Here is a 221,479-nt window from a genome sequence, read left to right on the forward strand (position 1 = left end):
GGCCCCATATCCCTGTGCTGCACCCCACGTCCCCACTGTCCCCGCACCCCCACCCTGCCCCCTGGGACCCCTCCCAATGTCCCTGTAACCCCACCCTGCAGCCCGAAGACCCCCCGTACCCCTAACCAGGTGTGCACCCATCCTTGTGGGACCCCCAGTCCCTGCCTGCAAGCCATGGGACTAAGGGTGCTGGTGGGTCACAGGGAAACTGCTCTGTGTGCTGTGACAGAGAAATGTGGTCCAAGACCTTGACACACAAAAACGGTTTTGAAGCCCAAAATTGCCTCATGTTCTGAGGGGCACGTGGGCTGTAATCCCTGCTCTTGCACCCTGGCTCTCCTGGCTGCCCCTGCTGTGACGTGGGCATCCCTGCGCTGTGGCAACCCTCAGACTGGAGCAGCCAGCGCTGACCCTTCCCTGCAGGCCAGAAAAACATTCCTGAGCTTGTTCTTCCTCATAATCAGTTTCCTAGGGCAGCCCTGAATGGCAGGATATTGGGGACAGACTGGTCTCACCTCCTTTTGTGCTCCTGTGCTCAGACACACCTAACACTGATTTCCTTGTATATTAAACACCTGGACTTTCCTGGTTTGGGAGAACTGTACAAATTGCCCCTGTGTCCCATATTTGGCAGCACAGGAAATCCCCCCAGTCCAAGGTCCACCTCGGCTTGGAGGCAACTCATCCCCAGGCAGGTAGTGAAGCTCCTCTCCTGACAAACCTGTTTCCCAGGCACTGCCCATCCTGCTGAGCACCTGCCAGTGGCGCTTGTGGTGAGAAACCATTAGACAAGATCCAAAAGAGAGGAAAAAACAGAGGGAAGAAAAAGGGGGAACGAACAGGTGGGGACTAACTGCGGTGATGCCAGCTGGCGGGCGCTGTGGTGAGAGAGGATGAGGTGAACCACAAAAGTTCTCCTTTTTCCGGATCACACTTGGAGAGACACACGGGGCTACGCTTGAGGCACATTTTCCTGCAAGAAGGGAGGGCTCCTAGCCCTTCCCAGGAAAGCAGCACAGCCACAAACAGCCACTCCTCTGGGTTTTCACCTGCTCCTTTGAGGCAGACAAGTGCAGCCAAGGCTACGACGGGGAAACCCAGGGAAATCCTTTCCACTGACTCAGACAGGAGGAAAAGGCTTTCCTGCTATTAAAAAAGGAAAGTGTTGGTGAACATCCACCCACCCCAGCTCCAGCTCAGGATCAAGAAGTCAGAAGCCAGCACTGCAATGCTGGCGCGGGACTGTGGGTGAAGCAGTGGGACCAGCACAGCTGAATCCCACCAGCCTCTGGTGCCCTGTGGGCAAGGAGCAAATCCATTCCCACAGAGCACCAAGGCCTGAGGTCAGGGAGCAGCCTCAGTGAGCTCAAAACCTTTCCAATCCCACAAAGTGTGCCTAGCCGCATGTTAAACCCTAAAAAACATTTATTATTTTGAAATTAAACATGTCTGTGGGTTGCTTTTGGTGCCTCCATCCCTGCTGCAGTTTGAGAGTACGGCCCTCTCTCCACCCCCCCGCCCCACTTCCCTGCTCCCACCAGCACTGCAAATCTCTTCTCTCTTCCCAAAGCTGGATGGTTTGGGTGAGTTCTCAGTTTGCAGGAGGCCGTGGCAGGGGTCCTCAGCAGCATCGGCCACATGGGTACAACTGTCCTCCCCTCAAACCCCCAATTTCTGATTCCAAAATGAACAGCTTCATTTGCCTTCAGCCATCCAGGTCAACTTCACTTCAGTCTGTGGCAAAGCAAATCCAAGGGCCTCCTGGCACCACGGGAGCTCAGCTGTCGGGCGCCCCTGTCCTCGCCAAATCACTTCACTGGTGATTCCCTCAGGGCTGCAGCTGAAAAATAGCATTAAATCCCAGCCAGCTCAGACGTCACCGCCTCTGCACGGCATGGTGGGGGCTGGCTGGCAGGGAAAGGCCGGGAGTTGGAGCCTCTTGCTCAGCCAGAGCGTGGAGCTTTGTAATGGACTGCTTTTTCCCATTGTTTCTAGTTAGGTGGCTGCTCCACAAATGCAGATGCACCCAGCTGGCAAGGGAACAGGGAAGAAGGAAGGAAGGTTGCAAAAGCCCAGGGAAATCCCTGGGGCAACACCATCGTCCACCTTGGGTCTCCATTCCTGCTTTCACCCTGGAGTGCAAGTGCAGCACCGAGCTCAGCTCTCTGCCAGCAGCTGATGTGGGAGTATCGGGTTGCAGCCTTGGCCGGCTCCCTGGATCTGAAGGTCACCTCCTACCCGGCCTGTGCTGCCGGAGAAAAGAGGTCTGTTCCCACCTGGTCGGATGGTGAAGTTCAAGGACACACTCCAGATGTCCCTGCCCACCCCTGGAAAGGTGAGGAGGGTGTGAGCACCCGGCCACTGCTGAGCTGGAGGGTGCAAGGGGAGAGGAGCAAAGTGGCTTCAAGCACCCAGCAGCAGGCAAGAAAAATTCTTGTCAGAAAAGGGACTTGCTTTGATTAATTCTGAAAAAAATAATGGCCATAAATTGTTATTCCCAAGTGCAGGGAAGCATAAAGATTGAAGTAATCCAGTCTGAGCTGCAAAGCTGAGGGCAGGCAGCAAGTGGTGATGAAGAAGGTGCACGCTCTTCCTCTCAGGCATTGCCCATGAAAAAAGAGACCCCATGAAATCACCCTTGCCCCAACCCTGCAGCCCAGTGTGGTAGGTGGGGTGGGCAGGATGGCACTGGGGGCTCAGCCTCGGGCTGCTCTTTGTGCCCCCGGAGCCCCCGTGCCTGTGCAGAGGCTGCTGGTGCTGGGGCAGGCGCTGTGCCCGCTGCTGTCCCAACCTGCCACCACAAAGCCGCTTTGTGCAGAGCCAGCCGGGCACGTCCCCACCCTCCTCCCTGCTCGGTGGCCCCGGTCCCCACATTCTGCCTGTCCTCTCACAGGGAAGAAGGCAGGGCCTCACCAGGACACGGCACAACCCCTGTGACCCCCCACCTCCTCCTCATCCTCCCACCATCCCCAGCTCCTTCGTCTTCCCCGTGACCTCCCAAACCTCTCACTCACCCCACTGGGATGGACCCTTCCCTGGAGTGGGAACTGGGCAGCCCAGACTCTCTGGTGAGGTTGACTGTCCCAGCTCCCCCAAGAAGTACATCACCCGGGTAGGTCTCCCAGCCCTTTTATTCACTCGACAGCCAGCAGCCAGCACATCCAGTCGGCAGGAGAGCCGTGGCCCAGGAAGCCGTGAAACATCCCAGCACTCCACAGGGTGAACGATGTGGTTGGGGCTGTTAGATTCTCCCATGCCATTCCCAGTCCTAAAATAAGCCCTGCAGGCACTAACCCCCTTGCAGAGGGGCTTCTGAATCACAGCTAAAAGATCCACTTTCAGTTAAAAAATCCTCTCCATTATCATGTCCAAGCAGTTAAGAATTCCCCTCCTGATTGCTCCCCCCCTCCCGCCCCGCCTAAAAAGCCCCCAAGCAATTAGAGCAGAAGTTCAATGAGCAGTCAACCAAGCTGAGCAGAAAGAAAGAGTCCACGTGCAGGAAGCCAAGCCTTGTTCCTTGCAGCTTGGGGGCAGATCCCAAGAGTCCTTTCACCAGGTGATGCTTTTCTGTCCTTTCACTCCTGCCCTGCATCAGCAAGAGCCCCAAGGCAGCATCTGCCTGCCATAGGCAGCGTCCAAATTCCGAAGACAAGGGCAGTGCCGCTGGTCACGCCTCTAGGGCCTGGGGCGAGCAGCAAAGCTGCTTCCTGGGGGATAATTCACCTGCCCAGGAGGAAGAGCCCAAGGACCCCTGAGGATGGACAGACTGCAGCCCTTGCCTCAGTTTCCCCACGAGGAGCAGCACTAAAAGCATGGGCACTAATGACACGGTCCCTCCCCTCCACATCCCCTCCTTCGCTGTCGGCTGCCCTCGGAGAGGGTAGGCAAGGAGCCCCAGCGGCAGCCAAGACCCCCCTCCCCGTGCTCGCCTTCAGGGACTCTCGGCCAGGCCGGGGGCCGCGCCGGAGGCCGGGCTGGGCTTGGCGAGCTGCCGCTCGGACCTCACGGCCCAGTGGGCCAGCTCCCGCAGCACGCCCAGGCCCCGCAGCTTCTGCTCGAAGCGGCTGAGGCGCGGCGGGGGCGGCGGCCCGTCCTCCTCCTCGCCGGGGATCCCGCGGCTCTCCAGCCGCAGCAGCTCCTCGAGGTGGTAGGCAAAGGCCGAGACCTGGAGCAGGACGGCCGCCAGCGCCCGGCCCAGGCCCGCATCCGCCTCGCCCAGCTGCTCCCGCTGCTCCTCCAGCATCTGGGCCAGCAGGGCGCGGAAGGCCCGGTAGGCCGCCAGGTTCTCCAGCAGCCGCTGCGTGCCCGTCTGCTCGTCCCAGCGCTCCACCGCCGCCAGCGGCACCCCCTCCACTGCCGCCACGCTGGCCGAGGCGTCCAGGCCCTGCTGCTCCACCTGCAGGGTGAGACCCGCCGGGGATCAGCGGGGGCAGGACAAGCGTGGGGGCATCCCCAGCGCTGAGCCCTGCAGGTGTCGGGGCAGTGCGAGCCACCCGAGTCTCGCCCGGCTGTCAGATCCAGCAGGACTCCGTGCCCCATCCCTGCCACGGATCGGAGTCCTCGCACCCCAGATCCCACCAGCGCTCCGAGAAGGAGCAGGGCAAACTCACGTAGGCGTCCAGGAGGTCAACGACATCCGCGCGCATCTTGCCGGCCAGGCGGATGCCGCGGCTGCAGAGGTCGCGGCGCCGGAGGGCGGCGGAGGGGCTGTCTGCGGCCGCCATGGTCCGGGCAGCTGTCACGGCCACCAGGCTCCGGGCGCAGCACCCGCCCGGCCCGGCGAGGACAATCCCTTGCTGAGCTGGTGCATTCCAGCCGGGAGCTCCGCTCACACGTCCGCTGGCCTGGCTCTCCCCCTCTTCCGTGCCTGGGGCCTGGCACCACGCTGCAAATTCCCGCCTCTGGGATCAACAGCGACAGATTATTTCCCTAATTCCCCCACGCATCGCTACTCCAAGTGCCTTGCCCAGAACTGTCTGGCCCGGCAGCAACAGGCTCCCAGCCCCGGCTGACCCACTCCTCCCTCCCAGCCACACAGCGAGATTAGCAGCACGCTAAGCCCTCGGCTCATTCCAGAGCGCGGGAAACCTCTGCCGGGAAGAGGTGAGCAAAGCCCGGACATTGCTCAACACCTCAGCCGGCTGGAGCCTGAGCACGGCCGGGGAATGTTCGAGGGCAGCCCTCAGGCTGGAGATCCTGTACCAGCCCCAAGCCAAGCTGCAACCCAAACCCTGGCAGAAGGATCTGTGCCAGCTCCTTCTAACCCCCCCTTCCCCAGAGGGGTCCTGCCTTACAGAGGGGCTGCAGAGAGGGAAAGTTATCCCAACCAGCCCAGGACAACACCGGCCACCCCACCGGTGAGCTGCACACACCAAGACAAAAACAGCCCTTTGGGTTGGGTTGGTTTTTCCTCAGAATGTTTATTTTGGTTATGCATTACCCAGATCAAGAGTGAGAAAAACCCCAGGAGTTGAAAAGCAGCTTCCCATGAATACCACAGTGTGCCTGGCTGGGGGATCCCCATATGCCCAGCAGCCTCCTTCCCACCCTAGGGCTCAGAATCTGCTCAGCTTGGGGAGCCCCCAGCCATAGCAGCCCCCAGCCCCAGCCCAGTGGCCAAGAGCCCCCAAAGTGCTGCCCGTGCCAAAGGGCCTTGTGCCCCCTCCGATCCCTCCCCGGGAGGACAAAAAAAAATAAATACAGGGGAAAAAAATACAAAAAAGTTTATTGCAAACTACTACAATAATTTATTGAAGCAAACTGCATGCGAGTGAAGGAGAGACATCGAGGGGAGGAGGAGCTGCAGAAGGGCTGTGTCAGTTTTAGGGCTTCAGAGGGGCGTGGGAAGGGAGCTACACGTCTCCTGCATCAGGGGCGAGCAGGCTGTTGTTAGAGGACAGACAGGCACCTGGCCACGGCCAGAAAATGAAAAGGGAGAGCTACAAGAGGTGTCATGGAAGGACAAGGCAGGGAGCGGCAGGGATCAGAGGTGTCCAGACCAGGAAGCAAAGGAAATGTTTGATTTTGCATCCCACAAGTGCAGCCAGGGGCAAACCCTGCTCCACGGGGGCAGACGTGGGACAAAGAAGCCTCTCCCAGCCCGGTGCCAAGTGCTGAGTCACCCGAGGTGAGCAAGCCCTTGGCCCAAAGGTCTTTTAGTGCCATCCCTCGACCAACAAACCCCCAAGCTCTCCTTTAGTGTTCTGTGCAAGGCTCTGCCCACCCCACACCTCCCACAGGCACAGGGGCTGGCAGAGACACAGCTCCAGCAGCACAGAAGGACACAGCTAACCTGCCCTGAGGGCCACCAAGTGTCCCCAGAGAGAAGCCCCACACTGCCGAGAGTGAAACCACCAGAGCTGGGCTAACTGCTGGCCTCAGTGTGCTGCCCCTCACCAGCCTGCAAGGGGGACCAGCTGCCACGCAGAAAGTTTCCTGCTGGAAACCACAGTAAAGCAATCCAAGAAGACCGAAGGAACTGGTTTAGTTGAACACCATTCCACCACAGAGCTGCCACCAGGTGTGCTGGGCCCCCACGTGAGCCACAGCATGAGGACGTGGGATGCCCACACCCAGGGCAGAGGACACCCAACTGCTCAGCCTCGATCCGCCCCAACACCAGGAAGTGCTTCAACTTGCTCTGACAAAGGTATCAGTGTAAGGGGGGAGGGAGAAGGGAGGGGGCAAACCAGGACAAACAGCCTGAGAAAAGCCAGCATGTTTGGGCCACAGCTGGATTTCCAGGCATCACAGGGGACAGAGTGGGTGTTCAGAGTCAGTTTCCTGTTAATCCAATTAAATTCCATGTTTTATTGCGGTTTTCCAGACCCCAGGTACCCGATTTCGTCAAGTTGCTGTGTGCTACAGACCAACTCAGCTGATCTTGTGCTCAGACAAGACACTTCAGCTCTGCTCCCAACCCCAGAAACCCAACCAAAAAACAAGCAAACAAACAAAAAAAACAGGTTATTCTTCACCTCTTCCAAAACCGCTACGAATTCAAGGCCACTGAATCTCCACACAAAGTTTCAGAGAAGAGCAAAAAAAAAAATCCAAGTCTCCATAGCAGACACATCTTATCCTATGTAAACTTTTCCAAGGGCTCAAAGCTGCTCTAACTACACCAGCAGGCAACACCTGACCCACCATGTTTCAGGGAAAGCTGGAGTGTCTGTGCAGAAAAGAGAAGCTTTCAGAACACGGCTACACAATCCCCCCCAAAATGAGGGCAGGGAGAAATGCTGACAGCCCCTTAGTCCCACATCAATCTATTGCCTTGGATAAACAAGCCTGAGAAAACCATATCCAGTCCCTGCTGCGTCTTTATCTAGACCTGGAAAGGAGAGGCAGTTGGATGAGGAGCACCACATCCCCCAGCAGCAAGTAGCTCACAGCTGTCCCCAGTCACAAGAACAAGTTCCTGGCTAATAACGTCCTTCCCCGAAAGGCTGGAGGCAAAACAGGCATTTAATGCACGGAGCTCACCCGGAGCTGGGAGGGAGGGAGAGAGAGACAGCCCATCACTCACCTCATCCTCCTGCTAACACGCTGCTGCAGAGACTCCCACTGCACACAGGCTCTTCTCCAGGGGCTCTCCCTCTACTCTGGAAAAGCTGCGAGATACATCTGACTCCAGAGCGCTGCCTTCACCTCGGCTCTCCCAGCTGCTGGCACGATGGCACTGGAGCTCCCTGCCCTGGAGCCTACTGGGAAACAGCCTGAACCCCTTCCACCCCCGCCCCCTAAGAACAGAACTAAAAAATACCGACCCTTTTTTAAACAATAAATAAGGAATCTTGTTACCACAACACAAAAACGAAGCATGTTCAAAGTGCAAATTACTGTCGTCAAACTGGGATGCTCCTCCTTGCCTCTCCCACGCAGGGCTCCTGTAGCCCCCGGGCCTCTCCAAGCAAACATGATCTACGAGCCAGGGCGTTCCCTCTCTCCACTTCCTGCCAGGGCTGGAGCAGGGGAGCGCGGTGGGAGCGGGACGTGCACTGCTGCTTCACAGCTCACCCTGCCGAGGGGCTAAAGTGCCAAACTCCCAGCCCCGGCAAGGAAGAGGAGACTGCAAGGACCAGAGTGCAGTGGTGCATAGAAGTCGGGACCAGGGGCAGAGGGAGTCCTAAGGAACTTCTCCAGAGCATGTCCAATGCTTTTTAGTTTGCCAGTGGGGCCACGCCAAGGAGCCAGAAAGGCAACTGCTTTGGGGTAGAGCGAAGGGTTTCGGCAGCGCCCCCTCTCTTGGAGAAATCCGCCGCTCAATCCAACTTGCTCTGGCAATGGCAGCACGTGCCCCTTTCCACAAAGGGGCCGTGGGAGAGAGAGAGAAGTGGTTGGGAGAAAGAGGATGTGCTGTGATCCGCGCTGGAGGGGAGCAGACCCTTCAGTTATTTACTAGTATTGTAAGTTTTGTTTAACTTTCCTCTCTTTCAGTAAGTGCCTCCTCCTTTTTTTTTTTTCCTTTTCCTTTTAAATACAGAGTCCCAACTGTCCCAGCACCCAGGTGCTCCCCTGCCACTAGGGTCCAGTGGAGTCTGAATCTTCAATGAGCACCTCTGTGCTGGCTTCCAGCATCTCTGTGTTCATGACCAGCCCCTCTGGGTTTGCGCTGCTGCCGCTGCCCACGAAGAGCTTGCCATCAGCCACCAGGCTCACACGCTCTGCCCCGCCACAGTAGGGCTTTGGCATCCCCTCTGGGCTCAGCAGCAGGCAATCTGCTGGGGGAGCACTGCCCAGGGGGTCGGGGAGCAGCGGGAGGCCCTGGCCATCTGTGGGTGGCACGATGGCCTCGGGATTAGTGCCCAGGATATCTGTGCTGGTGATCAGGGCACCCGCGTTGGCAGCCAGTGCTTCAGCAATGAGCACTTCGGGGTGACTCTTGGCTTTGTGGGCCACAACGCTGTCCTTCTTCTCAAATTTCTTGCCACAAATATTGCAGGAGAACTGGTAGAAGGAGTCTGCATCATGCTTCTTCATGTGCCAGTTGAGGGAAGCCTTCTGCCGGCAGGTAAACCCGCAGATCTCACACCTGGGAGGGGACAACGAGGAGGTCTCACAAAGGGACGTTCACATATGCTCACAGGGAACACTAGTGGAGAGGTGGCAGCCCAGGAAAACAGCAGGGGCTCGCTAATGTCACTGCATCTTCAGCTCTGATTTTATTTACTGAGGGCATGCATTCCCCGATCTGCACCAAGACACTGCCGCGAGGAACAGGTGACACAAGCACGTGTTCAAAGAGAGCCAGGACACCAGGAACAGGCTCCAGCCCTGACTTCAGAGCTGCTCTGAAATGGGTGTTCAGGGGAGCAGGAGGGCAAGGCACAGGCAGAGTTACTCACTGCAAGGGCTTCTCGCCCGTGTGGATCATCCGGTGCACTGCCAAGTTGTGGGAGCTCTTGAAGGCCCGGGCGCAGTACTCGCAGATGTAATCCCTTTGATCTGAAAGACAACAGCAGTTGCAGCACTGCTCTCCCACAGACCTGCTCCCTTTACCTGCACCATCTGAGAGTTGGGAAAGCTGCTCAAGAAGGAGCAGAACTACAAGTTCTGGGAGGAGGAGGTGTCCCACAACACACCACAGCCGCTGATCTGGAGAGGTCAGGCATGATTAAGACTCTCCTAAAAGCTCCACTCTGACCAACAATGAAAGACTGGTAAATTGGGAGAAATCAGACTTTATCTGTAGAGGTTTATTCCTCTACAGATCCCCCGAGTGATGCTTGCCACAAGGAGAATAAAACTTCTATAGTCTCTTTCTTTCATTTACTTAAAAGATGGTAATCCAGAAGACAGTAATACCCTGCTGCTGCTGCTGCAAATCTATGCCACCTGACTTGGCTTCCCTCTCCCCAGAAGTCCCAGAGACTTCTCCCTTTTCCCCCATCTGTTCACTGACCTGAAGAGGAGTTTGTATCTATTTCCCATCCCCCTGTACCTGTGTGATGTTTGGCATGCCGCAGGAGCTGCTTCTGGAGCCGGAAGAGCCGACCGCAGGAGGGATGAGGACACACATACTTTTTCTTCAGTAAGTGCTGATATTTTATGTGATGCTAGGAAGAAAGAGTGGAAGTTTGCAGACTGTTCATGACTGAGTAAACAGCTGAGGTTCACTCAAGTTTAGATCTCTACTGTAAAATAAAACACACATGGACATCCAGCAACCTGACAGACACACACACACGGCTACAACTGGCCACAATGAAGTCTTGCAAAATGACAGTGTTGGGAAGGGGTGTGAGTGCTAGTGGAGGCTTAGTTGTCTGTTCCAAGCACCCCTTCCCTGCCTCCCACGTGTGAGAGAGGAAGTGAACACCTCCACCAACCTGCAGGTACCGCGGGTGAGCCAGGACCGTGCCGCAGCCTTCCATCTCACAGCGGACATACTGGATCGGAGGCTTCTTCCTGGGAAATCAGCAAGGAGAGGGGCAGAGTGCTTGGCTGCTTCTATGATCAGGTGATTCTATAGATAAAGATCCTACATATCCTATTTAGAATGACAATTCTCTGTGTTTGTGAGGGGCTGATGCATCTCACGCCACAAATAGCAAGTGCAGGCACAGCAAAGCGCTATTGCTCCAAAACTCCTGCCTGGGCTGTGACAGAGTTGCTGTCCAAGAGCCACCTCCTCTCCTACCACTACTTGAGGGCTCTCCCTAGAGCTGGGAAAAACCTCAGAAGACCCAGAATTCCCAGAGCCTTATTTCTGGGGAATGCCAGAGGGATCAATGCAGGAGGGATCAACTGAGAAGTAAGGAGGGGGCTGATTCACTTGGAAGAAATCAAGCCAACACCTACAGGGGAAGGAGAAGAAGGAAGACAAGGTATGCTGCTATTTTTGTTTTTTATTCCCTTTAAGGAATAGAAATGGCTTTGGGACAATCCATGTCTACATGTAGGACACAAAGGAAGCAAGTCTGCAGAAAAGAACTGGTTTGAGAAGATTACTTACCTTCTCTTGGGCAGCCTTGGGCTCTTGTCATCCTTTCTCCTCCTTCCCCTCCTGTAACAGGGATACAGAAAGGGAACTGAGAGAAGCTTCTTTGCATTAGTAGTGGGCAGAGACTTTGAAGTGTACACTGTGTTGCCTCATTAACTGCATGAAATAAATGGTCTAGAAAAAAAACTGAGTGCAAGTTGGAGACAGATTCAAAAGATGGAAAGTTCCAGAGAAATAAGTGCTTCACATGGTTTGCTCTCTCAGTACTTCCCATTTCCTAATTCATTTTTCATAAACATGTAATTTTGCCAACGTGGTCTAGAACCGACAGTGCACCCTATTTCCTCTGCTCTGCCGGGGAACATCCCACACCATGGGAAAACATCCACCTGACTGATCAGGAAGAACGGGATTAATAATCCAGCAGCTATTTTACAGGCCACTGAATTAGCTACATCAGCTTCTGTACCTGTCAAGACAGAAATCTAGGCTCTGTCTGAGCAGACCTGTGCTCACATGTAAACTGCAGCCTCCCAAGCCACAGCTCTGCCTGCCTGATCCACTGCTGCAGAGACACTTGGAGCAGATTGATGGAAGTATTTTCTAGAGTCTACTGAGACATCTGTATTGATGGCAAGCCAGGAACATGCTGAACACACACTCAGCATTCAAGCCAAGCCCTCAGAAGAGCCACAGGTTTTATTACGCACAAAAAGTAGTGTCTGATTCAAACAACAAAACCTCAAGCCTCAGAAAGCAGTCTCCAACAGACAAAAATGTTCTCAAAACATCAGCCTCCTCACTCCTCTCCACTGTGAATCAGCAGCAGCTCAGGAACAGCAAGGGAAATTACACCAGCAGTGTGCAGCAGGTCAGCAGAGGGAGCCCAGGCTGTTCCAACCACTCAGGAGGAGCTGAAGTACAAAACCAACTCCTTTTTCTTTTTTTGCCCTCACATTATCCCAAAGAATGGCTTTGACACAGTCACATAAACCAATGTCCCTCTGTTGCCAGGAGGAATGCTTCAGCCATGAGTTCCAGTCACAGCACAGCACACCCAACTGACTGGGTGGCAAAAGTTTGTTATTTTACTTCAGGGAAAACAGCTGATTTTCCTGAGTTCTCATGAAGTCCCACTTGTACAAAAAGGACACTTACTACACACACAAGGTACTCCAGTGACAAGACATCCCAGAGTCTGCCCCCAGCACACAGCAGGAATGCTGCCCTCTCCCACTGGCTTTCAGCACCTACTGGAGGCATCACAAGGAACCCATTGTAAGGACACCCTGAAGTATTTCCCACTGTGTGGTCACACCCAGGGAGGCTGACTAACCACAGGATGATGAAAAAACCCCTCCACTTCAGCTGAAGTCTGATTTTTTTGTGGCTGAACACAGACAAGATGTGAGGGCATAGGATAAACAGTGCTGCCCTGTCAGCTCTCAGACCCAGAGGAGGAGGAGGACCGGGGGGGGATGGGGGAACCAACAACAATTGAACACTGTTGTACACCAGCAAGAATGCAAAACACACAACACACACTGGCATGTGTAACTGCAGAGTGTACTCACTTCCTTGGTGGCTCTTCATCCTCCTGAAACTCATTCTCTTCTTTCACTTCCACTTTTATCTCTTTCTGCCTTTCTTTTTCTTCCTTCCCCTTGCTAGCTTTTCTCCTTTGCTTTGGTGCTTCCCTAAAAAAACACACATACAACACATTAATCCAATACTTGTCCCACTGCCTGCTTTTTACAAAGATTTAAACAAAAACTGGACCCAAATTCAGGTCTATTCTTCAAGTCCCACTTTCAAGCAGAAGTAAGAACCAGGCTAAGGGAAACACCCAGTAGACAGCAAGGCTCTAAAGAATTCAGTTCCTAAGAGAAGAACAGTTCTGGCCAGTGCAGGCAACATTTAGAACCATTCCACCAGATCAACTAGCACAGCTGCTTTGGGGCATATTAAGCTAATTCAGGTAACATGCCCATATTTTTTTGGTCTAAACCCCCAGTAAGTACATAATCCAATATACTTCTCTAAGTGGGGCTTGTAGGTCTCATCTCTGGGATCATCTTTGAAGGGAACTTCTTCCTCACTGATGAGCATCTCCTCATCATCATCACTGCTGGGAGAAAAGGAGAGATTTTGGCAGCAACTGCTTGGCCACTACTGCAAGATATGTGTGCACCATCCCCCAGCATGAGAAGGACACTATTACACAGCACTTCCTCATCCAGCATGACTGGGGAAAGGTAACATCTTGCACTGACCAAGGAGCACAGTGACAACCAAAACCAGCCAGGCAGAGCTGTGTCATGAACCCACCCACCCACAGCAACAAAGCTACCAGGTGGAATCCCCAGATTAAATCTTATTATCCACTTCGCCACAGTATCTCTGCACATCTGTGCACACTGGAACTGCGAAGGCGAGGGGCCAAAGGAAACAGAGCTACTGTCAGTCCCACAGAACACTTCGCACAAGTGTTTATTTTCGAGTGACTCAGGACCACCTCGAGACACCAGGAAGAACCACCACAAAATAACATGTCTTACCTGACTCCATCTGGAGGCTGATGCTCTTCTGTGACCACTGAAAGGAAAAGTCACCATTAGGTTTCAAAGTGTGTTCGCTGCAGTGAGCTCATCTGTCTCACGGAACCTCCGTCGACATTCAGAGCCGGGAGTGCTGGTGGCAGAAGGTACCCGTGACAAGCAGCACCACGCCAGCACCAGCCACACGCCCAGAGTGACACCCACAGCCGGCTCCCTGAGCGTCCCCAGGCCTTCCATGCCCCACGTACCGTACTCCAGCTGGTCGGCGTTGGGCTCTGACTTGCAGATGAGCTGCAGCGAGCCAGCCTTGGATCTGGAGGCACGGGAATTCTCCGAGTCGCGCTGGCGAGCGGTGGCTGCCGTCCGGCTGCTGCGCCAGCTCCGGCTGGGCCGGGCTGTGCCCACGGGAGAGCCATGGCTGAGCACGCTGGACACTTCCTCCTCTTCCTTCTCTTCTTTGGGAGCTGAAACAGGCGTTGTAGGCTCTTTCATCATAGTACAAAATGCCTAAATCCTGTCATTAAATCACACCTTAAATCACAGCAGCCCCTGCCTGCTGTGGGAACCTGCTCAGCCCTCTCTGCTGAGCCAGGACACTTCCCAGGCCCTCACCTCAGCAAACCTTCCCTTAAAACTCTCCTCACATTGCCCCCAAGGAAAGACACTAATATTTAAAAGCAGCTTGTATTTCCCTTGGATAAAGGCTTCTAAGACAGTGATTTGCTGGCTCTAAGCACAACAGAAGATACTCATAAAGCTCAGCAAGTGCTTCATGAAAGGCCAGCTTCAAAGTTGGGCCATGTGAAAAGTCATGTTTAGAGGATCTCCCAAACATATACTTCATTGGAATTGTACACCTGGCAACACCCCTGAGGGATCTGAGCCGGATGTTTCTGGTGCTGTGCTAGAGCAAAAAGCATTACAAATGCTGTTAGCCTGAGGTCTCCACACTTATTTACAGCTTGTACAGGTGGTTTCCTTTTGGCTCATGGCTGGTCTCCAAACATGCTTTGGCAAGATAACAGAACTGGCTGAAATGTCTTGTGAGCAAGTTAATCCCTTAAAAACTAAAATTCCCAAGTACAGTTCATTTGATCTCGTTTTTTGGTGCTTGCTGTGACACTAGGCCTTTGGGAACTCAATGTCCTTTCAGCTGTTACAGATGATCACAGAATGGTTTGGGTTGGAAGGGACCTTAAATCTCATTTCATTCCAACCTCTGCCATGGGCAGCAACACATTCCACTAATTCAGGTTGCTCCAACCCGGCCTTGGAAACTTCCAGGGATGAGGCATCCACCACCTCTCTGATTCCTCCCAGCCTGCAATCTCCATTTCTGCAACAAGCCTTCTGAACCAAATGATCCTTTTTCTCCTAGCACGTAGTTTGCTTTGCATTACTCACTGTCTGCTCCTTGATTAGCAGGGTGGGAATAAGCAACATTTGGCTGGAAAAGCCTGACTGGAATCCCGGATGTGAGGCATCACACTGTGTTGTAAACCATCAAGCTGCTGTCTTGCACGTATAAACGTCACCATCAGAGCATGAACTGCACCTCCTTGGCTTTCTTTAGCAGATCTCAAGGTGACTGCTGCATGTTCGCAGTCCTCATGGTGAACATCTCAGGTTTTTGAATGCTAAATCAAACCCAAAGACACTTGAAACCATCCTCTAGGAATTTCCCCCTCAGCCACTACTGTGCTGCCAGGGTTAGCACACACTGCTGCTCTGGAAGAGCCGTGTTTCCTTGGAAGATTGGGCATTCAGCTGATTACTTATCATTTTAAAAATCAGGCTCACAGAGCTGAAGCAGGCCTGCCTCAGAACACACCTGGACAGAGCACACCCCTCACCCAGCAGCTCTGCTTCCTTCCTCTACAGTGAAGGTCTTTGATAAGCCTTTTCCCAGGATTTCTCCTTCACACTTCCTCTGTTCAGCACTGCTGTCTAACAGATTCAGGGCATTTTTACATGCTGAGAACACCCAGGTACCTCCCAAACCCCATCCTTAGGAGATCTATCAAGTATTCACCTTGCCACAGAATTCACAGTGATACAGAGCTGAGCTGAAAAACCTAATTCTAGACCCTCCCAACATGGTCCCTATCCAAGAGTCAGGGCTGCACCAGGAAACTTCTGTCAAATGTTCAGCTGCAGGAACAGCTGGAATCAGCAGTCACCAAGGCCTTGCCCAAAATATGGGAAGTTCTAGATTTGGAATAAATTTTTGTCTCTTTTTCCTTCACAAAAAATAGATTTAAAATTGTGAGCGAACGCCAGTCCCTGGGAGAAGGGACACAAGAAAATGACACCTGGAAGGATGCTCACAGTGAAGTTGTGGCTTTGTTTAGACAACCAAAATCCAGGACTCTGGGCACTGCTCTGCTTTTCAACAGAGCTGAACTTTGATTTATAAAGAAATTGAAAGCGTCTTACTGACCCTGCAGATAATTTCAGAAAATACATGTGTAATTTGTGCCATAATGTGCAATTAAGTGAAAGGAAAACAAACTATTAATGGCTAAGTTAAAAAGCTGTTATAAAAATAAATGCATCACAACATATGCACACCTCTGAGATTTAAGGCAGCAACCACACAACAGCTAAGGCACCAAACACCTGGGTTTATAATGGCATGGACAAAAATGAAACTCAGGAAAAAATCCAAGCACAAAGCTCCATCCAAAGGGCTCTCCCCCACCAGAGCACAGTGGAACTGCACAGATGGGACACAGGAAAATCCTTGAAGGATTTGGCAGTCAGAGATATTTAAATTCAGTGCATTTTTATAAGGTTTGGTTTTAAGTAACGACATTTCTCTCTCCAAACACTGACAAAGCCTTAAGGGAAAGCAGTCAGTCCCAAAAGGAGCATGAAGCATTAAGACTAAAATTCTTAGGTACAATGCGAGTCTTCTCTGTACAAACCCATTTAGTACTACCTGAGTCTCAAAGTTTTCCATCTTTTTTTAAATCTGCCAAACCTGACTGTTTTCTTAGCAAAAACCCTGGATTTGAGAACAGGCTTCCAGGCAGGTGACTCTCCTGACTAAAATGAAAATTATTCCCACAAGGATACAGAGCGCTGCAGGAAGCCAGATGTGAATTCTGCTACACAGTCACTGTAGCTACATGAATTCATTTGAAAACTGAGATTAAAACGTTCTACTTATGCATCCAATATTCCTGCAGGCACACGTTGGGAAATCCTGCGACTGCATGACTAAGCAGGCGACAGGGAATAGCCAGGGAACACAGGCTGACACTGCAGCTGCCCCCGTGCACACTGCTGCGGTGACAGTCACAGTCAGGCTGTGACACACACACAGAGCTCATCTCTCATCTCGGCTCTCATCTCCCTCTAAACCCTGTCAGACCTGCACAGCCAGAATTCCCAAGGGGATGGATGCTAAAGAAGCCTGGCTGTGTACCATGGCTGACCCAGGGAATATTCCAAACTGGATTTAGCAGTTGACAGTAAAGGTTAATACTGCAATTCAAAAAAAAAAAAAAAAATCAATTCCATATCAGGGAACACAGCACAGAATTCCAAGCCTGCACCAGAACCACTCAGCACCTTATCCCAGCTCCATCCAGGGTGAAAGGACAAATGGGATTGTGCCTTCCAGGTCCACAGGGGAACCCTGGCTACCAAAAACCCTCCTGTGCAAGGAAAGCTGCTGCTTGCTTACACTCCTTCAAAAACTTCTGCTAAAGCCCAACAGGAGGAGGAGGGAGAAGCCCCTCTCCTGCTCCTGCACAACCTATCCAAGGAAGACACTCCTCAGCCTGTCTCCAGGTTCTCTGCAACCAGCACAAGGTGCACAAGGGCTCCATCCAGCGTGCAGCCAAGACACAGGAGTGCAGCTTCCTCACTTCTGTGGACTAAAAAACAAACCAGAAATAAACAACCCCCGCCCCCCACGGCACAGATTTCCTCTGGCCCAGAAGTCAGCACTTCCCAGTGCCAATTTCCACGCAACTATTCCTACCATCATTTTGGCTGCAAATCTAACAGGGGAAAAAAACAGCCCCAGAAGTTTAACAAGCACTTTTTCCACTCGCACCTTCAAGCACAGCTGAAACTCTCAGAGCCCAAGTTAAAGGCTAAAATGGCTCAAGTGCCGAGGGCCCCCAAACCCGTGAATTTCAATCTGACAACTTTCACTTCCTGAGGTAAAAATGGGAACATTCTGCCCATTTTCTCCCACTACCAATAAATATTTCTCCTTAAACCAAAATACCAAGCATGACCATTAAAGTCCTATCTCTATACACATATGAAGCTAAACTTTCTTAGATATTTCAGCAACTGTGCTTTGATATAAAAGGTTGAAGCTCTGACATTACTCTGCTACCCATCCTTTACACAGTGAGGGATAAATGCACACAAGTAAGATCTGGGCTCAACACACAGTGGTTAATTCTGCTTCAGTCAGTAAAAACACACCTTGCCAGCTGGAACTGTGATGGATTTCCACACCCAAATGGAATAAAGACTTGTAGGAGGAAAGCTAAAGAGTTACCAAAACACGAGAATAACAGCAGCCTCCGAGACACAACTGCTGGCAAACAAATCCGGACAGCTCCAGGAGAAAGGGGAATTCATCTGCACAGGTGTGTGACCTCCTTTCCTCAGTGCTTCATTCTGCCACAATTCTCTGGTGCCAGATCAAAAACAACACTGCACAAAGCCCTTTACTTGGACCTGTTTCAGAAGTCATCACCAGGTGAGGAGAAAAGCCCTTTTTTTGTTGGTTTTTTGGCTTTTTAGGTTGGGGTTTGTTCCTTTTTTTTAGACAAGAAATTTTTAAATAGGTGCTCAGAATTCATAGTGTGCACTGGAAAACAAAAGTTCTGCTCCAGCTCACAAATACCCACAGTTGGGCCTTTTGTGTTCTGACCCTACTGACGCCCCCAGTTCTGAATAATTTTCTCTTCCACCCTTGAAGACATCTGCCTAAAAAAAAAAATTCCATAATCCACTAAAGCTAGAAAAGAACAAGTGTGAATGTCTGAATACTCTGATTTCCACACAACTATCTCCAGTTTCTCGAGGATCTACTCCTATATTTCTGACCACAGAAGAAAAGTGAGCCCAGGATTTGCCAACTACTTGGGATTGCTGTGCAACACGAGCTGTCAAACCATAGAGCAGCCCAGCCTCACACTCCAACAGCCATGGAAAACCCTAGTGCTTTTTGGGACAGGAAGATTTTGCAGGTTGGGCATGTGCCAACAGCAGCAGCTTATCACAGTTCCAGAGCCTTGGGACAGAAAGAAACCTGCACATCACCCAGCACTAAAAGGAGGATTGGGCTAACCTATGGGATAGCCCAGACTTTCCAGATGGAACACAATACCAGAAGTGAATAATTCAGCTCTTACCTTTACCAGCGACTTTATCTGCGCACCTGAAAAAAACACAAAAGCAAGCGTAAGAGCCAGACTCTATGGGATGGGGGCAGCAACAAGGAACTGAATGACGTGGAGATGAGCCCAGATTTCTCAAAGTCCAGTGCCTCTCTACTGGATAATTATTTTCAGCCTCTCATGCCAAGGTGGACTGTTTCAGCTGCAGGAAGCCGAGGGGAACCATAGGAATATCCAGCAGCAAAGGCCCAACCATGCCCAGGAGAGTTATAACCGATCCAGGGAATTCTGTGCTTAGAACAGGGCAGAGCAGCTGCGCTTCCAAAGGCTCCGAGAGGATCCAAAGGATCCTGCCCAAGATCGAAGGTGCAGCGAATGCAGCATCTCCTCCTGGGAAGGTAAATCCCACCGCCTCCCTCACCCAGACCTTTGGCAAACGGGGCCAGACCGCGCTGGCGCCGCGGGGCACCGGGACAGGGCCGCTGCCCGAGGGCGCTGCGCAGCCGGCGATTCCCGGGACACTGCCCTTCCTGGGAAGGGACCGGCGGGGCCGGCCCAGCCCGGCCGGAACAAAGGGGAGGCGGCGCGGGGCAACCCGCGGCCGGAGGCGGCCCGAGGGCCTGGGCCCGTTCGCGCGGGTCGGGCAAAGGCCGCCCGCAGCCCCCGGCCGCGATCCCCGGAAGGCGCGGGCGGAGCCGGCGCTGCAGGGACTCACCCGGCCCGGGGGGCCTTCCTGGCCGCGGGCGGCGTCTCGGCGGCGGGCTGCTCGGCGGCGGGCCGCGCCCCGGGGCTGCTCCGCCGGCGTCGGGGATACTCGGCCTTACGGCGGCGGGATGCGGCGGCGGCGGCGGCGGCGGCTCCCCCCGCGGCCGAAGCAGCGCGGCCGCGCTCCCGGCCGCCCCTCAGCACCCGGCTCCCGCCGGACTCCTCCCCCTCCTCGGCGGCGGGCGGCGGTGGCGGACGGCGGCGGCCCGAAGCCGGTGGCCGGTCTGCGGCGGGCGGCGGTCCCGGGGCGGGAGGCGGCTCGGCGGCGGCGCCCCCCGGCTGCTCGGTGCCCGCCGGCATCGGGGCGGCGGCGGCGGCGGAGGGGCCGGGACGGCCGCGCTCCACCCTCGGCCGGGCACGCCCGCCCCCGCCGCCCGCGGCCAATCAGCGCCCGCCGCCCACCTTCACGCGCGGCCCCTGCGCCCCGCCCCCTGTCCGCGACCACCAATCCGCGGGCGGGACGCGAGGGACGGCCCTGCCCCCCAGGCCCGAGTCCCCCCGCCCGCCGCGCTCACGCCTTTCCCCGCCGCTCGCGCGCCCCCTGGCCAATGGGAGGCCCGGCCGGGGCGGGGCCCGCCCCCCGAACGCCGAGCGGCCAATCAGCGCGCTGCTCCCGCGCGCGCCCCGGACTCGCACCGCCTCTCGCGCAGGCGCTGGCGCGGCCGCTGCTCTCGCGCTCCCGCTCCCCCCCCGGTCGGCCCCGCACGGCGCCCACTCGAGCGCGGCCCCCGCGGCCGCCGCCCCGTAGGCCCCGCCGCCCGGATCGCCCGTCCGCCGCGCGGCCGCCGCCCGGCCCCTAGCACCGCCGGGCTCCCTACCGCCGCCGCTGCCTGCGCCCCTCCGCCTGCCCCCGGGCCCCTTTGCCCCTCGGGCGAGGCCTGGCAGGGGAAGCCGTTGGTCGCCCCGCCCCACGCGGCCGCTCCGTGCCGCGGGGCTGCGGCGCCGCCCGTGGTACCGGCGGGGCCTGGCGGCCGGGCTGCTTTTGGCTACCGCTTCTCCTTTAAGAAAAAAAAAAACGCCCCGTCGGGCGGCGGGTGAAAGTCGGTGACAAAATGGTGGCCGGCTCAAGGGGGGCGGGGCACACAGCCTTAGCCCTACCCGCTTCCGTCCCGCGGCCGCGCATGCGCGGTGCCTGCCGGGAGTTGTAGTTCGCCGGAATTGAGGTAGCGGCCGTTCCCCGTTCCCGGCTGTGTCCCGGCAGGAACCCCGGGAGCGGCTGTGCGGGGGACTCGTCCCCGTGGTCTCCTGAGTCTCTCAAAACACCAGCAACGCCTGATTCTCCCACAGGAGCTGTACTGATACATTAAACCCACGCAAAACCCCAAAACTTCACCCTCACAGACACTGAAGGTGCCACCCTGGAGCAGGTTTTGTCACTCTGTCCCCTTCCCTGCTGTCCCAGCCGTTTCAGTGTCCAGGCTCTTGGACCTGGCACAGTATTCCCTTGCCTTGTCTGCAGCGGGATGTGACACCAGGCCAGGATCAAGGGCATGGATAGGGGAAGAGGAGCGGGGTGTGCTTGCTCTGGAGCAGAGTTTGGCTGATCTTACCCACCGAGAACAAAGGGTAAAACTAACCCAGAACAAGGTGCTCCTCATCCTGCCTCGGGAGACGGCAAAAATCACAGGAGTTAGTTCAAAGAGCCCGCAGCGTTCGGCTGGAAAATCCTGTTTGGTGAACTGGTTCCCAGCAGTGAGAGGGCTCTGAGGGCCTGGTGCTTCCTTCTGCTTCTGCATTTCAAATCCTTTCTGCGTTTCAAGTCCTGAGCTCTGGTACGTTCCTAGAAAACAAAAGTGTGTCCAGCAGTTCCTGAGAGTGCACTAATTAGCCTCCTCACTGTGGAGAGCCACTGACCCAGACACTGGGAAGGAGGAGAATGTCCAAGTTAAAGAACACCTTGGGATCCTTGCACAGGGATTCCTCCTGTCCCTATCATTGTCATGACTGATTTCCCCTTTCCAGGCAAGGCTGGGGAATTAATTCTTGTTAGAACAGGGGAGCAGAGCTCAGGAAGGCATGGCTCAGCCTTTGGCCTCTGGGTTCTGTGAGGACAAATTTTAAGAATTTCCAGCTTCAGATGCTCGTGTTCACTCAGGCTCACACATCGCTAAATCAATGAGAAAGCTAAAAATAGCATGAAACCTTCCGCAGGCAGGAAGGCTCTGTTGTGTGCAGAAAGGGAAACGCCTGATGCAAAGATCCCATGGCCAAGCAGTCCTGAGGAGTGACACCAGCAGTGCCTCCTCAGTTTTGGATGGCTCTCAGCATTCCTGGCGTGAAACACAGCCCAGACACAGGGGCTGGTGTCCCGGGGGCCTTTTCCTGCAGCAGGGCTGGGCTGGATGTCCCCGCTGTGAGCAGGCGACAAAATGGTGTCAGGAATGGAGTGACCTCTGAGGTGGCAGCTTGAGGGGCTCAGCTCCAGCCTGTCCCACCCGTGGGGGCTCAGCAGTGCCCGGGAGCAGGGCCAAGGCAGTGCCAGCCTGACCCATGTGGGTGCTGCTGCCTCCTCGCAGAGAGGATGGAGTCTGTGGCTCTTCACCACTGCTCCCAAGGTTTTTCTGGCTGGGTAAAAAAGGAGCCAAGCCAGGACATGGTGAAGCTTTGGTGGCCAACATGACAGAGATGTTGGTCACCTACCAGGTGCTGCCTGCTTCAAACACCCAAACAAGAGCCCGAAGGACATGCCAAGCCATGTGCACCCACCTCTGGCATTAACATTCCCCCAGCCCCTTGGAGCTGTTTCCACATCTCATGCCTGCTCCCAGCAGCGCCAGGAGATTTCTCTGACAAAAAGGGCTTTGCTGCTCCAACAAACCATGCTGCCACAAAGCCATTTCCACCCAGCACAGGGATGCCATCACTTGTCACCTGTGGCCAGTGGCTTCCGGACAGGGCCTGGGTCAGCAGGACAGCCACATGTTGGCTTCTGGAGCTTCCTGGGCAGCCCATTGGCCACTTTATCCCCTCTGCTGCCCCAACCTGAGCTGTTTGTGGTTCCCTGTGCCCCAGCTGTGCCTGTCACACGTGGTATGAGGCACACAGCCCACAAAGGAAACCCTGGGTGACAAACCCCGGCGCGGGGGGCGGAGGCGAGACCGGAACAGAGCCGGCACAGCCTCGACTGCCATCTCAGCACCTCGGGGTGCTGCCCCTGCCCTGGGACCCCACGCCAAGGCAGGATGGAGGATTTGGGTAAGTTGGGCCCATCCAGGGATGATCCTGCAGCCAGGCCAGGCTTGGGGTCGCATTTCCGGGGAGCCTTTTCCTTCCTGTACATCAGGACTGGGAAGGGATGCGGCTGAGGGGCGGGCATGGAGCCCTGCTCCCTCCTGTGCCTCCCCCATCCCGAGGGCCCAATGGGGCTGGTGGTCAGGCGAGCATTTGGCCAAAAATGGAGCAAGCTTGAGAGCAGGAAATGGGCTGTGGCAGCGCCACAAGCCTGGCTGCACTCAGTGGGAGCTGGGAGCCATCCTTGGTCTGGGGTGGGGGAGCCGGGGTCAGGGAAGCAGCCACACTGCTGGGGGCCTTCCCTGTTTCCCAGTGAGAGGAACAGCCAAGGCGGAGAGGTGAAAGTGGAAAGTAAAAGTGCTCGGCCCACCTTGGAGGAAGTGGTGTTCTGGATATGCAGGCTGGGTCCTGGGTGAGCTTTTTCCTGCCAAGGCTTATGCTGGGTCAAGTTGAGGACGGGCAGAGGTTTCTTTGCTGGCCAGGGATGGTGTGCAGGGGCAGGACCCTTTGCCCCACCCTTTGGGAAGGTGGGCACATCCTGCACCGGGATGTGGACCTCAGGGAAGGTGCTCAGGGCCCCTTGGAGCACTGAGCAAGACCACTGTGACACACCTTTTGCTCCTGAGGGTTTAGGAGTGGTAAAAGATCTCAGGGTGGGCAGGTATTGAGGCCTGACCCAGGTGTCTCCATGCAGATGCTTTGCTGGAAGAACTGGAGCAGAGCTCCTGCCTGGCCTCCAAGGACTGTGCACTGCAGGGACCAAGCTCCTGCCAGGAGCACGGTACCCTGAAGGTAATGCCTGGGCACCGAGACCCCTCAGCTCACGATGGGCTGGTGGAGCTGGGCAGAGGAAGCTGCCAGGGGAGCACCCAGCACCCTGAGGGCTCTGCCACAAGGGCTTGTCCTTCTAGGTGCCACTGCCACCTCGAGCTCAACCTCCAGGAGAAGGTTTGGACTCAGTGTACAGGTAAAAATGGCTGTGAGAGGGCAAAACTATCTGGGGCTGTCTGTTCCTTGCTGTTCCCAGGGTCACTTGGGACAGATCCTGCATCCCTGCAGTGTTCCCTGCAGTGGTCTGTGGGAAAGGTTGTGTTGGCGGGGTGGAGGTGTCTTGGTGCCAGCCTTGGGGTGAGCACCACAGCATCTCCCCTCTCTGCCGTGTCCAGCACTCCTGCACAAGTGCCAAAGCCGCTGCTCCCCTCACCCCCACGCACGGAGGCTGCATCACAGCTGGATGAGCTCCTGGCCGACCTGGGCCACACGCAGAGCAAGGTGAGCCTTGGCCTGGGGCAGCAGGCTGGGGGGCTTGGCCCTCACCCAGACCTCACCATCCTCCTTCCCGGCAGCTGGCAGTCGCAGGGCAGGGAGCCAGGGTGCCCACAGAGTCCGTGCTGGACAACATGCTGGACAGCCTCACCCGGGACCTGCAGGAGCTGGGCATCACGGCAGCACCTGCCGGCGTCTGTGCCTCCTGCCGCAAGCCCATCGCCGGCAAGGTGAGCCCCTGCCGGCACCTGGCACTCCGGGCATGCCCCTGGAGCTCTCCTTACAGCCCCTGTGCCTCCTCCTCGCAGGTGCTCACAGCCCTGGGCAAAACCTGGCACCCCGAGCACTTCACCTGTGCCCACTGCGGGCGGGAGCTGGACAAGGGGCCCTTCTTCGAGCAGGGCGGGCGGGCGTTCTGCGAGGAGGATTATCGCCAAGCCTTCTCCCCACGCTGTGCCTACTGCGCCGGCCCCATCCGTGAGGTGAGTGAGTGATTCCCCAGCCTCCCCTGCCACCCACCAGTCAGGCCCCTCACCTTGGCTTTTCCTGCAGAAAGTCCTCACGGCCCTGGAGCAGACCTGGCACCCCGAGCACTTCTTCTGTGCCCACTGCGGGAAGGTGTTCGGAGATGAGGGTATGTCCCAAGGAGCAGGTGCGGGGGTCCTGTCCCCATTCCAGGGATCCTTGCACTTATTGCCCCATCCAACACCTCCTCATGGTCTCTCCCTTACCTCCAATCCTGGTACCACCACGTCCCACTGTCCCCAGCATGAGCCATCTCTAGGTGGGTGCCCACCCCAATTCCCTCCCCACAGGGTTCCTGGAGCGCAATGGGAAGCCGTATTGCCACCAAGACTTCCTGGCCCTGTTTGCCCCCAAATGCCAGGGCTGTGAGCGCCCTGTCATGGACAACTACCTGTCGGCCCTGCAGGGTGTCTGGCACAGCGAGTGCTTCGTGTGCACGGTGAGCGGGATGGTGGGCATGGCATGCACGTAATGGGGGTGGTCCCAGGACCATGCCAGCCTTCCCCTCTCCTTCCCCCAGGATTGCCTGACTGGCTTCAGTGGCGGCTCCTTCTTCGAGCTGGAGGGGCGGCCCTACTGCGAGCTGCACTTCCACCAGCGGCAGGGCACCATCTGCCACGGCTGCAGCCGCCCCATCACCGGGCGCTGCATCACGGCCGCGGGGCGCAGGTACCACCCCGAGCACTTCATCTGCAGCTACTGCATGCGCCGGCTGCACAAGGGCACCTTCAGCGAGTGCGGTGAGAAGATGTACTGCCAGCCCTGCCACGACAAGCTCTTTCTCTGAGCCTCAGCATCAACATGCCTGGCATTGTCCCTGCTGACCCAAACATGCCTCAAATCCCACCCATCAACATCCCTGGCTCTGGTCCCACTCAGCCAACTGTCCTCAGCCTTGTTGCTGCCCAGCCAGGCATCATTCCTTGTCCTCCCCCCTCCCTGCAGGGATCGGCATTGCCCCCTGGACCTGAAGCAATAAAATATCTGGTCCTGCCTTTTCTTTGCTTACTGGTGGCTTTGGGGACAGGGGTGCAAGGCAAGGTGGGAGGGCTGGGAAATACCATGGTTTTTTGTCACAAAGTGCCACCTCTGGGAGCCATGGAGACCAGCACCACTCCAGGAAAAGGGACCTGAGCCCAGCAGCAAAGCAAGAAACACCAAAGGGGCAGGCACACATCACACTTTAAAAACTTTATTTATATAAAAAAATCATTTTGTTTTAAAAGCGTTACAAGAGTGTGCACAGGAATCAGACAAGGAACGGCTTGGCGCTTCCCCCTCCCCACCTCCTTGGCCCCCCTCCCCACCAGGGCCAAGGAGGAGAGAAGGGGGACGCTGTCTTTTTGGTTCATTTGGAATTAAAAATTAAAAAAGGAATTAGTGTTTTACATATTTAAAGGAAAAGAGAAGAGTTAGACCCCAGAACAAAACCCAACCGAGCTGAGGTGGGGCTGGAAGCAGGGCAGGCCCAGCCAGAGCTTGGGGGGAACTGAGGCAGGAGCAAGGCACCAGCTCTGCCCCTGCCATCTCCCCCTGCCCTGAGGGGAGCCCCAGGCTGGGAGGGCTCCTGCTCCAGTTTGCAGCCTCCTAAAGAGGCTTCCAGTTGCACAGGGAACCCCAGGGCCCCCCGAAAGATCACAGCACATGGATGTGCCCCAGCACCACAGCCAAGAGGAGGAGGAGGAGCAGCACATCCCAACTCCTGTGGCAGCCCAGGCCAGGATGCAGATGAGCACCCTGCACCCTCTCGGTGAGGGCAAGGGGGTTGGGCTCCCCCCAAAACAGGCTTCCAGCCCCACTGCAGACAGGTAAGGCTCCCAGCGGGGAAGGGAAGAGCTCAGCCCTGCCGGAAGCCCAGGAAGCTCCCCTTTCCCAGGGAAGCAGCTGGACAGTACGATTCAAAGAGCTATTTCACAGTGGCAAAAGAAAGGCACGTGTCAAGAGAAAGTCAGCGGGGCAGCGCCACGGGATCCCGGCTCCAGGTGCCCGGCACAGTGCGCCCTGAGCCGCCCGCTCTCCCCAGAACCCTGCCGCATCTCCTTCCTCCACAGGGACCCTGCCCCACGCCCCAGCACTGACCCCCTTCCTCACAGAAGGATCCTCCTCACACAGGCACTGGGTGGTGGCAAGGGCCCCATCCAGACGTCTCTGCAGGATCCAGAGCTGGATCCCCCTTCCCATGCCCCCAAAGCCTCATCTAGAGCAAAGCAAGAGACATTATTGCTGATTTTCTTTCCCCCCCACCCTGTGCCTCCAGCCCCTGGACTCTGGTCCTGCAGCCCTCAGGGAGGAGGGATGCTCCTGTTGTCCCCACGGCCCTGGTTGAAGAGTGATCCCGCAGGAAAAAATATATCCTATAGGCAACAAAACCAAACCAAAAACAAGGCGGCGGCGAGTGAGGTCCCAGTCCCTGTGAGACACCTCGGAGCAGGGGGAAGGCGTGGGAGAGAAGGCAGCTCCTGGTCAAGGCAGAGATCCGAGTCCTTGTGCAGCATCCATGCCGGCTGATCCAGCAGAGTCAGGCAGGAAGGTTTTACTCTCAGGAGGAAGGAGGACGGGAGGAGGAGTTCTCAGTGGTGGTGTCCCAGAACAAGGAGGTGCAGCGGCCCAGAGGAGACTGAGTGGCCCGGGCTGCCCTGGGGACCTGGCCCAGGCGTTTGGCTGGATGGTTGGCACAGAGAGTCCAGCAAAATTCCAACAATAAGACAAGGTAAAAGTCGGTCCATTCCACCATGAAGAGTTATATATTTATATATATAATATATTATCAACCCAAACGGAGCAGAGGCAGGGAGGCCAGCTAGATCTTCTGCTGTGGAGAGAGAGAGGGACAAGTGTTAAGGCTGGAGCAGGAGTGAGGGTGGAGGCAGGATCACGGCACCAGTGATTGCAGCAGCAGTGATTGCAGCAGGATTTGGCTGGCCAAGCACCCTTAAGAGCACAGCAGGATCTGTCACCACTGTCAGATTGGGCAGGACACCTTGGGACATACCGACTCGGGGGAGGGCACAGCAACATCTTCCTCCACCTCCTCCTCCTCTACCTCAGGCTGCGACTCCTGCCCCTCCTCCTGCTGCAGACACATGGGGTTAGTAAGGGCCACGGCATGGGGGGTGTTAGTTGTGGGAGCCCAGCTCTCCTCTCCTCCGCCAGACAGGACAGTGATGTGGCATTTCCTGCACCCATCCCGCTCCTCCCAAGTTAAAGAGAACTGCTCACCATCAACGGTGCTGCCTTCACCGGCTCCATCTCTCCAAGGTCACCGGATCGGTCCAGCGTCCTGCTGTGGTCCCTCTCGTTGAGTGTGGAATAGTTGTCTGGAGCAGGAAAGGGGACAGTCAGTGAGTTGTGTCACCTCCATGGGAGGCTGCACCACTCCTGCAGGAGATGTGAACTATCCCCTGCTTCCCACACACTGAGGGGGAGTCCCTCTCCTACCTGGTCCCATGTTGCTCATCTGGATCTCCTCCCGGGAGGATTTCTTGTCTGCAAGCATAGGAGAGCACATCAGGGACAGTTCCTGCAGCCAGGAGCCACAGAGGAACTACTCTCTGCCCCAGCTGGGGGAGCCTAGGCCCAGCTGCAGCTGCAGCTCTGTGACCCAAGGACACCATAGGACTTACAGTGCCTGCCCCAAGAAGCCCTAAGGCCCAAACTGAGGGCTCTGATGGCCAAGGAAAGCCACCCAGGGCCCATACTAATGGCCCTGTGTGGCTGCCAGAGAAGCCAAAGCTCAAGAGCAGAGAGGGGACAAACATCAGCTGCCCTGAGTATCCACAAGGCAGAGGGATGATAGTGGGCTGAAGGCAAACACATACCTGTTTTTTGGTTCCTGTCGATGAGAGGCAAGGTGCTGTCATCAAAGGAGTTGCCTCCCTGGGTCCGAGAGGCATTGCTCAGGTTCACCTACAGCAACAGACAGTGACCACTCAAACTCTGGGCCCAGAGGTTCCTTCCTCACCAGTGCAATCCACACCTCCAGCACCAGCACAAACCCAGGAACCCTCCCACAGCCCTTGAGAAAGGGGCCCAAGGCAACCAGAAGGTGCTGAAGCCCCCACTGCACCCCCATCAGAATGGGGGGCCTGCCTGGACCAGGGTAGTGCCTGGCCCTCTGGAAACATGAGCAGTCCCTGCTTTTGGGAAGGAAACTCAGCCTGGGAGAATCCTGTTCTTCAATACTGCCACAGAAGCACTTAAGAGTGACAAAATTCCTGCCTCATGCTTATGTGGGACACAGGGCATGACACTTTACAGAGTGCTCCTAGCAGAGACTTCCTGCTGGCCATTGGCACCCACCTCTGTGGGAGCCCAGTGCCACCAGCAAGGTGAAGGGCTGCAGGCCAGTACTGCCAAGCTCCAGGATCACCCTTCTCCCTGCTGCAGGACCCCACCTATCACCCTGGCCACCACAGGGCATCCCCACACCTGGAAATCTGACTTCTTCCAGCCTTCCTTCTCAAGGGGCTTCCGCAGCTCCTTATAGCCCCAAACTGTCTGTAAGACGAGGGCAGCTGCCCGGACTTCTCTCTCTGAGCGGTTCCTAGAAAGAGGCAAAGGGAAGAGATGTTTGGAAACCCGGAGAAAGTGAAGCCCCTCTCCACTCTGAGCATCATCCTTTGAGCAGAGCCTACCCAGATTTGTTGATCAGCACAAGCTTCTCGATCCCCTGTGTTTCCCGGAGTTTTTTCGCCGCCTCGAGGTTGTCCACGATCACTTCATTGATGGTGTTGAGGATTGACACCACTGTGTCCTCAGAGAGGTTTTTGGCAGGGGTCTGCTGGCCTCCAGGCAGGTTCTTCACAAGGTTGGGGATGGCATGCTTGCCTGGGAAGGATAAAGAGCTGGGTGTGAGCAAGCAGGGAACAGGACTGAAGGGAAAACCACTGGCAGGTGACCCGTTTCGCTGTCCCTCTCTGCGGAGTTCAGCACTCTCTGCTCTAGGTGAGAGCAGCAGGCAGAGCCTGAGCTGACACTGTGCCCACACACTTCCCCAGTAGCCAAGAGGTGGAGGAGGAAGCCCCTGCCTAGCCTGCATGGATACAGGGAGCGTGCCATGCTCACCGATCAGCTCCTTGTTGCGCAGGTCTACGGCCAGGTTGCGCAGGGCCCCGGATGCCGCTTTGACCACGCGCTCGCTGTCGTGGGTCAGGAGGTCGGCGATGGCGGAGAGCCCCTTCTCCTGGCGCAGGGCTGAGCGGATGTACCGGCCGTACTGCGGGGAGGGACAGGGCCACCGTGTCACCCAGGGCTGGGGACACTGCTGCCAGCCCCCCAGCTCCCCTCACCCCTTCCCTGTCACACTGCCAGCTCTGTGGGCACTCACCGTCCAGCTGCCAGCGCACAGGTTCTGGATGGCTCCTGCTGAAGCCTCCAGGATAGCTGGAGTCTTGCTTTCCTTCAGGAGGGAGATGTATATCCGCACCACCTCTGGCTGGAAGAGGAGCTCATAGCCTGCCAGGAGGACATGGGTAGGAAGGATTTATCCAAGGGCTCTGCTAGCCTCTGCCTAATCTGAAGGGGCACTGGTGGGCTGATGAAGCTGGAAGCCTCTAGCCAGGCTCCCAGGGAGCAGGATCATTGGCACGGAGAGGGCCAAGCTGCCCCAGGGTACCAGAAATCCCAGCCACTGCTTGTTCAGAGACTGTGATTCACATGCAGTAAGACACTTGTCCCCAGAGGCTTCTGGGAATGACCCTTGCTCATTCTCATGGCTGGTGAACACTTTAAAATCGAGATTTTAGCTTTAAACCATGCCTGCTCTCCATGCCCAGGAGTGAAGAGCAGGCAAGAGGGCAACTGTGCTGGCAAGTCTGAGACCACCACAGAGGGCTGTGTCACTGTGCTGTTCCTCAGTCCCTGGGGCAGTATTTCCCTCTGAAGCCTGTCCTGAGGCAGTGCTGACCTCATGCATGCACAAGATCCTCTCAACTACTGGCAGAGCTCATGTTTTAACAGGTCCTTGGGCATTCCTGCTCCAAACCCAACTTCTGCCCACTGGAGAGGTTCACTTCAATGGGAAAGATCTCCTCTTGCTCACTCGCTCCTCTCCCAGGCCGCTTTGGCAAAAGCTACCCTGACACCCAAGCTCTGCATAATCACTCAAACAACATACCTTTGGCTGGAGTTGTTCTTTTGGGAAAATCCACAGTGTCAGCACCAGGGTCTTCTGGGAGCTTTTTACCTTCAAAGGGCAAGTGGAGAGGCATGAGACTCCTCCTCTCCCCACCCATCTCGGCCCAACAGCTCTTTGCCACTTGCAGGAACAAGCCCAGAGGCGAGCTGAAGCCAAGCGACCAGCGTGTCACAGGAGGGGACATTGGGGGTATTAGCCACACTGCAGGCAGAATGTGCCCAGCTGGGGAGGGGGACAAAGAGAGCTGGAGAAAGCACCTAATTAAACCATGGAAAAAGTAAAACCAAGAGCGCACTCACCTCTGGAGAACCACTCGTCTATTGGTGAGGCGGACAGAAGGACAGGAGAGAGGGGAGGCAGGAGGAGAGAAGTGCCGACAGCATCATGGGGCAGATCATTTGGCAAGAAAGCAAAGGGAAGGGGAAGGGGCAACATAGGAGAAAAGGGAGGGTGTGGAATTAGTGGACATGTATCCATCACCATCCCGCCACCACAGACACCCACCACAGCTTGTGTCAAATGTTTTGGGTAAGCCAAGCAACAGCTCCCAGAGCCAGGGAAGCAGGGACCACTGCGCCTCTAGAGAAAGCTGCCCTTCAGCCTTCACATGAGATGCCCAAGTAGGAACACAAAGATCCCAGCCCACCCTCAAGACCTGACTCTGTTCCCCTCCCTCCCTTCCCTGCTGCTACACAAACCTTTGCCTTTCTTGGCCCCAAAGCAGCTGGCATTGTGGGGTGCAGCGTTGTTGGCAGGGACAAGGGGCGTCTCCTGGTAGCGCTCGGCGTGGGGGATCTCGCGGTGGACTTGGTAGGAGAGGTTCCTCAGCAGGCACACACAGTTCTCCACCAGCTGAGGAGAGAACCAGAGTGTCTGACTGAGAGAGTGGGAGCACTCAGGAGCAGCACTCCAGATCTACAAGCAACGGTCTGGCCCAGCCTTCAGCTTAAAGCTCAAGGAAAATTCAAGCCAAGACTTTATCCAGGCTGATCAGGAAGCCCTGAGCCAAGGGGCAGTGGTGTGGGGATGAGTGACACAGCCAGGACCCTGTTGGGAGGCCAACATTCCTACCCCAAACTGCAGGCTGAGTGTCAGACACCTCCTGGTCCAACAGTGCCAGGTGCACCCCATGCAGGCTCTCCCTTTCCCAACACCAGTCATGCTGTGGTACCTTGCTGTCCAAGTCCTTCTGGCCGATCTCGGACTGCACGATGTAGATCAGGGCATCCACCAGCCCGTCACATTCCCGCAGCTTCCGACGGGCCTCGCTCCGCTCGGAGCTCACATTCCTGGCAGGCAGGAGAGAACCATCATGGGAGAGACAGCTGAGGGCAGCTGAGGGGCAGCCCACACCCCACAGAGCTCAAGACAGAAAACAGCTCCTGCAGCTCCCATCACTGAGGGCAAATGCCTCCAAACTCAAGGTCTGCACCACCAGCAGCTGTCTTATGAGAGCAGCTGCTCCACAGTCCTCTGGAAGTGCCAGGAACAGCCCAGGAGTGTTGCAGCCCAAACCCAGGCAAGTGCTCTGCCAGATCCATACCTAAGGCAGCCAGCGGTGTTGGTGAGCACCGACTCCCACTCTATATGGCGGGGTTTGGAATCCTCATTGGGCTCCCGCTCCCAGCCGGAGCGGGGAATGACCACCTCATCGGTCAGGGCATGTAGTGCATGATCCACGATGGCCATCTTGATGGAGTCGTGCGAGGACAGGTTCCACAGCGTCCCTGCAACGCCACAAGTGGAAGATGAGCGCTTGGACCGTGACCACAGACCCCACCCCAGGGAACCAGCCCATCCTGCCTAAGGGAGCAACTACCTGTGATGACCTCGGTGAGGTCCATGTCGTGAGCCTTGCGCAGCAGGCGCACCAGCGCGGGCACCCCGTCGCAGTTCTTGATGGCGATCTTGTTATCCTGGTCCTTGCCGAAGGAGATGTTCTTGAGAGCTCCACAGGCGCCGTAGTGCACCTCCTTCTTGGGGTGGTCCAGCAGCCCCACGAGCACGGGGATGCCCTTCAGCCGGCGCACCTCTGTCTTCACCTTGTCGTTGCGGTAGCACAGGTGCTGCAGGTAGGCGGCTGCATTGGACTTGACGGCATCCAGCCGGAAGCTCAGCATGGCTATGACCTCCGGCAGCTCCGGCTGGCGCCAGTTCCCTGGGGCCGGGCCGCCTTTCCGCAGGCTGTCCAGGCTGGCCAGGCTGCCCCGCTCGTGCTGGGCCAGCGGGGCCCAGTAGTACCGGTCGGGGGCCACTTCATCCACCAGCATGTCTTCATAACTCCTAGGAGAGAGGGCAGAGAGTGTCTGAGCACAGTCCTGGACGTGGGGGAGGCAGTGCCCCTTCCAGCCCACCAGAAGGGATGAAGCTGGATCTTGGTCTCTGACCCTTGCAGAGGCAGGAGCCAGCCCCACAGGCAAGGTGTGCTGCTGCCCTAGGGACAGGCCAAGCTGGACAAGAGACACAGAGGGTCCAGGGTTCTACTTTGTGGCTCAGGGAAGAAGCCATGGTCCCAGACCTCTGCCCTGTCCAGGAACAGCTCATCCACAGACTGGCAGCACTGGGAATCAGCCCAAACAAGCACATAGGAGTTTAAAGTGTAACCACTGCCCTACATGCCAAAGTGACATTTTACACTCCCAGAACATACACCTCTCAAATTCCAGATTCTCCCATTTTTGCAGCCACTGCCATTACAATCCCTCCCCCACAGCTCAGTCACCTCTGCTGGGCCCGGGCACTGAGGACATTCAGACAAGACCCAAGGAAAGACTTCTACCTCCACTCCAGGTCACACTTGCCCCTTGGGCTGCTCAGCCACCTCCGGAGCTCCTGGATCAGGCACAGGCAGCTCCGGCCCCTGAGTATCCTGACAAGGATGGTGCCAGGACCTGCTGTTGGCACCACCTCCCTTCCTACAGCCTCTGGTACAGAACTTGCCCAAGCCATCAGCTTTAGAGCCAGTTCCACAGCCACACAAGCCCTGGGCGCTGTGGCACTGCCGTGGTGGGGCAAGAGGGTTGCCGAGCTGGCTTCCAGCAGAACCCACTGGGGACACGCCCCATGCCTGGCAGCTCAGAGGTGCCGAGGAGCAGCAGCTCGAGGCTGGAGCCAGACCCAGCCACTGACACAGCCAACATGGCTGGTAGCTGATCCCACTCCTGTGCCAAGACTCAAGACTCCCCAAAAAGGAGCTACTGTCCCACCATGGTGCTGGATGCCACCCTGCAATTGTGGAGGACTCCACCTCCCGTGGTGCCAGATCCCCTCCAGGCAAGACGGGGCTGGCAGGGAACAGGAAGGAGCCCCTTCTCTCCTTCCCAGCAGAGAGGGAGCTCCCTCCAGAGCAGGGACCAGAGCTCCACAGCTGATGGCAACCAGCACACGGCATCCTGTGGCTCGAGGTGCTCCTTCGGCCCCGTGTGCCTGGCGAGCTGCCTCCCCGAAGGAAGTCATTAACAGCCAGGCTCCTGCTCAAGACAAACATCTGAGGCAGGGAACGCTACTCTCCCTGTTCCCATTCCTGTGAGCTGGGCAGCCAGTGTGGACAGTAACTGAGAAGGTGGGGGACAAGCCAAGTTCAACAGTGCTTGGATTCCACAGATTGCTGTGATCTTTATCGCTCTGCCCAGGGAGAGGAGAGCTGGCTCAGGGGCCCACCAACCCATCTTTCATACCATGAGCCATTCCTGCAACTCCAACAGAGCTGACTTTCTGCCTTGATGTGACCCACATCCCCCAGTCTCCCACCTGGCTGCAGCTCATGCACTTGATTCCTGTAACCCTCTTCCTCCAGGATGTGGAGGAGCAGGAGCACAGACACCTTCCCATGCAGCAGAAAGGGCTTATGGTCTCAAAGGCCACCCAGGACAAGTACACAAGCCAGAGTCTCTGCCTGGACAAGCAGCCAGAGGTTGGACACACCTGTGTAACCCCTTTTGGCCAAGATGCTCCCTGAGGAATGAGACCTGATGGCCATGTGCTCAGAACTGGCTTGTCCTGGGCTGCCTGAGGAGGGAGAAGCCCTGCTTGCCCTCCTCCAGCCGGCACAAGCTGCACAAAGTGATGAGGCTGAGCAAATCCATCTGGATGAGCAACTGCCCTGACTGGTTCACCACAGCCCAGAAGCACTTGTGCTGGCACCAGTCACAAGGACAGACAAAGCTGCTCCTTCAGTCCCTCCGGCAGCCAGGAGCTACCATGGATTTACAGCATGCACCTGGATCGGGTAGATCTCCACAGGGGCTGGTAAGAGCTTCCTTTGCCCCAAGTCTCTCCGTGTTGCCTGTGTTTTATGTCCCAGAAGCTTAGGCTGCCTGTGTTGAGCCTTACCTGTCTGCTGGGCCCACTCTGGGGCACTCAGGACATGATGACACCCCTCTTCCCCACCTCCAGGACTCTGGCTCTGCCTCACCACCCCCAGAGCCATCCCCCAGCACCTACCCAAGCCCTGCTGACAGCCCAGCCGGGAGCAGAGCAGGAAGCAGTGTTTGTGCAGGGATGGCTGGCACAAGAGACTGATGGAGTCACGGCCTCAGGCAGGTGACAACTTGAATGCCTGGCAGGGCAGGAAGGACCACCAGGACCCTGCTCTGGCCACCCAGGGCAGCACAGCCCAGCAAGCTGGAGGAGCCGCCATCAGCCACAGACACACAAGGGGGAGAAGCTAGTGCTGCCAAACAGGTTGAGCAGCTTCTCCCGCCTTGCCCTGCAGCAGGGTCGGGCTGTGCAGGAACGCTCCCAGGGCACTGTGGGGCCAAGTCCTGCTCACCCTAGCCTGGGCTAAGCTCCCCTTCCCGGGGCTGCTCTTGGCTCAGGGACAGCACAATCACACAATCATGGGACTGCAGCTGCTCCCAACACACAACCACACCGGCAGGGCTCCCAGAGGGATGAGCCACATTGTGGCACACACAGCCCTGATGGCACAGAGAGAAGGGCCTGGAGCTACATCCAGCTGCCCACTGGAACTCCTGGCTGCAGGACGACCGGCTCAATTAGCACCCAGGTTTAACCACCAATTAAGCAGACAATTAAAAGCGGATGAAAGTTTTCTCCTGTGTGAGCGGTATGTGACTCAGCTCACAGCATTGTGTCCATGGTCCTCTTTCCTCCAAGGAGGGTAAAGTCCAAGGGACCCCAGAGTACCCCAGACCCTCCTACCACGTACCTGAGCCGCCGGCGAGCATCAGATGGGGTCCCCGCCCTCCTGGCTGTGCCATAGTCAGACATGAGCCCGTAGTCCACGTCTTCAAAGCCCACACTACGCTGGTCGTCCTCCAGGCCGTAGGGCTCGGGGTGGAAATGGTTGAGGTCCATGTTGCTGCCCCCAACACGCACTTGGGGCTGGGGGCCGTAGATGTCCTGGCGGCTGGGGGCCCGGTAGGTGTCCATGGAGGGGCGGTAGCGCTCGTCAATGCGGGTGACGCGGGACAGGCTGCCGTAGCTGTGGTCGCTGCCCGGGTACCCATCCTCGTAGGGGCGGCCGTAGCCGTCGGGGTAGTGGTAGTTGCGAGGGAGGGTGGCCGTGCCCGCCTGGCCCAGGTAGCTGCCGGGTCCCCCGTTGCCATTCTTGCGGAAGTTCCTGTCCATAGTCTGGACGTAGTTGCTGGTGACAGGGGACGTTTCCAAAGGCAGCCCGTCAGGCCCCACTGGCACCTGCTGCACTGTCCGGGTGGTCACAGTCTTCACCACTTTCTTCACCTGGAACACATGTGCAGGGCATGCTCACATCACGAAACCTACCATGTCTCTGCACCCCCAGATTCCCCTCTTCCAGCATTGTACTTCAGGTACATTTCACACCCTGTTTCAGCTCGTGGCAGAGCACCCAGCCACCAGGGTCCCCCACCATGCCCTGTCCCTCCCTAGTGTCCCCAGGCCCACACCGTGGTCTCTGTACGCCGAGTCGTCCCATCATCTGATGTCTCTACAGACACGACTGACATGGCACCTTCTGGGTCCTCCTCCATGGTGTATGTCTCCTCCACGATTTGGCCCGGGTCCTGCATCCTAGGGATTGTGCTGTACAAGAGGTGGCTGTGGTCCTGAGGGGAGAAAGCGACAGTGAGTCAGGCCCTGTCACCAATCTGGGCCTTGCTGGTGTCAGCTGGACAAGAGATCTTTCTTCACAGGGAGCTCTGATACCTTTAGGAAGAAGGTACCTTTAAGCCAGGGTGGCCACATGAGGAGCCCAAATCACCCTTTCCCAGCTGGAATGGGGACACTGGGGCACTGTCCTGCACCCTCCCACAGCAAGCAGACTGGCCACAGCCAGAGGGCTGAGCTCCCCCTACCTGTGGCCCGTTGAGCTTCAGATCTGAGTATTTCTGCCTTTCCAGGTCAGCATCACCCAGGAAACGTCCATTCTGAAACACAGCAGGGCAGCAGGCCTGTAACTACACTCATCTCCCACATACCCATCCTCACTCCCCTGCAGGGCCCTGAGCAGCCCAACTCATGCATCTGACAGAGACACACATCATGCACCCCATGCAGAGGAGCACACTCCTCGGGGGTCTGTGCCACATGCAGCAAATCTCCTCTAGGCCAGGCTGGGCAAGAGTCGGAGGAGACACCCCGACTTCCCAGCTCTCCCGCATGCTCTTGATGGAATGGCCACGACCCTTCCCTGCTTCCCTGCCTTCTGGGCAGGGCCCTGGAAACCTTCCACATCTGACACAGGAGTCACCCGTGACCCCAGAGGCCCTCCCGGGCCTGAGAGAACCGCACGGTGGCTGATCGCAGGGTGCTGCTGTTTGACACTTGAACTCTGCCTCTGTCCATCCTGCCCTGTCCCACAGGTCCCTCCTGGCACCACCACCTTCTACAGCCGGAAAGGAACCTGGCTCCTGCACGCCACCACACACCAGCCCTCCAAGCACCCTTCTCCAAGACTGAGCCTGAGAAAGTGAAGAGACGCCTCAAACCAAGGCAGATGAAACCACGTTTACAGCCCTGTAGAGATCTCTCCCAGGCCTGGTTTGGCCGTGTGGGGACAGACAGACTCCATGGATTTGCCCTTGGTCACACACAGAGGGAGACACACATATCCCAGCCTCAGCATTTCAGCTGCCCTCCAAGCAGCCGTGCAGGATGGGGAGCAGAGATGCCCTGGAACTGAGCACAGCCAATCTCTGACCTTCCCAAAACCAGAGCAGAGCCAACCTGGCAGCAAGACCCTCCAGGCTGGCACCTCCTCTCCTGAAGGCTCTGTCTGCCAAGGGAGGTTTGCACATCCCCAGACCAACTCCAGTACACCAGTGCCACGAGAACAGCCGGGCCCTCCTCCACCTCCCATATCCGAGGAGGGCTGAGGGGAGGCAGCTCCGGGGGCTCCAGGAGCCTGTGCACACCCCTCTGCCAAGGGGGTGTTTTACCTGGTGCCGCCGGGTGAGCGTGCCGTTGGCCAAGCCCGGGCCGGCGTCCTGTGGGGAGACCCGGACTCGCTCCAGCTGGGCTGAGACATGGCGCCGTTCCTCCTCCAGGGCCCGGGTCAGCTTCTCGAACTGTGCCTCCTGCTCCTTGACAGAGGCAAGGATGCTGGCGGTCGACTCCACTTCCGAGTCGTCCATGGGTGACGGGTGCCCAGGGTGGGCAGGGCGGGGGGCACGGGGAGGCACAAGCAGAGGCGGCTTGGTGTCAAGGTGAGGGTGGGAAAAATTACCCCAGAAGGGCAGGAGCCCCTCTCTTCACTGCACATGATTTTGGGGGAGGAAAGGAGGAGAGAAAAGCGGTCAAAAGAGACTGATTTCATTAAGACAGATTTTCAGAACAGGAAAAAAAAAAAATCTTATGGCATTAACACCCGCTCCCACCCATCACCAGAGAGCTGGCAAGAGGGTGCTGGAGTAGGACTCAGATGCAAACTGCCCAAACACTAAAGCTTGGAAAAGTGGCACCGTGGGGACAGAAGGTCCCCCCCAGCACAGCAAATAGCTGGGGCTGAGCCTGGTTCAGAAGAACTGCTGTGGGCTGAGGGAAAAACTCATGGGCAAGGAAAAGCTGTGGGCAGGCAGTGCAGGAGGGGAGGGCATGTCCCTGGGGTGGGGCAGGGGACACTCCTGAAGAATGAGACACACATCCTACTGCTTCCTCCAGGGAAGGGCGGAAGGAGAGGGCCATATCATTTATCTGCTCCCTCCTTCCTTGTTCCGTAAGAGATGGGGAGACAGCCCTGGCTCCACAGCTCCTTCCTAGCCAGGAAGAGGATGGAATGTGATGGGATCTCCCTAAAGGGGATCTCATGAGCTCCTTTGACTGCTGCCAAAACTCACCACCCTCCAGGTATCCACCAGAGCTCTCCCTCCAGGGATCCTTAGCCCACAGACCTGGGGATGGGCTTTGGCCTGCACCCCTCCAACACTCCCACCCAAAGGAGAACAGTAAGCGAGCCACAATCAACATTTTGGCACAGAAAAGCAATATTCTTCCATACAGACCTGTCAGAGGAGGAAGCTCAGGTTTGATTGGCAAAGGCACGGGACAGCCAGGTCTAGACGCAGAGAGTCATGGGAGAAACAGCCCAGCCACCACAGTGAGGAAGCAGGAGGGAAGAGAGCTGCAGGGACAGCGGGAGCAGGTCAAAATCACACACAAGAACCCCTAAACAGGAGATAGGGCAGGCACAGAACTGGGAATGGGCACGTCTCTCCCTCCCCTCTGAGGGATGGGTCTGGAAGGGCCGGTGGGGTGGCAAAGCGGTGCTGCCCCCACAGCAGCCCCCCAGCTCCTCGGAGCCTGCAGCATCCCTCACTGTTCCCACCGACGGGAGAAACGGCAGAGGCGGAAAGGAGCGGCCAGGGCTCAGCCCTCCACCCCTCCCGCACAGCCCAGCCGAGTCGCTGCAAGCCTGAGAGGTTTTCCCAAAGCTCTGCAGTCATGGCAGGCATGTGGGGACTCGCTCAAGCCGGGCAAGGAGCACAGAAGCTGCTTTCCCACGGTCTCCAACACCGGCTCTGCCCACTCCACTCCCCGGTGCCACCGCCCGAGGGCTGATAAGGACGACCCGGGGAAGAGAGCTCACACAGGCAGCACCCCTGTTCACACCACCTCCTGCAGCCCCTCAGACCCAGCCTGCAGCACATGTTGGTGCACAGCAGCTCAGTAAAGTCCTCTGATCTGTCAAACCCCTCCCCACTCCTGTGGCTCTGCTCCCCAAAGCCTCCCTCGGGTACAGGCGTGTGTCAGCCACGGTGGCACTGCCTCAACGGAGCCCAGCCACGCAGGGTGGATGTTTTCCAAGTGCTTTGGAAGGTGCCCACAGCACGTTCCACCATCTGGTCACTGCCACTCTATAATCCGTCTTCATCAATAAAAAATCCAGTTGCACTACTCGTGCCTACGTGGTGTCCGGCAGGAGAAGGAACTGCAGCATACCTAACCCAGCCCTGCACCTCGGGAAGAACACAGCCCACCACACTCCAGAGCCCAAGCAGGCTTTTGGAGGCTCCCAGACATGCCTCCTGGTTCATGCACACAGGCTTTCCACCCCTCCCACCTTGCAACAGGTACTCCCTGAGGCTTTTCCAACAGATTGGCTCCCTGAGCCTTGTATGGAAATGCAGGGATGGCTCTGACCCTTGCTGCTCACCTGCCCTGCAGATTTGCAGGATTCTCCAAAGGAGAAGCTTGGTGCCTCCCAGAACTGTGCTGACACATCCTAGTTCTTATCCCAGAGTAACACTCCTTATCTCTGGTGGGCTACCACCCACTTTAAGCAGGGACACAGATCTTCAGTCTTTCCAGGGTTTCCTGATGGAAGCAGAGCAGCTCCTTATTACGTCCCAGTGTTGTTCAGCGGGACACAGAGCAGTCCTACCACCCCAGACACCCCATGCAACTGCAGCATCCAAAAATCCCAGCCAAGACCCCTGGCTCGTTGGGATTTGTTTCCAGAGTGGTATTTCAGCAAACCCTTAAAAGAGAGGAACAGCCCCCTGTGGAGAACGATCCTCCACAACATGGCCTTTCCAAGCAGTTGTGCTCCCTGGCTATCCCTCAACAATCCCGATGCAGAAGAGGCAGATTTTTAGGGTCCAGGAGGGCAGAGGCAGCTCCCTGAGTCCAAGAAGAGAGAATTGGCTGGTCTGGTCTCATGAAGAGGATCATGCCTGCAGCAAGTACAGACTAGAAGGGTCAGGCTCTGTGGGAAGCATGGACGGGAGAGAAGGAGCCCCAGAAGATCACCTTGGTCCCCGATGGCTGGCAGGCAGCGCCCATACAGCCCACAGGGACACCCCAGCCCTGAATCCCCACCTTTGTTCCCTGGGAATGGGGTTGGGAAACATTGACACTAACAATGAAACTTGCAGGGCTGTTATGGCCCCAGATAAGGGGCCAGAGCAGCTGCAAGGCTGTTTCCTTCCCGTCCCTTCCACAGGGAGTAAACACAACAGCAGGGGAAGGAACAGGACAGGTCCCGCACCCTCCAGATCCAATGGATGCTCAAGGAGAGGCCACGTGAGGGTCTCCCAGCACAATAAGACCATGTTAAGCAGAGAGACTCAGTGTCAGGGGGCTGCACTGCCTACACAGTTGGTATTCCTGCCCTGAACACTGGACACGGCTCCATGATGTGCAGGAAGTGTCAGCAGAACGGGGTCTCTCCCAGTTTTCCTTTACGAGCAGGACAGACCAGCTCCCTCCACCCACGTTCCAGCCATTGTCTTCATCGATCTGGGATTAAAGACATAATTACAGAGAGGCAGTGCCAGGTCCAGAGAGGTCAGCAAGAGCTGTCCCCACAGACACAGCCAGCACCATCCCAGCTGGAGCAAAGCCATTCCCTGGGTTTGGCACACAAACCCCAAACTCGGCCCTACATCCCCCAGATGTGAGGAACCTGCCCCACATTCAGGGATAGGGCCCCCTGCATGTCCCAATGCCATCTGGGGCACTCAGTGACCATCTCTAGAATGAGACAGGGAGGGCAGGAAGGGAAGGGCCTCAGTTATGCATCCTGCTCCCCCCAGCCAGTGAGCTACTCTGTGACAGTGCAAAGCCAAATACACAGGAACCCGCAAGGGTGAAATTCCAGGGATCGCTTTGCGCCCATTCCCTCCCTCCTCCCCCCAGCCTCTGAAGATCCAACTACAGAGCATTCTTCCAAAGCCAGACCCTGACCGGCTCTGAGGATGGCTCATGAAAGCCTTTTCATCATGAGAGAGGCACTTGCTGACACACCTGTTACTTAAAAACCCCAGCAAGCCAAAAATATTTCAGCTGGCTCAGTTCAGGGCAAACCAAAAAGCTTCACCCCAGGGGCAGAATCCTCTCTGTCCCTGCAACAATCAGGACCCCAGGGAACAATGCAGCTACCCAGGAAGTTTCACACCTAAGTCCCCCTGGCCTTATCTCCCAACTTCCTGGCACCAACCCCACCCTGTGCTGTGCTCAGAATCAGAGGGGATGCACTGGAAAGATGTCACAGAGCCTGGGGAGCAGAGCCCACTCGCTACCCAGGAGGCAGCTGCCAGCCTACCTGTGTGCATGGAGCTTCCCCACCACAAGCTTCCCATCTGGATAAAGGTTTTGGACACAGCCAGAAAGGCATCCCAAACCCTGAGCCCTCCACAGCCATTCTGCTGCAGCCAGTTGTGACACAGCAGATTCTTCCAAAACCTCTCACCCCAGCTCCTCCAGCAGAACTGCCTTCCCATAGAGCAAATCCTTTGCCTGAAAAAATAAATTTCCAGGGCCAAACCACAGACATACCCACCTACAGTTCACCTGCACCCTCCTCTGCCAGAGGATGGAGTCCAGTCCTTGAAGGTTCCCAACCAGGAGTGTTTTCCTGGAGTCTACCACAGAAAGATTAACCCCAGGGCCCAGACCGAGCCAGTAGATGGGGAATTGTACTCCACAGGCCAGAGAACATGGACAAGATCTGGCAGATAATACTCAGGCTGGCGGCTTGATAGGCAGCACCGCCACAGCACAGGGAATCTCCAACAAAGTCCTCTATGTGGATTCTTCCAACAATCTGCTCCAGCCCTGCTCCATGCCCCAAGTCCGTGGAGAGCTGTCACCCAAAGGTCTTGGGATCCCTGAGGCTAAGGCTGCTGCATCAGCACAGAACACTTTGGGCAAAGTTCAACCCAAGCACCTACAAAGTCAGAATCTCCTCTGCCACATCATCCCTGACCCAGCACCCTGCTAAGGGACACACCAGGTCCTCACTGCCACAGTCCTGCTGCCACCAGGGAGGGCGAACAGAACTGCATTAGCTCAGTCTGCCACGTCCCAGCCCTTCACATAACTTCACTGCTTGTTCATGAGCCCCAGACACCTGTCCAGCACATGGCAAGGTTTGTCACCATGGCCAGACACTCTTGGCAGCCCCCCACACCATGAAGCACAAGGAAAGCCCTTCTCCAGCTCCATCAGAGCCAGGATGGACACAACCCCTCATCCAGGCTGGCTGAGCCCCTGTGGGGCTCCTCAGCCAGACCCACCTGCCAGGCTGACAAAGGGGGATGGATTCCTGAGAATTTTGTAACACAGTCCTAAACTCCACTCCAATAACTGCCCTTTCCCTCTCTGCCCCAGGGCCTGAGGAGAGCCAGCTGGCTGCCCATTCTCTGAAAGCTCTCCGCACCAGACCCTGTCCCCGAGAGGGAGGAAGCAACAAATTCCCTGGTCCCAGCTGCCTATCATGGTGCACTTAGGAAAAACAGAAACTCCATCAATAATTCAAGCCTGCAATTGTCCGAACGCTTCCAGTGCACTTGCTCTGCACAGGCTCACAGCCCTGCTAATTCACCACAGGCTTCTGGTCAGTCTCAATTACCTAAAAAATAAATGAGCTAGCATCCTTGGCATCTTTCCCCATGCCAAGCACAGGGTCCAGGCTCACACATCAACCCTTAGACCTCAGCACGGCTGAAGCAGCAGGGCATAGGAGAAGAGACCACGGGCCCAGACTCACTTGCTCTGGTGTCCAGCTCAGAGCACCTACGGCCCTCAGGCCATGGAGGGAAGCTGATGGTGGGCAGCAGATCCCATAACCACGTGAAGGAGAGCTTTGGCTGTTTCTCTCCTAACCCCAGAGGCAGGAAGGCACCCACAGCCCTCACCTCAGAGCAGCCCGGCTGAGGCTGACACATCTTTGCTGCCAGGTTGTGTGAGGCCCCTTGCTCCCACTCCCCAGCCTACCCTGGCCCTGCTAGACCTTACATCAGGGGAAGGCTTCCCCACTTCCTGCCCTGGGCTCCAGCTGCCCCCCTGGCCCCCAGGAGGGCTCTTCCTGCTGGCAGGTCACAAGAGCACAGTGGACTTCGAGCAGGCGGGCAGGTGGCCAGGAAAGGGCTGCTCCGGCAGCAGGTTGGACACCGCCTTGGGCGCCTACCTGCTCCAGGCCCAGCCCCACCTTCCCCGGGGGAGCCGTGCCCCGGGTGCCGGTCACGGCAGGAGCCCGGCGGGTGAACACCCAGGAGCGGCGCCGCAGGCAGGGACAGGCAGGGAGCCGTTCCTCCTCCACCCTTCACATCTAACTGGTTGGACTGGCAGCGGGATCGCCACCTGGCCTACCTCACCTGCCGCCCCCAGTGCCAGGGATGATGGCCACGTAGCCAGGATGGGTTGGGAAAGCCTCCCTTCGGAGAGGGGAGTCACCTGGAGATGCAAGCCGGGCGCAGATCGCACCTTATAAGGCAGCGGGACGGCAGCCAGGGAGCAGGATGAGGAGGGAGCGATAAGGGCAGGGTGGGGCTGGAGGCGAGGAAGCAGCAGCGTGGGTCTTCCCCTCAGCCAGGGCAGGGGGCCGAGAACGGAGATACCGATCGGGTCTGCAGGACGGGTCTGGACACAGCCGATGGTTGTGAAACACGGGCAATCCCCTGGGGAAGGGATCTGTCCCTGGCTGCGCTGAGGTCACCGGGCCGGTGCCACCTCAGCCGGGCCGAGAGTGAGGCAGCCGAGAACGGAGCAGTGCATGGTGGAGCAGTGCATGGTCGGCTGTGGAGAGCTGGGATTGTTCTGCTGGAATGCCAGCAATCCTTCGGCGGGGCAGCTGTCCCTCCCAGGCACGCCGAGGGCCACTCGCCCCTCTCCGAGCACAGCCAGGACACAGCATGCCAGGAGCTCCTTCCCCCCAGGAGAGCCGGGAAGACCCTCTGCACCGCCTGGATGGAGGCGAGAATTGGCGAGAGGAAGGGACATGAGCTTCCCTCGGCATTTGCAGGGAGGAGAGGGCCACAGGAGGGCAGCCAAGGCGCTGGGCTCCAGGCAGAGGCTCTGTCCACCCGCAGCCCCCAAGAGAGACGGCCCCAGGGCTGGAGCCTTCCTGCCAGCAACACCCTGCTGCATCCCACTGCCCACGGACACCTCAGCAGCCCTGCTGCCACGGGGCACTGCTGCGAAGGTCCCTGGCACCCCTCTGCACCAGCTCCACGGCTCACACCCCCAGGCCCAGGAGATTCACATGTCGAGAGCCCTGCAGCAGCACAAAGGCAGCTCTCTCCTCGCTGTGGGAATTCGCAGCTGAGCGCTCGGCAGGGACAAAGGGATTTCACAGGCACATCCCCAGCCGGCGGCCGGCCTCCCTCCCCCCGGCGTCCCCGCTTCCTGTCACAGTAGCACCAGACCTCGGGGGCGCAGCAGCAAACAAACACCCAGCGCCGGATTCTGGGAATGAGGCCAGAGCATTCCCGGGACAGGCCACGCTCCGGCAAGCCAGAGGGCTCCTGCTTCACCCCAGCGGCTCCCGGGCAGGGGGAGGCAGCAGCCCCCCGGCTCTGCCAAGGCGGCCCGAGGCGAGCAGGTAAGCAGGAGGGATTGCAGGGCAGCTTCCTGCCCCACCCAAGCGACAGTGGCCACCTCGAAGGGGGACATGAGCTGTCCCCACGGCCACAAGGCTCAGTGGACGCTGGCGCTGGGCTGAAGGTCAACGCGGCCCCCCAGGCTCCAGCCACGCCAATGTCCCTGCCCTTCACCCGTCCCCCCACCCTCCGCCAGGCTCAACTTTCCCATTCAGCTGCCTCTCTCCGGCTGGGAAAACAAACACACCAGAGATAAGGGCCATATTGGCAGAGTCCAGGGAGCAAAGTCCCCCTCAGTGAGGCCTGAGCCTGCCTCCCAAGCCGAGGCACGGCACACAGGGGAAACTGCTCTTCTGGGTCCCCATCCCAGGGGAACATGAGCTGCTCCAGGGTAGTACACTACAAGTGCTGCTGGGCTGCTGGCTGTGCCCAAGCAGAGAGGCTGCAGTCTGGCGGGCAGCATTCCCAGCAGGATTAGAGGCAGCCTCCCTTCATCAGGCCACAAACACCTGCAGCTACCTGTGCCAGCCCAGCACCTGGACACACGGATTTGGGACCCTTCCCGGGCACAGAGCCCTTCCCACAGCCCTCTTCCCAAGGAAGCCACTTGAGATCACTTCCTGTCCCACACCTGCAGCCCCAGGAACTGGTCCTGGCTTCCAGGCTCTGCTACAATTAGTGGACAAAGGAGCAGGGCCTGGAAGCACAGGGGAATCTCACTGGCACCAGCACAGGACATGTGCAACTAGGGGCAGCCAGCACTATCTGCCTTTCCAGCAAGAGCAAGTCACCAAGGAACTGTGATGAGGAGTGGGGACAAGGGCAGGACACAGGACCCCCCAGCCTTCCCACATGGAGCCTTCCCCAACCAAAAAGTACCAGGGCACCCCTGAGGCAGACAGGGCACCCTTCCCTCTTCCAGAGGAGACACCCTCCCCGCCCCACGCTGAGCAAACAGGTGAAATAGCATTTGGTGAGGGAGTGGCCAGGAGGGAATTGCCGAGATTAAGCTAAACCGGCCCGAGGGAGCGGCCCAGGAGGAGTGGGACCCCCTGCCCCTCCTCGGCCCAGCCAGCCCGGACTCCCCGAGCAGGTAAGGCGGCCACGGGCTGAGTCAGAGCACAAACCACGCGGGGCTGGGCTGAACGCCCCGGCTCCAGCTCCGCTGGCTCGGCATGACCTCATCAGGTGCCTGGCTCTCTAATTGCACGCATGCATCTGGTGGAGATGGCTCCGAGGGCCCTGCCAAGAGCAGTAATGAATGGGTGAAGGAAAGCCACTGGAGAAGCATCAGGCAGGAGCCAGGGAGTGAATCACAGCTGGAGACGGGGAAACGGGGTGCTTGAAGCAGGGTGACAGCAAGTCCCCCAGAGCTCTCCAAAGCCCCTCAAGGTAAACACACAGGCTGGCAGGAGCCAGCGCTCACCCAGAGCAGCAAGGGACAGACAGGACAGAGGGCCAGCAGGACTCCATCCTACCCCAGCCCCCTGACCAAACTGTTTGCACCCCCATCTCTCTCACTGAGAAGCACCTTCCCAGGCTCCTGTGCGAGCCAAAGGGAAGGAAACCTGCGCTTCCTGGTCAGACGGGAGATGACATCGTGGCTTCCCTTTCCTGCAAGTTTCTAAACACGACGTCCTGCCAAGGGCCACTCCCCACTGCCCCTGGCCTGCATGCAGATTATCTGGAACCAGGCTGGGAATGACAGGCATGGGCACCACCACCAGCCCAGCCTCGGCCAGCTGTGCCACCCAGGAGACCAGATGCCTGGCCTTCCAGCTTGCTGGAAACAGTCTGCCTCCAGGGAACAAAGCCGAGGGTTCCTCACCCATAGTGCTATTACATTCCTGTCCAGGGCTGGGAGCATCCTATGAGGAGAGGGTGGAAGATGTTTTTTTCCAACCCCATGAGGCTCTGGCTGTGCCTGCCATGCCCCAGAGATGGGTTGGTTACCTGCAGAACTACAGCAGCACCAACACCATGACCCAGCACAACACCTGCCCCCTAAGCCAGCTGTCCAGCCTCCCTCACACACCCCATCTTCTTGTGTGCACAACTCCCTCAGAGCTCCCTGACGCTGTGGGGCTGCCAAGACTCCTGAAGGCAGGACAGGCCACTCCTGGGAAGCCAAGCAAGAGTCCCCCTCAGAGCTCTCACTGCTGCCAGAGCTTTGCTCTGCAAGCCTATCCACCTGCCCTTGCTGCTGAAAGGAGAATGGAGAAGCAAAGTGAGTGGTTTTCCACCACAGCCAGCTGCTGGGGACAGACCCTGGGCAGAGATCAGGGGAGAACAGGTGGCTCTGCCACACCAGTGTGTCCTGGAAGTAAAAGCAGGCAAAAAAGAGAAGAGATACTAAGGATGACACAAAGCCAACCTGGAGAAGGCAGGCTCCCCACACAAGAGGATTTCTCCCAGAAACACCCTGGGCTCTCCACCTCCTCCCCCTCAGACCCCAGTGAGCAGGAGGGGGACAACATCTCTTCCCCCTGGAGCAAGCCGGCCTGCCCGCAGCCAAGCCAAGCATGGCAAGCAGCAGCCCTGCATGCAGCAACACGCTCGCAGGAATGTGTTACTCCACTGGGCAAGGGGCCTGCCAGCAGCATGCAAACACCCCCAGTGACCCACCCTTCCAGGTCGGAAAAACTCGTCTTTGCAGTTCCACACACTCACTCCCTCCCACCCACAGCAGATACCCACATGTGGCCCAGCACCACCGCCTCCCCTTTCCGACTGGGCCGGGACTGGGAGCACGGGGAAGCAGCTGAGAGAGCCAGGGGCTCTTCTCGGAACAGAACAGCCCCAGCGCCACACGAGGTGGGGGTGAGAGGAAAACACATCATCTGGGGACAGTGAGACGCCTTCCTCCTTCTGGACTGGGCGGGAACCAGTTCCCCATATTCATCCAGTCCAAGGCCATCCAACTCTCACACATGGGGCCACCTTGCTCCCTCCCCCAGGTAACCACTCTCCTAAGCAGGAGGCACTTTCACAGTCACAAAAGCTGTGCAAGTTGAGGAGAGCTGCCCTCCCATTGCCCACTCCTTCATGCTCTAGCTGCTTTCTCCCCGTGCCTGGTGCCCAGAGCCCAGCCCTCAGGGACTCAGCAGTGGCAGGTACAGCTCAGGTGTGCCTAGGAGGGCCAGTGAACTTTGAGCAGCATTTGCTGTGACCAGGGCCAACGCCCAAAGGAACAGGAGCAGTCAGGGCCAGGATGGAGGTACAGGAACAGCTCCTGCCACCAACCTCAGCCCACCCAGGGACATCTCATGCAAGCCCTGGAGCTGCAGATGTTTCCAGAGCACCACCACCAGGCTATAGGAGAGTTCTTCCCAGGGCTTGGACCCTACCCTAATTTGCCTGGACCCTTCCCTGTTTGTGCTGGAAAGCCAGGCACACCTGGACAAGCACCCCGCCAAGACTAGTACCACAGCAGAAATTCCCTGTCCCATCAGCACAAACATCTGGGCACAGATCTGCTAGAATTAAACATGGGGTAAACCTGGCTCAGGATCTCAGGCCTGCACTGGCACAAGCATTCTTGCAGTGGGTAAGAGCTCTGCAGTGCAGAGTCACCATGGACCTGCAGCATGAGGTTAGGAACACTGGCACAAGCTGCTGGGCACCCACCACTCCTGTCAGCACCCCGGGCAGGAAAGCACATCTCACTCGAGGCAGCAGGAGCTGGCGTGGAAGGCTGGGCAGCAGGGACCAGTTGTTCCCACCTCAGTCCAAGGTCCACACATGGCAGACGTCCCACTGCCAACCTCTGATCAGCAGCTGCTCTGGGCTGGGAAGAGCAGACGAAAGCAGAGGTGACTGGCACCCTGGTTAAGGGTTGGCCCATCCTGACACCACGCCTGGCAGCTTGTGCTCTTTAGTCACTGGTTTGCCCCCCACACCCAGCAGAGCCAGCTCATCTCATCCCTCCTTGCATAGGCCACCATAAGGAAGCAGTATTCCTCACAGGGAAAAGTTGCTTCCTCCACACACAAAGGGAAACAGGAGGATCCCACTGCCACTCCGAAGCACCCCAACAGGCTGAGGGCACACGAGAACACAACAGAGCACATTAATCCAGAGGTCAGGCCCTGCATGCAGCAGTCACTGGACAGGGCAGAGGGACAGGCACTCCTGTGCCAAACTAACACCAGCAGCTTTCCTGGAGGGAAGGAAGGCGGATTAGCAACAAGCACAAGACAGGCAGGAGCTGGATGGACTCATCAGCCTGCTGCTGGGGGTTTCCAGCACAAGAACTGGCTCTAAGAAACCCTTTCCTCCCCCAATCAGCCTCCTCAGATGATATAAAGCAAAGAGGAGGTTGTGGCCACCTCGGAGAACTCGAGGACTTTGGTCGAGAGCCCGTAAATCCAACCCCTTTCCGACAGCCTAGTGCTGAGGCACATTCCTGAACTCCGTTCCAGAGGACAACCTCCTCCGCTGGCCAAGCCCTGTGTCACACACGAAGGAGTGCCTGAATTGCCCAGGTTCGGGTTTTGTCATCAAATCCAGGCAACACCTGCTGTCTTCTATTGCCCCACACCAGCTCCGGGTTCCGCTTCTCTGTCAGCGAGGCAGGGACGGGACACAGCCACAGCGCTGCAGAGACGGGTATTCAGAGCCAGGAGAGCTCGGCACTTCCCTGGAGACAGCATCACCACAGTCTTGGGAAAGGGCTCTGTCCTTGCCAGCAGTAAATGAGAGACAGTTATGAGGGGTTGTTGGGAAGGGAAACCAAGAGCTTTACCCAGCACTCTCCCCCTAAGGCCACAGACACTGGTGAGCTATTTCGAGAAGCCAATAGCCTTCCAGGCACAATCCAAGCCACACTATTATTTTCTGGATGTCCTAAAGCCACCTCCACAGCAGATACAATGGGCCAAGGTCTTATCTCCGTGCCAGAGGCTGGAGGAGGGAAGAGATGAGAGGCAATCCAGGGACAGAGCCGGCTCCGCGGTCTGGGCTGGACCATTCATCTGACTCCCAGCCCATCTTTAGGGAAGGGATGGCCTCAAGGGCTCCTCAACCACAACCATCAGGCCCTGACCTCTGCGTCGGAAGGGAGGAGGCTCACCCCTCCGTGGCAGCCCAGGCAAGCCCAGCACGCTCCACTGAGTGAGCACTTTTATCCTCCCACCGCTTCCAGGAAGGTTCTGCGCGAGATTCCAGCAATGCTGCATACGGCAAAGGACGCTCTAGAGTCCAGTCAAACTCAGCCAAGAGGAACAGCAGATCCTTAAAAACTGCTTTTTTGCTCTTTACAGAGCACAAGCAAACACCAGCAGGTGAAGAACCAAGAGAGCCCTGGGAACAGGATGGAGCAGACAAGGTAACCCCGGGAAAGGTGACTAGCAATTTTCCTGGTGGACACTGCCCTGCTTCACTGGCAGGAGCCACAGCAGAGGCAGGAGCCTGGGAGTCACCAGTCAGCTGCTGACCCCACCTTGCCACATCCAAGAGAAAGGGCACAGAAGTGGCAACTTCAAGCACAAGCTGGGAGCACGGCTTACAGGATCTCAGCACACCTCCAAAGCTGAAGACAAGCTCAGTTCTCTACACCAAAGACATGGACAGTCAAGTCCAAAAGCGTCTGTGCAGCGCAGGGAGGGCATCAGTGAAACCACAGGTAGCTGCAGTTCAATACCATCACAAGGCTCCATGCATCCAAATGCTCCTCTCTGGCTCACTGGGAGCTGGGCAGAAGCCTGGGTGCCACAACACTGGGAGAAGAGCTTTCAGCTCCTCTGGTCACAGAACAGACCAGGCCCCCCAGATAATGCCCTGTGAGACACATCGTCATCGGCTCCCTGGAAGGGCAAGGGCACCGAGCCCTTAGAGAGAGAGGGAGGCACTCCATGAGGTCCACCCCACTCTCCAACAATGAGAGGAAGCTTTGTTGTCCAAGCTCCCTCGCCCAAAGCCCAGGGCCATAACGGAGGTGCCCCACCTCCCTTCTGCCAGCCCGCGGGTGCTTCGCAGATGCCAACAGCCCTCATGACTGCGAGGCACCCAAACTTTCTCACCCAAGCTAAGTCTCCTCTCTGCAACGCTCTGAGGAGGCAAAGGAACGCTCACGGTGCAGGGGAAGCGATGCCGGGGAAGGTCATCGGAGAAGGCACGACGAGCGCTGGGGTAGGGAGGAGGCAACCGGGCTGTCGCTAAATGACAGTGTGGCCAAGGGAGACTCAGAATAAACCGGCGGCTGAGCAGACCCCCGGAGACCGGCTCCGGGACCATCCTGCCTCCTCGGGAAGCGTTTCGGTGTCGCCTGTGAGCTCGGGCGGACGGGCCTGTCGGGCTGTTTTGAAGCTCAGAGCGATTCCATTAGGAGGAGCCGCAGCCCCACCCGCACACTTGACCCCCCCCGGGCACACCGGCCCCTTCCCCGCCAGAACAAAGGCGCAGGCAAACGACACACCGGGCGACGAGCCCCAGCGCAGACCGGCAGAGCCGAACTGGGTGGCTGGACGCAGAGCCGGAGAGCCGGGCCATGCCTCGGCCGAGACCCCAAGGGGGGGATCCAGCCCCGATCCCCGCCCGAGGGCGGGGGGGCCTGCCGGTGCCGGCCGCGGGAAGCTGGCACACGGACGGCCTTTGTTCCGGGCAGGGCGAGCGGCGGCGGCCCCGGGCGGGGAACGGGGCAGCCGCCCGGCCCAGCCGCCTTTGTGTCGCTCCCCGCGGGCTCCCGGGCGCCGCCAGCGCCCCCGCCAGGGCCGGGCCCCGCCGCCCCACCGGTCCCGCGGGGCGCGGCAGCGCCTGGCACAGGCTCTCGGGCAGGACGGAGCTCCCGGGGCCCGGTACCGATCGGCCCCGGCAGGAGAGTGCGGCCAAGCCCCGATCCGGCCCCGCCGGGCGAGGACCGGCCCGGCCCGCCCCGCCGCCGCCGCGGGGGCGTGCGGCGCCCGGCAGGCGCCGGCCCGCACCGGCTCCGCTCCCTCCCCTGTGCCCCCTGAGCGGCGGCACGGACGCCGCGATCGGGACTCACCGTGGCCGGGCTCCTCGGCGGACGGGCGAGGGGGGGCGGTCCCGCCCCGCGGCGGCGGCACGGCCGCCCGGCCCGCTCCGCGGGTCCCGCCGCGGCGGCGAGGCGAGAGACGAGGCGGGCGCCCGGTGCGGCGGCGGCGCAGGTCAGGCCGGGTCCCGCCGGGCGGCGCGGGGCGGTGTGTGCAGAACGCGGGGTCGATCGGCTCCCGCCGTGCGCCCGCGCCGCTCCCGCACCTAAAATGGAAGTTGGTCCGGCGGGCGGGGTGGGGCGGGCGCGGGGCCGCCCCCGGCGTCAGCAGCCGCGACAAGGACGGGCGGGACCGGGGCGGGGCCGGGGCGGCCGTCCCGGTGGGGTCTGCCCCGAGAACTGTCTGTCCCCCGCGTGCACCGTCCCCGTGGGATCTGCCCCAGCGGCGCAAATTCTCCCAACTGGGATCTGCCCTCAGATGGACTCCACGTCGGGGACAGGTGCTACCGCCCGGGAGCAGACCAACTCCTCCTCAAGGTCCGGGTCTCCCCCGCCATGGTGCGGCAAGGGGCTCTCTGGGACAAAGAGGGCTCTCAAGGGACTCTCTGGGACACCACCGGAGTAGAACCTCCTCCGTCCTGTCCCTCTGGAGCGGTGGGAAAACAGGTTACCCTTGTCCCGGGTGGAATTTGCCCAGAAGTAAGATTCCATGGCAGGATGGGCTGCAGCATGTCCCCGGGAGGTCACCCGGTTCCTTCTGTGTCCCGTCTATGGCGGGACCCCAGCCACAGCTCATCCTCAGTGGTGGAGGGGTTCCCCTTCTCTCGGAGGCAAGGAAGTAACGCTGGGCCAACCTCACCGCGTGTTCCGCGCTACTCACCTGGGAGAAGTCCAGGTCCCCCGAAGGTGACAATTTTCTGCCTGGTTTGCACAGGGAAGAACCCTGGCTGCGCCTGACTGCCAAACTCTTAGTGAGATAATGATAGAGGAAAAGAGCTGAGGACGGTTTTGGGTGGGACAGGTGATTCCTGGGGTAAATATGCACTGGGAGGCAGGGAGGATGCGATAACTACCTGCGGATGGAGATGTGAGGGAGGTCATCCCGAGCCGGGTGGGGGTTGCTAAAGGTGGTGAAGAAAGGTGTAATGATGCAAAATCGGATTTGATGCATACAAAGAGCACATCTAGGGAGATGATCAGGGCGTGGGACCCCCAAACCCTCCCTGATGTTTGGTTTGTAAAATAGACTATCCAACCAACTGGCAGCAAAAGGAGAGCCGGTCCACTCCTCCCAGGGAAGAGAGGGTCTCTCCGTTCCACAGCAGGGAGTGAGATCTCTCTGCATCCCTTCATCCTCATCACCCAAAACGAGCAAGTTGGGTCCCCTCTCAGCCTTGTGCCTCGAGTGAGAACTGCTCCCAGATTACAAATAATCCCCATCTGCCCTCCCTTCCTCTTGGCTCACACAAGGAGGAAAATGAGTGCATTCCCTGAGTCTCAGGGACAAGGAGAGAGAAGAGGAGCTCTCAAAATTCCTTCTGGCAAGAAGAGTCCTCGCCCACCTGACACTGCCCAAGGGACAGCTCTCCCTCAGGGAAAAGACATCAGAAACATCTTGCTCTTCCATCCCAGCACCCATCGAGGCCTCTGCCTGGGCAGCTGGGGCAGTGGGGTCTTGGAGGGTCATGTGTGGTCCCAGCATACTCACACCCTCTCTCTGCCCTCTTCACAGACTACAGGTTCTCTTACAAACACAGCTCTGATGCCAGGCAAGTGCCCCCCGTCCTTAGGATGGAGCTGCACAGGGTTTATCCAGGCACTGGCCCTGCTCCAGCCCTGCCCTAGCCCTGCCTCAGCAGCATGTGCTTACTTTGGAAGGCAGGCTGGACCCTGATCCTCCACCTTCAGCTCACTCTGCAGCAGATCACGCTCTTGTTTCACTATAACTCCTGCGGCAGAGGAGTCTGTCCCACTGTGTCCTGGGAAGAGGAGGGATGTATTACAAGCATGGAAAAGTTTCCCCTCTTTTACAGTAATTGCTTGTAATAACATCTTGCACATCCCCTTTCATCCTACAGCTGATGCCTTTCCCAGATGAGGCATCCAGAAGTGCAGCTGCCACCGGAACAGAATAAGACAATTTGTTTACAAGGCAGGCCCGTGCTCTCGGCGGCCGAGGGCAGGAGGAAGGGGAGGCTGCCGTCTCCAGGTTGGCGCAGGCAGCTCAGGGGGATGGCCTGCATTGTTCCAGGTCAGGATAACAAGGCCCTTCCGCAGCCCCTTTCCTATGGGAATCCCGACAGGTTGTCCCTCCCCGCCCGAGGGGAAGTGCGGCACCACAGGGATGAAGGGACTCATCCGTCCGACGCCAGCGCTGAAGGGGGGGAAGGAGGGAAGCGAAGCCTGATGGAGCTTTCCAGCTCCAACTGGGAGATGCCACACCACAAAGCAAGCCCAGAGCCCACCTGACAGCTTCCCAGTGCAGCTCCACGTGCTTGGTGTTGTCCCTCCTTCCCACAAGCCTCCCACCGTGCTTGGGCTCTTCCACTGCCACAGACCATCCTGCTTTCCCTCGCACTGTCAAATTCCTGGCACATTTTTGCCAAAATGTGCACATGACTGAAGTGTGTACAGAAATCTCTTTCTCTCCCAGCCCCACAAGGATCTATTGCCACTTACAGTCTCTCCTTCTTCTCTTCTTTCCCAGCCTCAGACCTTGTCTTCATCCATCCCTTTTGCCACTGCGCAGGGTCCCAGGTCCCTCTGGAGAGCAAGGACTCAGAGACAGGTCCTGCCCTGCAACACAGGCAGAGGGGAGATAGCTGAAAATCATCCTGGCTGTGGGACTTGAGGTGGGAATTTCCTATTACAGAAAATGGTGCAGAAGCTGCTGATTTGAGGGCTTGGGAGATACTGAAAGATGGGATTTGTCCTGTGAGGAGGCCTCTCTTCCTATCAATAGCAGAGGGAGCCGGAACAGCCAGCATAGTTTAGGCCTTGCCTTCCCCTCTGCAGTGAATCCCACCTGGAGATAAGCCCTGCTGGACATTCCCAACCCTCTGAGTCACCCAGGGCTGTGCCCAGCCACACACCAAGGGCCAAGGACATCGGCTGTGCTGCAGGTCTGCAGCCTCTGAACACCTGAAAGTGGACAGAAAGATTCCGAGTCTGACATGTTTCGCAGTGAAAACTGCAATCCCACACTTTTTTTCCCAGGAAAATGTGGCAGCAGAAACAGAGTTTAGAGAGAGGGGTCGATGGGACAAAAGGCTGCTGGTGATTTTTCCACTCTACATTACTTGGCTTTGAATACTAGTAAAAATTACACTCATAAAAGGCCTTTTTTGTGTACCTACAGTGGGAGTGGCTGCTGGGGTGCCAGTTCGAGTATCAGTGAATTTTAAGGGCAGACAAGGCCACTGGTGCTGGGTGTTGGGGTACAGTGGAGTGGGGGCTTTGCCTGACAGGGATTACTGCTGAAACATTAAAACCTGCTCGCCGGAATGTGGCTGCCCCCGTCCCACTGTGGTCCCACTCCCTGTCACAGGGCACTCCATGGCATCTGCATCCATGCAGTCCCAATGAGGTCAGGCTTTCCAGGCGACAACTCCGATCATTGTAATTCCAAAGGATTGCAAGGGATGGGGGAGGAAACATCTCTATTTTTCCTTCTATTTTTATGAGCATATGATAGCACTTTGATATGAAATTACTTGTTTTGCTGCATCCCTTGGTATTCCGGGCTGGGCTCCAAGCCACCCGGGGGCAGTGACAGACTGCCAGTGACCTCAAAGACTGCTGGCCCAGGCCCGGCACCAGCCGCTTTCCTCCTTGGTTTGTGTCCATTTTGCACACAGCAAAAACAGAGAAGAAAAACCACCCTCACATGTCCAACCAGATGCAAATCTCTCCGCAAGACCACATTTGAAGACTTTGTAGATTTAAACTCTATGGCGACATTCAGGCTCCTGTCCTTCTGCAGCTCCTGAAACTTCCACCCACTTGGGTTGTTTGTAGGAACAGCCACTGTCTCCAGGCGATGGGGAATGGATTATAATCTTTGTTCGTGTATGTGGAGTGACTGACGCACATGTCTGTACAATGGGTGCTTTATAAAGTGACAGAATACTTTCAAACTAAGTGGGCAGCATAGCTTGATTGAAGGATGGCTTCCAAAGTACCATCAATCCTCCCCTTCAGAAGCCTGGGGCACGAAAACACCGTTTCTCACACGCGAGGGCACAGTGGAGACTGAAAATCCAAACCAAGGTGCATCGCTGGGCTCTGAGCTCTTGAACCCAGAGCTGCTCCAGACAGCACCTCCCCCATGACCCACCTCGTGTTCCTCAGTGCCAGTACCGCAGCGACCATGAGCAGCCCTGGCCTGGCTGTCGTGCCCGTGCCCGATGAGGACAAGGCAGGGACGAGGGGCACCCAGGTGGCCACACCCAGGGGTGCCCTCAGCGCGGGCGCCATCATAGGGCAAAACACGAGCCGTGACTCCAGCGCTTGGGCAGAGCAGGGGCTGCTGCGGGAGGGCTGCGGGAAGGGGTCGGCCACAGCAGGCGGGTTTGCGCCGAGCACCGCTCCCGGTGCCCTTCGGTGCCGCCATCCCGGCCATTGGCTGCCGCGCCGCGGTTGGTGCCGGGCCGAGACAATGGGCGGGGCGAGGTCGCCGCGCCACGTGAGGCCGCGGGCGCGAGGCGAGGGCGCGCAAGGCCCCGATCCCGCTCACCGTCCCTCGCGTCCGCGCCGCGGGCTCGGGGCGCACCCCCGGGGTGCTTCGGCGGCGGCCCGATCCCCCCTCGGCAGGTACGCGGCGGGCCCGGGCCGGGCGGCGGGGGCCGGGCCGGGGGCGCCTCAGGCCGCGGCCGCCTCACAGCGCCCGCTGTGGCGCCCCCTGGCGGACGCGCGGAGGCCGGTGCGGCGGGGCGGGGTGGGCTCAGGCGGACACCGGGACAGCGCGGGGACAGTGCGGGGACAGTGTGGGGACAGCGCAGGTCGGGCCAGGCATGAGCACACCGGGCTCTGCGACATCGGCCCCACCACATCCCCAGTCCAAACGGTTTGGGACAGCCCGAAGAGGGCAGGCAGGTGGTGGTCCCCGAGTCCCCAGCACGACGCTGTCTGTCCCTGCAGGACAGCCATGGCTTCTCCCCCAGCTACCCCGCAGCTGCTGTACCGCAGCACCCGCCTGCTGCGCACGGCCTTCCAGCACCTCCATCAGCAGCAACAGCGAGCTGATGTCTTCTGCGATGTGGTCCTGTGGGCTGAAGGTGAGCGGGCGGCATTGCCGAGGGAGGGGCCAGCGCCTGGGGAGCTGCGGGTAGGGTCTCTGAAACCCGCTAGGAAGGACTGGGGTGAGCAGGAGGGGCTGCAGGGCAGTGACAGCCGCTGTTGTTTTGCAGGCGAGGCAGTGGTGGCCCACTGCAGTGTTCTCTCCGTCTGCAGCCCCTTCTTCATGGAGCAGCTGGGCCGGGAGCTGCCCCCCCAGGGTTGCAGGGTGGTGCTGGAGCTGGCAGGGCTGAAGATCGGGGTGCTGCGCAAGCTCGTGCACTTCTTCTACACTGCCGAGCTGGAGGTCACGCAGGAGGAGGTGCACGAGGTGCTGGCAGCTGCCCGCCGCCTCCGGGTCACCGAGCTGGAGTCGCTGCAGCTCTGGGGAGGACGCCTGGTGAGACTGGGACCCCGGCGGCAGCTCGACCGCTCCTGCCTGCATTCCACTCAGGAAGTCTCCACCATGGTGGCACATGACACAGCTGAGCCTGGCAGTGCCAGCTCTAGGGTGTCCCCCCAGAGGCAGCCACAGTCTCTGGACCGCAAACACCCCAGCCCCATCGGGCGGATGAGGCTGCGGAAGGTGCAGAGCTGGGGGTGCTGGGAGGTGGTGCGGGAGGTGCAGCCAGCCCCTGTGCCTCCAGCTGTGCCGGTGGGTGATGTGGGGGGGACAGAAGCACAGCCCCCCCAGGATGAGGATGCACAGGAGCAGGTGAGCACGTGCTCCCCACCTCAGCAGCCCCCCAGTGCGAATGGGATGCAGCAGCATGGGGAGTCCCCTGTGTCCCAGCAGGGCTGCCAGGAGGCAGTACCCCCAGCGAGCCCTGGAAGTGACACTGAGGAAGAGGAGGTGGATGTGGGGACAGGGGAGCTCTTCCTGTCCCCTGGCACAGTCTGCCTCTGGCCCTGTCCCTCATCTGAGTCAGAAGAAGAGGTGGATGTCCTCACCTAGGTGGGGGCTCTGCCTCTCTCCCCATCACTGCCTGCATCCCTTGGGTTGTGTATCCTTGAAATAAAGGGCTGGAGCTGTGCTGTGGAGTACTAAACTTTATTGGAGACTGGGGGGACAATGAAGGGAGCCAGAAGTCTGGCAGTGGCAGAGCTGCAGCATCAGGGACGGGACTGGGGCTGGCAGGTGCCCCCCACTTGGTCTCGCCTCTTCATGGATGCTCATGCCACCTGCACCGGTTCTGGCTCGGCTGTGGAGAGAGGGAAGTTGGTCCCTGTCGGTCCCATCCCTGTCCCATCCCATCGCAGCCCCCTCCCCACACACCTGGCCAACGCCTCTATGCCAAGCTGCTCTTCAGAGCTTCCACTACGGTCTCCGGCTGCGGGAACTTCAGCTTGCGGGGGGGCCCCTTCCCGATACCGCTCCACAGCTCCACGGCTGCAGAGATACGGGATTATGGGATCAGGGGTTCCGGGGAGCCCCATCACCCCCCAGCCCAGCACTTACTGCTGCCGTCCTCCTTCACCAGGGACACCTCGAAGCTGTTCCTGCGCGGCGGCCGGGGGTTGATGTCCACGGGGAGGTGGGCCATGGCCCCGCGCAGGGCCTCGCTCACCGCCGCCGCGTTGCGCCCGAACACGCGTCAGCTCTTGCTGTGGGCACACGGCGGTCAGCGACCCGGGGGGCACCCAAGGCCCTCACACCACCCCTGGCACCTCGGCTGCTCACCAGTGCTCGATGACGACACGGGGGCCGGTGTCCCCGGCGCTGCCCTCGTCTTGGGCCTGGGCCCGCGCCCGTTTCTGAGGGGCTCCCGCCGTCTCCGGAGCCTCGGCCGCCGTCCGCTGCTGGGCTCCGCGCTTCCTCCCGCGGGGAGCCATCCTGGGAGAGCCGAGGAGGTGGGGCCTACGCCTGAGCAGGAAGGGGGCACCAGGAATGCCGCTCTGGGGTGAGAAGGGATCTCAGGTACCCCGCTGTCGGAGGAGTGAAAGGTGGGTCCCTATGGGGGCACTGCTGTGGGAGGCGGCCAGCAAGGGCCCATCCCCGGCGATGCGCCATTGGGGGAAATGAGGGTCCCTGATGGGATGCTGCTGTGGAGGGCAAGAAGCGGCTCCCCAGGGATCCCTTCACGGTGTGTGGGTGGGAAGAGTAGGGAAGCGGAGCCCTGGGGAAGGGAGGGGACAGGCGCGGGGCCTGAAGCGGCCGCGCCGCCTCCTACCTGCCGCTGGCCACGTGCTGGGAGCGCGCGCCGCCGGGGACGGAGCCGGAAGGGACGGGGCCGAGAGGGGCACGGGAGCCCCCCGGTGGGCTCTAGTTCCGCCCGCGCCGCCCCAGCCAATCAGAGCGCGGAGACTCCGCACAGGCCCCGCCCCGCCGGCAAGCCCCGCCCCCATGCGCGGTCCAGGATGGGGGACACGGACACGGGACACGGGCACGGCACGGACCGTTTATTGTCAGCGATGGATGAGAGCGAGCATTAACCGAGGCGGAGCCCCTCCTACCGCCCTGCCCGCACGGGGCCGGGGGGCACCGCTGCTTTCCCGGGGCTCAGCCGGGACAAGTCCCCACGGAGAACGGCTCCGGGCAGGGCCAGGCGGACCCGCGGGGCCGGTGCCACCAGGGCGATGGTGACATAGTGATGGGCGACAGTACAGGGCAGCTTCTACTTCTCCTTCTTGGTCTCCTCCTGAGGTGCAGCCGCTGGCACGGTGGAGGGCTCCTCAGGCCCCTCTTCCCGCGGCTTGGACTGCTTCTTGGCCTTCTGGTAGAGCTCATTGAGGTTGAACTCCCGGATCACATTCTCCTGTGGTCAAGAGGCAGCATCACCACCACTGGGACCTCATGCTCCCCCTTCTTCCCAGGCATAGGCTGGGCAGGGGAACAGAGGGCTCGAGGGTCCCACCCACCTCAGAGAAGGTCCAGGACACAGCCCGGCCCTTCTTGTCAATCTGTGGTCGCCTCATGATCTCTGTCCCACCCTGGAAGAGGATGAGGGTGGGCAGCTGCTTGGTGAGAGGTGAGGTGCTGACCTTGTACCTGTGTCAGGATGAGCCAACAGTGACCCTGGGGCAGCCTGAGGGGGCTGGAGGGTCACAGGGACTGCCCCAGAGTGGGCCCTGCTTGCCCAGGCTGTGTTCCCCACACCTGGTGCTGACGTCCGTGTACCGGCCAACATCCACCTTCCCAAACTGGAGTCCTGAACAGTTGTACCTGCGCAGGATGGGGACACATGGCTGTGAGGGACGCAGGGGACCACAAGACCCATTACCCACCAAGATCCCAGTGGGTGTCACTCACTTGAGAGAGAGGTCGGCGAAGATGGGGGCAAAGGACTGGCACTCACTGGACCAGTTGGCAAAGAACTCAACAATCCACGTCACCCGCTTGTCCCTCTCCAGCTCCTCCTGCCACAGGGGCATGGGGTTAGGGAGTGGTGGGCAGAGCCCCCCAAAACCCCCAGAGCTAGGGAGATACTCACATCGATGGTCTTGTCACTGAAGTACTTGATGTATTCAGGGCCCATGTAAAGAGGTGGCTTGCAGGTCATCAGGAACACTGCAATGACAACACCCTGAGTCCCCCAGTGCCAGGAGGGCCAGGCTGGGCCTGGGACAGAGCTCCTCAACCCCAGAGCAGCAAGGGGGAGCCAGAACAAGATGAATCCAGGGCAGGAAGACATCCAGGCTCACCTATGCAGAGTGTGAGGTAGAGCAGCCCCATGCGGATGTCAAGGCGGAAGAACAGGATGGCATTGGCCACTTTGCTGAACATGAAGATATTCCCTATGTGCTGCTCCACAGTGACTGCAATGCAGAGACAGGAATAAGGAATGGTGCCAGATTCCCCCAGAAGGCTGGGGGTAACTTCAGGAAGGGCTGGATCTGGTTCTCCAGACACCACCCCACTCAGCTCCTTGAAGGAAGCCCCATAAGCAGCCCCAGCCCCCCATGTCCCGCTGACTCACTGGAGCGCCGGTTCTTCATCATGACAATGGCACTGAGGAACATGAGGATCTCCACCTCCCTCTGGCACAGAGAAGGGACAGCATGAGCTGCAAGCGTCCGAGACACCTTGGAGCCACACCTAGCTTGGCCTGGCACAGGGACCTGTGGCCATGCCAGGCCCTGCTGGCCCCAAGGCTGCCAGAGATGAGACCCTCCCTCCCTCCCGAAGGAGAACAGCGAGAAGGGCTGTCCCACGGCGATGGGCTCGACCAGTGCCTGGGGGGGCCCTCTCGTGTGTAGGGGAACACTGCAGAGCAACCCCAGGGGCTACCGGGCATCTCCTCCCTCAGCCGGGCCAGGGTGCTGTGTCAGCAGGACGGGAGCCAGGGACAGGGCCGGGATGCGGGAACAGGCCAGGGATATAGGGACAGGTCGGGGGTGCGGGGACAGCGCCGGGGACAGGCCGGGGGTGCGGGAACAGGCCGCGCCGCCTCACCCAGTCAAAGTCACACGGGTTGCCATCCTCCCGCTGCGAGGGCAGCCCACGGCAGAGCGGCGGGACCTTGCGCACGATCAGGAAGGCGGCGGCGAGCAACGCGGAGAGCGGGTAGTAGGGCTGGGCGAGCCATCGGCAGAGCCCGGGCAGTCCCCACAGCAGCGCCAGCAGCGGCGCCACCACCGCCATCTTCCCTCCGCCCCGCTCACTGCCGTGGGGGTGGAGCCTCCCCTCGCTGGCCAATGGCGAGCGGCGAGGCGGGCGCTCCCCTGCGCCTGGGGGCCAATGAGAGGAGAGAGAGAAGCAGCCAATCAGAGGGCTGGGGCGAGTCTCCCGTAGTAACGGAGGGCAGGGGCGGTGCAGGGGCGGTGCTCGGCCAATGGCGGGGCGGGGCGGCCCCGCGCGGGGCACGCCGGGAATATGGAGAACTTCTCGGCGCTGTTCGGCGCGGCCGAGCCGCCGCCCGCCGCCGCCGCCGCGCTCGGATTCGGGCCCGCTAAGGCGCCGGGTTCCGGGGCCGCACCGCCGCCCGCTGCTTCGGCCGCCGCGCCGCCGCCGGGCGAGGACGCGGCCCGCAAGGCCGCCGCTGGCCCCTTCTACCTGCTGCGGGAGCTGCCAGGTGCGGGCCGGCCGCGGGGTGGGGCGGGTGCCGCGATCGGCCAATCAAGGCGGCGAACGGTGGCCGCGGGGGGAATTGACAGCGCCAGGAGCCAATGAGCCCGCGGGGGCGGGGTCACACAACGCGCGGTCCGGTGGGGAAGTGGGCGGCGGGGGCTCCCCGGGCCCCGGGATCCCGGTGCTGGGGCGTGCAGGGGGTCCCGGGGCCTGGGCACGGCTGGGGAGAGGGCCGGGGATCCCGGTGCTGGGGGAGTGCAGGGGCCTGGGCATGGGTGGGGAGAAGGCCGGGGATCCCGGTGCTGCGTCCCAGAGCCTGGGCACGGCAGGGGAGAGGGTCCTGGGGTGTCGTCGGGGCGTTTCCTCCTCCCCATCTTCTCCCGCGGCTGCACAGGCACTACGGAGCTGACGGGCAGCACCAACCTGATCACACACTATAACCTGGAGCACGCCTACAACAAGTTCTGCGGGAAGAAGGTGAAGGAGAAGCTCAGCAACTTCCTTCCCGACCTGCCCGGCATGATCGACCTGCCCGGCTCACACGACAGCAGCAGCCTGCGCTCGCTCATCGAGAAGCCGCCCATCTGCGGCAGCTCCTTCACCCCGCTCACCGGTGCCATGCTGACTGGCTTCCGCCTGCACGCCGGCCCGGTGAGCCCCGGGGCGTGGAGCCAGGGTGTGGGATTGGCCCGCCATGGCCTGACCAGCCCCTTTTCTCCATAGCTGCCCGAGCAGTGCCGGCTGATGCACATCCAGCCACCTAAGAAGAAGAACAAGCACAAGCACAAACAGAGCCGCACGCAGGACCCCGTCCCCCCAGGTAAGGGCTGTCACAGCCGCCCCCCTCCTCCCCTTCAGCACCAGCAGAGCATCAGCTCATCCGGTGCTTCCGCTTCTGCAGAAACCCCCTCAGACTCCGACCACAAGAAGAAAAAGAAGAAAAAAGAGGAAGATCCGGAGCGGAAGAGAAAGAAGAAAGAGAAGAAGAAAAAGAAGGTGAGTGGCAAGGCTGGGGTCCAGTGCCCAGCCCGTGGACCTATGAGGGGTTCTGTGAGTAGCCATCCCCGAGGGGCTGCTGCTGCTGCTGCCTAGCAGCTCTCACAGGCTCTGTCTGTCCTTACTCTGCAGAACCGGCACAGCCCAGAGCACCCGGGAGTGGGCAGCTCCCAGGCCAGCAGCAGCTTACGGTGAGGCCACGCCGGTGACACCCCAGGGATCCCATGGGAACAGCCCCAGCTGACCTCAGGGACACTAGGGCTGGCCTGCCCCCCTGGCTAAGAGGACACCCCTGCAGCCCCCCAGGACCTGAGGCACGAACTCTGTGGGTGCTGACCTCAGGCTTTTGTACCTGAAGAACCTGGAGCATCAAAGCCTCTTTTATATTGACCTTTTAAAGTCTGCTCTGAGGAGGGGCTGGTGGCCGTGGCTGCTGTGACCTTCACCTGTCATGGAGGAGCCCAAACCAAGGTGTCCCTGGAGCCTGCAGGGTGCCCTCCTTTGAATCTCAAACCTCGCCAGCACCCACAACACCTTCCCTGGAGATGCTTTTCCCATGCCTGGAAAATCCTTACCTTCTGTGGGAGCAGAGTTTGCCCAAATGCAGCTCAAGGTGGTGCCTCCCCAAAACTGGGCCAGGCTCAGCTCTTACCAGACCCCCTTCTCTCTCTCCCTTGGGATCAGGGGGAAGGCTGAGACCTGAGGATCAGGAGCCCTGGAGGGGCTGCTCCATCCCTGGACGCCAAACAAAGCACACGCACGGCCCCGGGGTGGCTCATTAAATATCCTTTTATTCCTTGTTTTTAAAATGGCTGATAATAATAAAAAACCCTGGCGTGGCTGTGCGGGGCCACGGGAGCTATTGCCGTAGAGAAAGAGTCCAGTAGTGCCGGCAGGGCTTTGGGGACGGGGAGCACAGGGCTCCTTGGCTGCGCTTTTTTGGCATGTGATGAGAAAATATTGCTTTCCGGGGATGCACCTGCCTCTTCCCCGAGCGAGCGGAAATAAAAACACCCCTGCGACAGCGAGAAACCTCCTCGAAATCATTAACAGAAATAAAAAAAAGGCAACAAAACCAACAACCCCCCAACCACAGCCCCTGGGGAAAGAGAACAGAGAGCAAAACTGCGGGTGGGGGACACTGGGGCCTTTGTGCCAGCTTGGGCTGGGGGTGTGGGGGTGCTGCCCCCACCCTGGGCCCCCTCCAAGGAGGCTGGAGGCTGCCGACCACAGATCAGGGAGGGGAGTGTGTGAGGATGGCACCTGGCACCCCATGGCCCCCTTCAGGAAGGGAACAGTGACACCTAGCACCTACCACAGCTCCTTCCATGGGTGCAGGAGGCAGCCCCACGTCCCTCCTTTGGGGACAGGGACAAGGTGGGGATGCCCAGGCCCTGAGCAGGGTAGTTTCTTCCTCTCTCTGGGTAAGATATATAATTTCTGCTTCTTTTTTTTTTAATATTTATATTTATATATATAGATATTTATATATACACACACCTGGTAACTCGGAAAGAGAAAAAAAATAGAATCCGTAACAATAATAATAAAAAAAAGTATTCTGGTTTAAAAACAATCCGTTCCTACCACGCCAGGCGAGCGGGTGATTGCACAAGGCCCACAAGTGGCTGGCGCAGCCGAGGCGGTGCCGGGGCTGCAGGCTCCCCCTCCCAGCCCTCCCCGAGCCCCCCACGGGTGCGTGCCAGCCCCCCGATGCCTGGGGGGCACAGGGAGGGCGGGGGGGCCCGCCTGGCTCTCCCGGGAGTCCACAAGCGTCTGGCAGAGGCGGTCCCTGGGGGCCGCCGGGGAGGAGGGGAGGGGGCGGCAGCTCTGCCCCTCATACCGAGATCTCATAGGTGGTGCCCCCCACACCCGAGACCTTCTTGACACCTCCGCGGGTGGGGCTGCTGAGGGGCACCGACCCCGGGCCCGGTGGGGCTGAGCCCAGGCTCTTGGGCTGCCCGTTGGACTTGCTGTAGGCTGTTCTCATCTGCACCTCGTCCCTGTGGGAAGGAAGCACGGACATGGGATCAGGAGAGGGGACAGGTCACCAGCACCCAGCACTGCCACAGCCCCACCCTCCCCAAGCACCACCAGTACCCACTCCTGATTTCGAGGGGCCCACGGGGTGACCGAGGAGGTGTGGGGAGCACCAGCTCTGTTCTGGGAGGAGCAGGAAGATTTCTCTTGCTCTTCCCAGCATCTCTCCCCACGGAGGGGTATTCTGCTGCCCCAGGGGCTTGGAGAGATACTGGGTGAGGGTCCCCCCACAGGCCAGAGATACCCTTGTGCCATCACTGTACTCACTTTGGTGCCAGTAAGGGCTGCAAGGCCACCTCCTCGACCTCGGGGCCGCCGGCCTGAGAGGCTGTTTTTTGGCTGCTGTAAGACACGGATTTGCCCAGGTGGGGGGCGGCGGGCTGGTCAGGGGAGCCCAGCGAGCGCACCCGCAGCGCTGGGGGGGGCTCGGGCTTGCCGAAGCGGGGCAGGGCCGGGCGGGTGAGCGGGTTCTTGCCCAGGGGTGAGCGCTTTGAATCGTCCGAGGAGGAGCTGGTGCGGGGGGCATTGCTGGAGCCCGGCGTTGACTGGATGCCCGAGTCCGCCAGCCCCGCGTCCTCCTCCCGGCCCGGGGCCGTCGGCTGCTGCAGCAGCTTCTCCCGCTCCTGGATGGAGGCCACGATGTGGCGGGAGAGATTGTCATAGCGCACGGGCGAGGGCTCGCGCGGTGCCGCGTGCTTGGGGGACGCAGCGCTGGCGAAGCGGCCGTGCAGGTCGGTCTCTCGCTGCTGGGCGATGCGGGCCGACAGGAAGGGCGAGGTGTAGCCCACCGGCGGCTCGGGCTCCGGGCCCGCCTGCACCGACTCGAAGTCGGGGCTGTCGGAGGGCGTGAGCAGGCTGTCATACGAGAGGCTGCCGTTGCGCGTCTGGTTCACCAGGCTCTTGTAGGAGGTGGAGGTGGTGCCCTCCGAGCGGATGGACTGCAGGTGGCCTGTCTCAAAGCCCGTGCCCTGGGCTGACTTGAGGCTGGAGGAGCGGGAGCCACTGGAGAGAGGGTCAAAGTGGAAGCTCTTGCCGAAGGTGGGTGAGCGGAAGCTCTCGGGTTCCAGGCTCGGCTCTGAGCGGTAGCTGGGCTTGTGGCCGCTGTCACAGATGGAGTTGGGCTCCTTCAGGCTGTTCACTCGGCTCAGCTGAGGGGCAGAGGGGCAGCAGTTACCCACAGAACAGCCATGGGATGCTCCCTGCGGAGCTCCTAATGCACCCTAAACCCTAAATGCAACCCTAAACCCTTCCCAGGAAGGGAGTGGCATCCCCTCGAGGCTAGTCCCCGGTGCTGGGCTCAGCCTTACCTTGGCGCTGGTGGAGTGGGGCAGGGCCGCCGAGCTGCTGCTGCTGCTGTAACCGGGCCGGTACTTGTACATGGTGGGAGTTGGGGGGCTGTCCTTGCCTAGCAAGCTGCTGTCTGCACCGGGAGAGAGGGGCACGCTCAGGGTGGCTGCGGGCAAGGAACGCACTGAGCCCCACCCTCCCTGCCCGAGAACCGACTCAGAGCCTGGGGCGGACAGACCGGGAGGAGGGACGGGCTGGAGGAGAGGTGCACCAGGGTGGGAGAGACAGACCGGGAGGAAGGGTTGTCCCCACAGCCACACGTGTGGGGTTGGCACTTCTGTGCCCCTGCGGCAGCCCCGGCTGGGTGACACCCTGGGGGTGCACGGCACGGGGGTGCCAGGGTGCTCAATGGGACACACACACAGCACAGCCCTCAGCGGGCGGCAGAACCCAGCCAGGGCTGGGAGAGCTGCGGGGTCTCCAGCTGCTGCAGGAAGCAGCTGCCACAGGCTCTGCCCATCTCATCCCACCTCTGGCCAGGCCCACACGGAGCCAGCCACAGACGCTCTGTGCCGCTGAGCCAGGCCCGCCACCACTTCGCCTTCTCCGTCCTGGCAGCACGGCGGCTGCAAGGCACAGCTCCCGGCAGCTCCGGACAGCGCCATGCTGGCTTGGCCTCCAGCAGAGCAGAGCTTGCTGGGAGCATTCCGCAGGCTTCTCCAAGGGCAAAGGGCCACATACAATGGCCCAGGAATGCCGATGTGCTCCGGGTCTGCCCTATGGCCCTGGCTCCTGGCCTGCCTGGTGCAGCCCTGGGTTCCCCTCCCAGAGGCTGCCAGGGCCCTGGTGCCCTCCTTACCCTCAGTGGTAGCCAGGGTTAAGTGTGTCCTCAGGCCCGTGTAGCGGCTGAGGTCGGGCTTAGGTGGGGGTGGCGGCTCGGCGTCAGCAGACTGGCTCTCCGTCACCTCCAGGCTCCCCTTGGACTGCAGAGACAAAGCGCAGGCGGGATCAGGAGGGGCCTCAGCCTCGGCGCCCCTGGGCTGGCAGGGCATGGACAGCAGCGCTGGGGGCTCCCACTGCCTCCCAGGCCATCTGACAGAACAGGGGGTGGCACCACCCCCGGGCAGGTGCTGGAAGTGCCAAGGATGGGAAACCTCCAGAGGGTGCTGCATGGGGAAGGATGGGACCAGTAAGAGCAATGGAGGGGGCAAAACCTCATGTGGTCACTGCCACATGGGAGGGGGACGGTTCCCATCCCGCAGGGACATAGAACAAGACGACACGGAGGGGGACAGGGAATGTGACCAGGCTCACTCGGTTCTCTACTTACGGATGCAGGCTTGCACCCCTGGGCTCCATGGAGGGCCCCAGCGCAGGCAGCGCTGCTCCCCACCTTCCTCACCTTTGTCCTTTTCAGCTCTGTCTGGATACCATTGTCCATAATCTTGACAGTGATCTGACCGTCCGACACCTCGGGCCGCAGGAACGGGGGTCTCACCAGCACCGTCTGCTCGGCCTTCGGGCGCCCGAGGTACCTGGGGAGGGCATGGGAGGAAGGTCACGGCCTGGAGCCCAGGATGGAGCAGTTTTTCCAGGGATGCAGAGGCCAGGCTCACCTGGGGGCTGGGGAGCTGCAGAGGACCCGGCTGACATTCCTACAGCAACCGTTGGTGAAGGGGTTAACGCCCCCGCGGAACTTGCCCGTCACCTGCGGGACAAAGGAGTGTCACAGCCAGCCACGCCACCTCCCTCAGGACAACCCCCCAGGATGGAGACACTAAGAGACCCTATTCCCTTTCCTAGTCCCTGTTTCAGTGTTCAGCTAGCCTTGAGGGGGTAGGGTCTCCTCAATTTCACCTCCTGGGGTCCAGAAGTGCCTAGCTCCATCCTCTGCACCCCCATGGATGCAGCTGCCCCTCAGTCACCCTCCCCAGCTCAGGGGCCTCCTCCAGCTTTAACCCAGCCTTTCCACACCGATCCTCTGCTGGGAAATCCCAAAATCCATAGATAACATGGTCAGGCCGGCAGTCCCCTGGACGTACCTGTTCATTGGTAGTGCGGCCCCTGGCCACGAGCACCACATGGAAGCCCGTCAGGCCCGCGACGGGAATGAAGAAGAGCCCAGCCACGCACATCACAACCATCCTGCCACAGGCAGCTAAGGAGCAGCCACAGCCCTGCTCGGCACCGCACCACCCCCAGACCCCACCACCCCCTGCCCATTCCCACCGCCCAGGAGGATACGTGACGGCCATGCGGACACCGGAGAGCTCCTCCACCTGGTACAGGACGTAGAGCAGCCCGAAGCCGAAGACGCCCATGATGTGCGTGGTGAGCGACAGCAGGAAGAGGAAGAAGTAGCGGTAGTTGCGCCGCCCGATGCAGTTGTTGACCCAGGGGCAGTGGTGGTCGAACTCCTGCCGGGGATGGGGCAGGGTGAGGGGGTGCTCGTGGGGCTCCCTGCCCCATGGGGGGCTGGAGGAGGCCCCGGCAGCTCCTCACCTCCACGCAGTTGTCGCAGACGCTGCAGTGGGAACAGCGCGGCGGGCGGTAGAAGCGGCAGGTCGCGCACCACTTCATGCGCACCTGGATGCCCTTGATCTCCACCGTCTTGTACAGAGGAGCCCGGAAATCGTCCTCCTTGTCCTCGTCCTCCTCAGCTGATGGGGACACCACGGCATGGCGTCAGGGCCCAGCCAGCCCTGGCCTGCCTGAAGGCTCCTGGCATAACCTTCCTGTCACCCAGCACGCGGACAGCCAGGGACCCCCAAATGCAGGCTGGGGGCGGCTCTCCCAGGCCCTGCCCTGGAATCCTGACACTGCCTGTGCCCCAGGACCCAACATGGGGTGCTGAACCCAGGAGGAAGGTTCCTCACCAGCCTTTAGGGACCCAGAAATCCCCTTTACCTCGGAGGAAGGGGGCAAGGAGGCAGCTCTTCCCGGCCGGAGCAAGACTCACCTCGCGGGAATATGCCCGGGTCCATGAAGGTGGCCATGCTGAAGTTGGCCAGCACAAAGAGGAAGACGATGGCATTGTAGGCAGGGATGACTGGGGACACGTAGAGACTGAGCCCTGGGCACCTGCAGGCACAGCAGCCGTGAGACCCTCCGACCCCTCGCTTGTGTCACTCCCGCCATCTCCCACTGTCCCAGGGTTCCCTGCAGTGCATCCCACACCCAAACTGGAGCCACTTTTACAGCACAGCCTGACCCCGGCCTGGGGAGCACCTGGGAGACACAGTTGGACATGCTCCAGGCATCCATTAGAGAGCAAAATTCCCCTTTGGGACTCCGCTGGAGGGTCACACAGAGCAGTGGTGCTGGGAACAGGGAAAACCATGGCATGGGGGCACCAAGGGGACCTGCCAGAAAGTACCTGGACATTGTCTTCCCTCTATCCCAGCAGCTCCTTGGGGACAGAGGGGACCCATGAGGGGACATGAGACCAGCACCAGCTCCAGCGCCTCCAGAGCCACCCGTGCTCCTCACATCCCAGAGACAGCTCCAGCAGGACATGGGGACCCCAGTCAGCACCCAGCTCCTCCAAGAGGCCCGTGGGAGAGCAGTGAGGGAATCACCCTTCTACCTCCTGCCCCAGCAGGCGGGCTCGGGACAGTGGGCTTCCCCCTTGCAGGCGCCAGCGTAATTCCCTAATCTGCTTTGCTGCTGGGATTTAATCCCACAGATCTAGGGCAGCATCTGTCCCTCTCTTCCCCCACCGGGCTAAGTGCCGATGGATTTAGGTGGCCGGAGCAGCGCGGGGCTGGAAGGGCAGGGCGACATATGGTGCCAGAGCTGTAATCCTCCACAGGTTGGGGTGAAGGGGCAGGTGCTGGCCCTGTCCCCTCCTCCACCACCACCCACGGGGACTGATCCCATTGCAGGGTGAGGCAGCCCCGTCCTTGTCACAGCAGCTCCGGGAGCCATGGCAAGGCTCTAGCCGGGAATGAGCCCTTGGTGCAGGGCCCTGTCCCAGCTCAGGGCCCTGAGGAGGGCAGGGAGGCACCCCCGGGTGAGGAGCAGCAGCTGTGCCAGGGGAAATGCTCCGGGTAGGGCAGGAGAAGTGGGCACACCCTTCCGGCACACAGAGGGTGAGGTGGGCAGGATGCTCCCAGCTCCAGGCACTGCTCGGTGCTCAGGGAGGGTGGGAATCATCAGTGGGAGCTGCTCTCACAGGCCAAGGCTGAGGCTGTGCCCATCCTGGCACAGGGATGAGAGCAGGCGGGCAGACTTTTGGTTGCAGGATATCCCTGGCAAGAAGCACAGCATGGCCAAGCCACCCGGTATACTCCTTCTTCCCCTCCCTCCTCATCCTCCTCTCTGTCCCCGGCAGGCCCACACACCACACCAAGCTTCTCCTGCAAACCACCTTCCCCAAAGCCTCTTCGTTCCTCAGGAGCCACCCTGCTGGGCAACCTGGCATCTCCTGGGATGGCACTAGAATCTCCTGGGATGGCACTGGCATCTCCTGGCCCAGCCCTCCCAGCTCTGCCCCGGGCTGGGGAGCGGCTCCTCAAGCGGCACCCGCCATGCCGGCCCTGCTGCCTCCGCTGGAAGCCAGCCAGACGGATTCTCCACAGCTGAGACGGGTTGGAGAGAAGCTCTCGTCTCCAATCTGTGCCCCAAAACCCTTGGAGAGCAGTGCTGGAGGCACAGGACCTACCTGACAGTGCCAGGCCACAACCCGAGCAAGGGAAGAATCACAGAGTCATGGAATTACAGAATTGTTCAGGTTGGAAAAGCCCTCCAAGATTCCAACTGTTTCCCCAGCATTGCCAGGGCCACCACTGAAACATGTCCCCAGGTGCCACAGCCACATGTTTGTTTTCTGGTGACTCCACCACTGCCCTGGGCTGAACAACCCTTTCCATGAGGAAATTTTCCTTAATATCCAAACTAAACCTCTCCTGCCACCACCTGAGGCCGCTTCCTGTTGTCCCATCACTTGTTCCTTGGGAGAAGAGCCTAACCTCACCTGGCCACAGCCTCTGTCAGGAGGATGTAGAGGACACACCACAGCCAAGGACCCCATGTCCCTGAGCTGAACTCCTTCTCCACTTGAGAGATTAACCCCCCTGGCTCTGCTCTCTGCTGGACAGAGGGCCAGGGGGTTCAGAGGAGCCCTAAAAGTAGGAAATGCCCTTCCAGAAACCCTGTGGAGGGAGCTTCTCTTTCCAGGAAGGGAAATCCCAGCCCAAACCTTTGCTTGAAATAGATGGAGGGGAGCCAGGAAGACCCATGCCCGGGCAGCCATTCCACACAGGAACAGCCAACAGCCAGGCTGAGCCAAGCACACAGCCTGGATCCAGAGAGACAGAGCCCAGGGAGGTAGGGAAGGATCCACCTGCCTCGGAAAACTCTGGGGCAGGCAGAGAGGGAAGGACCGAGGGAAGGGAATACCTCTGTGCTGTCAGCAGTCAGCCCTTCCTGGAGCTCCCAGGACAAGACAGTGCCCAGCAGGTCCCTGGGCTCAGACACACTGATAAGACCCCCCTGCATGGGATTCATGGGCCAGGGCAAGCACAACATCCCAGGGAACACCAGGGAGGGAGGTGGGAATCCCCACAGAGCCAGACCACCCAATGGCACCATGCTGGGGACTCCAAAGTCAGGGAGTCACCTCCTGGGACCATCCCCACACGTTGGAGGGATCAGGGTCCTCTGCAGGGAGCAAAGGTGCTGCCCATCCCTGAGAGAACCTCCTTATCAGGAGAGTGATTGATGTGTTCCTGCCTTTTGCTCTCTGTTCACAGGTCTGCCTGGACCCTGGGGCACACATGGCAGCAGGAGCAGGAGGGAGGCTCCTCACCATCGTGGCCAGCCACGCAGGTCCCACAGCACCCATCGGGCTCCCCCTCGGGATCGGGATGCAACACGCTCATGGCTACAGGAGCTGCTGGGACTTGTCCCTGGCAGCACATGAGAGGACTTGGGGGACCTCAGGCACCATGAGTCACACCGGGATGCAGACGGGCTTTTTGCTACCAGTCATGCCCAGAGAAGCCTGTCCCTCCCTGCTGGTGTCCCCTCCCTCCCCAGCCCCTCACCCCCTGCACTCTCCCAGGCACAGCTTTCCCTCCCTGCCTGTTTCCCGGGACTCCGACCCACGGGCTCTCCAGCTCTCCAAAAGCTTTGGCACAAACACGATCCCTGCTTGCCCTGACCCTCATACAAGTTTAGATCTCACTGAGAACAGGAATGACACTGTGTCCCAGTGGCACTGGCACCTCCAGAGAGGGGACAGGGAACCTGAGAGCCAACTGCACCAGGAGCTGGGACCAGCCAGTGGGGAGATGCAGGAATGGACAAATGGACCCCAAGGGGGAATTTCCATCCTAAATCAGCAGCTGTCTGAGAGCCCAGTGAGCTGGGACCCCCACTCATCCCAGGGGGAGGTGGGAACATCCCCTCTCCTGCTGCCCCTCCCTGCAGTGCAACCAGCCTCATTTCCACAGCCATGTGCTCAGCAGCAGCTCCTAATTAATCAATTAAAGAGAGTTCTTGGCCCAGAGATACGAATCCTGGATGGACCAAAACACATCCAGTGGATAGGCTGGAAGCAACACAACTGGAGCCTGAAGAGCTGTGCCGACCCCTGGCTGCTCCCTGCTTGGGGAAGGCCTCCCAGAGCCTGCTCTCACAGCTTCCATTGCACTTCCCAGAGGAGCCTTAGGTTGGATGCTGACAGCAGGAAGGGGGTCAATAGCCACTCTGCTGCTGACCAGGCCGGGAAGGGGCACAGTGGCCCCCAGGACCATGCAGGAGGCAAACCTCAAGCCCCACATCCCTGCCAACCTGCCCCAGCACCAGGTGGACACTGTCCCAAAGGAGCCATCCTGCCGGGAGCAGTGCAGTTCCCTCGGCCAAGCCCCGTGTGAACGCTGTGCCCGGGGTTTAATGGGATGCTCTGAAGTAGGATAAACAACATTGCTGACCTGCAATTACAGCGATCTGCCCAGGTGTTCCTGCCCCGGCCAAACCTGCTCCGAGGCGCCGGCTCCGGCACTGCCTCTCACCGCCCGCTGATAAGCGGCTGCTCCCGGCACTGCTCGCACCCGTGGCTGGGATGGGCTGGAGGCCCAGCTGTCCGGCAGCCACTGTGCCGAAACAGAGTCAGCCTGTCCCCTATGGTCACACACGGGGTGGTACACACAGCTCGGAGGGCACCGCCTGTTCCCTCTGCTTCTCCTTCATCCCCCTGGCACAGGAGCAACAGTCAGCGGCTTCCACAGACATCTGACAGCCTGGAGCAGCCAAAGCCCGAGCCTGGGAGCCTGGTGACCGCTCGGTGTCCCAGCGGGGGACGGCCACACGCTGCTGAGTGACACTGCCAGCTGCACCAGGCGCTGGACGGGGCGAACCCACCCTGCTTTTCTCTTCGCTCCTCAAGCTCCCCTGTCCCTGCCCAGTGGCTGCCAAAGCCACGGTGACCTTCCCACCAACGATGGCTCCTTTCCAGGGAGTGGTAGCAGCCATGGCACCTGACCCACAGTTCCAGCTGATTCCTGTGGCCCCAGCAGGAAAACCCCAGAGAGTGGGGGAGGCACATGAAGCAGAGGGTGCACGTGCTTCCTGCACACTGCCAGGACCCCAAACACATCCCTGCTGAGCCCGTAGGGATGCCCTGCAGGATTTGGTAGCCACACTGTGCCATGGTGCCAGCCCGGCTAAGCCACTCTCTGCCAGGCTCCCTGAGCACCTCGAGGTTCTGCTCCCCCGCCTGTCACCCCCCTGGGCACGTCACCGAGGCACGTGTCACCAGGTAGGGAAGAGCAGCAGATCTTCCCAGCGATGTCACCACACCTCTCTAGCACCCAGCACCATCTCCCAGCCCAGTGGGCCCCCCAAGGCCCCAGCGACCTGCTGGCCATTTCCCTGGGGCCCCCTCCAGGGACATGGAACCCTCACTGCCCCAGGGCAGGGGACAGAACACAGTGAGTGATCTGCACAGGGGTCAGAGTTCTCCTCCTTGAACTTTCCTTTGTGCCTCACGAATCGATTACAAAACTAAAAATAACACGTGTCCCGCCCCAGCCCACCAATCCACCTCCAAAGGAGAAAGTGATCCATGCCATTTTCCACCCACAGGTCACAAACCAGTTCCCAACCCAGCTGACCTGGAGCCGAGTGCTGCCTCGCCAGCAACGCCAGCACACAGCTTCCCCTGGGAAAACTCATGGAACGAAATGGCTCCTGCTGTGGCTGCAGCACCCAGAGCACAATATCCCCCTCTCCTCTGTGAGGAAATCCCAGCTCCTCTCCCCTGCCCTCACTGGCCCTCCCCGCTCTGGCCGAGCAGCTGGCACTCACGTGAAGGCGAAGAAGAGGGTGGTGGCTCCCACTAGGAAGATGGCAGCAGCGGAGACCGGGACGTACTTGCTGGGTTTGAATCTCTTTCCAGAGGCTGATGGCATGTTGGAGCTGTGGTGGGGGGTCTGCCCCGCAGCATAGCCCAGGCCCCAGGGGACTCAGAGCAGGACGAGAAGGGGAGGGGGACAGGGGTTGACCCCTACCCTGCCCCCACGCCTGCTCCTGGGACGAGCTCCGACTGGGGTGGACAGTCCGGAGAAGGGTCTGGAGCAGGAGGCCCAGGAGAAGAGCCTGCTCTAAGCTCTGCCCCGTGAGAGCTCACGGGAGCAGGGAAGGAGGGTTAAAAACATTAAAAATTCACAACAGAGAAGGGGATTTGGGTTTAGAACAACTGTTGGAGTGGGAATGCTGAGAGCCCTTCAAAGCTTCAGTCCAGACAGCAGCCCACAGGGAGCAGGACTCCAACAGGCAGGCTCTGAAGGCAGGGAATTCCCCAGGCTCGGGTAGGGTGCTTCCCACCCAGCCAGCACCCCAAGAAGAGCAAAGGATCAGCAAACTCCTTGCAAAAAAGCCACTCCGGGAGCCTCAGGGAAGCCACTTCTCCTTTTTAATCCGCCTCTGCTGTGCCGCAGCCCCTGGTGCCGCACGGGAGGAGGGGGTGGTCTCTAAGCAATCCCAGCTTCCTCACAGAGCTGCTGTGCCTCCTCCTCCTCCCCTTGCTGGAGGGGTCACTGAAACACTCTCCCTGATTTCACCGGGATCTGGGACTGGCTGGCGGTGGCCGTTTAATTTTATTTATTTCTCTCTTGGTCTGTTAAAGCCGAGGAACAGCTGGTGCAAGGTTGAGCTGTAAATCCTTTCTTTCGAGGGGGGCAGAGGGGAAGGTCTGGCAGATTGTGGGTTTTCCTACTTGCTCCTTTCTCCTGACCCCCCAGGCCCTTCCATGGGCTCAATATCCACTTGGCGGTTGGGGAGCGACAGGAATTTCATTAAATCTCTGCAGCAACCATTTCCCAGCAGGTGAACGGGAAGGGGGTGTTCAGGGAGCGGCTTTACAACCCCAGCAGACACCAAAGGGTGGAAGTGGTGCTGAGCAGCTCTGTCTCACCCATGGCCCGGGCGGTGTTGAGGGAAACTTCAGTTTGTTCCAAACAGCTCCATTTTTCCCTCCCCCTTCCTTCGTTAAAATCCTTCTTCATTCATCCATCCATTCATCTTTTAAGAAAAACTACATAAAACCATTAAAACTCGAGGTCTGGTGCGCCACAGCTCACCTGGAAAAAACAACAACAGAAATTAGCATGGCGAGAGAAGGGATGGAGCCGGCTGTCATTAGCCACAGCAGCCTGGCCACGGCGTCTCCTGTCCCAGCCCAGGGGCACTGGCTGCTGCAGGAACTCCAAGCCACCCCCCTACCACCAAGAAACCCACCCTGAGCCCTGGAAGGACTGGAGGGACACCATGAATTCCTTCCTGCAGCTCCTGCTCAAATCCCAGCACCAATGCGTGCTGGCTCCCTGAGGGGCACGGGCTGAGAGGCTCCAGGACTTAACACAAGGGTGGAGACCACACGAGGAAAAAAACATCCAGGAATCCCACCCCCTTCCCTGGAAGGCAGGACACAGGAGAGACCCATGGAAAACACCAATCCCATGACAGGAGGTGGCCTTTGCAGCTCTGGATTCATTCTGTAGTGCCAGGAACAGTGGATTTGAAATGACAGAGCTCAGGGTCAGATGGGATATTGGGAAGAAATTCTCTCCTGTGAGGGTGGTAAGGTCCTGGTATAGGTTGCCGAGAGGAGCTGTGGATGCCACATTCCTGGAAGTGTCCAAGGCCAGGCTGGATGGGACTTGGAGCAACCTGGGATAGTAGAAGGTGTCCCTGCCCACAGCCCTGCCCCAAGCAGCCATAAGCCCATCATCCATCATATCCCACCAGTTCCTGCTGCTACAGCCACCACTCCTCACCTTGTCACCGTCTGTCACCATCCTCCCCACGCTGCCTCCACAGCATTGCAGGTCCAAGCACAGCCTACAGCTCACTCCTTTCTCCCTTCCAGCTTTCTCTGCCTCCCCAATTTCTCCTTCGGGGTGGGCAGGGAACTCTCTAGCGCTGACTAAACGTGGGTGAAGGTTGGGAGAGCTGCAGCACCCAATTAAAGGTAGGTTTAATGACAAGGATGTGTTACCATCGAGTGGGCTCAGCCCCGGCTCACGGCGTCAGCCACCCCGGCTGACTCACCCAGGAACCGCTCCCGCCGCTCGGCCTCTGCAGGACCGAAGCTCAGCTTCCCACCCCAAGGCTTCCCTGCCCTTGGGAGTGAGAGCAAACGTGGGGCCAATGCTCTGCAGGTTTCACCTGGCAGCAGCTCCTGAGGGGTGCAACTTGAACAGGAACGCCAGGGAAAGCTGTTTTCCGTAGCAGGGACAGAGTTCCCTGGAGAGCAGCAGTTTCCCAGCCCTGCTCTGCCTATTCGGGGAAGAGCCCAACACCCCACAGAGCCGAGCCCAACAGCAATTCCAGGGATGGGCTATCGGAAGTCCTGGCCTGACATCACGGCTGATTGCTTTAGCAGGAGCAATCTGCTCCCAGAGCACCCGGCCCTTTGAACGCTCCGCCATAGAGGCACGGCCACACCTCGGGTTCAAACAGACGCTGCCAGGCAGAAGGAGTTGTTCCCTGATAATTCCTCCTCCGGAGATCCCCACCCTGCCCTCGCAGGGCGCCATGGGCATGCGTCTTGTGGCCCTGCTCTGCCCCAGCCCTTCCAGCCAGAGATCCAGGCACGCCAGCCCTTCCACAGGGTGATCCCTGCCGAGCTGTGCGTGCCAGAGACAGCTCCCCACGGAATCAGGTACCCATGGGACAGGCTCATGAGCATGGGGAGAGCCCCAGTGCTGTCATTAGTGACATCCCAGCGAGAAGTGATGCAAATGCATCCCTGCTCCAGCCGCCTGTGCACAGAATAACTCCACACCTCCTCAAACAGGAGGCTGCCGAGCCCATCCCGGCTCCCTGAGCCACCACACTGCTCCCAGGAATGCCTGCCTGATCCCCCTGGCGTGTTGAGACCCCATAGGACCCCCCAGCCCTGCTGCAGAGACTGGGGCAGAAGCTGTCAAAGTGCAGCACAGAGCACTGGGCTCTCTGCTCTGCAATCCTTAAGGGGTCCAGGAGACAAACAAGGAAAATCCACCCCAGATTCCCACAGATTACACTAATTCAGGCCCCAATTCTCCCAAACACACATATTCTTTCCCAGCCATCCCCTTTCTCAGCCCTACAATGTGCCCACCTCTGGTTAACCAATCCTTCCTTTCCCTCCACCTTTGCTCCAAATCCTCTCTCTGGCCACTTCGTCCCTATCCACAAAGGCCACTCACAGATTTCCCTGCCCCAAAGAATCCCCAACTTCTCTTGCTTACCTGTGGCATACATGGGCTCTGCTCTTGCCTCCCATTCCTTTCCCTCTGCCAATTCCAGCCCGGCAACTCCTCCTCTCCCACTGCTCCTCCAGACCTGCCCTGCTCCTTCCTCCCCCAGCACTTGTGTCACTGCTCACTCCCCCTTCCCTCTCCCTCAGAAATTCCACCTGGTTTTCCCATCCCAGCACCTCCTTTCCAGAGCACTTTCCCAGTTCCACTCTGCTCAGCCACCACCAGAGCAGTCATCTCCACTCTCCAGGGTTTTCCTTCTCTCATACAGGGGAGCTGCTCCCGTTTCCTTCATCTCCATTTCTGGGGACTTCTTTTAATTCCAAACTCCCTCTCTCGGGATATGTGCAAGTATGACTGCTGCCACCTTCCATTTCTTTGATCCTGCCTCTCCTTTTCTTGGGTCAAGGCCCTGCAAAACCTCACTGATTTCCTCCTTTTACTCCCCTCCCAGCTTCCCTGCTTCCCACCCCACTCTGCTCATCTGCTCCAGCCCCTCTCCAGCCTTTCCACACATAGCCAGGCGCTCCATGGCTTGTCCCCTCCAGAGCATGAGGCCCTCCCCACTTCCACTGGGACGGGGACACATGTGCCTCCAGCTCCCAACATTTCCGCCTCCCTCACTCCAGCTCCTCACCCTGCTCCCGCCCAGGAAGGAGGAAATGCACCTTGGCATCAACCATGCGGCTCCTGCCACCCCTGGGATCCACGGCACAAGCAGGACAGACTTCCCTCCCGGTTACCAGCTCCCAAACCTGCATCACTCGTCAGGATCCACAGCTCCCGACCTGCCCCGATCCAGCCAAGTTCCCATGGCGCAGGGCAAGCACACAAACAATTCCTTCCACGTGAGGCAACTCCCAGACAGGGCAGATCCCAGGCTGCAAGGAGACGGGATGTGCTTTACCTGTTCCCACTTTGTTTTGATCCCAGGGTTCCATAGAGCCATTCCAGAGCACGCTGCCTGGCACTGTGAGTGAGTGAGGGGCATCCCAGGAACTCTCTCCTCCCTCTGCAGCTCCCTCTGTCCTTGCACAACCAGCTAACACTTCACACTCCAAAATCCATCAGAGAAAGTGCAAATTTTTCCAAACCCGGCACTGTGGTTAGAGCAACGCCAGCGTGAGATCTCCACTGGCCACTGCCTTGCCTCCAAACAGGAGCACCTGCCCCAACAGGGCAGTCTGGGGACACTTCCCTGCTCTTCATTCCAAAGGAGAATGCAGAGCAACGTATGGCATCCTGCACACCTGCTTTTCTCCCAGGTGGATCAACACAGAACATGGAGAAATATTCCACTGCAGACAGCCAGAAGGCTGGAATCACTCCGTGCTTATCTCCTGCCCAGGGCTTACACCGATCCCATCCTCCTTCCCCAGCCCATCCCGCTGGTTTACACGGGATTAGCCCCATTTTATAGGCAAAGCAGAAGGAACAATGCCTCATCCATTGAGGCCACTTCCCAACGGGCCCCACAGCGAGCAAGGACAGCATCAGCCTCTTGTCACTGTGTTAGGAGACACCAGGCACAGCGACAGGTGGGAATGTCCCCAGACAGGCCCCTCACAGGGGAGCTCGAGGTCTCCCTCTGGACCCACCCGATCACCACCCTCTCCATTCCTGCATGGGGCTCCTGGCCTCGGGAACCAACAGGAATAAACGCCTGCTAAAGCAGCACCTGGGCCCAACGGAGGGACGGGGGTAACGGGATTAAGCTCAGAAAGAGGCTCCAAGATAACTCTGGCTTCGATCGAGACATGGCTCTGGTTGTATATTACAAACCCCAAAAAAAACGAGCAGCCTCTAGAGCAGAGAATCCCGCTTCCCTAATGCCCAAATCCAGCTCTGTGCCGGGGCGGGAGCCGGCAGATCCGGGGAAACCACTTCCTAGAGCCAGGGAGAGCACAGGGGCAGCCGATCCCCTCCCGAATCGGCGCGGTGACGGGGGTGGAACCCTGGGGCTGGGGACCTGCACAGCTCGGGTGTTCGGGAATCTGGGAATTCTGAGGAGGGGCCAGGCTGGACCCCTGCCAGTGCCCCAAAGCCGGGAGCAGGGATTGTGCCGTGAGGAGAGGCCGTGTTGTAAGCAGGGTTCCCCCTTCGGCCTCGGCACAGAGGCCGAGCTCCGGTGCCCCAAAACAGGCAGTGGCGGCGCTCCCGGGGGCAGGCCGGGTGCGGGACACGGCCCGGCCGCTCCCCGCAGCAGCCCCCGGCCGCTCCCCAGTCCCGGGCGGGTTCCAGGTGCAGGGACGATCCCGCTCCGGAGCGCTCACCCCGCACCCGTGCGCAGGGGCGGCCCCAGCCCGCGGGGCACTGCTCCCCGCCAGCCCCCGGCCCGGCTCCCTGCGGCACAGGACAAGGTCCCGGTGCCGGCGGGGCCGCGGGCACGGCAGCGGGGGCAGGAGGAAGCGGCGCTCCGGTGCAGTGGCACCGCGACCGCGGGGCAGGCGGCCGTGCGGAACGGCGGAGCGGGGCCGCGGCCCGAGGAGCGGGCCGGGCAGGGGTCGGTGCCCGCCGGGGCGCCGGGCAGGAGGGTCCGCGGCGCGGCGGAGGGACGCTGGGGCACAGCCCGAGCCGCGCGCGGGGGGAGCCGCGGGGGCAGCGGCGGGGCGGGGGCGGCCGGGCCCCGGCGAGGGGCGCGAGGAACCGGCGGGCCGGGGAGGCGGCGGCGGTGCCAGAGGGGTGGGGTCCCGGTGGGGTCGCGCGGCCCACGTGACTCACCGGCAGGAGGCCGCGCGCGGCGGCGGCTCCGGGCACGGACGGCGGCGGCTGCGGCGGGCGGGACGTCACGCGCGCCTGCGCACCGCGCCCCCCCCGCGCGCCTCCATTGGCCGCCTCCCGTGGGCCCGCCCCGGCAGCAGCGACGCGCATGCGCACGGGGCGCGGAGCGGGCGTGCGCGCTCACGCCGTCGGGGGCGGGGCCACAGCTGGAGCCTCGGCGCGTGCGCGGCACGTACCACACCGGGGGCTGGAGGGGGCGAACGGAGGACGGCCGGGAGCGGGAGCTGCGCACTCCGGGCGCGGGGGGAGCCCGGGGCCGGCAATTCCCGCTCCCCTCGGGGATCCCCCCCACCCTTAGCAGACGCTCACCAGCGGCACAGGATTCCAGATTTAATAGCAAACCATACAAAAAGTATAAAACCAAAGAGCGGGTGCTGCACCAGGGTAGCACCGCTTTGGGGGATGAGGGGGCACAGGGAAAAGGAGGAGGCGGGAGGCACATCCTGCCCTTCCTCTACTTGAGGTCCATGAAGCGAATGTCCATGATGAGCAGGAAGTTCTTGGGCAGGGGGCGTGGAGCCGGGGACAACACAGTGAAGACCTGGCGCTCCAGGTCCACACCGGTAACCACGATGAAGCCGGCCACGCTGGTCTCGGAGATGTTGTCATCAGGGCTGTCGGCAGTGCTGACACTCAGCAGGTGGTGCACCATGTCCCGCCCCGGTGTCACCGGCACCAGCTTCAGCTGGTTGTCCTCCTGTGACATTCCCAGCGGTAGGCACGAGTCCGGGATTGTGGGCGCGCCCACCTTGTAGATCTTGACGTCGGAGAACTTGACGTCAAAGGCGTGTGGGTAGAAGCAGCCACGGAAGCCATAGAAGTACTCACGGATGCGCTCGTCCCGGCATTCCCGGCGGAAGTCCTTGGAGCGCTCCACCACACCGCCGGACTTGGGCAACAGCACGGTACGCACAAAGTGGGGCAGGTCCCGCTTGAGCTCGTTGTAGAGGCGCTCCTGGTCCAGCACCACCACCACGTCCACCTCGAAGGCGGAGGCAGCGTGCACCAGCGCCTGGTAGCCCGAGCTCTTGACCCAGCCGCAGGTGTTGATGACGCAGCCGCTCACCGACGCCCGCCGGTTCACCTCGCACCGCTGGTTGAAGACATCAGCGAGGCACGACGTGATCTGCGGGAGGAGGGGTCACACAGAGGCACCCGTTCCCCACACTCGCCAGCGCTGTCCCCCAGCTCCTTCAGAACCCTCAAGGCCTTATTCTGGGCGGCCACCCAGGGCAAAATCGTGGAATTGTAGAATGGTCTGGGTTGGAATGGGCCTTAAACCCCATCCAGTTCCCGATGGCAGGGACACCTTCCACCAGCCCAGGATCCTCCAAGCATCTCAAGGCACCCATGAAGGGTGTCACCATCCTCACAGTAAGAGAATTTCTTTCCAATATCCAGCCTAAATTTGTCCTATCACTCCAAACCTGTTCCAGCCCATCCTATCACTCCAGATCCTGATAAGAACCCCTCTCCAGTTTCCCTTAGCCCCTCAGGATGGAAAAGGCAGCTCCGAGGTCACCACACAAATTTTCCTCCTCCAGGCTGAACTGCCCCACCTCTCCCAGCCTGTCTCCATAGGGGAGGTGCCCTTACTCCTCCGTGTCCTCCTCTGGACTCCCTTCCCACCCTGATCCTTCCCAGCTGGGAAGGGGTGACTGCCTGTGCACGAGGCTGAAGCCGTTTTTAAAACAGCAACAGCGGGAGCACCCTGCGGATTCAGCCTGGGGAACTCTGGGGCCAGATCCAACCCAGGGCGAGCCCCCCGTGCTCACCTTGTTGTAGAGCTTGATGTTGGTGCCGGGCGTGGTGGAGCCGAAGTGGTAGACGAGGGGGGCCTGCAGGGAGAAGCCCTCCTCCACGTCGGCCGGGCGCTCGATGTACAGCGCGCCCATGGTGCCGGGGATGGACACCGAGCCCTGCCCCACGTCCAGCTCCACGAAGGTGGGCCGGCGGCCCAGGCGCACGGCGTAGTTGAGCAGCAGGCGGCACACGGTGGTCTTGCCCACGTCGGTGGGCCCCACCACCATGACGCGGGGCCCGCGCTCGTCCTCCCGCTCGGCCTGGCGCCGCATCTGCTCCAGCGCCGTGTGCGTGTTCAGGTACAGCAGCATCGGCGTGTCCCGCGACACGTAGGCCACCTCGGTGCGGCCGCTGAGCTGGACGGTACAGCCGTGCCACGTGAACACGGCCACCTTGGCGCCCGCGTCGAACGTGAACTTCTTGTTGCGGGTGAGCTCGGTGCCGAACACCTCGGCCATGCCGGTCAGCAGCTCCAGCTGCACCGTCTGCGCCGCCTCCACCTCGAACCGCAGCTCCGTCTCCCGCTCCAGCTCGAACTTGGCCACCTGCTTCTTCTCTTCGCCGCCATCGTCCGCCATGACGGCGACGGGGGGGGGGGGTCCGGGGCCCGGTGCCCCCCACCGGCAGCGGCCGCGACGGAAGTGACGTCAGAGAAGTGCGCCAGGAGAGCGGGTGGCCCGGATCACGTGGGGCGCCTGGATCACGTGAGGAGGGGGCGTGTCCGGACCAGTCCCGCTGCTCGTTTGCATTTCATTTGCATATCGTCCGCGGCCCCGCCCCTAGATTGCATCTCGTTACGGTGGAGCTCCCCTTCTCCCCCCGCGCGATCCCTCGGGATGAGTCCCAGGCTCGTCTGCATGACGTTCGCATGACATCTACACAGGGACACACAGAGGGACACTGGGGACAAGGCAGAACAGGGGCACATGGTGGGGACACGGGGGACAAGGCGGGACACAACGGATACGGGTGACACGGAGGGCACGGAGGGCCGGGGTAGCCGCGGGGTCGCAGGGGGACCAGAGGGACCGAGAGGTGCCCCCGCGGCCGCAGCGCATCCCCGGCGGCCAGGCTGACGTCGGAGGGCCGTGCGGTGACGTCACGGCGGCAGTGGCGGGTGGTGACGTCACGGCCGCGGGATGAGTCACGGTACCGTGATGCGGCTCCCGGGCACGCAGGGCCCCCCCGCGCCCGCCCCGGGGACAGCGGCGACAGCGGCAGCGGCGGCAGCGGGGACAGCGGCGGGCGGTGAGCGGCCCCGGCCCCCGGGAACCCACGGAACCCGGTACCCCCCCCCATCGTGTCCCCCAGAGACCCCCAAAGCCCCACCGAGCCCCCCCGTCGTGTCCCCCAGCGCTCCTGTCATTGCCCCCCCAGGCGATACCCCTGTCCTCCTTCGCCGCGACCGCAAATATCCCCCCCCAGCACGCCTCCCGGGAACCCCCGTCATCCCTGCCGGGACCCACAGTCCACCCCTTGGGACCCCGTCATGGCACCTCGGAATCCTCATCACCCCCCGACCAGGACCCCCATCATTTTTCCGTCCGGGGGACTCCCCTCACCCTTCCTCCGGTTCCCTATTCACCCCTGCTGGGTACCCGCAGTTTTCCCCCTCAGGACCCCTATAATCTCCCCGGGGACCCCTACTCCCAGGGACTCCCAGACACTTCGAGAAGAGACCCCAGACCCAGCTTGGGTTGCCCCCTCCTCCCCCAGTCCCTCAGGCCCCCCTTGCCCCCCCTCTCTCCCGGTGTCCCCGCTGCCCGTCACTCCTGCGATGAACCGCCCGGTCTCAGCCGGCTGAGGACGTGGAGCGCCCACACCTGAGAGACTGAGGAGGGGGTCTCCCCTCACCGCTCCCCTTCCCTCTTCGCAGGCCGCCCCCCTTTTCCGCCTCCTTCTGCCGGGGGGCCCCGGCGGAGCCTCCCGAGCCCGTCCGGGTGGGACGGCGGCTCTGGGCGCGCTGCTTCGCTGCTTCCCCTGCGAGCGGCTGTGCGGGGGCTGCGCGGTGCCCCCCGGGGCGCTGCCCCCGGCCATGCCGCCCCCGGCCCGCCGCCGCCTGCCTCCGGCCGCCCGCCTGCCCCCGCGCACCTTCCGCAGTTACCTGCCGCGCTCCCACCGCACCTACAGCTGCGTCCACTGCCGGGCGCACCTGGCCCGCCACGAGGAGCTCATCTCCAAGGTGCCACCCCTGGGCTGGGTGGGGACTGGCCCTCGCGTACTGGGACAGTGGGAGTCCCCCTTGCCGTGTCCCCGGCGGGGTCTTAGGACAGCGAGTGTCACTTCGCCGTGTCCCCAGAGTGTTGAGTTTCTCCCCATGGCGTCCCTGGCGTGCCCAATGTCCCCCTGTGGTGTCCCCAGAATGATGAGTGCTCCCCTGGTGTCCCGAGGCAGGAAGCATCCTCCCCACACCCCCCCACAGCCTGATGTCCTGGGGCTGGCAGGTGACCTGCATGGTGCTCCCATGGAGGTGACCGTGTCCCCCTCAGTGTCCCCGAGTTGGCAGGTGTCCCCCTGTGGTGTCCCCAAGCTGGTGGCGGTGCAGCGGGATGGGAGAAGGACGTGGAGGGAGGGGTGCTGGGGGATGTGGAGGACCCGGCAATGACACTCGCCGTGTCCCCACAGTCCTTCCAGGGCAGCCACGGCCGTGCCTACCTGTTCAACTCCGTGTGAGTACTGGGGGCACCGAGGAGGGCAGTGGGGAGGGGGAGCCCCGGGGGTCCCCGGGCTGGCTGTGCCAAGCCTGTGGGACCCCCCACTCTCGGTGCAGGGTGAACGTGGGGTGCGGCCCGGCTGAGCAGCGGCTGCTGCTGACGGGACTGCACTCGGTGGCTGACATCTTCTGCCAGAGCTGCAATACCACCCTGGGCTGGAAATATGTGAGTGCCCCCCCAGCTGCGACCCCCACCTGCTGCAGGCACTGCCCGGGGACCCCAACCCCGGTCTGGGCACCCCAACCCCTTCCATGAGCATCCCCGGGTACCCCAAGCCCCGCCTGGTCACCCCAACCCCTGCCCTGGCCATGTCTTGGCACCCCAACCCCTGCCACGGGCACCCCAGTCCCTGCCGTGGGCACTCCCAGGCACACCAAACCTTTGCTGTGGACACCCCCAAGCCCTGGGGAAGGCAGCGCCCATCGGGGTATGGGGGGGCTGACACTGTGTCCTCCCAGGAACAGGCATTCGAGAGCAGCCAGAAATACAAGGAGGGGAAGTTCATCATCGAGATGTCGCACATGGTGAAGGAGAACGGCTGGGACTGACTCGGGGGCGCAGCTGGGACTTGGAGGGCGCGCTGGGTGACCCCCTCCTTGGCACCTTCTCGGTGCCCCCTGTGTGGCACCAGCCGCGGGGATTGCAGGGCTTTTATAGGGCAATAAAGGCTTTTTTTTTTTAGAAAGGTGCTGGTTGTCACCTGCCCCCGAGGCTGCCACCACCCCCGGCTCACCCTGGCACACAGCCCTGCACAGAGTGGAGGTCCCTGGTGGCCCCAGCCTGTCCCTTCCCCTCCCCACACGCAGGAGGCAGGAGGTGGTTGGTGCATTTATTGGGACCCCGAGCTGGCGGGGAAACTGAGGCACCGGAGGAGCAGGGATCCCCTGGTGCCCTGGGGAGCTGGGGCGAGTGAAGGGCGAGCAGATGGGAAGGGAGAGGGGAGAGGTGGGAGGGAAGGGAGGAAGCAGGGAGGGAGGGAGGAGAGGAGAGAAAGGAGGGACAAGAGATGCAGAGAGGAGAAGGACGGAGGAAGGGAGGGATGAAGGGAGGGAGGGACAAGGGAAGGAAGAATGGGAGGAGAGAGAAAGGAAAGGGGTAAAGGAGAGAGGGAAGGAGTGAAGCAGGGAGAGGAGGAGGCAGGGAAGGAGGGAGGAGGGAGAGGAGGAGGCGAGAGGGGAAGGATGAAGGGATGGGAGGAGGGAGGACAGGGACAGGAGGTGCAGAGTCAGGGCTAGGGATCGCTGAGACGGCCCATGAAGACAGGGAACTCGCCGGTGTTGTGCCAGAGGACGAAGAGGAAGGGGCGCAGGGCTTCCAGCACCAGGGCCGAGCGCGCCACCGAGGTGGCCATGGCCGCCGCCGCCTCCACGCCGGCCTCGTCCAGTGCCAGCACCGCCCGGTGCTGCGCCGTGTCCACCGCGGCCGGGCCCCGCGCCAGCCCGCACAGCTCCGCGTCCAGGAACAGCCCGAAATCTGCGGCACCCGGCCTCAGCGCCACCCCCGCGGCACACGGGGACACCGGGGCAGCGGGGGCCGAGGGGACACCAAGGGGACCCGGGGGCACCATGGCATGCGGAGAAAACCGGAGGAATAGGGACATGGAGACGCAGGGACGCAAGGGGCAGTGAGGATAGAGGAGACGTCGGGACACAACGGGGACACTGGGGGGCGCCAGGGGACACACAGGGATACGGGGAACACCGGGGAGGTGGGAGATGTTTGGGCCGCTGGGAACATGACAGACGGCACGGATAATTTGGGGACACCGGGATGTAAGGGGACATTAGGGGCGCAGGGATATTGGGGGTTTTGGGGACCTTGGGGAAAGTGACTCCCAGGGGAGGGGCCCGTGACATCCTGCAGAGAGCGTCACCGCACAGGGAGTGATGTGACCCCGCAGCCCACTCAGCCCCCATGGTGCCATCGGAGGTGTCCTTACCCATGTCGTGGACCACAGGCACCACGTCCAGGGCGATGTCGAGGCGCAGGCGGGGCAGGGACAGCGCAGTGGCCCGGGGCGCGGTGCGGGCCGCCCGCCGGAGCAGTGCCAGGAAGGTCGTGGGGTCCAGCGCCCGCTCCACGGTCTCCAGAGGGTCCAGGGGCCCCCGTGGCATCAGCACCACGAGGCTCAGCCCCCCATTCAGCTCCAGCCGCCCCACCTGTGGGGCAGACCCCCACCTAAGGGCCACCCCATGGACCGGCACCCCCACGGTGCCACCAGGGAGGCGCCAGCTTGGCATCCCTCAAAGTCCCAGCGGGATGAGGTCACAGCCTGTGCCCCTTTCAGCGCCAGGAGAATGACATTAGCCTGGCATCCTCCCCGAGTGCCGCAGGAGTTATGTCACAGCCTGGCATTCCTCCTTAGTGCCACTGGAGTGACATCATGCCATTATCCTCCCAGCAGTGACCCCACCAGACCCCAAACACCGGCCAAGGGGTACCTGGACCTGCAGGCGGGAGTCGGTGAAGGAGGCCACGGGATACTTGGCGCTGGTCATGGTGGGCACCATGCGCGGGGGGTGCCCGGGCCGCTGGAAGGGCAGCAGCACCGTCTTCTTGCGGTCCAGCGGCGTGCGCCAGGCAGCTGTGGGAACACAGCACCGCGGCTGGGGGCGGGGGGCACAGGGCGGCCTCAGCCCCGCGTCCCGGGCCCGGGGGATGCCCGGAGGATGGTGGATGGATGGTGGATGGACGGCAGGGCCGTACCGCGCAGGTGAACCGCGCTGAGCAGCAGCAGGCGGGGCTCGGGGGGCAGCGCGGACAGCAGTGAGGGCAGCAGCCCCTTGCTGGCCTCCCGCACCCAGGCGTTGATGCGCTGCAGGTCCAGGCTCTCGTTGCCGCTCAGGGCGTACGGGCGGGCGCCGTAGAAGCGCAGGGAGTCGTTGAGGAAGCGGGGCCGGAGGTGCAGCTCTGCGGGCGGCACGGTCCCGGTGTCAGTCCGGGTATCAGTCCGGGTGCCCAGCCGGCAGCGGCGCCCCACCGACACCCGGTGCCCGACTCACCCGGGTGGTGGAAGATCTGGGCGGCCGAGAAGAGGCCTGGCGTGCTGGCCAGCTGCTGCAGGGCACCGTGCACGCAGTCCAGCTCCGGCGGGTACGCCAGGAGGGCGGCCAGACGCTCCTGGGTTTCTCCGCGGGCGCCTGCGGGCACAGGGGAAGCTCAGCAAGGTGCTCCGGATGGGACAGCGGTGACATGGCGGTGCCGGTACCCGTAGGCGGCCCCTCACCCAGCAGCAGGTGCGAGAGCCCCGTGGCGACATTGATGGGGGAGAAGAGCAGGTTGGCATCGGGCTGGGCAGCCTCTGCCATGTGCTGGTAGAAGCGGACGGCAAAGGTGACCAGAGCCTCGGCCACGGCAGCCCGCTGCTCCCCCGTGGGCTCCCCGCAGGTGTCGGTCGGCTCCTCGTCCCCAGGGCACGGCGGGGCGCTGGTGCCAGGCGTGGGCACTGCCGTGGTCTCATCGGCGGCGGTGTCCAGCTCCTCCGGTGCTCCCTCCGGCGCTGTGGGGCTGGGGCCATCGGTGACACCCCAGCCAGGCAGCCCCTCGGGGTGGGCACTGGGGGTGGGTACGGGCAGGACGGAGGTCCCCACGTCCTGCGAGGGAGCCGGGGTACGGGCAGGGGGCGCAGGCGGTGTCGGGGGCTCTCCGAGCAGGGGCTCCAGAGTGAACACCTGCGCACAGGGATTTATTTGAGGGGGGCATGGGGCACCCGGGTGGGGATTCAGGTGAGGGGGTACAGAGAGGTGTTGGGGCCAGGGAGCCCGTGTCCCTGGGCCACACTTACCCGAGTGACAGTGACCGTGGCTGTTGCCACTAGCCACGCCAGAGGCAGCCACACTATCTTGATGGGCATGCTGGTGGAAGGGCACAGGTCAAGGGCAGGACAGACACCCAGCACCCCCACCCCGGCACCCTGCACCACCCCTACCCCCACCCCGTGCAGCCCCACCCCAGGGTGCCCCCGCTCTGTCCCCCCGGCTGTGGGGCTGGGAGGAGGCAGCACCCCGCGCCCACCTGGGTGTCTGGCGGGTCGGTCCCTGCGTGTCCAGCGGGCGCTGGGGGATCTGGCCGGGTCAGACCCTGCCTGGTTAAAAATTAAGGAGGTTCCCGTAAATCAGCCGGGACACGGCTGATGATGCGGGGGCGCCCGTGGGGGAGGGGCAGGGGGATGCGGAAACAGTCGGGACGCGGCCCCGTGTCCGTGTCCCGTTTTGCTCCCACCAGACTTTCTGTCACCCACCACCCGGGGTGAGGAGGGTCGCCCCAGGCCCATCTGCCCTCACCCACCCGTGCCAGGGGCGCGGCCGGAGAACCTCGTCCCGCCCGCCCAGAGGCGTGACTCCACAGAGCCCATCCCCGTGGCACCGGGCACCGATCACCATGGCCGGGCGGATCGCCAAGGTGGGTACCGGGGGCACCGGGTGTGGGGGTCCTGGTGTTCGCACCGGAGAGGGACCGGGGGGAGCCGAGCTCGCGGTGCGGGAGTCCCGGTACCGGGGAGCAAAAGGGGGTTCTGGGGAGTGTTAGTGCCAGTGTGGAGTTGCTGGTATCGGGAGAGGCGGCTCTGAGAGATGTGAGTTCCCGGTGAGGGGGTCCCGGTACCGGGGAGAAGCAGTGCTGGGGGTGTGAGTGTCGGTGCCGGGTCCCGGTACCGGGGAGCAAAAGGGGGTTCTGAGGAGTGTTAGTGCCAGTGCGGGGATACCAGTACGGGGGTGGGGGAGAAGCGGTGCTGGGAGATGTGAGTTCCAGTGCAGGGGTCCCGGGTGCCGGGGTGCGAGGGAAGCAGTACCGTGGTGGAGGGTCTCCGGTGCGGGGGTGATAAATACCCCTGCACGTTTCGGTTTCGTTTCCCCGGCGGGGCAGCCCCGCCCAGAGGCGTGTCCAGGATGCCGGCCCCGTCCATAAAGGTGTGTCCGATAATTAAACCCTGCCTATTAAGGCGTAGCTCGCAGGCGACCCCGCCTAGAAGCGTGTCCGGCAGGAGGATTGACCTATGGAGGGGTCGCTCGGGACACACCTCCGCCCCAAAGGGCGAGTCCCGAGCGGCCCCCCCGCCCCACCTGCCCCACCCCTTCCCGCAGGAGCTGGAGGAGGCGCGGCGCTGGGAGGGGGCCCGCGACGTGCGGCCGCTGGACGGGAACGTGCGGCGCTGGACGGGGCTCCTGCTGCCCGTGCGTGGGGAGAGGGCGCGGGGGGACGTGGGGGCACAGAGAACTGCGGGGAGTCCTGGGGAGCGGGGGTCCCCGGCGGGTGTTTAGGAAGGATGTGCCTCTGGGGGCATGGGAAGGACTGGGAATGTCTTACTGGGTGAGGGTTTCTCTCAGGACAGAACTGGGGAGGGTCCCTCTGAGAACACTGCGGCTCCTGGGCTGGGGACACTGGGTGGAGGTTCCCCTCCTGAAGGGCTCGGGCTGGGATGGGGGAGCCTCTAGGGGGGCACTGGGTGTCAGGGCTGGACAGGCCCCCCCAACCCGATGGACAGAGGGGGCTGAGTGCCCGTCATATCCCGGCAGAACAACCCCCCATACAACACGGGCGCCTTCCGCTTCGAGCTGACCTTCTCCCCGAACCACCCGCTGGAGCCCCCCTGCGTCACCCTCCGCACCCCCATCTACCACCCCAGCGTGGACTGCGAGGGCCTCGTCTGCCAGCCCCTCATCACCCACGTGCACTGGAAGCCCAGCACCCGCGCCATCCAAGGTGGGCACCGCGGGGACAGGGGAACAGGGCTGGGGGTGCCCCTTTTAACACCCCCCTGCTCCTGGGGGTGACCAGCACTGACCCTCCTGCTCCTGCAGTGCTCCAGGACCTGCTGCTGCAGCTGGACAGCCCTGACCTCCAGCGGGTGCTGCGGCCGGACGTGGCCCGGGAGCTGCAGGAGCGCCCCGAGGAGTTCCGGCGCCGGGCAGAGGAGCACACCCGGCTCCACGCCGAGCCGCGCCCCGACCCCCAGACATGAGGCAATAAATTCTCTCCATCACCTGCTCTGGCTCCGTGGTGCCTCTCTGAGAGGGTGGCGGGGTCCAGGAGTTGCTGCCCCCCACGTGCCAGCCCTGGGGAAATCACCCTCCTGGTTGGCTGTGCCCCAACCTGGTGACAGTGCCCAGACACTCGCTCGGTGCCAGCGTTCCTCCCTCCAGAGACGAGGCCACCACCGCCTGGCACGATGGCCTTTACTGCTGGGTGACAGAGCAGGGTACAAAGAGGGGGATGGCACAGGTGGGGGGCTGTGGGGGACCCTCTCAGCGCTTCTTGGTCTTCACAAGCCCCTTGGCCACCAGGCAGCGGTACAGCTCCTGCACGTACGTGTACACGCACTTGGCGTCGGGCACCGGCAGCCGCACCATGTCCTCCACCTCCAGCAGCGGGGCACAGCCCGCCCGCTCTCTACGGGAGGGAACACAGCGGTCACCGGGGCCGGGGATGGCCCGGGGGACCGAGGGGAGGGGGGGCTGAGCTCACGCACTCGGCAGTGGCGAAGGCCAGGGCAAAGTTGTCCCGGCGGGCGTTGGGCTCCAGGGTAGCAAAGTCGAAGGCGTCGGGGAAGAAGCTGTGCAGGAGGGCACAGAAGGCCAGCCCGCTGCCCCAGCTCCCCGAGAAGTTCTGCACGTCCACGTTCTGCCGCAGACAGGGGGGTCAGGCCATTCCCGGACCACCACCGGATCCTCCCGCCGCCCCCAGCCTGCACTCACCGGGTACCCGCGGGTGCGGGCGCGGCACCACTCCAGCAGCATCGTCTTGACCGTGGCGGCCCCCCCTGAGCGCCGCAGGTGTGGGGCTGGGCCCTTGGCAGCCCTGGGGGGACCTGAGCTGTGAAATCCCCACACCCCACCGTCCCTCATAGGGACGCCCAGTCTCTCCGTGCTCACATTGCTCCGTGGCTCTGGACCCCCAATGCCCCATGGTCACACAGCCCACCCCACCTCACCCCCCCACACTGCCCTATAGACCCCCCACTCCTCCCTGTACCCCTCATTGCCCCACGCTCCCCAATATCTCCTCTCTCCATACCCTCCCTCATTGCCCCATGTCCCCTCAGTACCACCATTGCCCCGCAAACCCCCAGTTCCCCTATGACCCCATTGCCCTGTGCCCCCCCAATACCCCCACTGTCCCATGTCCCCATCCTGCCCCCTGATTTCCTTGGTACCTCCCATGGCCTCATGGCCTTCCAACACCACCACCGATCCCTGGCTGCCCTACCACCCCCCAATCCCCCGTGTCCCCCATTCCCTCAATGCCCCTCCTCTCCCCCATGGGGCCAGGCCCCCCTCACCCTCCGAACTTCTCCAGGATGGCAGAGCGCCCCTGTGCCCGGGACCCCACTCGTGGCCGTCCCCCGGCCCCATCCAGCCTCAGCCTCTGTCCTACTGAACCGGGGGCTGCCTTGTCCCGTGGCCCCCCTGCTGGAGAAGTCCTGCAGGCACACACGGGTGGGAAAGCCATGAGCAGGGGGCTGTGGGGTGCCATCCCTGTGGTGGGGCACTGGGGTGCCACCTGTGGGGACACACCTCTTGCTGCCCCCCGCGTCCTCGGTGGTGCCAGCTGCAAGGAGAGAGGAGGGGTCAGAGGGGTAGAAGAGGGCACCCACACCTCCCTGGGCACCCCAGTCCATGGGGAAGATGGACGCTGTGAGGGAGCAGTGACCCCAGGATATTCGGGTGCCATTGCCCAAATGGCTCTTACCTGCGGGGGACGTTGGGGATGCCGGGGATGTGGGGGACGTAGGGGATGTGGGGGATGTAGGGGACGTGGGGGATGTGGGGGTGGTGGGGGACGTGGGGGTGGTGGCCCCCTCTGGGGACGAGCAGGGAGGGAACTCAGGCCACAGCTCGTCGTCCTCGTCCTGAAGCCAAGTGGGTTCCTGTAAGCAACAGGCAGGGTGGCACTGCCAGCACGAACAGTGTCACTCACACAATGTCCCTGGCACTGTCACCCTGGCTCTGGCACTCTCACCCTGCCCCAGTAAAGCCTGTTCCTGTCCCCATCCGTACCGCAGCTGCCCTCCCCACCAACTCCACCCCTGGCTGTGTCACCACCTCCCTTCCAACCTCTTCTCACCTGTCGGCGCCGAGTGCTGTCCGCTGCTGCCGGGGCCGCTTCTCCCCCGGTACCCTCCTCGGTACCCCCTCCGGTGCCCCCGGTTGTCCCTGCCTGGGCATCGTCACCACCACCCCCGGCCTCACCCCCGGCACCCCTGGGTGTTTCTGCCCCGCCATCCCCGGCAGCCTCTCCCCCCTTATCCTCCCCTTCACTCCCCATGTTCTTCCCTTTACCCCCCGTGTCCCCCGCATCGCCCTCTGCTTCCCGAGCTTCCTCCCCACCCTGGGGAGTCGTCGCCTCCCCGCTGCCCTTCCCCGGCCCCGCGGCGGGGACAGAGGGGGTGTCCAGGACGGGGCTACCGCGGGTGGGGGTGCCAGGGGTCGGGGTGTCCGAGATGGGGGTGCCAGGGGCCGGAGTGCCAGGGGCTGGGGTGTCCGAAGTTGGGGTGCCAGGGGCCGGAGTGCCAGGGGCTGGGGTGTCCGAAGTTGGGGTGCCAGGGGCCGGAGTGCCAGGGGCCGGGGTGTCCGAAGTTGGGGTGCCAGGGGCCGGAGTGCCAGGGGCTGGGGTGTCCGAAGTTGGGGTGCCAGGGGCCGGAGTGCCAGGGGCTGGGGTGTCCGAAGTTGGGGTGCCAGGGGTCGGAGTGCCAGGGGTCGGGGTGTCCGAGGTGGGGGTGTCCGAAATGGGGGTGCCAGGGGCCGGGGTGCCAGGGGTGGGGGTGTCCGAAGCGGGGGTGTCCGAGGTGGGGGTTTCAGCGTCTCCCAGAGCTTCCATGTTGCTGTGGTCACTGCTGCAGGGGCACAGAGTTGTCACTGGGGTGCCGCCCGAAGACGCCCGTGCCCCCCATAGCCCCCCAGTCCGGCTAACCCTCTTCCTGCCCCTGTCCCCAAGCCCTCCTCCAGCCCTGGCACTCACACGTTGGGCACCCCAATTGCCCCACCCCGGCTCCCCCATTCCCCATCCCGACACTGCAACAGCACAGCCCGGTCCCTTCGCGTTTTCCTGAAGCCCCCCAAGCCCCAAACCAACCCCATATTGCTCTCCTGCCCCACTTTCCCTCCCCCACACGCCCCATGTCCCCTCCCAACCACCCATATCCCAACCCGGCACCGCCATGTCCCTCTCCCGGCCCTCCTGTTCCCACTACCGACCCCCTATAACCTCTTCCCTGTCTCCCTTGCTGCCCTCCGCTGCTTCTCCCCGGTGCCCCCAGCCCGCACCCCCAGCCGCTCCCCGTTCCACCCCCGCCCCGAGTAGCCCCATTCCCCTCATTCCCCCCGTTCCCCCCGGAGTCCCTCGCCCCGTACCCTCCGGCTGCTCCCGCTCCGCTGCCCCTGCTGCGCCCTGGCCCCCCCGCCCGGCGCTATTTTTACCCGGCAGGGGCAGGTGCCGCCTTCACTCACCGCCCACCCGCGGGGCACGCGTGGGGCCGGGCCGGACACCCGGGCACGGATGGGGAGGGGGAACACGCCGACAGTCCCACCCGGACAGCGGCGACACCCCAAAGCAACCCACGTGGGGGGGGGACCGAACCCGTGCCGTGTGACCCGAGTGGCACAGGGGACACGGACACTGCGCAGGGACAGGGAGACTTGGGGGTCACACGGGCGAGGTGGGGAGCACAGACACGCGGGGGTGTACGGGGGACACACGGGACGTGGGGAACGCGGGGGGAACAGATTCCCGGAGGGCAATGGGGGACACAGGTCACAAGGGGACAGCCCGGGTAGGACGGCGGGACACAGGACCCAGCGAGGCGAGGAACAGGGGGCACAGAGGGTGAGAATGAGAGGGAGGGACCCGAAGCCCCCCGGCCATGCCCGGGTGAGGTCGCGGGGTTGACCACGCCCCTTCTGTCTGACCACGCCCTTTCCCAGTGACCACGCCCCCTTCGGGGCAAAGGCCGAGCCCAGTGCGCGCTCTGCCACCCCCTCCCGCCGCTCTACCGAGGCCACGCCCCGTTGCTGGGACCAATCAGCGGCAGAGATGCACCCGTGGTCCCGCCTCTTCCTGCACGCGATTGGTCGGAGCCGGCTGGGGGCGGGAGCGGCGCGCGGGTGGGCGGAAGCGCGGCGCCCACGTGGTTCCTGCAGGGAGCCGCCGCCGGGTCCCGAGCAGAGAGGGACCGTGAGGGTCCAACGGGGCAGATCCGAGCGGGGTCGGGCCTAGAGGGACCGTGATCGGGTCTGGGACCGAGCGGGGCCGGTGCTGGCCGCCATGGATCCGCTGCGGGCTCAGCAGCTGGCGGCCGAACTGGAGGTTGAGATGATGGCCGACATGTACAATCGGTGCGGCCCGCCGGGAGGGGGCATTGGGGGTGTTGGGGTACCGGGGGCGGTCCGCGGCTTGGGGGACAATAGCGGGTGTCAGACGCACTGGGGAACCCTGGGTGCTGGGGTTGTAGGGGAATGCAGGGGGTCCTAGGAGATACCCGGGAAATGGAGGGGGGGAACCGGAGATGCCTGAGGATGGGGGACGGTGAGGGGTCCAAGGGGTGCCCGGATGGCGATGACGGGGGACACTGGGCTTGTTGGGGTGCAGAGTACGGGGTTCCGGTCGGTGATAATAGGGGTACAGGAGGGGTTGGGGTGCCAAGGCTTGGGGTGCTGGGGATGGCGATAACGGGGTTACGGGAGGTGCTGAGATGCCGGGCTGGGTCTCGGGGGTGGCCATGGCGGGGTACAGGGTGTGCTGGGGTGCGGGGCCGGGTCCTGGGTGGCGCGGGGCTCAGGCGCGGTGCGGTCCATGCAGGATGACCCAGGCGTGCCACCGCAAGTGCGTCCCCCCGCACTACAAGGAGTCGGAGCTGTCCAAAGGGGAATGCGTGTGCCTGGACCGCTGCGTCGCCAAGTACCTGGAGGTGCACGAGCGAATGGGCAAGAAGCTGACGGAGCTGTCGCTGCAGGACGAGGAGCTTCTCAAGCGAATGCAGCAGGGCACCGGCACTGCCTGAGCCCCCACCCCGCACCCCAATAAACCTGGGGCGTCTACTGTGTTCCCCTCGCCCCCCAAACCCACCCTGTGGCCGTGTGTTGGGGTACGTGGTGCTCGTGGTTGCTGCTGCTGGGAGCTCCCCTTGCTGTCCCCAGCTGCCACGTGCCGTGTCCTTGTGGGGGGCACCCCTGGGTGCCCCTCCCGGCTGGGCCCAGCCCGTGTAATCTCCTGGATTAGGCAGAGCTGGGCTGAGCCCCTTGTAATCCCCAGTGGGGTGGGACAGGGCTCAGCCCCTCCCTGTCTGTCTGTGCCGAGGGTCACCAGAGGGGACAGTCGGGTCCCTGCACAGGGACGCAGCGCTGGAGGGGCAGGGCACAGGGACACCCCCAGGACACCCAGCCCCAGTTGAGGATACACGGATGGGACCGTGTGGGGACATCCCAGGGACATCTCTGCCAGGGCAAAGACCACGTGGGGACAGCCAGAGAACCGCAGGGGAGGGGGCATGAGGGACAGCCACGTGGGGACAGTCTGCACACATACAGACAGACACCCCTACCCACCCCCGGGGACAGCTGCAGGGGACAAGGGAGCCGAGGCACACGGGCACCCAGGGAGTTACACCCGCTGAGGGACACCTGCCGAGGGGCAGCCCGGGGATGTCACACACCCAGAGGGACAGAGGGCAGGGGGCGGGCCGTGTCCCTGCTCCCACAGCCCGGCAGCGTGTGCTCCATCTGTGTGCTAGCGCCTGCGGGAAGTGGGTCAGGCTGTGCAGGGCGCGGGTGATGGCGCGGGGGTGGATCCGCACCCCGCGGCTCCCGTGACACCCGCCAGCACTCTGCGAGGGGTGCGGGGTGTCGGCGTCACGGGAGCCCGCGTGTCACCGGCCCCGCGGCGGCGCTGGGTGTGTGGCACCTCTCGGGGGGTGCGTGTGGCCCCACACCCCGCGGGGGGTGTCCGTCTGTCCCCCCCGCAGCGCCCTGCACGCCTCGCTGCCCTGCCACCCGCCGCTCCCATCAATATTTCAGGAGCGGCAGGCGGTGACCTGGAACGGCAGCGGCCCATCCACAGCAGCCAGGCCCCGCTCTCCCAAAATAAGACCATTTTTAATAAATAATTTCCCACCTTTTGGTTCCTGTTGGGGGTTTTTCCCGCTCAGGATGGGAGGGGACCCCCTTCTGCATCCTGCGGCCCCCACCCGCCGACTGTTCCCCACAGTTCTTGAGGCCTCCCCCGGGGACAAGGGGGGCACGGGCGCCCCGAGGAGCCGGGACCCCCTGGGGCGCCGAGGGGGGCTCAGAGTCGGGGCAGGATCAGAGCCAGGAGGGGCAGGAGGACGGGGGGCCGGTGGGGCACGGCGGTGGCCATGGGGGCACAGGGGTCATGGGGGCAGCTGGCGTCCTCGGGGGGCCCGCGGGAGTCACGGGACGGGGGGGGGCGGCCGGGGCTGGGATCCCCGCAGGTCGTGGGGGGGCAGCCCGTCGCGGTAGAAGGCAGAGGGCGGCGCGGCCGGGAGGGTGCCCGGACGACCCAGCGCCCGCCCCGGGGTGCCCATCACCGCCACCCCATTGCCGCCGCCGCCGTTGCCATCTTCCATCTCCTCGCCTTCGTCGTCATCGTCCTCGGGGCAGGCGTCGAAGTCGCGGGGGCGGAGGTGGCGCAGGTCGGTGCCGCGGCGGTGCGGGGGGCTGGCGCACGGTACCGGGGAGCTGGAGACGCGTGTGCGGCGGAACCAGGCCCAGAGCGGGCGCGCACGGCAGTCGCAGGCCCAGGGGTTGGCGTTGAGGCGCAGGAACTGCAGCGAGGGCAGCGCAGCCAGCGGGTCCCCGGGCAGGGCCACCAGGCTGTTGTTGAACAGGTAGAGGATGGTGAGGCGCGCCAGCCCCCCGAAGGCGCGGCGGTGGATGGCTGCCAGCCGGTTGGCGTGCAGCAGCAGGCGGTCCAGGCTCGACAGCCCCCGGAAGACGCCCTCCGACAGCGCCCGCAGCCGGTTGCCGTGCAGGAAGAGGTGGCTTAGGTTGGCCAGGTCGGCAAAGAGGTCGTCCTGCAGGGAATGGGAGAGGGGTGGGCGTGGGGTGGGGTCCACAGTGCAGTTCTGCCTGGTGGGCATCACCTAGAGAGTCCCTGATATGGGCCCCACCGCCCTGCCATGGGTCCTAGTCCTGCCAGCATCACCAGTCACCCTCTCCTCTATCCCTGCTCCATGAACATTATGGAAGACCTTGTCCCATGTCCCTGCCGTGCTGGTGTCACCCACGGTCCTGCCCCACGGCCATCACCCTGCTCTCTCAGCATCTCCTGGCCCTGTCAGCATCACCTCGTCCCACATCCTGTCTCCATGGGTTGTCACCCGTTACCCTGCCTGGTCCCACCCATCGCCCACCACCCCACCTCACCCACCTGGAGGTAGAGCAGCCCGTTCTCCTGCAGGTAGAGGTACTGGAGGCTGCGGAGGCCGCGGAAGATGCCGCTGGGCAGGCTGGCCAGCCGGCACCGGTACAGGTGCAGGGCCTGGAGGCGGTGGAGGCCGTGGAAGGTGTCGGGGGCCAGGACGCGGAGGTGCGGGTTGTCACCCAGGTCGAGCTCCTCCAGGGCGGGCAGGTGGCGGAAGGTGCCCGGCTGGATGGAGGAGATGTTGTTGGAGTAGAGCCAGAGGGTGACGGTGCTGGGCCCGAAGGTGCCCGCCCGCAGCGCCCCGATGACGTTGTTCTGCAGGAAGAGGCGGCGGGCGCCGGGCGGGAGCCCCGCGGGCACCGAGGAGAAGTTGTTGGCCTGGCAGCTGACGGTGGGCGGCGAGACGTAGCAGGTGCAGAGCGCGGGGCAGGCGGGAGCCCCGCCGGGCACCCACACCAGCGCCGCCAGCAGCAGCAGGGCCGCCGGGCGCCCGCCTGAGGGCACAGCGGGGCGTCAGCGCGGGGCACCGCGCGTCCCCGACCCCCGCGCCGCCGCCGCCCGCCCCCCGCAGCCCCCCGGCAACCGCGGCCCACAGAGCCCCCCGGGGCCGTGCCCACCCTGTCATCGAGCCGTGGCTCCTTGGGAGAGTCCCAAGGTCCTGATCATTCCATAGGGTTGGGCGCCCCAAGGAGGCCCCCAGGACTGTACCCACCCTTAGGGCCATGGTTTCCCTGGAGAATCCCAAGGTCATGACAACCCCGTGGGGCTGGGCTCTCCTAGAAGCCCTCCAAAGCCATGCCAGCTCCATAGGGCCATGGATCCCGAGGAGAGTGCCAAGGTCATCACCACCCCGTAGGGATGGACACCCCGAGGTGGGCACTGTGCTCACCCACACGGCCACGGCCCCCTAGGAGATCCCTAGGACCACAGTCCCCGAGGAGAATTCCAAGGTCATGACCACCAATAGCACTGAGCACCCCTTGCAGCCCCCAGACCCAGACCAGCCCAAGGGACTGTGCTCCCCAGAGACCCCCCCAGGGCTATGCTGCTGCACAGCACCATGGATGGGCACCCCAAAAAGTGTCTGTCCACCTGCGACCTCCTGGGGTCGTTCCTGCCACTGGGGCCGTGCTCCCCAGGGACCCCCGAAGCTCTCTGACCCCCCTGCCGTGGCCACACTCCTGCGGGACCATGCCAGCCCCACGGTCCACCAGAACTCCTCACAGGGCCACAGACCCCTAGGACCCCCCTCACCCCAATCTGGGGGGGGGTCCGTGCCCCCTCCCCAAACGGGGCGGTGCCACGTGCGCGCGTGCCGCGGCCACGTGTGGGGCGGGGCACGCGTGGGCGCGGGCTGACGACACGCGCCGCCGCTCCGGGTGTTCAGCATCCCCCCCTTCTTCCCCCCCCCACCCGTGTCCATCCCCCCCCTCAGGCTGCAACCCGAGAGCTTCATCCATAATTCAGCCCGGCGGCCTGGATCCACGCCCGGGGATGCGTGGATGCGCCCAGTCGCCGCTACCGGGGGAGGGGAGAGGAAGGAGGGGGGCGGTGGGACCCTCCGGTGCCACCGGAGGTCACACCGGAGATGCACCGAGGGGTCCCACCGCCCCCTTCCCTCCCTTCCCCTCTGCCGGTGCTCCACGAGTTGGGGGGGTACCCACCCCCCACCCACCCACGGAGGCGTCCGGCGCATCTGCTCAGCGCCGCCCCCCTCCCCCGGCGCCCCGTGCCGGCGTGCGCCCCCCACCCGCGTCCCATCTGTCACTCCCCCACGCCGCGGGCTGACTCAGTTGGGAGCTGAAGTCACCGGTTCTCAGCTTCCCCCCTCCCCGGGTGCCAAACCCCCCCACCCCGGTACTTGCGGGTACCCCACAGACCCGCGGCACCCACCCGCGGGGTGACCCAGGCACTCCCGGCTCCCCGGCGGTGCCCACATTGTGAATTGTGGGGCGTCTCCATGCCGGGCTGGAGGTCCGGGAGTGGCACCGCGTAGCCCTTGGGTCGTGGGGCACACCCCGCTGGGGATCGTGGGGTACCCACACTCCGGGCTGGGGGTCTTGGGGTGGCACCGGGTACCCCGTGGACCGTGGAGCGCCCAGAAGCCGAGCTATGCACGGCGGTGCTGCGGAGGGTGTGCCGGGCTTCGCGGGGCTCCCCCACGCCGTCCGGGGGGGCCCGGGACGGCACCGAGTACCCACGTGTCGTGGGGCACCCCCACGGTGGTCTGGGGGTCCCGGGGTGGCACCGGATACCCCGAGGATCACGAGACAGCCACACTTCGGGCTGGGCTGGCAGCAGGCACCTCGTGGCTCGGAGGCACCCTCGCGTCAGCAGTCGGGGGTCGCGGGAGACTCAACCTGGGATGCCCCGACACTGCGCCCCCACGCCGGGCTGTGCGTTCCGGGGCGACCCCGGGGTCCCCGCGCACCCCGGGGCTCCCCACGCACCCCGGGGCACCCGCACCCCGAGCGCCGCGGGGCACCCCGAGCCGGGACCGAGGTCTCCGGGTGACACCCCAGGGTTCACCCGACACCCGTGGGACCCCGCCCGACCCCGCGCCTACCTGGGGGCAGGTCCCGAGCCGTGGGGGGCCGCATGGTGGGGCGGCCGCTCAGGCGCTGCCCACCCGCGGGGTCATGGCCGGTGCCGGGGGGGCTGCTCGCCCCCTTCGCCCCCGCCGCGCCGCCGGGAGCAGCAGCCGCCGCCGCCCCGGGGCATGGCACGGGTGGGCTCGGGCTCGGGCACGGGTGGGCTCGGCGCGGCGCTGCCCGCGGCTCCGTGGGGCTGAGCCCTCCCCGCGCCGCGCCTTATCCCGGGGCGGCCGCTCCGCCCCCCGCGCCGGCCCCGCCGCTTAACCCTTCCCGGGCCGGCCCGCCCCAGGCGGGACAGGGGTGGGCGCGGGGACTCCCGGGGGGGACAGTGGGGACAGCGGGGACAGCGCGGGATGCGCCGCGGGCGTTCACGGGGGACACGCCCATCGGGATTCGCAAGGGGGACCCCCAATGGGCGCACCGGGGTGTGATGGGTTCCCCCCATGGGGATAGACGCGGGGCTCGCGTGGGGAGCTGTGAGCGAGGGACACAGAGGGTGGTCTCCGTCCGTCCGTCCGTGCGTCTGTCCGTCCGTCCCTCCCTCCCTTTGTCCCGCGCTCCCTGGACCGGCCCCGGGCTCTGGTGCCCCCACGGACGGCGGGACCCCGCGGGGCTGCCCCCGGGGCGGGTGCGGCGGGGCCGGGGGTCCCGCTCCCAGCGACCCGCCGGGAGGGCGCGGGGGGCGGCGGTGCGCGCACCCACGCGGGACCGCGGCGCTGTTCGCGGTGCCGGCCCGGCGCTGTCCGTGGTGCCGCCGCTGCCCTGCCCGTCCCGGGGCAGAGCGGGTGGCGGCGGTGCGGGAAGCACCGGCCCCGCTCGGGCCCCACGCCGGTGCCGCGCGTGGGGGGGGACGCGTGGCCGCGCGGGCTGCGGCGGCACCGGCTGGCACCGGCGCGTGTTTGCGGCGCCGTCTCCGGCGAGCGAAATGCCACAAGCTGGTGCGGCGGCACCCGTGGGAGGGGGCGTGGGCGGCGCGGGGCTGACTCAGGGGCCGCCATCCGCTCCCCCCGCCCGTGCCCCCAGCCCGGCCGCGGAGTTCCTCGGCCGGACAGCGCTGGTGTGGCCAGGGGAGGGGAGCCCGCCCTGGGGGGGCTGTGGGTGCTGGTGCCCACCCGCCTGGGGAGCTGGAGACAGGGGGGATGGACGGACGGATGGAAGGAGGGGACAGGCGGGTGGACAGAGAGGTGGGGGATGGATTGATGGACATAAGGAGAGAAGGACAGATGGACAGCCAGATGTACGGAGAAAATCTGGAGACGGGGTGGACGAGTGGAAGATGAGAGGACAGACAGATGGACGAGTGGAAGGAAGGGCAGATTATGGGCAGCTGGATGGTTGTGGGATGGATGGGATGGATAGAGTTGTGGTTGGAGTGGGACAGATGGACAGGGACAGATAGACGGATGATGGACAGATGGATGGGTGATAGACAGATGGATGGGTGATGGACAGATGGACGGGTGATGAGCAGACAGAAGGGCAGCTGGCAGAACAGATGAGAGGTTGGAGCAGTGGGGACAGGTGGGGACAGACCAGGTGTCTGCAAGCACTGGTGGATGGACCGAGGGACAGAGGAGAGGATGTGGCCGAGAGGACGGTGACGGGAGGGACGGGAGTGTCCTGGGTGGGGCGAAGGCAGGGATGGGGGACCAGGCACAGGCAGGGGACACAGCACAACAGAGCGGGGTGGGAACGGGAATAGGAATGGCTCTGGGATGGCACAGCTGGAGCGGCCCAGGGATAGCCCAAGGTTAGCCCTGGGGTGTCCAGGAATGGCCTAAGGGGGGACCCAAGCACCCCTGAGAGCTGGCCCAAGAGTGACCAGAAGGGTGATCCAAGGCCCGAGGGTGGTGCCAGCAGGAGCGCACCCTGGGGACACCAGGCAAGGTGTCACACCAGGTAAGGTGTCACACCTGGAGACGCCGAGGGCGGCACCCGCGGGGGGCGCAGGGGCGGCACCGGGGAAGGGCTCCGTGCCGGGACGGCCCCTCCTGGGCGGACCCGCGGGTGACCGCGGCCGCTCCACCGAGGCCGCCTCCCGCACCCCCGCGAACCGCCGCGCCCAGGGGCGGGGCCCGCCCGGCCGCTCCGCCCGCCGCGGGGGGGGCGCGGCATCGGGGGCAGCGCGGGAGCATCGGGAGCACCGGGGACGCCGGGGCGGGGAGAGCCCGCTCCTCTCCCCGCCGGGCCGGGCGGGAGGCGGTGAGCGGCGCGGGGATGCGGCGGGAGGAGCCCGGATGGACACGGAGCGGCTGCGGGAGGGGGGTTGTGACCGGGAGAAAGGGGAGACGGAGGGCCCTGAGCCTGTGCTCTGCCGGGCTGGGCTCGGCGTGGACGCCATGCGGACGTCCGGGGTATTCGGGGCGGCGCCGGGGGCGCGCGTGGCCGAGCGGCGGGGCTGAGTCGGCCCCGCGGCCGTGGGGCAGGCTCGGGGGGATGGCACGGCGGGGCCCCACGGCTGCCCAGCCCCGGCACCACGCGTGTGTCCCCCCGCAACACGTGTGCGGGGCAAGTCCCCGCGGCCGGAGCTGGCCACCCCAGATCAGCCCCTCCCGCGGGGGGCAGCGGGGTGGGGAGGGGGCCCCAGCCCTTTGGCAGCCCCCAGAGGCGCTGTGACCTCACCTACCTCCTTCACGGCCCGCGGGGAGCTGGGAGGACGAAGCAGGAAGAGAGGGGACTGAGTCACTGATGCTGTGAACTCCGGCCCGAGCCGCATCCTCCTGCTCCCTCGGGGAGGGCTCACCAGTCTGGGGGCCTCACCAGTATGGGAGGGTCGCTGCTATGGGGACTCACCAGTGTGGCTGGCAGGGACAGCGTGTCCAGGACAGCCCAGGAAGGCTCCGTGGCTGACACCAATAGTGAGTGGCTTGGGGTGCCCAAGGCAGTGACCCCCGCTGCCCCCCAACCTGATGCCACAGCCCCAGCCCTCAAGCTGAGTGGCTAAAAATAGTACAGCTCCCCCCGGGTCTGCCCCCGCTCGGCTCTACCCAGGTTTATCTTTAGCTGCTGGTCACTGTAATAATTATAGCCTCATTACCGGACATTACAGCAGGGCCTGGACAGTGTCACGGTGAGAGCGGCTCGCTGTAGCAGAGCCAGACTGTGTCTGGATGAGCGAGGTGGGGGGACACGGGGGACACTGAACTGGGGGTGATGTGCCCTTGACAGCCAGCTGTGGGTCATGGGAGAGTCCTGACTGCTCATATGGAGTGACCTCTTGTCAGCCCCAGCACGGTGACAGCCCCCAGTACAGTGCAGTGCTTGGGGTGGCAGCATCCCCAGGAGGCATGTCATGGTCCCCAGCAGTGTGAGGGGATTCCTGGAGACGTGACAGGATCCCCAGGGGAGTGCCACGGTCCCAGAGATGTGACAGTGTCCCTGAGAACAGTGCCAGTGTCCCTAAGGGAGGGCCCCATGGGCTGTGTGTCACCGTCCCCTGCAGCGTGCCTGTGTCCCCAGGGATTGTGCCAGCATCTCCAGGAATTCTGCCAGTTTCCCAAGCACTGTGCCAGGCCCCGGGGGTGGGGGTGTGTGTATGTTAGTGTCCCCACGGGGGTGCCAATGTCCCCAGGGGCTGTGCCAGCATCACCAGGAAGAATGCCAGTTTCCCAAGGGCTGTGCCAGGTCCCCAGCAGAGTGCAGGTGTCCCTAGGGTGAGGTGTGTTGTCATGGCACCCCCAGTGCTCACACCAGGGTGTGAAGCAGTGTGCCAGTGTCCCGGTGACTGTGCCAGGTCGCTTAGGGATGCCGATGTCCCTGGGAGGATGTTGGTGCTCCCTGGGGTGTTTTGTCACCAGAGAATTCATCAGGATGCCCAGCAGTGTGCCAGCGTCCCCATGGTTGTCCCAGGTCCTGGGCCAGGCTGGCTCAGGGCAGTAGGGACAGCACAGGGGTGTCCTGCCGCAGTGGGGGGACCGAGCCCCCATCGAGGTCCCCTGGTGCTATCAGGGAGCCCAAGGCACTATGGGGGACCAGCAGCCCGGGGGACCCGCGTGTGCTCCTGGGAGATTAGGGGGAAGTCAGTGGGGGTGAGGAGGTGCATCCCAGCCACGCTGCCTGGGTTCAAACTCCACGGCAGCAGTGAAGGTCGACAGTGGCAACAGGAGGGCCTGGCCTCGTGTAGGTGGGTGAGGGGAGCAGGACGGGAGGCAGCAGGTACCTTGGCAGGTGTGTGCAGGTGTGCATGTCTGTAAAGCTGTGTGTGTGCATGCAGCCACGTGTGTGTGCCTGTAAACAGCAGTGTGCACTTGGCAATGTGTGTGTGCCCATGTATGTGTGTGTGTGTTCCCAAAAATCTGTGTGTGCTCCTGTAAACACAAGTGTGCACCTGTAACTGTGTTTGTGCATATAAACAGCCATGTGCCACATGCCAACAGCTGTCCTGACGTGTGTGAGCCCTGGCTGCTGCAGGGCCCTGCCCTGTGCCCTGGCACATGGGGGGACACTGGTACCAGCCGCTGTGGCCAGGCAGAGCTGGGGTCACGGTGACCTTTGCCCAGGTGGCCACGTGCTGCCATGTGCACCCCAGGCGTCCCTGTGCCAGCATGATGGGTGCCAGCATGGTGTGATGCTCGGCCTTTGTCGCCCACAGACTCGACGAAGACGCCCCAGGCTGGTGACAGCCCAGGCCGGTGGCCACCTGGGCAGGAGACATGGCGGGGGGCGCGGGGCTGGCCAAGCGCCTGGGGACGCTCCTGTCGGGGCTGCTGGAGTGCGGCGCCTTCTGCGGCATCATCTTCGGCTGGGCCTCCCTCGTCTTCGTCCTCAAGGACCTGGGCTACTTCAAGGAGCTGTGCCAGCCCTCTGCCACCCCCAGTCCCAACCTCACCCTGGGGTCTGGTATGGACCCCCACCTGTCCCCATGGTCCCCAGACTCGTGACCCTGCTGTCCTGATGCCCTGTGCTGTCCCATGTTCCCACTGTGCCTATGCCTATGTCTTTGCTGTCTGTAATGTCCTGATGCCCCGCGATGTTCCACGTACTCACCTTCTCCAAGCCCATGTGCCTGCTGTCCATGGCTCCAGTACTGTCATGTCCGTGGTGTCCCCACATGCCCAGTGTCCCCTGCATCTCTGCTGACCTGTGTCTCCGGGTGCCTGCGTCCCCGCACCCCGGTATTCCTGGTGTCCCCATGCCCATGTCTCTGTGTCCCCATGCCCCATTTATGGCCATCGCCAGACTGCAGCGGGCAGGATGAACAGTTCTCCCTGGTCTTCACCATCGGCTCCTTCATGAACAACTTCATGACCTTCCTCATGGGCGTTGTCTTTGACCGCTTTGGCACCACAGCTGCGCGCCTCATTGCCATGTGAGCCCTGCTCTGGGGGGGACATGGGGGACAGGGCTTGGGCCGGGGGGCTGGCAATGGGGTGTTGTTGGGATGGCCTGGCTCCCAAGGGACTGGGGTAGGGGAATCACCCGTGATTCCCAGGATCCCATGCCCATGCGTCACTGCTGTCCCCTTTAGCTCCCTCTACACTGGTGGGACCCTGCTCATCGCCTTCTCCACCCCAGGTGAGACCTTGTGACCAGGGGGTCCCCAGCCCTGGGGGGAACCTCTTTGGTAACCCCTGTTCCCACTGACCCCTGTGTCCCCAGAGACGGCGGTGCTGCTCTTCCCGGCCATGTCCATGCTGTCGGTGGGTGGCATGCTCCTCATCCTCACCAACATGCAGGTGGGTTCCCCCTGCGCCCTGACACCCACGGCAGGACAGCCTGCCCAGCACGGGAGGGCTCTGATGGCACACAGGGGTCTCTCGGTGACAGGTGGGCAACCTGTTCGGGAACTACCGCTCCATCATCATCACCCTCTACAACGGGGCCTTTGACTCCTCCTCCGCCATCTTCCTCATCGTCAAGGTGGGTGCGAGGGACATGGCAGTGGTGGCAGGGGAGGACAGAGCTGAGAACGTCTATGGATGTATTGGGGACACAGTCTGTGACACTGTCGGGGCCACACTTGGGGACAGACCTAGGGCCTGAGCAGTGGGTGGTGGCAGCCACTGTCTGTCCCTGACTGTGTCCTTGTCCCCAGCTGCTGTACGAGCACGGGCTGTCCCTGCGGGCCATGTTCCTCTTCCTGGCAGCCTGCAGTGCCTGGCACCTCCTGCGCACCCTCTTCCTGATGCCACGCACCCGCATCCCCTACCCACTGCCCCCCGACTACAACTACGGGTATGGGGGCGCTGCTTGTGCCCTGCTGGGGCTCTGGGGAGAGGGGAGGCAGGGTCCCACCCTGTGGGCAGCGGGTCCTGTCACCTGGGCAGGCAGACACAGGGTGACACAGGCGCTGCCACAGTCTGCAGTGCCCGGGCCGCTCCCGCTCCTACCGAACACACAAGGACAAGCAGCCCCCGGGAGAGGCCGGACCCGAGGAGACACCCCTGGAACCCCCTATAGCTCGAGGTGCCGGGAGGGGGAATCTGCTCGGGATGGGAATGGGGGGGGTGGGGCTTATATTTGGGGAGGGGCTTGGACGGCCAGGTGGGCTGTGGGCGGTGCTATGTAAATGAGGAGTGTGACCTGAGCGTGATGTGTTGGAGGGCAACATTCTGTATGCAAATTAAGGGGCGTGGTATTCTGATGGAGGGCGTGGTTTAATGGGTGTGGCTGGAGGACAGACAGCTGTATGCAAATGAAGGGTGCTGGGTGTGGCGGTGTGTGGGTGTGGTCAGAGGGTGGGAACGGTGACACATCTGAATGGACAGGGTCATGCAGGCGGCTGTGAGGCCCCAGTGGGTGGCAGGGACAAGGTGGCTGTGGTCTGTATGGGGGGTGTGTCTGTATGCGCCCCGCCCTGACACTTGCACAGGTGGGGACGCCCCCGGCACGCCGTTCCGGGCCTGCGCCTGCTCCTGGCTCTTCGCCTGGCACGTAGCCTGGCTCTCGGTGATGCAGCTGCGCCACTACCTGTTCATTGGCACCCTCAACCCGCAGCTGGAGCACCTGGCGCAGGGAGACCATGCTCTGGGTAAGGCATGGTGGGGGGGAGACACGGCGGGGACCCCCGGGGCTGGCCCCGCCCGCCTGACGCTGTCCCCTCCCCCACAGTGAGCACCTACACCAACGCCTTCGCCTTCACCCAGCTCTGCGGGGTGCTCTGTGCCCCCTGGAACGGCCTCATCCTCGACCGGCACAAGCGGGGAAAGGGGCCCCGCCCTGAGGGTAACTATCCCCCCACCCCAAGGGCAATTGAGCCCCCAGCCCCATGCCCCGAGGATAAATGACCCCCACGGCCCTCCACCCCAAGTGGAAGCACTCCTTGGCCCCGCACTATGGGGTAACCACCCCTCCCAGTCCTTTGGTCACTGTCCCCTATGCCCTCATTGCTGCCACCATCACTGTGCCCTAGCCTGTGGCACCTGGAGAAGGGACCGTGTTCCCATGCCCTGACCCCATGCCCACAGGGGTCCTGGCCTCGCTGGCAGACCTGCGCTCGGCGGTGCTGTCGCTGGTGGTGACGGTGGCACAGTGCCTGCTGTTCTCTGTGTTTGCCGCCGTGCCCGTCCTGCCCGTCCAGTTCGGCACCTTCGTGCTGCAGGTCATCAGCCGCTCCTTCCTGTACGGCGGCAACGCCGCCTTCCTGGCCATCGCGTGAGTGGGGACAGCCACGGCCACCGGGGACAAACGGTTCAGGAAGGCAGGGGGTGGTGACACGGGCATTGTGGGTGTGGCAGGGGACAGCGTGGCATGGGCAGGATGGGGTAGCAGGGGATGACGGTGGGGCTGGAGCGTGGCAGGTGGCATGGTGGAGGTGTCAGGGGTCAGGGGATCGGCGTGGGGCTGTCAGGGGCTCAGGTGCCAGGAGTGTGCCAGGAGATGCCCGTTGGTGATGTGGATGTCTGGCAGGTTCCCCCCGCAGCACTTTGGGAAGCTCTACGGGCTGGCCATGGCACTGTCGGCGCTGGTGGCCCTGTTGCAGTACCCCTGCGTCGCCCTGGTGCAGGGGCCACTCCAGGGGGACCCCTTCTATGTGAGTGTGCCCTGTGGCTCCACAGGGAAATGGGGGTCCTGCCCTGGGAGGGAAGGGGTCTTGCCACATGGGGAAACAGGGGTCTCATCCCATAGGAAAATGGGGATCCTGGTCCTGCCTCATGGGGAAATGGGGATGCTGGCCTGGGAAGGATGGCGTTCTTACCCCAGGAGGGATGGGGTCTTATGCCATGAGAAATGGGGATCCTGCACCAGGGAGGGATGAGTGTCCTGCTCCTGGGGAGGTGGAGGTGCTGTCCCAAGTGTCCTGGAGGGATGTTCTGGACAGCTCCCCAGCCCCCTGCCTCTTTCCCTCTGCAGATGAACTTGGGGCTCATCGCCGTGGTGCTGGTGGCCTTTGTCAGCCCTGTGGTGGTGGCTCGCGAGTGCCAGCGGCGAGCCAAGGAGTTGGGGATGGCTGGCACCCCCCTGGCAGCCCCCCCCAGCACTGAGATCCACGCTGAGACCCCACACTGAGCCCCACACCCAGCACCCCATTTTTGTACCAGCCTGAGGGTGCTGTGCCAGTGGGGTGGGGAGGTTGGGGATAATAAACATCGCTGTCCCCTCCATTTTCTGTGCTGCCCCCAAAACCCCATCCCCAGGCCTTGGGTGCACACAGACACAGCTTAGGAGACCTCTGCTTTACTGGGAAAGGAGCTGGGGCGCTCTGGCATCACTGGGGGCTCAGTACTGACAGATGAAGGGGTGCAGCTTGAAGCAGGGGCGGCTTCTCCAGAGCCCATCTGGGGACAAGGACAATGTCAGGGCTATGAGTCGTTCCCAGGGCCCGCCAGTACCCTGCAACCACTTTCAGTGCCCCTTATATTCCCCCTTTGGGATATAGTGCCCTGTAACCACTCCCAGTCCCCTCAGTTCAGCCAGTGCCCTGTAGCCCCCTTCCCACAGTGTCTTCCCAGTGTTCCTCCAATGCCCCCACAGCCCGTGCTCCTCTCCCCAGCGCCCCCCAAGCCTGGACACGGTGGGTGTGTGATCTTACCTCGGACACTGAGGGTGGTGCAGGTGGTGAAGATGTGCAAGGGCTGGGTGGGCGCCCAGTTCGCGTAGTTCCAGGGGCTGGAATCCTCCCAGTAGGACTCCCACTTCCCATTCTGCTGTGCCAATATCTCAGTGACAGGCCCCACCATCCCCACCCAGCCCCTTGACCTCAAAAACCAGCCCCAGCAAACCATACCCAACCCCTTATGCCTCAAAACCCAGCCACCAGCCCCAGCACCCCAGACCCAGCCCCGCACCCCCTAAAGCAACCCCCAGCTGATCTTGCCAGCACCCAGCAGCCCTTTGTCCCTGGTGTCCCCTCACTCTGCGGCTGGTGACAGCTCCAATCCAGGGCGAGATTAAGATGTTGTAGGTTTTTGCCAGTTTCTGCAGCTCCTGGTTGCGGGCTTTGCTGTGCACCGAAGCCAGCTGGCCCTTGTACGTGTCCTTGCAGTAGCTCTGTGGGACGGGCACGGGCTGGCACCAGGCACTCACCTGTGCCCATGGGCACCTCTCAGCAGTGCTGGCATCCTGGGACCCCCCGTGCCCCACGTCCCCTCACCTGGGCGCCTGAATAAGTGCGCAGCTTGTTCACCATGGTGTAGCGCAGCTGGGCAGTGTCACCAGCAGGGAGCCCCTGGGGCTGGCGGGGGGCTGCAGGGCAGAGGAGGGGGAGGGTTGGTACCAGGGGTCCGTCCCTCCGCCACCCACTGCCAGCCTCAGGCATGTGGCATCAGTGGAGTGGGCATGGCTCTGGGGTGGCAGGGACTCAGGGTGTCCCCAGGGTGTCCCTGGGAGCAGGCAGGGGTGGGGGGGGGCACTCACTGGGGTGGGGGATACTCACCAGGGTGGCTGGCAGGGACAGTGCCCAGCAGGGCCAGAGCGAGCAGCAGGCAGGGCCACATGGCAGTGGGACACGCAGGGACACTAGGACACCACCAGCACCCTCTGGAGATTCCACAGCCCTGTCACCCTTGGCCACACTCCATGGTCCAGAACCTCTCTGCCACCCTTGGTAACAATCTGTTCCCTCTGTGGCACTTCTGCCATTCCCCATGTCCCCACTGTCCTTCTACCACCCGCAGTTCCACCTTGTGTCCCTCACCCCATCCTGCCCCTCTGTGCTTCTTATCCCCCCTGTCCCTCCACCATCCCCGGTGCCACTCCCATGCACTCCTGGCATCCCAGAGATCCCCATGTCTCCCTGACACCCTCATCCCAGCCTCAGGGATGCCTGCCCCTGCTCCCCACCCCAGCAGCCAGGGGCTGAGCCCAGTCTGATGTCCCCCTCCATGCCCCTGTCCCCAACCTTACTCCTCACCTGGGGGCTGGGGGGTGGTCTGCCTGTTGTCCCCCTTATAGGGGTGACAGGGCCACATGTCCCCACCACAGCCTTGCGCCACCCAGCCTGGCCCTGAGGACACCATGAGGGCCAGGGGGGAAGTCCTTGCCTGCAGTGGGACACACATGGCCCCCAGGGAGGAGGGGACTGCAGGTTGGGGGGTGCATGGGGCTGCCCAAGGCAGGGGTGGATGCTGGGGGTGTGAAAGGGCCAGGGATACAGGGGTGGGGGCTGCTCCAGTTTGAGGGGTGCAAGGTGCTTGTATGGGGTACGCAAGGGTTGCAGTGTGTCCTGGGGTGAGGGTGCTGGGGGTGCAGAGGGGATGTTGGGGTGCTGATACCATCTCCCGCCAGCCATGCTTGCCCAAGGGCCATTTCCTTCCCAACGGCCGTGGTCCCCTGAGTCCAGCCTGGCCGTTTGGCCACAGACCCCCCCTGAGCCCCCACAGGCCTCCCATTCCCCTGACCAGCGCCCCCCCCTGCCCCACAGCTGAGCACCCACAGCCCCCCCGGGGGGCTCTGTACCCCAATCCTCATCTCCATGCCCTGTGCACCCCTGCACCCCAACCCCTCCAGCCCCTGTACCCCAAACTCCCTGAGCCCCTGTACTGACAACATGCACCCTCAAACTCCCACAGCCCCCTCCCCACACCCTGCACCCCAAAGCACCACAGCCCTCTCTTCATGACCTTGAACCCCCTCCCCTGGACCCTGCACCCCAAAACTCCCACAACCCCCTCCCCACACCCTGCACCCCAAAGCACCACAGCCCCCTCTACATGGCCCTGCACCCCAAAGCACCACAGCCCTCTCTTCATGGCCCCGAACCTCCTCCCCTGGACCCTGCACCCCAAACTCCCACAGCCCCCTCCCCACACCCTGCACCCCAAAGCACCACAGCCCTCTCTTTAAAGATGGCCCCAAACCCCCTTCCCTGGACCCTGCACCCCAAACTCCCACAGCCCCGTCCCCACACCCCGCACCCCAAAGCGCCACAGCCTCTCTTCATGATCCTGAACCCCCTCCCCACACCCTGCACCCCAAACCACCACAGCCCCCTCTTCATGGCCCTGCACCCCAAACCACCACAGCCTCTCTTCATGGCCCTGAACCCCCATCCCTGGACCCTGCACCCCAAACCATCACAGCCCCCTCTTCATGGACCCTGCATCCCAAACCACCACAGCCCCCTCCCCACACCCTGCACCCCAAACCACCACAGCCCCCTCTTCATGGCCCTGCACCCCAAACCACCACAGCCTCTCTTCATGGCCCTGAACCCCCATCCCTGGACCCTGCACCCCAAACCATCACAGCCCCCTCTTCATGGACCCTGCATCCCAAACCACCACAGCCCCCTCCCCACACCCTGCACCCCAAACCACCACAGCCCCCTCTTCATGGCCCTGCACCCCAAACCACCACAGCCTCTCTTCATGGCCCCGAACCCCCATCCCTGGACCCTGCATCCCAAACCACCACAGCCCCCTCCCCACACCCTGCACCCCAAACCACCACAGCCTCTCTTCATGCCACTGCACCTCCTGCCCTGGGCCAAGCACACCCCAGGCACTGGCTGGGCACGGTGCTGGCAGAGCTCCCCTGGGGTGTCCCCCACCATGTCCCCAACAGTTGGTGGTTGAGGATGTCACAAGGCTGTGGTCAGGGACATGTGGCCCTGTCAGTGATATAAGGGCAGCAGTGGGCAAAGCCCCTCAAGACCCAGGTGAGGAGCGCAGACAGGGACATGGGAGTGGGCTCAGCTGTCAGCTGCCAGGGTTGGGGGTTCCTGAGTCTGGCACTGGGGGGCTCTGGGGTGCCAGGAGTGGAGGGGGCATGGTGGGGGACAGAATGGCACAGGATGCCTAAGGGTTGGAAGTGAGGAACTGGGCACATGGTGGGCACAGGAGGGCTGGGGTCTTGGGATGACGCTGGGGTGGCAGAGGGGACAGGGCACAGGGTAGCACTGGGGATGGTGGAGGGACAGTGAGGATATGGGGGGGGTTTCTGAGGGGACATGGGGAGGACAGGGTGATGCTGGGGGTGGCAGAGGGCCCATGGGGGTGTCCCCTGCATGGCTGAGGATGACAAAGCTCTTGGATCTCCCAAGGGTGCTAGTGGTGTCCCCAGCGTCCCTGTGCCATGCAGCCCTACCTGCTGCTCGCCCTGGCCCTGCTGGGCACAGTTCCTGTCAGCCGCTCTGGTGAGTGCCCCCCACACCCCCACCTGCCCACAGGGACATCCTGAGGACACCCCTGATCCCAGGGTGACCCAGCTGGTGTCCCCAGCTCTTGCTAGCCCTGCGGTGGAGGATGAGGAGAATGTGACAGAGCTGGAGGTGCCTGAGGAGTACAGCGGGTGCCTGGGGGCCGGTGACAAGCAGGCACCTGATGTCCCCAGCATGCCAGGCACTGGCACCTGCCGCTACGTCGTCATCCGCCACTGCCAAAGCTTTCACCATGCACAGGTGGGATGGGGAGGGTTGGGCAGGGGTGGGAGTGGGGGCAGCAGTGCCCCCCGTGACAGCTGTTTCCCTGCAGCGCATCTGTGCCCGGCGCTTCCGCGGGCGCTTGGCCTCCATCCACGATTACCGCACCAACGCCTTCCTGCAGCACCTGGCGTGCCGACACACCAACTCCGGCCAGGTCTGGATCGGTGCCGTCAGCCAGCCTTGTGTAAGGACCCCGCCACGCGCCCCACACCCTGGCCTCGGGCCATCCTGTCTCCTCCCCATGTCCCCACGGCCCACCCCGGGTGTCCCAGCCCCATCCAATGATTCCCAGTGGGTTCCCCGATCCCACTGCCAGTGTTCTCAGTGCCCACCAGGAGAGACTTAACTCCACCCCAGTGTCCCCAGTGCCCACTTGGGTGCTCCAGCCTTGTCCCAGTGTCCCTTGTGCCCACCCTGGATGTCCCATTCCCATCCTGCTGTCCCCAATGCTGGGGGCCCCCACACCCTTTCTCCTCTGGCAGTTCCCCCACCCGAGGTGCCACTGGACCGACGGGAGCCCTTGGAACTATAGCCAGTGGTCACCTGGACATCCCCGGCCCGGCTGCCGCTTCTGCACCGCCCTCTGCACCAACAGTCAGTGGGGACTCTATGGGAGGGCTCCAGGGGGGCTCCGGGGTGGTGGGGGGAGGGTGCTGAGGGGCTTGGGATGGGGAAGTGACACTGGGGGGCTGGTATAAGGTATCTGGGGGGGCTATCCCTGGAGACGGGAGGGGATCCCAGGAGGTGAGGGTGCTGGTGGGCAAGGGGCTGATCCCCCCTCTTCTCTCCCTAGATGGGCGCTGGAGGAGTGTGAACTGCAACAGGCGGCTGCCCTTCATCTGCCAGATCTGAGCCCCCCTGGGTGTCCCCAGGCCTCCCTAACTGCTGTTCCCCCACGGGGGGCTGCACCCCCTCCTTTGGAGCTCAATAAAGTCTTGGTATCAGCATCCACTTGGTGTTTGGGCATGGCTAGGGGGCCTGGCTGGGTGTACCCAGGGTGGGCACAGAGAGGTTTTTGAGGTGCGCCTTGTTCCTGCACAGCTCCTGGGTGGGCAATGGCAGAATCCTCTTCAAGGGATCTCTGTGATCCTTGCCCATGGCCCAGGAAGAGAGCCAGGACTCTGAACTGACCAGCGAGGTTTTATTGTCTGTGGCAGTGGCACCATGAGCCAGACCCGTCGCCCTGTGTCCAGGGCCATACACAAGCAGGGGGGAAGGGAAGAGGGGTCTTGTGCCCACCCCAAACCCCTTGGGGACCAAGGAGACAGGACACAACAGGGGGATGAGGAGGAGGTGTTGGGAAGACAGGAACCCTGCGAGCTCGTACAAAGTGCATAGGTGTGTGTGTGTGAGTGTCCCCAAGGGAGGGGACAGCCCTGGTTCAGGGACAGCGGGCCGTCAGCGTCGGGGAGTGAGCCTGAAAGTGACACAGGAGAGAGGGAGTGAGGACCCTGCAGGGACCCCCAGGGGTGACCCAGCCTGGGGATACCCAGCCAGAGCAGAGAGGAGGGAGGGGGCTACCCCCAGCAGTGCAGACATGGGGAAGCCAGACCTGGGGTGGGCGGTGTCCCCAGCACAGCCTCAAATCCCACACTCACCCTGCTCAAGGCTTCTTCCTTTTTAGCTTCAGCGCCTGCAGCCAGTGGGGGGGAGAGGCCTCAGATCTGAGATATTGGCAGAGTTTCAGCATGAGTCTCTCAAAACCAGTCCCAGGACCCAGACTCCCCTCAGCCCCCCTTTTGCCTCCATGAGGATCCTGGCCCCACACTCACCCTGATGATTTCTCTGGCTTGGGGGGCAGGGTTGGGGGTTTTCCACCGACACCAGGGATCTTGCAGGACTTGGAGCGCTGCACATGGGGATCTTTAGGAGGGGTCCCCTTGCTGTCCCCTGATGATGTCCCCTCCTCGGCTGAGCGGTTGCGACCCCTCAGCTTGGCCTGGGGCCAGAAAGAGAGGTCAGGGAGAAACACAGTGTTCTGCCCCCCAAGTCCCCCCACTGCCTCCCCTCTGTCTTTAGCCAGGCCCCAGACCCACCCTGCCTGTCCTGTTTCCGTATGTTCCACCCTCCCTTCCACCCTGCAGACAGGAGTCCAAGGGACTCACCTTGATGGCAGAGGCACTGAGGCCAGGAAACAGCGGCACCTTGACCCCCCTGCCTGAGGGTGAGCCGCGCATCCGCCGGCTCCGGGGCTCCTCCGCTACCTCCTCATCAGAGGACACTGCCGGGGCTGGCTGGGGCTCTGTGCGGACACAGGGACAGCGTCACCGTGACACTGTGCCAGGACAGACACCCAGCTCTCATCTCCATCCCCGCTGGGCTCACCTGTGGAGTCCCGGAAGATCCAGCTCTCCCCCTCAGCGGTGTTGGGGCGCAGGGACGGTGCCCGGTGCTGGCGCTTGCGGCCCAGGCTGGCCTTGCAGCGCAACACGCTGCTGTCCAGGAGTTCTGTGTCCTGCCGAGCCCGGGGGACAGGTCAGAGCTGGCATGGGGAGCCCAGGGACCCCCCACCCCAGCCAGCACACCCACAGCCCCCACAGCAGTGCTGGGCCTTCAATCCATGGCTGTCCCTGGAGGCAGTAGGGTCAGAGAGCCCCATCCACACACACGTCCTGTGATAGCTAGGAAGTCCCAAGCTATACAGGGTGATCGGAATCTCCCCATTTCCACTCACCTCCAGAAGAGGAAATTCCTGCCCCTGCTCCATGGAGCCCTCAGGCTGGGGGGCAGCCAGAGAGCGCTGCTCCTCCCCCCAGCTCAAGGAGGTCTCCCCATCTGGGTGGTCCAAGGGCTGTTCCTCACTTCCTGTGTCTGCTGGGATCCCACTGGCAGCCTCTGGCAGCGGAGGATGAGCCCTGGGGCTCTGTGGGGCAGCAGGTGGCTCAGAGGGATCCCTCTCCTCCTCGGAGGGGCTGGGTGACTTGCTCCGGGGGGACTGCACAGCTGGGGGATCCGCTGGGATGTCACCCATTGAAGGGCTGGGGGCCAACCTGCTTGGGAAACAAAACCCCAGAGTTGCTCTAGCTTCGGATAACACAAGGCCTGCTCCAAACCCCTTTGTCTGCCTCAGGGGAAGCTGCTCCCTCCCTTCCACCACTGGTGTCCTCCTTACCCGTGCTCTGCGCTGATGGCCCCTCCCAGGCTCTGCTCCCCCGCACCAAGCTCCCGGCTGCGGGCGGCACAGCGGGCACTGAAGGCACTCGCCCACTCCTGGCGCCTGGTGTCAGCATCCTGTGGCTCCACACTCCAGCTGTCCAGCTCCTGGCTCCAGCGGGTACTGCCCATGTCCAGGGAGAGATCCCTGTACAAGCCTGCCTGGGGCTGTGGCAGGGCCCTGGACATGGAGCCATCTGAGGCTCCAGCACTGCAGGGGTCTGCCACCCGCTCTGTCCCAATGACACCAAACTGGTTCTGGCATTCAGCTGCTCCAAGCTCCTCAGCCCAGTCCCTGCTGCCAGAGCTGTCACGCTCCTGCTGTTGGGCACTGCCCCAGCTGGGCTCCTGTGCCGGGAGATCAGGGCGGTGGGAGCTGGGCATGTCCTCCTCACCAACCCCAACCAGCCCGGTCTGCCCGATGCTGCCCTCACCAGGCCAGCTCAGCCGGGCTGGGATCAGCTCCTGCTCTTCCTCCCTGCAGGCCACAGAACTGTGCTGCCCATCCCGGGCTGCTCCACTGGGGCTCAACTCTCTGTCCTGAGCCCCCACAACCCTGGTGCTGGATTGGTCACCCCAGACACCTCCACTGGGGCTAAACAACTCCCCATGCTGGGTCTCCATGTCCTCGGTGCTGCCATCCATAGTTGCTCTGCTGGATGTGGATTCATGGTCCTGGGTCTCCAAGTCCATGGTGCTGGATCTCTCACCCCAGGCTGCTCCGCTGCCACTGAACTCATCCTGGGTCTTCAGGTCCCTGGTGCTGCATTCACTGGCTTCAGTCAGCCTACTGGGGCTGAATTCCCTAACCTGGCTCTCTGTGTCCCTGGTGCTGGATGTGTCATCCCAGGCTGGCCTGCTGGGGCTAAACTCCTGGTCCTGACTCTCCATGTCCACGGTGCTGGATCTGTCATCCCAGGCTGGCCTGCTGGGGCTGAACTCCTGGTCCTGACTCTCTGTATCCCTGGTCCTAAATCTGTCATCCCAGGCTGGCCTGCTGGGGCTGAATTCCCAGTCCTGTCTTTCCATGTCCCTGGTCCTAGATCTGTCATCCCAGGCTGGCCTGCTGGGGCTGAATTCCTGATCCTGTCTTTCTGTGTCCCTGGTGCTGGATCTGTCATCCCAAGCTGGCCTACTAGGGCTGAATTCCTGGTCTTGTCTTTCTGTGTCCACGGTGCTGGATCTGTCATCCCAGGCTGGCCTGCTGGGGCTGAATTCTTGGTCCTGTCTTTCTGTGCCCCTGGTCCTAGATCTGTCATCCCAGGCTGGCCTGCTGGGGCTGAATTCTTGGTCCTGTCTTTCTGTGTCCCTGGTCCTAGATCTGTCATCCCAGGCTGGCCTGCTGGGGCTGAATTCTTGGTCCTGTCTTTCTGTGTCCCTGGTGCTGGATCTGTCATCCCAGGCTGGTCTGCTGGGGCTGAACTCCTGGTCCTGGCTCTCCATGTCCTTGGTGCTGGATCTGTCATTCCAGGCCTGCCTGCTATGGCTGAACTTCTGGTCCTGGCTTTCAATTTCCCTGTATTCACCAGTCCAGGTTGGTCTTCTGGGGCTGAACTCCCTGTCTTGGCTTTCCACGTCCCTGATTTCACCAGTCCAGGCTGGTCGGCTGGGACTGAACTCCTGGTCCTGGCTTTCCATGTCCCTGGGGTTATACCTCCTGTCCCAGGCTGGCCGGCTGGGGTTGAGCTCCTTATCTGGGCTTCCAGCATCCCCAGTGCTGGATCTGCCAGCCCAGCCCAGCGTTAAATTCTCCTCCTTGCTCCCAGCATCCTGGCTACTGTATTTGCTGGCCCAGTCTGGGGTGAGCTCCCTGTCCTTCATCTCCATGTCCCCGCTGCTGTACCTGCCTGCCCAGGCAGGCTGCCCGGAGCGTGGCTCCTTATCCAGCTGCTGGACATGCCCCGTGCCAAGGCCACTGCCCCAGTTGGCTTGTCCAGAGCCAAGCTCCTCCATGCTGCCACAGCCCTGGCCCCACTTAGCTGCACTGGCACTGAAGTCTGGATCCTGAGGGCAGCTCTTCCCAGTGCCAAGGGACTTGGACCAATCACTGCAGGCCATTTTCGTGTCCCCCATCAGCTCCACTGCTCTGTAGTCACCGCTCCAGCTCTCCTGGGCAGTGCTGTCCTTGTCACCGTGGGTGTTGTCCCAGCTGGATTTGGTCTTGAATTCCTGGTCCTGCTTGGTCTGAACAGGCCAGTCTCTCTCCCTGGACACACCTGGGTGGCTCCAGTTAAAGGTGCTGTCTTGGCGAGGGTGGCCAATGCCAAATTCACTGCACAGGTCCTTCCGTGACCAGCCCAGTAGATTCTGCTGGAAAAATGTGGAGAGGAGTTTGAGGGGGGTGCAACCCTGGCTCTACAGCAGCAGAGCTGGGGAGGAGGGAAACACCTTGGGGACACAGCACAGCAGGGCCCATCCCAAGGCGGGGAGCAGACCCCACCACCTGCCCCTCAGCACACATCCTGCTCAGCCTCTACCCACCCATCCATCCATCCTGCTCTATCCCACTGCTCAGTGGAGGGCAGGGAGGAGTAGCCCAGCCCACAACGAGCCCACAGAGTCCCCCACAACCCTCACCTCTGGAGAGTTGTGGACCCCAGGTGATGCCAACAGCTCTGTCAGCCAGCCCGGGTCAGCATGGGGGTCAGGCTCTTGTAAGGGTCCTTCAGTCTGGCCTGGGCCCCCAGGACCCTGCAAGTTCTTGGGGCCATCACCTGCCCAGGCTGAGTCAGCTGGAGCAGCTGGATCTGGAGGGGCTGGATCCAAGGGGGCAGATGTGGTGAGGCTGGGCTGGGTGGGGGACTCGGGCTCAGCTGGGTCCTGGCCAGGCTTTGTCATGTGAAGTGGGAAGTGGGACACGGGAGCATTCTGCTCTGCCTCCTTTTCCTCCTCTTCCTCCTCTGCTGAGCCCTCAGCATCTCGCTGGGCCACGGGACCCCCTGGGCATGGAGACCCCTCTGCCTGCTGGCTGTCAGGTCCTTCAGAACTGTTGTCCTTTGGAGGGCCAGGGGCTGCAGCCTCCCCATCTGACTCCCCCTCTTCGGAGAGCCCTGAGTCAGGTGTCTCCCGGATGGGGGAGCGGGGAGGGAAGGCTGGCAAGCGTGCCCCCCGTGACGGGAACGTCCACTCAAAGGACTGGGAAAGGCTCCAGCCAGACTCGCTGCCCAGGGAGGGCTCTGACAAGAGGTCTCCAGGCCGGGGCAGGGCACTCAGCGAGCCCCCCAGCTCCCCCAGGCCCTGTCCCGTGGGTGGGGGCCGCAGCACCCCCTCTGAGGAGCGCCGGAGACCCACATCCCGGAGAGAGGGGTTGAAATCAGGACCCTCATAGGACTGTGGGGACACTGTGGAGTCATCAGGTCCCTCTGGGGAGCCTGGGGGACGAGAGGCTTTGGCAAGGGGTGGGCTGGGAGGGCCCAGGTACTCGGCAGCAGCTTCAGGAGAGCCGGGGGGGCAGGTGACTCGTGGGGGCAGTTCAGGAGTGCCAGGGGGGCTGGCAGTGCCAGGAGATCCCTCCCCTGGAGTGTGTGGTGAGCCAGGGGAACGGGAGATACTGCGCTGGGGTTCAGTGGCTGAGGGAGCACCTGGGGCCTGGATGGAGGTGACAGGGACCTCGACTGGAGGCCGAGTGGGGGATTCAGGGGAGCCAGGGGGCAGTGTGGGGGAATCAGGGGCCAGGAGCTCAGGGGGGGCATCAGGGGAGCCAGGGGCTGGGGCAGAGGGCTCTGCAGGCTGGAAAGGAGCTCCTGGGGCTGGGCAGGTGGGGGGCCTTGGGGAGCCTGGAGGTCCGAGGGCACCCAGCTGTAGAGTGGAAAGCTGTGGAAAAAACCGGCAGGGGGTCATGTCACTCAGAAGGCACCTCCGAACATCGTCCATCCCAAAGCCAGCCCCCCAAACCTCTGGAGGGTCCCTCCATCCAGCCCTGCTCCCCTCCCTGCACCCAGGGCAGGAAGTGCCCATGCTGCGTGCCAGAACCAGGCTGCTCCCGCGTGACTCAGCCAGGGCGGCTCCCGGCGCCCCAGCCCTGCTCCCTGCCCGGCCCCCCACTGCCCCCAGAGCGCCTGGACAGATGGAGAAAAGAAACGAAGCAGGAAGAAGTCAGAACCCCCAGCACAGCCCCCCACCCTGCCTGCGGCTGGCATCCCCTTGCCAGGGTTTTACCCCTTGCTGGGGTGACCTGGTGCTGCTGCCCAGGCTGCCACCCACAGTGTCACCGTGGCCCGGTGTCCCGTTCACCACCCTGAGAGAACACAGCACGGGGAAAGGGGCTGGCAGGGTGCCCGTGGGGCCTGCCCTGCCACATACCTGCCGGGTCACTGAACCCCAGCTGGTGACTCACGGCTGCTCCCTGCCCACGCCTGGCACCGGTGTTGGCACACACCACCCCCACACTCCCAGGCCCCACGCCGGGCTCTCGGCACAGGGGGCACTGTTTCCCCCCAAGGAAGGGGCAGCCAGCACCCCAAGGAGAAAGGAGAGACACGCACCCCACAGAGAGGGAGCCCCGGAGGAGACAGGAGAGCCCCGAAGGAGAGAGCCCAGGAGCGGAGCCGCCATGGCGCCGGAGGGCGAGGCCAGCACTCACGTCAGGAGGGGAGGGCGGCCTCCGGCGTCCACAGGGGTCCTCGGCACAGCTCGGCCCGGTTGGGGGGGAACTGCTGAGGAGAGAAAAGGGCAAGGGGGGTAAATCCTACTTTGTGTCTCAGTGCTATTCTCCCACCACCCACAAAGCACCCCTGCCCCAAACCACCCTTCGAGGACGCAGGGTACAGGGGTCAGGTCCTGCCACAACTGCAGAGTCTCTGGCTTGGGTTGCGAGGGGAAGGAGGCAAAGTGGCCCCAACTCTCCTTCCGGAAAGTTTTTGCTCCTTTGGGAGTCAGTTTCTCACACTCTCGTTCAGAGCAGCCCCCGCCCAGCTCTCCCTGAGGTGCCCGGCTCTCGGGAGTGTGGCCAAGCCCTGGCCCTGGCCCAGGACATCCTGCAGCTGGGAGTCCCGCCGATCTGACTGCTCCCTGTGCCCTGGCATGGCCCAGCAGGGAAAAAATAGCAAGGCTGGAAAATCAGGAGCATTTCCTGAGGGAGCGACCCCCTGCCTGTCAGTCCCAGCCCAGGGGCTGGCTCTGAGCCCGCCCACAGGCAGCTCCTGACCCGGGACAGCCCATTCTGCGGTCGGCACCAGCCGCCCCGGCCTTCCCACGGAGGCAGCTCGAGGCACTGCGGCTCGGGAGGAACCCGGGCCCCGTGCCGGCAACCAGACCTCAGCTCCGTTACATCCCAGCCCTGGGATGGCTCGGAGTGATATTCCCTGTTCCCGCTGCCACTCCTCCCAGCGTCGGTGTGTCCTCACCTCATCTCAGCCACAGGGTGCCCATCATCCCCCATTCCCAGCTCGCCTGCCGCAGGTCGGGGGGTCTGGGGGATTTTGCTGGCAGGGTCTCCATCTGCCTCCCCGCTGGGACGCTTCCGGAAGGCAGCAAAGGTCTTGGAGCCGAAGCGGGAGGAGGGGTCCGTGCAGAAGGGTGAGAGCCAGGCCCGGTCTGGGCTGCCTGGGCCCTCCCTGCTGTCCATCTTGGCCAGGATCTCCTCCACGGTGGTGCCCGGGAACCGCTCCGGCCTGGCAGCCACCGGCACTGGCGTCACCTTGAAGGGCGCCGGGCCCTTGCGGGAGGGGGTTGGCGGGGCCGGGGGCACCTCCTCCTCCGTGCCTGTGACCAGGGGAGACGAGAGCCCCTTCCCATTGGGGGTCTCGGGTGACCTGACAGTGAAGGAGGGGCGCCGGAGGGGCCCCCCCGAGCCTGCCCCGCTGTAGGGCTGGGGCCCAGCCAGGCGGTTCATCTTCTCGGCCGAGGGCAGTTCGGGCCGGGGGTGCCGCGGGCCTGGCGCGGGGGGAGGCACCGGGGGCTTGGCGGGCACGGCCGGCTTGGGCAGCACACGGGGCTTGGGCCGCACAGGCGGCTTGGGGCGCGCACTGCCTGCGGAGAGCAAGGGATGGGGGATGGGGTCAGCGGAGTGCTGCGGCCCCCCACAACTGGGAACAGCCCTCGGGGGGCTGCCCCAGCAACCTCCCTGCCCTGAATACCCCCCAGCCCGGGGTACTGACCTTTGTCGGGGCTGCCTGCCAGCCCGGCCCCCCCAGTGCCGCCGGCAGGGGAGGTGCAGGGCACGGCGGGGTGCAGGGGTTGCGGCTGGGAGGCCATGGTGACGCGGGGATGTGGGGGGCACGGCGCTGGGTCAGCCTCTGGGGAGAGAGGGAGAATCGTTCTGGGGAGCGCCCCGAGCCTGGGGGAGCCCAACCACCCCGTGGGGCCCTGTGCCAAACCCTGTCCGGCTGTGCCAAACGGCGACCACACCGTGCTGCCACCTTTAGTACATCGGCCCCGGCTCACCTGGTCCCGGCAGCAGAGCCAGACACGGCCCCGACCCGCCCCGTAAGCACACGGAGCCCACACTACACCCCCTAACGCCGCGGGGCCCGTCCTTTACCTGTCTGACCCTGCGCTAGCCTGTCCCAACACACACGTGTCACTCTCACCGACCTTCGCCAACCCCCCAGCGCCGAGCTGGCCCCCAGTCCGCTCCAGTCCCCAACTCAGCTTCCTGCCCAGGTCACCCCCGGCCCCCCCCGAGCCCCCGGCAGCCCAGGAGGCACCGCCCGGTCCCCCGAGACCCTCGGCCAGCCTCTCTCAGGGGCCGCGGGTGCCCCACTCACCTTCCCCACATCAGTTTCATGTCGGGGGCGGGCCGGGGACACACGTGGGGGGCGCAGAGCCGCGGGGAGGAGGGGTTACTGTCCCCACGGGTCTCACGCTGCTGCCGCTGCCTCTCCCGTGACTCACCGGGGCTGCGGGGACAGGAAAAACCCGCTCGGTGCCTCCTCCCGGCCCTGCCCTCTCTCCCCTGCCCTCCCCTCCCCGCCTCGCTCCCTCCAGCCCCGCCGGGGTCCACCCTCCCCAAGACCCCCCTCCTCTCGCCTTCCACGGGGGAACCGCCGCCACAACCCACATCTGGAAACCATCGGGCCCGTTTCCCAGCCCGGGATGGCGGCGGGGCCCCGGGATGCGGGTCCGGCTCCCCGGGGTCCTCCGCCAGAGCGGCCTAGCCTCGTTGCCACGGCAACGAAGCCTCCGATAGAGTGGCTGGATAGGCCGCGACCGCGGCCTAGCGCCGTCCCCATGACAACGAAGTCCCCCACTCAATTCGGGGGTCCCGGCCCCACGTTGCCCACCGGGGCCAAAGCCGCGTGGTTCCCCGGCAGGAGCCACGGACCCGGGGGAGATCACGGTTACCCGCAGCCCTATGCCGACAGAGAGACCCCCACTCACCCTCCACCGGCGCTGCTCATCCATATTCATGACACCCCGGCCACGCCCCTGCCGGCGGAGAGGGGCAGGGCGGAGCGGCGCCGCGTGGCGGGCGGGCCACGGAGAGGGGCGGCTGGAGAGCCCTCCAAAATGGGGGCGGGGGGACACGCGGGAAACCTCTAGCACCCCCGAATCACCCTCGGGGGCCGGGCAGGACCCCATGGACACCCCGTGGACCCCCACCCGGTTGCAAATGATCCCATTCCCGGGGTTCTCCAGCCGTGGGTCTGCTGCCAGAGGGGCAGTACTGCGCATTGAGGTGGGGGTAGCTGTGACAAGAGCCCCCGAACTATGTGGGCATCGAGAGTCCCTTGTGTCCACCGGGGACCCGCGGCTTCCGCCCCAGGGGGCTCCTCCTTCCCCGCAGCCGCATCCCAGCGGTGCCAGTAAAGGCACTGGAAGGAGGGGGAACAGGCAGCCATGGGGTCCCCCCGGGGGCTGGTTCCAGACCGGGAATCGGCTGCAATCAACGCCGGAGGGGAAACAGGCCTTAATCGGATCAACCCCCTCACGAGGGAGGTAGAAAAACCCCCAAATGGCATCAGGATCGAGCGAGGGGCTGTAATTAGGAGCCCTGATGGCTGAGCAGGGGCTGGGGGCCGCTAATGGAGGGTGGGGAGAGAATGAAGTCACCCCTGGAAGCCGTTCAAGGAGGGGAACGAGCTCCCGGATGGCTGCAGGAAGGAAGGAGGGATGGGGGAGCCAGCCCCACACCCACACAAACACCATCAGTGGGGTTTTTTTTTTTTATTCAACCCGAGTTGCCATGTGAACGGACCCAAAATACAAAAAACAACACCAAAAAAAACCAACGAGGGAAGGAAAGAAAAGGACAGAAACCCAAGCGTTTAGAAAAAATAAATTGAAGGAATACAAAGGTGAGGGACTGAGGAGCCTCTGGCACCTCCTGCCACCACGGGGTGCTGGGGGGACAGGAGAACCTGGCCCTGCTCCCAGGTGAGAGCCATCCTGAGCCTGGGACCCTGGTCCCTGCCGTGGGGCCAGCCCACCCAGTCCTCTCCCGACTTGGGATCTAGCCTGGAGGCAGCTGGGATGGGGCTAATCCGAGCCGGATGCAGAGTCCTCTGAGCTAGCGGCTGGGCTGGCAGCTCCCTCGTCCTCTGAGTCCTGCAGGCGGGAGACAAAGAGGTCAGCAGGGGACAATGAAGGCAGGGAAGTATCCCCCACTACAGCAGGGACAGGTGATGGTGGTGACTTGGGGACACCTCGAGGGATTTCCAAGTACCACAGACATGAGATACCAGAAGGACTCAGCCTCTCCAGCAGAAATCACCAGGATGCTCCCCAAGGAAGAGGGGCTGGGACCCTCCCAGAGAGCTGTCCCCCCAGGAAAAGGGACCAGGACCGCCCCCAGTTGTGACCCCCACCTCCTTCTTGCTCTCTGCAGAGGAGCTCTCATCGCTGGACACAAATTCCTTGCTCTTGAAGCTGTCGCTCATGCCCTTAGCTGGTGACTTGGAGGATGAGGACTTGGAGGTGGCGCCTTTCTTGTCCCCTTTCCCTTTCACCTGCTTCTCCTGCTTCTTCTTCTTCTTCTTCGACCTCTCTCTGTGCAGGGTTAGGGGGGCAGAGGGGAGAGGAGCCGTATCACCAGGCTGGCAGTGCACTGGCCCTAGAACAGCCCAATTTTGGGGGGGGGGGGGCAAGCCCTGCCAGCCCCTTGCCAGCACACTCACCCCCTGTGGCTGTCAGCCTTGCTGCCCACACTGTATTCCTTCATGGCCTTCTCGTAATCCCGCCTGGCATCTTCCGCCTTCCGATCCCACTCCTGCAGCCAGAGCACAGGGTCAGCAAGGCCCCCCCTCCTCCTCCACAATCCTCCAGCACCCACCTGCACCCCACCCTGTTACCACTTCTGATAACCCAGCTCACCAGCCCAAGGATGTCCCGCCTGCTTCCCAACTCCATCTGTGCACCTCCAGCTCCCAGGAGCAAGGAAGGGTCTTCCATACCCAGCCTCCCCTCCTGTACCAGCCTCCCATCCCTCACCTCCTTCTTCTCCTTGGACATGGCCTTCCAGAGCTCCCCAGCCTTCTTGGACAGATCCGTGATGCTGATACCAGGGTGATCTGACTTGATCTTCTCCCGGCTGGCATTCAGCCAGAGCATGTAGGCCGACATTGGGCGCTTGGGAGCGTTGGGGTCCTTCCCCTTCTTGCTCTGGGAGGTGGAGAATACCCATGGAACCCCAATGCACCCTTCACCCAACACCTCGGAACCAGGCGCTGCTCACCTCTGCACCCCCAGCAATCCAGCTGCAGCCCTGGGAGAGGGGCTGGAGGGTCACACCTGGGGGTCAGGCTGCTGGAGAACAGCCCAACAACAACCACGACAGGCTGGGCATGGGAACAACATGCCCTTGGGAGAAGCTCAGCCTGAACCCATCTGAAGGCAGCGATGCCAAGCTGGGAAAACAGCTCTGGCCAGGGCACTGGTGAGTGCTGCAGATCCTGAGGTGAGGCAGCTCAGGTGGGGCTGTGACCTGCCTGATCCTGTTCCAGGAGCTGGTCCTGCTCCCACAGCACCCCCTCACCTCTGGCTGCTTCTTTCGGGGCTTGCGGTCCTTGACGATCTTGGCCTTCTTGGCCGGTTTCTTGTCCTCACGGTCGCTGTCGCCATCACCGCTGGAGGAACTGGCCGAGGCGTTGCTGTCAAACCTGCACGGGGGCACCAGCCTCAGAGCTGCCCCAGACACCACAGCTCTGAGGCTTCCCAGGCTGGAGCTGCCCTGCTCCCATTAACAGCCCCCAGGGGAGTGGCTTTCCACAAACACAGCTCATTGTGTTCTGCTTCCTGGACATTGAGAGCTCTCATGGCGCCAGGGCTCAGCTTCACGCTCCCCCTATGACTCCCACCCATCCTCAACCCCAGCTTGGGGCTTTAACCCTCCTCCCAACTGCTCTCTTTCCCGAAAAGTGCAGCCAAAGCCTCCCCAGGAGCCCTTCCATAGCACTCTCATACTGCCTAATGCCATTACAATGAAATGAGCTCAGAACTGCCCAAGCTGCCCAACATTCCCAAATCCAGAGCTGTACATCCCCAAATGCAGGTGATCCCAGCATGCTATGAGCATTTCTCAATGCTCATTTCTCAGCCCTAGAACAGCACCTTCCTACAGGGATTTTGGATAGAGCCCTGCTTGGCCTCTACTTACTCTTCAGCCACATCATCATCCTCTTCTCCAGGGTTGAAGGATGAATCTGGAAGAGAAAGCGAGGGCTCAGTGCTTCCGATCATCGTGGGAAGCACGAGCTGGAGCACCAGGGCAGCCCCTCACAGCCCCGGCTCTCACCTGTCTCCTCCCCGGAGCCATCGCTGCTGTCATTGGCATTCTCCTCCCGGATCTTGCCCTCCTCCTTCATCCTCTCCAAGTAGGCATCATGCTGGTCCTCATCAGAGTCTGCATATTCATCATAGCTCTGCTTCATTCCCTGCAGAGAGGTGGGAAGAGAGCTGCTCCCTGTGTCCCCCTCTGGAATTCAGCCCTGGGTGAGCACGGCCCTGGGCATGCACAGGACACGGGATGGACACAGCCGTGTCCCCTCCTTCCCCACTCCGGGCCCCGGAGAGAGGGGCAGAGCAGTTATGGGGGTTAGGGGGGCCCTCGCACACCACACTGGGGTTACTGGGTTAGTCAGAGACCACCACGGCCATGCACAGGAAACCTGCACCAGGAGGAGGAGGAGGAGAAAGAGGAAGGGATATCGCACGGACCTTTTTCCTCTACAAGGGCAAGGAGAGAAAAGAGAGGTGAAAAAAGGAGGGAAAAGCAGCTGGATTCTGGGAGAAGGCAGTGCTAACGCCAGTGGGCGCGAGCCCAGCCCCATGTGGCTGATACCTCCTTCAGCCCCCGGTTCTTGATGTTCAGCTTCTTGGCATTGACAAAGTCGAAGAGCTTCCCGTACTCCTCCCTGTGGGAGAAGGCACGGTCGGGCCGGGGGTGCTAGGGAGCCCTGGTGGGCACAGCCAGGCCCCACAGCCCACACCCACCTCTCGATGCTGCTGAAGGTGTACTGGGTGCCCTGCTTGGTCTCGATCTCAAAGTCGAAGGAGCGGGTGGTGGTGGTGCCACGGGCAAAGTTGACAAAGGAGATCTCGTCAAAGCGGATGTGCACGGGGGGCTTGTGCACGTAAATGAATCCCCTCTCTAGGGGGTATAGCAGCCCTGAGCTGGCCTTGTAGGAGCAGGTGATGCACTGCGCTCCTGAGTGTCTGCAGGACAAACACTGCTATCCATGGGGACAAATACCATCCCCCCTGTCCAACCCCAGCAGACAGGCCCTCCTCCCCAGCAAGCATCACACAGAGAGCCCCTTTCTCCTGGCCATGGGAATGAAGTGGAAAGAGAGGGACTGGCTCTGCAGCTGCTCACCCCTGGAAGTTTCCAGGCACGGTGATTTTGCGGTTCACCAGTGCCTTCATCACCCGGCTGACCATCTCGTAGAGGGATCCCGACATGTTCTTGGTGAGCCGCCCCTCAAAGCGCTTCTCCACCTCCTCCCTGTGTGGAGGGAAGAAGGGCAGAGGTGAGAACAGGGTCTGGGGGTAAGTACCTCCCTCAGAATCCAGGGAGGGGTCTAGGAAGCGGCATGGCATTGGGGGAGCTCACTCATTCATGTTGAGAGTCAGTGAGATGTCCTCATCCTTGGAGAAGAGCAGGATAAGGAAGTGGTAGCGGGTCTGGCCTTGTTTTATTGGGGGGTCGAGGCTTATCTGAAAAGAGAAGAGAGGGTGAAGAAACCCCCACAAATCACCCCCAATGGCCTTCCAGGGGAGGGCTGAGCCATTCCCACTCACCACGAAGAACATCTGGCGCTGATCCTTGTGCGGGAGCAGGAAGAGGCGCAGCACAGTGGTGTAGGGGATCTTGTAGTCGAAGGTCTTGCCATGCAGGTGCAGGAAGGTAGGGTAGATGCGGATGTCGTAGCGCCCGCGCGGCGTCAGGCACTGCAGCTCCCGGAAGATGCAGATGGCATCTCCGGTGGCCTGGATCACGTCCGCCTTGGACAGCACGTTCTGGGCAAAGGCCTGCGAGGGAAGCGGTCACCAAGGGTCCCTCACTGCCAGCCCCCACCCTCCTGCCAGCCCCACGCACCTCCACGGGGTCCACGCCATCCTCCTGGGTGGGGGGCACGTAGAACCGGACCTCCATGAGCGAAACCTCGGCGTCGTCATTCTGGTGGAACTCCAGTGTCACCTCGTTCTTGCCCGTGGTGCACTGGGACACATTGCTGAGCGGGATCTCAAACACCGGCTGCTCCCCGATGTCAAAGGACAGCAGCTGCCCTGTGGGGACATCACAGCCAGCTCAGAGCTGTGCCCCACAAATCCCACCTCCAGCCACAGTCTTGCTCCTCTCCCAAAATCCAGCAGTGCCTCTGCTCTCATCATTGCATTCCCACCACTCCAAAATCTCCAGGCTTTCTTCCTTCTGGCTGCATCCCAGAAACACACAAAAAGAAATTGCCTGACCCAATGTGGCCTGGTCCCTGAGCTGGAGGCACATCCACCAGCTCCCTGAAGAACATCAGCTTTGCCACATGTGCAGACTCCACACCAAGCACAGGCCCCTGGGATTCAGGGCCCTCCTGAGATGGCAAATGTCCTCAATGTCCCTGAGGACATCCCTAGGAAGCAGCTGCTCCCAAGGGAATGGCTGGAGCAGCAGAGCAGCCACACTGATGGGAAAATCCTGCCCCACAGCCTCAGGAACTCACTGGAACTCACCTCCAAACCTCACTGTGCCCCAGTTCCAGCCCTTCACACAAAGATCCTTCTCCGCAAGCTCCAGGCAATAGTGGGCCTTGAAGAAATCTGAGAGCTTGTCAAATTCCTGGGTAGGGCAAGAATGAGGGAACACCATCAGGAACCACCAGTGCCCAGAGCCCCAGGTGAGACACAGCCCATGGGCATGGAGATGCAGGGGGCAGAGCTGTTCTGGGGCTGGCAGGGAGCAGGGATCTGGGACAGGGCCAAGGCAGCAGGAGCAGGGATCAGGGACTCACCGACTCCCGGAACCCGTCATACTTGTAGACGTGGCCGTTCTTGGTGAGCAGCTTGAGGCCATGCCCCAGCGCCACGCGCCGCCACACACCCTCGGCCAGCTCTGAGGCCTGGATGTTGTCCACCTTTCCTGTCTTGCTGTTCTTGAAGATGACACCCTGCCGACTCAGCCGCAGCCGCCCATCGTTCTATGGGAGAGATGTGCATGAGGGGACTCAGTCCCATGGAACCATGAGGGAACCACGGCCCTGTTAGGTGCAGCCCTCCAGGCACCCACACCACCAACCAGCCACAGCTTCATCCCCCACACCTTCCTCACCACAGAGCATTCACTCCCCCCATCCACACCCCAACCATGTAAGTGCCCCTGGAGCTATCCCCATGTCCCCTCTCTTACCATGGACCCCTTCACCTCCTGGTAGATCTCGTTGAATTCCAGCGTATCAGCCATGGCGGCTGCGGTGTGTGGGAGGGGACGGGGACAAGCTCGGGGAGGGGTTCAGCAGCCCCCCCAGCCCGGCATGCCCGGGGCAGCGGCACAGGAGTCAGTCACGGCAGCTGTGGGAGGACAGCGGTCAGCCGGGCTGCAGACGGGCTCCTGGCCCTCCCCAGCGCCCCTAAAACCGAACCTCACTCCCTCTTACTGCTCCCAGCCCCTGCCTTTCGCGGTGGGACCTCACTCACTGACGGGGGCGACCCCCGGCCCCTCTCGCCCCCTTCCCCAGATGTGCCGTGGCACCAGGGCCACCTCTTCCTGTACGCCTTGGCCACCGCTGTGTCATCGCACCTCTCGAAACTGCTCCCCCCGCCTCTCCCCTCCCTGATGCGGCCTCTCCGCACCCCAAACCATCCACCGCACCCCCAAATTCCTTCCGGCCTGAGCTCCCAAGCGCCCCCAGGCCTCCCCCCAACCCCAGGCCTGCCCCCCGCCCCGAGCCTACTCCCAGCTCAGGCCTGTTCCCCCATCCCAGCCCAGCCTCCCCTGACTCCGCCGCGAGATCCAGACAGCCCCATCCCTCGGGCAAGCCCGCCCGGCCCCCCACGCACCGCCGCCGCCGCTTTTCCCGCCTGCGCAGGGCGAACCGCGCGGAGCCTCCGCCGCCGCCGCCGGAAGTCGCGCATCGACTTCCGCCATAGCGCCGGTTGCGCGCCGGCGCCCCCTGGCGGAGGGGCGGGGCCGTACAGCGCTCGCCACCGCACCGCAAGCGGCCCGGCGGCGCGCCGGAGGACCCCGCCCACCGAGGCGGAGGGGGCGCGGCTACAGTGGCCACGACCCCGCCCCCCGGCCGCCGCTCTGCCCCGCCCAAAACCACCGAGAGAAGGAGGGAGGGACCCCATTGGCCAGCGGGGGGCGAGCCCCGTGACGTCACATCGTGTGGGGACAACCCCCCCCTCCAAACCCGGGGCGCCCCAAAGTGTGGGAACCGGACAATGGGGCGGCCCAGAGCGGGGTACCCCTGAAACCGCAGGCATGGGGCACCCCCGTCGTGCTCCCCTGCAGGGCTGTCCCCCCCAAAGCACGCATCTCCAATCTGGGGCGCACCCCCCACCTGCACCCCAACGCGGGGCTCCCCGGTGTCTGAATGGGTCCCTCATTTCGGGCTCCCCACCACAGGAACCGCGGGGAAGGGCCCCTCCTGCACCCCTCCATCCCCCCAGAAAGGGGGGCGACCCCTCCCGTCCCCCCAGGCCGTGCCCCCGCCCCCGGCCCCCGCCCTGCCCCCGCCTCCGCCTGCCCGCCCGCACCGCCCTCGCTGCCCGCACCCCTGCGGGTGCAGCCCACACCCTGCCGGTACCCGCACCCTGCCGGTACCGCTGCCTGCACCCGCGCCTTGCCTTGCCCTGCCCTGCCCGCATCCCCGCTCACTGTCCGCACCCCTGCCCTGCCCTTCCCGCATCACCCTCCGTTCCCGCAGCCCTGCCTGCCGCTGCCCTGCCCGCAGCCCTGCCCTGCCCTGCCCGTAACCCCGTCCCCGGCCACCCTCCGCGCTCCCCATGTCTCTCCCGAGCTCATACACCCGCTGGGTGAGCGACTTCTTCTCCTACGAGACCACCAAGTCGGTGGTGGTGAAGAGCTGGGTGGTGGGCGTCGTCAACCGCGGCGTCCAGCTCCTCATCCTCGCTTACTTCGTTGGGTGAGCCCCCCTGGCAGCCGCCGGGACAACCCCCGGGCACCTCCGGGACACCCCGCCCCGGGACATCCCCGGGGACACACACCCCCGCACCCTTTCCCGGCACCGCGGCAGCGCGGCGACTGCCACTTGCTGCTGCAGGTGACACCCGGGGGTGACAAGGGTGATGGGGGGTGGCCAGGCCGGGAGTAGGGGGTGATGGAGCAGCGGAGGGACGGAGAGCAGGTGACAAAATGTGTCGGTGCTGGGACTTCAGTTGTGCCGGAGCAGGTGACACGATGGGGACAGCCAGGAGAGTGTGCCGGTTGACAAGGCGGGACAGAGCAGGTCGGCGCGGGTTGACACAAGGGGGACAGCCAGAGAGCGTGCCGGTGCGGGTGACAGGAGGGTGGCAGCGGAGGTGACATGATGGGGACAGCAAGGTGTCGTTACGGATGACACAAGGGGGACAGCCGGGAGAGCATCTCGGGTGGAAGACGGGAAGGGGACGGTGTGGGTGACACCGAGAGGCAGAGAAGCCGCTCGGCCCCAGGGGATGACAGAAGGGGGACCCTTGCCCCCGAGTGCACGCGGGGGGTGACAGCAGCCACGGGCGGGGGGATGACAAGCGACTGTCGGGGACCTGCAGCCGCTGGCGCTGACAGCTCTGGGGAGTCGGGTATCAGCAGGTCCGGGGAGTGCCGGGGAGTGCCGATGGTGTCCGGGGGTGGTTGTCCCCAATGTCACCCGCGGTTCTGTCCCAGCTGGGTGTTCCTCCATGAGAAAGCGTACCAGGTGCGGGACACCGCCATCGAGTCCTCCGTGGTCACCAAGGTGAAGGGCGTGGGGCGCTACGCGGGGCAGGTGATGGACACGGCCGACTACGTCACGCCCCCCCAGGTGAGCACCGGGGACCGGAGGGGTCGCTGAGGAGCGCGGGGCCACCCCCGCCTCAGTTCCCCACGCCCCGAACGGGTCGTGTGACAGCGACGTCCTTCAGGGCACTTCGGTGTTCGTGGTGGTCACCAAGCAGATCCGGACCGAGGACCAGGCGCAGGGCGTGTGCCCGGAGGTGCGGGGGGGCAGGGGGAGCTCGGGGGGATCCCCTCGGTGAGCCCCCCGTCTGCTGACCCCCGCCCCGCAGAGCGAAGCCGCGTTCCACTGCTCGGCGGACCGGGACTGCCGGGAGCGGAGCCCGGGCACGAGCAACGGTGAGGGACCCCGGTGAACGGGGGCTGAGGGGGCCGGAGGGACCGGGGGAGCCACCACGGGCAGGAGTGAGGGACCCGTGGTGGGCTCAGGGGACTGGGGGGGCCCGGGGAGATTCAGGGTCCCAGGGGTGCCGATGGCGGTCCGGGGATCCCCGGGGTGCTGACGGGGATCTGGGATCTCAGGGGTGCTCCCGAGGGTACTGACAGTCCTCCGGGAGTCCCAGAGGTGCTGATGGGGATTTGGGATCTCAGGGGTGCTCCCGAGGGTACTGACAGTCCTCCGGGGGTCCCAGGGGTGCTGATGGGGATATGGGGTCTCAGGGATGCTGGTGGAGATCTGGGATCTCGGGCTTCTCCCGAGGATATTGAGAAGGATACAGGGGTCCCAGGGGTGCTGACGGGGGTCTGGGGTCTCCGGGATGCCCCCGGGGGTACTAACAGGAGTTCAGGGGTCCAGGGGTGCTGACAGAGTTCAGGGGTCCGAGGTCCCAGGTGTGCTGACAGGGGTTAGGGGTCCCAGGGATGCTGACAGGGCGCTGCGTCCCCTACAACGCGACCCTGCGCACCTGCGAGATCCAGGGCTGGTGCCCGCCCGAGGTGGACACCGTTGACGTGTAAGTGGGGCCAGGGGGACACAGGGAGGAGCAGGGGATATGGCCCCTGCCGTGTCCCCAGCGTCACCCCCTTTCCTCCAGCCCCGTCATGCTGGAAGCTGAGAACTTCACCCTCCTCATCAAGAACAGCATCCGCTTCCCGCTGTTTGGCTTTGAGAAGTGAGTGCCACAAGACACGGGGGGACACGGGGGGACACGGGGGGACATGAGGACAGAAGGATGGGGTAACACAGGGACATGGGGACACAGGAACGAGATGGTGGGGGCACACTGGGATGGGGGTCCATGAATCCCAGACTGCTGCCTGACGGCACATCCCTCCATGTCCCCATGTCCCTCTGTGTCCCTAGGACCAACCTGCCAGCCCCTGGCAGTGGAGTGGAGCTGGGTCGCTGTCGCTTCCACCCACAGCTGCAGCCCCTGTGCCCCATCCTGCGCCTGGGGGACGTGGCTCGTCTGGCTGGGCAGGACTTCCCTGCGCTGGCTGCCACCGTGAGCGGGGACACGGGACACGGGAGGCATGGGGGGAGAAAAGGGTGGGTGTGGGGACATAGGGGTACAAGCAGGTGGGAGTAAGGGCATGGGAGACATGGGGACACAGAGACATGGGATGTGGGACATGGGGACATGGAATGGGGGGATGTGGGGTGGTGGGATGTGGACATGGAAGATGGGCACATGGACTTGCGTAACATGGGGACATGGGGTGCATGGCTGAGGGATGCTGGGAACAGAACATGGGGATACAGGAACACAGGACACAGAGAGATGATGTGGGGCTTGACACAGGGACATGGCTGTGGGTGCATGGGGTTTGGGATGTGGAACATAGGGTGTACAGACGCAGAGATTTGAGACATGGGGTGCAGGGGGATGTGGAGCTTGGGGAGGTGAGAATGTGGGATGTGGGTTCATGGGACATGGAGCACGGGGCCACGGGATGCAGGACTGTGAAACTGTGGGGACTTGGCACCATGGGTCCAGGGTCCGTGGTGCTGATGCAGGGCTGGGGCAGGGGGGGGTGCTGGGGATCAAGATCGGGTGGGTGTGTGACCTGGACCGAGCCTGGGAGCTCTGCCTGCCCCGCTACTCCTTCACCCGCCTGGACAGCCTGGCCCGGACCCCTGCCCCTGGATACAACTTCAGGTATGGCCAGGACATGCATAGGACAGGAGTGTGCACTGCCTGGCATGGCTCCTGTCCCCTTGTCCCCATGTCCCCGCGTCCCTGCAGGCATGCCAGATACTACCGCTGGCCCGACGGCTCCGAGCGCCGCACCCTCATCAAGGCGTTTGGGATCCGCTTTGATGTCCTGGTGTACGGCAGCGTACGTGTGGGACATGGGGGGTGGTAGAGGGGTCAGGGACTCTGGCCAACAAGGGCTCTGCTCCCCCAGGCCGGGAAGTTCGGCATCGTCCCCACACTCATCAACACAGTGGCTGCTTTCACCTCCATCGGTGTGGTGAGTTGTGGTCGTTCTCAGCCCCGGGCAAAAGGGGCAAATCCCATGGCCATGGGGCATGGGGACACAGAACTGCCGCAGGGTGACAGCGGCCTGGCTCCACGGGGATCTGGGGGTGCTCCAAAGCACGGGGCTCCCCCACCCCAACACTGTCACCCCCAGGGCACGGTGCTGTGCGACATCATCCTGCTCAACTTCCTCAAGGGCGCTGAGCACTACAAGGCCCGCAAGTTCGAGGAGGTCAGACACGGGGCGGGGGTGCCCTGGAGATGGGGACACCTCCATCCATGATGCCATGACTCACCCAGTGCCCGTCTCCTGCCCCGCAGGTGCCAGAGGCCAACATCCCCGCCACCCCTGCCAGCCCCACAGCGTGTCCCCCCGGGCCACTGGGGACCTGCTCCCGGGACAAGCAATCCACCGACTCGGGCACCTTCTCCCTCGGCCTTTAGGCCCGGGGGCCATGGGGCAGCCCCCCGCCTGTCCACCACATTGTGGGGCAGCCCATGGCATCGTGAGGGGCTCGCCGGAACCCCTGTTGGGCTCCTACTGCCAGCCCAGTCTGCAGTGCTCCCCCTGTGAGCCCCAGGGCCCACCCGGGATGTCCCAGTACATCCCAGTGTCCCCAGTGCCTATATGAGCCCTGTGCCTTTCCCCCCAGGGTGCCCCACCCCAGCACCTCCCTGTCCTTGCCACCCCATGCCGGGGGCTGCACTCCCCCCCAATAAACCCGTGGCTTGCATCACCCACCCGTGTCCAGCCTTTGGGGGGCGCGGGGCGGTTTTGGGGAGCGATGCACAGGGCTGGGGTGTGGGAGCAGAGGGAAGAGGGGTCAGGGTGCTGTCCCTGGGACAGGGGACACCGCGGGGGGAGCTGCCAACAGGAGGAGCGCTGTGCCCGCAGCGCAGCCCGTGGAAGAGGGCAAGAGCGACAGGAGTTGTACCCTGGGGGTGTCACTTCCTCGGTCGGATGTGAGTAACTCTGGTGGATTCGGAGGAAGCTGCTGCATCCCTCCTCGTGCAGGGTCAAGCGCTGCCCTTCCTGCTCGGGGGGGGTCGGGGGTCTGGCTCCTCATCCCACCCCGTGGGGGCTGCTACCCCAATCCCCCTGCAGAGCCAGTGGGGACGCCGGGAGCCAGGCTTATTCCCAGCGGAACCGCTGGTGCCAAGTGCTGGGGTTCATTCCTGGGAATGACGAAGGAGGGTCCCGGAGCCCCTCGCTGGTGCCCAGGGCAGCCCCCGCCCCGCAAGGACAGCGGCTCCTGCCCTCCCCCCGCTGCAGATAGCGGGGCTCGTTATCAGCCCCATGGATTCCTTATCAGCCCAGCCCTGGCCACCCACCCACCACCCGTGGCCACCACAAACCCAGCCTGGGGGGCTCCTTCCCGGGCGCCGAGACCAATGGGACCCCCTGGGTGGCCCCGAAGCCATCCCAACTTCCAGGACAGCGAGGGAGTGACCGGGACACTCAACCCGCAGTTTTTGGAAAGGGAAGAGAATGGAAACGGATTGATGTGTGGCGGCTGGAAAGGGATAACTTGTGCTGCGTTCCAATTAGGACAAAGATAGCTGGGATTGTTATTAATAGTCATTAATAGAACTGCTCATTAGCGGTCCTGCTCATTAACGGGGCTCCGGCCAGGGCGGGAGCAACACGGGGAGCCTCGCTGCCATCCCGGGGGGCTCATTAGCAGTGCTGGTGTTTCCCCGTTAATGCTGTTAATTAGCGGAAAGGCTCGAGCCGTGTCTGCACTGGGGACTAGGGGGTTCCGACCCTTCATTCCAGTTTGGGATTCGAACCGGAACTGGGCGCCCTCGCAGTTCTGCCACTAGTTTGAGCAGTTTTGGGGTTTAATACCTCTCCCCGAAATCTGGCTTTCCCGACACCGAGATCGTTCCTTATCTGCACAGCCTGATTAAGCCCCGGTTTGTTCTCCTGGCTGACACTGCAGCTCTGGGTGTCTGGTTCGGTGCTGCTGTGCCCCCACGTCCGGGGTCCCTTAACCCGCACCCGCATTTACCAGCCCCTTTCCCCCACTCTGCCTCATTTTGGAGACCCCGGTGAGCTCTCCCCCCTTTATTTCAGCCACTGAATTCCCCCCACAACCCCTCCTTTACACCTCTTTGTTGGTAGAAGGGCCCCACTGAGCCAGCAGGGGGTCCCTGGGGGTTCTGTGCCCCCCCTAGCCTCCATCTCTGCACTCGGGTGTTAAACCTGCCCCTTCCCACAGCTCGTCCTATGCTTAATTTCCCCCTTCAGCCCCAGCCCAGGCCCCAGCCCAGACCCCCCTGAGTGTCCCGGGGGACTTGGGGCTCTTCTGCAAACCTCCGTCTGCAAAGTCCCTCTCGGTTTCTTCGATTCTTTTCCCCAGAGCTGGAATTGTGAGAGTTCAGACCCAATGGCACAATCCCAGACCACGGCCCCACCATCGCGGGGGGCTTCCCTCCTTCAAAGCCCCCTGAAATTCATTTGTGGGATGGGGTGAAGGTTGCTCTCTCTCGCCTCAGCGTTGCCGCGTCCGGCTCTGTGAGCAACCCGCGGAGCTGTGATACACCGAGAGCTCCGGTGGCAGCCGGTCCTGTGGCAGCTGCTGCCCTGAAATGGTGTTTTCACAGCGTGGGGGGTCCCAGAACCCCCCTCCTCGCCCTGGATTTTTGGTAAATGTATGAATCTCCTCGGCGTGTTGTGCTCGAAGTGGGGCCCCGCTGCTGGGGGACCCCCCGGAGCTACCACTGTGTGCGCAGCGTGGCAAAGCTGGAAGCAAAACGGGGAGCCCCGATTGTCAAACGCAAAATGCCAAATGCAAAATGCCAAATGCAAAATGCCAAATGCACATCCTCCCACCTCCAGTGCGACTCCCTCCAGTGCGACACCACACCCCCAGTGCGACCCCCCACCGCTGCCGATGTGACACTGCCCATGTGAAATGCATCCCCGGCGTGTGACACCCCGGCGGTGAAAGCGGCGCCCTGAGGTGAAACCCCAAATGCTGGCTGAACGCCACCGTGGTGTGCACGGCGGGGCCGGGCTTATGTCGGGGTTGGCGCGTTGACACGCGGGTGAGAGCTCGGTAAAACCCCCGGGGCAGGAGCCAGATGGAGGTGGGGGGAGCTGTGAAGTTTCCCACGGGGCTCCCCCCGGCCCTGCCTCCTGCCCTGTCCTGTCCGTCCCCTCCAGGAGGAGGGCGGGGAGGAGGAGGAAGGGGAGGTAACGCGGTGGGATTCGCGGGCGGCTCAGGGGCCGGAGGAGCGGGTGAGCCCGGGATGAGCTGAGCAGAGCGGAGCCCAGGGCCGGGATGGAGGAGGCGACGGACGCCTACACCTACGGCTTCGACAACGATACGGACTGCGAGTATGCGGAGTGGGGCCCCTCGCTGGCCCTGCTTCCTACCATCTACCTGCTGGTCTTCCTGCTGGGCACCACCGGCAACGGGCTGGTCCTCTGGACCGTCTTCAAGGGCGGCCGCGACCGCCGGCGCTCGGCCGACACCTTCATCGCCAACCTGGCCGTGGCCGATCTCACCTTCGTGGTCACCCTGCCCCTCTGGGCCGCCTACGCCTGGCTGGGCTACCACTGGCCCTTCGGCACGGCCGCCTGCAAGGTCAGCAGCTACCTGGTGTTCGTCAATATGTACGCCAGTGTCTTCTGCCTGACCGGCCTCAGCTTCGACCGCTACCTGGCCATCGTCCGGCCGCTGGCCACCGCCAAGCTGCGCTCGCGGGTCAGCGGGCTGCTGGCCACCGTGGCCCTGTGGCTGCTGGCAGCGCTGCTGGCACTGCCAGCCCTGGTGCTGCGGCGGGCGGCCGCCCTCGGCGAGGACACCAAGATATCCTGCTACATGGACTACGGGGAGCTGGCGGCGCAGGGGACGGAGAGCGCCTGGGAGGTGGGGCTGGGGCTCTCCTCCACCGCGCTGGGCTTCGTGGCCCCGTTCGCCGTGATGCTGACCTGCTACTTCTTCATCGCCCGCACCGTGGCCACTCACTTCCGCCGGGAGCGGGCAGAGGGGCCCCGCAAGCGCAAGCGCCTCCTCACCATCATCACGGTGCTGGTGGCCGCCTTCGGGGGCTGCTGGCTGCCCTTCCACCTGGTCAAGACCCTCTACGTGCTGATGGACCTGGAGGTGCTGCCCTGGTCCTGCACCCTCCACACCTTCCTCAACAACCTCCATCCCTACTGCACCGGCATCGCCTTCATCAACAGCTGCCTCAACCCTTTCCTCTACGCCTTCTTCGACCCCCGTTTCCGCCACGCCTGTGCCGCCCTTCTCTGCTGCCGGACCCCCGGCCCCGGCCCCGAGCGCTCCGCCAGCTACTCCTCGGGGCACAGCCACCCCCCCGGTGGCAAGGGGGGCCCCGGCCCGGGGGGCAAGCTGGACCCCGCCACACAGGAGACGCTCTTCCGCGCCTGAGCCCCTCCCCGACCGCCCCCGGCGCCCCCCGAGCTGGTCTACTCGGGGGGAACCCCCCCTCCCATCTCCGTCTCACTCCAAAGCCTGGCTTGCTTTGGGGATCCCCTGCTGGAAAGCCCTGCTCGCGGGAAGGGGAAACTGAGGCACAACGGGGGAGGAGCCCCTGGGGGGTTCAGGCAAGGGCGGCTCCCTCGGCACCCCCAGGGCTTTGTGTTTTGTGACAAATAAATGAATTTTGGTTAAAAAAAGGAGCAGGGTGTGCGCAGTTCCCTCGGGGGGCCGGGGGGATGTGGTGGGAGGGAGGATGGAGGGGTGGGGGTACGGCTGGGTTTTAGGGTGTCCGTGAACGAGGACACAGTGTGGGGGGGTGGGTGTGTGCACTGGCGGGGATAGATTCTCCTGGTCTCTTCTTCAGCATCACTTGGGGAAATGCAGGAAAACCTCAATCCCAACCCTTCAGAGCATTGCAGCACCGGGATGGGGGTGTTTGACCCCGTGGGGTGAGCACCTGCCTGCCCCAGCCCCCCAGCTGTGATTGGATCAGGCAGCAGCACTGTCCCACCAAATCCCATTTTGGGGCTTTTATCCTTATCTGAGGCTGGGACGAGCTCCGGATGACTCACCTGGGCGTGCAAACGGGACTTGGTGCTGTACAACACCCAAATCTGAGGGACGGGGACATGGGACCCCCTGGGTGCAGATGGGGACACGGGACCTCCTGGGCGCTGATGGGAGGTTTGGGCACCGGGCAGGACCCCAGCTCACCCCAACCAGGATTTGGCCGAGCCACCAAATGGCTCCTGTCCCATTCCCCCCCCACCCCAGCCCCCGCCGCTTCCTGAGGCTCTGCTCGAAATAAATCTTCCCCCTATTTGCTATTTACGTCCTTCATTTATCGGTGATGAACTATCCTGTCTCCTCAGCCTTTGTTCTCTCTTGGAAAGGATGCGGGATCATTACTGGGTTCCTTGGGATGCTTCCCGTCGGGGGAGCTACCTCTGCCTTCCTGCCGGCCCCCACCGTGTTTGGGGGCCACCGCCCCGAGTCTCCCCATGTGGGGACAGTCCTTTGTCCAGAGAGAGGGAACAGAGGGGGCGACCAGGGGGCTGGGGACTGCAAACCCCCCATCCGGAGGGGTGGGAGCCTCCTTGAGGGTTTTGGGGAGTTTCCAGAAGCCTCTGGTTTGGTCTAAGTGCTGGGGGAGTTTGAGGAGTGGGAATATTGCATCCAGGGACACGTCCCAAAGTGTGTTTACATTCCAGTGCCGTCCAGGCTCCCTCAGCCTGGAGAGACCCCTGGATATCTCTCATCTGTCAATCCAGCTGTTTATCCATCAGTCCAACAGTCCCCTCCTCCATCCATCCATCCATCCATCCATCCATCCGTCCGTCTGTTAATGGTTTTGGGGTTACAGGGGTTGGGTTGATGGTTGGACTTGATCTTAAAGGTCTCTTCAAAACTTACTGGTTCTACGATTTTTCCCTTCTCTCCCTTCCTTTGCCCATCCCTCCATCCCTCCATCCCACCACTCTCCTTTCCCTCCCTCTCTCCCTCCCTCCCTCCACCACCCCCAAATACCCCAGCGCTATGGGGGGGTCGGATTTGCTGCTTCCCCCCCGTCCGGCTCAGCCGCCGAGCGCGGAAATGGCCGCAGGCGCCCGGCCAGCGGAGACGGAGCTGCCGACTTTCTATCCTCGTCTTGGAGATTTCCCTTTCCCTTCCAGGAGGGAAATGTTTGGTTGAAGAGTCTCTGGGGAGAAATGCAGGGACACTCGAGAAAATAACAAGGCCAGAGCTGGGGGTGAGGGGCAGCAGAGCCGGACCACCCGTCGGAAGAAGATAAGGAAGGTGTTGCCTTCCTGAGAGTGCCTGGGGAAGATGAGGAGGGAAGATAGAGGGGGGACAGCAGGCACGGGGGGATGGGGAGCATCCTTGGGAAGGATGGCTGGGGACTGGGGGGTGGATGTGATCCACAGGGAGCCTGGGGGCCCTCAAACCCCAAAATGCCTTGGGGATGCTGCCGGTTCCAATCGGGCTGGGAAAAACAGATTATTCCGCACAGGGGATAAAAGCGGACACCGGGTAGGATGGATTCACCAGGGATAGGAATTGGGACAAGGATAGAGACAGCACCCCCCGGCAGCTATCCCCTCCCTCTCTTTTCCAAGCTGCCAAACGGGATGTTCTTCCCCCCCAGCCTCCCCCTGCCTCGCATCCCGCCCGGGGGTGCCGAAATAATCTGGTGGTGCTAAGGATGTCCCCGGGCGTCCCCTTTGAAGTGACCTCGGTGTTTACAGCCCGGCTCGGGCTCCTTCACACCTCCCGCCCCAAAGCAAACGGAGGGGGGGTGGAACCGCGTGGGTGGGGGGGCTGCAGCTCCCGTTTGTGCCGGGAAAACTCGGATTTGCCAAAGCTGCGGGAAAGCTTCGGCACCACACCCAGGGCTCAGAAACTTTTGTCACTGTGGGGTGGGAGCGATGGCTGCCGGGGGTGGCATTTCGGGGAGGGGGGGTGTCCCTGCCTCGGTGTCCTGGGGGACCTGGGGGTGCTCCCTCCATTGTGAGGGGACCCCCGAAAGTCTGGTGAGCCCTGTGTGACCCTGTAGGACTGAGCAGGGGACAGAGGGGGAGGACAGAGAGAGGAAAAGGGGTGGAAAAGATGGGGGGGGCAGTTTGGGAGGGTGGGGGGAGGTTTGGGATGGGAGGTGGGACTTTATTATGTGGATGGATGGATGGATGGATGGATGGATGGATGGATGGATGGATGGATGTGTTGGGAGGAAGGGAAAGATGGGTGCATGGAAAGATGGATGGACATACGGGAGGACATGCAGGGCAATGCCGGGGTTCGGGGCACTGGGGGTGGGCGCTGGGAGCCGCTGTCCGGCTCTGCCCCCGTCGCTCCCCCGGGGCTGCGGCGCGGCCGGACGCGGCACAGCTGCTGCCCGACCTCTGGGCTCCGGCCAGGCGGGACGGGCCCCGCGTCCCCCCGCCCGCCCGGAGGGGGTCCCGGGGAGGGGGGGACGCCGAGGTGACCCGGCGGCCACAGCTGGGCCCCACCGGGGCCGGGAGATGCTGCCGGAGGAATAACAGGAAGCGCTGGAGGGAAGAGCACGGCTGATGCCTTCTGCAGGCTGCGGGACAGCGCCTGTGCCCGCTGCACGCACGCGGGGGTCACACACATGTCCCTGTCACACACATGTCACACACACACAGTGTCCCCCGTCACACACACGTGTCCCCCCGCCACACGTGTGTCCCGGCCCCGGCTGCGCTGACACTCTTTATTGTCGAGGTTTGGCGCTGAAAAAGTGCCCCGTGGTACAAAACCCGCGGTTACAAAACGTACAAAGAGCGGGGGGTGGGGGAGAAGAAAGAAAAAGGAAAAAGGAAAAAAAAGGAAAAGGAAAAAGAAAAAGAAAAAAGAAAAGAAAAGAAAAAAGAAAAGAAAAGAAAAAAAGAAAAGAAAAGAAAAGAAAAGAAAAGAAAAGAAAAGAAAAGAAAAGAAAAGAAAAGAAAAGAAAAGAAAAAAGAAAAGAAAAGAAAAAAAAAGAGGAAAGGAAAGGAAAGGAAAGGAAAGGAAAGGAAAGGAAAGGAAAGGAAAGGAAAGGAAAGGAAAGGAAAGGAAAGGAAAGGAAAGGAAAGGAAAGGCAATAAAATTGAAAGACAAGGAGAAACAAAAGAGAAGGAAAATAAAACATAAATACAAAAAGAAGAGGATGAGGGTGAGGCAGAGGAAGGAGTCAGTGGGATGCAGGTGGATGCTCCATGTCCATGTGGCTGGTGCAGGGGTGCAGGAATTGTGAGGGATGCAGGGTGTGTGGAGCAGGGGGGTTCTTGGACTCACTGAAAGGAAAATAATAAAAACCCAGGCAAAATAGAGAAGGCAGAGGCCAAGTTCCCTTTCCCGGGGGCAGGGCTGGGGTGCAGCTGGAGCCCTTCTGGAGTGGGTTGCAATTAAACCAAACCCCCCTCCCCATGCACTCAGCCTCCATAGGGGACAAGGGAAGGGACAAAGCAGCCCCTGGGTGACCCCAGCCCTCAGCCCCCAGCGCCACTCCACACCTGATGTGCTCCCACGGTGACAGGGTGACACGGACACCAGGGACAGGTGACACAGGCACTGGGGACATGGCCATCCCAGCTGGACAGAGGGTCGTTGGCTTTCTGTTTTTTTTTTTCTTTTTTTGCCCTTTTTTAGAGCTCCTTCCCCCTCCCAAACTTCCCCCAGGGTGGGCAATGCTGGGCTCCTGTTTGGCCCCAAAGAGGAAGGAGATGTCATCCCTGGGAGATGCAATCCCTGGGATGTGCCATCCTCTGGAGATGTCACAGCCCGTCCCACTGCCAGGTTCAGTGGTCCCGGTGCTGTTCCAGCACATCCTGGTGACACCAGCAAGGTGCAGGCGTGCCCTGGAGCAGTGGTGACGAGCTGGGTGTCAGCAACGCTTCCTGCCCCCCTGGATTTTTGGGGAGGCTGGAGAGTATGTGCAGGATTTGGGGAGCTCCAGCGGTGCTGCTTTGGGGTTGAAAGCAGGGATTTCCTCGATGCCCCCAGGAGAGTGGCTCCGGTCCCCAAGAAACACACACTTTGTCTCTCCCAGGCAGAGGTGGGGGGTTCCCAAGGGATTCCCAAATTGCTGCCTCAACCAGTCCCGGGCAGTGGGAACAGTACAGGAGGGGGTCCAAGCTCACGGTGATGGGGGGTGCAAAAACTCCCCACTTTGGGGCAAAAGGAAGCAGGGCTGTCCCCTGGTGTCCCCAGTGTCTCCAGGGCCACCCCGGCGCGGGGGGCGGCAGGAGGGGACGCGGACAAGGCACAGTCTGGTGTCCCCGCGGGGGCGGCCGGGCCGGGGGGTGGCCGGGGCGGGGGTCTATCGGCGGTGACGGTCCCTAAACATCCTCGTCCTCGCTGGCCTTGCTCCAGCGGTGGCAGCAGTTGGCCGTGATGCCCAGCAGGAAGTTGGTGGCCACCGAGGCGATGGACACGACGAAGCCGACGAAGGCGATGAAGAGATAGTCGTCGAGGGTCAGCGTGAGGTGGCAGGCCTGGAAGCTCTCCTCCGTCAGCGACAGCAGCGGGGCCCCCGCCACCTCGGGGGGAGCCCAGCACTCGGCCTGCTGCGAATCTGTGGGATGGAGGGATGGCGTCAGCCCGGCTGCCGACCCCCAGGCGGGACGGGGCGCGGGGGTCCCGGCAGCACCTACCCGAGGAGCAGCGCTGGATGCGCCCCCGCAGCCACTTGAGCAGGGGCTCCATGGCACAGCCACAGAGCCAGGGGTTGCCCCCCAGGCGCAGCCCCACGAGGCCGGGCAGCCCCTCCAGGGCGTCGAGGCTGAGGGCGGCCAGGCCGCCGTAGCTGAGGTCCAGCTCTCGCAGCTGCGCCAGGCCGCGGAAGGCCTGGGGGTGGACGCGGCGCAGCCCCGGGTTGTGGCTGAGGTCGAGGCGCAGCAGCGCGCTGGCCTCGCGGAACATGTCGGCGGGCACCAGGCTGAAGTTGTTGTAGCTGAGGTCCAGATGCGCCAGGCGCCGGGCGCCGCGGAACAGCCCGGCCGGCAGAGCCGCCAGCGAGTTGTTGCGCAGGTCGAGGGCACGCAGCTGCCCGTAGCAGCCCAGGTAGCCCGGCGGGATGCTGGCGATGCGGTTGTGGGCCAGGCTCAGGTTGCCCGTGTCCAGCGGCAGCTCGGGGGGCACGGAGAAGAGGCGCTGCCCGCTGCAGTCCACCGCCTGCCCGCGGCAGCTGCACAGCACCGGGCAGCCCGCGCCCGCCGCCGCCACCGCCGCCGCCGCCGCCAGCAGCCAGGGGCCCAGCAGCATGGCCTCGTGGCCGCGGCCCTCACGGGGCGCCGGGGGCCATCCCGCCCGCCCGCTCACGCCCAGCGCTGCCGGCGGCCGCCCGCGGGGCCGGGCTCCCGGCGGTCACAGCGACGTTCCCGGCATCCCGGCGGCATCCGGGGGGCGTCGCGAACCCCTCCGGGGGCACCGGCGGGGCCGGCGTCGGGCCGTCAGCAGCTGCCTGCGGGGAAGAGCAGAGGGGGGAAGCCGTGCCGGCCACACGCCCCGCCGGGGGGGGCGCAGCTGTTGCGGCCCGGGCTGGCCTCTGGGAGCCCTCCCCGTGCTCCCCGGGCCGGGGTCACTCCTCCGAGCATCCCCCGGGGGTTCCCGGCAGAGAAGGGGCCCCCCAGTCCTGCTGACCTTGGCCAGCCCATCCTGGCCGGTGGTGGGCAGAGCAAAGGTGCTGCTCCACAGCAGCCCCCACCAGCCGCCTGCCACCACGAGCTGAGCCCTGAGGCTGAGGGTGCCAGGGACACCCTCCCCGCCTCTCCCCCGGGAGAAGATCCCCATTCCCAGCACCCACCGGGATCCCCCCAGGCCTGCCCTCGCCCCCCAGCACCTGCCCATGTCTGCTCCATCCCCCCTTGCCCGCACCCCCCAGCTCCATCCTCTCCCACCGGCCCGCCTTACCCGGTCACGCCCCATCCCCGCAGCGCCCCGACCCCTCCGGCGAGGCCGGCTGCCCCGGGGTACTCACTGGCCGGGGAGGGAGCAGGGCCTGGCTCCCTGCGGTGATGTGGGGGTCCTGAGTGGCGATGAGGGGGGCTCCGGACTGTGATGGGGGTCCCCGGTGGCTGCCCGCACCCCGAGGCCGCCAAGTCGGGAGCTGGGCTTCGGCAGCGGCGGCCAAGGCTGCTGCGAGCCTGGCGATGGGAGCAGGTCTTTCCCCACCTCCTTCCTCCCCTCCTCCTCCTCGTCCTCCCTTGTCTCTCTCTTTCTCTGTCTCTTTTTTTTTTTTTTTTTCCTCTTTTTTTCCTTAGGGCCAGATACTGACGTGTCGGTGTCTCTTAGCAACTGCCTCCACATCTCTGAGCAACAGGAGAGCGGGATGCGGAGCCGCCGAGCCAGGGAGACAGCGGCGGGCGGAGGTGCCCCCGCCTCAGGGACCCCCTGCCCAAGCCGGGGGACCCGCACGGCCCAGGCACCCGGCAGGGATGGAGCAGGAAGAGGGGTGGCATCCTGCTCCCCTACCCCGATCCCCAGCCCTCCCACACTCTCCCAGCCCCGGGAAGCATCCTCGTGGGATGGGGTGAATCAGGGGTTCCCAGGCGCTGAAAACAGAAACAGATGACGTGGCGGCAGAGGGGAGAAACGAGGCAGCCGGGATCCAAGGGGAGCTCTAGGATCCAAAGGGTGTGCTGGGATTCAAGGGACACTGCCACTCTCCCGCGTTCCTGCTGTGCTCACAGTCCTGGAAAATGCCTCAGGTTGACAGGGATTATTTTGCTTCATGCAAGCTGAAGCATTTCCTTTCCCTTCTTTGTTTGGAGGGAAGTGGGGTCACTCACCTGACCCCTCCCACCTGAGAAGGGCCCTTTGGGATCACAGGGATGCCCACGGTTTGCTCCAGGAATACCACAATACCATGGCTCTGGCATTTCTAGGAAGGAGGCACTTCCACATCCAGTGCACCCACGTCTAGGGGATTCCTGCTTAATTCTCTCCTGCTGATTTCATGGAGCTGCTCCCTTTTTCCAGCTGGCACTGGCAGCCTGATGCCAGTGCTGGGGGGCCTTTTGCTCCCCACATCCCAGGGGATGGATCCTCCCTGGTGCAATGCTGGCAGACAGACAGCACAGCCGCCTCTCCTGGGCTGGCATTAACCAGCACAGCTCCAGGCTGCTGGAAAGCTCCTGGGAGCTCCTGGAGCGTGAGGCCCAGGCCCCCAGTGGGCTCCAGGAGCTGCGGGAGCTGAGCTGAGCCGGCAGCACAGACACCTCATTAGCGCTCAGCCCGGAGCCTGGCAGTGCATCCCTGCCAGCAGCTGTTGGCGCCAAGGTTTTTTTCCACTCCCCCCTGTTCCAGGCTCTAGTGGCACCAACAAAACTGGGAAATTGTCCTGAGTGGAGCTGGACTGCAGCAGAGCTCATGCCCTCCTTGCCCAATCCCCCGTGGAGGTGGCCATGAGGACATGATGCTGTGGAGCAGCAGCCCAGAAGAAGCCAGGGAACAGATGCTGCCTTCTGGGGTGGGAAGGAACCTGGCTGCTCTCCCTACCTTACCCATGAACTTCCCTGCATGATCCCAGCCAAACGGCATTCCCAGGCTCCAGGCACTTGCAGCCCCTTTTTGTGGAAGGATGGGTAGGACAGCTCTTGGGGTTCTGTCTTTCTGGCTCTCTAAATCTACCTTACAGGCAGAGCTTTTTCTCTTTGAATCCATCCCTGCTTCTGTCAATCCCTGTGCCTTCAGGCTTGGGAAAGGAAGAAGTGGAATGGGTGCAGCTTTGCTGTTGAGGGTGCCACAGTGATAGAGGCACTAGGGAATCAACCCTGTCCCACTGATCCTATCACAACAGGATCCAGACCTGAGCCTGGGCTTCCTATTTCCATTAGAAAAAAAAAGGTTGAGGAGGCATTAGCCACTGCTTAAATCATCCAGGGAGATTTTTGCAACAGCAGGAAGAACATTCTGGCTCAGACTAAGATGAGTGCACAGGAATTGTTCAAGGAAAAGGAATTACAGATAATTAGGAGAACGAAGATAAATACATAAATATAGCAAATATAAAAAAAGCCTTACAAAAACATTTTCCCCTCAGTATGATTAAAAAACCTGATGATCCCTACAGCAATTTCCAAGCTTCCTTGTGCAAGGGAATATCCTAAGTGAATAGGAAATGAGGCAGACTAGGAAATGGCTCTGGTTTCATATTAGTAACTGTGATTTCTGCAAGGTATGGGAAAGGAAACACATCCAGTGAGTGCTGGGCTTCACTAAACAACTTTATTTCTGTACAAAAAAGAAGAATAAAAAGTTAAAATTGTAAATACAGGGAAAGTAGAACAGAGGCCTTAGAACCCTCTTTCTCTGCCTTGGCTCAGCTCAGGAAGGTGCAGGAGGGGCCACAGGAGGGGCCGGGTGGGGAGTGCCACACGGCCGAGCTGGTGCGCTTGAAGTAGCGGGGTTTGCACTTGTAGAAGATGTGCTCCAGTTTGGGGCTGGGGATGGCCCCGAACAGTGCATCCACATCAGGGGGGTTGTAGTACTGGTGCACGATGGCCTGCTGGAGCTGCGCCCCTGTGGGAGAGACAGGAACCACACAGGGATGCAGGCCCTGCCTCAGCCCGCAGGACCGGCACTCCCCTTCTGAGGACCCACGGGATGTGCAGGAGGGATGGGACAGCTCCTACAGCCTCCACACCCCACTTATCCTCAGTTCTTGGGCTATCCCCCTTTCCTCTCAGAGAACTCTGGTTTCACCTCAGCCCAGGAGGGCCTGCAGGAAGCAGTGCTGATCCCCTCAGCACACAGAGCTGGGAGCTGCCAGAGGTACACACACTCCTGGACTGCGCTTTGGGATGGCTCCAAGCAAGGTTGGAAAGCTCCAGGGCAGGAGGGAAAGGAAGCCAGCCCAGAGCTGGCACCTACCATCAGCCCAGGCAGGGACAGGCTTCCGAGGGTTGCTCTCATCATCTGTGGAGTCATCGCTGTTCAGATCCAGCCCGTAGCTGTTCTCATTGGCTGGGGGCGATTCTGGTCCTTGAGCACCCTTCAGGGACTCGAGGCAGGATGTGGAGAGGGATTTCTGAAACCACACAGAGAGCAGTGATGAGCAAGGGAAGCAGCACTTCTGTGGTGGGGATGGTCACCAGAGCCCCAAAGCGCTCAAATCCTGAACCAACACAAAACTGTCACTGGGCTCTCTGCCTTGACACCCACTCTTAGCACTCCCTCCCCTCCTGTTTTCTGTGGAAAAATCTGGGAAAGGCACACTGTGCTGGGACATGCACGTGCACAACTCCACACCTAAACCCTTCCACATATTCTGTGGCGGGTCCGTTTTCCCTCGCTGGAGCTCTGACACAGCCAAGATGGAGCCCACAGCCCCACAGCAGATTCCCGGCAGAGACAGCGTGGCAATCCCAGCTGCAAGCAGCCTTTCCTGCCGCTTTGCCCATGCAAGGCTTCACATCTGCAGCTGGCAGAGCCTGGCTGCCCAGCGGGATGTCGCCTCAGGACCTGCTGCCCTCCTGTGGCCGCTTCCAGCATCTTTTCCGCCACCAACCACTTGTTTTTTCCATCGGATTGCCTGTGCCGAGTGCTGCAGTGGCTCCGAGCTGCGGGGTCCAAGTAGCCACAGCAGGCAGGGGCCACCCGAGGACTGTGCCGGAGCAGGGCTCACCTTCACGGCTTTCTTCGGTAATGTCCCAGGGGCTGCTGATTGAATAAGTTTTTTCTCCTCTCCCAGCTGCTGCTGACCATCAGCCTCCTGTGAGACATGGGAATTAAGTAATTCCTCACTCACACAGACTCTGACACAGAGCTGTGTTCTTGGCAGCTCTGGCAACATCCAGCCCTCAGTGCCTCTGCAGCTGCTTCTGCAGAAATAACCCCAAATCCAAGACTACCAGATAAAGCCACTCCGTTCTCTGCTCAGGTCCAGCCTAGAACCCACACTTACCCTCTCTGCTTGGAGCCAGATGTTAAGAGCTGGGAAAAAGGATTCTGGTGGCTCATATCTTTTCTCTAGCCCAGGCCCACGAGGTAGCTCTTTGGGACTTTCTTTCCCCTAATAAAGAGAAAATAATTAACTGCTGAAGTTCCTTTTTGACCCAAACCATTTCTCCTAGAGTTTCTCTCCTGTGCTGCTCAGCACTTGGAGTTACTTCCATTTTCTCCTGCCTGGAAAAGCTTTGCCAGGCTCATTCTGGCCCAGCTGCTGGCAGCACAGGAAGGATTCAGACCTTAAATTAAATTTATACAGCACAAAAGAGTCCAACAGCCAGGGACTAAAGGAAGGAGTGCAGCAGGAGCCCACACAGGAGGAAAAATTGATCCTGGAGAGGAAGAACCATTTGGGGCATTGATTTTTCACTAATGAAGCAATGAATTTAAGAGTAGAGAGTGAAAGCAAATGTGAGTGTGATATTTCAAGACTAACAACCCTGACTTAAAGCTCTGCTATTCTTTGTGTGAGTGCAAACAAAGTGACACAGAACCATGTGGCACCTGAGGTTTAGGGGTCACATCCTTTGGGGACAATGAAGAAATGTGGCAGCAAAACATTAATAAATCTCCAATTTCCACATTGATTTCAGGATCAGTGAATGCTCTTTGGGGTGTTCTTCCAAGTGCCATTTCATGACTGTCACCATAACATGACAGGGCTGAGGGCTCACCTGTCAGCCAAGGAACCCCCAACCCTTGGCTTGTTCTTGCACAGCGCCTCTGTACAATGACAATCATTAGTTTTATTGTATTTGATCCTCTAAACAACATCCCAGCAACCCAGCACTTTGAAAACACCTGATCCTGAAACCAGCCTGTGTACTGCAGAGAGGCTGAGCCCAAACACTCCAACTCCACCTTGGTGGCCTTGCCAGCCAATGCTGCTGGTTCCTGCTGTGCTTGGAGGGGCTTCTCCTTCCCTTGCCGTTTGGGATCCCTGGGGGAAAAGAAAGAATTTAGAGAGGGAAGCACGTCCATCTATCCCTCAGCCTCTCACAGCCTCCTGCCCCCAACCTCAGAGGCACCTCCAGAGCCCAGGTACATGACATTTACATCCACTGCTTCCCCATAGCTGTGGCCAACTCCCTGCTCCAGGACAGGCACCAGCTCACACCTCTCCTTGGCTTGTCCCAGCTGTTGCTGCTCCAGAAGTTTCTTCAGTTCCAAGACTGTCTTCCCTCTTTCCTTCACTTCATCCTCTCTTTTCTGCAGTGGTTCTTGCTGCTCATTTTCCTCCTGAAGAAACAAGAGGAAAACCCTGTAAGACTCCAGCAGCTGGAACATTTCTCCCTTGTGTCCCAACTCACCCTCAGCTGTCTGGACAGGTGTGGCAGTCCAGACCCCAAAATCCCTGCAGAAGCAGGCAGTGACCTGTCCTTGTCACACCAGCCACACACACACAGCAGGTGCCTTCTATGCCTGTCCTTTTCCTTGTGCAGGGGTGTCCTGAGTTGCTCTTACCCCTCTCAGGGCTTTCTGCTTCCGTGCCTCTGCTTCCCCGTGTTTCTTGGACCCTTTCCTCTTGCTCCGCTCCTCTGCCACCTTCTCTTCTTTCACCTGTGAGATGTGCACCTGGGAAAGTCACAGCTGTCAGCTCCACTACTCCAAGGACATGCTTCACAGCCTTGGAGGGAGATCTGGGGTCTGAAGCTTGGAATATCCCAGATCCTAAGGGGACCGAGGACCCAGCAGTGGGTGAGTGTTTGTTTGCTCAGGGTTTGTGAAGGGCTGAAAGGAGCATGACTCCTTGTTTTTCAAAGCTGACCTTTCCAGAGATCTCTTCAGTCCAGCCCAAAATGAGCAGCCAGGCTTCACCTGCTCAGGCTCTGGGCCCTCAGGCACAGCTCCCTCAGCCCTCCACAGCCATAGCACTGGCACATGGCCACCAGCCCAGCCCACCTCCCCAAAAAAAGGGCCAGGTCAGGCTCTGAAACCCTGAGTCACACAGAATCACACACTCCAGTCTAAGCACATGGGCCAGGTGAGGTTGTCACCTGCAGGGCTGTGCCCAGGGCAGGCAGGGGTTGCCACATTCCATGAACACAGGGAAGCATGAACAGGGCCTGTCCTAACAGGAACATGTAGAGGGATGGAGAACAAAATCCTCCCCTTGCCAGAAGGAATTCTGGCATGTATGGACCTTACCAGTGCCCTGCTCACACCTCCTGGTTTCACAGCTCTCAAAGAGGCCCAAAGCCCACTCACAGCCTTCTCACCTTCTCATCACTCTGCAGAATCTTCTGCTCCACACGCTTTTTCTTCTTTTCCTCCATCTGTTCTGCACGCTCCCGAGCCTGCAGGGCCTTCCTCAGGCGCTCTTCCCGCTTCCTGGGCAGCACGTGGGCAAGAGGGACCCCTTAGCTCTGCCTGCTCCCAAAGTGCTCATTCCAAGTGGGAATCACAAGGAAAGTTCGTGCTGATCAAGGAAAGAGCAGGGGGAAAGAGGCCCAACTCACTGCTTCATTTCTGCCTGACGCCGTCTCTTCTCCTCCTCCACTTTCTTCTTCCTCTGTTCCTCAGCCTCCTGCTTCTTCCGGAGGTTTTCCAGTCTCTGCCTCTCCTTCTCCTGAAGGGAGAATTCAGACTGTACCCAGTGCTTGGGGTTGTGTCTCCCCTCAGGCAAACTGGTATATGCAGTCACTGTTGGAATCATTCACCTGGACACCAGGATGGGGAGCGAGGAGAAGGGAGACAACACATATTTGGCAACAGGGATTATCCAATCTAAGTAGAAGTACAGAAGGAAAAACCTCAATCCTTCAGCTGCAGAGAATATATTTAGAAAAGAACAGCACACCCCTGCTGTAGGTGACCACCTGTCCCAGGAGCCAGGAAAATGGTGGAGAGGCAGAAGCTCCCAGCAGTGCCCAGTCCCAGCAGAACACACCTGCACAGAGATCCTGTCACCTCACCACTGGTGTGGCCAGAGGGCTGATGGACATTGGCGTGAGGGGAGAGCGTGTCAGCCCCACGGACAAAGTGCCATACTTACAACAAAGTCTCCCTGCAGAGCAAGGACATAAAAAACATAATTAAAAAGTTTAGAAGTAACAGCTGAACTCCCCTTCTGAGCACACACCTCTCCTCCTGCCTCTCAGAACTGACGCACCTTCATGGGGGGTCGGGTGGGAGTGTTGCGCCTGATGAAGTCCTTGATGCCACCCCCTTGTCCCTGCAGGAAGTTCTTCAGTGGCCTGACAGCCTGGGGGGAGAGAAGGAGGGAGCTCAGGACCTACCTGGGACAAAGGGCACAGGGCTGTGGCACCACTCACCTTGCTGGCTGGAGAGGGGGACGATTGAGCCTGGTTTGCTGAGGTCTTGTGCTTCTCATCCAAAGGGGAAAGGACTCGGCCCCCTGTGTGCTGCCCGTGCCACAGGGCTCCCAGGGCTTGCTTGCAGCCTTTCATCCTGGTGGCATTAGCAGGAGGGACATGAAGTGGCTGTCACACCCTCCAGAGGGATTTACTGGCCATTACATCTTTCTCTCAAAACCTTCCCAGCAACATGCAGTGAGGAGACATATCAGGTATTCCAGGAGTCAGGTCAGGTATTCCAGACACTCAGACAAAAATAACCAGGTCACTTGCTCCCTGACCACTCTTTCAGGAGCCCTCAAATTTACCTCCCAGCTCTGAGCTGGCTGTGCCAGTGCACAGGGCACCTCCACTGGTTTCAGGTGCTCCTTCCCATGCCAGACCCAGTCCCAAACCCAAACAATGCTCCAAAAGTCACAAGGGACTTCCAAGGCACTGGAAATTCGGAGAGGAAAGCAGGGAGCCCCCCACCCCTTTTTAGCACAGATGACTTAAAATCCTAAACCTGAGTCCTTCCTGACCCCTGGCTCATCCCTGCTCCTTGCAGGGTCTCCTACCAGGTGCGGGAAGAATTCTCCAGGGACTTGGCAGAGTGGGGTTGCTCCTGGTTCTTCTGGAGTTCACTATTGGGATTTACACCACTTCCTGTGGAGAAACCTGCAGTCAGTATCACATGTGAGGCATCCAGCTCCCTCCAGGGACTCTTTCCTCCATTCCAGCTCCAGCTGCTTGTCACATCTTGCAGTTCCCACAGGGAACAAAACCCCCTCCCCCAACCCCTTCTTGCTCAGAGGCACAGAAAATAATCAGGACCTCTAAATCTTCACACAATGCAATCCCAGAGGGAAAGGAAACGATGTTCTGTGGAAGACCCCAGCTCCAGGACCTCCTTCCCAAATGTCCCCACTCATTGCCCAGACTGAAGCTGGGCAGGGTGTCTCACAGCTTGGACACATTTGCATGTCCTTGCCCACCTAACTGATGTCTCACCTCTTCAAGAGGCCCAAACTTTACCTGGAAACCTTCCTTGATTGGTCAGAAGTGGTTCAATTTCAACATAAACCCCTTATTTTCCAGGAATGCCTCCATGACCCCTAGGACTCTGTGTGCTGAGGGGTCCACACAAGGAAAGCAAGGCCACCTGGAAGTTACCTGCAGCACTCCCTGCCTGCTGCTCCAGAGGGGACAGGTGCTGTGCAGGAGGGCAGGCACCTCGGGGACTTGTGTTTGGAACAAGGACATTTCCAGGAGCCTGCAGGGAAAGAGGACAAGCATTCCCTTAGCACAGCTGCTCCAAAGAACAAGGCTACCAGGGACTTGCTGCCCTGGAAAAGCCAGATGCTTGCTCAGATAGGGTTTGTTTCCCTCCCAGTGAGGGCTGTGCTGTCTCATTTTGGGACATGGGCCACAGTGCTGCATCTAGTGATGGCCTCAGCAAAGGTGCTGACTCAGCGAGAAGGCATCCACACAGCCTGAGTGCTGTTCCTTGGAACTCACCTTTTCCCTCGGGGAATTTGGCTCCAGCTCAGGCCTGTAAAGGAAAAGCTATTTTAATAATTTAAATTCTCTTTGAAGGCGAGTTACAGGTGATGGAGGCAGTGTATGGGACTCCAAGGGAAGGGGCAGGTTCCTAAGGACATCCAGAGGCTATTCCAGCCAGGCACATCAAGGGCAGGCTGTAAATTCCTCTTAGGGACTGTCCCACTGTGCTGCTGAACACCCCATAACCATGTTGGGCCCCAGTAACAGGAAAGGAGGGGAGTCTGACAGCCTTGAGCTGTCCTTTTCCCAGAGCAGACCTGACTGACCACCAGCATTCCAGGGCTAGAGGCAGCCAGAAATTCCAGGAACCCCAGGACACACCACTGGCCACCTCAGGGAAGGACTTAATCTCACTGTGCCTGAACAGCACAACCTGAAATCTCATCCAGCCCCAGGTGACAGGAACACCTGAGCAGGCCCTAACAAAATCTGTGACAGAAAAGTCACCTGGAAAGTGTCCTCACAGGGAATGCTGGGATCCCTTCCCACCTGCCTTTGTTGCAGTCTCACCTTGTGCTGCTGGTCACATCTTCTTCCACAAAAGCCTCCAAGGAGCTCTGACCTGGAAAAGAAAGCCTAAGTGGAGCTGGGGATTTCACTTCTAGGCTTCCAACAGCCACAGGGTGCACATGGAAGAGCTCAAGCTTCCTCTCAGGAACATGGATTGCTCAGCTTTCCCCACCAGCACCACACCTCCCTCGAGTGCCACTGAATCTGGAGTGGGCTGGGAAGGCAGAGCACCGAGGCAGCAGCTCTGCTGCCTGCAGCCTGCTCCAGCTGCCTGTGTCACAGCCAGCATTCCCAGGCCATTGGCTGCAGCTTCTGCCTCCCTGCACGCTCTGGTGCAGGGATCTGGGGGGTTTGGGCTGATTCCAGGCTCATTCCACCCCCCCATCACACCCCTTCGCTCCAAGTGTTATAACAAATGCCTGGATACAGCGTGACTCAAGGCTGACAAAGCTGAATTCCAGAGCCCTCCATGCTCCACCACAGCCCGTTTGCCTGCAGCAGCAATGGTTTTGGAAAGCCCAAACTATCAGGAGCAGCAGGAATAGCATATACAAGGGATTCCGAGCTACCAGGAACAGTCTGAGCTCCCTGACTCCTGTTGCTCTGGTGACACAGCTAGTTTGAGTCTCTTCTATCCTCACCCAAAAAGCATTTGAGCTCTTCTGTCAATTTCAGCCTAACTTCAGTGCTGCACTTTCAGCCCTATTGATTTTTGGGAGAACTGGCAGATGCCATAAATAAAAGACCTTCCTTCCCCAGACAATGCAGCAGATCTCTCCTGATCCAAAGGCACACATGGCTGGAATCAGCCTGGCCATGCTCTCCCTCCCACAATTGTGCTTTTTGCCCATTACCAACCTGTGCACCCCAAATTCACCTGCCCCCCAGGCTTCACCTATTGCAGCAACACCCTGGCTTGAAGCTGAACCCCAGGAGCCCACAAGGACAAGGAGATTTGGGGGGGAGCTGGAGGCAGGGACGAGCTGCTCCACTCCGTTCCCACATGGAAGCAGTGCAGGGACTCACAGCTCACTCTGCTGGAGGCTGAGGAGGATTCTCGTGCTGCTGCCTTCCTGGCCCTGGCCCTGCTGATGGATCTCCGGATCATGTTCTCCCTCCTGCTGGCCAGGGAGCACTTCTCAGCCAGGGAAGCCCTATGGCTCTTTCGGGGGGCACCCACCCCGCTCCGGCGGCACATCCTGGGTTTCTCTGTCGCACTTTTACTGGGGGAGTCCTGGAAGAGCAGTGTCTCAAGGCCTTGAGGAGATCCATCTACTTGGAGTGCAGCAGGATTACCATTCCAAGCAGCCTTGGGAGTGGAAGTGCTGGCTCTCCTGGGGTCCTGCTCCCCATCCCTTCCTGGCTGTTCAGCTGGGATCCCAGGGACCTCCTGGAGCTCAGTTGCTTCATCCACCTCAGGCAGCTGCTCCCCCAAAACCGCTGGAGGGGCTGCATCACCCCCAGCAGCACCCTGGGGACACTCCTGGCAATCCAGATCTGCCATGGGAACTCGTGCTTCCACAGGCTGCTTCCCAGGCAGAGATGGGAGCTGGGGTGTGATGCCAGCCTGAGATCCCAGAGTGCAGCTGGGCACTGATGCATCCTGCCCCTCACAGCCAGGGCTCTGGGGCTGCTCCTGGCTCAGGCCCTGCTGGGAACTCCGACTGGAAGACAGCAATTTGACACCACTCCTCCTTCGGGATAACCTTAAAGGAAAAGAATTTTGAAGGAAGTGATAGAGCCAACTGCTCCAAGGCAAGTCTCAGAGGGAAAAGCAGATGGTGTAAAAGTGAAGCTGCTGCTTCTCTCCTCCACTTTTCCTCCTCACAGCCCATCCTATCCCCAGGGAAAGGCACATAGACACAGCCAAAGTGGGAGCTCACACACAAGGGCTGTGCCACACAGAGTCAGGTATAGAAAAACGGGAGTGGGAGAGGTGTATTGAGCCCTACATCAAGATCTGGGTTTAAATCCCGCCCTGGGAGCAGTGCATGGCAGAGGACAGCAGCTACAGAGGTGTCACCTTCCTGCTGACAGGCCTGGTGGATCAGCACCTCTTCCCAAGCCAAGTTTACACGAGGGCAGACACAAACAGGAGTCAGCTGGGCTGCTCCCCTGGAGAAGGTGTGACCTGAGCACCCAGAGCAGGGCCCAGAGCTCTCCCCACTCTGATCCGCAGTGCTGCTTTTCCTGCTCTCCCTCGCACACACACAAACCTCCCACGCTCCCGCTATTCCTGCTGCTCTCCCACCCTCCATGTCTGCTTCCTGACAGTCTCCCAGCTCTAACTTTTCCTCCTGCAGGCTTTTCACCACAGTTAGCACGATTTTAATGCCCTAACACACCAATGGATCAAGTTTGGGCAGCTTTAAAAGTGGGATATAGTCTAAGCAAATAATTTGGAATTTCCACTTCAGCCCCTCTATAAACCCTTGGAGCCTCCCTCCCTGCCAGTTTGAACAGGGTCCCAGGAACATATCCCTTTCCCAAGTTTTCCAGGCACTAACTTAGGGGCTTAGGGAGTAAACACCAGGAGCAGCAACCTCAGGCCAAAAGCCAAACCCAACGACAAAAAAAAACCATATCCAAACAGCCAAGAAAATAGTATTTATTGGTCTTTAACCATAACCAGGAAAAAAAAAAACCAACAACAAAAAAGTGAAGGAAACCAGCCAACATTATGCCAGACTCTCTCTAGAATCCAAGCAGTGATCAATCCCAATGTGCCCCTTTGATAACTGAAGGAAGGTAGGCACTGTTTTATTCCATCCAAATACCATGAGGCAGAGCCAGAGCAAGCTGACCCACCTACCTCCTCCTGCTCAGCTCCCTGTTTTCCTCCCTCATCCAGGAGGACTGCCTTTTCCTGAGCTTCCTCCTCTGCGAGGGCGTTTTGGGCAAGAGCATGGGCTCATCCCTGAAGCTGCTGTGGGGCAGAAGAGACAGAGCACAGATTATTTCCCCCACTGCCCGCATCAACCCTCCCAAAACACGGGAAGGATGCCCAACCCCACCCACACCCAGCAGGGAGCTCAGAGGAGTCCCCTCAGGGCAGCCCCTACCTCTTGAGCATCCTCATGCCCTGCTCCTCCACCTCCCGCAGCCAGGCCAGGTGCTTGTGCTGGGCGTTGCAGAGGAAGCGGGACAGCCTCTGCCCGCACACTTCCAGCAGCTGCTGGGGACCGGCCGCCATTGCCCTGCCTGGAACACAGAGGGAGAGGACAAGGCTGGGGGGCAGCCAGGGCCTCCCTCAAGGTGGGAAAGAGGGACGCAGGCATCGCAGCGCTCCCAGGCATGGGGGGCGGAGTATGAAAATAAGCTGGGGCAAAGGTGTTGGGGGCTCCCCTCCACATCCCAAGGGACCCCTCCCAAGCTCCCAGGGACCCCCCCGAGCGCTCGCTCGCCGCCGGACCAGAGCCAGCCCTCCAACCGCTGCTGCCACCGCCTCGCCTGCCACCGCCTCGCCCGCTCACCACACCCTCACAGCACGGCCCATCCCGTCCCACCCCGAGCTTATCCCCGGCCTCCGCCAATCACAGCGCGCACCTCCCAATCTCCGGGCTTTTATTGGATGTTTCTCCCGTCTGTCACCCCAGCTATTAAAGAGACGGTCCTGTGGCCCCGCCTCCTCAAGCCCCGCCTCCTGAGCCGAGTCCTCCAAGAGCATAGAGACGGGCAAGCAGAGCGGCGCGAGTGCGAGCGCTTCCCCTGGCAGCCAATGGGAAGGGTGGGCCGTCTCGGGCGGCGGGCGGTGATTGGCTGCCGCGGGGGGGCGGGGTTATGTTTGAACAGCGTGCCGCGCGCGCGCGGCCGTTGACGCTGAAGCGATGGCGGCGAAGGTGGCCCCGGCGGCGATGGGGCCTGCGGCGGCCGCGGCGCGGACGCTGGAGCTGCCCGCAGAGTGCGACCGCCGTCTGGCTCAATTCCTGCGGCAGGTGGACGAGACCGATATGGTGTGGCTGGATGAGATCTATGAGGAGGCGGTCAAGATGTTTGTCAGGTACTCGCTTCCCGCTCCCCGCTAGGCCCTGGCCCTACCGGCCGCCCTCCGCGCTGATCCCGCCTTGATCTCCCCTTCCTCTCTAGCAACTACAGCGAGGAGCTCGAGCTGATGCCCAAGACGCCGTCGCAGAAGAAACGGCAGCGGAGGAAGCGGTTGTCAGCTTTGCAGGAGGAGGAGCAGGAGCCCGGCAGGAAGCGGTGAGGAGCGGGGGGAGCGGGGATCGGGGAGCCACTTTCGGCGCGGGCCGGGGAAAACGAGAGCGCAGAGGGTGTCCTCGGTGCCTGGAGAAGGGAGGGAGCCCGTGGGAGGCTGGACAGACCGGCTGCCAAGGGCTCAGGGAAACAATACCCTCCACGGAGCATGTCCTGGTGATCCCCTCCTTTGTCCATGAGAGTTCCCCTTCCTTCATCCCGCGCGTCCCTCTGGTATTAAAGGTCTGGTCAGACCCTGTATCTGGGGTACTCTGAGCCGAAAAACATTGGATTTCGATTCTCACGAGAAGTTCACTTATTGTTGTCTGGTTCTATGTCCCCGTATCTCCGTCTATTATCTTTCTGCTTTAAAGTCGTTACATCTGTTAATTGCTGTCTGCATTAGCTGCTTTGTGCAGCTCCTGGGCCCACTCCAGGTGTTTTGGCTCTATGTCTGTATGTGCACGGAAGGACTTGGGGCTGTTCCCGACTCCTGTTCCTATCTAACCCACTGTTCCTGTCATCAGCCTCTCCAGGAGGAGGAAAAGCAGCATCAAACTGGTGCCTTCTGTGCGATCTTCTCTGAGACTCCAAAACAAAGAAAACCTGGAACTCAGCAGGGCCGAGGCCAAAGAAAACTCTCCACCACAGCGTGTGACACGGTCCCGGGCTGCAGCCTCTGCCAGAGCCTTCAAGGTGGTTCCTGAGACCCCTCCTGCCCCACAGGCAGCAGGGAAGGATCCCTGGGTGGAAGCTGACCATGCTGATACTGCAGTGCCTCTCCAGGGGAGCAGAGCAAAGCTGGCAGAGCTGCTCCCCACGAGCTCAGAGAATGGCTCTCCCAAGCAGCGCGGTGTTCCCAAATCACCGCTGGTGCCCACAGCCCCTGAGCTGGTGGTGCCCTGTACTCCCGAGGCCAGCCAGGCTGCGCCCGAGCTGCAGACAGCGACGGCAGCCAATGTCACCGTGACCCTGAGCCCAGGGGCTGTGCTGGAGGAGGGGGATTGCTCCCCCAAGGAACACAACCGGGCTCAGGAGCCTTCCCAGCCCCTGAGAAACAGCCCAGGGACTCCGACCGGCTCCAGGCTCAGCCGCCGCTCTGTGCGCAGGAGTCTGATGGGGAAAACCTCCCTGAGCCGCAGAACCTCCCTGGCAGAGAAATACTCCCTGGCCAGCAAGAGGCAGAGCGCGATCCGGACATCCATTGCCAGGGCAGCGGGCAAGAAGGCGGCGGCTCGGAAGAGATCCATGTCCTGTAGCTCCGTGGATGGTGAGTTTGGGTGTCATGGCAGGGTTCTGGTGCTGCCTGCTGCTGAGGAAAGCAAAATGCTGGGGCTGGGTCTTCAGTGTGGGGGCTAGACAGGCTGCAACCCCTCATGGAAGTTCTCCCTGGCTTTCTGGAGCCCCTCATGAGTGCAGAAATCCAGGTTAACTGAATTCAGCCTTGTAATTCACCTGGGAGATCAGCCTCAGTGTTTCCATTTCAGTGTAGCTTTAACCATTGCTGATTTGCTGGGAGAAGTTGTTAATCTTGGAGTCCAGGATGGTTTGGGTTGGAAGAACATTAAAGATTACTCAGGTTGCTCCAAGCCTTGGACACTTCCTGAGATAGGGCAGCCCCAGCTCCTCTGGTCAGTCTTCCCAGTTTCTGTGGGGACAACTGGCAAAGCTGAGAAGGATTTGGTGATCCAAAAGGAGTGATGGATTCTCCTAAAGCCCTTCTAGTTTCCTGCAAGCAGTTTCCAGTTCCCTGCAAATTCCTACCTGTTCCCTTCTTCTTAGCAGGATCTGGCTGCTAATTCTAGAGTTTGTTTTAGAAGGGAATTTCGAGGCTGGACTTTGTAGATTGAAAGTCTCCCACAATTTTGTGGTTGGTGGCAGAGGCAGATTTTGGCAAGTACAGTCTGATCTAGACTACTTGAATTATTAAACAAACAAACAAGCTGGACTCTTCATCTGGAGTGGATGGAGGAACTGGAGTGACAGAACAAAGGGAAATGGGTTCGAACTGAAAAACGGGAAATTTAGATGGGATATATGGAAAGAATTCCTGTTTGAGGGAGGTGAGGTCCTGGCAGGTGTTGATAGAGAAGTTGTGGCTGTCCCACCCCTGGAAGTGTCCAAGGCCAGGTAGAACAGGGCTTGGAGCAACCTGGGCTGGTGCAAGGTATCCCTGTTCAAGGCAGGGGGTGGGACTGGATGAGCTTTAAGGTCCCTTCCCACCCCAACCAGTCTGTGGTTGATTCTGTGGTTATTCATGGCAGGTTCTGGCTGTGCTGTGCTGGAGCTCCTGAGCTCATTGCAGCAGAGCCATCTGGAATGCTGGCTTGGGAAGCAGCATTCCCACTGTAAATAAGGCTGGCTCTAACTGCTGTTGATGTCCAGTCAGGGCCCTGCAGATAAGCCTGAGACCAAGCCCTACCCCATTAATGCCAGCTCGTGGAATATTGCCCTGAACTCATCCATAATTGAAAACTGCTTTCCTGCACAGGAACTGCTGGCCACGTTCCTGCAGTGCCACCTGGGTGTGCTCCATGCCCCATCCTGCAGTTTCTGGAGGTCCTTGTCCCATCAGATGCTTGGCTGCACCCCAGTCTTATAGCTCAGGTGTGTTTTTTCCTCTCCCACAGCCTCCAGCTCCGTAAGTGTCCCAGAGGATGAGGAAACGGTTGTCAAAACTGGGTGAGAATCAGTTATTTGTTTGTTTATCCTCGCTACCCTGCTTGCAGGACTTTTTTACTGCCATTCTTGGTGTAAAATCCAAGTGGCTTCCCAGTTTCCTCAGTTTTGCTAAGCACAGCCCCTTTTATCTTTCTTTTTTCCTAGGCCTCCTCCTGGACCCTCCACTCCCTCCAAGTTGGTAAGACTTTGGCAGGGATTAAAAGCATTTGTGCCTGTGTGGATTTGTGAGAAAAATATGTGGAATACACCTTATTGGGAAATTTGGGAGCTCTGGTTGTGGATTGTCAGACTTTGTAACCTGTCCCATGGCAGTGAGTGAGGAAGGCACAGAGCATCTGGCATCTGAGCCTCTGTGGTTCTGGTACTCAGACTAGGCAAAGTCTTAATTGGACCATTCCAGAACCAACAAAACCAAAGCCAACCAAGTTTTCTTTGGGAAATGAGCATGTGTGAACCATGGCTTTGGGTGCAGGTGGAGGTGTTCTGTCAGAAGGGTGTTACAGTCTCAGATGCTTTCCAAGATCCTCTCACTAAAACCCAGCCTGACCTCTGGGTTGAGTCTTGCTTGGCTCTTCTTTTTTAACCTCTTGCTAGAGATCATTGTCTGAAGATTCAGTCCCCAGTCTTTACAGAATAAAAAACTTTATAGTTCAGGGAAGTTTGGTTCAGCTGGTTTGCATACTGTATTTTTAAAGCTTCTTTTGACCTTTTGGTCAGTTGTGCAGGTAATTCAACACTTGTTAATTTGGACACACACAGAAATTTGTGAGTATTATTGAGGTTAACACCTTTCCCTCCACAATCCTCACTGAGAAGGTTATCCTGGGATCATGTCAGTGTTTTGTTCAGAATAAATTTCAGTGGGCATAGCCTGGATTAATGGAGCACAGCAGTGACCTGAAGCACTTGTGAAAACAAGGAGAGTTGTTATAGCTGTGCAGAAACTCAAACAAAGTCAGTTTCTCTAGGCCCTGCAGAAGCAATTGGGGAGGATGGATTCTCCATCAATCCCTTCTCTTCCCAAGGCAGCACTGTGAAGTGCTGACCAGGAGGTAATGCTGGTGCAGCTAGCAGAGAGCAATTCCAGCACCACAACCCATTATCCCAGCGGAGCATGCCCTAGCCTAAGTGCAGAGGCAGGGAGCAGCGATGGGCATCCCATAACAAACAGATAAATCATGGAAATGAGCCATTTGCCTGCTGTCTCCAGGCTCCCCATTCATCACTGCTCAGGGAAATGGGCATGCTGGCTCTGGCCAGTGCTCTGGCAGCACAGATTTACAGCTTGGAAGGCTCCTGGCCTTAATAGTTGATGAGCTGGTTGAGTTTAAGCAGCACAGATGCTCTTGTTAATGTCCCTGCCTCTCCTGATAATGTAACATCCAGGGCTTTGCCAAGAGGTAGTTTGGCATTCCCTGGTAGCACTGCTGGCTGTACCTGTGTCAGAGCCACCCCATGATCTGAACCAGGAATGGGCTGTGCAATTATCCTGAAATCCTTTTGCTCTTCCCACAGGAAAGCCCTCGGATGTCCCTTCGGTCCCACACAGCCAGCAAACACGGGCAGCCGCAGGAGCCGAAGAGCAGTGGTAATTCCAGAGGGTTTTGGGGCAGCACTTTGGGAAGTTAGCATTTTGCGAGGCTGGCTGGGAAGCTGGAAAGATTGACTGGTTAATTTGAGAGCTCAGTTTGAAAGATTAATTAATGTTTGATGAGCAGGGATTTGTTTCAGACAATTAGCAGTGAGATAATTCTGTGCTGGAGATATTTCCATCCTGGCAAGCACATGGAGATGGATATAATGAGGCTGGAGGGTTGGAGGAGGCCCAGTTGAGGCCTGTTGCTGAAGCTGTGCAGAACCCAAACAGCTTTGGGCAGTTCTGCTTTGTCTAGAGTTTCCAGGTGGGAATGTTGCCGTGTGAGCCGGGTCCTGCTGTGCCCACTCATGCTGTCAAACTTGTCTTGGAGGGGATTTTTCCGGCTAGAGCTCACTGTGTGACTGTTCTCTTTCAGAAAACGACTCAAATAAGAATGGGGAGACCCTGGAGCCACCCCAGAGTGCCAGGTATGTCCTGGTTGGAAGTGTCTTGGGTGGGCTGTGGTCCTGTTGCAAACAGCACTGGGATGTTTTTCACTGGCCTCAGTGTTTGTGACTGTGAAACTTCCGCATATAAGTTTTCCCTGCCTCCATGATTCTATGATTTGATTTTTATTTTCTATTGCATTAGGATTTTATTTATTGGCTAACCATACATGAACAGTGTTAGAATCACAGACTGGTTTGGATTAGAAGGGACATTAAAGCCCATCCAGTTCCACCCCCTGCCATGGGCTATCCCAGGTTGCTCCAAGCCCTGTCCAATCTGGCCATGGACACTTCCAGACGTGGGGCAACCACAGGTTCTCTGGGCGGCCTGTGCCAGGGCGTCACCACACTGGAATCTCTCTTAAGCTGGGATAGTTTATAGCCTTTTCCAGCCCTGACTTGGAGGCATGAGGAGGATTTCCCTGGTGTAATGGGCTGTGCTGTCTCACAGGAGGAAGCCGAGCTATAAGAGAGCTGTGGATGAGCGCTACGACCACCAGCAGGCAGAGGAGGGAGGGCTGTCTCCTCTCAGGAGGAAGACCCCATCCCCAGTCCTCCCAGCCAGCAAGGTGAGATCCTTGTAACCCTGGAGTGCCTCACCAAGACCCTTTTTTACTCACCCCCACTCACACTTTGCTGTTCCTCCCGCAGGTGGTGCGCCCATTCAAAACATTCCTGCACACTGTGCAGAAGAACCAGCTCCTCATGACCCCAAGCTCCATGGGGAGGAACGGAGTCATAAAATCCTTCATCAGGTACAACACCCCTCTCCAGGCTGATCCCAAGGTAAGAGGAGGCTCTGCTCTAAGCCAGTATATGGTGGTTTCATAAGTGCCTAACTTAAAGTACAGTCATGAGAGGAGCTTTGCAACCCATTTGAAACTGAGCGATTTGAAGTGGTCTGTTTACACTTAAATAAATAAAATGGGGGTAGTCAGCTTCCTGAAGAATTCCAGTTTGAACTCCAAGCTTTATTTCTGCATCATTCACTTTTGCTATTGGTAAGTAACAGTCAGAGATGAAAACTGGGAAACAGAAATCGAGTGGATTGTGAATGTTGAGTTGTATTGATGACTACAGCTGGTAGATCCCAGGTCTCCTTTCTAGGACTTCTCTCATGAGTGAGATTGAGCAAATACCTCTTAAATGCAAACTTTGGAGTTTTTCGAAACCCTTGAGGCAGGAGGAAGCGTGAGGCTATCCTGGATGTGGGGCCAGTCAGACAACTGCTGGTGTCCAGATGGAGTGGGCATCAGTATCACTGAGGGATCCTGCTGGGACCAGCAGCACACCTTGGCAGGGAGCTTTCCAAGCCCCTGATTTTCCAACCAGGAGCAGTTTGAGAGGGAGGGATTTGAAAGCTGGTTCTAGATGAGGGTGTAGCTTCCTGGATTCACTCAGCCGTGCTGGAACTGTGTGCCAAGCAGGAATTGATGATATTCCTGATACCTAACAACTCACCTGCAAAGTAGGCAGCTCTGGGGCTGATTTTCCCTTGCAGGAGAGCAGAGATTGAGAAAGAGGAGGGCAGGGTGCAGGAATTGGTTTTCCTGCATCTAGCAGCCTAATGGCAGAACTTCTTAGAGCTGTCCTCAGAGGCTGGCTGTGCTCCAGCAGGTGAGGGAAGACCATTGGGAAGCAGTGAAGGATTCCAGCTTCAGTCTTGCTGGGCTCCTGCTGATGTTAGTGTCAGTACTACAAAGGAGTTAATAGGATGAGAAAAGAGTCTTGTGGCTAGGGAGTGCTTCCTCCGCTGCTGTCAGTTCGTGGAATGTTTTAGGTTTCATTCCAGTGCAGGCAGCTCCCCCTCGGGAGTTTTTCCGTGTGGGAGCTAAACATAACTAAATAGCAGCAGAGCAATAAGATATAATTGTTAGTTTTGTATTAACCGGTTTGGATGCTGACAGCACCAAGCACTTACAGCATGGAGCCCAGTGGAAGGGATTCCCTTGGATAATGGACATGCTGACCTGTGGGTTTGTGCTGAGGCCAGGCCTGCTTTGGCATGGAGTGGGTTGATGTTAATCCATTTGCTGTGGTGTAGTGGTGGCTGGATCTTGCTCTCCTGGCTGACAGTGTGCCTAGGCTGGGTCAGGAAATGAGGAGAAAGCCCCTGTTTCTGGCTGGCACACGGAGCTGGCAGTGTGCCAGAGCAAGCTGGGAGCTCTTAGAGCGCTCGTGGCTCACCACCAGATCGAGCCTCACAGGAGGCCCAGGCGCCAGTGGGAGCTCAAGGTGTTTCCTGGAGCACCATCTGTCCCCGCGCTCGCCGCAGGGAGCGGGAGCTGTGCCAGGCATTAGCGCTGCTTGGTGGCTCCTCTGCACCAAAAGAAAGCACAGGGCTGGCTGCCTGCAATCCCTGAGGATGCTGCCTGGGCTTCCAGAGCTGATGCTCCTGTTTCAACTCTCCGTCTTCTCCTCTTGCTCCCTGAGATTCACATCAGTGTTTTTCTTGCATTTGTCCATTCATGACCAGATCACAGGCTGCCTGAGCTCTGCTCCAGGGCTTTTGCCATCCCATGTGGGATGGATCCATTCCTGCAGCTCCGTGCTCTCATCTCTGAGCCCTTGCCCAAAGCAGCTGAGTTGGGAAAGAGTGCTGGCCACTGGGTACAATGACATTTCAATTCCTCTCAGGAAAAAGAGAGGCAGAAGCTGGAGACTTTGCGGAAGAAGCAAGAAGCTGAGCAGCTGAGAAGGCAAAAGCTGGAGGAGGAGAAGAAACGGCGACTCGAAGAGGCAAAGCTGTGAGTAGATGTGGTCACACTGCTCTTGGCACCTGTAGGTTCCTGTGTCCAGGTGTTTTATCTTGAAGGAATTGTGCAAGCAGCTGAAAGTCCTGCGGGCACAGGCAGTGTTTGTCCTTGGAGTATCTCTGGAATGCTGATACAAAGCATTGATTGTCCTTGCCATCCACTGTTGCAACTTGTCTTGAGTCCCCACTTTCTGACAGAGCTTAAACATGGCTGGTGCTTAAATGAATGGGGAATTTGGGCCATTGAATTTCCTGCTGTATCTTTTTGGCCTTGTGTTGAACTGGTGGGAGCTCACCTGGCTGGAACGCGGTAGTGAGCTGAGCTGTGTCCTCAGGAAGCGCGAGGAACGCCTGCGCAAGGTGCTGCAAGCCCGGGAGCGCGCGGAGGAGATTGAGAAGGAGAGGAAGAGGAGGATCGAGCAGAAGATTGCACTGTTTGATGAGAAGACCGAGAAGGTACAGCCCCTGCAGAGCTTATTTGGGACAACCAGTAACCACTGAGGCAGCTGGCACCACACAAATGTGCTCTCTGGAAAGGAGGGCATGGAGGCTAGAGGATTCTAGAGGCTGAAGCAAAGAGTAGCTGAATAAAGAACTTTCCAGAGCCTTGGTGATCCTGAGCGACAGCCTTTCTCTGGCTACAGCAAATGGCAGCTGAACCCCTGTTTTTCCATAATCATGAATCTAAATGGGCTTTATTAATGCTGTGGTAGATGAGAAAAGAACTTGCAGTAGATAAAGGTGGCCTAATGGCCCCGGTGTTATATCTGCTGTTTCTCTCAGCTGAGTAATAGCTGGACAGGGAAAACATCCTTCCTTCAGAGCCTTTGTCAGATCCCAGACTTCCAGGCAATTTGTGAAGGGGCCTGGTGGTCATTTGTCTGCTTTAATTATCCCCAACTGCCTGTCTGATTCCATGGCTCTGAGGTTATATTCCAGTGTTTTTGTGGGACTGGATGTGTAAAACCCAGGATGGGGTCAGCTCTTCCTGGGATGATGTAAAACAAGGTCATTGCCCTAAATATGACCTTTGTAAAAGGGCAAATGGCACAGGCCCCTTGGTTGCTGGGGGAAAAGGAGGGAGGGTTTGCCCTGTGAGGGGTCCTGCTGTGCTGTCCTACCTGACACTGGGTCTGTGTGTGCTTCAGGTGCGGGAAGAAAGGCTGGCAGAGGAGAAGATCAAGAAGAGAGTGGCTGCCAGGAAGATGGAGGAAGCTGAGGCCCGGCGCAGACAAGAGGAGGAGGCCAGGAGGCAAAGAGCTGTGCAGCAGGTGTGGGCCTGAGGGATCCACCTGCCTTGGGCACTGGGAATTTACCCCCAAGATGATTCCCTGTGGTGTAGTGATGGAGATTTGATAAACAAGGGGTTCATGGTGCGGTCCCCTGGAGCCTGCTCCTGTCAGGTGGCTAACTCCTGCCTGGCCTTACAGGAGGAGGAGGAACGGCGGCGCAGGGAGCTGATGCAGAAGAAGAGGGAAGAGGAGCAGGAGCGTGCCCGGAAGATCGCTGAACAGAGGCAGGCAGAACAGGAGCGGGAGAGACAGTTGGCTGCAGAGAGAGAACTGGAGAGGAAGAGGGAGCAGGAGCGGATCCAGGCGGAAAAGTAAGGCAAAATCCCCATTTATGTACCAAATTCTGTGCTGGGATTGAAACACAGCCAAAGCAGAGGGCAGGAGTGGAAGACAAGCAGCAGGGAGCTGCAGTGACCTGGCAGCACAGCTCTGGACTGTTGCTGGTGCTGAGCTGCCAAGGAGGAACTCTGGACTCAGGGATGTCAGGAGTGGGGTGGGGGGTGCCTGAAGAGCTGTGAGCAAGAGAGGGCCCTGGTGTGGTTCTGGGAGTGAGGGTCTGTGCTGTGGTTCCCAGGCTCCGGGAGCAGCAGGAGAGGGCTGCCCGCCTGCAGAAGGAAGCAGCGGCTGCTAAGGAGCGGCTCCGCAGGGAGATGGAGGAGAAGGAGGTATGTGATTGATTTTGGGAAAGGATGGAGCCACACAGTTTGGCCTCAGCAGCTGTTGCTGTTGGAGCAGCTCAGCTGGGATGCTGTGGGAGCCCTGAAGAGCTACTGTTACACTTCTCAGCAGGAAGTCAGAGCTGTGTGACATGGTTACAGTACCATGGGGAGACGGCCTCTAAAATACTGTTTACTTGTCTAGAAAGAGGCCAAGATCATTAGCACAGACCTGCAGATGGTCAGCTGGTTTCTGGCTTTTATAGCCCCAAGACAAAGTCAGCCCCAAGTTTTCCAAGGCAGGAGGCCCTGGCTTTGTCAGGGAAAGGCAGCTGATGTTCTGGCATGGAGGTCAGTGCGTTTGTGCCCCTCTGAGGAAGCTGCACCCTGTCCCAAGCACTCCTCAGCAGCACGAGGGACATCTGTAATGGTGTGCTTGGATATTTTGGATATTTTGCTGGCCACAAGGATGTATGGCTGGGTTGGTAGTGTAGTCCCTAAGGGTAATCCCGTGGGTGTCCCTTGGCAGCGGGAGCAGCAGATGCTGGAGGAGAAGAAGAGGCAGGAGGAAGAGCAGAAGAAGCTGTCAGAGGAGCAAAGGGCCAAAGAGAATGCCCGGGCACCACTCCTGGAGAACAAGGAGGTAACTGGGGATGTGTCCTTAGGGGTGACAGCACAGTTAGGTCCCAGCAATGACCCACTCTTGCCTCAGGCAGTTCCACCCTCTGCTTTTATCTGCCTTTCCAATAACACAGGAATTCTGTAAATCCTGAACAGAATTTTCTGGGGTTGACTCCCCAGATATTTCAGTGATAAAGAGAAGGGAAGCAGGAGGGATTGGTCAGGGTTCCTGGCTGTGGGTAAGACAGCAGCTGTTGGAGCTGTCTTAAGTGCCTCTTAAATACCAGAAAGACCTCAGAGGTAAAAAGTGCTGTAAGTTTTATTTCGGGTCACATTTGGGAACAGCCAGAAGGTGGCAGCAGAGGCGGTGGAATGGTGGTGCTTTGGCACGGGAGAATCCTGAACGTTTACAACAAACACGGAGCTCTTGTCTCCTTGCAATGCTCAGATTCTTAAGTGCAGGACCAGTGGATGGGAGTTAATGTCAGTGGACACAAAGCCATGAACGGGGGTATCTGGTGGAGAAGGAAAACTGTGTCCAACTCTCCAGAGACTCATTTCCTGATTGAAAATTGAATTTCTACTGAAAATGTCCAGTTGAAAAACCTGAAATTTGCAGTTGTAGGTTTTCTTCTGCCCTTACACTTCCTGCCCATGCTGCTCCCATTAATGTGAGCTCAATTTGGCTGAGCTGGTGGGCAGTTTCTCTGTACAGCAATTAGCAGTTTTATATCATTAATCAAACCCAGAAGTTGGGTTGCAGAGTGTTTAGAGCATGTAACTCGGCTCCAGTTAATTTTGGCTTGACTGGAGTGGAGGTCTGTTCTGTTAGACCTCTTAGATTTGTCTACTGCTGTGTGCTCATGCCACAGATGGGAAATTAATCAGCCTAATTAAACAAGAGAAGGCCGTGCACAGCCATCATTGGGTCACAACTTTGAAACTTGGGTCAAGCTCTCAGGTCCAAACTTGAGAACTGCCAGACTCAGAGCTTGCTATGAGGTGACAGAGCAGAAGGTGGGGACGAGCTGGTCCTGCTGTAGCTTGGAGCCTGATGGTGCTGCTGCATCCAACACCTGTGGAATGTGTTTCCCTTCCAGAATTCGCCTGCCTGCAACTCGTATGAGATGACTCCACAGAGCAAGAAGGAATTCAAGGTGCCTATGACAAGCTCAAATGACTATGGGATGGACCTGAACAGTGATGACTCAACGGATGACGAGAGCCAGCCACGCAAGCCCGTCCCTGCCTGGGCCACTGGTATGTGTGGGGGGATGGATGTGTGTCTCCAGGACCTCCAGCAGTGGACCAGGACCTGCTGTAGGGTTTTGCCCAGTTCCTCCTGCCTGGAGGAGAGTAAAGTACTCTAGCACGGAATGAGTAATTTTGTGTCCAAGACTGGACAGGAGCTTGGAGCAACCTGGTCTAGTGGAAGATGGCAGGCGGTTGGAACTTGGATGAGTTTTAAAATCCCTTCCAACCGAAACCATTCCATGATTCTGTGTGGAATCACGAGCTCTTCTGCCACTTGTGATGGGGGACAAATACACTGCTAAGCTGCCTTGGAACAATGAGAGATGAGCAGAGCAGGGACACACTGCATACAACAGCTTACGCAGCAATCCCAGTTAACAAAATTAACACAACCCGTGTCTGTTCCTGCAGGGAATCTGCTCAGCCAGGCTGTGATCCGGCAGTACTACAACCCCCCTGATGTGGATGCACTGTTTGGGGCCATCCCCAGCCCCAAGCTGGAGCACATCTTCTACAAGAACAAACCCCGCTACTTCAAGCGCACCAGCTCAGCCGTGTGGCACTCGCCACCCACTGTGGCAGCCAAGCCGGCCCTGGGGCTGCCCTGCAGCCTCAAGAAGCCCTGAGGTGAGCGCAGGTGTGCAGCAGGTGTGCCTTCCTGTCTCCAGGTGAGGAAGGAGTCACTCTTCACTTTAAGTATTTAGGTTCTAGCATTGAATAAATGGCAGCTTTTCCTGGGTTCCTGCACCTTGGTTTGCGGGGCTGGTTTCTGTCAGGCCAAGCCACGAGGTGCTGCCCTGGGAAGTGCCTCTCTCTTACCCTTAGCTTGGAGCTGGCATGGACTCAGACCAGCCAGGTGAGGGGTGTCACCTGAAGCTGTGGGATTCCCCCCCTCTGTCACGCAGGCCTGGCAGGACCTGCCTCATTTGTACATTTGTGCTGCCCTCAAGGCCAGTGACAGCCAGGGACCACTGCACCAGGGCACAGTCTGGCCTGCTCCACTGCTCTTCTCAGGAAGGTGTTCCCAGGTGTGCTCTTCATCTCCTGCAATCCCAAAGGGATTAATCGCTCTGTTTCCCACCTGTGTGGTGGTGTCCATCAGCTGGGCATGGCTGATGTTGGCACAGCTGGGATGGGAACACGATGAGGGTCTCAGTGACATTCCATCAGCTGTGGAGATGTGACCAAGGTGTGACCATGTTCCCAAGGACGCAAATGTGTGAGTCGGCTCTAGGCCTCAATAGGAGAAACTCTGCAAGGGTTCCGGCAGACTTGCTGTTTCTCACGGAAATTCCATCTCTGAGGCCAGATGGGATTGAGAAGATGTTTTTAACCTTAATCCCTCTTTGTTTGCCCTTGGCTGTGGCTCAGCATCAGCTCATTGTCTCTCAACCTGTTTAGCACTTCCTGTTCAGTGAGCCACTTTTAACCGGACTCTGGCCAACTTCATTGAACCAAAAATTCCAAGCTCAGCCTTCCCATTCCAGGAGCCTATGGTGGTTTAGTCATTCCTTCTGCACCTAGCCCAGCCCTGTAAAACCCCTGTAGAGACTGTGCTTTGTGTGAGGGGACATGACCCTGTCTGTGTGTCTGTAGCCAATGCACTGTTTGCCAGCAAATATTCTTGAAAAGATGTGGGTTTTGTATTTAAATACACTGGTGTCTGTATTCTGGGGCTGCTCTGTATATGCAGATCTGTATCTGTGGAGTGTCTGTGCTTTTGGGGTTGCTCTGTAGATCCAGGTCTGGCTACTGGTATCTGTACCCATGGAGTGCCTGTGTTTCCATGGCTGTCCTGTGCTTACAGGTCTGTATTCATGTGACCGTGATTTCTTGTACAAAAGCTTCTGAGCTGGCCAAACACTGTTGGATAAAAATGAGTTTAATCATCTCTGGGCTCCTCACAGCTTTTTATTACAGAAATTGAGGGTTTGTGCCGATTCCTTGAGGCAGGAATGTCCTGTCTGGGGAGATCTTCTGATCAATCTCCAATGGAAAATCTGGGTTCCCCAGCACTTTGTAGCACCCATGGAAGCTTTTGGTGCCTGAATTTTAAGGTTTGGGACCCTTGTGGCTGGGGGTCCATTGAGGACATTGCTCAGTGCCCAGCCCCTGTCCCTGTGCTGTTAGCCTGGCTGCAGGACCAGCTCCCACCTCCCAGGCACAAACAAGGACACAACACTCAATTCAACTCCCAGATAATTTATTAGTGACAAAGGGGCTGTCTCCAGGCATGAGGGGATGTCACCAAGGTGGGGGGATGACACTGTGTCACTGGGCAGGGGAGGTGGTAGGGAAAGGGGGTTTGAACAACATGGTGTAACCTGGTGTGGGGACAAGGTTGGGAAGGACACACAAAGTGTCCTCAGGTATGTGTGGGGATTCACAGGGTCCAGGTTTGTCCCCAGAGGTGTAACAGGCCCCAGGTGTGGCACGTCCCTGTCCCTCAGCCTACCCGCGCTCGCAGATGAGCTCCACGACGCTGTGCTCCATGGGGACGGGGTCAAGGCAGCGGTGGGCAGCGCTGGCAGCCACCTCATCCAGCAGCCCCTGCACCACGCGCTCGTCGGAGGCGAAGCGCCACAGGTAGAGCTGCAGGTAGTGCCCGTCTACCTGCACCTGCTGCAGCCCGAAGCGCCCCAGCGTGCGCAGCCGCACGCACTCCAGCAGCGTCTTCAGGCTGATCTTGATGATTCCCGTCAGCACTGACACCTGTGCCAAGGGACAGTGGGGACACATGGCACACAGCCACAGGGATGGTGTCCACGCGTGGGGGATGTGGGGGCCTTTGTCCTGGCTGCCATTCCCCAGGAACTCCCCAGGAATATCTGGCACAAGGACACCCTTGGCATGGTTGCTACACAGATTCCCCTCCTCCCACCAGAGTCCTTGGGGACACCCTTGTCCTGGTCATCACCCTAAGTCCTGACACCAGGAACAGGTGGCAGTGGGAAGGTGGGCAGTTTAGGGCCTCTAGGGATGTTTAGGGACATGGTGGCATCCCCATGACCTCACCTTGTTAAATTCAACAGGGCTGAAGATGTCAATGCGCTCAGAGAAAAGCTTCTGGATGTTGCTGAGCAGGTGGGTGTCCATGGGGGCACTGAGGACACAGACACAGGGACAGTCAGGGACTTGATAGAGCCAGGGATGTGGGCACAGGGAACATTAGGGGCCATGGAGAGGGTTCAGAGGTTGCAGGGATGGTTTGGGGACAGAAAATCAGGGGAATGTAAGGATGGTCTCAGGACACGGAGGGACATAAGAGACACAAGGACCAGGGGATTCTGGGACAGTTGTAAGGAACACAGGGATTGTTGGGACAAACAGGGATCATCTTTGGGATAGTCTGGGAATATGGAGATAGCTAAGGGCTGTCAAGATAATAAGAAGGTATTGGCAAAGTATGGGATCGTGACGAGGGTGACAGGGAAGATGCAGTGGATACTTGAGGAGTGACAGAGAGTCCGGGGGTGCCAGGGTGACCCAGGCAGTGACACAGAGGGAGCCTGGGAGGTGCCAGGCTGACCCAGGCAGTAACACAGAGGGAGCCCGGGGGTGCCAGGCTGACCCAGGGGTGGCAGGACTGACCTGGGGGTGTAGCTGGGGGCATAGCGGCCGGGTGCCCGCGAGCTGCTGTAGACGGAGAAGGCGCGCCGGCTGGAATCGCTGCTCTGCGCCCGCCTCACGCCTTCCTCAAAGAGCTGCCCCACCTGTGGGTGGCACCACACCCTCAGCACACAAAACCCCCTCCTGGGAATCCCCAAACCACCCAGCATCCCTCCCACATCCTTCCAGGATCCCCAAAGGGCCACACAGGGAGCTTGGGCAAATTCCTGGACCCCTCCTAGGCTGTCCAGCCCCCTCAGCCTTGGTGTCAGCCTGACCTGGACGTCGATGGCGGTGATGTCCTCCACCACGCGCTTCATGACGGCGCGCACGTTGCGGGGCTCGACGGTGCTCAGCCAGTCGCGCGTCTCGACGCTCTTGCGCAGCATCTGTGCCACGGCCGCGCCCTGCACCTGCACGTAATGGTCCAGCAGCCGCTGTGCCGCTGCCCGCGCCTCTGCACACAGCGCCGGCCCCGGCGTCACCGCCGGCCCCGAGTCCTATGGGACACACAACTAGGATCAGCCTCCTCTGCAGCACTGTCCCCGCTGGGAAGGCAAGGGCCATGGGGACAGGTGGGACACTGCCTAAGCAGTATCACTGCCCCTCTTATGTGTCCTTTGGGCTTCAGGGGTCCTTGAGGCCAGGCAGAACCTCCCTGAAGATCCCTCACGGACATTTGAGGCTCACCTGGGGCGGGAACTGCTCATCAGTGAGGGTGAGGATGTAGCTGATGGTGGAGTTCTCGTAGTCCAGGCAGAGACGAGCGAGGAGCAGCAGCAGGGCTGGAGGGGCAGCAGGAGCTCCTCGCTCAGTCGGGCCATCAGCAAAGCCACGGGCGGTGCGGCACAGCCAGCGCACAAAGGCCACCACCAGCCCCTCACGCACTGCTGTCACACAGAACTCCCCCTGTGCCACAAATAGAGGGGCGGGGTCACAAACCAAGACCCCCCAAACTGTCCCATACGGGCTCCAAACCACCCTCTGTGACCCCCAAGTTGCCCTGTGCCACCCACAGATTCCTCCAGTGCCCCTCAAAGCGCCCCACCCCGCAGTGCCCCACCTTGAAGTAGGGCAGGCTGGCAAAGGCAACGTCCCTGGCGGTGAAGAGCTGCACATAGGCCAGCACGGCCTTGAGCTGGCCCAGCACGGAGGCGGCCAGCGTGGCCAGCAGGTCGGGCAGGCCAGGCCCCTCTTTGCCGGGGGGCCGAGGGGCAGCCAGCGCCTGGCGCACGTCACCCAGGCAGCCCAGGAAGAAGGTCTGCAGGGCGCGCAGGTAGCGGTCGACACGCTCGCGGGCGGCCCGAGCCACCAGCTCGGCGGCAGCGTCGGCGCCCGCAGGCAGCAGCTCCAGCAGCGCGCGCAGCCGGCGGTGGAAGCGGTCGAGCGCCCGCACCAGCAGGGACGTGTCGCCCAGGCCGCGCTCCAGCGCCAGCCGCCGCTCCAGCAGAGTGAAGTAGCGGGTGGCCAGCGCAGCAGCGAAGGGCTCCAGGCGCCCCGTGTCCTCGCCGAACAGCGCGCGGTACGAGCCGGCCAGCTGGCACAGCGTGCCCACAAAGGCTGAGCTGCCACGGTCCACGAAGTCCAGGATGTCGGAGGCGGGCGGTGGTGGCGTGGTGGCCGTGCCTGAGGGGTCGGCTGCGGGCAGCTCAGCCTCCAGCGCTGCCAGCTCGGCCTCGAGGCGTGCGCCCGCCTGGCTCAGGAACTCCTCGCTCAGCTCCTCGGCTGGCTCCTCCAGCTGCAGCAGCATCTCCACGCACTCGGTGAGTTCCTTGGGGTCCAGCGTCTCCTCCCTGGTGGTCCGGAGGGCCCAGGATTAACAGTGGCACGGCAGAGAAGAGGGAATAAGCAACACAAGTCATTAGTAGGCTGCAGAGCGAACACCCCCAAACCCACATTTACCAATGCTGCCGTCAGCAGGCCCCAGGGTGAACATACCGGAGGCGCATGCGGAGCCGCTGGGCCAGGTCGGCCATGATGGCCTGGCTCTCGTCCTCGATGGCGCGGAAGGAGGGCAGGTGCCGGTAGTGGCGGAGCACGGCGCGGGCACGGGCGTGGCAGCGCAGGGCCCGCGCTGGCTCCGTCCCTGCCCAGCGCCGCAGCCGCCCCGGCACCTCCACCAGCGCCTGCAGCTTCCGCAGCAGCGCCTGCACCCCTGCGGGGACACAGGGTCAGGGGTGGGGACACAAATGGAGCAGGATGAGACATGGGGGTGGGAATATCTGCTGGATCTTCTCCCCCAGGAGGGACACCCACCCCCTAGATGTGCCCCACATGATTCATCCCAATAAATCTCCCTGGATCTGTACTGGGATGGACCCACTCCGTACCGGCCAGCTGGGCGCCGCGGCGGTGCCGGTCCTGCAGCGCGGCGCTGACGCGGGCGCTTGAGGCGCTGATGGCTGCCATGTTGGCCGCAAGGTCATCCATCTCCGCCTCCATGTGCCGGAAATCCACCTTCATCTTCCGGATGGTGTCTGGGAGACACGAGCCAAGTGGCAAGTCCACAGGCTGCCCAGAACCCTCCTGACCCACCCAGGATTAACACACTCCAACCGTAACCCCCCAGAGAAGGCTGTCATCGGTCTCCAGAGGGAACCACCACATTCCCCAGAGCTGCTTCCCAGTGCTGCCAGAGTGAACATCCCCAAATCCCCATTTCCCATTGCTGCAATCAGCAGGCTCCAGAAGAAACAGCTCACCAGTGGCAGAGATGAATTTGTTGTAGTTCTCATAGAGCAGGGTCTGCATGTCACTGTCCAGGGCGCGGATCTCCCGGCCCAGTGCGGCCTCGCGGGCCAGGAGCTGCCCCAGGGGACACTCGCTACGCACCTGGGGGGGCCAATGGAAGCACATCAGCCCCTTGTTCCCTCCAGGGCCCCCTCTGGAGCCCCCATAACCAATCCAGGACCCTCAGGCGCTCTCCAGGATCCCTAACTGCCCCCCCTGGATTCCTCCCAGGATATGGAAGTGTTTCCCAGGAGCCTTCTCCTGGCCTCAGGGACCGTGCAGTGCTAACTGCCCCCGATCCAACTGCTCCAGAGCACCTCAGTACCATTCCCATAGGGAATCAGTCTCCATAGGGAAGTATATCCATAAGGTCCCCGAAGAGGCCCTTTCAGGGATCCCCTCAGGATACTGAGGTCCCTGTGGTCTCCCCCCGCCAAGGTCGGCGTCACCCACTGAGATCCCTTATGACGTGGCCCCGCGGGGACCTCCCGGGGCCCATCGGAGTCCCGGAGCCCTCGCCAAGGTGGGGGTGCCCGCGGGAGGGGTCTCCTTGGTCACCTTGGTCATGAACACCTCCGGGTCGAAGTGGGGCCCGTTGATGTCGGTGGGGTCCGGGACCTCCTCGGCCGCCTCGGCAGTGGACGGGCCATAGTAGCGCTGGAGCGGCCCGTGGGGACGCCGCCACCCGCCGCTCCCGGTGCTCCCTCCGGTGGCCTCGGGGCTGCCTGCGGCCCCGCTCCCAGCCCCGCTCCCCGCTGTCACAGCCGCCATCGCGGCGCCGCTTCCGCCCCAGCTACCACTTCCGTCCTCTCCCTTACGTCACTTCCTGTGAGACGTCCGGTTGCCATGGCGACAGGGAAGCGGCGCCGGACATGGCGTGGCCCAGTTACCGGGGCCTGGGGCGGCCGCGACAGGGACGGGAACAAGGACGCCCGTGAGGACGCAGACATGGGTGGAGACATCGACCCTCGAGGCGTGAGCGGCCGCTAGCACCCCCAACACTGGCCCCGTGTCTCTCATTGTCCCTTGTCATCACGGATCACTGTCCCCAGGCCTTCCCAGTGTCCCCGTGAGTCCCCACTGCCCCGGTGCATCCCCATGCTCATCTCCCCACGACACCGGGGGATCCCCACCCGAGGGTCCTGCTCCAGCCCCGGGTTGGCTCCGGGTGATGCTGGAATTGGGCTGTGAAGCTGCAGGTACAGCCAGGTGATCAACCTCGCACCTCGCACAAGAAACAAACATTTGGGCTAAAAGGTTTAAAATCAGCTTTATTTACAGCAGGAAAGGCAAAATAAACCCCGCCAGGGTGAGGGCTAGGCTGCTCCAGGGGCCTTTCATCGGGAGTCACCTGCTCCAAGAATCACAAGCCATTGAGTCTTCTCAAAGGAAAGAGCCCAGAGCTGCCACGTTGCACCAGAAAAGCAGGAAGAGCCAGAGGAAGTTCCTGCTGACTCCTCTGTCTTTGCCTTCTCTGCACATTTTTTTCCATATGTGAAAAAGAACACATCTAATCCAGTCAGGGTGTGTTTTATGAGCAGTTTGGTACGTGGGACAACATTCCCTTCATAGCTGTGGACCCGAGTTAGCCCAAGGGCAAAGGAATTCCCATTGGGAACAGGGAGAAGGCAAAGGAACACCCAGCCATCCATGAAGAGGGTTTGCTGGAGTCTGAATCAGAGGAGGAGGAATGACTGAGTCCTGGCTGTTACAGGAAATGATAAGCAAAAAGCAAAGACACCTCCCAAAGCAAGGTAGGGGTTCCTTTTGTACCATCTAAATTCATAAACAAATCAGCAAATCTCTCCTTGATTTCCCCCCATTCCCAACAGCACTGCAGGGAGAATTCCACCTCACCTCAACCTCTGCATTATTGGCACAGCATCTCCCCAAAGTGCTCTAAAACCAGGGTGCCACAGTAACCACAATTAACTGGACCTTCTGCCACCAGATTTCTTTACCCTCATTTAGTACTTAATTTGCACATGTGTGGAAAGGTTCTGGAAGGTTCCATACAAATGAAAATCCATGTGGTTATCCATTTCCACAGGGTCCAGCCCGGTTTGCCCACAAGGATGATAAAGACAACCAGGATTTAATTAAAGTCCTGTTTCCCTGCATCTCTTCCCTACCACAACCTAAGAGTATCCAGGCCCAGATCCATTGCTAATTCCATCCAAAAGCAGCACAGCACAGGTTTCCTTTCAGCCCAGGGATATGATCTGTGAGTCCCAGGGAAATGGAGAGCGGCCACACGGAATGTAAGTCACACACTGGTACTCCGAAATCTCATAAATCAGCATCCTAAATCCTACAGCTTGCAAAGCTCAGCTGGGATATGGAGTATCCACAAGTCCCTGGATTTGTTAGCTCCTGGTTTTCAGTGAGAGAGGTGATGTGGAAGTGGCCCTTAGAAACAGCCCACAGAATGCGGACAAGGCAGGAGGCCATGGCCTGAGCCATGACCCCAAAATCATGTTCGACATGAAAATCCCTTTGGAGCCAAACTTGTTTTGGAAGAGCTGTCTGGGCCCAGCAACAACGAGGAGCTGGAGGGTTGAGAAGTCACTGGGAAGGTGGAGCTGTGGCCAGAGGCTCCTCTGGAAAACATGTGGACAGGTCTGTGGATGGTGGGTGGGGTCTGGCCTGTGCCACCTACCCTGCTCTGGGCCCTGTGACACCTCCCAGCCCGGACTCAGGTCCCTGCCCGGGACACCAGGTAGTAGAGGATGAAGAAGATGAGGATGAGTGCCACGGACACGGCGAGGAGCAGCCGGCGGTTGTCCCGGCCGGAGCGCGCCATGCCGGAGAAGCGCTTCACGCTGCCTGTCAGCAGCCCCGTCACGCTCAGGAAATCCGAGTCCTGGTGGGAAAAGACACCTTGGAGGCATTGCAGAATCATGGAATATCTTGAACTCACAAGGAGGAACTCACAAGCATGAGCCCTTTACAGGACAACCCAACAATCCCGGTGCTGATTTAGGGCTTCTCCCTTAAGGGCTTTTGCCATCCCACCTCTCATCTCAATTTCCTGATCTGTCCCAGTTCCCAGGTCCTTACCATGCCATCCAGGTAGCGGTTCTGTTCCTCAGCATCCTTGTCAATATCCAGAGCCAGCTGTAGGGCAAGGCAGGAAATGGGCATTAATGAGTTTTTAATGTCCAGAGAACCTCTAAAATCTGAAATGCAAATTATTAAAGCAAGCTGCTGCTTTCCCAGCTCCAACAGACACACAGGGGCTTGTCTGGTGCAGGAACAAGGAAAATGATTTGCATTTCCCTGTCACACAGGTGAACTTTTCCAGCTCTGAAAATAAAGCCTGACTGCCACGTAGAGAGGGGAGTTTTAAACTCTGGGATACAATGGCAAGAATTCAGTCTGCCCTTTTACACAGTGACTCATTGACTTCTTTCATGGCTTGTACTAAATTTTTAATAATTATTTAGAGCTTAAAGCTTGAAATCTAAGTGTTTAATAGGAGCAAACCAGCTTGAAGAACAGTTTCATACAGACACAGGTATTTTCCAGAATTAATCTACCTGCCTTCTTTTCATTATTTTTTCCCCAAGGAAGTAAGCTTAGCAACACCCCTGTGTTCAAGGCTGGGTCAGACAGGGCTTGGAGCAACCTGGTCTAGTGGAAGGTGTCCCTGTCCATGGGAAGAGGTGGGACTGCATGAGCCTTAAGGTCCTTTCCAACCCAAACCTTTCCATGGTTCTGTGATCCCCTCCCTGCAGGATCACAGATGATCAGAGCCTGTCCTTTACCTCAACACCTGACCTCGGGCACTCACCGACTTCAGCCTGGTGACCTTGCTGGCCAGGCTGTCGGCCATCCGCTTGTTCTCCACATCCAGCAGGTCCTCCATGGCACTGGGACTCTGTCCTGGGGAGAAGAACGAGGAGCTCACAATCGTCCCTGCCACAGCACAGCTCCGTTTCCATCACAGCCCCTCCGCGCATGGTTTGCGCTGTGGAACCCTCCCAAAATGTGACCAAAACACCGCACACTCCCCACAAAACAAGAACCAGGACTTGCACCCTGAATTGCCAGCACGGCCCAGCGACACCCAGGGACAGGATTTGGGTGAAACCCGGCAAACTCGGGGCCCTTTGTCCCTCGGCTGTGCTGGGGTCTCTGGGCATTTCCCCCCATTGCGGGGCAATTGTGGGTCCGGGGGGCGGGAATTGGGAGTTCGGGGGCAATTAGGGGCTATGGGGGGCTCAAAAGGGTACTTAGGGTTTAGTGGGGGGCACTTAGGGGTACAAGGGGACAATTAAGGGTTGGGGAGGAAATCAGGGGTCCAGGGAAGGCAGCCGAGGATCCCAAAAGGATCCAGGCGGGCAATTAGGGCTTACAGAGTGGGCGGTTCCGGGGCTATAGGGGAGATATCGGGGCACTGCAGGACCCCCCGTGGGGTTCAGTGGGATCGGGATCTCCTCCTCCCTCTGACCAGCTCCAGCCCCTTCTGCCCCCCAAACCTGTCCCTGTGGCTGTCCCTTGTTCCCTCACCTCGGCCCCGCTCCGCCATGGCCGCCCCGGCCCGTCCCGCCCCACCGGGCGGAGCCGCCACGAAATGTCCGCCCGCTCTTCCTCCTTCTCCTCCTCCTGCTTCCCCCCGGCACCGGGACCCTCGGGCCGCTCGCCCGGGCCGGGGAGGAAGGGCTGGAGCTGCCCCCCGAGCGATCCCGGGCCCCAGGTACGGCCAGCGCCCTGCCCGGGCACAGGGGGCTGGGGGAGAGAACGGGGGCTGGGGGACAACAAAAGGGGGCAAATACAGGGCTTGGAATGGGGGTCTGGGGACAAAAAGGAGTTTTGGGGAAATAATTAGGGGGTTGGGGGTGGGGAAAGTGAGGTTTTGGGGGAAAAATAGGGGCTTGGGACAAAAATAGAGGTGAGGGGAAGTAGGGGTTTAGGGACATAAATAGGGTTTTGGGGACAAAAAAAGGGGTTTGGAATTTACCCCAGTGGTGGGGGAAGGAGGTGGCAGTGTGAGGAGCCAGTAGGAGTATGGAAAAGGGGGATATGCCCAATGATCCATTGGTTCATGTCATCCCCCCAAAAGCAGAGGTGGATCCCCTCCATCCCGGCCCCTGCCCATGGGGATGCTGTGTCCCTGCCCCGGGCCAGCCCAGCCTCCTGTCTCCGCAGCTTTCCGCCTTCCAAAATGCAGGATCTGCCTCTTTTGGTTTCCCCCAAAAAGCCGCTCTGGGCCTGCGTGGGCAGGAGGGGACAGCCCAAACCCCGCGGGCTCTGTGCCTGGGGTCCCCGTTTGTTGAGGTTGGTGTGATCAGCTCAGCCTCATCTTCACGGGAACACGGCAGCCCAACACATGTCCGAGCCCAAATCTGCTGGATTTCCCCGCGCTGGGAGTCACGTCCCAACACCGTGGGCTCTGTGAGCCGCTAAACCGGTGCCATGTCCAAAATAATCCCGCGGTGCTGCGCATCTGCTCGCTGGCAGTGCCGGCAGGGACATCCTCTCCCGGGGACAGCCAGCTCCGGACGAGCCTTTTGGCTGTGCCTGCAGGGATCGGCCATAATCCAGCCCGCCACCAAACCCTCCTCGCTCCGCTTCCCACCACCTGCCAAGGTAGCTCCGCCTGGAGCCGGAGGATGCTCTCCCGCCTGGCTGCCTCGCCGCTCCATCCATTGTCACTCCGCGGGAATGTTTTTGGTTTTATTTGTTATTTTCCCCCCTGTGCGGCAGCAGAAATCAGGGCAGGCGGGGAGGAGGAGGAGGAGGAGGCAGGGAGCTATTTCAGGGAGCTGCTGTTATCTGCTCCACGTTAATCCCCAGCTGGTGGGGGGAAGGTTTTCCCTGAATGCTTTCCTGGGAGGGCATATATTAAACATTGAAAAGCAAAGCGAGGAAGAAGAGGATTAGCAGGAGAGAGAGAGGAAGCTGGCTGCTGGCTTTGCTCGGGTTATCCATCTGCTCCACTTTTACGGATGCAGCAGTGTGAGCAATATCACTCAGGGTTTTTTGTGTGGCTTTTTATCCCTCCTTGCTCTCTCCACCCCTTTCTCTCTTCCCTCTCAGAGATCTGTGTGCCGAGGTGCTCTTCCATTTCCACCCTGGAAATCCCCTTGCTCCGCTTCCTCCGGGTTGTGCCGTAGCTGAGCTGTTGTGATAATGGAGCTCCAGGCTGTGGTATCCACACTGGAAAGTGGGGAGCAGGACACCGTTCTCAAGGTGCTCCAGGTCTACAACCAAGAGGTGAGTGAGCATCAACCCCTCCCTCAGCTCAGGGACTCCTAAAAAAATTATTATCCAGATTCCAAGTGAAACCTGGCCAGGAAGAAAGAGTACTGAGTAGGAGGAGCTTTTATGTTAACGCAGTTTTGGAGGTGCTGAGAGAGTCCAGGGAGGAGCTGCAGGTGAAACAATGTTGGGATTTGCAAGTCAAAGATGATTAGAGGTGACTGCTGGGATCTCCCATGGACACGGCTCTGAAGGCAGTAAATAATGAGTATAGAGTATCAAACCCCAATGATCTGGAAGCAGAGATGGGAGCGTTTCTAGCTTTAGAGTAGGAAAAGATTATCCGTGGTGGTAAATTTCTGCTTGGAGAAAGGAGACCTGAGAAGCAGCGGAGAGGCAGCTCCAGTCTCTGCTCTCTGTGACCAGTGACCCAAGGGAACAGCTGGAGAGGTTTAGGTTGGATATTAGGAGAAGGTTCTTCCCCCAGATGGTGTTTGAGCTCTGAACAGGCTCCCTGGGGAGTGGGCACAGCCCCAAGGCTGCCAGAGCTCCAGAAGCACTTGGACAACACTCTCAGGCACAGGGTGGGATTGTTGTGGTGTCTGCGCAGAGCCATGAGCTGGACTGAATGAATCCTGTGGGTTCCTTCCAGCTCAGGATATTCTATTCTGTGAAATCCTGTTTGAAACCGGTTGTCAGGGAAATTTCCTTCAGAGGTTTCCCCTGAGAGGGGCTGGCCCTGTGGATTGCTCTGACTCACTCTGCACCAGGCTGGAGTAGGTGGAAGCCAGCAGGGAAAACCTGAGGAATATTTTGCAAGAGTGTGCGAGAGAGAGTGTGGAACTATTCCTAACAGTCGGATTTGGAATGAGGAGATACTGGCCAAGAGGGAGCAAGTGTCTGTTAAGGACAGCACTGAGGATTAACAGCACCAGCAGCAGGTGCAGCGCTGGCATCCTCAGGGTGCGAGCTGTGTCTGTGTGCCCCCAAACCACAATATTTCCTGTTGGATTCCCCCAGCTGGGTCCTTCCTGGGGTATCAAGTTTAGGGAACTGGAACCACAGGGTTTGCTGACCTGTCTGGAGGAAATGGAGCAGTCAAAGAGGATTATGAAACTGCAGATAAACCTGACACAGCCTGGCATTGCTTCTGCTGCAAGACTGATGGTTCTGTATCCTTTTCCTGCGGATTTGTTTCAATTCACTGTTGTGCACACAGTTTTTGCTTGCTGGGAATAAACTACAGCTAAAGCAAAATCCCAGTTGTGGCCAAAATATCCCCAAATGGGATTACAGCCTGAGAATAGGATGTGCTGAGGGAGGAACAAGCTTCCCGCTTGTGGAACACAGCGGTGCCAGGACTGAGCCGTCAGCTCCTGGTAACATGGATGGATCAGCTCATGGAGCTCACACACAGCCTGGCTGGAGTACACCTGTCCTGTCCTCACGCCTGGGGCTACTCCAGGCACTGTGTCCATTGCAGCTTCCAGGCTGGACAGAGCCAATTCCATCCCTGGGCTCTTGGTGACTGCACACACATAATCAGTGTTTTATGGATTTTAAACATTTTATTTCTCCGAGCTGGGATCAAACTCTCTTGTGGTATGAACAAGGATTGCCTCAGTCACTGGGAAGTGCTGCTTCTTCCCAGGCACCTGTGATCTCCTGTGCTCTCCAATTCCATGGGAGCAGGTTTGGTCAGGAAGCAGGCTGTCAGTGAAGAACAAACAAAATAGCAAGAGAAACAGAATGAATAGACATCAGGGAAGTTTGTTAGCACAGGGACAGGATGGAGTGTGGAGACCAAGTCCCTCATGTTTAAAGAAAGACCTGGACAACCATGAGGATCCATTCCTGTGTACCAAGGAGGCAGGACTTCTTTTGGTCAGGAAAAGGAATAATAAATATCAAGGGGGGACGTGTAGGCATGGCTCAGTGGTATCGCTGAGCAGGGGAATTACCGGCTCTGATGGGATATGGGGATTGGGATGAATAGCCACTGTGCTGCTTCAGTATTTAAACTAAATCCATCTGATCTGTGGCTGGCTGGTAGCATTCCACTGATGCTGTGGATCCAGGGGTGATGCCCATAATGTGGGGGGAGATGTCAGAAGATGGTGTGCTTGCTATTGCAGCATGTTTTGGACCTGCTCTTTCCAGCTGGATAGCTCTGCCCTGGTCCCATGGAGTTTTAAACTATTCCTCTTTCTGCTTGATTTTGTTTTTCCCACAGAAATCTCAGTGCTTCATCTTCGAGGATGAGGAGCGGGAAGAGAGGAAGGTAGGCACATACTGCTTTCCTCCTCTGGTCAGTGTGTAAATGTACTGCTCTGTACTCATGTCCAGCTGAGCCTGGCAAGCAGCTCCCACAGGAGAAATGAGAGTTTTCCATTTACTTGGTTAGGGAATGGTGTGCTTGGAGTGTCTGGCTCTGTTTTTGCCATCTGTAGCTGGTGGTTTTGGATAAAGGTGGGCATCTCTCTGACACTGATTCCATGATCCATATAGTCCCAGCCATGGATGTGATCTCTGGTGCCTCTGGACAGGGATCACAGCAGTGCTGGCTCCAGGGGAGGGTGAGGGGCTACGCTGGGAGCCAGCAGCAGGATTTGCCAGGAGCTGTGTATTAGCAAATCCTTTGAGCTGGTGTAATCTGGCACTTGGAGAGAAAAAACATTCTGCCTGCTCATTCCTGCTCCTGCAGCTTTTCATGGCAGAGCAGGCCTCAGCCTGGCTGTTCTGCCGTAAGAATGACTGTTTTCCCTGGGTTATTTTCCAGCTGGCTCAGTTCTGTGGTCAGCTCACTGGTGGATGGTGCCAATGCCAGTGTTAGCACAGCGAGTACAGGCCAGGCGACCCAGGGTGGAGACTGGGACCTCCACTGGCTGTGCCAGGGCCAGCTGCTGCCACATGGAGCATTCCAGGCACAGCCTGAAATGTGGGACTGGATCTGATGAGATCTGAGCTCTTTACCTTGCACTGACCCGCTGTTTGAGCTGGGACAGTCACACAGGACATGGCTTCAGGCACAGTGTCCCGCTTTTGGGGTGTGTGCCATGAAGTATGAGATGAACATCACCACTAGTTCCCGTGCTTGGCTGTTGAGATGGTTCAGCTTCAAGTACACATCCCGAGATCTCTTTCCACTGAGCCAGCCTGAGGCTTTTGTTGCTGGCACTGGATCGATCTGGTCTGGTTGTGAAGGTGCTGATTGGTCACAGGTTAGACTTGGTGGTCTTGGAGGTTTTTTCCAACCTGGATGATTATGATTAATGATTATAATTATGATTAATGATTCCAACCTTACTGATTCTCTGATTATTTAGAAATGCAATCAATGGAGCTGTTAAGACAGTTACAAACCTCATTTTTTTGGTTCTTTCACTCTTGTAACCTCACAGAAAGACCCGTGCTCTGAGCTGTGTTGTGTTTGAGGTCTGGTGGGCTCCCCCAGTGGTGTGTGTGGGTTCCTGGTATGACATGAAGTTTTGCCACATGTGGTTCAGCCTGAGCTGCCCGTGTCTGTGAGGCCTTACCTGTGCTCTTGTGCTGCTCCATGACTCACTGTTCCCCATGAGCTTTGCAGCTCCCGTGAATTGTGTTAGTGGGGCTCTGCCAGTCTGTACCCATGGAAGATCTGGGCCAGTAGGTCTCCAGACAGCAGTGAAATTAAGGAGATGCTGCTTATTTGAATCTCCTGAGGTCTTTTCACCTCTTTTCCCAAAGCATTAGATGCTCTCCTCATCTCCCTTGAGTCCTGTGTCCTTCCCTTGTGCATTGGGCAGGTCAGCCCTGTCAGCCTGAACCATGCTCACCAGGGCAGAGCTAGAACAGTGTCCTGTTTGTGCTCTCCCTTTGCACCCAATACCCTCTGCAAGACAATTTTTCCTGGTTGTTCTTGCCCAAACTGATCAAGATCAATGCCAGAGCCTGGCACTTTCTGAGCGCTGCTGAGTGCACGCTTGAGCAGGCCCAGGTGACACTGCTGTTGTCCAGAGCAGAGCATGGCAGGGCCACAGGGAGCACTGGGAAGTGTCAGTATCCAAGGCATTGCTTGTTTCCAACTGCACAGAAAATGGCCCAGCTGCTGATCAAGTTCTTGGAGAGGGAGCTGCAGCCATCATGCCAGGTCACCTGCCTGGAGAGCATCCGCATCCTGTCCCGGGACAAGCACTGCCTCGACCCTTTCACCACCAAGGAAGGCCTGAAGACCCTCTCCAGGCACGCCGGCATCGATTACTCGGAGGAGCTCATCCGGGAGGTCCCAGACTTGGATGTAATCCTGGAATCCCTGAAATGCCTGTGCAACATCGTGTTCAGCAGCGCCATGGCGCAGGAGCTGACGGCAGAGGGGCGGCTGGTGGTGGGGCTGGCCCGGCGCATCAAGCTCTACAACGAGCGGAGCCTTCCTCACGACATCAAGTTCTTTGACCTGCGCCTGCTGTTCCTGCTGACAGCCCTCAGGGTGGACATCCGGCAGCAGCTCGCCCAGGAGCTCCGGGGAATCAGCCTCATGACAGACACCCTGGAGCTTACCCTCGGGGTCAAGTGGTTGGACCCCTACGAAGTTGCCACTGAGGAGGGACTTCTCCCACCTTTGCCTCGGCAGGAGACGGAGCGAGCCATGGAGATCCTCAAAGTGCTTTTCAACATCACCTTTGATTCCAGCAAGAGGGAGGTGGACGAGGTGAGCTCCTTGGGCCCGTGGCATTCACATGTCTCCGGGCTCTGGCTTTTCAGGTTTTCTCCTCCCTTGCATTTTCTCATGTCCCAGACTGGTCCTGTGCACCCTCAGGGTGGTGAGAGACTCAGGTGTCCTTAGGGCACTGCCTCTGTCCAGTGCAGTATTATCCCTTACTTCACCCATGCTTTTAGAGCATTGCCAGATGGAGAAATGAGAGTCTGCTTTCCCTGGAACACCCTGCAGTCCATGATCAGGAAGGGGGGAATAGGCTGCAGGCTCTGGGATGTGTGGGATGCCCTTTGCTGATCGAGGTGTTCTTTCTCCGTGTTGGGGCCAGGAAGATGCTGCTTTGTACAGGCACTTGGGTGCCCTCCTGCGCCACTGCCTCATGATCTCTGCCGACGGCGAGGACCGCACCGAGGAGTTCCACAGGTCTGTGTTGGGAGGAGCTTCACCTGGAGCTCCCCCAGGCACTTCCTGCCTGGCCTTTTGGGCAATTGGGAGGGACCCTGCTGGCCAGCAGCTCTTAGGTTTAGCCTGGGGATCCCTCACGCTGCTGGAGCTCAGAAACAGCTTTCTTGCCCTGGGAATGCAATGTGGGAATGCCATGGCCTCCTGGCCCCTGAGATCTTGTTCCATGTACTGTGTCAGGATGTCCCAACGGTCACATCCATGTCAGTGGGCAAGTGGCCAGAGAAGTGTGCTGCTTTAAAACGTCCATGGGGTGGCCTTAATTAGTCTTAAGCCATGCTGAGAGATTGGCTGCGTCATGTTGCCAAGCATTATTGGGTCAGGGATTTCAGCTTGGAGCAGGTGACACCACCCTGTCCCCAAGAACACATAGTCATGGGGATCCCAAGCAGCAGTGGCATGGAACATCAGGATTAGGGGTGGAACAGGAGACTCCAGAGACAGACCTTGGACCACCCAGATTGGTCCTGCTTTGCTCTGTGTCAAGATCTGTGGGTTCTCAGATGTCACTAAAGTATCTTTGGACTCTCAGCATATAGTTAGCTGCCCAAAAAGCATCTTAAGTTATTCCCTTTCAGTGGTGTGAGGAGCTTGAGATGCTCCAGGAAAACTTGGATTGCAGAGTCCTCACACTCCTGCACGTTATGACAGGCCTTCATTTCTGCAGAGCCGAAGAACTTCTGTGAGCAAAGCTCCATCACTGTGTGTTCACTTCCCTTCTCTTTCACACATGCAGCCACACAGTCAACCTGCTGGGCAACCTGCCCCTGAAGTGTCTGGATGTGCTCCTGACTCCCAAAGTGCGGCCGGGCTCGCTGGAGTACATGGGTGTCAACATGGATGCGGTCAGCATCCTCCTGGACTTCCTGGAGCGGCGCCTGGACAGGGTGAGTGGTGGGGCTGCTGCTTCCCACAGGTCCAGAGTACCTTTCCCTCAGCCTGGAAGAGCCTGGTGGGAGCAGCAGGCTTGGTTTGAAATCAGCCCTTTGTAGGAGGGACAGCTTTTGGCAGAGCTGTGGTTGGTGGGACTAAACCAACATCCCTGAACTGGGAAAGTGACTGCCATTGCTTTGAGGGCTGCAGGCAGTGAGATCAGTGGGACAGTGGTTGATTAGCTGGGATTTAACTGGGTGATTGACAAATCTGCTCTGTTTCACTCAGCAGTGATCCAGTGGGCATTTCTGGAAAACTGAGTTCATTTTATTTTTGAGTTGGCTACAGTTTTCAGCCTGTGGAGTTGTTTCAAAGGGCCTCCAAATTTTAGCACTGCACTGGATGCCCTGCCCAAGTATTGCCTGTGCCACAGGAAGTGCTGTGGTGAGGAAGGAGGCACTGAATGCCTGTGGCAGAGGTTGGGAAGCTGTGTGTCCATCCATCTCCCTGATGGTCTGTGCTCATGTTCCCCAGCATGAACCAGACAAGCAGAGCTCAGCATGATTAACGTGCTGCTCCTTCTGGGGATGTTTCTGCAGGGCCACAAGCTGAAGGAGAGCTTGACCCCTGTGCTGAACCTGCTGACGGAGAGTGCCCGAGTCCACCGTCAGACCAGGAAGTTCCTGAAGGCCAGGGTATGCTGTGCTCAGCCCCACGTTCAGGGGTGCTGCGCTGAGGGGAGGCGAGGCAAGCAAAGCCCTGCTTGTGGCCACCCTCCAGATACCTCTGCTGCGGGTGGCTGAGGCCTTTGGCACCCACAGTGACCTGTCACCCTCGCTGTGGCCCTGCAGGTGCTGCCGCCGCTGCGGGACGTGCGGAACCGGCCGGAGGTGGGGAATTCCCTGCGGAACAAGCTGGTGAGGCTCATGACACACATCGACACCGACGTCAAGCACTGCGCCGCCGAGTTCCTCTTCGTGCTCTGCAAGGAGAGCGGTAAGTCATGGGGGGTTTTCCACAGGGAGACCCTGGGATTGGGACTGTCTTGGTTTGAAAGACAGGAGCCTCTCTTTAGAATGGAGAATGTAAACCCCCTCCCTCCAAATTATTAGAATTTTGAAATCAAGGGGCTCTCAGGCAAAGATACGGGAATAGGAATAACAGTTCTTTACTAGGAACCTTAAAACAGAAATACAATAGTATTACAAAGAACAAACCCAAAACACTGACAGAGTCAGAATACAACCTGACATCAGGCAGGGTGTTGGTAGCAGTCCCATTAAATGGTGGCTGCAGTCCCACTGGAGTGACAGATATGGTTCAGTTGAAGCAGTGCTCCTATAGAAGGGTGCAGTTTTCCTCTGAAGGTCCAGTGATGATGTGGAAAGGTCTGGTTTTCCTCTGGAATCCAGTGGAAAAAAGGCTGCTTTGATGTTCCAAATCTTAGTTTTTATCTAGGTAGGAAATGTTTGGCTCCTGCTCCTGGCTGGAGCATCTCCCAATGGGATGAAGTAATTTTTCAGTCATACAGTGGGACTCAATGGCCCATTAACAGAAAATAACTCCCTGGAGGAAGGATGGGTTGTGGAAAAGATAAAAATGACTGCCCCACTTGGTTTTAACAGATGGCCCATTAGCAGAGAATATCTCCCACAGAGATAAGGATCACTGCCCCACTTGGTTTCAGCAGATGGTGATAGAATACAGACTTCTGGTCACATACTATATTTCAGCTTGAGACAGGACCCTCAGCCCTGCTCCAGGAGCTCAGTGGGAAGGAGGTGGTGCCTCTCAGGCCAGCAGGGAGGGACAGGCTATGCAGGAGGATGTCCCAGCACCCTGCACACAGCCTGGCCCACGTTCAGCTCCCATGCATGGGCCTTGCTCCCTGTCAGCATCTCTGTGTCTCCATGGCCTGGAGATGTGGCACAACCGGGATGCTGGGGCTGGTGGGAACGTGGGGCTGGAGGCAGGAGGGGAGCACAGGGTGGTCTCTGTCCCTTTTCCTGGCAGTGTCCCGGTTTGTGAAGTACACGGGCTACGGGAACGCCGCGGGGCTGCTGGCGGCACGGGGCCTCATGGCCGGCGGCCGGGAAGAGGGGGAGTACTCGGAGGATGAAGACACAGACACGGAGGAGTACAAGGAGGCAAAGCCCAAGTAAAGAGATCCACTCCCCCTCTAGAGCTCCCCTTCTCCCACACTTTCCTCTCACTCCTGCTTTATTCCTCTGCATCTTCTTCATGCACCTCCTGCCATCTCCCTTCTGCTCTTCCACTGCAGCAGGGATGGAAGTGCTCGTTTTTCCTATCCCTCTCCAGAGCTCAGTGTCGCTTGTTTTTGGTTCCTCTTTCTTTTTCCCTTCCCTCTCTCCTTTCCTCTGCAGTGGGTTGTATCTTGAGGGTGGGGGGTCCAGGTCCATGCATCTCCCACACACCTGCTCAGTGTCCCTGCAGGTTGGGTTTGTTGGGATTTCCTCCATAAGATGTTCTCTCCTGCCTTGAGGAGAGGGAGGAAATGTCACTGTCCTCATGTACCTCGTTTCCAGTGGCACTGTGGCATTGGCAGGAGGGGATGTAGAAGGAAAGGGAGGTGTTTGTAAGGATGTAGGTCAGAAGCCCTTGTAGCACTGTGATGGCACTTGGGGCTGAGGGCACGAGCAGCGGTGACAGCCAGTCATGCTATGCCATTCCTCTGCTCCGTGAGCTCAGAAGGATTGCAAACAGCCCTTTGTCACCTGCTGTCCCCATCTGAGCCCTGGCCTCACTGCTCTCTGTGCAGCATCAACCCTGTGACGGGACGCGTGGAGGAGAAGCTGCCCAACCCCATGGAAGGGATGACGGAGGAGCAGAAGGAGCACGAAGCCATGAAATTGGTCAACATGTTTGACAAGTTATCCAGGTACTGGGACATGGTGTTTGTTGGGGGGTACATCTGTCACAGACCTTCCTTTGGCTACATTCCCAAGGCCTGAAGGGATCTAGGAGCAGGAGTGGCAGGGGATGTGTGGGGAAACTCTTTCAGCATTGCCCCATGATGTGCAAGGGAAGTGCTGCCAGCTCCTCCAGCTTTGGCATGATGGGACACTGTGGAATTCCTTCCCGTGCCTGCACGGTTCCCAAGTACTGCTGCTCGCCAGGTTTGTCCAGGTGCTTGGGAATGACAGCAGCCTCTGTCCTGGCAATGCTGCTCAGGGGGAAGCAGCATTTTGGGCTCAGATGGAGGGGACAGATGGCAGCCAGTGCCACCAGCCACTTTCCCTGTTGGAGTGTTTTCTCCAGTTATTTCTGACCCAGAGGAGCCCAGCTGAGTTCAGGCTTTCATTAGGAGGGAAGTAACTGTGTCTTGGAAGGAGAGGAACGTGGACACCAGTACTAGTTTTCCTCTGGGAATCCTGAACCACACAGAACAGGACTCTGGAAAGGAGCTTATTCCAGAGAATAAGATTGTGCTTCCAGGCCATTGCTTTGCCATGCTGGAAGTTTAGGGCTGGGACTGTCCCCACTTCTCAGAAGGGATCTTTAGTGGTGCTGGGGGTGTTCCAGGTCATTTCTACAAGCCCCACAGTCCTGCTGTATTCCTGGTCTGTTCCCATGCTCTGCTGCAGCTCTGTTTTACCTTCCCCCTCCCCTCCTGGCTTCAGGGAGAAGGTGATCCAGCCCATGGGCATCACTCCGAGTGGCAACCTGGCTCCCATGGAGAATGCCATCCGCAACATCGCCGACGAGCGCTCGTCCTCCGACTCGGACCTGGGGCTGGACTGACCCAGCTCCTGCCCCAGCCGTGGAGAGCTGGGCTCCAGCCACTCTCCCTCAGAACTGGTGCTGCACCCAGGGGCTGGCACTGTGCCAGGACTCTCCCTGTGGGATCTGAATCCAGCCTGGAGCCCTCACAGCCCACCACATGGAATACCTGCCTCCTTCCCGACTCCATAGCCACCTCTCCTTCCAGAGGTCTCCGTGACCTGGCTCCACCTTGGTCTCTCCTGTCAGCAGCCTTGAGGATTTCACACTCCAAATCGCTTCCAGGACTCTCCAGTAGGATTTTTGTTTTTTAAATACATGCTGTTTGGGAAGAAGGGTCAGGGGGAGGCTCTTCCTGCCACTTCATCAGGGTTCAGTGATGCACGGAGCCTCCTGTGTGCACATGGCTGTGTGTGCCTGGCCCCACAGTGGGGGCTGCTCCCCAGGAATGCCGTGGGAAGAGGGGCTGCCACAGAGGGGTGTGGGCCTCCAGTGGGAGTGGGATCTGCAGGGCATGGTGCAGGTGGTTGTATCCATGTCTGTGCACACCCAGAACGTGTGGATGAGCAGAGCAGAGCTGGTGAGGCCTTGGAAGCTTCCAGCATTCCATTGGCCGCAGGACAGAGCGCACGGGCGGCTGCTGGGAGCGCTCCGATGTCCCTTCCCTGGCACTGGGCACTGTCCCTGTCACCACCCAGCTGGGTTTGGGCGTTCACCTCTCCCAACTTTCCAGACAAAAGGCCGATACCTGTGCTCTGTCCTTGGCTCCTCCTTGCTGTCCCCAGGTCGCTGTGTCCCCCCAGGGGCTGCTGTCGGGCCTGGTGTAGATTTGTCTTTATTTTTATTCCTGTTTTCTTTGGAAAGAAAATCTTCCCATTTGTCTCATGTATCCGAGTTCCCAAACCTCCCATCACGAGTAGGAATGCACAAGTGATGCTAGAATAAAGCCAACCTGACACGTGGGAGTGTGTCCGTGGTTCCTCTAGCAAGGAAATCCCTGTGGCTGTTCCTGTGGCAGAGGATCCCAGGTGTTCCTGCCCATGAGTTCTGGGGAGCTGGGGGTGTTCCTGAACATGGTCTAGGAGGTGAAGAGCTGGAGGGGTGCTTTGCTTGGTTTTCTAGTTTCCACTGCTGAGACTCCTTGAGTGGTGTGTCCAGCTCAAGGCAGGGAGGATATTGAGGGGCTGAAATATTTCCAAGAAAGGGAATGGAGCTGGGGAAGGGTCTGGAGCACAAGGAGCTGAGGGGGCTCAGCCTGGAGAAAAAGAGGCTTAGGAGGGACCTTCTGGCTCTCCACAACACCCTGACAGGAGGGTGCAGCTCCCAGGGAACAAGGGACAGGACAAGAGCTCTGCCAGGAGTGGTTCAGGTTGAACACCAGGAAGAATTTCCTCATGGAAAGGGCTGTGAGGCATTGGAAAGGGCTGCCCAGGAGGTGGTGGAGTCCCTGTCTCTGGAGGTGTCCAGGGAAAGCCTGGATGTTGCACTCAGAGCTCTGGGCTGGTGACAAGGCAGGAATCAGTCACAGGTTGGACTCGATGATTTTGGAGGTCTTTTCCAACCTGGATGATTCTGTGTTTCTGTTTAGTTCCTGACTGACCCCCAAGTGCCATTCCAGGCTGCTGGGCTGCGGACAGCCCTGCTCTGTCACAGTCTGAGCTTTTAGGCCAATTGCATTTTTCTCTTTGTTTTAACTAGCAAAACCCACCCCCTCCCAGCCCTTCTGTGTGCTGACACAGACCCCTGATCCCTTCCCAGCTGTTGAAGCTTTCCCAGGCTTTTCATGCAAAAAGAAAAAAGGGGGGGGTCTGGTGTCTGCTTCTGATGTTGTTTCAATTTTCCAGAGTGCTTAAATCCCTAAGAACAGCTGCCAGGCCTGGCCTGGAATGCCCTGGAGCAGAGTCTGAGCTTGGCACTGGGTGGTTTGGGAGGTGTTCACAGAATCATGGAACTGTTTTGGGGGATGGTTAAAAACAAAGTCCCTACCATTTCCAGTGTGGATGTGCCACAAGGCTCTGCATTGTGTTGTGGCAAGTTTGGGACAGGGTAGGACATGGCTGCAATGCTGTGACACTGCCATCCCCCAGGATGGCATCTACAGCAGGGAAGGGCACTTGTATGAGGGGGAAAAAAGGAACTAAAAAGCAGGTGACAGACGCAGTGGTAAGGATAGAAGGCGTGACTTTACAGAAACGCCCTCAGTTGACATGCACAAACAAATTATTCTCTTTATTATTAAATAATTAACACTCCAGTGATTCAGAAATTCCCCCCAGCAGCTTGAGCTGGAATGGGAATGGGGGGCAGCCCCCCTGCCCCTGGCTTGTCCCCTGATTAGCACAGATTTCATGGAAGACTAAACACAGCCTGCAGCAGCTGAGGATCGTGGCCAAGGGAACAGTGGCTGGGGAGGAGCTGTGACAGGAACTGGATGCTCAGCCCAGTGGGAGCTGGAAAACACTCTCCAGTCTGTCCTGGCCTGACCTTCACGGCATTCCAGCTCCTGCTCCGTGGAACCAGTGCCTCTGAGGGGCTCTGGGATGGATGGCTTAGAAGGAGGGAGATCCAAACAGCCAACTGCAGACACGGAGTTCATTGGATGTGCTGGCACGAGCCCCCAGGCCCTCGGACACTTGCTGGTGACACTCATGGCTGGATGTCCTCAAGTGACGTCCTGAGGGGTGACAGGAGCACCTTCCTACTTGTCCTTGGCATCCAGCTGCAAAGAGACCAGAGTGCTGGCTAGGGAGCATCAAATATTCCAGCCCCAGTACCATCCCTGTGGGTTTCACAGAATCCTGGAATCCCATCATGGTTTGGCTTGGAAGGGACCTTAAAGCTCATCCAGTCCCACCTCTGGCCATAGACAGGGACACTTTCCACTAGTCCAGGCTGCTCCAAGCAACTGGTTTTCCTCCATCACTGTTCCATCAGTTTTATCCCTCAGGGATTCAGAGCAATGAAAGCATCGAGCCAAGGGCTGGCTGGTCCCCAGAATGTTGGTAGTGAAAAATCAAAAACCTGGCAAAAAGCCTAAGAATTCCTATTCATAGCTGCCACATAATCTGAGGGAAGTAAGAAAAACCTGGATGTTACAACTGGAATCTTGAAGCCAGATTTTGGACACGTTTGGACAATGTATGCCTAAAAAATACAGCTGTGTTTGATGTCAAATGTGGAAAAAAACTCCCAGTGGTCTAAAGGAATGTAGTAATTAACATCAGCACTGAGCTACGAGTAATTATGAACTTGTTCCCCTGCAATTTCTCACTCCTGAAGATCCCAGAAGGTTACAGATGTGAGAATGGTGGGGAAAAAAAGTCTGTTTAAGGATTCATCACTGCCAAGTGGAGCAGGAACCCCACTCCCTCTCCGGCCATGGTAGCACTGGTTGGTTCTCAGCACAACTGGAGCGTCCCTTCCCTCTGTCCTACTGCTTATTGCTCCAGAGAAATTTCTGGAAGTGGAAGCACAGCCATGAAAGGACTGTAGGGAGTGAGAGTTTCCAGCCCCTCACAGCAAAGGGAAGCGCTGCCTGTGGAACATCCCAGTTTTTTGTGGAAGCTCTGCTGCCTCACACCTGGCACTGCTGGCCAAGGGGATTTCTTGTCTGCTTACTCCCACCCCCTGGAATCTGCACCTCCAGCAGCTACAGGGCTTGTACACAAACAAATCACACACCAGGTGATGGTGGAAGCTGGAAGCTTTTCAGTCCCTGAGAGGGTCACTGCTTTCAGCCCAAATCCTGTCCTTTTCCATGTTCCTAATCCATTTGGGACTGGCAGATCCACATCTTCCCATCTTACCACAGACACATTCAGCCCACGGTGCTCTGCCCTGGCCCACTGGTTGTGAAACAGCACTCATGTTTGGGTTGGTTTGGGTGGTTTTTTTCACTTTTCTGTGCAATGTGACCCCAGCAAGCACAAACCCACTCCCCTGCAGAACTCCAGCACAGGGAACGCAGGGCTGAGGGGTGAGCTGGGGGTCTGAGCCTCTTCCCACCTTCTCTTTCTCCTTCTGGATCAGCTTTTGCATCTCCTCCTTCCAGCCCAGCTCCTCCACCAGCTTCTCGACGCCGCCGACCACGTCCCCGAGCTGGGCCACGTCGTTGTGGCGCTGCTGCCATGCGAAGGGTCCCACCAGCTCCCGGTTGATGAGCACCCGGGGCACGGAGCTGCGCACGGCTCCGGCCAGGCTGGCAAAGGGCTCCACCTGAGGGGGCAACCCAGGAGGCACAGGGACAGTCACCCTGCCAGGGACACCAGTTCCCAGCACACTCAGCTTGGAACCGCTCAGCCACCCTGACTCTGAGCAGGTCACAGTGTCACCAGTCACCTGGTGGCCTTTCCTCAGCTCTCCCGGTGCCCACCTGGTCTCTCAGGGCACCTCATTTCTTAACCTCCACTTCAAATTTCACCTCCCTAACCCATTTTCTTGCCTTCTCTAAGCTCTCTCTCCCCCTCCCGGAGTCTCTTCAGGCCCTGTTTTCCATGTGCCTTTGTCCCAGGGGTATCCCTTATTCCCAGACCTCGAGGGATGTCCCGATGACGAAGAGCAGGTCTGCCATGGGGAAGTCGGTGAGGTGCAGGAGGAAGCGCTGTGGGAGCTGCTCGCCAAAGAACACGATGTCAGGCTTGACGACTCCGGTGCACACAGGGCAGCGAGGGATCCTGTCCCCCATGACATCTCCCTGAAGGGAGAGACCCCAAAACTGCCTGTCACAGGGACCCTGTCCCCCTGAAGGGAGAGGCCCCAGACCTGCCTGTCACAGGGCTTCAGAACCACCTCAGAGCAATGCCCAACCCTAAACCTGGTCCCCTCCATACACCTCTTGTCCCCGAGGGCAAAAGAACAGGTTTGGGCCTGTCTTTACTATAATAATTAATGCCTCCAGCTGGGCTCACTCACCCTGAAGTCCTCTCCGGGGAAGTTCCTCTGACACACTGTACAGGTGGCAGTGGCAAAGGTGCCATGGGCTTCCACCAGCCTGTCAGGAGGGATCCCAGCCGCTGGAATACAGTGTGTGGGAAAGGACTGAGCCAGAGCCTCCCTGTGTGCATCTCCCCAGTCCTGCTTCTCCCCTCAACTCCTGCTGGAGATGGGGAGAGGGAGCTCACCTCTCTCCAGCCCGTCGATGTTCTGGGTGTAGAGGCGCAGGAGCAGCCCCTTGTCGTGCAGCAGCCGGAGGAAATAGTGGGCGGAATTGGGACGGTAGTTGCCGGGATAGAGCTCCTTGGCCAGGGTGAAAAAGGGCTTGGGGTTGACAAAGAAATACCCCAGCTCAAAGATGGCCTCGGGGTAGGGAATGTCGTACTGCTCCAGGTTGCTGTACAGGCCGCTCCCAGGGGACCTGTGGGGACAGGGGGCACCTGAGAGGGGCTGCGGTGGGACCTGGGCTGGAGACAGAATCCCAGGATCAACAAGGCTGGAAAAGACCTCCAAGACCATCAAACTGTCCAACGTGTGATGCATCATCACCTTGTCAACAAGAGCACTGAGTGCCACGTCCAGTCATTCCTCGGACATCTCCAGGCGTGGTGACTCCAGCACCTCCCTGGACAGCCCTTTCCAATGTTTAATCACCCTTTCCACGGACAAGACCTCAGCCCTCCAAGGACACAGAGGATGGAGGCATCACCTGAAGTCTGGGATGCCGCTGGGTGTGCTGATCCCGGCACCGGCCATCACCACCACGCGCCGACATTCCTTCTTCCGGAGCAGCTTGGCCACATCCTTCAAGGTGAGCTGCTGCTTGTCCTTGTCACCTCCCCTGCTGTCCCAAAATGCTCTGGCAGCCGCGCTCAGAGAGAAGGGCCTGGAGCCTTGGATCCTGCTTGGCACAGAGGGAAGCACAGCACTGAGAGAACTGACAGTGATTTCAGCTCAGGGGGAGAAAATCACCCAAAATTCCAGAGAAAGCTCTTCTCTGGGAAGGATTGTGCTTGGGCTTCACTAGGAGAAAGCTTGGCTGTTAGTCTGGCCCAAACCCTGGAGCAGACACGTCCCTCTGCAATTCCTTATGTGGATCTAAAATTACCAGGTCACCAGTATTCCTGTGAGAGGGTTTTTTTGGACAGGGATGGACACAAGGCTGGACCCACTGGGAATCACCATTCTCAGTGTTGATTTACACTCCTCTGGGATCCAGGAGACCCTGCTGTGTCCTGAGATCAACAAGTTTCTCTCAGGGTGATGACAGACACCGTCATTTCCCTGTTCCCCCCTTGGGCTCTGTGTGTCTTTGTCCAAAGGAATCACAGCCCTGTGCCCAGCTGGGCTGGGAACAGCCATTATCATCTGGGAACAGTCATTAGCAGTTCGGGAACAGTCATTATCAGCAGGGAACAGCTTCTCCCAGAAAATTAGTGCTGCTGGAGCAGGGCATTGTGCACAGTCCAGACCAGGCATAGGGAGAGCCAAGAGAGCTTGCCAAGCGCGAGGAGCAAGGATAGAGCTGGAAATGTCTCCAAGCCTCAGGGTGGCCAGCTCTGTCTTCCTTGGGATGTGACAGTTCCTTTGCAGGGACATGACATCGCTTTCCCAGGGATGTGACACTGCCTTCCCTGGGATGTGTGACACTGACTTCCTAAGGACGTGCCCCTGCACTGCCTTTCCCTGCTGTCAGAGGGATGTGACCCTGCTTTCCCAGGGATGTCACATCGGGCAGCCTTTCCCTGCTGTCACAAGGACACGGCTCTGCCCTGTCAGACCGGGTCCGCGGGGAGCCGAACTCTCAGCCTTGGAAGAACACCGATTCTCACCCTCCCCTTCCCGCAGGGATGCTCCATCCCTCCGCCGGGCATTCCCCACCTACCTCCCGGCTCCGCCGCCGGCCAGCCCCGTCCCGTGCCCGCCGCACCGGGCGCCATGGCAGGGCCCGCGCTCCCACAGGCTCCTCCAGGCTGCAAGAGAGCAGAGCGGTGCTGGGGGCGGCCCGGGGCTCCCCGGGCTCCCCCCGGCCCCGGCGCTCACCGGTCGCCAGCAGCGCCCGCGCCCCGCGCTCCATCGCCGCTACCGCACTGCCGCGAGCGCGCGCGCCCGCGCTCCCAACACCCGCCGCCGCTCACCCCTCCCGGGGCCGGTCCGGCGGTGCGGCCGCGGGGAGAGGCGGCGGGGGAAGGCCTGGGGCTCGGCGGCTTTGGCGGCGTTGCCGCGGTGACGGCGGGGCGCGGCGGGAGCGGCACGCAGCGAGTGCGCGGCGGCGGCGGGCGCGGGGCGTTACGGTACCCAGCGTGCCCCGCGCGGCCGGAAGTGAGTGCGCACCGCGGGGACGGCGCGGCCTCCTCGCTCCGGTCCCGTCCGGCCCCGTCCCGGTCCCGGCCCCGGCTCCGTCCGGGCCCCGCCGCCGCCATGAAGGACGTGCCGGGCTTCCTGCAGCAGAGCCAGAGCGCGGGGCCGGGCCAGGCCGCCGTGTGGCACCGCCTCGAGGAGCTCTACAACAAGAAGTGAGCGGGGACGGGGTGCGGGGGGATCGCCCGGCCCGGGTCCCGGAGCCGAGCGCGACCGGGCCCGCCCGGCTGCGGAGCCCGGCTGGACCCACGTCCCTTTAGCCGCCTCGTTTGTCGCCCGGGAGGTGACTCCGGCGGTGGTTGTTCCCGTCAGGGAGTCTCAGCCCCCGGTTCGGCCCCGATCCGCGCCCCCGTCACGGTGCGCTCGGCACGTCCCGGGATGTGGCACGGTCTGGCGGCGTTGGGCTGACCGGGGTGTTCTGTGTCCCCAGGCTGTGGCACCAGCTCACTCTGCAGGTGTTAGACTTCGTGCAGGACCCCTGCTTCGCCCAGGGAGATGGGCTCATCAAGGTGAGCGGACTCTTCCCAACTTTCCTGGATTTTTGTACCAGCAAAAACTCAGCCTGGGGCTTCTCTCTTTCCTAATTCTCTTGGAGAATTACTAACCAGGGTGGGTTCAGCTCCTGGGGTGTTTACACTGGTGACTGTGTGGAAATTGTGCTGAAGTCGAATGTCTTAGGCTCAGAAGCTTCTTTACTTCACTCACCTAAAATTTTTATTTTTGGGAGTTGTTGGGGGGATTTTTTATTTTCATTCCGTATTTTAGCTAGAGGTTTGCAAGTGCAGGATGGGTGTTCACTGGAAGAAGCCTGTGGGGACAGAATTAGATAAAATGAACAGTTCTGGGTTCTGAACAGTGCTGGAACTTCTGTATGGGATGCCCAATTTTCTGGAAAATTCATAGGATCCTGGAATGGTCTGGGTTGGAAGAGACCTTGAGGACCATCATGTTTTCAGCCTTCCCTGGAAGGAACTCGTTCCACTATTAGCCCATTTGGCTCAGAGCCCTGTCCAGCACTTCCAGGGGTGCTCAAATGACCTGGAATAGAGAGGAAATATGGTGACAAGCTCTGAACTGGGGTGTCCTTTGCCCTGAGTGTCATTGTCCTTGTCCCCACAGCTCTACGAGAACTTCATCAGCGAGTTTGAGCACAGGTGAGTTACTGGGTGATACCTGGGGGGGCTTGGGGGTCACCTGGGGGGGCTTGGGGGACACCGGGGGGCTTGGGGGACCCGTGCTGACTCTGAGCTGCTCCCTGCAGGGTGAACCCCCTGTCCCTGGTGGAGATTATCCTGCACGTGGTCCGGCAGATGACAGGTGTGTGTCCTCCCCTCTTCCTTGTCCTGTTGTTACCTCTGGAATGTGGCCAGGGATGAGTCAGTGTTGGATAGAAAGTTGTTGTGCTTCTGCTGTGTTGGGAAGGGAAAGTGCTGGCTTAAAAAGCTTTAAAAGTTTAAGTTATTTTTGATCCCTGGAGTTGGAGATCCACAGCTTCCCTGGAGAGGCGGTTGGTGAGGAAAAGGCTGGTTTACCTGGCAGCACTTGCTGCAGGTTGAGGGTACACCGTGGAAAACCCATATTCCAGCCTTCAGGAATCCTGTCAAAGGTGTCTTGGTAGGCGAGGTTTAGCTCCATGAGAGCTGCTCATTTAGATGTATTTTTCCCTCTTCTCCAGATCCCAATGTGGCCCTGACTTTTCTGGAGAAGACCCGGGAAAAGGTATGTTGGAAGTTGCTCTCAGTGTTTTGCCTCCGAGCAGGCCAAGAGTCACTGCCATGTGTGTCACCTGTGCTGGAGAAGAGCAGCTTTCCACAGGGATTTGAATGCAGGAATGTGGTCACCAGTGACATTTATCCAGCCCCTGGAGCACACCTGGCTGCAGGTGACGCTCTGAACACGTCCCTGTGTCCCTGCAGGTGAAGAGCAGCGATGAGGCCGTGATCCTGTGCAAAACAGCCATCGGGGCCCTCAAGCTGAACATCGGGGACCTGCAGGTCACCAAGGTGAGGGGTGGCCTGGGATGGGGAGTTTTGGGGTGCTGTGACATTCCTTGGTTACCCCAGCTCCCGGCCCTGAGGGGCTTGTGAGCTCACCAGGATGTGGGAGCTGCTCATGGTGACCTGTGGTGGTGTTACCTGAGCAGAGCACATGGGGTTTGTCATCCTTGGCTGGTTTTAAAACCGTCTTTTAAACCCAAAGTGATGTTTTTCAGGCAGGGCTGCTTTGGTTCTCTTAGTGCAAGTGCAGAGGGATGGGTTTGGGTGATGGTGTCCTGGAATGGTTTGGGTTGAAAGGGATCTTGATCACCCAGACATGGACAGGGACACCTTCCACTAGATGAGGTTGCTCCAGCCTGGCCTTGGACACTTCCAGGGATCCAGGGGCAGCCACAGCTTCTCTGAGCAACCTGTGCCAGGGTCTCAGCACCCTCCCAGGAAAAGGTGTGGGAGTGATGGTGGCTTTGCCCAGGATGTCACCAGGTATCCCTTGGGAAGGCTGCCATTCTCAGAACTGGGAGCTGTAAGAACCAGGTCTTGTCCTATTCAGGAGACCATTGAGGAGGTGGAGGAGATGCTGAACACCCTCCCTGGGGTGACATCAGTGCACAGCCGCTTCTACGACCTCTCCAGCAAGTACTACCAGACCGTGGGGAACCACGCCGCCTACTACAAGGATGCGCTGCGCTTCCTGGGCTGCATCGAGGTCAAGGACCTGCCAGGTAACACCTCTCCAGGGGAAATCCCACTTGCCACACTCAGTTTCATCCCCCCAACCCAAATAAGAGCCCTGCCTGGGGTTTTCCCTCTTTGGCAAAACCTCCACAGTCATTTTGGCTGTGCCGTGGTGGATCTGAGGTCTGGCTGGACTGAGGAGTGACCCCCCGCCAGCACCCGCTCCTGAGTTGCAGGAAAAGGGGGAATGCCCCTGCCAGAAGGACAAGTTTGTTCCAATTCCCCAAGATCTTCACTCTAGATTCAAAAAGCACCCTTTTGTGCTGTGGTTACTGCAGGCTCCTGAATTTCAGGTGGTGTGGGAAAGATGAGGGCTGGGAATAGTTTAATGTAGGTGAGGGAGGGCTTGATGGACCTTAAAGTGGTGCTTTATCCAAATTTATTTTTTTTAATCCCAGTTATTTTTGGTTAGGATATTTTTTTATCCGTAGTGGTTTTGGTTTGGGTCTTTTTTCATCCAGATAATTTTTGCTTTGTTTTCTTTTCCAGTATCAGAGCAGCAGGAGAGAGCCTTCACCCTGGGGCTGGCTGGGCTGCTGGGAGAAGGCGTCTACAACTTTGGGGAGCTGGTGAGTGCTGCCCCATGCCTTCATCCCTGGAGCCCCAGGAGCTGTTTTGCCCTGCTGACACCCTCCTGCCTGTCCCCTGCAGCTGATGCACCCCGTGCTGGAGTCCCTGCGCAGCACAGACCGGCAGTGGCTCATCGACACCCTCTTCGCCTTCAACAGCGGCAACGTGGAGACTTTCCAGGCCCTCAAGTCGGCCTGGGGGCAGCAGGTGAGGGCTCTGGGACTGCTGAAGACCCAGGCTTGGGGTTTCCTCCTGATACTTGGAGTTTGTGGAATTTCTCTCAATTACCTTTGCCACATTCCTGGCTCTGGAGCACTGGTACAATTCTGGTCGGAGCTTAGGCGTGGTTATTCCGTCTTGATACACATCACTCATTTTCTTTTGGCTTCCCTCTGGAGTGCTTCCAGTGGAAAATGGTGGTTTTCCCTCCAGTTCTGGGAAGTGTGAGGGAAAACAGGGATGTTGGATGTTAGTTACACTGGCTATACCAGGAATCACTGGCATAGCAGGGGATTTGTGAGTTTGCTGGCACATGGATTGTTGTCTGGAACCATTCCTGGCTGGTGGGTGGGCTGTGGTGCCCTCCTTCCTCCCAAATGAGCCCTCCCAGGATTTATTCCTGTATGTAAAGCTGTTCTGCCCCACGATGGGGAGAAAATACAATCCTGACCTGAATTGGTGCCTTTTCTTCCCTCACAGCCCGACCTGGCTGCAAACGAAGCGCTCCTGCTGCAGAAGATCCAGCTGTTGTGTCTCATGGAGGTGAGCTGGGATGTGCTCCGTGTGTCTGGTCACTCACCTGCAGGAACTCCTGCATGCAGGAAGTTCATTGTGGACTTTGCCTGTAGATGGAGCCACAGGCTGGTGCCATGAGGGAAAGAAAGCCTTTGTGCTGGGCTGCTTGTCCCTAGGTCCAGGGGGCTCTTGAATGGAATGCAAGGACACAGGGGGAATGGCTTCTCTGACATAAGGTTAGGTGGGATATTGGGAAGAATATCTTCCCTGTGGGGGTGGTGAGGCCCTGGCACAGGTTGCCCAGAGAAGCTGTGTCTGCCCCTGGATCCCTGGAAGTGTCCAAGGCCAGGTTGAACAGGGCTTGGAGCAACCTGGGATAATGGAAGGGTGTCCATTCTGTGATACGGAGGAGGGGAGAGCAATCCTTCGGGAATGGTGTCTGCAGTATATTGCAGGATAAAAAAAGACTTTTAGAACACAGTTAAACATCTTTGTTTCCTAAGGACTGAGGGTCCTTTCCCTGATGGATAACTTGTAACGGTCCCTTCCTGTCACTGGAAGGCTCCATTGTCAACACACCACACTTGCGGTGTGTGGTAAAACACTCTTGTTTGACTTATTTTGGTTAAACATGAGAAATCCATTGCCAGTGCAGAGTGAGACTGGGCAGGGCAGCCTGGGGGAGGCTCTGTGAGCTGTGGGAATCCCTAAAACCCTCTGGGGGTTGTTTTATTTTTGCTTTGTTCCCTTGATCCAGATGACTTTCACCCGCCCAGCCAACCACCGCCAGCTCACCTTCGAGGAGATTGCCAAGAGTGCCAAAGTCACCGTCAACGAGGTGAGTTTGGGGTTAGACACCCTTGGTAATGTCCAGGTTCTGGAACTCTGAGGGTACCTGGATAGACCTGAACCACACAGAATCATTTAGGCTGGAAAAAAGCTCTGAGGTCATCGAGTCCAACCTGTGCCCAGAGCGCTGAGTGCCACATCCAGTCATTCCTTGGACACCTCCTAGGATGGGGACTTCAACACCTCCCTGGGCAGCCCCTTCCCATGCCTTTCCAGGAAGAAATTCCTCCTGATGTTCAACCTGAACCTTCCTTGGTGCAGCTTGAGGCCGTTTCCTCTTGTCCTGTCAATTGGTCCCTGGGAGAAGAGACCAACTCCCACTTGCTGCTTGGGGACAATTGGGCTCTTTTGGCTTTTTCCAAATTTTCTTAATTTGATTTCAGAGAAAAGAAAATAAATCTAGTTTTAGGGAAAAATAACTAAAAAACCTAAAAACCCCTAAAATCCAGTTTTAGAGGAAAGTTTTAGGGAGAACACCTCTATTTTGAGGTGCTGAGCCTCAAGGCAATTCTGTTACCTGAAAGGGGAAAAGTGTGAGAGCTGCTGCCCTGGATTGTGAGGGGATCCCATGTGAAGATGCCAAGTTTTATTGATCTCAGGGGGAAAAGGAGGTGATCTGGGTCATTTCCCAGGATTATCTGTGTTCCCAGGTGGAGCTGCTGGTGATGAAGGCACTCTCAGTGGGGCTGGTGAAGGGCAGCATCGACGAGGTGGACAAGAGGGTGCACATGACATGGGTGCAGCCACGGGTGCTGGACCTGCAGCAGGTAAGGGCCACCAGCTCCAGCTGGGCCTGGGTGAGGTGACCTGGGAGTGACACTGGGGTTGGGAATGAGCCTCCTTGGAAGCTCAGCTTTGCCCCAGGGTGTTTCAGCCAGAAACCTTCCAGGAGGTGGGACAGAACAGGGCTGGCATGTCCCTTGTGAAAGCCACACAAACACCATGGAACACAGAAGCCATGGCTGTGTTTTCCAGAAGGATCCAGGCCTCCTTCCTAGATGCATGAAACAACCTCTGGGAGTTTCAGGGATGTAGGAGGCACATCCCTCTTGGGAAGAGGGAAGTCCAGGATGATAGTGGAGCTGTTGAGCTTCTCAGGTTCTTTCTTAAGGAAACTGTGCAGGGTGTCTACCTTCAAACCCAAAAACGAGTGCCTGGAATTCCAGCTGCAGACAATTCCTTTGGTGCATTTCAGCTTAACCCTTGCTGATTTTCTGGTAGAAGCTGTTAATCCCAGAATCCTGGGGTGGTTTGGATTGGGAGGAACCTTAAAGCTCATCCAGTCCCACACCCCTGCCATGGGCAGGGAACCTTCCACTATTCCAGGTCGCTCCACCCAACCTGGCCTGGAACACTTCCAGGGATGGGGCATTCCCTTTCTCAGTGTGTGGGGCTTTGAGGAGTGGTTTGAGCTCTCAGGTGTGAGAAGGAGCCCATGGGCATTCCCAGGAGCTGAGGCACTGTGTCCCTGTGGCCTTGCCTTCCAGATCAAAGGGATGAAGGATCGCCTGGAGTTCTGGTGCACGGACGTGCGGAGCATGGAGATGCTGGTGGAGCACCAAGCCCACGACATCCTGACATAGAGGAGTGATTCCTGCTGCTCCTGAGGCCGGCAGCACTCAGACCACTGACTGCACTGAATCCCTGGAGGGGTGGGTGGGCAGAGCTGGAGCAGCCTGGGATGTGGCGAGCAGGAGGACGAGGACGTGGCCTTTTGCTGTGTGACCCTTTGGTGCTTGAGCCAAGCTTTCCCTCTGCTCTGATCCCTGATCCCAGAGCTCCGTCCTGGGGGGATGGATCACTCCTGATCCCTCTTGCCTCCAGCTGCTGCAGGAGGGTGGGATCCTAGTGCAGGATTCAAGGGGTCTTGGCCTTAGGGGACACAGCCTGTCCCGCTGCCCTCTCCCCCTGCCCTGCAGTAGCCTGAGGCAGTATTCCCCAAATCTTCTTCCCCAAATCCTCTTCCTTCCCTTGCCCTGCTTCCTTCCACCTCTCCTCATCTGCAGCAGGGGGTGTGTTTGCTCCATCCAAGGGTTTTCCCGGGATTCCTGGTTAGTGGGTGTGCCCATACACTTGAGGGGGTGGTTATCTTTCACCAACGCTTTGTGCTCAGGTGAGGTGCAGTGGCATTGCCGGAATAAACGTCTCTGCCTTCCCTTTTTGGGAATTCTGTGTCGTCTCCATTCCTGGCAGCTGAGCTGCTGATGATTCCTTTAAAAAGGTGTTCCACAGACAGGCCTTGCCACTGCTGGGATTCAGGGGCTTTCCTCACCAGTTTGGTTCTCTGGTGTCACTAACAAATGGTACCACTGGAATTTTTGTATTTTTCCTGCTTTTCCTGACTTGACTAAGCAAGAGAAAGAGGGGAGCACGTGGCTGATGTCAAACTGGTTCAGAGATGCCTCACACAAGGGAGACAAGCTTTGGGAAACAGGACTAAATGGAATTGTTGTAGTCTGGACCTGCACACCCTCTCCTTGCTGCTCTCCAGGCCCTTCTGGCTGAAATTCCCTCCTGGATGGGGGTTGTTCAGTGCCCAGTGCCTGCCTTTTTTCCTGCCCAGCCACTGGGTTTGATTTTCCCAATTCCTGCTGCATCCTGTCTTCTAAGGCTTATTCCTGTCCCACTTTACTGACTTCAGGAGAGCAGGTGGAAGAAGTAAGTATTCCAATCAGGAAAATAATCCCTTTATTTTATAGCTGGTAACAGGAGAAGGCTTAAACGGGCACAGTCTCCTCCCCAGTGCCATGTCACATCCCACCCTCATTCCCATGGCTGTCACTATACTTCAGGGAATAAAGAAAACTCCACTGGAGTCACTGAGTTGTGGGGCTGTTGCTGCTTGAGATCAGCATCCAAAACCCAGAATGTCACTGGGAAGCAGTAAAAGCTTCTCCCAGGAGCATTCCAACAGCTCCATTGGAGCACTCTCCTGGCTGTGAAGCTCTGAGCTGCTCCTGGGAAGGAGGATAGCCCAGAGGCTTTTCCAAGACACCTGGAAGTACCTTTGCTATCCAAACCTTCCATGTGCTGACTGCCGGGGAATTTGGGATGTGGTGGGTGGAGAGGCCCTTCCTGCAGGGAGGAGGGTGCACAGGTGTGCAGCCTCCAGGCTATGGCACCCTTTTAATGTCACTTCCAGCCTTTGAGTGTTTTCCTGCTAGGAATTTACCTTGGAATGGCTTCCTTGCTTGTGCTGGGAGAGGTGAGTGGGTGCACACAGAGGGTCCAGAGGGAATGTGGCTTCCCACTGGAACCTGGTGCCAGCCCTTGAGGGAATGTTGCCATCAGGACAGCAGGCAGAGGTCTGGACCATTCCCTACACACACTCCCATGGACAGAGCAAACCCAGTGAGCCATTGTTGAATGCCAAGGTGGATTTTAATGAACAGGCTTGGGGGGTTCCATCCCAGAGGCTCTGTCCCAAGGCCTTTTCCCTCAGGATTCTCTCAGCAGGGAGCAGGCTGCTCCTGCCACTCCTCACTCTGGCCTGCTCCTGTAGTTGTGTATGTTGGCCAGCACCCAGGCTGTGGGCAGCAGGAAGGACGAGAACAGCAAGGAGAGGGCGATGGCTTGTTCCTGAGGGGGACAAGGAGCAGGAATCAGCGGGATGGCAGCGCCACAGCCACAGCACCCAGTGCTCCTGGAATGGCCACACACCCAGCTCCCTTCCCTGTGCTCTTCCCAGATCCACCCACCCTGGGGCTGTGGAGGGGGGCTTGGGGAGCAGAGCTGTTCCCACTGGCAGTGGATCGAGCTGGTCCTCTCCAGGTTTGTTGTTTCTCTGGGACATGGGAGCAGTGCATGACCTTGAGGCTGTGGCCAAGGCCTGCAGTGCTCCTGACTTTCAGATGACTTTGGGGTGGGAATTGCAGCCAGCAGCAGACCCTCGTTTCCCCAGTGCAATCAGGACAGCATTAACCACCCACACTGGCCCCTTTCTTTGGTTTATTTGCCCAGAAAAAGCCTCTCCAGGCTCCTGCAGCTCTTGTGTGAAAGACCTTGGAAAGCCATGGAGGGAGAACCAGACGGGATTTTGGTGGAAATCTCCCTTTTCCCAGCTTTTTTCACCCTGCCCAGGAGGGTCTGGGTTTGGGGGGACTGTCCCCACAGAGGGAGTGTCAGAGGGACTCTGGGCTCTGCGGTGACAGCAGCCACTGTCCTTGCCCGTGGGGACACCCCTTTGGGGTGAATGTCCAGGATAAGGGGACAGGCTCTGGATCTGTCCTTGAGGGACCACCAGTGTCACTGCTGCCCCTTTCCCTGGGCTGCAGGGGACCCCCAAACCCCAAAGGTTACGAAAGGGGCTGAAAGGACAAAATCCAACGGAAGCAGGAGCCAGAGCTGGGGAGCAGGGCATGGACACCGTGGGGCTATGGGCTGGAGCATGGGGGCACATTCCTTCTTTCCCTCCCTCTCCCCTTTTGCTTCCACCCCCTCCCAAAATAATTTGGCGCTGTCACAGAGGGTTTGGGCCCCTTCAACCGGGGTGTTCCCACTTTTTCTGCCCCCCAGAATACTCACAGCAGGGGAGAGCGGGTGCTCGGGGGGGTGGGAGCGGAGCTGTGCCTGGGGGACCCGGCTGATCCGGAGTGCAGCTGCCAGGAGCTGGGAGCCCCTCTGGAAACCCCTCATGGCGCTGTCAGGGCGATCCTGCTGCTCCTCACTCTGCAGCTGCCCAGCTTGTCACTGTCACTGCTGCCACCACCCCCCTGCCTCTCCTTGGCACATCTCCAGGGGCGCAGGAGGGAATAGCCTGACACAGACAGGTTTTCCCAAATTGCTCTCTGCTTCATTCTTCTTTCCTTAATGGTTTTGGGATTTTTTTCCCCTTAGCACTGCCCAGGACTCTGAGACCAAAAACTGTCCCCAGCCGGCACGGGGATGCTGAGCTGGAGAGCAGAGACCTAAACTCTTCCTTTGGACCTCCTCTTCTGTGGGCTTTCATAAACTTTATAGCACCATTCAGTGTTATAGGACTTTCTGGAAAGGGCTATTTCCAAATTCCTCTGATAAAGGGAAGGAAGTGGGGTGCGTGCCACTGGAATCAGCTGGGGAAGGAATTGCTTGTCCCTGTGTGCTGGTGGCTGCTGGAGGGGGAATCCAGTGCCCCAAAACCCTGATGGAAGCCCAGCTGCTCTCCAGGGGATGAGTATTCATTGGCAGCTGCAGGGCTGACCCAGCCAGGCTCCACGGGGCTTTTTCCATGGATTTGCAGCGCAGGACAGATGTGCTGTTTCAATCCTATAAGTGCTGGATCGGGCAATAAAATAATCCCGGTGAGCACCGGGGCCAGTGGTGCCCAGCTACATCCCTGGATCCCTGCCCCACCAGGATGGGACAGCTGGAAACGGCTTGGAAAAGCATGCCAAAGCCAAAGTCCAGATGGAATTTTTGTCCTCCCTGGAAACAGACCTGAGGGGAAGGGTCAGAGCGTGGCTGGGGACACGGGAGGTCAGTGGTGTGTGCTGCTAGCCCGGCTCTGTGCCAGCGGCTTTGGGATCAGGAATCATCGCCTTGGCTTCCCTCTTTCAGTTCCTCCTTCCCAGGCACAGGGCAGCGCCAGGACTGCCGCGCTCCCTCCACGGGCACTGAGCTCAGCCGGACAAACACCTTCACGTCCAGGATCATTTCTCCAACCATTTATTTTTAAGGAGGCGGGAAAAAAAGCGATTTCCTTCCTTCTTTCTCGGTTGGGCCACTTCCGTCCTTCCCTGGAGCAGCCTCTCTCCGCCTGCACAGGCTCAGCCTCGGGACAGAAGGCAAGACCCACCTCCTCCCTTCCGCACCCTGGGGTTGGGCTGGGTCGGGATTTTTCTCTTTCCCGAAGGCAGGATTTTCCTCACAGCTCAGTCTCAGCGAGGAAATGGAGCTGAGCCTGAGCGTTCCTGCATCCGGCTGCTGTCAGGGAGGGATTTGGGGGCTGCGCACCCTCCTGGCCCCCGTGTCACCCTGGCTGGATTCCCAGCTCTCTCAGTCTCTCAGAGCCTCAGTTCGTCATTCCTGTGTTTTTCCTGCGCCCGGCATTGCCCGGAGCCAGCTGCAGCTGCCTTTTGTCAGGGGCTGCATACGGGTGTCCGTATCCGTACATATCTTTAGTCTATAATTATATGTAATGTTTGTACAGGACACATAAATGTAGTTTTATGGATAAATCAGCGGAATAGGAAGGTCCTGCCCCAGGAAGCTGAGCTGGAGATGCAGGACTGAGGGGGAACAGAGGGGTGCAGTGAGCTGGGAGAGGGAGAAGTATAAGGAACTTTTCAAAGTGTCACGGAACAGCACTGGGAGGAAGAGGAGGGCAGGATTTGGGACAGCTGGAGATGGGTTGAAGGAGCAGAGGGGATGGGAGGAAGCTGGGATAGGGGAAAACCGCTGGAGGTGACCAGAGGGGACACTAAAAGGGGTACAGACCACTGGTGGCAGTGACGGGGAGCGGGCCAGCACTTTGCCCCCCAACCCTCGTCCCGTCCCTGCGGCTCCGCAGGTGGGGCCGGAGGCGATGGCCGAGGGTGACCCCGGCGTGTTCACGGCCACGGCCCTGCCCGGGGACCCGCGGCTGCTGCCCACGGTGACCAACGCCTTCCTGGGCACCCGCGTGTTCCGGGACATCCTGCACGCCGCCGGCGTGTACAGCGGGGCCGCGGGGGACACGCACCGCGCCGATGTCCCCAGCCCGCTGGGGCTGCGCATGGCAGCGCCCACAGCTCCCAGCCTGGCCGAGAGCTTCACCCTCAACACCTGGACAGGTGAGCAGGGAGCCAGAGCCCTCGCTGGGGGCTCTGCCACGGGTTCGGTTCTCTCTGCTTTTGCTGCCTCTTTCGCTCAGCCGCGTGTTTCTCCTTGTTCTGTGTTCGCCTCGGGGTGCTGTTCCTCTGGAACAGGCAGAAAATTCTCCTTTTGTGAAGGAATAAGTGATTTTCAGGCTGTAGCTCTATCCCTGCTGGGGCCAGGCTCGGTAGACACTCTTTAATCACGGAGCCTGGTCAAATGTTGGATGGCACAGACCCAGGCCCGCTCTCAGCAGTGTTGCCCAGTCCAAAACTGCATCTGGACCTGGGAAAAGCAATTCCTTGGCCAGTAGGAACCAGCAGATAGCGCAGAGGTGGGAATCCAAGTGTTTGCAGAGGCTGGTGGCTCAGGCTGTGCTTGCAGGGACCTTCAGCCACACAATTCGGTCCCCTGGCTACACGGCCACCCACCAGCTCTACGCCCACCACTCCCTGGTGCACCTGATGGCCTTCAGCATCACCATCGAGCGACTGGATGCCTCCACACATCCCATCACCATCCAGCTGCAGAGCCTGTTCGTGCCGCAGAGCCAGGACCTGGATCTGACCCCAGGGCCAGACTTCCAGGGAGCGCAGTGAGTGTGGGGAATGGGAGTCCCTGTCCTGAGGAATAAACTGCAGATGTGAGGCTGGAGCAGGATTGGAATGGGGAGGGGTGTGGAGGCTTCTGCACACCTGCTTTGTCCTGGCAGGTGTATTTAAAAATCCCTGAAATTAAGCATAGAAACATTTTTGTTACTTGCAACTCCAGAATTATCCCTCACACGGATGTGTGGGAGTGGTGAAGGTGACAGGAGCTAGATGTGAGTCCAAAGAAATGAGGTTGGGCCAAACGGGGGATTTGTAGGAGATGAACTTTAGAGCTGGACTCCTGGACCGGATGGCATTACTGATGGCTTCCCACTGCCAGAGGGTAGGGTTAGATGGGATATTGGGAAGAAACACCTTCCTCCATCGCTTCCCGTCCCCCACAGCTACATCTACGGGCAGACGCTGGTTCCCGAGGTGGAGGGGGGCCCCCGTCCCACGGTCCACATGCTCTGGACCCCCATCCCGCCGTCGCTGACGCTGGCCGGGGAGGAGCGGGAGCGGTGCTGGCAGTTCCTGACGGCCGTGGCCGGGAGCGAGGAGGAGGCGAAGCGCAGCTACAGCGCGGGGCTGTCCCTGCTGGCCGCGGGGTCCCTGCTCCGCTCCCACCTCCGCGCCTGGGCTGCGCTGCGCCGGGGCTGCTCCGTGGAGCTGGACGGGCCCCCGGCGCTGCGCCAGGCGCTCCAGGGCTGCCTCTACTACCTGCTGAGCGCCATCCCGCCCCGGGACAGCCCCGCGGTCCCGTTCCACGGCATCAGCCCCGGCGGCTTGTCCAATGGCACCCGCGGCGAGGATTACTGGGGACACGTCTTCTGGGACCAGGTGAGGGGGCCGTGCTGACCTGGGGGCTTGGCACGGCCGGTGGGATGGAGGAGACTCCATCTTTCCATCGGGATGGAGCAGGCTGTTCTTCAATAGGGATGGACAAGCCTTCCAGCGGGATGAGGGTGTGTTTGAAGGGTGGAGCTGGCGGGAGCATTTGGATGCTTCCCCCCAGCTAATCCTGCCCCGCAGGACACCTGGATGTTCCCGAATATCCTGCTGCTGTATCCCGAGGCTGCCCGCGCCATCCTGCAGTACCGGATCCGCACGCTGGAGGGCGCCAGGCGCAACGCGCAGGAGCAGGGCTACGAGGTGGGACCGGGACACCGGGATGGGACAGGGACACCGGGATGGGACAGGGACACCGGGATGGGGTGGCACCAGCCCTGTCCCCAGAGCAATCCCGGGCTGTTTCAGCGGGGCTCAGCGCAAGGTGATGTGCTCATGGATGCCTTCTCTGGGCAGGGTGCGAAATTCCCGTGGGAGAGTGCAGCCACTGGCCGGGAAGTGTGTCCTGAGGAGATCTACGGAGCCCAGGAAATCCATGTCACCGGGGATGTCCTGATGGCCTTCGAGCAGTATTACTGCACCACGCAGGTAAAGGGAGGGTGCTTCACCTGATATCCCGGTGCCAGGACACCTGGAGACTGTCACTGTCTCTTCCCTGAGGAACTCTGCTCCACAGGCTCCCTCCTGCAGCTCTGCCTTCTCTGTCCTTGCTCCTGTGGGCGTCTCAGCATCCTGTTGGCTCAAACCAGGCCAGTCTTTCCTCCTGCTCCCTCCATCTCCTCAGAGCTCCTCTCCATCCTCCTGCTGACTTTGGCTCTGGTGGAGTCTCCCTCACGCCCCTGTTTTTCCCCCAGGACCAGAAGCTGTTCCGGGAGGACGGAGGCTGGGAGCTGGTGGAAGCTGTGGCTCAGTACTGGTGCAGCAGGATGGTGTGGAGTGAGGAGGAGCAGCTCTACCACATCAGAGGTACCTCTGCCAAGGGAGTGGGGCACAAAGCAGAGGTTTGAAGCCACCCGGTCTAGTGGAAGGTGTCCCTGCCCATGGCAGGGGTGTGGAACTGGATAAGCTTTCAGGCAACCCAAACCACCCTGGGATTCCATGACCTGAAGGTTCCCTTCAAGATGCCCTCAGGATGAGGTGCCTGCATGCACCAGCCAGAGCTGTATCCCGGGTTTTTCCTGCTTCAGCACCAGCACCATGCATGTTCTTCACTGAGCATCCTGCTGGGACTGTGAGGGATCCTGCCAGCAGGAGAGTCCCCGTGCTCCAGCCGTGTCCCTGAGGAGGGGCCCAGAGCCACGGCAGCCCCTGGGTGTGCTGAGGTGCCGAGTGTCCCCTCCTGTCCCCCCAGGTGTCATGCCCCCAGACGAGTACCACAGCCAGGTCGATAACTCAGCTTACACCAATGCCGTGGCGCGGCGCAGGTAACGTTTGGAATGCGTCCTGGGAGCACCTGGAAGCACGGCCTGGCTCTCTGCTCTTCCACTCTGCAGGGATGGGAGCAGTCGGGCTTCCAAGGGGATCCCTCCTCCCTCTCCTCACACGCCTTTCCCTGTCACCCCTGTGCAGTCAGTGGAAGAGTGGGGGCTCCCTGGCTCTTCCAACCTGTTCAGTGCCCGCGTGAGGCTGAGAGGGATCTCCATTCTTCTCCTCTGGCATTCCAGGGGGTGTCTGTGCTGTTAGCCAGCTGGAGACATCCACAGCCAGGGGAGCAGGCTCCTGTCTCCATGGTGGAAGCTGTTACCTCTGGCTCAATCTCTGCCCCTCGTTCTTCCACAGCAGCTTTTTCTGCAGCTCCTTCTGTCCCCTCTCTCCTCTCACCATCACCCATCCCTGACATAAAATCTTACTTCTGCTTCTTTCCAGCCTAAATTTTGCTGCTGACATGGCTCGGGACCTGCTGCTCCCAGTGCCAGAGGAGTGGGAGGACTGTGCCAGGAGAATCAAAGTGCCCTTTGATGAGGAGAGGAAATATCACCCTGAGTACGATGGCTACAGCCCAGGTGAGCGGGGAGGCAGCCCATAGAGGTGGCCATGGATCACACTTTTAATCCTGGAAGGATCAGAATTCCAACTGGTTCAGACTTGGGAATGGCAAAAGAAGAAATGTGCAACGAGCTGGGCTTGGGGTGCTTTTCCTGCCTCCCTGGATTGTTTCTCACCACTGGGCCCAAAAACTTGGGAAACTTGGGAAGTGCTGCCTGTCTGACCAGCCCTGTTCCCAGGTGAGCCGGTGAAACAGGCAGATGTGGTCCTGCTGGGGTTCCCACTGATGCATCCCATGAGCGCCGAGGTCCGGAGGAATGACCTGGAGATGTACGAGCCCGTCACTGACCCAGCTGGACCAGCCATGACCTGGGTGAGGAGAGAGCAGAGCCCAACCTGGGATTCACCCTGGGGGAATGTCTCCATCCAGGGGACAGTGCAGAGCTGGGAATGTCCACTCTGGATTGCAGGGGTGGCAGAGGTGCTGCTCCATGCTGTCACCTTTCCCTCTCTGGCAGAGCATGTTTGCCGTGGGCTGGCTGGAGCTGAAGGAGCTGCAGAGAGCCTGGAGCCAGCTGGAAAAGTGCTTCAGCAACATCACTGAGCCTTTCAAGGTGAGTGGTGGGACTGCAGATCCTTCCTGCTCCCAGGCAGGTGACAATGGGATTGAAACCCACAGAACTGCCTGGAGCATCCCAAATCAACTCCTGCATCATCTCCTTCTCATGCTGGAGCAGGTCTGGGTGGAGAACTCAGACGGGTCAGGAGCTGTGAACTTCTTGACAGGGATGGGTGGATTCCTGCAGGTCGTCCTCTTCGGCTTCACGGGGTTCAGGTGAGACTTGTTGGGTCACTTTTAACTCCCCAGCAACCACTCATCCCTTAAAATGTCCCTGTTTGGCTGGAGCGAAGCTGGGAACAGGTAAGAGGCTCTTTACAGGTCACGTTTGGGAAGCAAAATGCCATTCCCTAAGCCTGTTCTCTGGTTCAGCAGCAACATCATCCTGTTTCCTTTGGATGTGGTGAGGAAACACTTCCTGCAGCCTCTCTGTGGCCTCCCTGGAGCGAAGTGCTGAGCAGGGATCGCCTCAGCTTTGAAATATCCTGGGAAAACATGGAGCTGCTAATGTAATTTCAGAGCTGCGGTGGTTTCCACCCTGGAGCCACTGTCTCTTCAGCCTATTCCTGGTTTAATTGAGGCTGGATCAAGCCTTTTGATTCCCAGTGAAAACTTTCAGCCCTAAGTATGTGTTTTCACTCCATGTGTGTGGCCAGAGCTGCTGGGAAACCCACCCCATTCCTTGGGTGTGAGCTGCCAAATTCCCAGCTGGAAAAGCCACCCGTTCCCTGGTGGAGCTGGGTGTGAGCTGCCGTATTCCCAGATGGAAATCTCAGCTTTGGCCAAGCTGTGTCCCCCGTCGGGCCCCTCGCGGCACCGGCTCGAGCCGCAGCTTTGGGGCTCTGGCCAAATTCCAGTCTTGGAATTTGTGCAGCCATGCTCCTGCTTTTCCTGCTGTAGGACACAGATCCTGTGCAGTGCTGGGGCTCCCCATGCCCCCGAGCTTCCCTCAAGCCCTCTCAGTGTTCTGGAGCTGGTTGTGGAGAGCTCTTGTGTGCCGGGATTTGGGCTGCGGACAAGAGGGGCCGTTGTTTTTCCTCACCCAAAGCCAACGCCCACACAGGCAGCTTGGCTGTGGCTCAGGGATGGAGGGAGAGCTGGGATGTTTGTTCCATTGTTTCTGGGGAAGGAGCATGAACAGCTGTGCTGAGCTTCCAGCCCTCCATCCCACGGGAGTGGGAGCTGAGGTGGGTGCTGAGGGTCACCTGCTGTGAGAGGAGCAGGGCATTCCCAGCACAGCCAAGCTCTGAACTGGAGCAGGGAATTGAGCTGCTTTTGGTTTTAAATATGAAATCTAATCTCATGGAAACTCCAGGCCCCAGCTCTGGAACTGGAATGGGACAGGGTGGGCCGTGGAATCGCAGTCCCAGTAGCTCCTGACCAGGTGCTCCATCAGTGTGTTCAGGATTTGCCCAGAATCCCTGGATGCACCAAGGACCTTTTCAGTCTCCTCTGGTGTGCTTGAAGTGGAGAGGCCTGGGGAGGTGGCTGCTCCCCAACCCCGAGCTGGGCTCCTCTGTGGCTCCTGCTGTTCCCACCCTGACACGCTCCTGCCTTTCCAGGATCACAAAGTCCAGCCTACTCTTCGATCCCGCCTTTCCCGACAGTATCACCAAGCTGAAAATCTGCAGCATCTCCTACTTGGGCAACAGACTGGAGGTCACCATCACCAGGGAGGAGATCAGGATGGAAGTGACTGAGACCTCCCAGGACCCTCCAGCATCTCCCCTGGAAGCTGTTCTGGAGTCAGGACAGCGCTTTCCCCTGTGGGAAGGTATGGCAGCAGTACCTGGATCTGCTCCCTGAAATAATTTGGGAAGAAAACACTCCCATCTCTCACACAAAGCTTTTCTGTTGCAGGGCAGAGCGTCTCCTTCCCCACAGCGCCTGGATGGATCCAGAGGTCACCCAGCAGAACCCCCTAAACCCTGACTGATCCAGGTGTTGCCCACTGGAGCAGCAGATCTGGGATGTTGGTGGGTGGAAAGGAAGTGTAAGACTGTGCCAGGAGGCCTTTGCCCCACCAGGACTTTTTGCCCCACCTGTCCCTTTGCCCCACCTGTCCCTTTGCCCCACCTGTCCCTGTGTGCCACCTGTCCCTTTGCCCCACCTGTCCCTGTGTGCCACCTGTCCCCCAGGGGCTCCGTGGCTGGAGCTGTCACCACTCCCCTCCACACGTCTCTTACTCCACACAAGAGTGGAAACCAAGCTTGAAAATGACCATTTCAAACATATTTGCTAAACACTCAGGAGTTGTTTATGCTCTCAACATACTTGTGTTTGTAAGGAAGCCCATTCCTGACTCCAGGATCTTGACTCCAACTCCTCCAGCATGTCCTGCCCTGGTCATTGCCTTCCCCAAGTGTTGCTCCATGGGCTCAAGGGGCTCAGCCAGTGATCATTCATCATGAATGATGTTTTGGCACTAAATATTACTCCAAAACATGCAGCCGAAAGCCTTTTAACCTCGTGTGGGCAGCACACAGCTCCGCTCCTGTTATTTGGTGTGTGAGTCCCTCATGTGTTATTAAACCCTTATCTAGGTTATTCCCTCTCTTTTCAAGCAGCTCTGGAGTTAAATCGTCCCTCACTTGGCGCCTGAAGGGCTGCAGGAAGCCTGGACATCAGTAATCTGTAGCATTATCCTGTCAGATGGTGACAAGCATTTTTCCGTGCCTCAGCAGCCTCGGGGCGAGCAAAGAGCCGCTGTGGGTTTGCTCAGGGCGTTTCCCAAGGAAATCCCCAAGGAATTCCTGTGCTGCAAAGGGTGGGCAGGCATGGTACCCCCAGCCCCTCACCCTGGGCTGCGCAGCATCCTCCCCTCCACACCCCGCTGTCCCCAGGGGCCGGTGCGGAGCAGCCCTGGCTGGGAGCAGGGAATGCCGGAGGCGTTCCCTGCCCCGAGGGGTCTGTCCTGGCCAAACCAACCCCAGGAATCTGGCCTCGGTTTATAAAAAGCCCCGCGGCTGCTCCGTGTCCCGAAGCATCTGGGAACGCTTAGGGCTGGAGCAGGGACTCTCCCGCTGCTGTGTAATTACTCGGGTCCTGCTCCGGCCTCATCAGAGCTGCCAGCCCCTAATTAGCGGCGACTCTTGGCACGACAAAGGGACCTCGCTGTCCCCAGCCCTGGGCACTGCGCTGGGATTGGGATTTGGATGCGGCTGGGATACAGCCCCACTCTGAGCCAGGGTTAGTTGGCAATAAAGGGGGTTTATCCCCAAAAAAGGGGTCCTTTAGTCCCAAAATGAGTCTCCAGCCCAGGCAGGGAGAGCAGGGAGCAGTGGGGGTGCATCCCAACTCTCCCCCCACCCCATCGTGGCTGGGATGGGCTGGGGATGTCTGTGTTGCTGCAATGAGTTTGCAGGTCTCAGCTCCCCTTTGGGGTGGAAGGGGACACCTCATTTGCTTCATCCTGCCCCCACGAGCCCAGGAGTGTCTTTGCTTCCTCCCCTCCTCGGTCCTGGGGGTCCCGGTGGCCACAGGTAGCCCTAAAGGCC

General features: G+C 60.1%; 33 protein-coding genes across 55 annotated transcripts; 14 read left to right on the forward strand and 19 right to left on the reverse strand.

Moving 5' to 3' along the window:
- Positions 1 to 1,407: 1,407 nt before the first annotated feature.
- Positions 1,408 to 7,617, reverse strand: CNTF (ciliary neurotrophic factor). Of its 2 annotated transcripts, XR_004418140.2 has the most exons (4): positions 7,529 to 7,617; positions 4,611 to 4,901; positions 2,107 to 4,396; positions 1,408 to 1,840 (listed from the first exon to the last, which is right to left on the reverse strand). XR_004418140.2 is itself a non-coding variant. In XM_033061656.2 (3 exons), exons 2-3 carry the CDS (start codon positions 4,722 to 4,724, stop codon positions 3,932 to 3,934), a joined length of 579 nt encoding a protein of 192 aa, XP_032917547.1. In that variant the 5' UTR covers positions 4,725 to 4,901; positions 7,529 to 7,617; the 3' UTR covers positions 1,408 to 3,931. The 2 variants fall into 2 exon arrangements, 1 of the variants encoding a protein (XP_032917547.1); XM_033061656.2 differs by having other exon boundaries at positions 1,408 to 4,396.
- ZFP91 (ZFP91 zinc finger protein, atypical E3 ubiquitin ligase) lies at positions 5,708 to 16,969 on the reverse strand. Its single transcript, XM_033061655.2, has 9 exons — positions 13,752 to 16,969; positions 13,504 to 13,540; positions 12,981 to 13,070; positions 12,520 to 12,642; positions 10,958 to 11,008; positions 10,332 to 10,410; positions 9,944 to 10,058; positions 9,348 to 9,447; positions 5,708 to 9,034 (listed from the first exon to the last, which is right to left on the reverse strand). The coding sequence occupies exons 1-9, from the start codon at positions 13,996 to 13,998 to the stop codon at positions 8,524 to 8,526; spliced, it is 1,353 nt and encodes a 450-aa protein (XP_032917546.1). The 5' UTR covers positions 13,999 to 16,969; the 3' UTR covers positions 5,708 to 8,523.
- A 5,785-nt stretch (positions 16,970 to 22,754) lies between these two features.
- LPXN (leupaxin) lies at positions 22,755 to 25,600 on the forward strand. The gene is made up of 9 exons (XM_033063255.1): positions 22,755 to 22,835; positions 23,566 to 23,663; positions 23,783 to 23,838; positions 24,038 to 24,143; positions 24,218 to 24,367; positions 24,446 to 24,619; positions 24,690 to 24,771; positions 24,953 to 25,101; positions 25,183 to 25,600. Exons 1-9 carry the CDS (start codon positions 22,823 to 22,825, stop codon positions 25,447 to 25,449), a joined length of 1,095 nt encoding a protein of 364 aa, XP_032919146.1. The 5' UTR covers positions 22,755 to 22,822; the 3' UTR covers positions 25,450 to 25,600.
- A 238-nt stretch (positions 25,601 to 25,838) lies between these two features.
- Positions 25,839 to 52,609, reverse strand: CTNND1 (catenin delta 1). Of its 5 annotated transcripts, none has more exons than XM_033062682.1 (20): positions 52,540 to 52,609; positions 39,240 to 39,358; positions 38,178 to 38,492; positions 37,095 to 37,166; positions 36,687 to 36,845; positions 35,969 to 36,501; positions 32,618 to 33,081; positions 32,342 to 32,525; positions 31,970 to 32,087; positions 31,497 to 31,650; positions 31,098 to 31,115; positions 30,778 to 30,846; positions 29,989 to 30,116; positions 29,727 to 29,877; positions 29,297 to 29,489; positions 29,091 to 29,205; positions 28,481 to 28,568; positions 28,101 to 28,148; positions 27,882 to 27,979; positions 25,839 to 27,471 (listed from the first exon to the last, which is right to left on the reverse strand). In XM_033062682.1, exons 3-20 carry the CDS (start codon positions 38,370 to 38,372, stop codon positions 27,463 to 27,465), a joined length of 2,796 nt encoding a protein of 931 aa, XP_032918573.1. In that variant the 5' UTR covers positions 38,373 to 38,492; positions 39,240 to 39,358; positions 52,540 to 52,609; the 3' UTR covers positions 25,839 to 27,462. The 5 variants fall into 5 exon arrangements, with proteins under 5 accessions (XP_032918573.1, XP_032918572.1, XP_032918575.1 ...); XM_033062681.1 differs by having other exon boundaries at positions 25,839 to 27,474; XM_033062684.1 differs by having other exon boundaries at positions 25,839 to 27,735.
- A 5,028-nt stretch (positions 52,610 to 57,637) lies between these two features.
- On the forward strand, positions 57,638 to 58,735 carry BTBD18 (BTB domain containing 18). Its single transcript, XM_033062793.1, has 2 exons — positions 57,638 to 57,782; positions 57,915 to 58,735. The coding sequence occupies exons 1-2, from the start codon at positions 57,653 to 57,655 to the stop codon at positions 58,733 to 58,735; spliced, it is 951 nt and encodes a 316-aa protein (XP_032918684.1). The 5' UTR covers positions 57,638 to 57,652.
- Positions 58,736 to 58,815: 80 nt separating this feature from the next.
- On the reverse strand, positions 58,816 to 60,048 carry SELENOH (selenoprotein H). 2 transcript variants are annotated; one of them, XM_033062914.2, is made up of 5 exons: positions 59,952 to 60,048; positions 59,462 to 59,676; positions 59,240 to 59,385; positions 59,057 to 59,170; positions 58,816 to 58,982 (listed from the first exon to the last, which is right to left on the reverse strand). In XM_033062914.2, exons 2-4 carry the CDS (start codon positions 59,611 to 59,613, stop codon positions 59,070 to 59,072), a joined length of 399 nt encoding a protein of 132 aa, XP_032918805.1. In that variant the 5' UTR covers positions 59,614 to 59,676; positions 59,952 to 60,048; the 3' UTR covers positions 58,816 to 58,982; positions 59,057 to 59,069. The 2 variants fall into 2 exon arrangements, with proteins under 2 accessions (XP_032918805.1, XP_032918803.1); XM_033062912.2 differs by having other exon boundaries at positions 59,462 to 59,706; positions 59,952 to 60,035.
- Positions 60,049 to 60,159: 111 nt separating this feature from the next.
- On the reverse strand, positions 60,160 to 62,395 carry TMX2 (thioredoxin related transmembrane protein 2). Its single transcript, XM_033062713.2, has 8 exons — positions 62,174 to 62,395; positions 61,698 to 61,758; positions 61,423 to 61,536; positions 61,212 to 61,288; positions 61,031 to 61,137; positions 60,878 to 60,943; positions 60,640 to 60,769; positions 60,160 to 60,536 (listed from the first exon to the last, which is right to left on the reverse strand). Exons 1-8 carry the CDS (start codon positions 62,360 to 62,362, stop codon positions 60,396 to 60,398), a joined length of 885 nt encoding a protein of 294 aa, XP_032918604.1. The 5' UTR covers positions 62,363 to 62,395; the 3' UTR covers positions 60,160 to 60,395.
- Positions 62,396 to 62,593: 198 nt separating this feature from the next.
- Positions 62,594 to 64,819, forward strand: MED19 (mediator complex subunit 19). The gene is made up of 5 exons (XM_033062573.1): positions 62,594 to 62,792; positions 63,183 to 63,439; positions 63,512 to 63,608; positions 63,690 to 63,784; positions 63,917 to 64,819. The coding sequence occupies exons 1-5, from the start codon at positions 62,594 to 62,596 to the stop codon at positions 63,977 to 63,979; spliced, it is 711 nt and encodes a 236-aa protein (XP_032918464.1). The 3' UTR covers positions 63,980 to 64,819.
- Positions 64,820 to 65,272: 453 nt separating this feature from the next.
- On the reverse strand, positions 65,273 to 81,632 carry ZDHHC5 (zinc finger DHHC-type palmitoyltransferase 5). The gene is made up of 12 exons (XM_033062572.1): positions 81,580 to 81,632; positions 75,422 to 76,695; positions 70,071 to 70,192; positions 69,614 to 69,771; positions 69,356 to 69,528; positions 69,154 to 69,256; positions 68,728 to 68,819; positions 68,514 to 68,646; positions 67,971 to 68,094; positions 67,132 to 67,244; positions 66,092 to 66,972; positions 65,273 to 65,787 (listed from the first exon to the last, which is right to left on the reverse strand). The coding sequence occupies exons 2-12, from the start codon at positions 75,523 to 75,525 to the stop codon at positions 65,622 to 65,624; spliced, it is 2,169 nt and encodes a 722-aa protein (XP_032918463.1). The 5' UTR covers positions 75,526 to 76,695; positions 81,580 to 81,632; the 3' UTR covers positions 65,273 to 65,621.
- A 324-nt stretch (positions 81,633 to 81,956) lies between these two features.
- CLP1 (cleavage factor polyribonucleotide kinase subunit 1) lies at positions 81,957 to 84,652 on the reverse strand. The gene is given in 5 exon segments (XM_033063704.2): positions 81,957 to 82,765; positions 83,415 to 84,035; positions 84,038 to 84,103; positions 84,105 to 84,181; positions 84,184 to 84,652. Coding segments are annotated over 5 exon segments (1,623 nt in total). The 5' UTR covers positions 84,371 to 84,652; the 3' UTR covers positions 81,957 to 82,093.
- Positions 84,653 to 84,660: 8 nt separating this feature from the next.
- On the forward strand, positions 84,661 to 86,837 carry YPEL4 (yippee like 4). 2 transcript variants are annotated; one of them, XM_033063706.1, is made up of 5 exons: positions 84,661 to 84,690; positions 85,319 to 85,624; positions 86,068 to 86,111; positions 86,213 to 86,321; positions 86,615 to 86,837. In XM_033063706.1, exons 2-5 carry the CDS (start codon positions 85,478 to 85,480, stop codon positions 86,702 to 86,704), a joined length of 390 nt encoding a protein of 129 aa, XP_032919597.1. In that variant the 5' UTR covers positions 84,661 to 84,690; positions 85,319 to 85,477; the 3' UTR covers positions 86,705 to 86,837. The 2 variants fall into 2 exon arrangements, with proteins under 2 accessions (XP_032919597.1, XP_032919596.1); XM_033063705.1 differs by having other exon boundaries at positions 84,663 to 84,727.
- A 550-nt stretch (positions 86,838 to 87,387) lies between these two features.
- On the reverse strand, positions 87,388 to 91,029 carry SERPING1 (serpin family G member 1). The gene is made up of 9 exons (XM_033062795.1): positions 90,946 to 91,029; positions 90,171 to 90,240; positions 89,941 to 90,010; positions 89,383 to 89,827; positions 89,159 to 89,296; positions 88,863 to 89,066; positions 88,598 to 88,740; positions 87,602 to 88,315; positions 87,388 to 87,558 (listed from the first exon to the last, which is right to left on the reverse strand). The coding sequence occupies exons 3-9, from the start codon at positions 90,007 to 90,009 to the stop codon at positions 87,388 to 87,390; spliced, it is 1,884 nt and encodes a 627-aa protein (XP_032918686.1). The 5' UTR covers position 90,010; positions 90,171 to 90,240; positions 90,946 to 91,029.
- On the forward strand, positions 90,260 to 92,121 carry UBE2L6 (ubiquitin conjugating enzyme E2 L6). Of its 2 annotated transcripts, XM_033061475.2 has the most exons (4): positions 90,260 to 90,557; positions 91,238 to 91,327; positions 91,670 to 91,856; positions 91,955 to 92,121. In XM_033061475.2, exons 1-4 carry the CDS (start codon positions 90,537 to 90,539, stop codon positions 92,113 to 92,115), a joined length of 459 nt encoding a protein of 152 aa, XP_032917366.1. In that variant the 5' UTR covers positions 90,260 to 90,536; the 3' UTR covers positions 92,116 to 92,121. The 2 variants fall into 2 exon arrangements, with proteins under 2 accessions (XP_032917366.1, XP_032917365.1); XM_033061474.1 differs by lacking the exon at positions 90,260 to 90,557 and having other exon boundaries at positions 90,970 to 91,327.
- Positions 92,122 to 92,315: 194 nt separating this feature from the next.
- Positions 92,316 to 94,970, reverse strand: SMTNL1 (smoothelin like 1). Its single transcript, XM_033062796.1, has 7 exons — positions 94,218 to 94,970; positions 93,843 to 94,020; positions 93,654 to 93,701; positions 93,433 to 93,526; positions 92,849 to 92,951; positions 92,623 to 92,774; positions 92,316 to 92,543 (listed from the first exon to the last, which is right to left on the reverse strand). The coding sequence occupies exons 1-7, from the start codon at positions 94,968 to 94,970 to the stop codon at positions 92,399 to 92,401; spliced, it is 1,473 nt and encodes a 490-aa protein (XP_032918687.1). The 3' UTR covers positions 92,316 to 92,398.
- Positions 94,971 to 96,244: 1,274 nt separating this feature from the next.
- On the forward strand, positions 96,245 to 97,213 carry TIMM10 (translocase of inner mitochondrial membrane 10). The gene is made up of 2 exons (XM_033061853.1): positions 96,245 to 96,484; positions 96,948 to 97,213. The coding sequence occupies exons 1-2, from the start codon at positions 96,414 to 96,416 to the stop codon at positions 97,147 to 97,149; spliced, it is 273 nt and encodes a 90-aa protein (XP_032917744.1). The 5' UTR covers positions 96,245 to 96,413; the 3' UTR covers positions 97,150 to 97,213.
- Positions 97,214 to 98,220: 1,007 nt separating this feature from the next.
- RTN4RL2 (reticulon 4 receptor like 2) lies at positions 98,221 to 100,251 on the reverse strand. The gene is given in 4 exon segments (XM_033062797.1): positions 98,221 to 98,570; positions 98,572 to 99,177; positions 99,534 to 100,021; positions 100,236 to 100,251. Coding segments are annotated over 4 exon segments (1,251 nt in total). The 3' UTR covers positions 98,221 to 98,429.
- A 2,238-nt stretch (positions 100,252 to 102,489) lies between these two features.
- LOC116997720 (basic salivary proline-rich protein 1-like) lies at positions 102,490 to 104,462 on the reverse strand. The gene is made up of 2 exons (XM_033062798.1): positions 104,035 to 104,462; positions 102,490 to 103,237 (listed from the first exon to the last, which is right to left on the reverse strand). The coding sequence occupies exons 1-2, from the start codon at positions 104,460 to 104,462 to the stop codon at positions 102,490 to 102,492; spliced, it is 1,176 nt and encodes a 391-aa protein (XP_032918689.1).
- On the forward strand, positions 104,235 to 110,664 carry SLC43A3 (solute carrier family 43 member 3). Of its 2 annotated transcripts, none has more exons than XM_033061845.2 (13): positions 104,235 to 104,323; positions 106,713 to 106,960; positions 107,300 to 107,429; positions 107,589 to 107,635; positions 107,720 to 107,796; positions 107,888 to 107,980; positions 108,156 to 108,295; positions 108,420 to 108,526; positions 108,933 to 109,091; positions 109,172 to 109,285; positions 109,528 to 109,714; positions 109,970 to 110,093; positions 110,414 to 110,664. In XM_033061845.2, exons 2-13 carry the CDS (start codon positions 106,774 to 106,776, stop codon positions 110,567 to 110,569), a joined length of 1,521 nt encoding a protein of 506 aa, XP_032917736.1. In that variant the 5' UTR covers positions 104,235 to 104,323; positions 106,713 to 106,773; the 3' UTR covers positions 110,570 to 110,664. The 2 variants fall into 2 exon arrangements, with proteins under 2 accessions (XP_032917736.1, XP_032917737.1); XM_033061846.2 differs by lacking the exon at positions 104,235 to 104,323 and adding an exon at positions 106,200 to 106,288.
- Positions 110,665 to 110,715: 51 nt separating this feature from the next.
- On the reverse strand, positions 110,716 to 111,928 carry LOC116997324 (proteoglycan 3-like). 2 transcript variants are annotated; one of them, XM_033061852.2, is made up of 4 exons: positions 111,654 to 111,928; positions 111,416 to 111,550; positions 111,093 to 111,204; positions 110,716 to 110,838 (listed from the first exon to the last, which is right to left on the reverse strand). In XM_033061852.2, the coding sequence occupies exons 1-4, from the start codon at positions 111,816 to 111,818 to the stop codon at positions 110,780 to 110,782; spliced, it is 471 nt and encodes a 156-aa protein (XP_032917743.1). In that variant the 5' UTR covers positions 111,819 to 111,928; the 3' UTR covers positions 110,716 to 110,779. The 2 variants fall into 2 exon arrangements, with proteins under 2 accessions (XP_032917743.1, XP_032917742.1); XM_033061851.2 differs by having other exon boundaries at positions 110,716 to 111,204.
- TNKS1BP1 (tankyrase 1 binding protein 1) lies at positions 111,112 to 125,476 on the reverse strand. Of its 5 annotated transcripts, none has more exons than XM_033061841.1 (13): positions 125,397 to 125,476; positions 124,784 to 124,915; positions 124,175 to 124,312; positions 123,422 to 124,046; positions 122,659 to 122,731; positions 120,654 to 121,889; positions 118,036 to 120,386; positions 117,598 to 117,916; positions 117,249 to 117,378; positions 117,029 to 117,165; positions 116,696 to 116,862; positions 116,522 to 116,587; positions 111,112 to 111,745 (listed from the first exon to the last, which is right to left on the reverse strand). In XM_033061841.1, the coding sequence occupies exons 3-12, from the start codon at positions 124,269 to 124,271 to the stop codon at positions 116,527 to 116,529; spliced, it is 5,196 nt and encodes a 1,731-aa protein (XP_032917732.1). In that variant the 5' UTR covers positions 124,272 to 124,312; positions 124,784 to 124,915; positions 125,397 to 125,476; the 3' UTR covers positions 111,112 to 111,745; positions 116,522 to 116,526. The 5 variants fall into 5 exon arrangements, with proteins under 5 accessions (XP_032917732.1, XP_032917735.1, XP_032917734.1 ...); XM_033061844.1 differs by lacking the exon at positions 111,112 to 111,745 and adding an exon at positions 116,051 to 116,340 and having other exon boundaries at positions 122,659 to 122,728; XM_033061843.1 differs by lacking the exon at positions 111,112 to 111,745 and adding an exon at positions 116,051 to 116,340 and having other exon boundaries at positions 118,036 to 120,383.
- LOC116997323 (bone marrow proteoglycan-like) lies at positions 112,009 to 115,950 on the forward strand. Of its 3 annotated transcripts, none has more exons than XM_033061850.2 (5): positions 112,009 to 114,635; positions 114,721 to 114,899; positions 114,973 to 115,107; positions 115,406 to 115,517; positions 115,717 to 115,950. In XM_033061850.2, exons 1-5 carry the CDS (start codon positions 114,575 to 114,577, stop codon positions 115,773 to 115,775), a joined length of 546 nt encoding a protein of 181 aa, XP_032917741.1. In that variant the 5' UTR covers positions 112,009 to 114,574; the 3' UTR covers positions 115,776 to 115,950. The 3 variants fall into 3 exon arrangements, with proteins under 3 accessions (XP_032917741.1, XP_032917739.1, XP_032917738.1); XM_033061848.2 differs by having other exon boundaries at positions 112,009 to 114,158; positions 114,543 to 114,635; positions 115,406 to 115,950; XM_033061847.2 differs by having other exon boundaries at positions 115,406 to 115,950.
- A 693-nt stretch (positions 125,477 to 126,169) lies between the features above and the next one.
- Positions 126,170 to 132,556, reverse strand: SSRP1 (structure specific recognition protein 1). Its single transcript, XM_033063745.2, has 17 exons — positions 132,507 to 132,556; positions 131,857 to 132,017; positions 131,462 to 131,647; positions 131,184 to 131,289; positions 130,552 to 130,742; positions 130,254 to 130,484; positions 130,066 to 130,169; positions 129,829 to 129,957; positions 129,447 to 129,668; positions 129,295 to 129,367; positions 128,749 to 128,887; positions 128,611 to 128,656; positions 127,990 to 128,113; positions 127,446 to 127,616; positions 127,133 to 127,224; positions 126,824 to 127,004; positions 126,170 to 126,563 (listed from the first exon to the last, which is right to left on the reverse strand). Exons 2-17 carry the CDS (start codon positions 131,908 to 131,910, stop codon positions 126,495 to 126,497), a joined length of 2,118 nt encoding a protein of 705 aa, XP_032919636.1. The 5' UTR covers positions 131,911 to 132,017; positions 132,507 to 132,556; the 3' UTR covers positions 126,170 to 126,494.
- A 656-nt stretch (positions 132,557 to 133,212) lies between these two features.
- P2RX3 (purinergic receptor P2X 3) lies at positions 133,213 to 137,604 on the forward strand. 2 transcript variants are annotated; one of them, XM_033062876.1, is made up of 12 exons: positions 133,213 to 133,594; positions 134,335 to 134,470; positions 134,571 to 134,642; positions 134,715 to 134,781; positions 135,302 to 135,395; positions 135,477 to 135,554; positions 135,746 to 135,887; positions 136,411 to 136,541; positions 136,629 to 136,722; positions 136,792 to 136,857; positions 137,020 to 137,097; positions 137,187 to 137,604. In XM_033062876.1, the coding sequence occupies exons 1-12, from the start codon at positions 133,455 to 133,457 to the stop codon at positions 137,307 to 137,309; spliced, it is 1,221 nt and encodes a 406-aa protein (XP_032918767.1). In that variant the 5' UTR covers positions 133,213 to 133,454; the 3' UTR covers positions 137,310 to 137,604. The 2 variants fall into 2 exon arrangements, with proteins under 2 accessions (XP_032918767.1, XP_032918768.1); XM_033062877.2 differs by lacking the exon at positions 133,213 to 133,594 and adding an exon at positions 133,800 to 133,918.
- A 2,496-nt stretch (positions 137,605 to 140,100) lies between these two features.
- APLNR (apelin receptor) lies at positions 140,101 to 141,268 on the forward strand. Its single transcript, XM_033063575.1, has one exon. The coding sequence runs from the start codon at positions 140,153 to 140,155 to the stop codon at positions 141,266 to 141,268; it is 1,116 nt and encodes a 371-aa protein (XP_032919466.1). The 5' UTR covers positions 140,101 to 140,152.
- A 3,667-nt stretch (positions 141,269 to 144,935) lies between these two features.
- Positions 144,936 to 147,082, reverse strand: LRRC55 (leucine rich repeat containing 55). Its single transcript, XM_033062737.1, has 2 exons — positions 146,473 to 147,082; positions 144,936 to 146,393 (listed from the first exon to the last, which is right to left on the reverse strand). The coding sequence occupies exons 1-2, from the start codon at positions 147,080 to 147,082 to the stop codon at positions 146,158 to 146,160; spliced, it is 846 nt and encodes a 281-aa protein (XP_032918628.1). The 3' UTR covers positions 144,936 to 146,157.
- A 2,945-nt stretch (positions 147,083 to 150,027) lies between these two features.
- On the reverse strand, positions 150,028 to 160,585 carry LOC116997871 (inner centromere protein-like). The gene is made up of 19 exons (XM_033063041.1): positions 160,200 to 160,585; positions 159,950 to 160,063; positions 158,164 to 158,843; positions 157,138 to 157,189; positions 156,583 to 156,616; positions 156,238 to 156,337; positions 155,643 to 155,730; positions 155,044 to 155,179; positions 154,881 to 154,973; positions 154,764 to 154,775; positions 154,228 to 154,337; positions 153,988 to 154,099; positions 153,233 to 153,328; positions 152,886 to 153,007; positions 152,630 to 152,708; positions 151,725 to 151,832; positions 151,446 to 151,532; positions 150,692 to 150,848; positions 150,028 to 150,340 (listed from the first exon to the last, which is right to left on the reverse strand). The coding sequence occupies exons 1-19, from the start codon at positions 160,328 to 160,330 to the stop codon at positions 150,141 to 150,143; spliced, it is 2,511 nt and encodes an 836-aa protein (XP_032918932.1). The 5' UTR covers positions 160,331 to 160,585; the 3' UTR covers positions 150,028 to 150,140.
- A 389-nt stretch (positions 160,586 to 160,974) lies between these two features.
- On the forward strand, positions 160,975 to 174,540 carry LOC116998239 (inner centromere protein). Its single transcript, XM_033063741.1, has 17 exons — positions 160,975 to 161,137; positions 161,224 to 161,337; positions 161,859 to 162,601; positions 163,962 to 164,013; positions 164,158 to 164,191; positions 165,529 to 165,601; positions 166,026 to 166,077; positions 166,550 to 166,667; positions 166,750 to 166,884; positions 168,736 to 168,845; positions 169,189 to 169,309; positions 170,002 to 170,124; positions 170,284 to 170,456; positions 170,720 to 170,810; positions 171,331 to 171,444; positions 172,523 to 172,682; positions 173,088 to 174,540. Exons 1-17 carry the CDS (start codon positions 160,992 to 160,994, stop codon positions 173,300 to 173,302), a joined length of 2,574 nt encoding a protein of 857 aa, XP_032919632.1. The 5' UTR covers positions 160,975 to 160,991; the 3' UTR covers positions 173,303 to 174,540.
- Positions 174,541 to 174,862: 322 nt separating this feature from the next.
- On the reverse strand, positions 174,863 to 179,798 carry VPS51 (VPS51 subunit of GARP complex). Its single transcript, XM_033063861.1, has 10 exons — positions 179,574 to 179,798; positions 178,988 to 179,117; positions 178,616 to 178,762; positions 178,224 to 178,440; positions 177,349 to 178,078; positions 176,976 to 177,194; positions 176,564 to 176,785; positions 176,268 to 176,389; positions 175,692 to 175,779; positions 174,863 to 175,388 (listed from the first exon to the last, which is right to left on the reverse strand). The coding sequence occupies exons 1-10, from the start codon at positions 179,784 to 179,786 to the stop codon at positions 175,128 to 175,130; spliced, it is 2,349 nt and encodes a 782-aa protein (XP_032919752.1). The 5' UTR covers positions 179,787 to 179,798; the 3' UTR covers positions 174,863 to 175,127.
- A 468-nt stretch (positions 179,799 to 180,266) lies between these two features.
- On the reverse strand, positions 180,267 to 184,763 carry BET1L (Bet1 golgi vesicular membrane trafficking protein like). Of its 2 annotated transcripts, none has more exons than XM_033063067.2 (4): positions 184,600 to 184,763; positions 182,809 to 182,900; positions 182,076 to 182,132; positions 180,267 to 181,878 (listed from the first exon to the last, which is right to left on the reverse strand). In XM_033063067.2, exons 1-4 carry the CDS (start codon positions 184,661 to 184,663, stop codon positions 181,711 to 181,713), a joined length of 381 nt encoding a protein of 126 aa, XP_032918958.1. In that variant the 5' UTR covers positions 184,664 to 184,763; the 3' UTR covers positions 180,267 to 181,710. The 2 variants fall into 2 exon arrangements, with proteins under 2 accessions (XP_032918958.1, XP_032918959.1); XM_033063068.2 differs by lacking the exon at positions 184,600 to 184,763 and adding an exon at positions 183,528 to 183,630.
- RIC8A (RIC8 guanine nucleotide exchange factor A) lies at positions 183,626 to 195,950 on the forward strand. 3 transcript variants are annotated; one of them, XM_033063063.2, is made up of 11 exons: positions 183,626 to 183,714; positions 185,058 to 185,234; positions 187,453 to 187,500; positions 189,292 to 189,906; positions 190,241 to 190,335; positions 191,111 to 191,261; positions 191,847 to 191,942; positions 192,099 to 192,243; positions 193,261 to 193,405; positions 194,027 to 194,146; positions 194,889 to 195,950. In XM_033063063.2, the coding sequence occupies exons 2-11, from the start codon at positions 185,151 to 185,153 to the stop codon at positions 195,007 to 195,009; spliced, it is 1,620 nt and encodes a 539-aa protein (XP_032918954.1). In that variant the 5' UTR covers positions 183,626 to 183,714; positions 185,058 to 185,150; the 3' UTR covers positions 195,010 to 195,950. The 3 variants fall into 3 exon arrangements, with proteins under 3 accessions (XP_032918954.1, XP_032918955.1, XP_032918956.1); XM_033063064.2 differs by lacking the exon at positions 183,626 to 183,714 and adding an exon at positions 184,236 to 184,607; XM_033063065.2 differs by lacking the exon at positions 183,626 to 183,714 and adding an exon at positions 184,885 to 184,976.
- Positions 195,951 to 197,190: 1,240 nt separating this feature from the next.
- Positions 197,191 to 201,958, reverse strand: SIRT3 (sirtuin 3). 2 transcript variants are annotated; one of them, XM_033063825.2, is made up of 7 exons: positions 201,806 to 201,955; positions 200,630 to 200,821; positions 200,109 to 200,341; positions 199,900 to 200,000; positions 199,520 to 199,681; positions 198,994 to 199,203; positions 197,191 to 197,707 (listed from the first exon to the last, which is right to left on the reverse strand). In XM_033063825.2, the coding sequence occupies exons 2-7, from the start codon at positions 200,674 to 200,676 to the stop codon at positions 197,687 to 197,689; spliced, it is 774 nt and encodes a 257-aa protein (XP_032919716.1). In that variant the 5' UTR covers positions 200,677 to 200,821; positions 201,806 to 201,955; the 3' UTR covers positions 197,191 to 197,686. The 2 variants fall into 2 exon arrangements, with proteins under 2 accessions (XP_032919716.1, XP_032919717.1); XM_033063826.2 differs by lacking the exon at positions 199,520 to 199,681 and having other exon boundaries at positions 201,806 to 201,958.
- A 286-nt stretch (positions 201,959 to 202,244) lies between these two features.
- On the forward strand, positions 202,245 to 209,334 carry PSMD13 (proteasome 26S subunit, non-ATPase 13). Its single transcript, XM_033063853.1, has 13 exons — positions 202,245 to 202,436; positions 202,712 to 202,790; positions 203,401 to 203,435; positions 203,543 to 203,598; positions 203,957 to 204,000; positions 204,198 to 204,284; positions 204,829 to 205,000; positions 205,503 to 205,582; positions 205,665 to 205,790; positions 206,283 to 206,345; positions 207,076 to 207,156; positions 207,818 to 207,934; positions 208,655 to 209,334. The coding sequence occupies exons 1-13, from the start codon at positions 202,342 to 202,344 to the stop codon at positions 208,748 to 208,750; spliced, it is 1,131 nt and encodes a 376-aa protein (XP_032919744.1). The 5' UTR covers positions 202,245 to 202,341; the 3' UTR covers positions 208,751 to 209,334.
- A 3,536-nt stretch (positions 209,335 to 212,870) lies between these two features.
- On the forward strand, positions 212,871 to 220,611 carry PGGHG (protein-glucosylgalactosylhydroxylysine glucosidase). 2 transcript variants are annotated; one of them, XR_004418336.2, is made up of 15 exons: positions 212,871 to 212,929; positions 213,655 to 213,916; positions 214,323 to 214,533; positions 214,933 to 215,368; positions 215,561 to 215,680; positions 215,834 to 215,965; positions 216,232 to 216,343; positions 216,729 to 216,801; positions 217,244 to 217,380; positions 217,603 to 217,736; positions 217,882 to 217,977; positions 218,101 to 218,198; positions 219,545 to 219,756; positions 219,843 to 219,958; positions 220,550 to 220,611. XR_004418336.2 is itself a non-coding variant. In XM_033063674.2 (14 exons), exons 2-14 carry the CDS (start codon positions 213,670 to 213,672, stop codon positions 219,905 to 219,907), a joined length of 2,073 nt encoding a protein of 690 aa, XP_032919565.1. In that variant the 5' UTR covers positions 212,871 to 212,929; positions 213,655 to 213,669; the 3' UTR covers positions 219,908 to 220,231. The 2 variants fall into 2 exon arrangements, 1 of the variants encoding a protein (XP_032919565.1); XM_033063674.2 differs by lacking the exon at positions 220,550 to 220,611 and having other exon boundaries at positions 219,843 to 220,231.
- Positions 220,612 to 221,479: the final 868 nt, after the last annotated feature.

This window comes from Catharus ustulatus, chromosome 6 (genome assembly GCF_009819885.2).
Source record: "Catharus ustulatus isolate bCatUst1 chromosome 6, bCatUst1.pri.v2, whole genome shotgun sequence".
Lineage (NCBI taxonomy): Eukaryota > Metazoa > Chordata > Aves > Passeriformes > Turdidae > Catharus > Catharus ustulatus.

Bases quoted from the DNA above. Each gene is read 5' to 3' on its own strand.
- CNTF (XM_033061656.2), bottom strand. From the start codon at position 4,724: ATGGCGGCCGCAGACAGCCCCTCCGCCGCCCTCCGGCGCCGCGACCTC. The intron at 4,397-4,610 runs GTGAGTTTGCCC...CTCACCCTGCAG, and splicing joins TTGACCTCCTGGACGCCTAC to GTGGAGCAGCAGGGCCTGGA.
- ZFP91 (XM_033061655.2), bottom strand. From the start codon at position 13,998: ATGATGAAAGAGCCTACAACGCCTGTTTCAGCTCCCAAAGAAGAGAAG. The intron at 13,071-13,503 runs GTAAGACATGTT...TTCTCCCAGCAG, and splicing joins CAGCCTCCAGATGGAGTCAG to TGATGATGATGAGGAGATGC. The intron at 12,643-12,980 runs GTATATTGGATT...GTGTTTTTTTAG, and splicing joins TACAAGCCCCACTTAGAGAA to GGAAGCACCAAAGCAAAGGA.
- LPXN (XM_033063255.1), top strand. The intron at 23,664-23,782 runs GTAATGCCTGGG...TTGTCCTTCTAG, and splicing joins AGGAGCACGGTACCCTGAAG to GTGCCACTGCCACCTCGAGC. The intron at 25,102-25,182 runs GTGAGCGGGATG...TCCTTCCCCCAG, and splicing joins GCGAGTGCTTCGTGTGCACG to GATTGCCTGACTGGCTTCAG.
- CTNND1 (XM_033062684.1), bottom strand. From the start codon at position 38,372: ATGGACGACTCGGAAGTGGAGTCGACCGCCAGCATCCTTGCCTCTGTC. The intron at 33,082-35,968 runs GTACGTGGTAGG...CCTCTCTCCTAG, and splicing joins GATGCTCGCCGGCGGCTCAG to GAGTTATGAAGACATGCTGG. The intron at 30,117-30,777 runs GTATGTTGTTTG...TCCTCCTGGCAG, and splicing joins AAGAACAACTCCAGCCAAAG to GCTATGAGCTCCTCTTCCAG.
- BTBD18 (XM_033062793.1), top strand. From the start codon at position 57,653: ATGGCTTCTCCCCCAGCTACCCCGCAGCTGCTGTACCGCAGCACCCGC. The intron at 57,783-57,914 runs GTGAGCGGGCGG...GTTGTTTTGCAG, and splicing joins TGTGGTCCTGTGGGCTGAAG to GCGAGGCAGTGGTGGCCCAC.
- TMX2 (XM_033062713.2), bottom strand. From the start codon at position 62,362: ATGGCGGTGGTGGCGCCGCTGCTGGCGCTGCTGTGGGGACTGCCCGGG. The intron at 61,289-61,422 runs GTGAGCCTGGAT...TTGTCATTGCAG, and splicing joins CTACCTCACACTCTGCATAG to TGTTCCTGATGACCTGCAAG. The intron at 60,770-60,877 runs GTGTGGGGAACA...ATCCTGACACAG, and splicing joins TACACGGACGTCAGCACCAG to GTACAAGGTCAGCACCTCAC.
- MED19 (XM_033062573.1), top strand. From the start codon at position 62,594: ATGGAGAACTTCTCGGCGCTGTTCGGCGCGGCCGAGCCGCCGCCCGCC. The intron at 63,440-63,511 runs GTGAGCCCCGGG...TTTTCTCCATAG, and splicing joins TCCGCCTGCACGCCGGCCCG to CTGCCCGAGCAGTGCCGGCT. The intron at 63,785-63,916 runs GTGAGTGGCAAG...CTTACTCTGCAG, and splicing joins AAGAGAAGAAGAAAAAGAAG to AACCGGCACAGCCCAGAGCA.
- ZDHHC5 (XM_033062572.1), bottom strand. From the start codon at position 75,525: ATGCCATCAGCCTCTGGAAAGAGATTCAAACCCAGCAAGTACGTCCCG. The intron at 69,529-69,613 runs GTGAGGAGCTGC...CATCCCCGGCAG, and splicing joins TCTGCGACAACTGCGTGGAG to GAGTTCGACCACCACTGCCC. The intron at 68,820-69,153 runs GTACGTCCAGGG...TTTGTCCCGCAG, and splicing joins GCCGCACTACCAATGAACAG to GTGACGGGCAAGTTCCGCGG.
- YPEL4 (XM_033063706.1), top strand. From the start codon at position 85,478: ATGCCGCCCCCGGCCCGCCGCCGCCTGCCTCCGGCCGCCCGCCTGCCC. The intron at 85,625-86,067 runs GTGCCACCCCTG...GTGTCCCCACAG, and splicing joins ACGAGGAGCTCATCTCCAAG to TCCTTCCAGGGCAGCCACGG. The intron at 86,322-86,614 runs GTGAGTGCCCCC...GTGTCCTCCCAG, and splicing joins CCACCCTGGGCTGGAAATAT to GAACAGGCATTCGAGAGCAG.
- SERPING1 (XM_033062795.1), bottom strand. From the start codon at position 90,009: ATGCCCATCAAGATAGTGTGGCTGCCTCTGGCGTGGCTAGTGGCAACA. The intron at 88,741-88,862 runs GTACGGCCCTGC...GTGTTCCCACAG, and splicing joins CAGCGCGGTTCACCTGCGCG to CTGCCTGGCGCACGCCGCTG. The intron at 88,316-88,597 runs GTACCCCTTGGC...TCTGCCCCACAG, and splicing joins ACTCCCGCCTGCAGGTCCAG to GTGGGGCGGCTGGAGCTGAA.
- UBE2L6 (XM_033061474.1), top strand. From the start codon at position 91,043: ATGCCGGCCCCGTCCATAAAGGTGTGTCCGATAATTAAACCCTGCCTA. The intron at 91,328-91,669 runs GTGCGTGGGGAG...ATATCCCGGCAG, and splicing joins GGACGGGGCTCCTGCTGCCC to AACAACCCCCCATACAACAC. The intron at 91,857-91,954 runs GTGGGCACCGCG...CTGCTCCTGCAG, and splicing joins CAGCACCCGCGCCATCCAAG to TGCTCCAGGACCTGCTGCTG.
- SMTNL1 (XM_033062796.1), bottom strand. From the start codon at position 94,970: ATGGAAGCTCTGGGAGACGCTGAAACCCCCACCTCGGACACCCCCGCT. The intron at 93,527-93,653 runs GTGGCACCCCAG...CCCCCGGTTCAG, and splicing joins CAAGAGGTGTGTCCCCACAG to TAGGACAGAGGCTGAGGCTG. The intron at 92,544-92,622 runs GTGCGTGAGCTC...TCCCTCCCGTAG, and splicing joins CTGGCCTTCGCCACTGCCGA to AGAGCGGGCGGGCTGTGCCC.
- TIMM10 (XM_033061853.1), top strand. From the start codon at position 96,414: ATGGATCCGCTGCGGGCTCAGCAGCTGGCGGCCGAACTGGAGGTTGAG. The intron at 96,485-96,947 runs GTGCGGCCCGCC...CGGTCCATGCAG, and splicing joins ATGGCCGACATGTACAATCG to GATGACCCAGGCGTGCCACC.
- LOC116997720 (XM_033062798.1), bottom strand. From the start codon at position 104,462: ATGGCGTCCACGCCGAGCCCAGCCCGGCAGAGCACAGGCTCAGGGCCC. The intron at 103,238-104,034 runs GTGTGACACCTT...CCAGCTCCCCAG, and splicing joins GCCGCCCTCGGCGTCTCCAG to GCGGGTGGGCACCAGCACCC.
- SLC43A3 (XM_033061845.2), top strand. From the start codon at position 106,774: ATGGCGGGGGGCGCGGGGCTGGCCAAGCGCCTGGGGACGCTCCTGTCG. The intron at 107,797-107,887 runs GTGGGTTCCCCC...TCTCGGTGACAG, and splicing joins TCATCCTCACCAACATGCAG to GTGGGCAACCTGTTCGGGAA. The intron at 110,094-110,413 runs GTGAGTGTGCCC...TTCCCTCTGCAG, and splicing joins TCCAGGGGGACCCCTTCTAT to ATGAACTTGGGGCTCATCGC.
- LOC116997324 (XM_033061851.2), bottom strand. From the start codon at position 111,818: ATGCCTGAGGCTGGCAGTGGGTGGCGGAGGGACGGACCCCTGGTACCA. The intron at 111,551-111,653 runs GTGAGGGGACGT...CCCGTCCCACAG, and splicing joins GCACTTATTCAGGCGCCCAG to AGCTACTGCAAGGACACGTA. The intron at 111,205-111,415 runs GTGAGGGGACAC...TTGGCACAGCAG, and splicing joins GAGCTGTCACCAGCCGCAGA to AATGGGAAGTGGGAGTCCTA.
- LOC116997323 (XM_033061847.2), top strand. From the start codon at position 114,575: ATGCAGCCCTACCTGCTGCTCGCCCTGGCCCTGCTGGGCACAGTTCCT. The intron at 114,900-114,972 runs GTGGGATGGGGA...GTTTCCCTGCAG, and splicing joins AAAGCTTTCACCATGCACAG to CGCATCTGTGCCCGGCGCTT. The intron at 115,108-115,405 runs GTAAGGACCCCG...CTCCTCTGGCAG, and splicing joins GTGCCGTCAGCCAGCCTTGT to TTCCCCCACCCGAGGTGCCA.
- TNKS1BP1 (XM_033061841.1), bottom strand. From the start codon at position 124,271: ATGGCCTCCCAGCCGCAACCCCTGCACCCCGCCGTGCCCTGCACCTCC. The intron at 117,917-118,035 runs GTAAGGAGGACA...TTGTTTCCCAAG, and splicing joins GCCATCAGCGCAGAGCACGG to CAGGTTGGCCCCCAGCCCTT. The intron at 116,863-117,028 runs GTGAGTCCCTTG...TTCTGGCCCCAG, and splicing joins TCAGTGCCTCTGCCATCAAG to GCCAAGCTGAGGGGTCGCAA.
- SSRP1 (XM_033063745.2), bottom strand. From the start codon at position 131,910: ATGGCTGATACGCTGGAATTCAACGAGATCTACCAGGAGGTGAAGGGG. The intron at 127,005-127,132 runs GTGAGTGTGCTG...AACCCTGCACAG, and splicing joins AAGGCTGACAGCCACAGGGG to AGAGAGGTCGAAGAAGAAGA. The intron at 126,564-126,823 runs GTGGGGGTCACA...TCCCGCCTGCAG, and splicing joins CTGCAGAGAGCAAGAAGGAG to GACTCAGAGGACGAGGGAGC.
- P2RX3 (XM_033062876.1), top strand. From the start codon at position 133,455: ATGTCTCTCCCGAGCTCATACACCCGCTGGGTGAGCGACTTCTTCTCC. The intron at 134,643-134,714 runs GTGCGGGGGGGC...CCCGCCCCGCAG, and splicing joins CGCAGGGCGTGTGCCCGGAG to AGCGAAGCCGCGTTCCACTG. The intron at 136,723-136,791 runs GTACGTGTGGGA...CTGCTCCCCCAG, and splicing joins ATGTCCTGGTGTACGGCAGC to GCCGGGAAGTTCGGCATCGT.
- APLNR (XM_033063575.1), top strand. From the start codon at position 140,153: ATGGAGGAGGCGACGGACGCCTACACCTACGGCTTCGACAACGATACG.
- LRRC55 (XM_033062737.1), bottom strand. From the start codon at position 147,082: ATGCTGCTGGGCCCCTGGCTGCTGGCGGCGGCGGCGGCGGTGGCGGCG. The intron at 146,394-146,472 runs GTAGGTGCTGCC...TCCATCCCACAG, and splicing joins CATCCAGCGCTGCTCCTCGG to ATTCGCAGCAGGCCGAGTGC.
- LOC116997871 (XM_033063041.1), bottom strand. From the start codon at position 160,330: ATGGCGGCCGGTCCCCAGCAGCTGCTGGAAGTGTGCGGGCAGAGGCTG. The intron at 155,180-155,642 runs GTAGGAGACCCT...TAATGCCACCAG, and splicing joins GAGAATTCTTCCCGCACCTG to GATGAAAGGCTGCAAGCAAG. The intron at 150,341-150,691 runs GTAGGTGCCAGC...TCTCTCCCACAG, and splicing joins TGTCCCTGCCTGGGCTGATG to GGGCGCAGCTCCAGCAGGCC.
- LOC116998239 (XM_033063741.1), top strand. From the start codon at position 160,992: ATGGGGCCTGCGGCGGCCGCGGCGCGGACGCTGGAGCTGCCCGCAGAG. The intron at 170,811-171,330 runs GTATGTGATTGA...GTCCCTTGGCAG, and splicing joins GGGAGATGGAGGAGAAGGAG to CGGGAGCAGCAGATGCTGGA. The intron at 172,683-173,087 runs GTATGTGTGGGG...CTGTTCCTGCAG, and splicing joins CGTCCCTGCCTGGGCCACTG to GGAATCTGCTCAGCCAGGCT.
- VPS51 (XM_033063861.1), bottom strand. From the start codon at position 179,786: ATGGCGGCTGTGACAGCGGGGAGCGGGGCTGGGAGCGGGGCCGCAGGC. The intron at 177,195-177,348 runs GTGGGGCACTGC...TTTGTGGCACAG, and splicing joins CCAGCCTGCCCTACTTCAAG to GGGGAGTTCTGTGTGACAGC. The intron at 176,390-176,563 runs GTCAGGCTGACA...TGCCACCCACAG, and splicing joins TCACCGCCATCGACGTCCAG to GTGGGGCAGCTCTTTGAGGA.
- BET1L (XM_033063067.2), bottom strand. From the start codon at position 184,663: ATGGAGCGGCGAGGCAGCCAGGCGGGAGAGCATCCTCCGGCTCCAGGC. The intron at 182,133-182,808 runs GTGAGTGCCCGA...CTTGCCCTACAG, and splicing joins AGGTCACCAGGCTGAAGTCG to CTGGCTCTGGATATTGACAA. The intron at 181,879-182,075 runs GTAAGGACCTGG...TTTTCCCACCAG, and splicing joins ACCGCTACCTGGATGGCATG to GACTCGGATTTCCTGAGCGT.
- RIC8A (XM_033063063.2), top strand. From the start codon at position 185,151: ATGGAGCTCCAGGCTGTGGTATCCACACTGGAAAGTGGGGAGCAGGAC. The intron at 185,235-187,452 runs GTGAGTGAGCAT...TTTTTCCCACAG, and splicing joins TCCAGGTCTACAACCAAGAG to AAATCTCAGTGCTTCATCTT. The intron at 192,244-193,260 runs GTAAGTCATGGG...TTTTCCTGGCAG, and splicing joins CGTGCTCTGCAAGGAGAGCG to TGTCCCGGTTTGTGAAGTAC.
- SIRT3 (XM_033063825.2), bottom strand. From the start codon at position 200,676: ATGGCCGGTGCCGGGATCAGCACACCCAGCGGCATCCCAGACTTCAG. The intron at 200,001-200,108 runs GTGAGCTCCCTC...ACTGTATTCCAG, and splicing joins CATCGACGGGCTGGAGAGAG to CGGCTGGGATCCCTCCTGAC. The intron at 199,682-199,899 runs GTGAGTGAGCCC...CTCTCCCTTCAG, and splicing joins TCCCCGGAGAGGACTTCAGG to GGAGATGTCATGGGGGACAG.
- PSMD13 (XM_033063853.1), top strand. From the start codon at position 202,342: ATGAAGGACGTGCCGGGCTTCCTGCAGCAGAGCCAGAGCGCGGGGCCG. The intron at 203,436-203,542 runs GTGAGTTACTGG...TGCTCCCTGCAG, and splicing joins ATCAGCGAGTTTGAGCACAG to GGTGAACCCCCTGTCCCTGG. The intron at 205,583-205,664 runs GTGAGTGCTGCC...TGTCCCCTGCAG, and splicing joins TCTACAACTTTGGGGAGCTG to CTGATGCACCCCGTGCTGGA.
- PGGHG (XM_033063674.2), top strand. From the start codon at position 213,670: ATGGCCGAGGGTGACCCCGGCGTGTTCACGGCCACGGCCCTGCCCGGG. The intron at 217,737-217,881 runs GTGAGGAGAGAG...CCTCTCTGGCAG, and splicing joins CTGGACCAGCCATGACCTGG to AGCATGTTTGCCGTGGGCTG. The intron at 217,978-218,100 runs GTGAGTGGTGGG...ATGCTGGAGCAG, and splicing joins ACATCACTGAGCCTTTCAAG to GTCTGGGTGGAGAACTCAGA.